General features: G+C 43.1%; 3 protein-coding genes across 4 annotated transcripts; all 3 read left to right on the top strand.

Annotated features, from left to right (window-relative positions):
- The first annotated feature begins 21,584 nt into the window (after positions 1-21,584).
- LOC132835831 (adhesion G protein-coupled receptor E2-like) lies at positions 21,585-70,678 on the top strand. 2 transcript variants are annotated; one of them, XM_060854925.1, is made up of 19 exons: positions 21,585-21,981; positions 22,443-22,529; positions 27,485-27,541; positions 31,018-31,161; positions 32,199-32,348; positions 33,903-34,025; positions 36,816-36,904; positions 40,858-40,968; positions 42,794-42,971; positions 46,317-46,439; positions 47,167-47,348; positions 50,393-50,551; positions 52,761-52,967; positions 55,952-56,187; positions 58,204-58,270; positions 59,749-59,840; positions 63,234-63,402; positions 64,979-65,080; positions 69,011-70,678. In XM_060854925.1, the coding sequence occupies exons 2-19, from the start codon at positions 22,463-22,465 to the stop codon at positions 69,032-69,034; spliced, it is 2,280 nt and encodes a 759-aa protein (XP_060710908.1). In that variant the 5' UTR covers positions 21,585-21,981; positions 22,443-22,462; the 3' UTR covers positions 69,035-70,678. The 2 variants fall into 2 exon arrangements, with proteins under 2 accessions (XP_060710908.1, XP_060710909.1); XM_060854926.1 differs by lacking the exon at positions 50,393-50,551.
- Positions 70,679-70,808: 130 nt separating this feature from the next.
- Positions 70,809-147,424, top strand: LOC132835830 (adhesion G protein-coupled receptor E3-like). The gene is made up of 18 exons (XM_060854924.1): positions 70,809-70,935; positions 83,611-83,703; positions 85,336-85,491; positions 86,775-86,942; positions 91,197-91,352; positions 100,695-100,798; positions 101,441-101,539; positions 103,340-103,517; positions 105,058-105,171; positions 110,193-110,386; positions 112,510-112,677; positions 117,388-117,594; positions 126,110-126,342; positions 128,801-128,867; positions 130,317-130,408; positions 131,913-132,081; positions 133,319-133,417; positions 146,788-147,424. Exons 1-18 carry the CDS (start codon positions 70,905-70,907, stop codon positions 146,797-146,799), a joined length of 2,340 nt encoding a protein of 779 aa, XP_060710907.1. The 5' UTR covers positions 70,809-70,904; the 3' UTR covers positions 146,800-147,424.
- A 20,072-nt stretch (positions 147,425-167,496) lies between these two features.
- On the top strand, positions 167,497-213,579 carry LOC132835878 (adhesion G protein-coupled receptor E1-like). The gene is made up of 12 exons (XM_060854975.1): positions 167,497-167,665; positions 170,127-170,285; positions 175,132-175,278; positions 188,111-188,307; positions 191,496-191,666; positions 198,365-198,562; positions 202,255-202,487; positions 205,552-205,618; positions 206,981-207,072; positions 207,739-207,907; positions 209,156-209,251; positions 213,519-213,579. The coding sequence occupies exons 1-12, from the start codon at positions 167,497-167,499 to the stop codon at positions 213,531-213,533; spliced, it is 1,713 nt and encodes a 570-aa protein (XP_060710958.1). The 3' UTR covers positions 213,534-213,579.
- The last annotated feature ends 22,211 nt before the right edge of the window (positions 213,580-235,790 follow it).

Genomic DNA, 235,790 nt, shown 5'->3' with positions numbered 1-235,790 from the left:
GATCAGTTGGAGAGGCAGTTAGAGGCAATGAGCAATTTACAAGAGCAAGGTAGTGTGATGGATGGCAGTTATAAGAAGGGAGAAAAGCTGCAGATACAGTCACATAGATGGGTTAACTCCAGGAAAGGTAAGAGAGGTAGGCAGGTAGTGCACGAGTTTTCTGTGGCTCTCCCACTTTCAAACAAGTATGCTGTTTTGAAAAATGTAGGGGTGATGGATTCTCGGGAACATAGCATTAACAGCCGAGTTTCTGGTATTGAAACTGGCTCTAAAGTAATGAGAAGTATGTTGGGTTCCAAGTAATCGATTGTCTTAAGGGACTCTCTAGTCCGAGGTACAGACAGTTGTGTCTGTGGCCAGCAGCACAAACTCAGAATGGTGTGTTGCTTCCCTGGTGCCAGGATCAAGGATGTCTCAGAGAGGGTGCAGAATGTTCTCAAGGGGGAGAGCGGCCAGCAGGAGATCATTGTACACATTGGAACTTTTGACAAAGGAAGGGAAAAGGTTGAGAATCTGAAAGGAGATTACAGAAAGTTAGGCAGGAATTTTAAAAGGAGGTCCTTGAGAGTAGCAATATCTGGATTACTCCCAGTGCTACAAGTTAGTGAGGGCAGGAATAGGAGGATAGAGCAAATGAATGCATGGTTGAGGAGCTGGTGTATGCGAGAAGGATTCACATTTTTGGATAATTGGAAGCTGTTTTGGGGTAGAAGTGACCTGCACAAGAAGGACAGATTGCACCTAAATTGGAAGGGGACTAATATACTGGCAGGGAGATTTGCTAGAGCTGCTTGGGAGGATTTCAACTAGTATATTCCTGTTAGGGTGAAAGGAAAGGTTGATAGGTATTGGGAATGCTGGATGACTAAAGAAATTGAGGTTTTGGTTAAGAAAAAGAAGGAAGCATATGTCAGGTATAGACAGGATAGATCGTGTGAATCGTTAGTAGAGTATAAAGACTGGAGGAGTATACTTAAGAGTGAAGTCAGGAGGGAAAAGCGGGGACATGAGACAGTGTTGAAAAATAGAGTTTAGGAGAATCCAAATAGTTTTTACAAATACATTAAGGACAAAAGGGTAATTAGGGAGAGAACAGGACCCCTCAAAGATCAGCAAGGCAGCCTTTTTGTGGAACCACAGGAGATGGGGGGAGATACTAAACGAGTATTTTGCATCAGTATTTACTGTGGAAAATGACATGGAAGATATAGAATGTAGGAAAATAGAGGGTGACATCTTGAAAAATGTCTATATTACAGAGGATGGAGTTCTGGATGTCTTGAAACGCATAAAATGGATAAATCGTCAGGACCTGATCAGGTGTACCCTAGAACTCTGTGGGAAGCTAGGGAAGTGATTGCTGGGCCTCTTACTGAGGTATTTGTATCATCGATAGTCACAGGTGAGGTTCCTTTAGACTGGAGGTTGGCTAACATGGTGCTATTGTTGAAGAAAGATCGTAAGGAAATTATGGACCAGTGAGTCTGATGTCGGTTGTTGGAGGGAATCCTGAGGGAAAGGATGTTCACATATTTGGAAGGGCATGGACTGATTCTGGATAGTCAACATGGATTTGTGAGTAGTAAATCATATCTCACAATCTTGATTGAGTTTTTTGAAGAAGTGGCAAAGAGGATTGATGAGGGCAGAACAGTAGACGTGATCTATATGGACTTCAGTGAGGCATTCGACAAGGTTCCCCATGGGAGACTGATTAGCACGGTTAGATCTCATGGAATACAGGGAGAAATAGCCCTTTGAATACAGCACTGGCTCAAAGGTAGAAGAGACGTTGGTGGAGGGTTGTTTTTCAGACTGAAGGCCTGTGACCAGTGGAGTACCACTAGGATCGTTTTCGGATCCACTACTTTTCATCATTTATATAAATGATTTGGATGTGAGCATAAGACGTATGGTTAGTAATTTTGCAGATGCCACCAAAATTGACGACTTAGTGAACAGAAAAGAAGGTTATCTCAGATTACAAAAGGATCTTGATCAGATGGACCAGTGGACTGAGAAGTGGCAGATGGAGTTTAATTTAGATAAATGTGAGGTGTTGCATTTTGGGAAAGCAAATCTTAGCAGGACTTATGCACTTAATGGTAAGGTCCTCAGGAGTGTTGCTGAACACAGAGACCTTTGAGTGCAGGTTCCTAACTCCTCGGAAGTGGAGTCGCAGGTAGATAGGATAGTGAAGAAGGCATTTGGTACGCTTTCCTTCATTGGTCGGAGTATTGAGTACAAGCGTTGGGAGGTCATGTTGCGGCTGCACAGGGCATTGATTAGACCACTGTTGGAATATTGTGTGCAGTTCTAGTCTCTTTCCTATCAGAAGGATGTTGTGAAACTTGAAAGGGTTCAGAAAAAATTTACAAGTATGTTGCAAAGGTTGGAGGATTTGATCTATAGAGAGAGAGATTGATCAGGGTGGGATTGTTTTCCCTGGAGTGTCGGAGGTTGAGTGGTGACCTTATAGAGGTTTACAAAATCATGAGAGGCATGGATAGGATAAATAGACAAAGTCTTTTCCCTGGAATGGGGGAGTCCAGAACTAGAGGGCATAGGTTTAGGGTGAGAGCGGAAAGATATAAAAGAGACCCAAGGGACAATTGTTTTCACGCCAAGGGTGGTACATGTATGAAATGAGCTGCCAGATGAAGTGTGGAGGCTAGTACAATTTCAACCTTTAAGAATAGGTATATGAATAGGAAAGGCTTGGAGGGACATGGGCCAGGTGCTGGCAGATGGGACTAGATTTGTTTGGGACATCTGGTCAGCGTAGATGAGTTGGACTGAAGGGCCTGTTTCCGTGCTGTGCATCTCTATGATTCTATGACAATCTATAACCTCATGGCCCAACATATCCCCCACTCAACCATTGCCATCAAGCCAGGGGATCAATCCTGGTTCAATGCAGAGTGCAGGAGGGCATGCTAAGAGCAGCATCAGGCATACTTGAAGATGAAGTGCACACCAAACAGCATAAGTAGTAAGTGATGGATCTAAACGATTCCACAACCATCCAGTCAGAGCTAAGCTCTGCAATCCTGCCACATCCAGTCGAGAATGGTGGTGACAGTTTTCCTCCTCACTGGAGGAAAAGGCTCCACAAATAACCCCATCCTAAATGATAGAAGAACCCAGCCCATCAATGCAAAAGATAAGGCTGAAGCATTTTCAGGAATCTTCAGCCAGAAATGCTGAGTGGATGATCCAACACAGCCTCCTGCAGTAATCCCCAGCATTACAGATACCAGTCTTCAACCAATTTGATTCACTCCATATGATACCAAGAAACGATTGGGGGCACTGGATACTGCAAATGATTGCACAATGTTCAACACCAATCGCACCTCCTCAGACTGAGGCGGTCCGTGTTCAAATGCAACAAACTCCAAACCTTGATCAGCTGGGGAAGTGGGTGAAGTAAATGGCAAATGGGGTTTAATAAAGAAAAGTCTTGCATTTTGGAAAGTCAAATCAAGGTAGGAGTTTCCTGTTGAATGGTAGGCCTGAAGGAGCGTAATGGAATAGAAGGACTTTGGAGTTCAGGTGCACAGTCTCTGAAAGTGGAGTCGCAGATAGGCAGGACAGTAAAGAAGGTTTTTGGCACACTGGCCTTCAGTCAGGGCATTGAGTACAGAAGGTGGGAAGTTAAGTTGCAGGTGTATAGTTAATTGGTGAGGTTGCATTTGGACTATTGTGTTCAGTTTTGGTCACCTTGCTATAGGAAGGATGTTATTAAGCTGGAAAGAGTGCAGAAGAAATTTACAAGGATGTTGCCAGGACTCAATGGATTTTTTTCTCCTTAGAGCATAGGAGATTGAGGGGGGATCTTATAGAAGTTTATAAGGTCATGAGAAGCATGGATAGGGTGAATGCACTCATTCTTTTCCCTATGGTTGAGGAATCAAGGACTAGAGGGCGTCGGTTTAAGATTAGAGGGGAAAGAGTAAAAGGGAACCTGAGGAGCAACATTTTTACACATTGGGTGATACACATATTGAATGAGCTGCCAGTGGAAGTGGTTAAGGCAGGGACATTAGCATTCAGGAGAAAGTGAGGACTGTAGATGCTGGAGATTAGAGCTGAAAATGTGTTGCTGGAAAAGCGCAGCAGGTCAGGCAGCATTCAAGGACCAGGAGAATCGACGTTTCGGGCATGAGCCCTTTTTCAGGAAGCATTCAGACAAATGCATTCAGACCAATACATGGATAGGAAAGGTTTAGAAGGATATTGGCCAAGTGCAGGGAAATGGCTTACTGGTGATAGACATTTTGGTCAGTGTGCACCAGTTTGGGCCAAAGGGCCTTTCTCCACGCTGGAGGACTCTATCACTCTACGACTCTATTCTCAGTAACCAGGCTTGTACTGACAAGTAGCAAGTAACATGCATGCCATACAAACACCAAGCTATGATCATCACCAGTAAGAAACGATCTAACCACCAACCCTTGACATTCAATGGTGTTACCGTTACTGAATTCCCCACTATCAACATCCTGGGGTAATCATTGACCAGAAACTCAAGTGAACGCACCACATAAACAGTGGCTACAAAAGCAAATCAGAGGCTAGGAACACTGTGGCAAGTAACTCACCTCCTGACTTCTCAAAGCCTGTCCACCATCTACAAGGCACAAGTTAGGAGTGTGATGGAATACTTCCCACTTGCCTAGATGGGTGCAACTCCAATGACAAGAAGCTCAACACCATCCAGGACAAAGCAACCCACTTGTTTGGCACCACATCCACAAACATCCACTCCCTCCACCACCAGTGCTTAGGAGAAGGAGTGCATACCATCTCCAAGATATGGCACAATGACTCAGTGGTTGGCACTGCTGCCTCACAGTGCCAAGGACCAGGGTTCGATTCCACCCTTAGGCAACTGTCCGTGTGGAGTTCGCAATTTGTCCCTGTGTATGCCTGGGTTTTTTTCTGGATGCTCCAGTATCCTCCTACAGTCCAAAGGTTAAGTGAGTTGTTCATAATAAATTGCCCTGTAAGTGGGTTAGCCATGGAAAGTGTAGGATTATAGGATGGGTCTGGGTGGGATGCTGTTCAGAGGGTCACTATGAACCTGATGGGCCAAATGGCTTGTTTCCGTACTGTAGGGATTCTGTGATTCAAGGAAGATGCACTGCTGAATTCACTAAAGATTCTCAGTTGGCTTCTTCCAAATCCATGACCACTTGCATCTTGAAAGACAAGTGCAGCAGATACATGAGAACACCACCTCCTGCAAGTTCCTCTCTCAGCCACTCACCATCCTGACTTGAAAATATATCGCCGTTCCTTCACTGTCACTGGAATTCCCTCCCTAATGGCATTATGGATTAACCTACAGCAGAAGGACTGTAGTGGTTCAAGAAGGCAGCTCACTCCCACCTTCTCAAGGGGAACCAGGGACATGCAATAAATACTGGCCAACCAGCAACAGCCACATCCCACAAAAATTCATTAAAGAAAACCTCTATATTCATTACTCCAGGGAATTCAAGCCTACCTTATGTAATCTCTACTACAATTTATCTATTGGAATATTAGCAGCATTCAAGTGAAACGTTTTCTCTCCTTCTAAGGTTGATGTATCCTTTTCTAAGGTAGAATGCACATTAGTGTCCAGAAGTTCTCAAATTAGACCTTGGAATAGCAGGAGATACATTAGTGTCACAACCCAGTGAGAGCCTGGTAACTTTAAAATAAAGAACTTTGATCTTCTACTTGATAGCTGAAAGGATAGCACAACAACATGTCTTGATTTAAGAATTTTACTGTAATAAATAACTTCAAAGCACTCTTGACCAAACGCTATTTGTGTAGCCAACTTGTCCCTTAAAATTCAGAAGAGAACATTTTACTCCTAATTTTTAACACAATGAAAATTGAACCCATGGTTTATTTTAAACTGTCCCTTAAGTAGATTTTACTGGACCCAGTGCAAATGATACACAGCTCTCTAGTGTTCACATTTTTTCCTTTTCAGCTGTAAAACTTTTAACCACAGAATTATCCCCAACAGTGTGGGGTTTTCCACAGCTCTCCTCTTTCTGGTGTGAACTAAGCAAATCTTTCAGCCTTGTTTCACAGCCTCTCATGAGTCAGAGTATGAGCTCCCAACTGTATTCCCACACTCTGAAGCATAGAGATGTTAAATCTGTCCCGAATCTTTGTGAACTGTCTTGGCTGTAAGTTTGTGGTTTCAGGGATATCTTAGAAGCCCCTCTCCTTTCAATGTCCAACACAATGGCAATGTAAAGCTGCTGGGTTGACCCAGCTGTATTTTTAAGAAATTAAACAGACCATTGAAACGTTATTGTTTGTAATCTGCCATTCTGAACATTTTCCTGAAACATTGGAGATGAGCAGTCAAACCACTGTGAACACAGATACTGCTGCCATTTCTGGAGGTGTTACATCATCTTTCCAGTGAACCAGTCAGGGCTTTCTTTTAATGTTTAACAGCCTGACATCCCAGCCTGTAACCAGGCAAACTTCAGCAAAGGTCACCTGATCCTCTTCAATTTACTTAAAATTAAAGGTACGGTCCCAAAGCCTAACAGTTTTATAAACCTCATAACTGTAATATTTGTTTCCATTGTATTGTAGCCCTCTAGATATTGTTAGAACGCTTGTTGATTTTTCATGATTTTAATTTTATTCTTTCAATAAATTGTGAAGTATGAGCTGGAAATGACTTATGGACTTTCGGTTTAAAAAAAGAACTAACCAAGCCGATTTGATGGTGGGGCTCTGTCTGGAGGCTGATTGCAAACTGAGCCTCGATTAAAATGTTGTAACAGAAACAGTGACTTGCAGGAAGAGTGTTTTATTTAACCAGATAACAGAAGTTGGCTATTTCTAAGGGCACCTGCCTGGGAATTGGTTCTGGCAAGTCTGAAAGAGACCCTATGTTCAAGCAGATGGCAACTATGGAATGAGGGGAGAGTTGATCATTCTATCAGGATAGAACCATAATTGAAATGTTATTTGAGCTATGTTTTCTGACACGGTAACCCTGATCAATATTTCAAGGAAAACAGCTAAGGAGTCAATATTTATGCCTGTGAACAACACATTGTGAAGGACAGAAAAGTTAGCTGGCTAGACTTCTATTTCTTTGGATTTATCCTTTATCTTCGTTGATCTGAATTTTTTTAGGATGTGACTGTAAACAAATGTTCTGAATTTAAAGTGCAGACATTATTCAGCTTACAGTGTTATTTAATTTTCTCTCTGTTAATGTCAGTTTACATTTAATATTAGATTACTTACAGTGTGGAAACAGGCCCTTCGGCCCAACAAGTCCACACCGACCCGCAACCCACCCAGACCCCTGCATTTACCCCTTACCTAACACTATGGGCAATTTAGCATGGCCAATTCACCTGACCCGCACATCTTTGGACTGTGGGAGGAAACCGGAGCACCTGGAGGAAACCCACGCAGACACAGGGAGAACGTGCAAACTCCACACAGTCAGTCGCCTGAGTCAGGAATTGAACCCGGGTCTCTGGCACTGTGAGGCACAGTGCTAACCACTGTGCCACCGTGCCGCCCACAGTTAAGTCTTTTATTTAAGATACATACCTGGTGTCTACGAATTAATTATTAGCAAAGTTTGGAATTGTTTTTTCAAAATTCTGGTAAGGAATCATTGAAGTGACTATTTGAGGGTCTTTGGTTCAATTTTATACAAAGGTAGAAAGCTGCTTTGGTTCAACTGTCTGTCTCTGTGTCATAACAACATGTGCTAATATATAGTTAGCCCTTCTGATTACTTCTGTACCTATTATATTTTAGTAATCCGAGTGAGTTCACAGATGAAATACGTTGCCAGTTACAACTAGCATTGTTTTTTTCAGTTCCTGTGTGGGCATCTATTTCCACAAGACTGCAGGCAGGAAGTGTGTACTTATACATTTCAAATCCTACAGACAGAAGCACAATTCTAGAACAAGAGAAGGCCATTCAGCCTCTTGAACCTTCACTGCCACTCAATAACATTGTGCCTGATCTGAATGTAACCTCACATCCACCCACCCATGATAACCTTTCAAATCCTTGCTTAACATGAACCCATTTCCTCAGTAATATTCCTACTTGCACCGCTTTTGCAGGAAGAGAGTTCCAAAGGGTCAAGATCTTCTGAGTGAGAAGAATTCGCTGAATTTTAAATAGGTTTGGCTTTGATTTATTATTGTCAGATGTGCCTAAGTACAGTGACAAATTTTGTTTTGTATGCAGTACTGGCAAATCATGCCATACACGCTGAAAATGTGTTGCTGGTTAAAGCGCAGCAGGTCAGGCAGCATCCAAGGAACAGGAAATTCGACGTTTCGGGCATAAGCCCTTCATACAAAATGGATTAGGATTATAGAACAGAGCAAGGAATATGGTGTTACAGCTGCAGAGAAAGTGCACAAATTTAAAATTTGAGAGATCTAATTCAAAAAAAGATGTTCTTGTATCTATTCTTATGTATATACGAACTTTTGTATCTCCTGCCTCATGGAAGACAGTGCAAGAGAGTATAACCGGGGTGGGAGGGGTCTTTGATTATGTTGACTGCTTTCCCAAAGCAGCGGGAAATATAGATGGAGTCAATGAATAGAAGGCTGGTTAGTCTAATGGACTGGGCTGTGTTCACAAGTCTCTTAGTTTCTTGCACTCTTGGAAACAGCAGTTACGATACAATGCTGTGAAGCACCAGATCAAATGCTTTCTTGTGGACATGCCAATTTTTCTTAGCCTCCTGAGGAAGTAGAGATGTTGTTCTGCTGTCTTGACCATAAATGGGTGACACCATGGTATTTAAGGCGAGACCCTAATATGAGATTCTCTCACAAGAAGAAATATTCTTTCCACATCTACCGTGTTATAGATCTCAGGATTTTATATGTTTCAATCAAGTCACCTCGTACTCTTGTAAACTCCAACAGATATGTGCCAAGGCTATCCAAGCTTTCCCTGCGAGGCAACTCACCCATTCGAGGTAAAAGTTTGCTAACTCTTCTCGGGACTGCTTCTAAAATATTTACGTCCTTCCTGAGCAAGAAGACAAACACTGTACCCAATACTCCAAATGTGGTCTCACCAGTGCCCTGGTATAACTGAAACATAACCTCCATACATTTGCATTCAGTTCTCCTTGTTATTAATGCTAAGGTTCTATTAGCTTTCCTGATTACTCACTGTTCCTGTGCACTAATCTTCTGTGATTCATGCACAAGGCTACCCAGCTACCTCTGCATCCCAGAGTTCTGCAGCGTCTCATCATGTAGGTGCTACACTCCTTTGTCTTCTTCCTGTCAAAATGAACAAGTTCACACTTTCCCACTTTATATTCCATTTGTCTAATCTATATTTTCTTGTGACCTTCTTGCGCCCTCGTCAAGTGTCTTAAGTAACATGTCTGGAGTGTCATAACTGCTGAACATCAGAACTAGTTATGAACTTCACATCCCCAATTTATCATCACAAAACAATTAGTCATTCTTGCTGGGCCCACCGCAACTTCCCCTTTTGTGGCATGCCACATCTTTGTAAGGGGATAGCCATGGTTTGACTTTGTCCTGTCACCACATGCCGTGGAGGCAAAGCCCCTGAGAGAAGCTTTACTTTGAGAGATAAATTAAGCAAATTCAGGAACTTGCTTCGAAACAGCTTCTTTCATGACCTCAAGACACCCCTTATACTTGACACGCAATGCAGTATGGTCACTGTTGGGTCCACAGCCAATTGATACACACAACAAGATCCCACAAAGCTGATGGTCTATTTGAGATGTAGTGAAGATGATGTTTGGTACGCTTGCCTTTATTGGTCATTGCATTGAGTATAGGAGTTGGTAGTGCTAAGCACTACAGGACATTGGTTAGGCCACTTTTGGAATGCTACATTCAGTTCTGGTCTCCCTGCTTCAAAAGGGTTAAGAGAAAAATTAGAAGTATGTTGCCAGGGCTGAAGGGTTCCAGCTATATGCTGGACAGGTTGGGGCTATTTTCCCTGGACCATCATAGACTGAGGGCTGACATTATAGAGGTTTATAAAATCATGAGGGACATGGATAGAGTAAATAACCAAGGTATTTTTCCCTAGGATAGTGGAGTACAAAACTAGAGGGCACAGGTTTAAAGTGAGAGGGGAAATATTTGAAAGGGACCTAAGGGGCAACTTGTTTCATGCAGAGGGCAGTGTGTGTATGGAATGAGCTGCCAGAGGAATTGGTGGTACAATTACAAGATTTAAAAGGCATCTGGGTGGGTATGTAAATAGGAAGAGTTTAGACCAAATGCTGACAAATGGGACTAGATTAATTTAGTCAGCATAAACAAGTTAAACCAAAGGGTCTGTTTCCATGCTGTACATCTCTATGCAGGTTGCTCAGGATGAACATACCCGGGCTTCAGTTTGAGAGACACCACCTCCAACATTGCAGCCTCTACCCACCACCTCCAACATTGTAGTAGTGTGTTAGCTGAGATTTAATGCTCAAAATCTCTGGAGACTGCAGGACTTGACCCCACAACCTTCAGTCTCACAGGCAGAGAGTGCTGTTCACTGAATCACTGCTGATCCATGCCATGGACACTCTTGTAAGTGTAAGGGGTGGAGCGACTGCATTTTTACCAGAATCATGAAAGCAAGGCAGAATGTATCTTCACAGTAGAACAACCATTGGATAGCTCCTTGGGTGAGGCAACACAATCCAAAGACAATTCCCTGGATCATTTATCAAGCAGCTTTAGGGGATGTCTTAAAGCAACGTCTCAAGGGAGAGAGGGGGCAGGAAGGGATAAGGAGAGCTGGGCAGTTGAACTGACATGACCATCCTCAATGGAGTGATTGAAACAAGGGAAACTCGATGATGCCTGAAATGGGAAAGCTCAATGATCTCTCAGATTTCCAGAAAGAGGCAAGAGCACCAGAATACAATGTATACTTTGCAGCCTAATCTTTGCTGTTGGTCATTTTGTTCAGTGCTGCCCAAGGCTTCCAGGAACTAGAAACCTTCTTTATGGTAAGGTGTAAGGTGTGATTTAAATATTGCCATGGTAACCGCTCGGCAGAGTCAATCTGTGCGGTCTAAGAACTAAGATTACTGTTAACTGTTTCTCCTGCAGTCAATCACAGCCTAACTGACTAGTATCCTCTTCTCAGTCGATATCAACTGATGTCCCTTTATTCAAGCCTGATGTTTTACCCTGACGAAACTCAGAAGAAAAATTGTCCCAATTGAACTTTATTCCACCGAGGCAAGGATCATGGACAGAAATCATGTGCCCCAGAGCCAGTCCTGGACCAGGACTCCATTCCCAGCCTGCCCACTCCTCCCACCAGTGCCCAATCCCAGTTATTGAGCACTGAAACGGCCCCCTGACAATGCTTGCCATTTCTTAGGTGACTTAATAGGGTAGATGTCAAGAGGTCTTTCAGGGAAAGGTCATCTCAGAGTAAGGAGTTGCCCATTTAAGACAGATGCGGCATGGTGGCACAGTGGTTAGCACTGTGCCTCACAGCGCCTGAGACCCGGGTTCAATTCCCGACTCAGGCGACTGACTGTGTGGAGTTTGCACATTCTCCCCGTGTCTGCGTGGGTTTCCTCCGGGTGCTCCGGTTTCCTCCCACAGTCCAAAGATGTGCGGGTCAGGTGAATTGGCCTTGCTAAATTGCCAGTAGTGTTAGGTAAGGGGTAAATGTAGGGGTCTGGGTGGGTTGCGCTTCGGCGGGTCGGTGTGGACTTGTTGGGCCGAAGGGCCTGTTTCCACACTGTAAGTAATCTAATCTAAAAAAGATGCGAAAGAATTTGTTCTCTTGGAGGGTAGTGCATCAATGGAATTCTTTCCCACAGGGGGCCATCAAAGCTGGTTTTAAGTATATTCAGATTTTTGATCAGCAAGTGAATCGGGGGGAAAGTGAAGTTGAGGGATGGCATGGTGGTTCAGTGGTTAGCACTGTTGCCTCACAGCGCCAGGGACCCGGGTTCGATTCCAGCCTCAGGCGTCTATCTGAATGGAGTTTGCACTTTATCCCCATATCTGTGTGGATTTCCTCTGGGTGCTCCAGTTTCCTCCCAGTCCAAAGGTGTTCAGTTTCGGTGAATTGGCCATGCTAAATTGCCTGCAGTGTTCAGAATGTGTGGGTTAGTTGCATTAGTCAGGGGTAACCGTGGAGTAATCGGGTAGGGGAATGGGTTTGGGTGGGTTACTCTTCGGAGCGTCTGTGTGGACTTGTTGGGCCAAATGGCCTGTTTCCACACGAGGGATTCTAGGATTATCAGATCACACATGATCTCATTATTGGATGAAATGAATTTGATGGGATGAATGGCCTACCTCTCCTGGTATGTCTTGTGGTCTTACAGTCTTGTGTTAATCTTTGCTTCTCCATTTCTTTTAAAGATTTCAGTTTTGGGATGTGGGAATTGCTGGCTGGGACAGCATTTATTGTTCATCCTTAGCTACCCTTGATGAAGTGGTGGTGAATCATCTTCTTGAACCCCTGTAGAGCTATCAAGGAAGAAGTTCCACACTTATGAGCCGGTGACAGTGAAAGTCAAGGAATGTAGAAGACTAAACAGAGCTTAACTTGAGGGGAATTTTGGAGGTGATGGTCTTCGTGTTACCTGTGATTTTTAAGCTCCTTCAGCATGGTCATGGTCATTCAGTTAGGACTATCTGAGACACTCCAGGTTGATTTACTATCACCAAGCCTTCTTATTGGTCATAGCCTAGGTTACCTAGCAAGGAGGGAAGAAACTCAGATGGAGTCTTTGACAGAAGTCTTGTTAAACAGGTTTATTATGCAGTAATTTAAATAAAAAATATTCATTCACAGGACAAGGGCATCACTGGCTAAACCAACATTCATTGTCCCATCCCAGAGTGCCCAGTTAAGAGTCAGCCATGTTGCTGGGTCTGGAGCCACTTGCAGGCCAGACTGGGGAAGGATGACAGTTTCCTTCTCTAAAGGACATTAGTGAACCAGATGGGCTTTTCCGACAATCAACAATGGATTCATGGTCCTCATTAAGTTCTTAATTCCAGATTTGAAGTCAAATTCCACCATCGGCCATGACGGGATTCAAACTCTGCTCCCGCGAACATTGCTAGGGTGTCTGGAGTAACAGTCCAGAACTAATACCACTAAGTCGTTGCATCCCTTCTGTAATGCATGGTACTGCATTGTAATAGGTAGTGGCTTGTTGCGTTAAGTCTATGTGAGAGTCTATGTTAAGACTTCAGGCTATATTTAAGAATAAATAGACATAACTGCTCGCTTTCAAATAGAACACAGCAGAACAATTCATTATCTCCTTCCAGCAGCAGTTCCTCATGTCCTGATGGACAAAGCTTATCGTGTGACGTCAGTTAACCCTTTCAGGTACTGACTGCAACAGAATTGAAGGAGCTCCAGTGCATTGCTGCAGTGCACCCTGTAGAGAGTGCATGCTACAGTCAGAGGGATAGAAGGAGCAGTTATTTCAGGTGGGGGGTGGGTGCCCAAAGCTACCTCTACAATCCAGAATTTTCAATTTTTCCACAGTAAAAGACCAATCACATTACAAAAAGTTAGAATGAGACATATACAAGGTCTTAGAGCTTGTAGAAACCCCTGAATCAAGTAAAGTTTTACTGCGGACCAAACTTTGTATCAGGATTTCAGAACAAAAGTGTAACAATGCAAACAATACTTTATTTAATTACTTTTTGTGTTTCTGCATTAATGTTTCTGACAATACTCCAAAATAAGGTAAAATAAGTTGGAGAAAATGAGCAACTATTACTAGTTTACAACAGCCACCGTGAAAATTGACCCCATAGCTCAAAATGGTAATGCTCTGTAATAACCTTTAGAACTTATGAAATACCCACAGAAAATGTGAAAATGATCAGAAATGTTTGAACTTGCTAAAGCTCCTTCAGCAGCACCTTCCAAACCTACAGCCTCTGCCACTTAATAGGGCAAAGTCAGAAGTCAGATGACACCAGGATATAGTCCAACGAGTTTATTTGAAATCACAAGATTTCAGAGCACTGCCCCTTCGTCAGGTGAAGTATCTGCAACTCAAAAGGACAAGGACACAAGATACATCAGAATCCCATCCTCTGCACATTCCCCCGTAACCGCTCAACATCCTGACTTGGAAATATATCACCATTCCTTCACTGTTGCTCGGTCAAATCCTAGATCACCCTCCCTAAGGGCATTGTGGGACATGGACTGATGCAATTCAAGAAGGCAGTTCATCATCACCTTCTCAAGGGGCAACAAGGGATGAGCAATAAATCATGGCCCAGCCAGAAATGCCTACATTCCCATGAAAAATTAAAGAAAGCACAAAAATCTGCTCTGGTGGTTCTCGTTGTCTGACAGTTCCATAAACACACATTTTAGGAGCAGGAGTAGGCCCCACAGTTCCTTCAGTCTGCTCGTCCATTTAATAAAATCATGGCTGATCTGACTGTCACCTCAAATTCACATTCCTGCTCAACCTTAATAACCTTTCAGTTCCTTGCTAAGCACCAATCCTTTTCAGACTTAAAAATAATCAGACTCTGCTTCCATCACCTTTTCAGGAAGAGAGTGCCATACAGTCATCAACATCTGGAACACAGAAAAGAGCCTTTCGGCCTATAAAGTCAAAAACAACCCCCTAACTATTCTAACACCATTGTCCAGCACTTGGCCCATAGCCTTGTATGCTTTGTCATCCTAAAGTGCACATCTAAATACTTCTTCAATGTGCTGAGGATTTCCACCTTTTCCACTCTTACAGGCAGCAGGTTCCAGATTCCTACCACCCTCCAGGTAAAATTCATTTTTCTTCATGTCACTTCAAAACCTACTGCCCCTTTACCTTAAATCCGCGCCCCTGGTCATTGATCCCTCCATCAAAGGGGACAGTTCCTTCTGTTTACCCAGCCCATTCCCTTCATCATGTTATACATCTCAATCTCATCCCCTCTCAATTTCTTCTGCTCCAAGGAAAATAACTCTAGTCTGTACAATCTCTTTTCATGACTGAAACACTCCAGTGCAACCTGGTAAACTGCCAAAGATCCCTAAGAGAAAAGGTAGGTGTTTCATGGTAGGGCCTTAAGGAGTGTAGTGGAACCAGAGGAACAAGAACAAAGAAAATTACAGCACTGGAACAGGTCCCTTGGCCCTCCAAGCTTGTGCCAATCCTGATCCTCTATGTAAACCTGTCACTTACTTTCTAATGGATCCTCTGCTCCATTCCCATTCATGTATCTGTCCAGATATATCTTAAATGATGCTTTCGTGCCCGCCTCTACCATCTATCTCTGCTGGCAATGCATTCCAGGCACCCACCACCCTCTGCCTAAAGAACTTTCCACTCATCTCTCTTAAACTTTCCCCCTCTCACTTTGAACTCGTGACCCCTAGTAATTGAGTCCCGCACTTAGGGAAAAAAGCTTCTTGCTATCCACCCGTCAATACCTCTCATGATTTTGTAGACCTCAATCAGGTCACCCCTCAACCTCTGTCTTTCTAATTAAATTAATCCTAATCTACTCAACCTCTCTTCATATCTATCGTCCTTCATACCAGGCAACATTCTGGTGAACTGCCTCTGCATCCTCTCCACAGCATTCACATCCTTTTGGTAATGTGGCAACCAGAACTATACCCAGTATTCCAAATGTGGCCGAACCAAAGACCTATACAACTATAACATGACCTGCCAACTCTTGTATTCACTACCCCAGCTGATGAAGGAAAGCATGCCGTATGCCTTCTTGATCACTATATTGATCTGTGTTGCCACCTTCAGGCTACAATGGATCTGAACACCCAGATCTCCCTCTGTATCAGGGCACACTGACCTTCATCAGTCAGGACATTGAGTATGGAAGTTGGGAAGTTATGTTGGAATTGTACAAGACATTGGTGAGGCTGCACTTGCAGTATTGTGTTAGTTTTGTCCACCTTTCTATAGGAAGGATGTCATTAAACCAGAAAGAGTACAGAAGAAATTTACAAGGTTATTGCCAGAACTCAACGGTCTCTAGGGAGAGGTTGGACAAAGAACCAAGAAAATTTACAGCCCAGGAAGCCCTCCAAGCCTGAGCTGATCCAAATTCACTGTCTAAACCTATCGCCCAAGTCCTAAGCATCTGTATCCCTCTGCTTCCCATCTACTCATGCATCTGTCCAGATGCACCTTAAATGAATCTACAGTGCCTACCTCTGCTGGTAATGCGTTCCAGGCTCTATCACCCTCTGTGTAAAGTACATTTCATGTGTATTCCCCTTAAACATTTCACCTCTCACCTTGAATGTGTGACCTATTTTATTGAATCTCACTCTGGGAAAAAGCTTACCTCTATCTACCAGTCTACACCCTTTGTGATTTTGTAGACCTCAATCTCCTTTTTTTCTAATGAAAACAATACTAACCTACTCAACCTCTGTTCCGAGCTACCACCTTCCATACAATCCTCATAAACCTTCTCTGCGCCCTCTCTAAAGCATCCACATCCTTTTGGTCATGTGGCGACCAGAACTGTACACAGTATTCTAAATATAGCTAAACCAATGTCTTGTACAATTTTAACATGACCTGCCAGCTCCTATACCCAATACCCTGTCTGATGAAGGCAAGCATACCATATGCCTTCTTGACCATTCTATCCACCTGTACGACCACCTTCAGGGATAATGGACCTGAATGCCCAGATCTCTGTGCTCATCAACCTTTCTCAAGGCTTTTCCATTTACAGTATAGTTGGTTCTAGAATTAGACTTCACAAAATGCATCACCTCACATTTGCCTAGATTGAATTCCATCTACCACTTCTCCGTCCAACTTAACAGTCTATCTATATTCTCCTGTATTCTTTGATAGTCCCCTATGCTTTCTTCGACTCCACTAATCTTCGTGTCACCTGCAAACTTACTGATCAGAACAACAGTGCTCTCTTCCAGATCATTTATGTATATTATAAACAACAGTGGCCCCAGCACTGGTCCCTGTGGAATACCACTGGTCACCTTTCTCCATTTCAAGGAAACTACCTTCAACTACTACTCTCTGTCCCCTGTTCTCAACCAGTTCTTTATCGCCCCAGCTAGAACACCCTGCACACCATGTGACTTCACTTTCTCCGTTAGTTCACAATGGGGAAACTCATCAAATGTCTTACTAAAGTCTATGTATATGACATCAACAGCCCTTCCTTCATCTATCCACGTGGTCACTTCCTAAAAGAACTCTATTAAGTTGGTAAGGCACGATCTACCCTGCACAAAACCGTGTTGCCTATCACTGATAAGCCCATTCTTTTCCAAATATAAATAGATTTTATCCCGCAGTACCTTCTCCACCAACTTTTCCACCACCCACATCAGGCTCACTGGTCTGTGGTTACCTGGAGTATCCCACTACCCTTCTTGAACAGGAGGACAACATTAGCAACTCTCCAGTTCTCTGTCACATCACCTGTGCTTAAGGATACTACAAAACTATCTGTCAGGGCCCCAACTATTTCCTTTTTCACATCCCTCAGCAACTTGGGATAGATCCCATATGGTCCTGGGGATTTGTCCACCTTAATATCTTTTAGCCTACCCAACACATCTTCCCTCCTTATGTCAACATGATCTGGAAGTCTGGAAATGGGAGTCTAATGATGAGTCGATTAAGTGTGGTGCTGGAAAAAGCAAAACACATCAGGCCAACATCTGAGGATCAAGACAGTCGACATTTAAGGCATAAGCTGAGAGTCTAATGATGACCAACAATCAATTGTCAGAAAAACGTATCTCGTTCACTCATGTCTTTTAGGGAAGGGAACTGCCATCCTCACCTGGTCTGGCCTATATGTGACTAACTCCTCTGGCAAATTTAGGATGGGCAATAAATACTGGCCTAGCCAGCAACTTTTCCACCACTGACATCAGGCTCACTGGTCTGTAGTTACCTGGAGTATTCCACTACCCTTCTTGAACAGGAGGACAACATTAGCAACTCTCCAGTCCTCTGTCACGTCACCTGTGCTGATCCTATGAGTGAATTAAAAATTTCCCCTTTTTAAATGGGCGACTCCTGATTTTTAAGCAGTGAACTCTAAATTGTCCCTTAAGAGTAAGTATCTGCTTCCCGGTGTTCCCTGACAGGACCCTTCAAGAATTTTTTCATGTCAATCAAACGAACTGGTCTTCAGAGCAGACATTGTTAGAAAGGGACTGCTCTGAAGCAGAACAAGAATTTACTCAGGAGGCCAGGCAAGTGGCTGGACTGGAACACCAGCCAGGGCTCTATGCTCAAGTCTCTGGAGTGGAACTTGAACTTGTCTCCCAGTGATTCAAACAGCAGAAGAACTCCACACACTGGTGCTTCTGCATCGATTTTCTGCTGTCGTTTTCTTTCGATTGGCTCGTCACATCGATAGGTTTTTGTGGGATAGCTCTCGAGGCCTCGAGAGGAAATGGATTGACAGCTTCAGGCTGTTCGAGGTATTGGGGTTAAGTCTAACTCAAACCACCTGCAGGAAACCCAAATCGAGGGCACTTTAAGAGGAGGACTGTAATTTTCTGTTCAGATCCTATTTCCATTTCTAACCGTTGGGTTTTGTGGAGGAGCAAACTCCCAGGGTCAGGCAGGACAGAACTCTCATAAAGGGATTACAAATCATTATGTCAATTGGACTCCAGTGTAGGAAGACATTCTTCCCCCATCTCTCATCCCTTTAAAATCACATGATCACAAGAAATAGGAGCAGATTCAGCCCATCGAATCTCCTCTGCCATTCATTGAAATCGTGGCTGATCTTACTGTAGCTTTAAATTCACTTTCTTGCCCCTCCCAACAACCCTAGACTCTCTTGTCTATCAAAAACCTGTTGAACTTGGATAAGTACATGAATAGGAAAGGTCTGTAGGGATATGGACCAGGAGCAGGCAGGTGGGACAAGTTTAGTTTGGGATTATGGTCGGCATGGACTGGTTGGACCAAAGGGTCTGTTTCCATGCTGTATAGCATTAGTTAGGCCACTTTTGGAGTATTGTGTGCAGTTCTGGTCTCCCTCCTATTGGAAGGATGTTGTGAAACTTGAAAGGGTTCCAAAAAGATTAACAAGGATGTTACCAAGGTTGGAGAATTTGAGCTATAGGGAGAGGTTGAATAGGCTGGAGCTGTTTTCCCTGGAGCATAAGAAGCTGAGAGGTGACCTTATAGAGGTTGTAAACTCATGAGGGGCATGGATACAGTAAATAGACAAGGTCTTTCCCCTGGGTAAGGGAGCCCAGAACTAGATGGCATAGGTTTAGGTTGAGAGGGGTAAAATTTAAAAGGGGCCTAAGGGGCAACTTTTTTATGCAGAGGGTGTTGAGTACATGGTATGAACTACCAGAGGAAGTGATGGAGGCTGTTACAATTACAACATTTAAAAGGCATCTGGATGGGTACATGAATGGGAAGGGTTTAGAGGGATATCGGCCAAGTGCTCGCAAATGGAACTAGATTAGGTTAGGATATCTGGTCAGTATGGACAATTTGGACTGAAGGATTTGTTTCCATGCTGTACATCTCTATGACTCTATGGCACTATAACTCAACCTTGAATATATTCCCACTGTGGAAAAAAAACCCCAAAGACCTATGACACTGAGAGAGAAATTTCTCCTTGTAATCTTATAATGGGGACCCCTTACCTGTACCACTCCTCCCAGCCCACCGTTCCATATACCCAATCTCAGCAGCTACTCTATCAAGGCCAATTATAATCTTACATGTTTTAATAAGATCATTCTTCCAAACTCGAAAGGGTATAAGCCAAATCTTTCCTCTACAACCCAGTAATTAGCCAAGTGAACTTTCTTTGAGACATTTCCACTTACAGATAGGTCCTTCCTTGCAAAAGACCAAAGCTATAGTCAGTACTCCCGGTTCACTCTCACTAATAGCCTGTACAGTTGTGGCGAGACCTCAATAAATGTCTTCTTCACCGACACCTCACCACCCTCAGCAATCCAGGCCAACATTTCCTCCTCCATACCACAGGTCTCAGTGTTGGCAGTCTGCCACCTGATTATTGTTTGCAGGCAACTTCATACTTATTGTGAGACGGAATTGGAAAGGTATAATTTAATTGAAACTCAAAGGTTACCTTACACACACATCTTAGAACATACCAACAAACGCTTTGGAGTCTTCGATAAAATTCAACCCTACCACTTCACAATTAAAAGTCCTGAACATTCCCAGGTAACAAGTACAGAATCATAGACTATGGTGTTTCTTTGACGACATCCTCCTGATGAGCAGGAATATGGTGAGGGGAATTTAGTCAGACCTTCGAGCCTACTCCACCATTCAATTAAATATTGTTTCACCCAGGTCCCTAGGGTTTGGGAGAAAGGGGAGCTGTATCAGACTGGGGCCCACACCCCTGGAGGGTTTGCTACGCTCAAGGTAGGGGTTGGGGTAGAGGATGGGGTGGGGACATCATTGTGTTCAAAATAGGACCATGTAGCCAGGTCAAAGGGCAGGACCACAGTTGGGGGGTCAGGGCAGAGCTGCAGTAACTGGGATTGAGAAGTTGTGGGGGAGGGTGGAGGTCAAATCCAGGAGCAGCGCTGAAATCCTCAACCTGAGTGCATTGGAAAGATCTGCTTCCATTAGGGAGGGAGGACCTCCCAACTCCTGCTCTTCCCAAGCCTGGATTAGGGCATGTTGCATTACAATGGTGAAGGAATTGGGGAGCCAACAATGTCAGCCAATTTTACTCTTGAGGATCAACAAATATTTGCTGGTCCATTGTGTAAAAGAGATTTGATTATCAGCCAATTGGATTTGAATCAGTAAACTTACAACCTTACTCTGTGCGGAAGACCAAAAAGAGGAAGGAAAAAGTGTGCAATCCAGAGATGAAATGAATTCCTTCCTGTGTGTCAGGCAGTATTGGTGCTGTTAGTCAAACTGCACGAGCAGATGTGAGACCACCATCAACAGTTTGTGTTTATCGCGTGCCTTGCCAAGAGTGAAACATCCGAAGGAATTCCACAGAAAACAGCATCAAATGCAGCTGAATGTCGAACCACATACTGAGCTAATGAGGAAGATGACCATAATCTTGGTCAGATAGGGCCATTGTGAACAAGGGTGGCAGATACAGTGGGAACACCACCCCCTGCAAGATCTCTTCCAAACCACTTGCCATCCTGACTTGGAAATATATCGCCGTTCCTTCACTGTCGCTGGATCAAAATCCTGGAATTCCCTCCCTAAGGGCATTGTGGGTGTACGTACACCAACATTTCAAGAAGGCAGCTCAACACCACCTTCTCAAGGGGCAACTAGGGACAGACAATAAATGCTGGGGAAGCCAGCGACAAATGAATTTTGAAATTCTTTTGCTGGGAGCAAAGGAACTGGAATCCCCGGAGTCACTAGTTGTGTCCACTGCTCTGTGATCCCAAAAGGGTGTGCGTTGAACATGGAAGTTGTGTCACACTTCAACTTGTGACCAGCGAAATCAATTCTTGGCACCTCAGGCAAAGCGGTATCTCCTTCAAGAGCCTTTTCAGCACTGTTGTCAGGCAGTGAATTGTGATGCACTATCCATAACGTCACTGACTAGTTCCCTTATGGAAGAGGCTCACTTCAAGCCCCTACTAACTTGGGTGTGTCTGAATGTAATGCTGGTGCCTCAAATTGTCTGTTTGACTAGACAGGCAGCTTGAGAGATGAATGGGTGAGGTTAAACAACTTACCACAAAGAAGATAACAACAGGACGTTCGCAACACCTATTTATGCTGTCACATCTCACATTGAAGCTACTCGTTGGATTTCGGGGGAGACGCAGTCAGGGCCTACTCCATTGTTTTTGCAGAAGTGGAACAACAGTGGGATATATTCCCAACATCTGCTGGTCTGGTTATAATTGTTTGCAGGTTTCATCTTAGAACCAACGGTTACACATTAACCACAGGAGCCTGCAGAGGTAAGTACTGTAACCTTAATAGAAGCTGTGTTTATGCAGTTGGAGAATTGCTTATGTAAAGTGATATGTTTGCACTGAGACTGCTTGCCAAATGTTAGAATCCTCTTGGAGTTGCTGAAGAACTGTTTGAAATGACTTAATGATCATTTATGCTTGATGGGGAGGTGAAAGTGTTAGACTGGGGTGGACAAAGTCAGAAGTCACACAACACCAGGTTAGCATGTGACTTCTGAGTTTATCCTTTAACAGGTAATTTTGAAAAGTCATAACATATTCTGGATGATTTTTGTGTTCCATAAAATGATTTACATTTTCTTTTGCTCCTTTTGCAAAGGAATAATTAGGTGGGTAATGAAAGGCCCCTTGATATAGAAAGGTTAGACTGGGAATGGTTTACTTTCGACGTAACTCAGTACTTGCAACTGTGTTGTAAGAAAACTAATGCAATTCTTTACTAATAGCTACACGTCTCAGTTACCCAATGAACTTCCCTGGCGAAGGAAAGGGAAACAGAAAGATGAAAACCTGTCGGTGTTTGACATTGCTCAGTAAGTTAACAACCAAGGTTTTACAGTTAGAACGTTTTCTGGATTTGATAAGCATGCTGTTTCTCTTTGAGTACCTTGACCTCCCTGACCGGGGACGTCTGGTTTGACTAAGACAGAAATTCTTCATGCTTTCTCTGTTTTACAATGAGTTCAAATTATGTTATTTTCTGAGTGATAAATTTAAGTGAGGAACCGAAGCTGATGACACTCTCTTTTACCATCGCTTCATCAATGGCTCACACACAACACAGATTCAAGAGTGCAGGATTAACTACACCAAAGTGTTCAGTCCCAAAGGTGCTGAAGCAAATTAGGAAGTGCTGAATAGATGGCATTCTATTACATTTTCTTGTCCCATACCCCTCATAATTTGAAAAGATGTACAGGCGGTACAGTGGCTCAGTGGTTAGCATTGCTGCCTCACAAGGTCAGAGACCCAGGTTCGATTCAGACTCAGCCGACTGACTGCCTGTGTCTGTGTGGGTATCCTCTGGGTGCTCCGGTTTCTTCTCACAGTCCAAAGATGTGCAGGTTACAGTGGATTGGCCAGTAGTTTCGAGGGATGTGCAGGTTACCTGGGTAGAATGCTCTTCAGAGGGTCGATGCAGACTCAAATGGTCTCTATCTATACTGTTGCTACTCAGTGATAAACTGAGACGTTAAAAGATTGCCAAAGATGGGGATGCTCACTGCTTAAAAGACTGGGAAACAGTAAGTTGTAGTTGGTGATGATTTAATAAGTGTGGATGCAAGGACAGAGACTTTATACTTTCAACTTAGGAGTAACAACCTACAGAGTTCAGACTCAGTAGGTGAATTATAGAGACGCTGACTCCAGGGACAAAAAAAAGTGGGTTAAGATTTGGGTGTGTTCACAGGAAATAAACATTTAGAAAGTAAAGCACTGATTGTAGCTTGGTGTAATCTCTTCAAGGTTTTGCATTAAGTGAAGCAGTGCCAACGTTGTCCTCATGGTATCCCATTGGACATAGACACGTAATATCTCACTCACCTAGTCGGAGCTGGCATCTGTTTGTTTTCACATTCGAAGACTGTCCCTAAGTCAGTCATGGGCAAACTTAAGCATATAGCATTACTCTCTTAATGATACATCTTACATCTTAATTATCTATTGTGGGGGTGGGGGGTGTGGGGAAGATGGTGATGTAGTGGGAATATAACTTGAGTGGTAATCCTGAGGTAAAACAGAAACTTGGCAGGCCTGGGAGCATCTGTGGTGAGAGAAACAGAGTTGATGTTCCGAGTCCAAAGACCCTTCTTCGGATCTCAAGGTGCTAACTCTGTTTCTCTCTCTCTGCAGATGCTGCCAGATCTGCTGGGTTTCTCCAGCATTCTTTGTGTTTGAGTCAGTATCAGCAGTATTTTGCTGTTATTGTAGTAAACTGGAGGCCCCAGGTTAACATTCTGGAAACCTGGGTTCAAAGCCTGCTGTGGCTGTTCAATTCAGTTTACAAATCTGAAATTAAAAGTTAGTATCTTTGTAAAAAGACCCATCTGGTTCACTAATGCCCTTTAGGGAAGGAAATCTGCTGTCCTTACCTGGTCTGGCCTACATGTGACTCCAGACTCACAGCAATGTGGCTGACACTTGACTAACCTCTAAAATGGTAGAGCACATCCCTAAGTTCAAGAACAGGCAACAAATACTGGCCTTGCCAGTGAAGCCTGCATCCCATAATGGAAAATTAATGACACAACCCCCTGCAGATGTTCCCTTGGGATTTTGTGCTTGGTGTCTCTGTGTGAAGGGTTACCTTGCCAGTGTAGCTGGAGGTGAGTTGGGAAGTCTGGGGGTTGTGGTCTTAATAGTGGGGTCTTGTTATGGTCAATCTTTCCACTGGGCAGTGGGTGGGCGAGCGGGGGAGTTAAATGGTAGGAGGTTGCATCCATTAAAACAGTTCCCAATGAGGAATGCTGGGGGTGATCAATGGATAGGAAGCTCAATGTTTTACATGAAAAAAACATTTTGGTGATGCTCTGCTTGCACATGATTGATAACAATGTGCATTAACCTTTTAAACTCATAAGATATCCCAAGGCACCTCAAGGCCTCAAGATATATGAAGAGATCTTTGGATAAATAACTAAGCTGTTGGCCAAAGGGGTATGGAAAGAAAGTGAGATGGAAGAGTGGAGAGGAGAGAGTTTAGGGCCCAGTCTGCTGTATATGGGGTGTTGGAAAAGCGCAGCAGGTTAGTCAGCATTGAAGGAGCAGGAGAATTGACCTTTCGGGCATAAGCCCTGGGATTCCAGTATAATGGGGATGAATAAATGTCTGGAAGTAGATGGGTGCAAAGGCTAGGGAACAGAGTGAGAAAGCTCAAATCAGCTTCCCACTGATAAACTCGAGTTAATATCAGGGTCTGCTGTGTGGGTGTGAGATGTTGCTGTGTGTGCAGGCATCTATTTCTGTTTCTGTATAGATCTTCATTTGTGCATTTGTGTAGGTGCCTGTCTGAATGTGTGTTTGACTGAGTGAATGTTTAGATGTGTGTTGGAGTAGCATTGTGGCTGTGTAGTTGTCTGTTTGTGTGTGGGTGTCTGTTTAGGTGAATGTTTGTGGTGCCACATGCCTGTGTGGGTGTATTTCTCTGTGTCTATAGGGTGAGGGGAGTAGCCTGTGTGGATTTGCGACTGAATTCATGTATCTGTTTGTATGTGTGCATCTGTATGGGTGTGTGTGTGTGTGTGTGTGTGTGTGTGTAAACCCAACATAATTCTGCCGACTGTTCCTCAGGTCATAGGGTCATAGCATCAATAAGAAGTCACGAGGTTTGCAGATAAAATGCAGTTGTTCTCAATTTCCTTTATAAACATCCGCAAGTTCACATTTTAATTCTTTTGGGGATTTCTGCAATGCCTGAAGCCAGTCTGTGGCCTGCACATCCCAGAGACCAGTGACGAGCATGTGTTGATTGGGGTGGGATGTGGGAGGAAACATGTGAAGTAAAGAAAGACTCCTGCATTTATATAGCACTTTTCACAACCGCTTCACAACCAACGAAATGTGTTTTTTGAAGTGACGTCAATGTAGGAAGCGCAGCAGCCAAATGGTGCACAATAAATCCCAGAAACCAATCACTGTAATGACCTGATGATCTGCTGCGTTTTTGTGATATTGATTGAGGGATCAGCATTGACCAGTGCTCTGTGGAGAACTTCCCCACCCATCTCTCCTTCCCCTCCCCGCCCCCCCCCCCCCACCCCCCCCCCCCCCCCGCACCCCACACGATCCCACCCACTCTTCTTTGATGGAGGTGACATGGGATTGAGGTAGGAGATAGGTTCTCACCGTTAATGGTTCATTCAAAAGACAGCACTGCGAATGCTGCATACACACCAGCATGGAATTGTCAGGCTGAATGGCCTTATTTTGTGTTGTAAGTATTTCCTAATACCTTCTGCCATGACTGCTGATCCATAGACTGGAGTGATTAGTTCCACAAACTGAATCCCTAATATAGTTTGTAGGGACATGTACTGTCTTGTATGGTGCTTTGCCTACAGAGGCTGAATATGCCAGTCTCAGAGGCCCTGCTCTGCGTAAGCTGCAACAATTACTCTTGGAAACACACCCTATCTCTGTCCCTTCTGAATCCCACTGACTGCCAGAGCCACTGGAATGTGGTATGGATACTGGGGCAACAAAGAGTCTGGGCTGAACAGGTAGTCTTATTCAAACGATAGCGACTCTTACAGCGAGGCACTCTCTCAATAGCTCACTGAGAATCAGCCTAGTATTTAAGTCTCTGGAATGGGATTCAAACCCGTAGACCTCTAACTCAGAGGCTATCCACAGGTGCTGACTGAGCCACACCCCAACAATGCGTTTGCATTTATCAGGCAAGAGGCTAGAAGAGAGAGTTTTAGTCAAGGGAGATGGTGTTCTCTGCTTGGATCATAGAACCATAGAGGCCCACAGCACAGAAAAAGGCCCTTCGGCCCATTGAGCCTGCACCAACTATTCTAATTCCATTTGCCAGCACTTGGCCCATGGCTTGGCATCTCAAGGGCGCAGTCATAGAGTCATAGCATCATATAGCATGGAAACAGACCCTTGGGTCCAACCATTCCATGCCGACTATGTTCTCACGCTAAGCACGTTCCACCTTCCTGCTCCTGATCCATATCTCTCCAAACCTTTCCCATCTAAATGCTGCTCAAATGTTCTGAGGATTTCTGCCTCTACCACCCTTACATGTAGTGAGTTTCAGATTCCCACCACACTCTGGATCAAAAATATTTCTTCACACCTCCTTTGAACTTTCTTCCCTGACCTTAAATCCCTTTGGTCACTGATTCTTCCCACCAAAGGGAACAGATCCTTCCAGTCTACCCTATCTATGTCCCTTATAATGTTATACATCTCAATCATGTCTCCTCTCAATCTCCTCTGCTCTTAGGTAAGCAACCCCGTTCTGTCCAATCTCTCTTCATAACTGAAAATCTCCAGTCCAGGCAACATTCTGGTAAATCTCCTCTACACCTTCTCCAGTATCCCTCCTGTAAAGTGGATTCCAGAATTGCAGCAATACTCTGGCTGTGGCCTAACCAGAGTTTATATAGTTCCAGTATAAACTCTATGCCTTGGCCAATAAAGGCAAGTATTCCATATACTTCTTTAACCAATTTATCCACCTGTTGCAATACCGTAAAGGACCAGTGGTCATGCTCACTAAGATCCCTCTGATTCTCGGTGCTTTCCAGGGTCCTAACATTCATTATGTATTCCCTTGCCTTGTTTGTCCTGCCCAAGTGCATCATTTCACATAGATTCAAAAATCCTGCAAATGTGTTGTTTGTCAAGGGGGGGGAGGGGGAGGGGGGGGGGGGGCGAATGGTGCGGGGTGCTGATATACCATACTTGTTCTCACAAACATCTTAATAAAGTAACATTTCATGAGACTGTATTCTCCCACTCTCCCTACCCCCAGTGATTTTTCTCTGCAGAGTCAGCAGTGAGAAATGTTCCACTGGTACAACATGCGCTGGTAAGTTTAAATAATTCTTAATTTTAAAACAACCTGTTCAGATTGTACTCTTACTTGGTTAAAACTTATATTTTTTTGTTAGATTTTAAAGGCATCAATAACTCTGGGGAGAAATTGGGAAAATGACACTGAGAGAATCATGAATATGCAGCAGTACAGAGTATGCTTAAAGGGCTGAATAGCCTATTTCCGCAGCTCATTTCTAAACTTTGACCTTAAAAGAGAAAAAGCCACCATAACACATACAGAAGTTACAAAAAAAACTTTTGAAAAAGACAAGCAAGAGTTTTGAACTTCTGAACACCTTCACAAAGTCATGTCAAGATGGTGGTTTAGTGGTTAGCGCTGTTGCTTTATAGTACCAGATACCCAGGTTCAATTCCACCCTCAGCTGACTGGTTCTGTAGAGTTTTCACATTCTCCCTGCCTATTCTTAAATGTTGACATGTTCCCTGTTTCAATCACTCAGGAACTTTGATCACCTCTGCCGATTTTTGTTTTGTGGTCTGAGGGGAGTTTAATGACAAATAGTTAGCATGTAAAACAGGTGTTTACCATTTCGGAGCATCCCCTTTGCCCATTTAGTGGGGGGAGGGGCACCTCTGCAAGGCACTTTGTCCCTCCTCTCCCACCTCCTCCACCCTCCCAACTTCTCGAACCGCCCTGCTCCTTCCCTTCCGAAACCCACAGACTGACCTCAAATCTTCCATCTGCCTTCACTCCTTCCTTTGTGACCACTTGTCAGCCACTAATCCCTTTTGGCACTGCTGGGATTGACAATCAGCTAGACCAGATGCATCTCCAGGGTGAAGCTTCCTGTCCTGAGGAGCAGAATGTCCACACTGATCCAAATCAGGTATAATGTGTTATCGTGGCAATGGCCAGAGTGTGTGGTTTCTTGTGGTGTGGTGGTAGTGTCCCTGCCTCTGATGCAGGAGGCCCAGGTTGACAGCCCACTTCCTCCTTCTAAATTATACAATCATAGAATCCTTACAGTGTGGAAACAAGCCATTTGGCCTAACAAGTCCACACTAACCTTTTGAAGAGTAATCCACCCAGATCCAGTCTCCTACCCTATTACTTTACATTTTACCCCTAACTAACACATCCCTAAACACTATGGGCAATTTAGCATGGACAGTTCACCTAACGTGCTCATCTATCCCTGCAGATCTGTAAGATTTCACATTGATAAGACACTGAGCCATTTTTAACCACGGCTGGGGATACAATTTGTCCCCTCTGTTAAAATACGGAGAGGTGGCATTGAGAGTGCGTTAGAGGTTTGAATTAGGAATTGGCTGGCTGGAAGAAGACAGAGGGTAGTAGTTGATGGTAAAGGTTCATCTTGGAGTGCAGTTACTAGCGGTGTTCCGCAAGGATCTGTTTTGGGACCATTGCTGTTTGTCATTTTTATAAATGACTTGGAGGAGAGGCTAGAAAGTTGGGTGAGCAAGTTTGCGAATGATACGAAAGTCGGTGGAGTTGTAGACAGTGAGGAAGGATGTGGCAGGTTACAGCGGGATATAGATAAGCTGCAGAGCTGGGCAGAAAGGTGGCAAATGGAGTTCAATGTAGATAAGTGTGAAGTGATTCACTGTGGTAAGAGTAACAAGAAGATGGCGTACTGGGCTAATGGTCCACTTGGTAGTGTGGATGAGCAGGGGGATCTTGGTGTCCATGTACACAGATCTCTGAAAGTTGCCACCCATGTAAATAGTGCTGTGAAGAAGGCATATGGCGTACTGGCTTTTATTGGTAGAGGAATTGAGTTCCGGAGTCCTGAGATCATGTTGCAGTTGTATAAGACTCTGGTGCGGCCGCATCTGGAGTATTGTGTGCAGTTTTGGTCGCCATACTATAGAAAGGATGTGGAGGCACTGGAACGGGTGCAGAGGAGGTTTACCAGGATGTTGCCTGGTATGGAAGGAAGATTGTATGAGGAAAGGCTGAGGCACTTGGGGCTGTTTTCATTGGAGAAAAGAAGGGATGACTTGATAGAGGTGTACAAGATGATTAGGGGTTTAGATAGGGTTGACCATGAGAACCTTTTTCCACGTATGGAGTCAGCTATTACGAGGGGGCATAGCTTTAAATTAAGGGGTGGTAGGTATAGGACAGATGTTAGGGGTAGATTCTTTACTCAACGAGTCATGAGTTCATGGAATGCCCTGCCAGTAGCAGTGGTGGACTCTCCCTCTTTATGGGCATTTAAACGGGCATTGGATAGGCATATGGAGAATAGTGGGCTAGTGTAGGTTGGGTGGGCTTGGATCGGCGCAGCATCGAGGGCCAAAGGACTTGTACTGTGCTGTATTTTTCAATGTTCTATGTTCTATGTTCTAAAATCCACACCATTGACTCTGATAGTGCAGTCCACAACATCACACGCTTCATGTACAAGAGAAAAAGTGCTTCTAAATTTTGCCCAGAATTTAATGTCAACTCATTCTATATGAATCAATCAAATGGAACCATCTGTTTTGGTTTATTCTATCACACCCCTTCCTCCACCCTCCAAAACAGCTGAAAGACAGGGTTAGAACCTGTCACTTTCTCAGCCTTTTTAATCATCCACCTCAGTGCTGACTGTCCCTAGTGGCTCTTTGGAAAGACCCTATTCTTGAATGTTTGCAGTCCATGTGGTGTCAGCGCTGCCCACACTAGCTGGAAGAAAATGAGCTGCCGGCATTCTACCTCAAGCTGCACTTTCTCAGCTACTTTCTAAATCTTCCTGACAGCCCCAACGTACAAAAACAGTCTATCAATCCCAGCCTTGGCTATATTCAAATGGGACATTTCCACTAGTTGGGAAGTGTAGGACCAGCGGACTTGGTTTTAAATGTTCCTTATTTTAAGATAAGGAGGAATTCTTTCACCCAGAATCTTTGGAATTCTCTACCCAAGAAGGTCATGGAAGATCAATCAGGGTTCAAGAAAGAATTTGACTGATCAGCTGAAGACTTAATGCCATTAAAAGATTGGTGCTTTTGTTGTTGGGTGGCATTTAGGTAGAAGAAAAGCCACAACCTAGTAGAGTAGCAGAGTTGGCTCGATGGGCTGAATGGCCTACTCCTATTCCTATGTCTCTATGATCCTACATTCAACAACTGAGCACTCATGGCTTTCTGGGGTAGAGATTTCCAAATTTTCACCACCACCTGAAATAACTAGCTTCTCCACTTCTCTGTCTGAAAGGATGGGACCTTTATCCTGAGATACCGGTAGGATATAATCATGTCGAGATGGCCTGCGACTTGGAGAGGAGTTCTGACCTGGCAGTATTCCTCTGCATGTGCCCTTCCAGATGGTGGAGGATGGGGGTAGTAGGTTGCTGGAGAAGCTTTATACTGTAGATAAGACACATTGTGTATCTTTGAGCCTACCCAGATTGATGCATTTGCCCCCACTGCATAGGGAATGCTCAACTATCGAAAGAGATGGCACATGGTGAAGTATGTTCCTGTCTGTTGCAGATATGGATAAGTGTCAGACAAATCCATGCGGCTCCAATGCAATCTGTCACAGCACTTCTGGCAGCTTCTACTGTACCTGTGAGAAAGGATATTACTCAACAGGAGATAAACACTTTGTGAGTGCAGCAGTGGCGTCTTGCATAGGTAAATTCATGATCACACTTTGAGTAACTCCAGTTGTTCTATTGTTCTCCCCTGCCTTATCCATGTCCTTCACCATTGTCGTTGTCAGAGAACTGTCTAGTCATTTGGTCATACAATATATAGAAACAGACCCTTTGATCCAACCATAACACCAAACCAGATTAGTCCCACCTGTCTGCGTTTGGCCCATATCCCTTCAACATTTCTATATCATATACTTATCCAAATCTTTTTTTGACATTGCAACTGTACCCACATTCACCACTTCCTCTGGAAGTTTATTCTACACATGAACCACTCTCTGTGTAAAGCAAAATTGTCCCTTGTGTCTTTTTGTTACTCTTTCTCTTCTCACCCTAGTCTTGAAATCCTCCACTCTAAGGAAAAGACATTGGCTATTCAGCTTATCCATTCCTCTCTTGATTTTATAAACCACTATAAGGTCACTCCTGAACCTCTTATGCTCCGGTGATAATAGTCCCAGCCTATCTAGCCTCTCCTTATAATTCAACCCTTCCATTCCTGGCAATAGCCTGGTAAATCTCTTCTGAGCCCTCTCCAGCTGAGTAATATCCTTCCTGTAACTGGGCAACCAGAACTGGACACAGTACTCCAGAAGAGGCCTGCCCAATGTCCTGTACAACCTGAACATGATGTCTTAACTCCACTACTCATAGGTCTAAGCAATGAAAGCGAGTGTTCTAAACACTTCCTTAACCACCCTGTCTACATATGATGCTAACTTCAAAGACCTATCTACTCGAGACCCCTTTGTTTGTTTTTACCGATCCAAATTAAACTCTATCTGACGCTCATTGTCCCAGTAGTCCATTGTGTTGGGCACACAGCACCCTTACAATATCCAATGGCTTCCTAAAGCACATGACAATGTAAAACCCTGGTTGATTTGCTCTCACTTACCTCACGATGCATACCCCACTGGTCAGTATGACTGGCTAACTCAGCAGCATTAATCTTTGGGCAAGGGACATATTATGAAGGATATTATCCCAATGTGTGCCAATATTCTGTTACAGATTATGATGAGTGTCGCAGCATTCAAGCATTATGTGGTCGCAATGCAACATGCTACAACACAGCAGGTGGATTCTATTGTCTGTGCAACAAAGGATTCGCCCGGGTTTCCGGCCAGACCAACTTTACCGGTTACGGAGCTGGATGTAAAGGTCAGTCAGATCCCAGTTCAGATTCCTTCAGGTCCCAGGGGCTGTGGAGTGGGGGGAGCAGGGGGAGCTAAGAAAGTTTCAGCTGCCCTCCCTCAACTTTTAAGTTTCACTGAGTCACTGAAGTGCCTTCAGGAACTTCAGGTTGACCCAGATGCCAACTGTAATCAAACATGGAGGTGAATCAGCCCAGCAGCAAAAGATGGCACCTGAGGATAGGCTAGTTGGGTTTGGTGAGGTGAACATGTTTCTGAGCTGTACATAAATTAACCTCTCTTTAACTCATACCTTTCTAAATTTTCTCTGAGTCTTAAACTATCAAAATGGCGCTCTATTGTGATGACGAATAAAAGCCTTTCACTGTATTTTATTGTATTTCTCACTATAAAATGCATGTGACAATAAAAGTCTTCCATTCGTAAAATAAAATCATTCATTCTCAATATGCTTGCCTTGTAAAGATGACCAATCAGAAATGTACCATTAAGACCGCCCTGTGCTCCACTTTAACACTCTTTGGGGAGGCTGGGGCAGTCCCAAGCTGCCCTTGAAGAAATGTTTCCTCATCTCACCCCTGAGCAGGTGGTTCGGAGGCTAAACTTCTATAATTTGTGTCACTTCAATTAGCATATCAGCTTATCTTCTATATCAAGTTAATACAAGTCGCATCTTTACAGTATATCTTTATATTTCACAGGGTGGCATGGTGGCTCAGTGGTTAGCACTGCTGCCTCACAGCACCAGGGGTTCAATTCCATCCTCAGGTGACTGTGTGAAGGTTGCATATTTTCCCTGCGTCTGCGTGGATTTCCTCCCACAGTCCAAAGATGTGTGGGTTAGGTGGACTAGCCATGGGACATGTAAGGTTACAAGGATAGATTTGGGGAGGGGGGTAGGTGTGGATGGGATGCCCTTCGGAGGGCCAGTGTGAGCTCAATGGGCTGAATGGCGAGCTCCCATGCTCTGGGGAGTTTATTAATTTGATAATTTCAGTCCAGATATTATTCTCGTGGTGGAGATCTTGTGACACTGTGCCCTGCCTCTGATCCAAAGGCTCTCAGTTCAAGTCCCCTTCCAGAACTTGATTGCCAAGGAACATGCACTCAGAACACAGCCAAACAGGTTAATTGCAATCTGCAAAGCTTACCAATACATATTGGGCACATAAGGTAAAAGTGGGAGAGTGTCCTTGGCAATGCACAGTGACGGGCCAAATGGCCTTTTCTGTGCTGCTGGTTCTATGTCCATGAAGGGACTATCGAACGGGATGAGTGCAGGATAAATAAGTCAATATTATCTGCTCTATGTCATTGACGACTATTCAAATGATCCTCAGACCGGGTTGAAGCCATATAATCTTTCTGTGCATTAATGCTGAATTCAAGCTCAGTAAGGATCTTGTTCGGGTTGTGTTTGTGGTGTAAAAGCCCAATCAATTCCATGAAACAAGTAAACTCAACACCAATGGTGTAGTCTGACTACCTCTGCCTCCTCTGTGCCTACAGATGTGACAGGCCGCAGCTAAGAGTAATGAATAATCTCTTTTCTCCATCACAGACATCGATGAGTGTCTCCAAGATCCCTGCTATGCTGACGCTGTCTGCCAGAACATAAAAGGAAGCTACATTTGTATTCCTCAGTCAGGATTTGACTCATCTTATGTTAACAAAGTCCCTCAGAGTAAGAAAATCCAATATTAGTTGACGGAAAATGAAATTGTGAATATTATTAACATGCATGTGGTGAGAATGGAGGAACTTTTGTGAGTGGTCACCCATTTGAATAGATCAGTTGGCTTCTCAATCTGCCCACAACTCCTTCACATTCCAAACAAAAATCTCGTTGAATATCTCCTCTTCCGCTTCATCCTCTTCAATACCACATCCCCAATCGTTAATATTGCAACACCCGAAGGTAAAACCAAATTCTGTTTTCAGCTCTTAGCAGGGAGGTTCATCTGAGCAACGATAATTTCTCAGGTGTCAGGGTCATGTCCTGGGAACACCAGTTCAAATCCCATCCACGGCAGATGGTGAAATTCGAATTCAATAAAAAAAATCTGGAATAAAAGGGTCCACCATGTCAATTGTCATAAAGATTCATCTTTTGTTTTCATTCACTTATGGGATCATGGCATCATTGCCCAAGCCAACACTTATTGTCCATCTCTAATTGCCCAGACGTTAGATAACAGTCAACCACATTTCTGTGGGCTTGGAGACACATGTAGGCCAGACCAGGTAAGGATGGCAGTTTCCATCCCTAAAGGACCAGATGGATTTTTTTCAACAATTGACAATGAATTTATGGTCATCATTAGACTCTTAATTTCATATTTTTAAAAATTTAATTCAAATTCCACCTTCTGCTGTGGTGGAGATTCGAATCCTGGTCCCTCGAATGTTATCTGGATCTCTGGATTAACAGTCTGACGATAATAGCACTCACCTCCCCTGGTTCGCTAATGTCCCTTTGGGAAGGAAATCTTTACCAAGTCTAGCCTGCACGGGGTTCCTGAACCATAGTAATTGACTGAGTCTCAACTGCCCTCTGGGCAATTCGGGATGGGCAATAAGTGCTGGCCTAGCCAATGATGCCCACATCCTGTAAACAAATGGGAAAAAATGCCCCACTGAAAGCCCTCAATATGCTAGACAGAGAAATGTTGCTCATTTTAAGCCATACATGTGTTACCAGTCATATTGATGAGGTCAGAGACAGGGCTTTGGGTCCTTTGCGTCCATAAATAAGAATTTGATTGCTGGTTTTGAGACCCCCAGCGAGAAACCCTGGCCGACATCAGGCCTAACAGGCCTCCCTTAAAGAATTTCTGCACGTTGGAGCCAACACAGGCTGGAAAGAGTAAACAGGGAGATGCTAAAAGAGAAATAGAATGAGAGGACATGGATTTAAAATGATGCAAAGACTCAGCTAGAGGGATGTGAGAAAAGAAACATTTTCACTCAGTGGGAAGTTCTGGAATGTACTGCCTGGAAATGTGGTAGTGGCAAGTTTGTGGTGTAAAAGTTCAACTGAGGCATTCAAGAAGGCATTGGATGATTATTTGGATAGAAATGGTGTACAGAGATATGGGGAAAAGGCAGGAGATTAGCACTAGGTAATGGAAAACTGCAGGGACAATGGGATGAATGCCCTCATTATGTGCTGTGACAATTAGGGTGGCACAGTGACTCAGTGGTCAGCACTGCTGTCTCACAGCACCACGTACCTGGATTTGATTCCAGCTTCAGGTGACTGTCTGTGCGAAGTTTGCACGTTCTACATGGTTTCCTCCCACAGTCCACAGATGTGCAGGTTAGGTGGATTAGTCATGTTGAAATTGTCCGTAATGTGCAGTTTAGGTGGGTTAGTCGCTCTCCAGAGGATTGGTGTGGACTCAATTGACTGAATAGTCATTCTCCCCATGTTTGTGTAGGTTTCCTCCAGGTGCTTCAGTTTCCTCTCAGTCCGAAGATGGGCAGGTTACGTGAATTGCCCATAGTACTCAGGGATGTGTGGGTTAGGTGCATTATATTAGATTAGATTTCCTACACTGTGGAAACAGGCCCTTCAGCACAACCAGTCCACACTGACCCTCCAGGGGAGTAACCCACCCAGACCCATTCCCCTACGTTTACCCCTTCACCTAACACTACGGGCAATTCACCTAACCTGCACATCTTTGGACTGTGGGAGGAAACCGGAGCACCCGGAAGAAACCCACACAGACACGGGGAGAATGTGCAAACTCCACACAGACAGTCACCCCGAGGCTGGAATTGAACCTGGGACCCTGGTGCTGTGAGGCAGCAGTGCTAACAACTGAGCCACTGTGCCGCCCAATTAATCAGGGGAAAATAAAGAAGGGAGAATGGGTCTGGGTGGAATACCTTTTGGAGGATCGGTGTGGACTTGTTGGGCTAAATGGCCTGTTTCCACATTGTAGGGATTCTATGATTCTATGAATGGCCTCCTTCTGCACTTCAGAGATTCTGTAAAGACAACAAATCTACTTGCCTGCATTGGGAGCCAGCAGTCAGGCATCTCATCCTGACACAACAGCAGTCATAGCACACAGAGCTCTTTCATTTACTCTTCCCACTGATGATGGATACACGCACACACACACAAAAAAATATGTTGGCTCTTAATCCTCAGTTTTAGCTTCTCGTGTGATGTAGCTGTGCCACTGTCATTTAAGAAAGATGCACTGAAGCTGAGAGGAAGCAAGGATCCCCAATAGTCACAGTTAGTTTACTCAGAGACAAAAAGGGACCAGGAAACTCCCAAATCTCAGGTGGGGTGGAAGGGACGGGCCTGCACTGAGATCAAGAAATGTCAAGTCATAAATTTTTAACATCTGTAAGACCAAATTGATCTACCATTACAGAATCTGCAAGTGTTCTAAATACTGAGAAGACCCGGGTTGTGAGACACAAACTTGTTAATTCATGATTGTCCTCCTCACAGGTCCGTTTTTGCGATGTCTAGCTGTCCTCCTGAAGGACCAGTCCATTATCGATAAATGTTACTCTCAACGTCAAGCAGGATCGCTGCAGGTACTGTCACCTCCTTTCATGCACATTTGTCACAGGCTTTGAATTCACTCCCAAGACGAAGGCAGCACAAAATCAGTTGACAGAAAATGCAACTGTGAATATTATTAACATTCATGTGGTTAGGGTGAAGGAATTTTCAAGTGACAATGACTGAGCGTCCATTTTTATCGATTAGTCCATTTTCCCAAACAAAAGTAAAATACTTCAGATGCTGTAAATTTGAAATAATAACGCAAAGTGCAGGAGAAATGTAACAGCTCCATCAGCATCTGAGGATACAGAAACCGAGTTAATGTTTTGTGTCTGATATGAAGAAGTGTCAAGTGGAGTCATAGTCATAGAGTCATACAAATTTTTTGATGCAAATCATCCACACCGACCTGATATCCCAATCTGACCTAGTCCCATTTGCCAGCATTTGACCCATAGCCCTCTAAACTCTTCCTATTCATATACCCAGCCAGATGCCTTTTAAATGCTGTAATTTTACCAGCCTCCACCACTTCCTCTGGCAGCTCATTCCATACACGCACCACCATCTGCGTGAAAAGGTTAGCCCCTCAGTTCCTTCTTAAATCTTTTATTGTCACTTTATACCTATGCCCTCTAGTTTGGATTCCCCCTCCATGGAAAAGATCTTGTCTATTTATCCTATCCATGTCCCTCCAACAGTCTAGGGAAAAAAGACCCAGACTATTCAGCCTCTCCCTATAGCTCAAGCCCTCTTGTCCTGACAATATCCTTGCAAATCTTTTCTATACCCTCTCAAGTTTCACAACATCCTTCCTATAGAGGGGCAATCAGAATTGTATGTAGATTTCCAAAAGTGGCCTCACCAATGTCTTGTACAGCTGCAACGTAATATCCCAATTCATATATTCAATTTTATAAATGATGAAGGTAAGTATGTCAAAAGTCTTCTTCACCACCCTGTCTACCTGTGATTCACTTTCAAGGAATTATGCACCTGCACCCCTAGGTCTCTTTGTTCTGCAATACTCCCTAAACTGCAACACCTCACATTTATCTAAATTAAATTCTGTCTGCTATTCCTCGACCCATTGGCCCATCTGATCAATGTCTCATTGTGCTCTGAGGTAATCCTCTTTGCCATGTACTACACCTCCAATTTTAGTGTCATCTGCAAACTTACTAACTCTACCTCCTAAATTCACATCCAAATCATTTATATAAATGATGAAGAGCAACAGAGCCAGCACCGATCCTTGTGGCACACCGCAGGTCACAGGCCTCCAGTCCGAAAGTCAACCCTCTACCACTTCCCTCTTTCCTATCTTCAAGCCAATTTTGTATCCAATTGGCTAGCTCCCTTTGGATCCCATGTGATCTAACCTTGCTAACCAATCTACCATGCAGAACCTAGGATGAACGCTGTACTGTCTACTGTCTGCCTTCATCAATCTTCTCTGTCTTGAAAAACTCAAATTTGAGTGAAACGCTATCCCCCAGACAAAGCCATCCTGGCTATCTCTAATTAGTTCTTGGCTTTCCAATTGCTTGTAAATCCTATCCCTCAGAATCACCTCTAACAATGTACCCACCACTGACATAAGCCTCACCAGTCTATAGTTCCCTCACTTTTCTTTACAGCCTTTCTGAAGTAATGAAACCAAGTTAGCCAACATCCAGTCCTTCAGCACCTCACCTGTGACTATTAATGAGACAGGTATCTCAGCAAGAGGCCCAGCAGTCGCTTCAGTATCTTCCCACAAAGTTCTGGGAAACACCTGAGATCAGATTCTGGGGATTTATTTACCCTTATGTGTTTTAAGACCTGCAGCACCAAATCTTCTGTAATATGAATGCTTTTTAAAATATCACTATTTATTTCCCCAAGTCCCCTGACTTCCATGTCCTTCGCTGCAGTAAATCCTGACGCGAAATATTTGTTTAGTATGTCACTCATCTCCTGTGGTTCTGCATATAGACAGCCTCATTGATATTTAAGAGACCTTATTCTCTCCCTAGTTACTTCTTTTCCCTTAATGTACTCAATGGAGTCTCTTTGGATTCTCCTTAAATCTATTTGCCAAAGCTTTCTGATGTCCCTTTTTGCCCTCCTGATTTTTCGTTCAAGTAACTCTGCTTCTGTTCAGGTTTTGGACTGTTTTGGTACATCTTCTTACTTTGCCTTGAATTCCCTAACTCTCCAAAACGAATCTAGGTGTTTTTTGAATAGTGATCTACATCCATTTCAATCCTTGGCAAAACCACAGGTAGTAATGGCAGAGTAAGGACTTAAACATTAAAGACACAGGGGAGAAAGAATTTCTTCTTTCAGAGGGGAGGCAATCTGTGGAATACTTTACCAGAGAGGGCTTTCGCTGTTGAGTTATTAAGTATATTTGAGGCTGCAATCGATTTTAAATTGTGAAGCAATCAAGGGGCATAGGGAAAGGTGGAGTTGAAGATGATCAGATCAGTGATGAGGAATCAGGAATTGAAGGTAAAATGAGAAAATGTACCAAAACCGTTTTAGACCTAAACAGAAGCAGAGTTACTTAAGCGGGAAATCAGGAGGGCAAAAAGACCAGCACCCCATCACCAAGTCACCCTTTATTTGTACGTGCCTAGTACATGACACTGACCCAGCTAGCTAGAGTGAACAGAACCCCTGACACTCCTGTTTATCTCTGTCAGCCAGGGCTCCTTGATTGAACCAGATTCACAATCCCAATCAGGGAACTCATATTCTATGAGATACACATGGAGGACATTGTTACAATCACTACAGTCTCATTGAATGTCTGAGCAGACTCAATGGGCTGAATGACCTGCTCCTGCACCAATGTATTTTGGTTTTGATCAGGAAGGACAATGGAAACAAGTTCAAAAGTAATTTTCACCAGGAAAAAGAGCAGGAAGAAATGGAACTAACTGGAAGATCTTTCAACGTGTTGACACAGGCACTATGGACTGAATGTCCCTTTCTCTGATGGATGATTCTATAATTTATTATTTATAGAATATGCAATGAGCAACACAGACTTTACAGTGAGTAGCATTTCAATTTCAATACCCTTCTCCCTACTTCCAATGCTCACCATGACCTTACCTCTCTCGAACTCTTTAAAGGCCCCCAGACCCCACATCCACTCGCACTCCTTTCAGACTCAAAAGGTTAACACTGTTTCTCTCTCCATAGATGCAACCCAGCCTGCTGAGTTTCTCCAGAATTTTCTGTGTTTGTTTGGGACAGACCTTATCCCACTGATCTGGCTGATTGGCACTGTACATGGAAGATGGAGATCTACCCTGATAAAGAGAAAGTGTCTTTTTAGCAAACTTCTTCTGCTGGTATTAAGTATGATGGCCTTCTGGATTAAATGTATTCTTTCGGGAATAAGCAATAATTGATTTCCAGACAGGAGGAGGAGTTGACAGAGCTTGTACCTCAAGGCAGAAAGTCCTGGTCTGAGTCCCACACTGGGGTTCCCTTGCCATGGAAGGAGATCCCATAATGTGGCCAGTGAAGTATATTGTCAGCTTGGAAATCCATCTAATCTGCTTGACAGCAGATATGAAGAGCAGGGGGTGTCTCACAGTCAGCCAGCCAGCAGAGGCAATGGCAAACCGCTTTGTCCATAAGCATGGTAGCAATCTAATGGATGTCCATAGTCCAACCCTTGGAAACAAAAACAGGAGACAAGATAGGCAGTTTCCTTAAAGAGCTAGGCGATGAAAGATGGCCTGATCATTTGTTTTTCAGGATTTCTGTTAGGAAATTGGGGATTAGGTATAGGCTGGGACCCTTGCTGTTCCTCGAATAGGATCAGCACTATGGGCAGAAATTTCTAGAGTGAGATTTGAACCCCTCCATCTGACTGTAAGGATGCTTCCCACTGTCTGCCAAAGGTGCTCCATTTGCTGTGATCAGAACCAAACCCAATGATACCTTTACTGAGATTCCTTTCTTTTACTATGTCATGAAGCCTACGACCGATCAACTTTGCTCTCTCATCAAGCCAACCCTCACATTTGCGGAAGGCATGTGTCAAGTTAAGGAGATTGCCAGATCAGCACACAGCCATGTCACATTAAAAGTAAGTTTATAAAGCATCGTAATCTTAACGCTGATCAAGATCAGGCCAACTGAGCATCTTGTCTTGCATTTGGTGAATGTCAAATGAAATATCAGATATTTCTTAAATGGTGAGAGGTTGGGAAATGTTGAATTTCTGATTGGTTGTCCTTCTTCATAAGTCACTAAAGTCAACATTCAAGTTCAATAAGCATTTAAGAAAGTGACTGGTGAGTTAGTCTTTATTAAGAGATGATTTGAATATGGGAGTAAATATGTCTATTGGGGCTTTGTTAAGTCCACATCTGGATTGTACATAGCTTAGGTCTCCTTTCTGAAGGACAGGTATAATTGCCAAAGATACAATGCAGGTTCACCAAAACAATTTCTGGAAAAGAGCAATTGCCCCACGATGAAAGATGCAATAAATCTGGTTTATATCATCTGGAGTTCAGAAGAGTGGTTAGGGCACTTTTGGAATACTGGTCCGATTCTGGTCTCCCTGCTGTGGCCAAGATGTCATTAAATTTGAGAGGGTGCAGAAAAGATTTACAAGGATGTTGCCAGGGCTGGAGGGTTTGAGCTATAGGGAGGGGCTGAAAAGGTTGGGGCTATTTTCCCTGGAGCATCGGAGGCTGAGAGATGGCATTACAGGGGTTTATAAAATCATGAGGGGCATGGATAGGATGGTATTCCTGATGAAGGGCTTTTGCCCAAAACACCGATTTTACTGCGCCTCGGATGCTGCCTGAACTGCTGTGCTCTTCCAGCACCACTAATCCAGAGCATGGATAGGATGGAACAGTCAAGGTCTTCTCCCTGGGGTGGGGGAGTCTAAAACTAGGTTTAAAGTAAGAGGGGCAAGATTTAAAAGGGACCTAAGGGCAACTTTTCCACGCAGGGGGTGGTGCACGAATAGACTGAGTTGCCAGAGGAAGTGGGGATGCTTATATAATTTCAATATTTAGAAGGCATCTGTATGGATAAATGAATAAGGATTGAGAGGGATATGGGCCAAATTCTGGCAAATGGAACTAGATTAATTTAGGGTATCTGGTCAGCATGGACAAGTTGGACCGAAGGGTCTGTTGCTATACTGTACAACTCTATGACTCTATGAGTCAGGCAACAGATTCCAGGTCACCACCCCCTGCCTGAAAACAATTCCCATCGAATCTCCCTTAAACCTTTTACGTCTTGCCTCCTAATTCCTTCTAATAATGTACCCCAAAGCAAGCGGAGCAGGCTTTATCCAGACCAAATTATAAGTTTATAAGCTATAGTTAGGTCCTCCCTTCAGCCCTTTCTTGTAAAAGCAGTAACCATAGCCCTTCGGAAGAAGGTTTGATCATTTAGTTGTAGTTCAGGGTCCTCTCCAAAGTAACCATTGGATATATCTCAGTTCTTCCAAGTATTGTCCCATTGGTCATTAAAACTGAGGGGGCATCACTGAAGAGGCAATGGCCCAAAATGGCTTCCTCAACTTGTTAAGTTGGCCTAGATAGCCAAATTGGTGCTGATTCCCCAGAGTCTGCCAGTGTGCAGGCCAAGAATCAACATTACATTGTGAGTGGGTGTTGATTAACTGAAGAAGGTGTATAAAGAACTTACGAAAGCTAGGAGGCTATGTGCGGGACATGAAGGGCTAAATAGCCTCCTTCTGTCCCACATCGTAACAGAGAAAAGTATAATAGTCCTCACCAAGAACAAACACAAATGGAATGGATCTCAGGAGAAACTTGAACTACTTACCTAGCAGGGCATTGTATGCTTACACTGAGGTTTTCATAAAAGGCGCACAGAGAGAAAATTGGTGTTATAAAATGATAATTACATCTCATTCACAGAATGTCATGAGCTTTGGAAACAAATTCTTCAATGATAGTTCCAAGCTGGAGAAAGTGGATGATGAAAATCAACTACAGTCAACCTCATTGTTCTTGAATGCCATGGAAAGTTTCACCCTAGGTGCTGCTTTGGCCTCACCTGGCCAAAAAACCAAGAACGTAACAACATCACATTTAGGTACAGGTTGTTCTGTTATAACGCGCGTTTCAGCATTGCAAATTGGCTATAATGTGATTGACAAATTGGGGACACTATTTCTATGGCATAAACTTTGAAAACGTGTATTGATTGCATCACGGTTTCATCACCAGTACTTTAAGTGCTGTTTCTAAAGAGTGATTTTCTGTAATGCAGGGTTGCATAAGAATGCAACCCTTGCGTTATAGAAGTACTGACTGTACAATTGAAACATTGCAATATCTGCACGGCTATGTTTTAGTGTAATAAAGGTGGTTCTGGTCATAACTCACTGTACAAGACCCAGGATCACAAAACCACAGATAAGGAGAGTGGCTGGGAAAGTGGAATTGAAGCAGTAGACTAGCTGTGGTTGTGTTGAATGGTGGAGAAGGCTCGATGGACCGAGTGGTCTATTCCTGCTTCTATTTCTTATCTCTTATTGAGGCAGGCAGAGCTTATAAAAGAACACAGGAGATATCAGCTTGAATCTTCGAGCCTGTTCCATCATTCAACAGGAGCATGGCTCTTGTTCCACCTTAGTGCCATCTTCCCTCACTGTACCCACATTCCTTGATTCCCTCAGTACCTAATGTCATCTGTCTTGAACATGCTCAATGACTGAGCACCCAAGATCTTCTATGGTAGAGAACTGTGAAGATCCAAGTTTCCCAAACTAAACTAGTCCCACTTGCCTGTCTTTGGCTCATATCCATCCAAACCTTTCCTGTCCATATACCTATCCAAAGGTCTTTTAAATATTGTAACTGTACCTGCATCTATCACTTCCTCTGGCAGTTCATCCCACATATGAACCACCATCTGTGAGAAAAAGTTACCCCTCAGGTCCCTTTTAAATCTTTCTCCTCTTGCCTTACAAATATGCCCCCTATTATTAAACACTCCCTCCCAAGGGAAAAGACCTTTGCTATCCACTTCATATATGTCCCTCATGATTTTATAAACCTCTGTAAGGTCACCCCTCAACCTCCTAGACTTCAGTGAAAAAGGTCCCAGCCTATTCAGCCTATCCGTACAACTCTCCAATCTGGGAAACTTGGTCAGCATAGATGAGTTGGACCAAAGGGTCTGCTTCAATGCTATGTGACTCTTTGACTCTGTGGCTATAGTTTGTTTGAAAAGGTTTGACCTCATCTTCATCGCAAATTGACAACACCTTACTTTGAGACTACATCCCTGTGTTCTAGCTTGGTCAGTCAGTAGAAACAACCTGTCAGTGTCTACCCTGTCAAACTCCGAACCATAAGATGAAGGAACAGAATTAGGCCATTCAGCCCATCAAGTCTGCTCCACAATTCAATCATGCCTGATATGTTTCTCAACCTCATTCTCCTGTGTTCTCCCTGTGACCCTTGATCCCCTTACTAATCAAGAGCCTATCTATCTCTCTCTGTCTTAATTACACTCAATGATTTGGCCTCCACAACCTTCTGCAGTAGTGAGTTCCAGAGATTCGCCACCCTCTGGCTGAAGAAATTCCTCCTTATCTCACTTTTAAAGGATCATCCCTTCACTGAGGCTGTGCCCTTGGGTCCTAGTCTCTCCTACTATTGGGAACATCTTCATCACATCCACTGTATCTAGGCCTCTCAGCATTCTGTAAGTTTCAATCAGATCCCACTCACTCTTCTAACTCCATTGAATTAAGATCGAGAGTCACCAGTCACACCTCATGTGAACAAGCCCATCATCCCTGTGATCATTCTTATGAATCTCATCTGGGCCCTCCCCAATGCCGCTACATCCTTCCTTAGATATGGGGTACAAAGCTGCTTACAATATTCCATATGCGGTCTGACCAGAGCCTTATACACCCATAGCTGTACATCTCCGCTGTTGTTTTCCAGCCCTCTTGAAATGCAAGCTAACATTGCATTTGCCTTCCTAATCACCAACTGAACCTGCATGTCAACCAGAAGAGAATCCTGAACTAGAACTCCCAAGTCCCTTTGCACTTCAGATTTCCAAAGCCTTTTTCCATTTAGAAAATAGTTTATGCCTCTATTCTTCCTGTCAAAATGTATAATTTCAGATCTTCTTACATTAAATTCCATCTCCCACTTCATGCCCATTTGACTAACCTGTATAAGGCCTTCTACACCTCCTTGCTTTCATAACATTACCTGTCCCTCCACCTAAAGAATGGTATATTTGTCAATATAGTCACTTCTCACTCTTCTAACCTCAAACAAATGCAGGTTCAACCAAATCAATCTTTTCCCACATACAAGCCCTTGAAACAAGTCCAATGAATGTATGTCTCCTTCACCAATATCTCTAAAACAATAACCAAAACAAAAGTGAAAGAACTGCAGATGCTGGAAGTCCAAAACAAAAACAGAAGTTGCTGGAAAAGGTCAGCCTCTCTGGCAGAATCTGTGCAGATAAAGCAGAATTAATGTTTCAGGTCCAATGATCCTTCTTTAGAACTGCCTGTAACTGGGAAATGGTCAGAATGATCCAATAATGGGCTGGGACGGTAAGGGACAGTAAGTAAACAATTGGTGAAAATGGAGCCCAGAGAGAGAGAGAAAAACAGACAAAGTTCTGGGTAAAGGTCAGCCTGGGAGAATGAATAGTTGCTAATGGGGACGATCAATGGCCGACAATGGATAGTGTGTGGTAGCAGTCCATGTTATGAAAAGGCGAAAGTGAGGATTGCAGATGTTGGAGATTAGCGTCGAGAGTGTGGTGCTGGAAAAGCACAGCAGGTCAGGCAACATCCGAAGAGCAGGAGAATCAACATTTCGGCAAAAGCCTTTTATCAGGAATTCCTGCTCCTCAGAAGCTGCCTGACCTGCTGTGCTTTTCCAGCACGACCCTCTTGACGTGTTATGACAAGGCCTGGTGTATGTGGAGGTTTGGATAAGAACATGGGAGAAGGTGCTCAAATCCTAAAATTGTTGACCAACACCTTATTTTCTGCTTGGGAACACTCCAACCTTCCAGACTCAACACTGAGTTCAACAATTTTACTCCCATGTCCTTCCCTCAAACCCCACACAACGGCTTGGCCAAACCACCCTAACCTGCACAGCAGAAAATGTGCAAACTCCACACAGACAGTCACCCGAGGCTAGTGTCAAACCCAGGTCCCTGGCGCTGTGAGGCAACCGTGCTAACCACCGTGCTGTTGTGAATTAATTACCCTGGTTGTAAAAGCTAGGCCAGCAGGAGTACACAACATGGCCTCTCTTCTTATAAATCTGTCAGAGCAGCCAGGAGATGACCCATTTGTGAAACACATCACCCACAGACACAAAACAGAGCAGTTTATCACATTTATTACTGACCAGATCAATGTGCTTTGTGTTTAACTTATAGGTTTTGATGTTCGCATCATCCAAGTGCAGGAGCATTCAAAAATACCTGACAAAATAACTCTTCACGCGAAGGGAAACACAATGGATGCTTATTCACGGACGGTCACAGAGGGAGAAACAAGTGGTGAGGTTTCATTTATTCGGGCAATGTTTTCTATTTGCCTGTTTTGATAGACCTGGAGCTGGTGGAGCTATCAGTCCTTGCCACTATTTCAATGAGAATGATGTTAGCCCTTTGCATTGAAGGTTAAAAATCTTGCATTGATTTAGCACCGTTTGTGACCTGACAATGTCACAGACTTCATAATGCAGTCATGGGATATTGTAATGTAGGAAACACGACAGTCAGACTCTATGCGACTAACAGGAATCAGACAGCAACCAGATAGTCTACTTTAGCGATACTGAGTGATAAACATTGGTCAAGATGCCAGGGGAAACAGACTGCCCTTCTGTTCTTCAAATCTGTGCTGTGGGATCTTACATCTCCAAAGGACCGAAGATCCAGTTAGCATCTTTTTGCACATCTGACAGTGCAGCAACTCCTCAGTGGGTCTTACACTCAAGTCTCTGGAGTAGGACTTGAAATCACTGCCTTCTAATGTAACAGAATTCAAAGCACAAGTAGATCATTCAGCCCATCGGCCCTATCAAGGCTAACTTTCCCCCTCAATGCCATTTTCATGTACTATCCGCATATCCCTTGATACCTTTAATATCCTCAACAGGCACAAATACTACCCACTGGAGTGTAAATCATATTCTGTAGTCAGTAGGTGGTTGCTCGTTATTCTTGCAGGAATTCGAGATGAGCTAATTTGCACTGTATTTTCTGATAACTACCTGGACAGGGTCCATTGCCATTGCTTTCATCTCGTATGACCGACTGAATTTCCTCCAGAGTGGGCATTTCATTGAGAATGAAAGGACAAGGCCTTACCAGCTGATCTCGGGAGTGGTGTCGGCCACAATTGGGAACCACAGGCGTCACAAGCTCCGTGAAAGAGTCAACATCACGCTGAAACATAAAAAGGTCTGAGGCATTGCAACTACTCATTTGGCCCAGAGTGCAGAATAAATCATGCCCCATGTCAAAGGGATTAAAGATAACTAGTGACGTAATGGTTTACTGGTGCGATGGGAACTCATTCACACTTCTGCTGCCGATATCCTAACTCACTCCGTGTGCTCACTGTACCCCTACCAATCCAGCAACACCTCCATTTTAAAATTCTCAACCTTGTTTTCCAATCTGTCTACATCTTTGTCCTTCCTCTATGTCTGTAATCCGCCAAAATCTGTGCTTTCATTCAAATGTTTCTTTATCATTTGTTCACGGGATATAGCATGTCACTGACCGAACCCTCAAGTTCACAGAAGGCAGACAACCATTTGGCTGTAGGTTTAGAGACAGATGTAGGCCAGACCCGGTTAAGCATGGAAGATTTCCTTCCCTAACAGGCATTAGTGAACCAGACGGATTCCAACAACAAGTGACAGTGATTGCATATTTTCCATCAAGCTGATTTTAATTCTAAATTCATTTTTTATTTAATTCAAATTTCAGTACTGCCATGCAGGACCCCAGGTCCCCAGGCCAATCAGTTATTCCAATAACATTACCAGCTGTCTCCTCCAAATCTAAAAATCTCATGACACCAGCATATAATCCAACAGGTTTATATGGAAGTATAAGCTTTCAGAGCATTGCTCCTTCATCAGGTAGTTAGTGGAGTAGGATCATAAGATGCAGAATTTACAGCAAAAGGTCACAGTGTCATACACTGATGCAATATGTTGAACAAACCTAAATTGCTGTTTTGTCTTTCATCTTTTAGAATGGGTTGCAGGTTTCAATTCATTAATATGTAAATCCCAGAACTTCTTTCAAGTCACATTCCCAATGTAACTTAAGGTTTATTATAAAAAAGTGACATCTCAGCTCAAACAATGCATTAAAGGTGTGAGATTACTGTCTGTATGTATTCCAATCTTGACTGAGACTGGTCCTACTTCCAAAGTAGGAATTTATAGAATGTCACATGGATTTAAAAAAAGTAACTGCCTACAGATTGTGTGCTTTTTGAACAAAATAGAATGCACCTGCAAATACAATTCTGCAAATACAAAGTTCCAATCCTGACTCCTGAAGTAATTTCCCCTCCCTCAATCCATTTTCTACGTGCCACCACTTACATGTCATAAGATCATACAGTGATCCAGTCAAGATTGGAATACATATAGCACAGAAAAGGCCCTTAGGCCGATCACGTCTGCACCGATACTGACACTAATCCCATTTCCCACACTAGGCCTTGAATGCTATGACTCTTCAAGTGCTCACCCATTACTTTTAAAAGGTTGTGAGGTTTTATAGAGTCATAGAGATGCACAGCAAGGAAACAGACCCTTCGGTCCAACCTGTCCATGCCGACCAGATATCCCAACCCAATCTAGTCCCACCTGCCAGCACCCAGCCGATATCCCTCCAAACCCTTCCTATTCATATACCCAAACAGATGCCTCTTAAATGTTGCAATTGTACCAGCCTCCACCACTTCCTCTGGCAGCTCATTCCATACATGTACCACTCTCTGTGTGAAAATGTTGCCCCATAGGTCTCTTTTATATCTTTCCCCTCTCACCCCAAACCTATGCTCTCTAATTCTGAACTCCCCCATCCCAGGGAAAAGACTTTGCCTATTTACCCTATCCATGCCCCTCATAATTTTGTCAACCTCTATAAGGTCACCTCTCAGCCTCCGATGCTGCAGGGAAAACAGCCCCAGCCTGTTCAGCCTCTCCCTATAGTTCAAATCCTCCAACCCTGGCAACATCCTTGTAAATCTTTTCTGAACCCTTTCAAGTTTCATAACATCTTTCCGATAGGAAGGAGACCAGAATTGCACGCAATATTCCAACAGTGGTCTAACCAATGTCCTGTACAGCCGCAACATGACCTCCCAACTCCTGTACTCAATACTGTGACCAATAAAGGAAAGCATACCAAACGCCTTCTTCACTACCCTATCTACCTGCAACTCCACTTTCAAGGAGCTATGAACCTACTCTCCAAAGTCTCTTTGTTCAGCAACACTCCCGAGGTCCTCACCATTAAGTGTATAAGTCCTGCTAAGATTTGCTTTCCCAAAATGCAGCACCTCGCATTTATCTGAATTAAACTCCATCTGCTACTTCTCAGCCCATTGGACATCTGGTCAAGATCCTGTTGTAATCTGAAGTAACCCTCTTCGCTGTCCACTACACCTCCAATTTTGGTGTCATCTGCAAACTTACTAACTATACCTCTTATGCTCGTGTCCAAATCATTTATGTTAATGACAAAAGGTAGACTACCCAGCACCGATCCTTGTGGCACTCCATTGGTCATTGGCCTCCTGTCTGAAAAACAACCCTCCACCACCACCCTCTATCTTCTCCCTTTGAGCCAGTTCTGTATCCAAATGGCTAGTTCTCCCTGTATTTCGTGAGATCTAACCTTGCTAATCAGTCTCCCATGGGGACATCCAGTACTTCCTCCTCTGTAATATGGACATTTTGCAAGGTGTCACCATCTATTCCCTACAGTCTATATCTTCCATATCCTTTTCCACAACAAATACTGATGCAAAATGCTCATTTAGTCTCTCTCCCATTTTCTGTGGCTCCACACAAAGGCCACCATGCTGATCTTTGAGGGGCTCTATTCTCTACCCTTTTGTCCTTTATGTATTTCTGAAAACTCTTTGGATTCTCCTTAATTCTATTTGCCAAAGCTATCAGAAGTGCATTCCAAACCTCCACCACCCTCTGTGTAAAGCTAATTTTACCACAAAATTCCTCTTCATGTCCTGCCATTCTGTCTAGACTTTAAGCTCCAAGATACCCTTTCTCAACCTCTCCACCCCTCCAGAGCATTCTCCTTTATAAAATTGCTTTAGCCAGGTTTTCCCAATCTCTCACTATATGGCTCAGAGTTAGATCTTGATCGATGGTATTCTTGGGAGGTGTTTGACTACACTAAAGGCGCCATTCAAATTCATGCAAGTTCCTGTTGTGAACTCCTATCTCACACAGAGAACTGATGGGTGCCTGGTATGCGTTTACTGGAACCACACGGAGGACAGAAGTCACTGGTCGCCTGAGGGATGTGTCATGATTGCTTCAAACAAAACTCACACAGTGTGTGGCTGCCACCATCTGTCCAGCTTCGCCGTTCTCATGACAGCTGTGGAGGTACAAAGTGACTGAAGGTCAAGCTCTCGAGAAATGACATTATTCGGGTCACCTTTGGAAGACTATGTTCAGTTCTGGTCTCCCTGCTGTCGGAGAAATGTTGTTAAACTCAAAAGAGTTCTGAAAAGATTTGCAAGAGTGTTGCCAGGGTTGGAGGGTTTGAGCTACAGGGAGAGGCTGAATAGGCTGGCGCTATTTTCCCTGGAGCATCGGAAGCTGAGGGATGACCGTATAGAGGTATATAAAAGCATAAGGGCATGGTTTGGATGAATAGTCAAGGTTTTTCCCTGGGTAGAGGAATCCAAAACTAGAGAGCATAGGTTTAAGGTGAGGGAGAAAGATTTGGAAGGGACCTAAGGCGCAACTTTATCATGAAGGAGATGGTACATGTATGGGATGAGCTGCCAGAGGAAGTGGTGGATGCTGGTGCAATCACAACTTTTAGAAGGCATCTGGATGGACATATGAATAGGAAGAGGGATATGGGACAAATGCTAACAAATGGGATTAGATTAATTTATGATATCTGGTTGGCATGGAGTTAGACTGAAGAGGAGAAAGTGGGGACTGCAGATGCTATCAGAGCTGAAAAATGTGTTGCTGGAAAAGCGCAGCAGGTTAGGCAGCATCAAAGGAGCAGGAGAATCGACGTTTCGGGCATAAGCCTTCCTGAAGAAGGGCTTATGCTCGAAACATCGATTCTCCTGCTCCTTTGATGCTGCCTGACCTGCTGCGCTTTTCCAGCAACACATTTTTCAGTTAGACTGAAGAGTCTGTTTCTGTGTTTTACAACTCTAGAAATCTATGACAAAGTGTTGGAGGGGAGTGTTACCTTTATGTCTAGTCCAAGGACACTGAGATTATTTTGAACTGCCTACCTCCAGTATTGGTTAAAGCTAGGTCTCTCAACATGAATCTGGAATTAGATCTAGCTCTTCCCTGGTCAGGAAGTGGTGGATGCTGGTGCAATCACAACTTTTAGAAGGCATCTGGATGGACATATGAATAGGAAGAGGGATATGGGACAAATGCTAACAAATGGGATTAGATTAATTTATGATATCTGGTTGGCATGGAGTTAGACTGAAGAGGAGAAAGTGGGGACTGCAGATGCTATCAGAGCTGAAAAATGTGTTGCTGGAAAAGCGCAGCAGGTTAGGCAGCATCAAAGGAGCAGGAGAATCGACGTTTCGGGCATAAGCCTTCCTGAAGAAGGGCTTATGCTCGAAACATCGATTCTCCTGCTCCTTTGATGCTGCCTGACCTGCTGCGCTTTTCCAGCAACACATTTTTCAGTTAGACTGAAGAGTCTGTTTCTGTGTTTTACAACTCTAGAAATCTATGACAAAGTGTTGGAGGGGAGTGTTACCTTTATGTCTAGTCCAAGGACACTGAGATTATTTTGAACTGCCTACCTCCAGTATTGGTTAAAGCTAGGTCTCTCAACATGAATCTGGAATTAGATCTAGCTCTTCCCTGGTCAGTCTCTGAGCTACAAATCAAGCTATAAGTGCAGGGTTCTTGGATCCAATTATACGACCCAATCCCTACATTACAATTCACAGACCTTAGACTTGTTCCATAGCTTCACCATGTCCCACCTCTTCATTCCCAATTTTACCTCTTCCCAAAGCAAGAGATGTTTTACCTATTGCACTCGATGGTAGATGAAGACAAAGCTCACATGGAACATAGACACCAACTCTTCACAAATCTCTAAGGCCATGGGAACATCATCATGTCCAAGTTCCCTACTAGCACACATATTGGCTATTCCTTCACAAATGTGCAACTCCCTCCCTGACAGCACTCTGGGGGTACCTGGACTGTAAGGACTGCAGTGGTTCAAGAACAGGACCACCTTCTCAAGGGCAAGTAAGGATAGTCCATAATTAGTGGCCTGACCCACTGGAGCAAGACCCACGCCTCAGTAAAGATTTTCATTGGGAAGTCGATATCCTTCAATGCTGTCAATTCGATTTCTCAGTGACCTGGAAGGTGAGGGTCTGAGGATAGAGTTGAAACTGACAGCAAGGGAAAATGCCATTATCACATGTCCTGTTAATCACATAGCCATTAAAAGAAGGTACGAAATGTGCCTGTATTGCAACAGGGAAGAAGTGCTATCAGCAGAGGAGGGAAGAGAGCACAGTCTTAGTATCAGTTGTATTTCTGGAAGGTGGTTACGATTTGTGTTCTACTCATTTAGGAGGATGGTCACTTGGATTGGAACCTCAGTATCATAACACTGGTTGGGATCAGCTTGTCACTGATATGCCTGGGCTTCGCTATCATCACGTTTCGGTTCTGCACCCAAGTTACCAGCCACAACCACATCATCCACATCAACCTGTGCATCACCCTGTTTCTGGCTGAGTTACTTTTCCTGGTGGGCATTCACAAAACCAGCAACAAGGTGAGCAAATTTCAAGGTTCACAACCACACCCTTCTACCCCCACATCAACAACCACCACCCTCCCAAACCATTCTAAAAATTTCCAGTTCATTCAGTGCTGACTGGATGGAGGATGGTAGCCTTCCTTTACAAAGACATCTGGAAGGGGATTGAGCCAAGATCAGTGGGGATGCCCTCTATTGGAACTGAGGCACCTTAAGTGAAAAGGAAGTGGTGAGCAAACACTGGTAGCAAGGGTTCAAATACCACAATGGCAGCTGATGTAACTCGAATTCAAATTAATAAACCTCTGGAATTTAAAGAAAAAAATAATTTCAGTAATGACCATCGTGAAGCACTCAGCAATAGTCATAAAACCCCACCTGGTTCACTGAAGTCCTCTCAGGTAGGAAATCTGTAGTCCTTACCTGGACTGGCCTACTTGCAACTCCAGGCCAACAGTCCTGTGGTTGACTGTGAACCATCATCTGAGGTAGTATAGCAAGCCACTCAATGCTGGTGCAATTCAGGATGGACAACCAATTCTGACCTTGCCATTGATGGCCACGTTCCATAAAGGAGAAAGGAATTCAGCATAGTTCTACCTTTACAAGTTTACTTCCAATTTATTCTACATAAACTGTGAATGCATTCTTGTTAGGTTCAGTCAGTAGTGGTCTTGTCTTTGATTGAGAGATTTCTTCACACCAGAACTTGAGTACGTGAGCTAGGCTGGCTCATATTACTGAAGGATTGCAGCCCAGTTGCAGAGCCCTCATTTACATCTGCTATTCCCTAGTGATTGACATATCTCCTAACTTCACAAAGACTGTCTTGCACCTCCATTCAGATGGATGCACTTCCAACAACACTCAAGAAGCTTGGCATCACCAGGACAACATAATCTATTCAGTTGGTATCCTATACCCCATGTCAAATATACACTGGCTGCACTGTATACCATCTATGTAATGCCTTACAGCAACTTTGTAACAGCATCTGCCAAACTTACCACCTGAAAGGAGAATGGCAGTGAGCATGGGAACACTGCTCACACACTCCATAGGTTTGGCCCCAAGTCACATGACGTATATAATGTTTCACCTCACCGAGGTGACATGCCGGAAATCAAGCCCTGTTATTCCCTGAGTTGTGATAAAGATTTTAAATAGGATACAGAATTCCCTAATTACCCTCTCCGTTAGACACAGCTTGATAGAAAGCACAGAATAAATTTATGATCTGTACTTACAAATAGAACATAGAACATTACAGCGCAGTACAGGCCCTTCGGCCCTCGATGTTGCACCGATCTGTGGAACCAATCTGAAGCCCATCTAGCCTACACTATTACATTTCCATCCGTATGTTTATCCAATGACCATTTAAATGTCCTTAAAGTTGGCGAGTCTACTACTGTTGCAGGTAGTGCATTCCATGTCCCTACTACTCTCTGAGTAAAGAACCTACCTCTGACATCTATCACCCCTCAATTTAAAGCTGTGACCCCTCATGCTAGCCATCACTATCCGAGAAAAAAGGCTCTCACTGTCCACCCTATCTAACCCTCTGATTATCTTATATGTCTCAATTAAGTCACCCCTCAACCTTCTTCTCTCTAACAAAAAAACAGACTCAACACCCTCAGCCTTTTCTCATCAGACCTTCCGTCCATGCCAGTCAACATTCTAGTAAATCTCTACAGGTAACAGCTACAAACCATCAGCATAATAAGAAAAGAGTGTAACTCTTCTAGTTACACATCACACACACAGATGATTTAAGAAACAGTGTTAAGTGTAAACTAGGAAAGTAGTTCAGTGGTCCCTGTTCACAGGATTTGCTGAGAGGTCTCTTGTGCTGATTAGAACATAACTTCTCAGTCTTCCTTCCCCCGATGCTTCCACTGGTTTGCAAGAGGCACAGGATGGCTCTGACTTACTAATTCAAAGATCACAATTTATAGCAACTGCTGGAGGAAAATAACCAATTATTTTCAGGCTTAAAGTGGCTTTTACTGCAGAGAATTGAGAGCTCCTGAGCTGGTGGAGGTCTGAGGCCTTCTCTGTATCTTATTGACAGCTCCAAGTAGTTCAGCTACTTGAGAACCAATTACACCGTGTTGGCAGGTAGAAGTTGTTCATAATCGATAGCTGGCCAGTAGTCCATAAACCTGCTTGTGGCTAACCAAATCTCCATTTGGACACAACGCTTTGGCTCCAGTTCATCTGCAAATGGGACTTCAACGGGTGGCATGGTGGCTCAGTGGTTAGCACTGCTGCTTCACAGCACCAGGGACCTGAGTTCAATCCCAGCCTCGGGCAACAGTGTGGAGTTTGCACATTCTCCCCGTGTCTGCGTGGGTTTCCTCTGGATGCTCTGGTTTCCTCCCATTGTCCAAAGATGTGTAGGTTAGGGTGAATGCTGTGCTAACTTGCCCAGTGTTCAGGGATGTATAGATTAGGTGCATTAGTCAGGGGTTAAATGTAGGGTAGGGAGAATGAGTCTGGTTGGGTTACACTTTGGAGAGTCAGTGTGGACTTGTTGGGCCAAAGGGCCTGTTTTCACACTGTACGGATTCTATACACTACTGCTGGAGCCAATAGCTGTGTAAACAGTGCTTGCAATGAGTGTCAGGTCACCTGCTTTCAAAGCATGCAGTAATGCTTGGGTTTTTAAAACAGTTCTTTGCCCAGTTCAGTCCTTAATTAAGAATACAGAAAAGACACAGAAAAATGTTTTTTTTTTACAATTAGCCCATTCTGTCATTCTCAAAATTTCGGACCCTCTATCTAAGATCACCGTGGGTTTACTTTTACTGTACATGCTGCAGATGTTGAAGGTGGCAGCTCACCTTCTGAAGGGCAACCAGGGATGGGCAATACATGTCAATGCTGCCCACGTCCTCAGGATTGTTTTACAAGCAGAAAAGACAAACATATCGAGGCAGGTTAAGGATAGATGTCATGTGAGGCTGAGACTCAACCCATGTCGTTTGTTCCAGGTTGCATGTGCAGTCATCACGGGATGTTTGCACTACCTTTTCCTGGCAGCCTTCGCTTGGATGTGTGTGGAAGGAATTCACCTTCACCTCATGGTCAGGAACCTCCAGAAAATCAACAACTCTTGCGCCCGTAAAGGGCTGTCATGGTTTATGTATCCCTTTGGATATGGAGTGCCAGCTGTAATCGTCACTGTTTCTGCAGCAATGTATCCAACTGGTTACGGGACACAACGCTAGTAAGTAATGTCTGAATGTGCAGAACAGGCGGACTGGAAAAGAGCAGCAGATCCTTGCTATTCCCAGAATGTTACAGGCAAACAAGACTTCCCCTATTTAGGGAGGAGAAAGTGAGGTCTGCAGATGCTGGAGATCAGAGCTGAAAATGTGTTACTGGAAAAGCGCAGCTGGTCAGGCAGCATCCAAGGAACAGGAAATTCGACGTTTCGGGCATAAGCCTGGGCTTATTCCTGAAGAAGGGCTTATGCCCGAAACGTCCAATTTCCTGTTCCTTAGATGCTGCCTGACCTGCTGCACTTTTCCAGCAACACTTCCCCTATTTACCCAAGTTCCAACCCAGGTTGACAGGGAGCACTGTACTTAACACAAATTACTTTTTATTACAAATAGATAGACTCAAGCTACAGGAATAGATTATTATCTGACAATGATAGATTGGGAAAGGGGGCAATGCAGTGAGAGCTGTGTGTCCTTGTACACCAGTCACTGAAAGGGAGCATTGCAGGGGCAGCAGGAGGTGGAGAAGGGAAATGGGATATTGGTCTTCACAGTGAGAGGATTCAGGTACAGGGACAGGGATGTCTTGCTACAATTGTACAGGGTCTTGGTGGTACCTGGAATATTGTGTGCAGTTTTCGACTCCTTATCTGAGGAATGATGTTCTGGCTACGAAAGGAGGGCAGTGAAGACTTACTAGGCTGATTCTTGTAATGGCAAGACAAAAGAAGAGAGTCTGGATCAGTTGGGATGAAATTTAGAGGGGGGAGTTTCCCTCTAAACCTACAACATTTTAATGGGAAGAGACAGGGTAAACACAGGTAGGGTGTTCCTGATGATTGGAGAGACCAGAACTAGGGATCAGAGTCTAAGAGTATCGAGTTGCCCATTTAGGATTGAGACCAGGAAAAATGTCTTCGCCCAGAGAGTGATGAACCTCTGGAATTCTTTGCCACAGAAAGTGATTGAGGCCAAAATATTGAATGGTTTCAAGAAGAAGTTTGGTATAAAGAGTAGAGGGATCAAAGGGCATGAGGAGAAAACAGGAACAAGGGACTGAGTTGGATGATCAACCATGATTGTACTGAATGGTCGGAGGACCAAATGGCCTACTCTTGTTCCTATGTTCTATGTTTCTATGTTACAGTTTATAGTTATGAACCCATGGCATAAAGCTTTACTGTATAAAGTGGCCAGGCACTTTAGTGTTCAGCACTGCTGCCTCACAGTGCCAGGGACCCAAATTCGATTCTACTCTTGGTCGACTGTCTGTGTGGAGTTTACACATTCTCCCCGTGTCTCAATGAGTTTCCTCTGGGTGCTCCGGTTTCCTCCCACAGTCCAAAGATGTGCAAGTTAGGTGAATTGGCCATGATAAATTGCCCCATAGTGCTCAGGGATGTGAGGGTTAGGTGCATTAGTTGGGGGTAAATGTAAAGTAATAGAAATAGGGGAATAGGTCTGGGTGAGTTACTTTCAGACGGTCGGTGTGGACTTGTTGGGCCGAATAGCCTGTTTCCACCCTGTAGGGATTCTACAATAAAGCTGTATGTCCCTTATCAGCTTTCCCTCAGATACATAAACATACAAAGGCAGATAAAAACGATGGATACTGTGGACAGGGCATCATCATTAAACCACCTTTTCTGTGCAATTCTAGATGGACTATCCTTGCTCAGATCTGATGAACAAATATAAAAGTGCTGGTCACTTTGCTTGGGAACTTATCACAGACATTCACAGTGCACCTCTGTATGGTCACTTAGGAATACAGTAGACATCCATTTTATAGGTGGTATTCATAACATAATAGAAAGTTTAGATAATTGAGTTTTATTTCTGGGGCTTTTTTTACATAGCCCTAAGCAGCAATGCATCATAGCACAGAAAGACTTTATAAGATATTTAAAGAATAAAGCTTATGGGAGACCATATGAGGAAGGAGTGAGGTAGGAAGATGAAAAGGGTCCCAGTGATGTCCCTAACTATTTCATTTCTCTCTCTCTCTTACATTCCAGTTGCTGGCTGACGACTGAGAATGGATTAATCTGGAGTTTCATTGGCCCAGTCTGCTTGATAATTCTGGTAACTATGTTATTATCTCAATATTGAAGAATATTTGAGTGCTCCCCCTCTCTCGAATGCCTATTTCATATTCAGTGGGTAATGTCCCTGCCTTTGACCCTGCTCTCAGTTTGGGTCCCGCTCAGAATTTGCGGCCCAAGGAAGGTATGTATATTCAATTGCCAAACAAGTTGGCAGATCCTTCCAACACTTGCAAATGACAAGTGGTAGGAGATTCCCAGTGGATCTGAGGGTGTAAATAGCCTGCCTCTCTCCTTGTGTTCCCAAGTTAAGGAAGAGCCATAGGGAATATGAGCAAATCAGCCATTGTCTCATTGAGTAGCAAAGCAGACGGCATGGAGTTAATTGCCTACTTCTGTTCTACATCTTCCATTCTTATGCACCTTTAAGGAAAGGAAGCATAGCTTTATCAACAAAGCCATCATTCAAAACTGCACTCCTATCTTAGAGTGAAGGGAGGGAGAAGATTAGTGTGGTAACATTTCTCAGCATTTTTACTGGCGCACTGTTTGACTGAAGCCAAGGGTGTTCTAGAGTTAGGGTTGGAGGTGGCATTTACAAGTGAAACAGTGGCACAGGCCTCCAAATTGTCCACTTGGCCGTGCCTCAGGGTACAGCATCACATTCTACTGAAGTTTAACCTTATTCTTTCACACAACTTGCACCATCCACACTGGAAGGCATCCTAAAATACTCGATATAATGGGCTGTACAGTGGCTCAGTGGTGCCTCACAGCACCAAGGGTCTGAGTTTGATTCCACTCTCAGGTGACTATGTGAAGTTTGCACAAACTCCCTGTGTCCATGTGGGTTTCCTGTGGGTGCTCCGGTTTCCTCCCACAGTCCAAAGATGCACAGATTAGGCAAATTGGCCATGCTAAATTGTCGAGAGTGTTCAGGGATTAACCATGAGAAAAATGTGCGGGTACAGGTATAGAGTGGGGGAACTAGGTCTACATGGGATGCTCTTTGGAGGGTTGGCACAGATCCAATGGACAAATAGCCTCTTTTTGCACTTTAGGGATTCTAATTTCAGGAATGCCGTGTCCCATTTTGATGACACCTTTCTAACCGCTACCCAACACCCCCGACCAGGTCTCTATGGCTCTCAGCAGAGCTGATCTGCTTTCTACTATTCACATCTATTTTGCATCTCCATCATTTCTTTCATCAGCACTCCCGAGGTCTTTTGCTCTGGGCACAGGAGGACAATCTGGACTTGATATATGCAGGCCATAGAGTTTAAGATAAGCTCAATTAATTTATGGGGAAGGTGAGAACAGTCACATTTGGAATAGCAAATTAGAAAGGTAGGAGTTATAAATGAGGGTAAGAATGTGCAACTCAGACACGAGGAATATCTAAAACTGAATACAGGGGAATTCTACCACAATGCATCCTGAGCACTGCTGCTGGCGTAAAGGCTTAAGAAGTTTCATTGCTGCAAATGATTTTGATCAGCTCTGTTTACCCTGCAGTTTAATATGACGCTGTTTGCTGTGACACTCTGGATACTGAAGGTACAACTCACCCGCCTCAACGCAGAAGTCACAAAAATTAAGGACATGAGGCAAGTGAAAATCCCAGATTCCAAACTCAAGCATTACTTTGGACTGACATGAAATAATGCTCTTTTCAATGTACAGCATCCAGAATTTGCTTTCATGTCTTCTCTTCTCCAGCACAGACATCCCTAAGTGGGCAGTAACAAGCTATTGGACTGTCACGGGCATCATCCCCAAACCTGTCTTCATGTTGAACCAAGATTCAGATAAACAAATTTCCCAGAGTCATCAAATTGGTACGTCACAGAAGGAAGCCCCAATCCTGCCTGAAAAGGCTCTTCAAATGAGCATCGTTACTGAGTGCCAATCTCTCAATGAGTGCCAATGAGCCCTCACATCCCATTTTTATCCAAATAACCATCCAATGCTCCTCTTGAATACTTCCATTGAACCAGCCTCCACCACATTTCCAGGCAGTGCATTCCACACCCTAACTATTCGCTGAGTGAAAAATGTTTCTCTGAAATGAACCTTGCTTCTTTTGCACATCTCTATGCTCCTCTCATTCTTGCTCCTTTAACAATTAGGAACAGCTTTCCTGATCTATTCTGTGCAACCCCTGCTCCTGATTTTGAAAACTTTTCTCAGATCTCCTCTCAGCCCTTTTCTCTCCAATGAGAACAGTCCCAACTTCCTCAATCCATCCTCTTCACTGAAGTTCCCCAGGCCTAGACCCATTCTTTGAACTCATTTCTGCAGTCTCCCCAGTGCATTCACATCTTTCCTCTAATGTGCTGCCCACAACTATACCTAAGACTCCAGCTGAGGTTGAAGTTGCTGCAAGTTATGCTCCAGTCATTCAGAACCTTGGTTAGGCTCCCTCTAGCATGCCATTTTCATTGCTGTGGAACGCAGTCAGGAAGACCAGATTAACCTTCAAGGAGATGCAGATTCACAAGGATGACAGTAGAACTGATAAAGATTAAGTCATAAGGGTTGAATGTCTCAGCTTTTTGTTCAATGCAGTGCACAACACATCGAGGCTCCTTAAACAGTGCCTTCCAAATCCACATCCCCTATCATCTAGAAGGACAAAGGTAGTAGATAGATGCGAATGTCACACCTGCACATTTGCCTCCAAGCCACTCACCATCCAGGCATGAATGTATATCACTATAACTTCAGTGTTGCTGGGTCAACATCCTGAAACTCCATCCCTGTCAGTATTTTGGATCTATCTGCAGCAAATGGACTGCAGTGGTTGAAGAAGGCAGTGCACCACTGTAGTGATTATAAAGAGGTCAGTCAGGTGGACGTCATAAAATATGAGTTCTCTGACTATGGCTGTTAACCTGGTCCAATCAGGGAGCCGTGGCTGACGTCTATAAACAGGACTTTCAGAGATTCTGTTCACTCTGAGAGCTGGCTCTGAGGGAGCTGGATCAGTGTCAAGGACTCTTCATGTGTAAATGAAGGGTGACTGGGGCTGGCTTTGTGGAGTTATTTCAGCCACCACCTTCTCAAGGGCAACTAGGGAAGGGCAATAAATGGCCCAGTCAGTGACAGCTATGTCTGATGAATGAATAAATAAGATGTTCTGCACTTACATATGTCAGTCTTCTGACGTGCTTGTTTGGTTAATGGGTAAGGACTCAGAGACAAGTAAAGCCAGGTCATAGATCCTGAACTGGAAAGATAGGCCAGATGGGCGGAATGGTGTACTCCTATGATGTATAGAAACTTTAAAGTATTGTTTAAAACCTTGCGCACTTAAAAGCACACCACTACATTGCCTGAATGAAAATCCAAATATATTAAGTACACACAGTTCTGCAGATCAGAAAGTGATCAGATCAAGGAGTTTGAAATGTTAAATGTTAAAACTCCAGGATTTTGACCCAGCAACACTGAGAGGACAGTGGTATATTTCCACGTCAGAGCATTGAGTGGCTTGGAGGGGATCTTGCAGCTGTCTTTTCCATGTGTCTGCTGTTCTTATCCTACTCGATGGTAGTAGCCATGAGTTTGGAAGATGCTGTCTCAGGAGCCTTGATGAGTTTTTTTTTATTCACTCATGGGGTGTGGGCATCTCTGTGGGTAAGCATTTATTGCCCGTCCCTCATTGCCCATTTAGTTAGGAGTCACATTGCTTTGTGACTGGAGTCACGTGTAGGCCAGACCAGGAAAGGATGACAGATTTCCTTCCATGAAGGACATAAGTGAACCAGATGGGTTTTTCCAACAATTGGCAATGATTTCATGGTCATCATTAGATTCTCAATTCCAGATTCTTTATTGAATTCAAGATCTACCATCCACTGTGGCGGGATTTGAACCGATGTCCCCAGAACATTACCTAGGGCTCTGGATGCAAGTCCTGGGCCTCCTCCACCGCCAAACCCTCACCACTTGACATCTGGAGGAAGAACTCCTCATCTTCCACCTTGGGACCCTCCAACCATGTGGGTTCTATTTGGGTTTCACCAGTTTCCTCATTTCCCCTCCCCCCACCTTATCCCAGATCCAACCCTCCAACTCAGCATCACCCTCCTGACATGTCCATCCTCCTTCCCACCTATCTGCTCCACCCTCCTCCTATCACCATTACACCCACCTTCATCTACCTACCGCATTCTCAGCTACCTTCCCCCCAGACCCAACCCCCTCCCATTTATCTTTAAGCCTCCTTGCGCCACGGACCTCATTCCTAATGAAGGGCTTATGCCCAAAATGTCGATTTTCCTGCTGCTCGGATGCTGTCTTTCGGATGCTGTCTTTGGATTAATAGTACAATAATAATACCACTAGGCCATCGCCTCTCCAGTTTTTGGAGTGCATTTTCGAGCTGGTATGGCTGGTTGACTTTTAACTGCTTTTTGAAATGCTCAAGTATTGCAAGCAAGCTATTGAGTTCCAGGGCAATTAGGGATAGGCAGTAAATGTTAGCCTAGTCAGCATGTTCCAGGAACAAATCGAAGTAACTACTCCACAGCCACAGCTGAAACCTCATGACCTACTCTGAACTGGTCATGTTAAGAGGCCTGGATGATGTTAAAAATGGCCAGCATCATCCCGCTTTTCCTTGCAATGTCAGAGTGTTAGTCATAGGAGAGATTAAAGTTGAGAGACATATCACAAGGATAACAGCCAGGCTAAAATAGTTAAAGCATGAGACTACATTATGTAGATGAGGCTTTTAGGTTCTCGAGTTCAGTGCAGTATTCAATTGGTCTGTGTTTACCTCCTTGAGTCTGGTCAGTGATCTACTCTCATTGCTTGTTTGCTTAAACCTGGGTATGGATTCTGAGAAAACATGAAGAAAAGCCAAACTGGGATGTAGACAATTGAAAGCATATTTAGAAATCTATAAATAAATTTCTATCGTTGCAATGAACAATATTAAGATAATCAGTTAAAGCAGTGTGTTCTGAGTTCTTTGCACCTTCTGCTCTTTCCAGGACTCTAATATTTAAAGCCACTGCACAAGTGTTTGTCTTGGGTTGCACCTGGCTTCTTGGCCTGTTTCACTTTCAGGCTTCCAAGTTGGTGACAGCCTACTTATTCACCATTGTCAACAGTCTACAAGGAGTTTTTATCTTCATCATCCTCTGTTTATTAAACCGACAGGTAAGGGACATGCTCCAAAAGAAGATCATGGGGGACATTGGGGAGGGCAATGAATTGTAAATAAGGACCCACTGAAAAGCCATGGGGTGGGGGGAATTCATCATGATTGACAGGATAGGAAACCAATGGCAAGTGTTGGCAGGTGGGGGAGGAACAGCTGGAGGTAGGATGTCATGTGGTGATGTCTCCCGGAATATGAAACAAAACCAGAAAGTGCTGGAGAAACTTAGCAGGTCTAGCAGCATCTGCGGAGAGAAGCAGAGTTAACATTTCAAGCCCATCATTTGCCTGTTAACTGGAGAACCTTAGTGAAAAACTGTGAAGGTTTACCCAGCCAAAGTAGGGCATTTGGTTGTCTTATCGCTTGCCCAACAATGAGGGCCTTGATTGGTTGAGCCTGGAGTGATGAGCTTGCTGTGCTTTTCCAGTGCCACACTTTCTGACTCTGATCTTGAGCACCTGCAGTCCTCACTTTCTCCTGGTGTAATTTCTCCTTTAAAACTCAAGTAACTGTCAAAGTTGCTATAAGCTGCTGCATGGCATTTGTGACAACGGAGGTTTTTGTAAACTAACAACCTGGAGTGTATTACCACTGCAACACTTTCAATGTAAAATACAAAACAAATTGGTAAAAGCATTAGTCATACCCCATTCAATTTTAACCTGCATTAAAACCAGTATATGGGCTGAATTTCTAAACCTTCCTCCATCTTCCACACCTCCCTCTCTTCTCACCTCTTCCTTCTCTCCCCTCGTCCTAGCTGCCATCCTCTGCTTCAATCTCTCCCCTCTTCTCCTACCCCCTCCCATTTCCTTTCTCGTGCTCCTCCTCTCCACCTCATCTCCTACACTCTCATCTTCAGTCCCTCTTTCTCCACTCCTCTCTCCTTCTCCTGTCACTTGTTGTCCTTTCTTCTTTCCACTTCTCAACTGTCCTCTCTTACTCCTCCTAGCCTTCACCAAGCTCTACTCCACACTTATCACCTCACTTTCGCTCTCTTCCCATCCCCCTTCCTTTCCTTTCTTGTCCTTCTCCAAGTAATCCTTCCCTCCTCACTCCCCTCTCTTACATCTCCACCTCTCCTCTCCCCTCCTCTTCTCTCATTTCTTCCCACTCCTTTCTTCCATCTTTTCCCATGTATTCCTTTCCTTCCCTCTACAGTGTCCATTTACCTCACTACAGCAACATTCTGTACCCTCACTCAATGGTCAACCCGCCTTGTTCATTTTCTTGAAGTGCTACAAATTTCAGTTAAAGATATTTTATTTAAAGTAAGAGATGGTGTCGCAAGCTTGCTGGATGAAAACTGGATGGGCTGCTAAAACTCTCCTACTGCTGTGGAGGCAAACAAGGAAAAGGAATAATGAATCCCAAACCCATCAACATACCATTGGGCAGGACAGGCTCTGAGTGAAGAGGCAGGAAGCAGTGAGTGTGCCAAAGGTCACAAAACGGAAAGTCTGACGTGGATTATTAAAGAGACAGGGGTATGGCTTCTCTCAAACAAGTTCTTTGAACATAAAACAAATTCACCTTAACTGAAGCACATCTTTTGTCTGTGACTTGTGGCTAAAGGTGAGAGATGGATACTGGGCTTGGTTCAACAAGCTGTGCATGATCAGGAAGAAACCTGGCTTCACGGATTCTGGATCTAACAGTGTGCCATTGACCACCTTGGTAAGTAGGCCATTGGTCAAGTGTCTTTGATCATGTGGTTTGATGCCTAACTATAAGTTTAGGTTTGAAATAGTTTGGTTCAGGGGAATGCAAAATTAAAAATGCTTAGTGCTGTGGAGCCTCCTGGGAAGCACTGCTGTACTGTCCTGGTTGGAATTAATTTAGTTTTGTTCCCTCTGCTTCTGATTGCAGGTTCCGGTTGTTCATTGTAGTGGCTGGTATATTAGGTCTAGCTCTATGTGTTTGTTGATGGAGTCCGTGGATGAGTGCCATGCTTCTAGAAATTGTCTGGCTGTCCTGTGTTTGGCTTGTCCTATTATTGTGTATTGTCTCAGTTAAATTTGTGGTCCTTATGTGTATAGATACTAGGGACAGCTGCTCATGGTATTTAATGGCTAGTTGATGTTCATGAATGTGGATCACTAGTTGTCTGTTAGTTTTTCCTAGAAAGTGTTTTTGTGCAGTCCCTGCATGGATTCTTGTACACCATGTTAGTCCTGCACATGATGGGTATTGGGTCTTTTGTTCTAGTGAGTTGTTGTCTGATTGTGGCTGTCATGAATCTGAGTGGTCAGAGAAGTCTGGCTGTCAATCCCTGTGCTCTCAAGACTCTCTCATTCTGGAGCATTCTAAGTCGCAAGGTTGTTGCAGTGTCCTAGCACTCTTACACAACAGAGTGTAAGCCATGTCTTGTGTTACCAGGCTTGCTCAGCCATCCGGCTCATTCCAGAGGCAATAGCCTTTGACCTTGAATTTAACGCTCAGCAATAGACACTGGTTGGGTATTTACCCAGTAAGAAAAGGGAGGAGCTTTTCATCCATCAGTCAGACAATGGCTTGCCACCTTCGATGTAAAACATGTGACTTGTATGGAGGTTTTACTGAGGTATGGAGTGGAGCCCCAATACCTCAGTCGGTAGAGCATCTGACTTTCAAAGTGGGCAGCATGGTAGCACAGTGATTAGCACTGTTGCCTCATAGAGCTAGAGACCCGGGTTCAATTCCCGCCTCAGGAGACTGACCGTGTGGAGTTTGCACATCCTCTCTGTGCCTGCGTGGGTTTCCTCCGGGCACTCCGGTTTTCTCTCACAGTCCAAAAATGTGCCGGTGAGGTGAATTGGCCATGCTAAATTGCCTGTAGTGTTAGGTGAAGGGGTAAAATGTAGGGGAATGCATCTGGGTGGGTTGCCCGTCAGTGTGGACTTGTTGGGCTGAAGGGCCTGTTTCCGCATTGTAAGTAATCTAAATTTACATAATATTGTCATCCATCCTTTGCCTTTAATACATTTTTGAGGATGAGGCAACAATGAAATTGTTGAGCGATCATATTCTGAGAGTACGTCATTGAAATGCACAGAGGAAGCAATGGCATCATAGTAAAGATACCATCATGGTTCACTATTGCCCTTTTGGAAAGAAAATCAGTCTTCCTCAGCTGGCCTGGCTTACAAGTGACTCCAGACCCACTGCAACGTGGGTGACCTTCTGAGATTAGATTAGATTAGACTTACGGTGTGGAAACAGGCCCTTCGGCCCAACAAGTCCACACCGACCCGCCGAAGCGCAACCCACCCATACCCCTACATATTACCCCTTACCTAACACTACGGGCAATTTAGCTTGGCCAATTCACCTGACCCACACATCTTTGGACTGTGGGAGGAAACCGGAGCACCCAGAGGAAACCCACGCAGACACGGGGAGAACGTGCAAACTCCACACAGTCAGTCGCCTGAGTCGGGAATTGAACCCGGGTCTACAGGCGCTGTGAGGCAGCAGTGCTAACCACTGTGCCACCAAGTCTCTTAATGCAGGGACAATTCGGAATGAATAAATGCAGGCCTAGCCAGTGACACCACACATGCCCGTGAGTGAACTCTTGCTTACTCCTTCCTCTAGGATCAACCTAAGAATGGTCTCTTCACTCCTGAGCTTACTCTGCCAGGAGTATCACCCAGATTTCCGAAGTGCAAACTGTCCAGTTTTTGTGTGGCTAGAGTTTGGATAATGCAACTGCAACAAGACACAATCCATTCTAAGAAAATGCTATTGAGGCATGTGTCCAAGTGTACAGTCATGTATCAGAAATGCCTCAGTAAGTCACAGCCATGACATCATTGCTGCTTACATTGGCTTCAGCGAAGGTCCTCAAAATGTGCCAGTTCCTGTTCCATGACTAAATATATATGTCACTACACCAGTGTGTATTAACTCTTCAATGACATTTGTTTACTGCAATGAGAAAGTGTGGATGTCAGTTTTGGCCTTTCTGGAAGTCAAAGGGGAAGGAAAGGCCATTCAGCCCATCGAGACAGCTCCACCATTCAACAAAATCGTGGCTGATCTGATAATCCTTGACTCCCATTTTCCTGCCTTTTCCCCATAATCCTTCATTCCCTTGCTGACTAAAAATCTGTCCATTAATATACTTATTGACGTGGCCTCAACAGTCATCTGTGGGAAAGAACTCCCTAGATTCACAAACTTCTGAGAGAAGAAATTCCCCTCACCCCTGTCTTGATGACCCATTATTCTGAGATGGTGCCCTCTGGTCCTTGATTCTGCCACAAGGGGAAACCACCTCTCAGTATCTACCCTGTCAAGACCTCTAAAATGTTTCAACGAGACATCATCTCATTCGTTTAAATTCCAATCAATACAGACCCAATCTCAGCTGCAAATGTGTTGCTGGTCAAAGCACAGCAGGTTAGGCAGCATCTCAGGAATAGAGAATTCTCAACCTATCCTCATAAGAAAATCCTTCTTTACCTGGGATCAATGTAGTGAACTTCCTCTGGACTGTCTCCAATGCCACTCTCCCTTCTACTTACACAAAATAATCCTATTCTTCAAAGATTGCAGACCCCTAACTGATTTATTACATCTTGCCATTACTTCTCAGGACATGGGTTCTGGCGGGCCTGACTTGCAAAAATGTTACTGGATGAGGTTTCTTTAAATTCTTTTTAAAGGATGTGGGTGTCACTGGCAAAGCCCTGCGTTTATTGCCCATCCTCTTAATTGCCCTTGAATTAAGTGGCTTCCTGGGGCCATTTCAAAAGACAATTAAGAGTCAACACATTGCTGAAGTCGCATGTAGGCCAGACAAGGTACAGCCGGGAGATTCCCTTCCCTAACGGATATTAGTGAACCAGATGTTTCTTTTTAATATAAAGTTGCTAAATGTTGTCATTATTGAGGCTAGCTTTAATTCCAGATGTTGTCATTAAGTTTAAATTGCAGCTAATGTGGCAGACTTTGATCCCACATGGCAGTAGGGTGAATTTGGGTTTCTTGATTCTAATAACATTGTCACCATACCATGGCCTCCTATATCAGTAGACATAAATATCAAAAGAAGTTGCTGGAGAAACTCTGCATGTCTGACAGTATCTGTGGAGAGAAGATGAGAGTTAATGTTTCGAGTCCGGTGAACCTTCCTCTGAAACAAGAGCAGTACAGAGGCTCAATGCTTAGAATCACTGCCTCATAGCACCAGGGACCCAAGTTCGATTCCAGCCTTGGGTGACTGTCTGTGTGGAATTTGCACCTTCTCCCCATGTCTGCGTGGGTTTCCTATGGGTCCTCCCGTTTCCTCCCACCGTCCAAGGGTGTGCAGGTCAGGTGAACTGGCTGTGCTAAATTGCCCATAGTGTTCAGGGATGTTTGGCTAGTTGCATTAGTCAGGGGTAAATCTATACCAATAGGAAAGGGGGAATGGGTCTGAGTGGGTTATTCTTCGGAGGGTCAGTGTGGACTTGTTGGACCAAATGGTCTATTTCCACACTGTAGAGATTCTATGATGAACATTGGATTTTCAGCATCCACAATACTTTGTTTTAGCTTTATCTTATTCAAAAGTAGAAATGTGGCTATATTTTAAAACTCACCCTTTTTGGTATTTTTATTTCATACATCACTGTTTTTCAGTTATCTCAACAAGAGAGGATTTAAGGCATCTGGTGTCAGAATACATGCCTCAGAGTGGCATTATCACAGCTGCAAAGTGGATGAAGAAAGAAAAGCATTTGTATAGCCACCACGGATAGATGACGATGAAGCACTAAACAGGCGGGCTTGAAATGGTCCTTGCCATTTCACCAGCAGTCCTGGAAGATAAGAGGCTGATATCTGGCTTCATTGTTTGTACAGTAGACACCTCTAGGGAAAAAAAAGTCTTGCCTTGCACCCACTGACACAGAGAATCATTGAAGACCAGGGCACTGCCACCTGGCTGACCACGTTTCAGATTGCCTTGGCTGGCACTAAGTCGATGCCTTCTTTTAGGACCTGTCTTCCTTGTATATCAACCTGTAGAAAAGCCGATGGTGGAGCCAGCTCTTGACAACAACTCATCTATCTCCATTCCTTCACCCTCTGCAAATATTTTCAGTTCAAACAATGGTCCAGTTTAGTTTCCTCTGAAGCAACCTCCATCCCCCGGAGCCCCCCTCCTCCCCACCTCCACCCCACCCCCCCCCTTCCCCCCCCCCCCCCCCCCCCCCCCCCCACCACCACCACCACCACCACCACCACCCCATTTAGCTTGCCTCCACCACAATCTCAGGCGATGCACTCTAGACCTAATCCTCATCCTCCGGTTCTCAAACCTCCAGAAAGCAGAAATGTTTTCTCCCCTACAGGCGAGACTGAGGCCTCATAGGGCCCTTTCCCATGGATGTGGAAGATTCCCTGCTCATATTTTGCAAAGAATCGTGGAGTTCTCCTCTGGGCCAATATTTCTTTCCTACCCAGTTAGTAAAAAGAAAGTGGTTGATTTGGATATTAGCTCATTGCTGTTTGTGGGAGCTTGCTGCTTTACAACACTGAATTAACTGCTGAGGTGGTTCATTGGCTGTAAAGCAGTTGCGTGATCACAACAGGTGCTATGTAAGTGCAAGGTCTTAAAGTCTTTCTTCCATCTTGATCGATAAAGGTTAGCAAGCCCATCCCCAATTCAGATTAAAGAAGATGCTTCCCTGTTTTAGAATCATGGAATCACACAGCATGGAAACAGACCCTTCAGTCCAACCAGTCCACTCCAACCATGTTCCCATAATAAGCTAGCCAGCATTTGGTCCATATCTCTCCAAACCTTTCCTATTTGTGCACTTATCCAAATGTATTTTGAATGTTGTAACTGTACCTGCATCCGCCACTTGCTCTGGCAGTCATTCCACACATGAACCACTCTCTGGATAAAAACATTGCCCCTCATGTGCTTTTTAAATCTTTCTTCTCTCATCTTAAAAATATTCCCCTGGTTTTGAACTCCCCCACCCAAAGGAAAAGACTCTTGTCATTCACCTTATCTATACCCCTCATGATTTTATACACCTCAACCTCCTTTGCTCCAGTGAAAATAGTCCCAGCCTTTCCAGTCCATTTCTATACCTAAAACTTTCCATTCCCTTCCATTGTTATTTTAAATAAAAGACCTTACCATAAGATAGTCATTCAAGACTAATCTGTAGCGCTCTGTATGTCTTATTTGCTTAGAGTATAAAGCAAGCTCCAAGTTTAACCTTTTGACCAAAATTTTGCACATTATAGTCACCAGGTTTATCTTTTCTGCAAGCCGTTGTTTTGAACTGTGCATAAAGGCTGTAAATATAAAAACGTAACAGTTCCTGAAAAGTCTGGTCTCTATTAATGTTGCGCAGTTTTAAGAATTGTCCCACCCTGATTATTATTCATGCTTCCTGATATAGGGCCAAGCTGTCTATAAATGAAGAGATTGTTAGCAGACGCTGGTTTTAAATCAGCGCTATACTGTATTAAGTAATTGGATCGATTCTGCAAGAGCCTTAAACTTGAGAAAAGTATGGAGCGGGGATGGTACAGTCAGGGATTGAGTAAGTATTCCTTTTTTGAGCCAAAATGTGATTATTAAAAAAATGTGATAAAGAGAAAGCTGCTTTCTGCAGCTAATACCATCTCCTCACTCTCCTCTATTCTAATAAGTTTTCTATCTGTTAATTAACCATAACAATAATATTCCAGTGTGCTTTGTGCAAATTGGCTGCTGTATTTCTTGCACTACAGTAATGAATACAAGGTTACAAACTCTGGGAAGTCCTGAGGTTGCAAAAAGCACTCTGTAAATGAGAAACTTCATTTATCTATTATTGAACTATTTGTTACATGTGACCATCTCTCTGTCTGTTGTGTCAGCTGTGGCTAAGTTGATAGCATTTCTGCCAGTAAATCAAAAAGTTTGGGGTTTGAGTTTCACTGCAGGGGTCTGAGCGCACAAGTCTGAGCTGTCACTCCAAGGGCAGTACTGTGGGAGTGCAGCACTATTGCAGAGCCAAGTTTCATCTGCCTGGTAAATGTCAGAGGACCCCATGGTACTCTTTTGAAGAAGAGCAGAGAAGACATTCCATGCACTCTGTCCCATTTTAGCCTCAGCATCATTAAAACAGATTTCCTGGTTATTAACTAATTGCTGGTGTAAGGGCAGGCTGCGGGGAAATTTGTTGCCACATTTCCCAAATTACAATCAGTGACTTTGCTTCACTGGATGTCAGAACATAAGAACTAAGAGTTGGCAATTCGGTCATTTGAACCTGCTCTACTATTCAATGAGATCATAGTGGTCTTCTCCTTTCCCATACTATCTGCACACGCCTTATGGACTGAAGAAAATTGAGCGATCTTAATAAATCATTAACTAACCATTCACATCTTCCTGGGTAGAGAATTCCAAATTCTGAGGTGGCCTGATGTTGTCAAAGGTGCTATATAAATGCAAATCATTGTTTATCTGTCAGCTTAACAGGAGTCATGGACTCTTCTCAAAGTCACTCATTCCTTTGGCAATCTATTGTCATGTTTAAAATACAGGTTGGAGACACCTCCTCTGCTGTCAGTGCATTTGCAATTCTTCGCTGTTGCACCTAAACAAACATCACTTTTAATGTGGTGTAGATGTTTTAATCAACTTCTTCATACCGGTTATGACATACCTCAGACTAGAACCTGAACCTTCTGATCCAGGGGGTGGAACATTACCACAACACCGTGAGACCTTTCCGTATAAAGAAGTGGACGAATTCAAATATCACCACACATTTTGTGCAGGGAAGATTGTGACTCACAAACTTGACTAAGTGTTTTGAGGAAGTACATGTTCTTGATAAGGATTTTAGCAAGGCCTTTTGTAAGGTCTCTAATGACAGACCAATACAAAAGCTGTAGTCAAGTGGGATTGGCGGTGAGCTGGTAAGATGGCTTAGTCATAGAAGACAGAGAGTAACAGTGGAAGGGAGTTTTTCAGATTGGAGATCTGTACCTAATAGAATTCCACAGGGATCGATGCTGGCTTTGCTGTTGCTTGTAATATATATAAATGATTTGGAGAGGAATGTAGGTGACCTGATTAGTAAGTTTATGAACAACACAAAGATCAGGGGAGCTACAGAGAGTGAGGAGGATTTCCAGAGGATACAGCAGGATATAGATAGGCTGGAGAATTGGGTGGAGAAATAGCAGATGGAATTTAATCCATACATCTATGAGGTGGTGCATTTTCAGAGACCTAATGCAGGAGGGAAGTAAACAGCAGATTCCTTAGTAGCATCAACATACAGAGGGATCTCATCTACAGGTCCACAGTTCCCTGAAAGTGACAACACAAGTGGATAAGGTAGTCACAAAGGTATTGAATAACCTGCTGATGGTGATGCCACCTGATGGTCAGTGGGCAAAACTATCTCATGGTGTGTTGTCAGTCATCATGATTTAGACCTATTCAAGCATAAAGAGAACTTCCTGTCTTAATCTATTTACCTGTCTTGGGTCCATTTCACTTAATAAATGCCTAACAAAAATCATTCAGTTGGCTTTCTCTTTTGGGGAAGAGAATTCTGGATATCCATTACTTGAGTCATCTCAGAAGAGAAAATATTTTAAGTGCTACTCACTTGTTCTAGATTGTTCTCATGAGAGGAAATACACGCTTAACCCCTTGTGTCAGATCTCCTCAATAGATCACCCCTTAATCAGTTTTATTTATTTGTTTGCAGGATCTAGATTTTGCTGGTTAGATCAGCATTTATTTCCAGTCCCTAGTTGCCCTTGAGAAGGTGGTGGTGAGCTGCTATCTTGAACTGCTGCAGTCCGCATGCTGTAGGGATACCCACAGTGCTGTTTGGCAGTGGGTTCCAGGATTTTAACCTAGCAACACTGAAGGAACAATAACATTTCCGAACCAGGTGGTTTGTGACTTGGAGATGAACTTGCATCTGTTGCCCCTTGCCTTTCTAAATGGTAATGGTTGTGGAAGGTACTTGATAAGCAGTCTTGGTGAATTTCTGTAGTGCATGCCGTAGATGGCACACACCGCCTAAGCATTGGTAGTGGAAGAAATGAGGGAATAAGTGGATGTAGTGCCTATCAGGTAGACTGTTTTGTTTTGGATGGTGTCAAGCTTCTTAAATGTTGTTAAAGCTACACTGATCTAGACAAGTGGGGAGTATTCTATCGTACTTCTGACTTGTGCCTTGTAGATGTTGGGCAGGCTTTGGGTATCAGGAGGTGAGTTAGATGACATTTAACACCTAGCCTCTGATCTGCTCTTGATTTCTTTGTACACTTTGGAGTATACAACCCCAGACTTTGGATCCCAGCTTCAAAATGTAACATTTATAGCTCTGATCACTTCATATGCCACTGCCCCTCTGCCTTGCCCCCACTCCCCGTCTGCCCTGCACGGACCTCTTTGAGATGCAGAATTCTGAATTGAACCCAGTACTTTCATACTTGCATATGCACTAGCAGTGTGTGAAAGGTTGCTGAGCAGTGACCAGGAAGGAAAGCATGACTGATATTCCCCTTCCTCAGAAAATTGAAGAACTACTCTGTTTAACAAATACACAAGGGTCACTAAGATGCCTTTGCATTCCCTGGCTATCTCATGTGGAAATGTCCATCCCACATAAAGAAGTCCTTAGCTGTTTTTACTTTGCCAAATCTTTAACCTTCATTCTTTTTCCACTTGGAATCGAACCGCCCAATGTATTTTTCTCTCAGGCAAGCTCCTTAATAGTATTTCAATACGTGGAGGCAAATCTATTTTTAAACTGCGTTGAGTAACACAGGAGCATTTGACTGTAGAGAAACAACAAGGAACATTCTCCCACGTAATCGTCAGCTGTAATGGTTTGGGAGTGGCAGGTATTTCTTTATGCAGGTTCAGAGTTTGTTTAGTAAAACATATTTCAAACAACAATGAACGGAAACAGGAACTTCCCACCTTCTCCGTAAATTTCTGGAATGGTTTGTTTATGGTCTGCTTATAGTTCGACAGTGAAACCTACACATAGACCAAATACCTAGCTAGCCAGCTCTGAGAAATTGCACTTGCTCCCAACACTTAAAGACAAACAACTTCAAGAATAGAGCAAAAAAAAGGAGCATTAGGACAGTTCCTCCCTTGAGCTTACTACATCATTCAATAAGATCATGACTGAGTTCCATACCTCAACTACTTCCTTCCACACTGTCCATTCCTGTTCAAATATTGATCCATCGCAGCCTTGAATTTACTAATTGATATGACCATCCGCAGCTCTCTAAGGTAGAGAATTCCAACAATCTGACAAAGCTTTGAATGAAAGGATTTCTCCTCAGATCCTGAACCAGGAATATTTTGTGATGCAGTACAAACCTTCCCTACCTCCAGGCCAGGTTCAAGTCCCACCCCAGGGCTTGATGAGCATGGAAATTATGCCATTACATGACCAAACAGGGTTGATTATCTGTCTGTGAATTGCTTCGATAAGGCAGGCAGAAGAGTTTTCTGGTCAGCCTGAATTCTGAGGTTGCTGCAGTGGTGCAGCCTTTCCATGTTAAAAGATTTCAAGTGCAGGCCTTATCCCTGAGCAACCTCTTATCTCATTACAAGGGACAACCAGAAAGAGAGACACAGAGAGAGCAAATTCACCAACCCTTTATTCTGAGAGTGTGTCTTACTGCACCTCAGAGCTACCCCAGGAGTGGATCCAATCATCAGTCTGTGGGTTGGATTCCCAGTTGATGCTGAGTTTGTTGATCTCAACCAAGAGAGACTGGGCCCGAGAAAGGATGGTGAGGGTTAACAGCATTACTACCATTGAGAAGAAAGTCAGCAGGGGTCCTTCTCCTGATTGCAATCATTTAACTTTGTGCTGGATGAGGAGAGGCTAGGATTGGGTTTGCAATTGCCACATAATTTGTGGACCCCCATCAGCACCTACTGGCTCAGCTCAGCCCATTAGGGACATCTCCTTCTGCAAGATGATGGAAGGGCATTAGAGAAGAATATTCCTCATGAGGCTCAATGCCATTGTGAGTTGATAGGTTTTCCTGACCTCTGTACTGTCTGACACAAAGAGTCAGAATCTGTTCTTGGATCAGAATTAGTTCTCTATTTGGTCAGAGACATTTAACATGAGATATTAAGTCCAATAAACATGGATTCTTTATCATTCCTTACCTTTTCTTATTATTCAGACTCCCTCTGCTGGTATATTTGTATATAGCAGAGTCAAGTGAAAAAAATGCAGCCTGCAATTTTCAATATACTGCCGAACATCGTCCGTCCTTTAACAACTCAATTGGAAACCAAGCCTTGATAGATATAGATTGCAATAATCCACTCTCTCCTGCAGCCATGTGAAAAGTTAATCTGGCTGGAAGAACAGGCTTCTGATCCAGTGTCCCGGCTGCAGAGTTATAGAGTTTCCTCAGCTGGGTCAGTAAAGTGGTGTTAAGGGGTTTGGGCTCTGTCTCTAAAAGAGACAACTAAGAACATACATATATGTAACAAAAGAGTGGGAGCAAGGGCCATCAACCCAATTCATTGGACCTCTCCTTCTCATTCGCCAATGACATAATTTGAACCTTCAAAAATCATAGAAACATACTATTTAGAGGAGGCCATTTGGCCCTCAGAATCTGTGCAAGTTCTTGAAAATGCTATCCAATCTTTCTCCATTTATCCCATGATGTGGTCTTTGCTAGGGTTGGCATTTATTGCTTTTCCATAATTGTCCTGGAGAAGGTGATGGGGAGTCACTTTCATCATCTGCTACAGTATACAGGGTGCAGATGGATCCACAGTACTAGGATTTCGATCCAGCAACAGTGAAGGAACAGTAATATATTTCCAAGTTGGGATGGTGAGTGGTTTGGAGGGGTACTTACAGCTGCTGGTGTTCTCATGTATCTGCTGCCCGTATCCTTGTAGATGGTAGAAATTCCGGGTTTGGAAGGTGCTGTCAGAAGAGGCTTAGTGAGTTGCTCCCATTTACTTGCTCTTTCTCGCATGTCGAGAAAGTTTTTACCTTTCAATTGCTTGTCTAATTTGAAAGTTACCCCATCCTTGTTTCTTTTACCTAGACCCAGACCTACTGCTGCACAAAGAAATCGTTTTCCTCATCTCTCCAATCTGAATTCTGTTTTTAATATCTCTACTTTCCATAAGGTTGTTCCTTACTCCGTTTCATTGTGTTGAATAGGTAATTTTAAGACACTGAATTTCTGCTTCATTAAAGTACGAATAAGTTTCTAATCTATGATTTCTGTGCAAAGAGTCTACCTCACATATTGGGCATTCTACTCTATGTTTCTCAGAGGGGAAAGCTAACAAAAAAAACACTAATATTTGGGAATGAACATATGGGTCATACTAAAGTGACGTTTTGAAGCACACGTTTTGTTTCATCCTAGTTTGGCTGCAGGGGTGCAGCCTATTCATTTTCTTGTGGGTTGTTTATAAATTGGGCTCAATTTTAAGTGATGCTCCCCCCCCACCCCCCCATTTTGGCCCATGGGAGGAAATGGAGTTAAAATTAGACTGGGGTTGCTTCATTCTAGCCTAGGTCACTCAGTTTACCTTTTCTGAATCTCAAGTAGGCCCAGCTCTCCCCCCCGCACAGTGCAGGCAAGTGAGGGAGGTTGAGGCCAATTCTGAATGAAAACGCCTTGTGGCCTGGTAGCATTCACCTACAAAATGACTCCTGCCTGAGGCTGAGATCTCTGTGGGTGAACTCTCTTCTCAGTTGTCCACACATTCCTGACCCAAATCCAGGCCCAAAAGCCTACATTTTAAAACTGAATTGTACTTTTTCCTCCAATGATTGACAGTAACATTGATCTTCCAACAAGGCAGAGCTATGAAAACGCAAGCCAATGATCTTTGGTTTGGTTTGCGTGGAATTAACTGAGAGCAATCCTGCTCCACTTTTTCACTGAGGTCACTCCTACATCTCGGGTGCTCTTCTGGAATGCAGCCCATTCTAACCATCCCAGAGATGGAATGAACTACTGCTCTCCATTCAATAATTTCATGACCAACACAAATTACTTTACAAGAAAGTGTTTTCTGAAATGCAGTCACTGTTGCAATGTTGGAAACATGGCAGCTGATTGCAGACTGCAAGCTCCCATGAACAGATAGGCTGTTTTCATGATGTGAATTGAGAAATAAAAACTGACCAGGATGTCGGGTGTTGAAACTCCTTTGCTCTTGCTTGAAATAATGCTATGGGATTGTTTACATCCATGTATATAGGACAGGTGGGTCCTCAGTGACTGAGGCACAGCACCTCCTTAGTACTGCACTGACGTGTTCAGGCCTTGGGATAGGTCTTCATTCCACATGACTCAGAAGTGAGAGTGCCATCGACTGACTCAGATGACAATTGGAAATCAGATTTTGATCAGTCATGAGCTGCTTAAAAGACTGAAGTTGCTGTACATGCTTCTTCCTGTTCCTTTATTCCTGGAACAACATGAAATTCCATGTGGGTCAGTTTACAAATGGAAACAATGGAATGTCAACACTGCATAATCATTTCTGTCTTTGAAGGGTAAGTGAACTGCGAGACCTTTCAGGGAGCAATAACAAACAGCTAAAGACATGATGCTATAAGTGAACTTTACACGCTGTGGGAACACCAAATCCTGGCCCCAAACACTCTTGGCCATTCAAGCTGTGATGCATAATTAATGCATTCCATACTGGAAAGAATCACCCTTAGTGCCAAAGTAACCATCACATTCTGAAGCCTCATAGCCCTGTGGGCAGAACCTGCTCATTTCATATCTTGCATGATGAAGCATCGATGTACTAGGCGTGGCTTGGCTCTGTAACCTCGGTATTGTAGTTCTGGGTAGGCATTCACATATTTACAGATGTGAAGACACATTTACAACAAGTTTGTCCTGTGCAAACTATATGCCCTCCAAAGGACTTCTTCCTTTCCCATCCACCTTTCCTCTCATAGATCACTGCATGAAACATTGATAGAAAATTTCTTTTCAGCACAATATCGACAACGGCAACTTGAAGATATATTTGTCCCCCAGATGTGATTGTGAGCAATGAGTTAAAACTGGGCTTTTCTCCATACAGCAATGATTAAGGGGATATTTACTATAGTGTTCAAAACGGTGACACAGCCTGAGGTAGTGTCCCCACCTCTGGGCCTGACGTTCTACGTTTGAGCCTTACTTCAAAACTTGGTGGCCATGAAGCATATGTTGTACTGCAGCCAATCGATTGTTCATTGGTGCATTATGGTCAAAGAGGCCTGAACCTTTAAGAATGTTTCACAACATGTGACGTTCTAGTCTAAATGTACTTGCCTCACCATCATCACTATGTACTTCAGTGTAGTGTCTTCAGTTTGGTATGTAATTGGTTGGGGAACCTGATTGAGGTGTATACGATTGTGATGGGATGGAGAGGATGGATCAGAGGCAGCTTAATTGAGGTGTCAATAGCAAGGGGACATAAACTTCAGAGTCAAGAGTGTGATGCTGGAAAAGCACAGCATCTGAGGAGCAGGAGAATCAACATTTTGGGCATAAACCTTTCACTAGGAATGAGTCACTTTCTCCGAGGACATAAACTTCAGAAGGGTAGGAAGTTTACTGTGCATTATGTAAAATGTATTTCCTCCAGATGATGGTGGGAGTGAGAAATGCCCTGTCTGGGAGGATAGTTGAGGCTGGAAACCTCATAACCTTTAAAAAGTACTTGTATGAGCAGTTGAAATGTCAGAACATTCAAGGCTATGAGTCAAGTGCTGGAAAGTGAGATTAGTGTCAATAGGTCAGTGCAGACCCAACGGGTCAAAGGCCCTCTATGGGTTTATAACTCCCTCCTGACCAGCACTGTGGTTGTTGCTATGCCACACAGCCTGCAGCGATTCAAGAAAGCAGCTCACCACCATCTTTCATGGGCAACTGGGCTTTGGAAATAAATACTAGCCCAGCCAGCGATTCCCTCATCCCCTGAGGTGAGTAAAAGGTAATCCATGGCAGGCAGTAAGAATGCAAGAGATTCCTGGTCAGCAGAAACTGGGTGGGTGTTGAAGCACAGCAGACACCGAAAATAAGTGACTCCGTCAAAGGTTTCTGCCATGAGCTAGTGCCGCCCTCATTCAGAGTGACTGCCAACTATACCAAGGCAGGAGCTTTGGAAAACCGAAGACACACACAGATTTAAGAATGTGCAAAGAACCCGAGAAAGTTGTTAGGATATGGAAATCGCTGCCTGAAAGGCTGGTGGCAACAGTGACTTTCTAAAAACGTCAGATAAAAAGTAGTAAAAGTGGAAAATAAAATTGCAAGGTTATGGAGAAACAGAGTGGGGCCTAGTTGGGTCATTCTTGCAATGGGCCAGAACTAGCATGATGGGATGAGTGGCCTCCTTCCATGTTGTGTGATTCCACGGTGGTGAAAGGAAACTGATTTCAAACAACAAAATACCCAGCCCTGGCACCACAAGCTTGCGGAGATGCTGGCTTAATGGTAAGGTTACTGGAGTAGTACTCCAGGGGCACAGGCTTAACTTTGGAGACGTGGATTCAAATCTGACAACAGAAGCTGGTAGAATTTGGATTTAAAATCAATCATTCCAGCGTTGTAAAGCTTGTCTTAGTCAAGATGACCATAAAACTACCATCAATTGTTGCAAAAGTCTTGTTCACAGATGTCCTTTTGGGAAGGAACTGAGCTGACTTGTACCAGGCCCATATGTGACTCCAGACCCGCAGCACTGTGGTTGTCTCTTAAGTGCCCACTGAAATGACCCCAACAAGTCACTCAGTTTTAGGGTAATTAGGGGTAGGTTATAAATGGCATCCTTGCCAGTGATGCCCACACCTTATGAAAATATTGCTTAAAAATGGATTTTTACACATTTGTCAACGAACGCCTGATATTGAATCGAGCAGTTATTGTTCAAATGTATCCGGTACAATCTGGTTACACAGGAAGTTGGTTACTTCCATTGTTAAATGAGATTAGAGGGAAGCAGTGCATTTAGAGGTAAATTTTAAGGAGATTAGCTATGTTTTCTTAGGAAGTTTGGTATCCATGATGTGATCTAACTGGAGTTTCCAAGAATCTAAAGGAAATTAAATCAAAAAAAATTCTTGGCAGAAAAAAGGATGTCAATAGGAAGAAGGGAAGACACGGAATGTTCAGTTTGAGTTACTCAAAATCGTACACAGAAAGGTCATTAACATATTCCTGTTACTTTCTTTGGTCTTTTCACCTGTCATGAAAGTGATTTTATGTTAAAAGTTATTAATGTCACAAAAAGATTTTAATTTTATTACTGTGAAACTATCCTGTCTTTGATCATGTTGCTTGCTATTGTAGCTGCGATATTGACCTTTATCCTGATGATCATGTTCTGCCTGCAATTTCAGCAAAGCTATGTGGTCCTATCCTCCATAGAAATTTGACTTTAACCTTCAACATAAGGGCAGAAGTCAGGATGTTTGCTGGAAACTGAAGCTCTCCATGCCTACACTCAGCAAGATCTGAGCAACGTTCAGGCTTCTACAAGGTACAAGTCAGGAGTGTGATTGGAATACATCCCACTTGCTTGGATGAGTGCAGCTCCAACAACACTCAAAAAATTTAATGATATCCAGGAAAAAGTAGCCCGTCTATTTCCCCACATACCATCTTCAACAGTTATTCCTTCACCGATTCACAGTAGTAGCAGTCTGCATTGCGACAACTCATCCCAAATTTCCAACAGATAGAACCACAGGGGCAACAGATGTATGAGAGCATCACCAGCTGCATGCTGCAATATAAGCCACACCCCACTCTGACCTGGAACGTTAATTTATTTCTTGTAAGTGCAATGTGAGGCATTTTGCATCTAATAATAAGGGAAGAACATAGACAATGAATGGTAGATCCCCAGGGAGTACTCAGGAACAAAGGGATCTTGGTGTACAAGTGCACAGATCCCTAAAAGTGTCAGCACAGGTAGACAGGGCAGGGAAGAGGCATAGGGGAATACTTACTTTCATTAGCCAGGCGATAGAATTTTTCTTAAATTTCAAAATTATACTTTATTCATAAAAATATTTTTGTATATACCTAGTCACAAAGTTCAGTTCTGTACAGTGGCACATCAAGGAAACAAACACTGGAGTTTGACTCTATCCAACAAACAAACCAGAAGCATCTCTTACTTAAATAAGACTATAATTCCTTGCCTTTGAGGCATGGGAAGGGTCCAGTAACTGAATGGACCTTCATTTACCTTCAGCAGGAAGACCTCAGATGGCGGTCTCTCCCCACTGTGCCTTGGCAGCAGCTGCCCCAAGCTTTAGTCCATCCCACAGCATGCAGTCCTGGACCTTGGAATGTGCCAGTCTGCAACACTCATTTGAGTCAACTCCTTGTTTTGGAAGAGTAACAAGTTTCATGCGGACCAAAGGACACCTCTCACCGATTTGATGCGTTCTCAGGCGCAGTCAACGTTTGTCTTGGTGTCCTGCATCACTGAGCTGCTTGGGATGAACTTCGACAAAAGCTACTGCATCTTCCTCCAGACTTAGAGTGAGGCGATCTTATTACAAATTCATAAAATATTGGTTAGGCCACAGATGGCATATTGTGTGCAGTTCTCGTTGCCATGCTTTTGGAAGGATGGAATTGCACTGGTGGGAACGCAGAGATGTTCACTAGGATATTGCCTGCGATGGAAAATCTCAGTTATGAGGAGAGACTGGATAGACTGGGTTTTTGTTTCAGCCTGGTTTGGGGGGTGGAGGGGTGTGGGAGGTACAGTATGAGCTATATAAACATTATGAGAGGTATAGAGAGAATATATCATAACAATCTCTTCCCCATGGCAGAGTTGTCTTAGACCAGGTGGCATAAATTTACATTAGATTAGATTAGATTCCCTGCAGTATGAAAACAGGCCTTTTGGCCCAACAAGTCCACACTGACCCTCTGAAGAGCAACTCACCTAGACCCATTCTCCTACCGTATATTTACCCCTGACTAATGCACCTAAGACTATGGGCAATTTAGCATGCCAAGTCACCTGACCTGCACATCTTTGGACTGTGGGAGGAAGCCAGAGCATCCAGTGGAACCCCACACAGACATGGGGAGAACGTGTAAACTCCACACAGACAGTCACCCGAGGCAGGATGTAGACCCAGGTCCCTGGGGTTGTGAGGCAGTAGTGGTAACCACTGAACCACTGTGCCGCCTCATGGTGAGGAGCAAGTAATGAAGAGGGTTCTGAGAAAGATTTTTTCACCCAGAAGGTGGTAGAAGTATGGAACGTGTTGCCTGAGAGGATGGTGGAAACACTACTTCTGCAAGGTTTAAGAAGCATCTAGATGACCACTTAAAATGCCAGGACATCATAGGCTATGGATCAAATGCAGGTAAACAGGATTCAGGTCATTTGGTGTTTGTTAGCGGGCACAGATAGGTGGGCTGAAGGGCCTGTTTCTATACTCCACCCTGTTGATCCCCAAACATTTTCTCATGTGAATCCTTACAATTGCTTTGATAGATAATGTTCAGCCTACTCGATGAATGATTCTACCAGCCCTATTGAATCCTTTACTTCCGATCATATAGACTTAATCCAGTAATAAAAGGGGAACTTCACTGGATTAGTAATGCAGAACCCTAGGCTAACATTTTGGTTCAGATTCCACAATTACGATGGTGACATTGGAATTCAACAGAAAATCTGGAATTTTTTTTAAAAGAAGTTTGCCTCATGACACCCATTGTCACAATACAACCATGAATGCTTATTATGGAAGAAGTCGGGGTAAACATGATTTCAGTCTTGCAGCAATATAATTGATTTTTGAGTGTTGTTGGAAGTGATATCTTACAGGAAAGTGGGGAGAATCCTGGCACACCCCTGACTTAAACGCTGTAAATTAGTGTCTCGTATATCAGGAAGTGAGTTACTCACTGCAGCATTCCTAGCCACTGATCTGCTCTTCTAACCACAGAATTTATATGGTATATCCAATTCAATTTCTGGCCAATGATAACCTGTAGTTTGTTCAAAGTAGGTGATTCAATGATGGTAATACAACTGAAGGCAAGTCCAAGTTGGAATTCAGAAGTATAGGCGAGAACTTTGAAATTTTGGCATTAACTGAACAACAACACATGTCCTCAACCACAAGTCAAAGAATAAAATTTTTCTTCAAAATCTTCAATCAATCATTTTCTGTTTTTGACAGCACTTTATCTTGGTTTCCTTGCCATCTTGTCGCTAGTTACAACTCAACCTTGTCCACAGGAAGACAACTTAAATAGGAACCCAGATTGCGTTGGTGAGTTCCACTCCAGAACGTCCTTTTCTTACTAAGTTTGTTTCATATTTTACTAACCAACCTGTTCAGAGATGTTATTACACGCCTCGGGAGCAAGTGGAATATGAACAAGGCCTCCAGGCCTAGACGTAGGGACACCACTACTGTGCCTCAAGAGCCCATTACTGAGTTTTGCTCTCTGTTTTTATTATTATTTAACCTATTTTTCTAACCGACTTGTTCAGAGGGAACTTCTGGACCAGGTGAGACTTGAACCTGGGCATCTTGATCTAGGAGTAGGAATACTACACCTGCACCCTGGTGCTGGAAAAGCAGCAGGTCAGGCAGCATCCAAGAAGCAGGAAAATCAACGTTTCAGGCAAAAGCCCTTCATCAGGGTGCCTGCAGAGTGGAGAGATAATTGAGAGGGGGGTGGGGAGAAAGTAGCATAGAGTACAATAGGAGAATAGGGGTGGGGATAGAGGTGATAGGTCAGAGAGGAGAGTGGAGTGGATAGATGGAAAGGAAGATAGACAGGTAGGACAGGTCATGAGGGTGGTGCACCCTACCAGCACCATAAGAGGGCTATTTAGCAATAAGTGTTATTTTTCTAATCAACCTGTTACACATCTCTGAAATAGTTGGGACTTGCACCCAGCGTTTCTGGTCCAAAGGTAAGGACATTATCACTGTTCCATAAGAACCCATTGCAGTAGACTCCCCCATACCCATGGTGGATACATTCTAAGACGTACCACGGAAGCCCTAAAGCCAAGGTTGGAGCAAACCCATTCATTTAAATGGGAAATTTACTTTCCTGTTAGCCCCCTGGTCTCTGGTTCTGGGCTGTTCCTGTAATATGTTTGGGCTGCAGTAAACCACAGGTAACTGAAACCATGGTAACAGGACCCTCGGATACTGGAGTCGCCCTGTACTAAATTTGTTCATTACCAAGGGAAATTGCAATTAGCAACCTCTTATTAACACTTAACACCTTCAGAGTTGTCTGGGGACAATGTTTGCATACATTGAACAAATCCACACTTGCTTAGGCGTAGGTACAGATGCAGTACAATTGCATTCACTGTCTGTGTATGTTCTTGCCTTGCGCTTAGAAAATAGCTCCCACTTTTGAATAAATAAAATCCTGGATGAAGGGTCAAAAAGTGACACAGTTAAATTACAAGGACATGTTGCTTGGATGAGCCTATCATTCTGTTGAGTGTAGCTGAATGATTTACTTGAGGCTATTGAGTAGTTTATGTGTTTCAGTACAATCTAGAGTGTGATTTAGTTTCTTAATGGACAACAATTTCTCAATTTGCAAGTATTTTAAAATATCTCTGCAATCATTAAATGCTTTCACTCATGCCTATTCCAACTCGAGCTTCTGTGGTGTCTGTTTACTTTGCTCTGAACCCACACCCAAGCTTAATCAATTGAGCACAGTCAGCATAGATTGGTTAGCAGACTTCAATGCTCACACAACAATTGAACACATCGAGGTATCTAACATCCAGAAATTGGCTGTAGTTATATAACAAGGGACATGGAAGGCTTTGCACCCACCCTTATTGTGACATGCCAACTGATGGCGCTCAGAGTGTGTCTACAATGGGTTGACGAGAAAGGGAACATTCTATTTTTTTACAGACGGTGATTGCAATGCAGATGTGTCGCCCCTTTACAGAGATTGCGGTGAGAACACGGAGTGTTACATTGCGCAGTTCATGCTATTTGTCAGAAATCACTGCATATGTGAAGATGGATTTGAATTCACCCCCTCTGATCAGAAGACAGACTGTTTTGGTAAGAATCATATCATTCTTGAATGATTGTAAACTCAGTGGCTTGATCTAGTTTTCTAGAGCTGGAAATTTTCAAATTGGTGCCTTGCCATGGGACCAGGCACTCCCAATTCTGGTGTGACACTGACAGAAATAAAGTACAGTCCCATCAATACCTGCATCAGTGCTCAAACCAATAAAGGTAGCTTCAACTATTGACACTTGAATACATCCTGTTATATTTGGGAGTGAGATGACCAGGTTACTGCCAAATTAGGAAAAAGCCCTAAATCCAAAAGGTACTTGCAGTCTTGATCTGACTGACGTTCAAAGCTAACACAGGGTTGGTTTGGAACATTAAACAGAAAGTCCTTTCAGCCACTATACAGAGATTTCTGTCCCATCATGGATAAAATCTATGAGTGGTCCACGAGTTAGCACTCATGTATTTTGTGTCATGGGCTCAAATCCTAGTCCAGGAACTTGAGTTTGTAATCCAGACTGACATTCCAGTGCAGTACCAAGGAAGTGCTGAACTGTCAGAGGTGCTGGCATTTGGATGGGATCCTAAACAGAGACTCAGTCTGCCTTCCTGGTGAACATAAAAGATTACACAGCACATTTGGAAAGAGAGAAAAGGAAATTATCCAATGTTTTGCATCAACCCACATCACTAAACAGAAGATGATCTGTTTATATACAGGAATAATTCTGCAGCAAATTACAGAAAGAAAGCAACGTTATAGAGTGGTTATAATTGGGGTCTTTAACTGCAGTCTGATCTGTTATAATGTGATAGTTACATTCCCATGCAATCCTGTGTTATAAGAAAAATGCATAGTAGCAGCACCGTTTAAACCAATGGGACTAAAATCAAATTATAGCCTTTACAAGTAAGGAAAGTTTGTGTTCCACAAATAACAGTCTAAATTCTTCAATCGCTTTAGAGCCAATTTGCACTGAAGAAACACATGTTATAGCAGAACAGACTGTACCTAAATATAGATTGCGTTAGTGTAGAATTAAAGGTGGAGAGGGGCGAGCAATCTGAGATTATGTTTTAGAAAAATGTCCAGCTGAAAAGAATGCACTGCTGGACATGGGGTTCTTGGAAATGAGGCAAATTGTAAAGTCTCTGACTATTTGGTTAAAAGCAACAGCTTACAGAAACTGACTATGGAGATAGCGAGGGACATGGAAGGCTCTGTGCTGAGCCTGTTGTGACATGCCAGCCGATGGCATTCAGAGCGTGTTTACAATGGATTGATGAGAAAAGGGCCACTTTGTTGATATGTTTTGTTGCAGATGGTGATTGCCAAATGGATGAGTCGTCCTTTTATGGAGATTGTGGTGAGGACGTACAGTGTCACATTGCACAGTTCAAGCTATTTTCCAGAAATCACTGTATGTGTAAAACAGGATTTATGCCCACTGCCGATGAAACAACCTCTGATCAGAAGACAGACTGTTTCGGTAAGAATCACTTAATTTGAATGATTTATCTCACGCATAAACTCACCAGATTGATAAAGTGTTCTAGAGCTGGAAATTTTCATGTCCCAATTCTGATGTGACATTGTCAGAAGTAAAGTACAATCCCATCAATACCTGCATTAGTTCTCAAACCCATAAAGGTAGCTTCTAATATTCACACTTGGATTTAATTCATCAATACATCCGGCCATATTTGGGAGTGAGATGACCAGGTTACTGCCAAATTAGGGAAAAGCCCAAAAGGCACATATAGCCAGAGAACAGGAGTCAGGTAGAAAATACAATTAAGAACCAAGAGGAATATAAAGGATTCAGAGGGGAAGTGATAGCATATATTAGATGGGCAAAGAGGAATCATGAAAAAAGATTAGTAGTCAACTTAAAGGAGCATTCCAAAGTCTGCTGCAGGAACATCTTCAGTGAAAAGGTGGTGAAAAGAGGAGTAGGATGAATTAGGGACCAAAAGAGTGATTCATGCTTAAAGACAAGAGGAATGTCTAAAGTATTAAATTAATACTGCACAGTTGTCTTCACCAAGAAGACAAATGCTACCCAAGCCATGATGATACCGGAGGAGGTTTCATCACTAGAAGGGTCCAAGTTTGATGAGGTGGAAGAGTTGGACAGACTATCGATACTTAAAAGTTGACAAGGTACAAAGACCAGATGAGATGCATCTAAGGATAATGAAGGAAGCGAGATTAGAAATTGTAGGTTGTACTGGCCATACTTTTCAGTACCAGAGGTTCAGGTACCAGAGCACCAGAGACTTGGAGACATTGCACCTTTATTCTAAAGGACTGCAGAATAAGCCTAAACCGGTTGGTTTAATTTCAGAAGCTATGAAACTTCTAGAAACAATTATTCCTAATAGAATTGTTAGTCACTTGGAAACAGGTGGGTTGTTTAGGAAGAGTCAGCATGGATTTCTAAAGGGGAATCATATTTCACAAACTCTCAAAGAGGTAACAAAAGTTTTGGTGAGGTTAATGCTGCTGATGCTCTGTACAATGACTTTCAAAAGACACTCATTACAGTACCACACAACAAACAGCTAAGCTTTAGGTCCTGGAATAAAAGGAACAAATAACAATGTGGAGACAAAATTAATTGACCCAAGGGTGCAGGTACATAGTTCATAGTGAAGGGTAGTGAAGAAGGTATTTGGCATGCTTGTCTTCATTCATCAGAGCATTGAGTACAGGAGTCAGACTGTACAAACATTAATGAGGCCACATTTGGAGTACTGTGTAGACTTTTGGTTGCCCTGCTATAGGAAAGATGTTACTAAACTGGAAGGGGTGCAAGAGAGATTTATAAGGATGTCACCAAGACTGCAGGGTTTGAGTTATAAAGAGAGGCTGGATAAGCTGAGATTTTTTTCCCTGGAGCAGAGGAGACTGTGGGGCGACCATATGGAGGTTTATAAAATCATGAGGGGCATAAATAAGGTAAATACTCAAGGTCTTTTCCCCAGGGAAGAGAAGTCCAAAACTAGAGGTATAGGTTTAAGGTGAGAGGGGAAAGTTTTATAAGGGTCCAGACAGACAACTTCATCACACAGAGAGTGGGGTGTGTGTGTGGAACAAGCTGCTAAAAAAAAGTGGTATAGGTGAATACAATTACAACATTTGAAAGGCATGTGGACAGTTTTCATGGATAGGAAAGGTTTAGTGGGATATGGGCCAAGTGCAGGCAAGTGGAACTAGGTCAGCTAGGGATACCGGGTTGACATGGACAAGTTGTGCTGAAGGGTCTGTTTCTGTGCTATATGACTCTATAGGTAGACAGTAGTGGTCAATCAATATATTTCAAGTTGCAGGAACTCTTGTAATGAAGTTTCTCTAGGGCCCAGTAAAGGGACCCTTGATTTTCCTGATTTAGATTAAATTTCAGGTGGTGTGCAGAGGGCAGTTTCAACTTAGAAGGAACTTAAATGAATTTTAAACTGAAAAGGAGAGTGTAAAACTCCAAAAGGACATATAAAAGTTGGTGGAATGAGCAGATAGATGGGAGATGAAGATGAATGGTGATACATTTTGGTAGGAAAGATGTGGATAGACAATAGAAAGCAGGGCCTGCAATACATTAATGAAGTGCCGAGTAAAGGGACCTAGCTGTCTGTGTCCACAGATGTTTGAAGGTTGCAGAAGAGTGGAGAGAGCAGTCAGTGAATCATACATAATCCTGAGCTTTACTAGTGGGGTCATAAAGAGCAATGAGGTTATGTTGAACTTATACAAGACACTTGTTAGACCTTAGTTTCAGTATTGTGACCAGTTCTGGGCACAAACATTACAGAAAGGTTGAGAATACGTTGGAGAAAGAGCACGGGAGGTTTACAGAAGTGATTCTAGAGATAAGAAATTTCATTATGAGGATGAATTGGAGGGATTAAGACTGTTCTCCTTGGACAGTAGAAGGGTCAGGGAATATCTGATGGTAGTTTCCAAAATCATGGGAGGTCCGTTTGGAGTAGACAGGGGAAAAGGCATAAAAGGATGAAGAATGAAATGGCACAGATCTAAAGTGATTTGCAAACATAACAAATATGGTGTGAGAAAAAAAAAGAACTTTTCTTACCCAGCAAGTAGTTAGGGTCTGGAACACACTGCCTGGAAATGTGGTGGTGGCAGTTCAATTGAGGCATTCAAGAAAGAATGCTGATTGTTTGGATAGACACAATGAACGGAGGTACAGGGAAAAGACAGAAGAATTCGATTAATTCATAAGGCTCATTCAAGAACAATTCTGTGATAGTCTATTCACTTGCTAAGTGCCTCATGAATATTGCAGCATGAACTGCAGTGGTTTAAGAAAATGTCACTACCCCCTTCTCAAGAGGCACCAGAGATGGACAATTGTCTCAACAATCCCAGGACACTCACATTCTGAGAATGAATTATTTAATTCAATTCAATCTTCATTTTCTGACTTTAAGGTGAGGCACTACTATTTTGCCTGGAGAGGGGTACACCTTGGTAATAAATAATGTTGTTTCTGTCTCTCTACAAGTGCATAAGGGGTTGGTACTACCACTGAGCTCCGTTGGCAGTGGATTTGGCCTGAACTTGTTTAACAAGCTCTTTCAATATGTTTGATGCCTGTTGTTCATTAGGTGGTGGTAGAGGGTGCATATCACAAGGCACTTGCTGCTGACTTAAAGTATTCCCAAATCCTTAATCCCAAGAATCTTGCTCAGAAAGGTGGCTCTACGTTGGATGACACAGTGACTCAGTGGTTAGCACTGCTGCCTCACAGCGCCAGGGACCTGGGTTCAATTTCAGCCTCGGGCGACTGTCTATGTGGAGTTTGCATATTCTCCCTGGGTCTGTGTGGGTTCCCTCCAATGCTTCAGTTCCCTCCTACAATCCAAAGATGTGCAGGTTAGGTGGATTGGCCATGCCAAATTGCCCCATAATGTTCAGGGATGTGTAAGTTAGATGCATTTGTCAGGGGAAAAGTAGAGTAATAGAGTAGGGGAATAGGTCTGGAAGGGTTACTTTTCAGAGGTTTGGTGAGGACTTGTTAGGCCAAATGGCTTGTTTCCACATTGTAGGGATTCTATGATACCATGAAATGGGATGTCAAGGTAGCGAGGATGGGCAATGGGTGGATTGATATTGTAAAAAAGCTTGTGAAATTATTATCCATATTATAAAAAGTGGATATCAACATTGAAAAATGAGCAAAGGAATCTTAGTATTCTGAAAGCAAAACTGAGAGGTTGGACCCAACAAGACAGATGGAACAGACTTGGGTTCTTTTTCACTGGAAAAATGAAGACTGTAACCTGACAGAAGGTTTTAAGATTATGAAAGGGTTGGATAGGGTAGATATAGAGGGGATGCCTCTCTTTGTGGGAGAGGCCACACTAAGAGGCATAAGCATGTGATAAATAATATAAACATGCAATTCCTTTCTCCAGACATGGCAGCCTCATTAAATGATCTGTTTGGACGTATCAGCCCCAATAAATCCAATTGGCAATTCAGGATGCCACCCAGATCGTGGCCAGAATGTGGAATGCACTCCCATAGGTAAAGCAACGAATGTAGAAACACTTAAGGGGAAGCCAGATAGGTATATGAGGGAGAAAGAGATGTTTATGTGGTTAAAATTTCATTGGGTTAGACTAAATTAGGGTTTTGGGTCAAATCACCTGTTTCTGCACTGTAAGTATTTTGTATTTTGTAACAGCAAACTTCTATTTTAATTTCTCATTTATTTCAGACATTAATGACCATGTTGACAAGAATAGTGATGAATTAAGTGGACCGAATGGAACTTGTCTTAACACAGCAGGAAGTTACAACTGCTCCAGGAACCAAGCATTCGAAACTGCAGGAGTGACTGATTCCTTTAATTTAACTAAAGATCAGCATCAAGGTGAGTCTCGCGATTCTACACATTTTTCTTGCTCATCGCATCCCCTTGAGCTCATTGAATTGTCTCACACTAACTTTCTTGCCTCATGATCTCCTACATCATGGAACCCTTCAATCATCTCGATCTTATGGGGGGTGAGAGACTTCAATTAGAGCGACAGAGAGAGATACAAGAGAAACTGATGTTTAAAAATAAAATACTGCAGATGCTGGAAATCTGAAATAAAATTGGAAATATAAACAGTAAATGCTGGAGAAACTCAGCAGGTTTGGCAGCATCTATAGAGAGAGAGAAACAGAGTTAACATTTTGGGCCCAATACGACTCTTTTTCAGCATAAATGCTGACCCTAACCCTTTCTTAATTCTGAAGAGGAGTCATACCAGATGAGAAACATGAACTGTTTTTCTCTTCAGGGAGGAGCTACATTATTCCGTTTTGAGCAGGAATCAGGTTGTTGGATTGAGGGAGACTTAATAGTGGTACTCGAAATACTGAAGGGGTTTGATGGCGTGGTTAGAGACAACTGTTCCAAGTGGCAGGAGGATATAAGGTCACAGGTCATTGATGACTGAACCAAAGAAGAGGAGCAACATTTTAACACTGTGAGATATTATACCTGGAAGGTTAAAGAGAATGAAAAAGCCCATCCAATAAGAACTTCCAAAAAAATGGAATTAAGAATCTAATGATGACCACGAATCCATTGTTGATTATTGGAAATACGCATCTGGTTCACTAATGTCCTTTAGGGAGGGAAATTACCATCCTTACCTGATCTGGTCTGTGACTCCAGATCCACAGCAATGTGATTGACTCTTAACTGTCCTCTGGGCAATTGGTGATGGGTAATAAATGACCTAGTCAGCGAAGCCTTCAGGCTGTGCTTGAATGAATAAAAAGAGCACTGGATAAGTATTTGAAAAAGAAATTGTACCTTTAGATCTTCAGCTAATTTTTTCTACTGCTCCAATGATTATTATTTACAGAATGTTTACAGCACAAAGGAAAGCCTTTCAGTCCATCATATCGCTGGCACTGCAGAGGAACGAATTAGCTTGTGCATTCTTCCCTTACTCTCCATGTTCTACCATTTTCACATAAGAAGTTAATTCCCTCTTCAATGCCTCCACCACTCTCAGGTCATGAATTCCGGATCCCAACCACTCGCTGGATGAGAACATTCTCCTTCATGTCACAATGGCTTCTTTTCCCAATTACCTTAAATGTGTTGCCCTCTGGTTTCTAATCCCTCAACCAGTCAGTACAGTTTCTACCCATTTTCTCTGTCTAGGCCTCTCATGAATTGGAAAACCCTCAATCAATTTCCTCTCAACTTATCTTCTTCAAGAACAGTCCAAACCTCATTGTGGGTTGACATGGTGGCTCAGTGGTTAGCACTGTTGCCTCACAGCACCAGGGACTCAAGCTCAATTCCAGCCTCAGGCAACTGCCTGTGTGGAGTTTGCACATTTTCCGTGTCTGTGTGGGTTTCTTCCTGTTGCGCTGGTTTCCTCCACAGTCTAAAGATGTGCAGGTTAGGTGATTTGGCCATGCCAAATTGCCCATAGTGTTAGGTGCATTAGTCAGGAGTAAATATAGGGTGGGGGAATGGGTCTGAGTGAGTTACTCTTCAGAGGGTCAGTGTAGACTTGTTGGGCCTAATGGCCTGTTTCCACATGGTAGGGAATCTAATCTCTCAAACCTACCAATGTAGCTGAAGTTCCTTATGGTTTATGGTGTAGGTTTGCTCGCTGAGCTGTAGGTTTGATATCCAGACATTTCGTTACCTGGCTAGGTAACATCATCAGTGGCGACCTCCAAGTGAAGTGAAGCTGTTGTCTCCTGCTTTCTATTTATATGTTTGTCCTGGATGGGGCTCCTGGGGTTTGTGGTGATGTAATTTCCTGTTCGAACCACAAACCCCAGGAACCCCATCCAGGACAAACATATAAATAGAAAGCAGGAGACAACAGCTTCACTTCACTTGGAGGTCACCACTGATGATGTTACCTAGCCAGGTAATGAAACGTCTGGATATCAAACCTACAGCTCAGAGAGCAAGCCTACACCCTTAACCTCAACCTGAGCTACAAACCTTCACAAACCTTGCATGAAGTTCCTTATTTCTAAGCCATTCTAATGACCATTTTCTGCACTCACTGCAAAAGCTTCAGATGTTTGCTAACAGTGTGGTCCCACAACTGGATGCAATACACCAGTTTAGAAAGCAACAGAGTTCTTCATACAAGTTTAGTATTATTTCCATACTCTTCGACTTTATGCCCCTGTTAATAAAGTCTCGGATGTTCTATGTAAATTGTATTACGGTATTTGGCAGAGGTTGGATCAATTTTGACCAATACTTCATGTAAATATCAATTGGATGCTTCATCTATTTATGACCTTTTAACTGGTCTCAAGGGCGTAACCTTTTTTAAAGCATCACACTTTCCGATAAGACTGAGTTAACCATGATGATAAAACTGGGTGTGTAAATCCTGAACTTGGATTTCGCTTTTCATTTTCAAATTCCACAGAACTCTCACTTGGTGAACATTCAAGTCTCAGACAGCGGGAGGTGCGTCATAGTGGCATCATACCAATGCCTGATAATGGAAATAGATCAGCACCTGTTCAAGGAATTATATCTTCTCTTGTTAATAGAGCCACTCCTAAACCTGTTCATAGAAGGATACCTGCTTCTGTTAATGGAATCACACCTGCCTCTGGGAATGGAAGGATGCCTACTCCTGTTAATGGAATGATGTCAGCTCCTGCTAATGGAATCACACCTGCTCCTGTTCATAAAGATACACCCAGCTCTGGTAATAAAATGACATTTGTTCCTGTTAATAGAATGACATCTGCTCCGATTCATGGAATCATAGCTCCTCCTGTTAATAGAATCACTCCTGCTTCTGTTAATGGAATGACGTCGACTCCTGTTGATGGAGACATGCCTGCCTCTGATAACGGAATCATACCCGCTCCTGTTCATGGAATCACACCCGCTCCTATTTATGGAATCACGCCTGCTCCTGTTCATGGGGTCACGCCTGCTCCTGTTCATGGAATCATGCCTGCTCCTGTTCATGGAATCACGCCTGCTTCAGTTCATGGGGTCACGCCTGCTCCTGTTCATGGGGTCACGCCTGCTCCTGTTCATGGAATCACACCTGCTCCTGTTCATGGAATCACGCCTGCTCCTGTTCATGGAATTGTGTCCGCTCCTGTTCATGGAATCACGCCTGCTCCTGTTCATGGAATCACACCCGCTCCTGTTCATGAGATCACGCCTGCTCCTGTTCATGAGATCACGCCTGCTCCTGTTCATGGAATGACACCCACTCCACTTCATGGAATCACACCTGCTCCTGTTCATGGAATCACACCTGCTCCTGTTCATGAGATCACGCCTGCTCCTGTTCATGGAATCACGCCTGCTCCTGTTCATGGAATCACACCCGCTCCTGTTCATGGAATCACACCCGCTCCTGTTCATGGAATCACACCCGCTCCTGTTCATGGAATCACGCCTGCTCCTGTTCATGGAATCACACCCGCTCCTGTTCATGGAATCACACCTGCTCCTGTTCATGAGATCACGCCTGCTCCTGTTCATGAGATCACGCCTGCTCCTGTTCATGGAATCACACCTGCTCCTGTTCATGAGATCACGCCTGCTCCTGTTCATGGAATCACGCCTGCTCCTGTTCATGGAATCACACCCACTCCCGTTCATGAGATCCCACCTGCTCCTGTTCATGGAATCACACCCGCTCCTGTTCATGGAATCACACCCGCTCCTGTTCATGGAATTACATCTGCTCCTGTTCATGGAATCACACCCGCTCCTGTTCATGGAATCACACCCGCTCCTGTTCATGGAATTACATCTGCTCCTGTTCATGGAATCGTACCTGCTCCTGTTAGTGGTGATATATCGCTTTCTATTAATGGAGACGAAGCTGATCCTGGCATCAGAGACACTCTTGCCCATGTCCATGGTAATAGGAACATACTGAACTGTTTAGAGGTTACCACATCAGTTACCACAGTCAATCTATTCAGTTTAACTGGGGTTTAATTAATGTACAGTAAAGAGAAATAGAAAATCTTTATTTATATACCTGTCATCAAGTCTGAAGATTGTTTCTGATCTGAGGCTTTAGCTTTGCATAATACCAAAATCAGAATTGACTTAGATGAGGAAAAACCAGCATCCCTCCCTTCTCATAGCCCAATCCTTAGAAAAAACAGACCTTCTGTCAGAGGTAAGAGGCTCTGCACAGTCACCACCAGTGCAGCTAGCTTTAGATCCTTGTAATCAACCTGTTCAGAGATGTTATGATACACCACGTGAACAAGTGAGATTTGAATCCAGACTTCCTGGCCCCAAGGTAGAGGCACAAACACTACACCACAGAAGCCCTCAGATGCTTGTTTTACTTGTGAGAGTCATTAGCTGAATTTAGATTTCACCAGGAATCATAGCAACAAATTCCAACAAGACCTTAGTTCAGGCCTCTTGAGTTACTAATCCAGTGACATAACTCTATACCAGTGTGTCTCTGGATATCAGCAAAAATCTGCTCTGGCCTATCTCTACGCTGTAATTTCTACATATTTAAAAAGAACATTAGCTGATCTCCACATACCAATGTTTAAGGTTCTCAGCTGAGTGTGGAATATGTAGTTCAGATTGTCCTCAGGCTGTTCAGTTCCTGAAGGATCTGCTATGTACGTCTGGTGTTCTGATTTCTATTTCAGATTTAGAGCATTCACAGTTTGATTTCCCTTTACTTCTTCTCTCTTGTGTCAGATTCCCTCTTTTTGCCCAGGGAAAGACTGCCTCACTGTGATAAGTTAAAACTTTGACTCATAGCTCAACTAGACACTGCTTGTGGTTTGCATCTTTCCTTGCAACTGGTGGATTTTTGATTTTAGATTTTACTTGGAAATGGTTTTGTTTATTTGTTAATTATTGAGGTAAACTCCAACTGCTAAAAAATATTCTTTTCAATTTAAGGTCAAAGTACTATTGCGTCCCCTATGATTTAGAGTCAAAGAGTTGTACAGCATGGGAACAGATCCTTCGATCCAACTCGTCCATGCTGACCAGATATCCTGAATTAATCCAGTCCCATTTGCCAGAATTTGGGTTATATCGCTCTAAATTCTTCCTATTCATATAACCATCCAGATGTCTTTTAAATGTTATAATTGTATCTGCCTCCACCACTTCCTCGAGCAGCTCATTCCATACAAGCATCACCCTCTGTGTGAAACAGTTGCCTCATGGATCCCGTTTAAATCTTTCCTTTCTCATCATAAACCTATGCCCTCTAGTTTTGGACTCCCCTACCCTCAGAAAAAGATTTTGGCTATTCACCCTATCCGTGTCCCTCAAGATTGTACAAAACCTCTATAAGGTCATCCCTCAGCTCTGACCCTCCAGGGAAAATAGCCTCAGCCTATTTAGCCTCTCCCTATAGCTCAAACCCTCCAAACCCAGCAACATCCTTGTAAATATTTTCAGCACCCTTTCAAATTTAACAATATCTTTCCTATAGCAGGGAGACCAGAATTGAATGCAGTATTCCAAAACCGACTTGGTTTTAAAACAACAGTTATAATCTTTGCTGTTTAACTTAATGTTGGGGAATTTGATAATGGCTTTTACATTGCTAGTACCTTAGATTGACCTCAAGCCCAAAGATGAGTTTTGAAAGTTCATGCTGATGGTTTAAGAGTTAACGTTTTGATCTAAGTTTGGCCAATTGTCACCTCAACCTTTGTGTTGGTTAAGAGATGCCTACTGTTGGCGAGAGAATCACTTTGGGTAGATGTGCTGTCATCTCTTCATCTTGCCGATATTTTCAATCAACCTGTTCATGCATGTTAGGATGGACGTCTGGAGCAGGTGGGACTCGAACCCTTCAGAGGTCAGGACACTGCCACTGCACCAAAAGAGGCCAAGTCTACCCTTTGTGTAATACTCGTCAAAGAGGCTTACTTGTGTTAAGTGGTGAAAAATTAACTATTGGTGAGGTTTCAGCAGAAAAGACATAAACTTAAGTAACAAAATGATTTTTCACAAATTAGTAATTAATTGGTTAACTATCATACTTGGTAGACAAAATTGGCAACTCTTAAGAAATAGAAACTAGGTCTCGACATTTTCTAACCTACCTGTTCAGGAATGTTATTACACATCTCTGGAGCAGATAGGACTTTAACATGGATCTCCTGGCTCAGCAGTAGGGACATTACCAAAAGTACCTCAAGAGCCCACTGGTAACTAGGTCTACGCCGTATGACTGGAGACTGACTACTGACTAACTACAGAGCAACCAGTGACAAACAGAAAATGCATTGTCCAGCTCTTCTGTGCAAAGGTGCCATGGTGGTATAGTGTGTTGCACTGCTGCCTCACAGGGACAGGGGCCTAGGTTCAATTCCAGCCTCAGGTGACAGTCTGTGTAGAGTTGGTACATTCTCCCCTGTTTGTGTGGGTTTCCTCTGGGTTCTCTAATTTGAGCTCACAGTTCAAAGATATGCAGCCATGTGGATGTGGATTGGCTGTGCTATGTTGCCCATAGTATTGAGGGATGTGCAGGTAAGGTGCATTAGCCATGGGAAATGAAGGATTACAGGAAGGGAGTTGGGTCGAGGTGAGATCCTATTTGGGGAGTCAGTGTGGACTGTTTTGGGCTGAATGGCCTGTTTCCACACTGAAGGGATTCTATTACTCTAAATGTCATTTATATCTCAGTGTGTGGAAACATATAAATGTTCTTTCAATTAACCCTAACAGGTCAATTTCGAAGTGCAGCATGGCCCTCAGTGAGTGTGTCTGCAGAAGGTATTAGGCTGTTTGCCTCCCTGAGAAATCCCACAGCATTTTCAGCAGCCCTTCGACTGCCATCACCTCCATGGCCTTGAAGGACAAGGCCAGCAGACACATAGGGCATGTGACCCCTCCAGGCCTCACACCATCCTGACTTGGAGTTAGAATGCTCTTTCCTTCCCTATGCTACAGAAGCTTGACCAGAACAGTATCATGGGGACACCACACAGACTGTTAATGATTCAAGAAGGTGTGTGTCAAGTGGAACTTGGGAAGGAGGGCACAACCAGATGCAGTTCTGCTCTTCACAACTGCATCCTGAGAAAAAGAAGATGCTTGAGCAGGCTTCGGACACACAAGAGAAGGGAGTGGCTGAGGCACTTTGCCCACAGAATGAAGACAGTTTACCTTTACTCTATCTGGCAGCGTTACTGTGAGGCCAACTAACGTTCCTAATTTACACAAATCATTCCATTTCTTACAAACACCCCCTCCCCCATTTTAACAGCCACTTAGTTCCCAATTGTTGGTGGACATCTTTCCAAATCAGCCTGTTTTGAGATGATGTGGAGGTGCCAGTGTTGCACTGGGGTGGACAATATCAATAGTCACACGACACCAGATTATAGAACAACAGGTTTATTTACAATCACAAGCTTTCTGAGCACTACCCCTTTGTCAGATGAATTGGAGAGGGGCGCACAGGCACAGAATGGGGCGCACAGGCACAGAATATGTCGGCAGAGAGACAATGGCAAGATCATTCCAGGTAATTAAGACTGTCAACAGATAAGCATAAAACTGTGAGTAGAGTATCAACAGGCTGAATAACAAGTCTTTGCAGGGGATCAGGAGCATCAAACGGTGTGAGTAAAGTGTCAAAACAGAATGACAAGTCAAGGTATGATTTACGATCTGTTTAATGAAGGCAGAGAGATAGTTATAAATATTCAAAAGTGAGATAGTGCTAGAGACAAACCAAATGGCTGGAATTACATGAGGAGACACTAGAGTCACGTGAGAGGGTGTAACCAAAGTAGTCTACTTTGATATCTACTCATGTAATTCTAGCCATTTGATTTGTCTCTAGCACCATCTTCCTTTTGATTACTTGTAATTATCTCACTGCCTTAATTAATCAGATCATAAGTCATCCCTTCACTTGCTATTCAGCTGTTGACACTTTAGTCACACCATTTGACACTCCTGATCCCCTTGTTATTCATCCTGTCAACACTCTTACTCAGGGAGAAAGTGAGGACTGCAGATGCTGGAGATCAGAGCTGAAAATGTGTTGCTGGAAAAGCTGGAAAAGAAGAAGGGCTTATGCCCGTAACGTCGATTCTCCTGTTCCTTGGATGCTGCCTGACCTGCTGCGCTTTCCAGCAACACATTTTCAACACTCTTACTCACACTGTTTGTACTTATCTATTGTCATTCTTAATTACCTGAAATGATCTTGCCATTGTCTCTCCGCCTATATATTCTGGGCCTTTGCGGCCTGCTTCACTTCACCTGACAAAGAGGCAGTGCTCTGGAAGCTAGTGATTGTAAGCTAACCTGTTGAACTTTAAACTCATGTTATGTAACTTCTGACTTTGTTTTGACACAACTTGGGGACAGGTGGGATCTGAACCCAGGCCTCTCGCCTCAGAAGCAAGAACACTACCACTGTGTCATGAGGATCCTCAATCACTTCCTGGTTTATGTTGTGGTCAAATGCGCCGGTTACCATCTGAGAGAGTTTAGATAGATTCATACTCCCAATTCTTCTTACTGGCACTAGTCACTATTGCTGATACCAAGTGGGGAAGGATGCCCACATGAAGTCTTTGGAAGAAGAGAGGCTCAAACTTGTTGGATCAACTATATTTATTAGATAGTAACTTAAGAACTAGTTGCACTACACCTGAGAGTCTGGATGTAAGTTTGCTCACTGAGTTGGAAGGTTAGTTTTCAGATGTTTCATCACCATGCTAGGTAACATCATCAGTGAGCCTCCGGTGATGCACTGGTGTTAGTGACCCGCTTTCTATTTATGTGTTTAGATTTCCTTGGGTTCCTTGGTAAACACATAAATAGAGAACGGGTCACTGACACCAATGCTTCACCAGAGGCTTACTGATGATATTACCTAGTATGCTGATGAAACAGTTGATAATGAACCTTCCAGCTCAGTGAGCAAACTTACATCCAGAACCTCAACCTGAGCTACAAATCTTCTCAAAACTCGCTATTCGAGAGTTTCTTGTGAGAAATCCGGCTTGACTTTAGACTCAGTACACATTCCTGCCTAGGTGCATGGGATTAGCACTTGCAACTTGGACTCACAGGACAGCTTTAGAACTGTCCTTTCTATCCTAATAGGGAAAGCTTACTGGTGATAGAACCTTTTCACGTACTATTGACTTATACAAGTTACAAGAAAGGCCAGCACCATAAGATTATGATAAGTTACTCAACTGTATTTCAAATGTGTTGTTGTTTCAGCTCCTGTAGCGTCTCCTAAGCTTCCCACTGACCCTAATGGCTACAATGTCTCTGCTGTTGGAGCCACTGGAATTGACCCCAGCTTGTCAACAGCATCAGAGCAGGTGAGATATCATTTACCTGCAGGATCTCAGAAACGGTATGTCCTTCTAAAAACTCTGGGGCAGCCTCCCAAACCCACCCTTCTCCTCAAGAGATTAATTCTCAACCATGATCTTAGGCAGTGAGGGCCAGAGCTGACAATGTAGATAAGGGGGTAATTGGAGCATCCTATCTTCATCCGTCCATGAGAATGTTTGTCAGCTGGGGACAATGGTCAGTGATCAGGAATTTCGGCTGACTGTTTTAACCTCATTTTTTGGGGTGGGGTGGGGCTGCCTTTGGTCACCATCATGGGTGGGACCAGAGATCAACGACCATCAGTTCTCTTCAATTCACTCCCCTCACTGGTTACTAACTTAATTCTACTCGCCCAGTTGCAAATCAGAATTTGCTGGGATTATGAAAGTGTTGCTTATTTATCCACCAATGCTTCAAGTATCTCAGATATCATGTCTTTAGCTAACCTGAGCAGGAAATGCTCTTGCAATAATGATAGACATTAGCTGCACAGAGGATGAACACCAGAGTAACTGAACATCTTTTACAATTTACAGCTGATGACTGACCACAGAGTGGATAGTGAGAAGCAATAATTCAAGCTTGGCATGATTAAACTAAGACTTTTCTTTCTACTCTTTCCATAGCCATTCTCGCCTGTGGAATTATTTTGTTCTCGGATGACTAACACCAGCAGGTTGTTTGGTGAATTGTGCCAGAACCCTGCCAATGGATCATTAATTGAGGTGAGGAGAAACATAATGCTCTGTAACTCTGTGTGTAAAATTCAGAACCACATGATTGTGCCTGTGACTTCTCTTGAGAAGCTGGTGATCATGAATTGACAGGACAATACAACAGGAGACCATTTGGCCCATTGTGCTTGTGGTGGCCCTTTGACAGAGCTATCCAATTAGACATTCCATCCTCTGCCGTGTCCTTTCTCTTTTGCTGCACAATGTTTTTCTCCTTTATGTACTTGTCCCGCTGAAAGTTATGATTGAACCTACACTTGACATCCTTTTAGGTGACTTCACCTGATGAAGGGACAGTGCTCTGGCAGCTTGTGATTTCAAATAAACCTGTTGGACTATAACCTGGTGTTGCATGATTTCTGACGGCATCCTTTCAGGCAGTGCTTTCCAGATCACAGCTCATTTTGTGGAAAAATGGTCTCCCCATTGCCACCTCTTTTCACACTCACCTTCAATGTGTGTCGTCTGGTTACCAAACTGTTCTTCTAATGGAGACAGTACCTTCTTAATGTTTCTGTCAAACCTTTCATGATTTTGGATGCCTCAGTTAAATCTCTCCTCTGCTCAAGGAAGACTCACTATCCAGTCTGTCCACACATAACCGATGTTCCTTATTTCTAGTACTGTGTTAATAAGTTTCCTCTCATCACTGAGGCCGTGAGATTTTCCCAAAGTGATTCAGGAAACTTATCTCAAGTTTGTCCTTCTGATCTTCCGCTACCTGGGTATACTCTAACCTTTCTTGGTGAGATATCGTTTACAGCCTTCAATGTATTTTGGCTCCTTTCCCAATAGGAAAATACATGTGTCTGAACCACGGTAGCGAAGTTCAAAAGAATATTCCAGAAGGTTAGGTGGCTATGGTCAAACCTGATTCCAGTGTCTGCAGATGGGTCTCCCTTTCTATCCTAGAGCTGAGTAGAACTGGGAGCCCTACCATCTGCAAGTTTCCCTTGGAGCTATATACATCCTCACTTGGAACTATAATCACCATTCCTTCACTGTCACGAGGTCAAAATCCTGGAACTTCCTCCCTGACAACATTGTGGGTGTCCCAATACCAAGTGGACTGGAGCAATTCTGTAGAAGGCAGCTCACCAACAGCTGATGAAGAGTCATCTAGAATCAAAATCTTAATTTGGTCTCTCCCCACAGATACTGCCTGACCCATCGTAATCTCTAGCATTTTTGTTTTCAGATCAGATTTCAACATCTGCAGTAATTTGCTCTTTCACCCTCACCTTCTCCAGGGCAAGGAGGAATTGGCAACAACTAGCAGTTTTGCTAATGTTTCCCATACTCTGAGGTTGAAGATGTATTAATTGTAGGTTGCAGACCTTCAGGATTACAAAAGACCATATTAGAATAATTGACTAAAAAGGTTTGACTGTTTCCAGTTGTAGCTGTGCAGTAACAAGGTGCCATAAAATTAACATAATCACCCAGAAGTTGATTTATATCCCATTATCTAAAGGATGTCTTTATTTTGTTTTTATCAAGAAATATTTGAATTTTATAGCGACTTTCCCATCCTCAGGGTCTTTGCAGTCAATGAATTACTTTTGAAGTGCATTCATTTTTGCAATGCAGGAATACAGCATCCAATTTGCACACAGTCCTGACCAGATAATCTGAGTGATAGTTAGACGAGGAATAAATGCTCACCAAGGAATACAGGAGAGATCCATTTCTCTTCTTTGATCTAAAGTCACCGAATCTTAAATGTCCAGCTGAAAAGGCTGAAGGTTCACTGTTTTGCCTGAAATAGTAACGTGAGTTTTTCTCACACAGGATATCACTTCTCTCACAACAATGCTGTTTGCAGAGGATTCCCTATTGAAGGCTAAAGCACAGGAGGAGCGGCTAAACTCAGCATCTCAGGTTCTGCAGGACGTGGAGAGAGCTGCTATCATACTCGCCCTGAACTCAAAGGGTCAAGAACTGAAAGACATCACTAACAAGGCAATGGGTAAACATGCAGCAGCCTGACAATGCGTAAGAGACGGTACAGAACTAATTGAATCATAGAATCTGAGCATTGTTATTATGCAAAAGGAGGCCTTTCGGCCCATTGTGTCTCCACTGGTTCTATTACCTAATTGGCATTCAGTTTTATTAAGTTATCTTAATAGACTGTCTGAAAGAAAAACAGAAACAAATTCATGGTAATTTTTATATGTGAATTGGATTTGTAGCTAGATAGTCATACAATAGTGAATATTGCTTAAGAGGAGATTCTCAATCTTTGGCTCCAAAATCCTTTACTTTTCAGATAGGCTGTACTAACTTTGGGTGTGGGATTAGTGCAACAGTTCTTTTTCCAAATTGTTCGAATGAAGATATAACCAGTACATGCAGTAAATGTACCCAACATCCAACAGCACATAGAGGAGAGAAACTATCAAACACAGAGCAAATAGGCTGATACCTGTTGCACGTGACTGATATTTACTGTTCTTACTGTCATGAGAAGGCAAATGTTAGCGATATGTTGATGTATGAGATTATATAACTCTGACATCAGTAGTCACATGCTCTCATGATTCTGAGAGAAATGGAGGGAGCAGCTACACACAGCTCAGTACTCTGTTCATTGACACATAACTGAAACAAGGTAATTTGAACACCTGGTTATCAGATGGTAGTCACTCAGAGGGAGAAAGTGAGGATTGCAGATGCTGGAGATCAGAGTCAAGAGTGTGGTGCTAGAAAAACATAGCCGGTCAGGCGGCATCTGAGAAGCAGGAGAACTGAGGTTTCAGGCTAAAGTCCATCCATTCCTGATGAAGGGCTTTAGACTGAAACGCCAATTCTCCTGCTTCTCAGATGCTGCCTGACCAGCTGCGCTTTTCCAACACCACACTCTCGACAGTAGTCACTCATAGATAAGGCAGAGGTGAAGATGCAGCAGACTCAGAATTACTTTCAAATATATAAACAAAAACTAGGCCACTTGGTCCTTCCATTTTGTTCACCTTTGATAATCAGATAAATAACATTCTCTTCATCTTTTTGAATGACACTTCCTTCAACTGATCATTATACTGTATGTGATGTAGAATTGGCAAACTGAATATTCTGATTGACACACATGTGAGTGCACAAATTAGGTGCAGAAGAGGCATTTAGTCCTTCAATTCTGCTCTGCCATTCAATAAGATCATGGCTGACCTGTTTTTAACCTCGACTCTACATCCTCCCCGTTAATCTTTCATCAATAATCAATGTATCTCTGCCTTCAAAATATTTAAATATTCTGTATCCAGTTGAGACAGTCTTGTCTCAGAGAGCAGCTGCTACAGTGCAAGCCAGAACCGAGGTCTCATGGTAACAGAATCCACAAGGGCTCAATTACATAGAGCTATATGTACAGTGTTAGTGTGAACCTTGAAGGCAGCTGAGTGGACTCATAGGAAAGTAGAAAAGGCTGATGCTCATTATAGGTGGGAGCAGCAGAACCAAAGGACCATCATTTCATCCACATCCATTTTGTGCTCTTCTGCTTTCAGACCTTCAGCTGCGAGTTATTGACATGAGCAGCATGGATAATAAAATGAGCCTGGAAGCCAAAGGCAATATGATAGACATCTCCTGGAAACCAGCCACCAGCTCCGAAATTACTGGTACACTCAGCTATACACCTTGGTATTCTGTCCTACCAGGTTTGGGTTGGGCTGCATGGGGGCCAGCAGTCACCATCGGACCAGGTTACAAGTAGCCCCTTTGCCTTTGTGAGCCTGGGTCATGAATGTCACTGTGCTCTTCGACTGGGGGTGGCTTTACCACGCTGTCACCATGTTTTCACTAAAGCACGTGCCCTTACCACAGCAGGGGGTCACTAGATAAGTCAAGAATGGCCCTTTTGGTTATCTCCTCCTTGTCCCAGACACATTCATGTTGGGATCCTGAATGACACCAATTTTATTCATTTTGTTCACCTTTGATAACCAGATAAATACCACCTTCTTCACCTTTTCGAATGACACTTCCTTCAACTGATCATTATATACAATGAAGAACTGGCAAACTGAATATTCTGATTGACGTGCATGTGAGTGGACAAATTAGGTGCAGAATAGGCCATTCAGTCCTTCAATTCTGCTCTGCCATTCAATAAGATCATGGCTGATCTGTTTGTGTTCCAAATTCCACATTCCCATCCATTTTGATAATCTTTCATTCCCCTACTTAACAAGAATGTGTCAACCATGAAATAAAAGGGTAAAAAATGAGGTCTGCAGATGCTGGAGATCACAGTTGAAAATGTTGCTGGTTAAAGCACAGCAGGTCAGGCAGCATCCAAGGAATAGGAAATTCAACATTTCCGGCATAAGCCCTTCATCAGGAATGAGGAGAGGGTGCCAGGCAGGCTAAGATAAAAGGTAGGGAGGAGGGACTTGGGGGAGGGGCGATGGAGATGTGATTGATGGAAGGAGGTCAAGGTGAGGGTGATAGGCCGGAGTGGGGTGGGGGCGGAGAGGTTAGGAAGAAGATTGCAGGTTAGGAGGGCGGTGCTGAGTTGAGGGAACCGACTGAGACAAGGTGGGGGGAGGGGAAATGAGGAAACTGGAGAAATCTGAGTTCATCCCTTGTGGTTGGAGGGTTCCCAGGCGGAAGATGAGGCGTTCTTCCTCCAACCGTCGTGTTGTTATGTTTTGCCGGTGGAGGAGTCCAAGGACCTGCATGTCCTCGGTGGAGTGGGAGGGAGAGTTAAAGTGTTGAGCCACGGGGTGGTTGGGTTGGTTGGTCCGGGCGTCCCTGAGGTGTTCTCTGAAGCGTTCCGCAAGTAAGCGGCCCGTCTCCCCAATGTAGAGGAGGCCACATCACGCTTGACCCCGCCCCCACACCGAGCAACGTCACCACGTCTAACTCCGCCCCTACATCGATCTCTGTCCCCGCCCCTAACCCCGCCCCCACTCCCAGCTCCAGTCCCACACCAGATCCTAGCTCCCAGCCCTGCCATGTTTTCACCATCCCTCCAGACCTCCCCCTCTCTGAGGATGAAAGATCAGTCCTCAGCAGAGGCCTCACCTTCATTCCCCTACGCACTCGAATCAATGAGTTCAACACGCGGCGAGATATTGAACAATTCTTCCGCCGCCTTTGCCTCCGTGCCTACTTTCACAACCAAGACTCCCGCCCACCCTCTGACGACCCCTTCTCCCGCCTCCAACGCACCCCATCCACCTGGACACCTCGTGCTGGCCTCTTACCCGCCCTCGATCTATTTATAGCCAACTGCCACCGCGACATTAACCGACTCAACCTGTCCACCCCTCTTACCCACTCCAACCTCTCACCCTCAGAACGTGCAGCCCTCCACTCCATCCGCTCCAATCCCAACCTCACCATCAAACCGGCAGACAAGGGAGCTGCGAAAGTAGTTTGGCTCACCAACCTTTATACCGCTGAGGCCAAACGCCAACTCGCGGATACCTCCTCTTATCGCCCCCTCGACCACGACCCCACCTCCCACCACCAAACCATCATCTCCCAGACCATCCATAACCTCATCACCTCAGGGGATCTCCCATCCACCGCCTCCAACCTCATAGTCCCACAACCCCGCAACGCCCATTTCTACCTCCTGCCCAAAATCCACAAACCTGAATGCCCCGGCCGACCCATTGTCTCAGCCTGCTCCTGCCCCACCGAACTCATCTCCGCATACCTTGACACGGTTCTGTCCCCTTTAGTCCAAGAACTCCCCACCTACGTTCGGGACACCACCCACGCCCTCCACCTCCTCCAGGATTTTCGCTTCCCCGGTCCCCAACGCCTTATTTTCACGATGGACATCCAGTCCCTGTATACCTCCATCCCCCATGACGAAGGACACAAAGCCCTCCGCTTCTTCCTTTCCCGCCGCACCAACCAGTACCCTTCCACTGACACCCTCCTTCGACTGACTGAACTGATCCTCACCCTGAATAACTTCTCGTTTCAATCCTCCCACTTCCTCCAAACTAAAGGAGTTGCCATGGGCACCCGCATGGGCCCCAGCTATGCCTGTCTCTTCGTAGGATATGTGGAACAGTCCATCTTCCGCAACTACACTGGCACCACCCCCTACCTTTTCCTCCGCTACATCGACTGTATCAGCGCTGCCTCGTGCTCCCACGAGGAGGTTGAACAGTTCATCAACTTTACTAACACCTTCCATCCCGACCTCAAATTCACCTGGACTGTCTCAGACTCCTCCCTCCCCTTCCTAGACCTTTCCATTTCTATCTCAGGCGACCGACTCAACACAGACATCTACTATAAACCGACTGACTCCCACAGCTATCTGGACTACACCTCCTCCCACCCTGCCCCCTGTAAAAACTCCATCCCATATTCCCAATTCCTTCGTCTCCGCCGCATCTGCTCCCAGGAGGACCAGTTCCAACACCGCACAGCCCAGATGGCCTCCTTCTTCAAGGACCGCAGATTCCCCCGAAACGTGATCGACGATGCCCTCCACCGCATCTCCTCCACTTCCCGCTCTTCCGCCCTTGAGCCCACCCCTCCAACCGCCACCAGGACAGAACCCCACTGGTTCTCACCTACCACCCCACCAACCTCCGTATACAGCGTATCATCTGCCGTCATTTCCACCACCTCCAAACGGACCCCACCACCAGGGATATATTTCCCTCCCCTCCCCTATTAGCGTTCCGCAAAGACCACTCCCTTCGTGACTCCCTCGTCAGGTCTACACCCCCCACAAACCCAACCTCCACTCTCGGCACCTTCCCCTGCAACCGCAGGAAATGTAAAACTTGCGCCCACACCTCCTCCCTCACTTCCCTCCAAGGCCCCAAGGGATCCTTCCATATCCGCCACAAGTTCACCTGCACCTCCACACACATCATCTATTGCATCCGCTGCACCCGATGTGGCCTCCTCTATATTGGGGAGACGGGCCGCTTACTTGCGGAACGCTTCAGAGAACACCTCAGGGATGCCCAGACCAACCAACCCAACCACCCCGTAGCTCACCACTTTAACTCTCCCTCCCACTCCACCGAGGACATGCAGGTCCTTGGACTCCTCCACCGGCAAAACATAACAACACGACGGTTGGAGGAAGAACGCCTCATCTTCCGCCTGGGAACCCTCCAACCACAAGGGATGAACTCAGATTTCTCCAGTTTCCTCATTTCCCCTCCCCCCACCTTGTCTCAGTCGGTTCCCTCAACTCAGCACCGCCCTCCTAACCTGCAATCTTCTTCCTAACCTCTCCGCCCCCACCCCACTCCGGCCTATCACCCTCACCTTGACCTCCTTCCATCAATCACATCTCCATCGCCCCTCCCCCAAGTCCCTCCTCCCTACCTTTTATCTTAGCCTGCCTGGCACCCTCTCCTCATTCCTGATGAAGGGCTTATGCCCGAAACGTCGAATTTCCTGTTCCTTGGATGCTGCCTGACCTGCTGTGCTTTAACCAGCAACACATTTTCAACCATGAAATAAAAATAAGCTAGCCTCCATCACCTCCTGAGGCGGAGAGTTCCAAAGCCACACAACTCCCTGAAAGAGAAATAAAATTCTCCTCATCTCTGTCCTAAAAGGATAACACCTCATCTTTAAACAGTGCCCCCTTAGCTCTGGACTCATTTGCAACAGAAAACATCCTTTCCACCTCCAAATTACCAAGACTATTCAGGGTCTTATACACTTCAATCAAGTCACCCCTCAGTCTTCTAACCTCCAGTGGAAACAAGTTCAATCTGTCCAATCTGTCCTCAATACATAACGAGGTCATTCCAGGGGTCAATCTTGAACACCTCCTCTGAACTGTCTCCAATGTATATGCACCTTTCCTTAAATAAGGAAACTAAAACTGCGCACAGCATTCAAGATGTGGTCTTCCAATATCCTGTATAATTGAGGCATATCCTCCTTAGGTTTATGTTCAATTCGTCTCATAATAAAGAATATAATTCCATTAACCTTGTTAATCACTGCTAATTTTATTTGGGACTAGTACATCACACATCAGGATTCTGCAGTCATTCTCCATTTAAATCACATGTTGCTGTATTTTCTTCCAGCCAACTTAATTCTTAAATCTGCTAGATTTTTGCCCTTTATTTGATCTCCCATTCCAGGGAATGATTCTGACTTGACCCACTTCTAAATGTAACCCAATCAATGTGAAACCTGGAGGTTACAGCATAAAAGAGTGCCATTGTGACTATGCTGACACTTTTCAAGAGCAATATGAAACTAATCCCATCGTCTTACTCTCTCTCAATTGTTTTTATACATTCACCAGTTATGGGTATCACTGGCAAGGCTGCCATTAATTGTGTCTCGTTGCCATTGGAAAGGTGATGGCAGATCTACTTCTTGAACCACTGGTGTCCCGAGGGTGTAGGTGCATTCAGAATATTGCTAGATGAAGAAATCCAGAACTTTGAACCAGTGTCAATTAAGCAATAGTGATGTAAGTCCAAGTCAGGTTGGCACGCTGCTTGGAGGGGAATGTATCTGCGGCGGTATTCCCATTCCTCAGCTTCAAGGTAATGAAAGGCATGGTTTTGGGAGGTGCTACTATGGAGCCATGGCAAGTTACTGCAATGGATAGTACCCATCTATCCTTGTACTCCATTTGTAGGTTTAATGTTGCTAACCCATGTGACTCCTTTGATGCCAGGCTCTGTTGCGGTTGCTTTCATCGTGTATCACAACATGGGTTCCATCCTTCGCGGAGCATCTTACAAAAACAAGGAAACCAGCCAGAAATATGAAGATGTCCAGCTACAGTCCAGAGTCATTTCAGCAGCTGTGGGATCCTCAGGCAACTACAAACTATCTGTCGCTGTCAGCTTCAGTCTAAAACATGAAGAGGTTTGTGGAGTTAAAGTGACCAGTTCAAGATTGCAGGAACAAGGTCATACCTTGGGCATAATTAGCTATGCCAAGGCACTTTCTAGGAGTGTTATTGTTTGGAGAAATGCATTCGTAAGAGCATTTGCAGCTTGATACAGTTTCAAAGAATCCCTACCTTGTCAAATCAGGCCATTTGGCCCATCAAGTCCTTGCCAACCCTCCAAAGAGCATCCCACCCAGACACACCCCTACCCCTGTATTCCCCATGGTTAACCCACTTAACCCACTTACCCTATGTGCAATTTAGCATGGCCAATCAACCTAACATGCACATCTTTGGACTGGAGGAAGAAACTGGAGCACAGAGGAAACCCACACAGACACAGGGAGAATGTGCAGCGTCCATACAGACAGTTACCCGAGGCTGGAATCGAACTCAGGTCCCTGGTGCTGTGAGGCAGCAGTGGCTAACTGCTGAGCCATCATGCTGCCCTAGTTATGTGCCCTTTACTGTAAGACTTTGTTTCAGAGAGAGAAAGCCCCACAGGAAACAGTTATCACATACAACGTGCACCAAGCCATGTAAAAGATTAGTCGCAGTGTTGCCCAAAGTTCCTGGTCAGGAGTTGGTTTGAACTGAGATACAGGAATTTTGGAAGTTTACTGGGGGGGCTTCAGGATATGAGGCTACTCAGTACTGTACTAGGATAATTACACCTAGAGTAATAAAAGTACGGATGAGGATTTCAGTACCAGACAAACTGAGGCAGGAGTTTCTTACAAGAGGATTGAGGTGAAGAGAGAGATAGAAATAGGAAGGATATTCAAGAGTTTAGGGCCCATGGTAGATACTTGAAAGCATGGTCATCAATGCTGGGATTACACAAAGCAGGAATATGTTAAAGATTACGGTCAAATGATTCTTTCCTAAAATATTTATCTGCCTTTGTCCTATTTGATAGCAGTCTTGCTTAAAAGTCAGATATTGTGAATAAAAATGCATTCCATGAATTAAATGCCACAATCCTATTCTAGCAGGGTATCCAAATGTGAAACTGTATATTGTAGGGAGATACCTTCATTTCGATAAAATCAAGGACAAGGGAGACCCTGCCTTTTTCTTACACTTTTCTCACTGGAGTGAAGAAGGATGAGAGGTGACTTAATAGAAGTGTACAAGATGATGAGAGACATAGATAGAGTGAATAGCCAGAGAATTTTTTCCTATCACAAGGAGTCATAATTTTAAGGTGAGTGGAGGAAGGTTTAGGGGAGATATCAGAGGTAGGTTTCTTTATACATAGAGTGGTGGATGTGTGGAATGCACTGCTAGCTGTGGTAGTAAACTAGAGACATTTAAGCAACTCTTGGATAGGTGAATGATAGTAAAATGTAGGGTATGTAGGTTAGTTTGATCTGAGAGTAAGACAAAAGGTCCGGACAACGTTGTGGGCCGAAGGACCTGTACTGTGCTGTTCTGTTCTATGTTCTATGTCTAGGTTTGTACACTGGGTCAAGGGAATATTCCAGGCCTTGTGACATTGAGCACCACGTTGAAGGTAGACATGTCAGTGCAGTTCCGAGTGAGTGCAACAGTATTGCAAATGTCGTCTTCAGATCAGACATTAAACTGAGGCTCCTTCTAGCCTCAGACATACCCTAAAAGATCGAAGGCATAATTTTGATATAGTCCTTACTGTCCAAAAACTAATTATTATCCCTCAGTCAGCACAATACACACTTTCTAATTATTCATCTCATTGCTGCTGGTAGGAGCTTATTACATTTCTTACATGCTAACAGTAATTAGAGTATTGACATTCAATGTTTAATGGAGAAAGGGGGAACCTCTGACAGTTCAGCACTGCCAGCATGTGTTCCTCAGCTTAATTTAAAGCTCGTGTGGAGCTTAGAATCAAACTCCTTGCTCAGAAGTGAAGCACACCAACCTTATTGTTTGTCCTCTTTTTGTTATCTGTAATGAAGCCCAGTGGTATAAACGGTCTTGTGAGTTTGAATGACCAGGAACTGTTGAGGTGATCCTCAACCCAGCTATTTGCTGTAGCAAAGCATTGTTCCAGTGAAAAAGTCCCACTCAAAACTATACAGTCAAATAATGGGTTGGTTTTCATCTTCCACAGGATACCTCAGTTGGTCGGAGGAGGCTATGTGCTTACTGGATGCACACTACAAATGGAGGCCATTGGTCCCCAAGTGGCTGTGAATTGGTGGGCTCCAATGACACACATACCACATGTCAATGTGATCACTTGTCCAGTTTTGCCATTTTGATGGCCTTTAGTGAGGAGGTAAGCAATCTTTGTCCACTTTCTCTGCTCTCTGTCCTGTTGTTGTGGTTCTGTTCACCGAGCTGGGAATTTGTGTTGCAGACGTTTCGTCCCCTGTCTAGGTGACATCCTCAGTGCTTGGGAGTCTCCTGTAAAGCGCTTCTGTGATGTTTCCTCCGGCATTTATAGTGATATCACTATAAATGCCGGAGGAAACATCACAGAAGCGCTTCACAGGAGGCTCCCAAGCAGAGGATGTCACCTAGACAGAGGACGAAACATCTGCAACACAATTCCCAGCTCAGCGAACAGAACCACAACAACAAGCACCCAAACTACAAATCTTCTCCCAAACTTTGAGCTCTCTATCCCCTGATTGTCTAGTTGAGAAATAACCAAGGACAGATAAAGGAAGCAGGGAAACACGCAAGCACACAAATAAAATAATAGCTGCTATCTGAGATTTAGCTTACGTACAATTGTTAATGGGATCTCTACATTCAGCAGATAATGTCCAAGATTTCTGAGGAGGAACTTCTGATAGTGCAACAAAAATACATCAGAGTTCTAGCTTTCCACTTATTTATCCAGTCCTGGAGTATGCAAGTTGGAAGGGATCCTTACACAGCAAGAGAAATAAAGAATTTAGAAGCAACACAAAGACATACTGAATGACTGTTCACAAACGAATCCGAGCGATACGCCAGTGTGCACATCTTTGTTCCAAGGTTTGGAATGGGAATCAGTACAGCAAAGAAGGGAGAAAGAAATGCCCTGACAGGGTTCTATCCAAATTGGAATAGACGGAAACAAGTCCCTGGTGCCCTCCTCTAATTACAAAACACAACTCAACTATCCACACAGACCACAAATACCAATATATGAAGAAAATGTTTCAACTCAACAAAATAGGTGACAAGCATTTGATGATTCATTCATCCAAGGCATTTCCCACCAATCAAAGTCAACCTGCCTTTGTAGAATTTAAACAAACTGGCTGTTAACTGCGAATCATCATTAGTTGTTGGTTTATCCTTGGCAATGCCTCTACTAATCTGAATTGTATGCCAACCAATCAGTACTTTTGTAGTATATACGTTGATTTTTCCCCTTGAACTGGTATTCTTGTGAATGGTCCTGATGAGTACAAGATGAAAACCTTAAATAAAGTGTATCTTTTTTCAACAATATTCAAACACTATTTGTTTCCTAGACAGTATTATCAACAACTTTCCTTCCCAACGAAGGCCCCTCAGTTGAACAAGTTGTCAAAGGAAATGAACATAGCCCCATCCCTCAAAATCTTCATGACCCATTTTTGGATTCTTTCCATTTAAGGACTTTCATTATCAGATTGGCCAGTCAGGGAGTCATGCCTCATTTCACTAGTGCAGTCCATAAAAATGACACCACCTATCAATGGTGGTGGCACAACTAGAGCAGAGACAGAACACGCAGGAGCTCCCAGTGGACAAACACATTGACAGAGTCCAGGAGCCACAGCTGGAATAGAGTTGCTTAGACCCTTGGACAAGTGATCAAAGAATGTCAACAGAAATTTGCAAAAGGTAGGCCATATGTGACTAATTTAGCTGCTGGAATGTCTCTGCCCCTTTCAGGAGTAAATGTTTGATTTCTGATGTAAGGAAAACCACAGGGAGAGCAAGAGGGGCTGAAACATGACAATACAGGTCATTTCGCTGCACTTTGGATGCTACCTGAACTGCTGTGCTCTTCCAGCACCACTAATCCAGAATACAGGTCATTGCCTCCTTATCCTCTGGGTTGACTGCATACACTGAGCCTATGTGGTCTCAATCATTGATGTCAGCATTGTTGAGGAAACATAGAACCATAGAAAATAGGAGTACAAGGAGACCATTCAACTATTTGATCCTATCCCATTATTCTACATGATCATGGTTATTCATCAACTCAGTACCTGTTCCTGCTTTCTCTCCATTCCCTTTGATCCCTTTAGCGCTAAGAACTATATCTAACTCCTTCTTGAAAGCATTCAGAGTTTTGGCCTCAACCACTTTATGAGACAAAGAAGTCCATAGGCTTGCCACTCCCTCAGTGAAGAAATTTCTCTTCATCTCAGTCCTCAATGATGCACCCGTATCCTTAGACTCCCCTGGTTCTAGACTCCCAGCTCATTGGGAACATCCTTCCTGCATTTACCATGTCTAGTCCTGCTGGAAATTTACAGGTTTCTGTGAGATCTCCTTTCATTCTTCGAATCTCATGAGAATATAGTCCTGTCCAATCTAGTCTGTCTTCATAAGTCATTAAATGAGACAAGCAGAAACTTCTTGGATCCATGGAAGTAGCTCAGTCCTCAGCAGTACCAACATAAAGCAGGCCTATTGACCAATGGTGTTGATGGCGTTTGAGCAGGGAAGATGCACAGCAAGGATGTTGGTGGGCCTGTAGATTTTCACTCTGTTTAGGAGACAGTGAAAGAGGTCATCTAAGATTATAATGGGATCTTGATCAATTAGGCTAATGGACTGAAATGTGGCAGATGGAATTTAATTGAGATAAATGCTTAGTTGCATTTTGGTAAGATGAACAAGGGCAGGACAGTTAATGATAGTTCAAAGTTTGTGCAAAGATTTGTAGCTCGGGTGCTTGTTGTAGTGGTTCTGTTCGCCGAGCTGGAAGTTTTTGTTGCAAACGTTTCGTCCCCTGGCTAGGAGACATCATCAGTGCTCTGGAGCCTCCTGCGAAGCGCTTCTTTGATGTTTCTTCCGGCATTTATAGTGGTCTGTCCTTGCCTCTTCCGGGTGTCAGTTTCAGCTGTCCGCTGTAGTGATTGGTATATTGGGTCCAGGTCAATGTGTCTGTTGATGGAGTTTGTGGATGAATGCCATGCCTCTAGGAATTCCCTGGCTGTTCTCTGTCTGGCTTGCCCTATGATAGTAGTGTTTTCCCAGTTGAATTCATGTTGCTTGTTGTCTGAGTGTGTGGCTACTAGGGATAGCTGGTCGTGTCGTTTCGTGGCTAGTTGGTGTTCATGTATGCGGATTGTTAGCTGTCTTCCTGTTTGTCCTATATAGTGTTTTGTGCAGTCCTTGCATGGTATTTTATAAACTACATTAGTTTTGCTCATGTTGGGTATTGGCTCCTTTGTTCTAGTTGTCTGAGCATGGCTGTTGGTTTGTGTGCCGTTATGAGTCCTAGGGGTCGCAGTAGTCTGGCTGTCAGTTCTGAAACGCTCCTGATGTATGGTAGTGTGGCTAGTCCTTTTGGTTGTGGCATATCCTCGTTCCGTGCGACCCCTAGGACTCATAACGGCACACAAACCAACAGCCACGCTCAGACAACAACATACTAGAACAAAGGAGCCAATACCCAACATGAGCAAAACTAATGTAGTTTATAAAATACCATGCAAGGACTGCACAAAACACTATGTAGGACAAACAGGAAGACAGCTAACAATCCGCATACATGAACACCAACTAGCCACGAAACGACACGACCAGCTATCCCTAGTAGCCACACACTCAGACAACAAGCAACATGAATTCAACTGGGAAAACACTACTATCATAGGGCAAGCCAGACAGAGAACAGCCAGGGAATTCCTAGAGGCATGGCATTCATCCACAAACTCCATCAACAGACACATCGACCTGGACCCAATATACCAATCACTACAGCGGACAGCTGAAACTGACACCCGGAAGTGGCAAGGACAGACCACTATAAATGCCGGAAGAAACATCAAAGAAGCGCTTCGCAGTAGGCTCCAGAGCACTGATGATGTCTCCTAGCCAGGGGACGAAACGTTTGCAACAAAAACTTCCAGCTCGGCGAACAGAACCACTACAGTTAATGATAGTGCCCTGGGGAATGTTGATGAACAGAGAGGCATGGTGGTTCAGGTCCAAAGTTCCTAGGAAGTTGAATCATTGGTAGACAGGATGGTGAAGAAGGTGTTTGGCATGCTTGCCTTTATTGTTTAGACCACTGAGTGAAGGAGTTGGGATGTTATGTTGAGGTTGTACAGAATGTTGGTGAGGCCACTTTTAGAATGCTGTGTGCAGTTCTGGGCCCCCTGCTATAGATGTTATTAAATGAGAGAAGGAGCAGAAGAGATTTGCAAAGGTGTTACCAAGGCCAGAGGGTTTGAGTTATGAAGAGAGGGTGGATATGCTGGGACTTTTTTCCATGAAGCATAGAAAGTTGAAAGGTGACATTATAGAGATTTATAAAATCATTGGGATGTAGATACGGTGAAGGGCAAAGGTCTTTTCCCCAGGATAGGGGAGTTCAAGACTAAAGGACATAATTTTAGAGTGGGAGGTGAAAGATTTAGAAGAGTTCTGAGGGGCAACTTTTTCTCACAGAGAGTGGTTCATGGTGGAATGAGCTGTCAGAAGAAGTTGTAGATGCAGGTACCTTTACAACATTTAAAAGACATTTGGACAGGAACATTGAGGGATATTGGCTAAACCCAGGCAAATGGTGCCAGTTTAGAACACAGAACATAGAACAGTACAGGCCATTTGGCTTGTGATGTTGTGCTGGCCTTTTATTCTACTCTAAGAGCAGGCTAACCTACATACCCTTCATTGTACTACCTTCCATGTGCCATGGTTTGTTTGGGGAAACTGGATCAGCATGGATGGCTTGGACCAAAGGGTCTGTTTCACTGTTGTATGACTGTATGACATCTCCCCATTGAGCCGTTCTGGCACTGAATGCTTCTTATCCATTCAGTTACAGGAATACTCTATTAAGCCACTGACTGTAATCACGTTCATTGGAATCCTGATATCTCTGGCGTGCCTTGCACTGGCTATTGGCACCTTTGTCTTCTGCTCGCAGGCTCAGAATGCTGTAACGGCCACTCACACACAACTCTGCATAAGTCTCTTCCTGGCAGAGCTGCTCTTCATAATGGGCATTGACAAAACCGGAAACCAGGTAAGAGACCCAGCCACCGGGCGAGATGCGGGTCGATTAATTTGGAAACTCTCCAGCAGTAGCTGGCCTTATAGAGTTGTGTCTAGATTAGAGTGGTGCTGGAAAAGCACAGCAGGTCAGGCAGCATCGAAGGAGCAGGAAAATTGATGAAGTGCTTTTGCCCGAAATGTCGATTTTTCTGCTCCTCGGATGCTGCCTGACCTGCTGTGCTTTTCCAGCACCACTCTAATCACGACTCTGACTTACAGCACCTGCAGTCCTCACCTTTACCTTTTAGATTTGTGTGTCTAATGAGTAAACACTTCAATGTGATTGCTCTGATTGTGCAGACAGAGTGGAGTTGTTTTCCTTTAGGCAGAGAGACTGGGGGGGTGAGACTAACTAAAGTGAGATATAAAAAATTATGAGGGGCATAGACAGGCTAGAAAGAAGGATCTTTTCCCTGTGGTGGAGGCATCAATGACCAGGGGACACAGATTAAGGTAAGGGGCAGAAAGTTTAGAGGAGATGTGAGGAACTATTATCACCCAGAGGTTGGTAGCAATCTGGAACTCACTGCCCATAATAAGTCATGATGTGGAGATGCCGGAGTTGGACAGGGGTGTACAATGTTAAAAATCACACAACACCAGGTTATAGTCCAATAGGTTTATTTGGAAACATTAGCTTTCGGAGCGCTGCTCCAACCACTTGATGAAGGAGCAGCACTCCAAAAGCTAGTGCTTCCAAATAAACCTGTTGGACTATAATCTGGTGTTGTGTGATTTTTTTTAAACTTTGTACTGCTCATAAGGGTGTTAGAGGTAGAAACCTTCAGAACATTTAAGAAGTATTTAGCTATGCACTTGTAGTGCCAAGGCATACCAGGTTATGGTCAAAATGCTGGAAAGCAGGAGTGGAATTGCTTGTTTTTTGACTGGTGCATACTTGATGTGCTGAAGGATCTTTTTATCTATTCTGTATTCCTCTATGAATGTATGATTCACCAGAGTACAGTTATTCAAACACATCGCCAAGTCATGAAGGATTGGATCAAGAAAAGAACAGAAAAGAAATATGATGGATCTGACAACCTTTACAGTGATGTGACTGCATAAAGACATAGTTTGGGATCTGAATATTGAAGTGCACCTTACTCTTAGGGAGGACAGAGGACGTGATCTATTTGGATTTCCAAAGGCCTTTGACAAGGTGCTGCACAGGAGGCTGCTAAATAAGATAGGAGCCCGTGGTATTTGGGCAAGGTCTTGGCATGGATAGAGGACTAGCTAACTGGCAAATGGTAGAGAGTGGGGATAAATGGCAGACATTGACTAATAGAGTTCTGCAGGGGATAGTGTTGGCACGACAATATTATATATTAATAGGCTAGTCAAAGGAAGTGAGGGCAGTATTGCTAAGTTTGCAAATGACACAAAGATGGATGGAGAGCCAGGTAGTGTTGAAAAAGGAGGTAGGCGGCAAAAGGACTTGGACAAACTGGAGAGTGGGCAAATAAGTGGCAATTGGAATACAATGTGGGAAAGTGTAAGATACACATTTCGTAGGCAGAAGAGAGGCACAGAATTTTTACTAAACGGGGAAAGGCTTCAGAAATCTAAAGTATAAAGGGACATGGGAATCCTAGTTCAGGATTTTCTTCAGGTCAGCATGAAGGTTCAAATGGCAACTAGAAAGCCAAATGCAAATTAGCATTCAGAGGGCTAGAACTATAGAGCAGAGATTTACTGCTGAGGCTGTATAAGACTCTGGTCAAACTGCATTTGGAACACTGTGAGCAAGTTTGGGCCCTCTACCTAAGGAAGAATGGGCTGGCATTGTAGACATCCAAAGGAGGTTTTCAAGAATGATCCTGGGGATAAAGGGGTTGTCACATGAGAAGTGGTTCAGGACTCTGGATCTGTACTTGACAGAGTTTAGAGGGATGAGGGGAATCTCTGAAACTTATAAAATATTGAGAGGCTTTAATGGAGTGGATTGGAGAAGATGATTCCACTACTAGGAGAGACTAAGACCTGAGGCACAGTCTGAGGGTGAAGGTCTTCAGAACTGAGATAAGGGGGAACTACTGTATACAGTAAATGAAAAGCCCTGGGGAAAGTTGACGTACAGAGAGATCTGGGTGTTCAAGTCCATTGTAGCTGGAAGCTGGCAGATCAACAAAATGATCAAGAAGGCATACGCATGGTTTCCTTCATCAGATGGGGTATTGAATACAAGAGTTGGCAGGCCATGTTACAGTTGTATAGGACTTTAGTTTGGCCATATTTGGAATATTGGGTACAGTTCTGGTTGCCACATTACCAAAAGAATGTGAGTGCTTTGGCAAGGGTGCAGAGGAGGTTCACCAGGATGTTGCCTGGCATGGAGGGCACTAGCTATGAAGAGAGGTTGAGGAGGTTAGGATTATTTTCATTAGAAAAACAGAGGTTATGGGGGGACCTTTCTGAGGTCTACAAAATCATGAGACGTATAGACAGGGTGGGTAGCAAGAAGCTTTTTCCCAGAGTGCGGAGCTCACTTACTAGGGTCAAGGGGTCAAAACGTCGATTTTCCTGCTCCTCGGATGCTGCCTGACCTGCTATGCTTTTCCAGTACCACTCTAATCTTGTCAAGAGTATAAGGTGAGAGGGAAAAGCTTCAGGGAGATATGCGTGGGACATTCTTTACGTAGAGGGTGGTGGGTGCCTGGAATGCATTGCCAGCAGGGGTAGTAGAGGCGGGCACGATAACATCATTTAAGATGTATCTAGACAGATACATGAATGGGCAGGGAGTAGAGGGATAGTAGAGTAGAAAATAGACGATAACAGGTTTAGATACAGGATCTGGAAGGCCAAAGGGCCTGGGCCTGTGCTGTAACTTTCTTTGTTCTTTGTTCTTTGAATCTCTCCAGCCAGAGGAACTCGTTGTCATAGAAGGCTGTGGATGCCAAGTCATTGAGTGTATTTAAGAGAGAGATTGATAAGATTTTGATTAGTAAGGGATCAGGGATAATGGGGAGAATACAGGAGAATGAGGTTGAAAAACACATATGCCATGATTGAATGGTGGAATTCCACTGCTACATCTTATGGTCTTATAGACAGGAAACTCAGAAAAATTGAAAAGCTGGCTCTTAATTAATGATTACGTTGACACAAGAGAGGAACAACCTAAGAAAACTGGACTCCAGAAGTGGTTTTGAGATGAGTTAAGTTGAAATACATTAAAGGTAAGAAGTTACTTGTGGAAGTGATGTCCAGACCCCTTAATTTGAACCACACAGGAGAGCGAACCATTTTGAAATAAACACTGGGAGCTTGACAGAACTACAAGGCAACAATTATGGACTGGAAATGTCTGCTGGACAACGATAACATAGATGAGGTGCTCATCAAATGATTTTAGGATAATTTCTGAGAACGACAGTGGATACAAACGAACAGCAGGCTGATATCATATAATGAAATGGGATTAATGAATAATCTCAGTGAAGGCAGTCCCAGGTAGCAGCAATCATATTATGATAGAATTTTACTATTTTAGGAATAGAAGTTTGGGAACAGGAAACTTAAGGAAGGGCATCAAAGCATGAACAGGCGAATTGGAATGGTCACTACAAATGCAGTGGCAGAGTCAGACATGTAAGGGAACACTTCAGAGTAAACAGCATGGATATATTCCAATGTGAAGGAAAATTCCAAGAAAAGGACTAACCTGACATGGAGAAAGTGAGGACTGCAGATGCTGGAGATCAGAGCTGAAAATGTGTTGCTGGAAAGGCGCAGCAGGTCAGGCAGCATCCAAGGAGCAGGAGAATCGACGTTTCGGGCATGAGCCCTTCTTCAGGAATGGCTTATTCCTGAAGAAGGGCTCATGCCCGAAACGTCGATTCTCCTGCTCCTTGGATGCTGCCTAATCTGACATGGGTACTTAAAAGCATCAATAATACTCTAAAACTTAAAGCAAATGTATATAGTTGTGCAGAGCTGGGCAACAGTTCAGTCAATATAAGAACAACAAAGAATCACTAAAATATTGATAAACAGGAAAAATGACAGTACTAGAGAAAAACATATGGAAATATGAGATAACTCAGAAAGTGTCGGTCCTTTGGAAGATGAGTCTGGAATGGTAACAGAGATTAAGGAGTCAGCAGATGAATTGGTTTGTATTCACTATAGAAGATACAAGTATCATCCCAGAAACAGATGTAGATCAGGGAAAAGAAGAGAAGGAGGGACTCAGGAAAAATAGAATCACCACAGAAACAGAACTGAAGAGATTGTTGAAACTTGGGCTGACAAGTTCACAGTTCCTGATGGGCTTCTTGCTCAGTCTTAAACAAAGCGCTTTGTGAGATTTTGATGCATGGTTATAATTTTCCAAATTTCCCTAGATTAGAACATTACATTAGATTTGAAAATAGCAAATGTAACTCCTTTGTTCAAAAAGGGATGAAGACAATTAGCAGGCAACTACAGGGGATTTGGATGAAGGTACAATTGCTAAATTTGCTGGTGACATTAAGATAGACAGCAAAGTAAGTTATGAAGAGCATGGATGTGTAATGTAGGAAAATGTGAAATAGTCCATTCTGGCAGTAGGATTAAATGGAGCAAGATTTTAGATCTTTCAAATGCGGAAAGATCATTGTGTCTAATAATTTAATCACAAAGTTTAATATGCAGGGACAGGAAGTAATTGGGAATGTTAATGGTTTGTTATTATGACAGGAATTGATTATGGAGGTAGGGAAGTTATGGTTCAGTTACGCTGACCACTGGTGACAGCAAATTTGGAGGTTTGTACACAAAACGGTCTTATAATGTAAGGAAGGCTATAATTTCATTGAAAACAGTTTGGGGGAAGTTTATTAGACTAATACCTCAGGTGGACGGGTTGTCCTATGAAGCAAGGTTGGACCCGTCAGGCTTTTATTTACTGGGGTCTGGAAAACAAAAAGATGACTGGATTGTACAATGTAAGATCCTGAGGTGACTTAACATGGTGGACATGGAGAAGATATTTCCTCTGATAGAAGAACCTAGAACTATTTAAAAACTAAGTATTTAAAAATAAAGTGTTGCCCTTTTAAGACTGAGATAGAGCAAAAGATTTCCTGTGATGCTCATAAGTCTTTGGAATCAACTTCTTGTCTAGCAAAAGCTGCTGCTTGTTGGGCTTAGGTTGAGATTTATTGAAAATGTATCAGAGGTCAAGGATACAAATGCCAGAGTGGAAATGAAACAGAGAATTAAACTGATAGGAAAACAGCAGATATGATTCATATTTCTGGTCTGAATGGAGGGTGTTCCACAAAAGCAGTTACTGACTGTATATTTGACTCTCCAAGATATACAGGAAACAATGTAATGTGCATTTGTAAAAATACATTTAAAGAAGTATGAGTAAACACTGTTTCACTGGAAGATTACAAACACCAGGTTATAATCCAACAGGTTTATGTGGAAGCACTAGCTTTCAGAGTACTGCTCCTTCATCAGGTGGTTGTGGAGTATAAGATCGTAAGACACAGAATTTATAGCAAAAGCTTACAGTGTGATGTAACTGAAATTATATATTGAAAAAGACCTGAACTGTTTGTTAAAGTCTCTCATCTTTTAGAATGACCATTTTGGTTTCAGTTCTTTCATATGTAAATGCAAGAATTTTTTTTTAAGTTCCATTCCTAAGTGAACTTTAACATTAGGTGCCGTGCCGGCCCCATTAATGCGTTGAAAGAGTGAGGTGCCCTGTGTGAGGCTGTCTGTGCCTCAACACTCAGACTGATTCTAATCTAAAAAAGGGATTTACAGAATCTTACGTGGATTCATACAGCTTTTGAGCAAAATCAAATGTAATTCTGCAAATAAAAATTCACTCCACAAATTTGTGTGTGTGTATGTATCTGTGCGTGTGTGTGTGTGTCTGTGTGTATGTGTGCGCAGAGAGGGTATGAGTGTCTGTGAGAGAGTGTGTGTACATGTGTGAGTGTGAGCATAAAGGGGTATAAGATTGTAAGAGGGTGCATGTGTGTGTGTGAGGGTGGAAGTGTATATGTGAGTGTGTGAAAGAGAGCTTGTGTATGAGAGTCTGTGTGAGTGTATGGGTTTGTAGGAGTGTGTGTGTATCTGTAGGAACTTCTTCCCAATCAGAGAACGCTTCAGCAGTCCGGAACATGGGCGGCACGGTGGCACAGTGGTTAGCACTGCTGCCTCACAGCGCCTGTAGACCTGGGTTCAATTCCCGACTCAGGCGACTGACTGTGTGGAGTTTGCACGTTCTCCCCGTGTCTGCGTGGGTTTCCTCCGGGTGCTCCGGTTTCCTCCCACAGTCCAAAGATGTGCGGGTCAGGTGAATTGGCCATGCTAAATTGTCCGTAGTGTTAGGTAAGGGGTAAATGTAGGGGTATGGGTGGGTTGCGCTTCGGCGGGTCGGTGTGGACTTGTTGGGCCGAAGGGCCTGTTTCCACACTGTAAGTCTAATCTAATCTAAAAAAAAAAATTCGACCTCGAACCTTCAGGTGACCATCCTCCAAGGTGGACTTCAGGACAGGCAGCAGAGGCTGATAGCCAAGTTTGGTATCCATGGGGATGGCCTTAATGGGGACCTTGGGTTCAGGTCACACTACAGGTGACCCCACTGCACTACACACACACACACGCATGCAGACACAGACAGAGACACACACAGACATTCCTAAACACACACACACACAAACACACACACACACACACACACATCCTCTCACAATCTTGTAACCCTTTGCACTCACACACATACATTGTCTCACAGGCACTCATAGCTCCCTCGCACACACACACCCACATGGACTACACACATATAAGTTTGTGGGATGAATTTGTACTTGCAGAATTATAATTTATTTTGCTGAAAAACAGCATGAATCCATGTAAGATTATTTGAATCACTTTTTTAGATTAGAATCCGTCTGAATATTGGGACATAGACAGCCTCACACAGGGCACCTCACACCTTCAATGCATTATTTGGGCTGACAGGGCACCTATTATCAAAGTTCACTTGAAAATGTAACTTTAAAAATGTTCTAGGATTTACATAAGAAAGAACTAAAAACAACATAGTCATTCCAATAGATGAGAGATTTACTTCACAGCTACCTGATGAAGGAACAGCACTCCAAAAGCTAGTGCTTCCACATAAACCTGTTGGACTATAACTCAGCCTATCCCAGCATATCTTTATAACAGAAAGCCTCTACTCCCAACAGCACTGTTATTAAATTATGCTGGATAGGCTGATATTTCTTTCACTGGAGTGCAGGAAATTAAGGGGTGACCTTATCTAGTTTTATAAAATCATGAGGGACATAGCTAAGGTGAATAGCAAGGTTATTTTGAACTCCCTGTGAGGAAGTTCAAATCTAGGGAGCATATTTTTAAGGTGAGAGGAGAAAGTTTTGAAGAAGACTTGATGGGTAAGATTGTTTATACAGATAGTGGTAAATATTTCGAGTCAGTGACACAAGTAGTGTCTACAATCCCTTGTAGATAGTGGACAAAATTTGAGGAATCAGGAGGTGAGCTGCTTACCTCAGAATACTTTAGTTTTGGCCGGGTCTTGCAGCCACAGTAACTATATAGCAGGTCCAGTTCAGTTTCTGGTAAACCCCTGACTACTGATACTAAGGAATCAAGCGATGATGATGCCACTTAATTCAAAGGAGAGATAGATTCTTGTTGGTGGATTGATCTGAATAGGTAAGGCTATTACTGCCTTGAGCAAAGTAAACTCAGGTGTGAGAGTGATCAAAGACTGATACTGGAGATCAGAATCAAAACGTGTGGTGCTGGTAAAGCACAGCTGGTCAGGCCGCATCCAAGGAGCAGGATATTCCTGATAAAGAGCTTATGCTTGAAACCTCGACTCTCTTGCTCCTCGGATGCTTTTCCAGCACCATACTTGTTGACTCTAGACTCAGGAGTGATCTGGTCAATGTTTGAGGAAGCTTAGAAATACATGGATTTTCTTGCAGGTAGCCATTCAGCCACTATGTCCATGCAGGCTGAAAGAGAACAATCCAGTGTAATCCCACCTTCCAGCTCTTGGCTTGTAGCCTTCTGGGTTTTGCCACCTCAAAAGCATTTCCAACCATTTTTCTTTTAATCAAAACACAGAAAGATTGCTGAAAGAGGTGTTTAAATATTCAATGAAGTAGATATGGTCCTCCAGTAGGGGACAGAATCATGAGATTAGAGTCAGGATGTTTACAAGGAAAATCAGGAAGAAGTTTATGTCATGAATGCTCAGAGCATTCAGGAATTCTCTCCCTAAAATGTAAGTGGATGTTGGTGGACAAGTGGCACTTTCAGGTCTGAAGCCAACAGTTCTACTGTGGGTAACAAGGAATATGGGACAAAGGTAGGTAGTTGGCATTGAAATACAACAGTCACGGTCAATCTATTTGACTGGCATGGCAGGTTTGTTTGGTTGAATAGCTTCTGTGTGTTCCTGCTTTGAAGTTTTACCTATTGGCTTTTGTTTCCAGAAGCTGTGTGGTATCGTAGCGGGATGTCTGCATTATTTGTTCCTTACAGCATTTGCTTGGATGAGCTTGGAGACATTGCAGCTTCACCTCATGGTCAGGAACTTGAAGAACATGAGGGTATTCCATTCCAGTAACATTGGGAGGTATATCTACCCATTGGGGTATGGGCCTCCTGCACTGATCGTGGCAATTTCTGCAGCCACCTGCCCCAATGGATACGGTTCACACAGAAAGTAAGCTGCTTCTGATTTCTCCTCTGTCCTGCTGTGATGATTTAGCCAATTATTTTTAGATTCCACAGTTACTGTTTTGCCAGAAGATCCTGCAAACAGTGACACAGATAACCTCAGTACATGACTGCCTCACTCAGATAAAGTGATAGATGTACCGACCCCAGCTTTAACAGGCTACACACCAGTGTGGTACTTTCTGTCTCCCGAAGGAGCGATCCTAACTGCGCCAAAGGGTGAAGGGGGCAGCTGTGTTGTGATCTCAACTCATGTCTACATGACAATCATTGAGGACTCGACCAGTTGCCTTTCAGCAGGCAACGTAGGATCATAAGTCATAGGAACTGAAATTAGGCCATTCAGCCATCGGGTCTGCTCCTCCATTCAATCATGGTTGATAAGTTTCTCAACCCCATTCTCCTGCTTTCTCCCTGTAACCCTTGATCCCCTTTACAATCAAGAATCTATTCATCTCCATCTTAAATATGCTCAATGACCTGGCCTCCACAGCCTTCTCTGGCAGTGAATTTCATAGATTCACCACTCTCTGGCTAAAGAAGTTTCCCCTTATATCTGTTCTAAAAGGTCTTCCCTTTAATCTAAAGCTGTGTCCTCAGTTCCTAGTCTCTCCTACCAATGGAAGCATCTTCCCAATATCCAGTCTATCCAGGTCATTCAGTACTGTGTAATTTTCAATTAGATCCCCCTTCATCCTTCTAAACACAATCGAGTATAGATCCAGAGTCCTCAAATATTCCTCATATGTCAAGCTGTTCATCCTGGGACCATTGTCATGAACATCCTCTGAACATGCTCCAGGGCCAATACATTCTTCCTGAGACATGGGGCCCAAAATTGTACATAATACTCCGAATGTGGTATGACCAGAACCTTATAGAGCCTCAGAGTTATATCCCTGCTTTTATATTCAAGTCCTTTCAAAATAACTACCATCATAGAGTTTGCCTTCCTAACTACTGACTCAACCTGCAAGGTTATTTTGAGAGAATCCTGGGATAGAACTCCCAAGTCTCTTTGCACTTCAGACTTCCGAAATAGTCCATGTCTCTATTCTTCCCACCAAAGTGCATGACCTCACACTTTCCCACATTGTACTCCATCTACCACTTCTTTGTCCACTCTCCTAACCTGTCCAAATCCTCCTGCAGCCTCGCTGCCTCCTCAATGCTACCTGTCCCTCTGTCTGTCTTTGTATAAACTGCAAACTTAGCCAGAATGCCCTCAGTTCCTTCCTCTAGATTGTTAATGTAGAAAGTGAAAAGTTGTGGTTCCATCACTGAGCCTTGCGGAACACCACTTGTCACCGGCTGCCATCCTGAGAAGGACTCTTTTATCCGCACTCTCTGCTTTCTGCCAGACAGTCACGCTTCAATCCATGCCAATCCCTTGCCTCTAGCTCCATGGCTCTTATCTTACTTAGTCGCCTCCTGTGCAGCACTTGTCCAGGTAGTTAACATGCATTGTCTCTCCTTGGTCTAACCTGCTTGTTACTTCCTCAAAGAATTCTAGCTGATTTGACAGGCATGTCCTCCCCTTGATGAAACCACGCATACTCTGCCCTTTCTTACCATACAGTTCTAAATATTCAAAAATCTCATCCTTCACAATGGATTCCAGGAACTTACCCATGACCACAGTTAAGCTAATTGGTCTATAATTTTCCGTCTTTTGCCGTACTCGCTTTATAAACAGGGGTGTCACATTAGCAATTTTCCAGTCCTCTCGGACCTTCTCTGATTTGAGTGATTCCTGAAAGATTACCACTAACACCTCCATTATCTCTTTATCTATTTCCCTTAGAGCTCTGGGTGTAGAGCACCTGATTTATCCACCTTCAGGCCATTCAGTTTTTCTAGACCTTCTCCTTGGTGATGACCACCATACTCGACTCTGCCCCCTAACTCTCTTGGATTTTTGGGAAATTACTTGTGTCTTCCACTGTGAAGAATGACACAAAGTAATTATTCAGTTCCTCAGTCATTTCCTTGATTCCCACTACTCTCTTTTGCCCTGTATATGTCTAAAGAAACTCTTACAGTCTTCCTTTATATTACTGGCTAACTTATCCTCATATTTAATCTCTTCCTTCCTTATTTCTTTTTTTGTTGCTGTCTATGGTCTTTGCAAGTTTCCCAATCGTCTGGGTTCCCACCGTTCTTTGTTACTTCATATGCTTTTGCTTTTGCTTTCATACTATCCCTGACTTCCTTACTCAGCCATGATTGCCTCATCCTCTATCTACCATGTTTCTTATTCCTCGGGATGAATCTCTGCTGTGTCTCCTGAATTATTCCTAGAATTCTGTTCTGAGGTGAATCAAAATATAAGTCCAAGAGGTCAATGATGCATCAGCCCGGAAACCTCATCCTCACAGCTTTAATGAGTATCAATCTTTGAATTCAAACCAACTTACCTCAGCATGTTTCCTTCTGATTTCCAGCTGCTGGTTATTGGTGGAGAATGGGTTTATCTGGAGCTTCTTGGGACCAGTCTATTTGATCATTTTGGTAATTCTATTTTAATATAATCTATCCTGCGTATAAGGCATTGTTTACCGCTAAACCTGATGACACTTTACTCTACACTTTTGTGGGCGGCATGGTGGCACAGTGGTTAGCACTGCTGCCTCACAGCGCCAGAGATATGGGTTTAATTCCCACCTCAGGCGACTCTCTGTGTGGAGTTTGTACATTCTCCATGTGTCTGCGTGGATTTCCTCCTGGTGCTCCAGTTTCCTCCCACAATCCAAAAATGTGCACATTAGGTGAATTGGCCATGCTAAAATTGCCCATAGTGTTAGGTGAAGGGGTAAATGCCAGAGTATGGGTCCGCGTGGTATACGCTTCGGCGGGTCAGTGTGGACTTATTGAGCCAAAGGGCCTGTTTCCATACTGTAAGTAATCTAATGAAGTTCACAAATCTCAGACTCTGGCCTTATTGATGCAAGCTTATCATTCCAGCTGTTTTTTGTAATTGATCTATAGAGGTGTGGTGTCTTGTGTTTAAGTCTGAAGGTGTAAGTTCAATTCTCGACATGAACGCAAAATCTAAGTTTACACTCTCGTGCAGTACTGAGGAAGAGACGTACTGACAGTGCAACTTGGTGTCATTAAAACTGTGCCAATCAAAGCTTTCCAAATCTGACCAGAGTGTGGGTTTGATTGAGTGGTGGACTCAAGCACTTTGTGTTTCTGCCTCATTTAGATGCTGCCACGGAATCCACTGTATTATATCCAAACTGCATTTAATTTGAATCATGAATGCTGATTTTGAGGCGGGATTTATATTCTGCTCTTAATTCAAATCTGCTTCAATAACAAGTACAAAAACCTGCATCTATCTGGCATTTTTAATTAGATTAGATTACTTACAGTGTGGAAACAGGCCCTTCGGCCCAACAAGTCCACACCGACCCGCCGAAGCGCAACCCACCCATACATTTACCCCCTACCTAACGGGCAATTTAGCATGGCCAATTCACCTGACCCGCACATCTTTGGACTGTGGGAGGAAACCGGAGCACCCGGAGGAAACCCACGCAGACACGGGGAGAACGTGCAAACTCCACACAGTCAGTCGCCTGAGGCAGGAATTGAACCCAGGTCTCTGGCGCTGTGAGGCAGCAGTGCTAACCACTGTGCCATCGTGCCGCCCCGAATATACTCCAATTCTTGAATAATTCAAGTTTATTATTTTTGCTCGGAAAGAACTAGTGGGCTTATCAGAAACAGAGTCGATTATTGAAATAGTGCCTTCTCATTGCTACAGTGTTTTGCCAAACTTCCAAGTTTTCAAAACCAGTAAGTAAGAAATAAACATGCACAGAATAGAGTTGGCTCAGTAACATCAAATAAGTTAGGTGAGATGGAAGACTGCAGTTCAGATTCCTCAGAGATGCCTACACTATGTTACTGTATTCTGGATCAACTAGTCTAACATCTCAAATTATCCAACAGATGAATACGTTCCTGTTCACCATAACTATCTGCATATTGAATGAAGAACTTTCGAATCGTGATGTGAATGTCTCAAAAATTAAGGACACCAGGTGAGGTTGCAAGGGAAGATGTCCAGAACAAGGGGGAATAACCTTCAAATTAGAGTTGGGCACCTCAGGGCTGTATCAGGCAGCACTGCTTCACACAAAGAGTAGTGGAGATCTGAAACTCTCTCCACACCCCCAAAAACGTTTCTGAGTCATGATGAGGATCAACAAAATTATCATCGATGAGATTAGTATTTTTTCTTTATGTAAGGGATGTAGAAGTAAGGTGGTTGGATGTAGTCCTGATCTAAGCGACTGGGAGATCATCAATATGGAGTTGGATGGGCAGTTCCTGTTACCCAGTTCCCTCATTCCATTGTTTACAGGCTGGGAATTCTGTTCCTTCCCTGCCTCCCAAAACCATCTACAAGGCACAAGTCAGTAGTGTGATGGAATACTGTCCACTTGCCTGAATAGGTGTAGTTCTGAAAATACTCAAGAAGCTGGACACCATCGAGGTCCAAGCAGCTCACTTGTTTGGCACCACATACACTATCTTCAACATACATTCCCATCATCAATATACTGTGGCAGCAGTGTATACCGTCTACAAGATACACTGCAGCAACTTCAGAAGATTCCTTCAATAGCACCTTTCAAATCCATGATCTCTACCATAGAGTAGCAGTTACATAAGGATACTACCTTTTGCAAGTTTGCCCCCAAGCCACACGCTATTCTGACCTGCAAGTATATCGCCATTCCTTCAATATCACTGGGTCAAAATCTTGGAACCCCCTTCCTAACAACACTGTAACTGTATCTACACTGCATGGCCTACAGCAGGTCAAGAAAGCAACTAACCAGTATTTTCTCAAGGGCAATAAGGGATGATAATGCTAGCCTAGTTAGCATTGTCCACATCTCACAAAAGAATAATTAAGTACCTGAACTGAAGTTTAGAGACACATATATTAAACTCAAGTAAAAAGATTGTACACTCACATCCTTGCAGGTGCCTTGTTCTGAAGATATGAAATTATGATTTCATTGCAATCAATAATGGCTTTCTGGAGGAGGGTTAGTGGTGTCTGTGTGGTGCCAGGTTAATTAATGAATGCTCAAATAGAATGAAGGACTGGGGCAGTATGAAAGAAAGGAACAGTAGAACATATTATGATTATCAAAAGAGCACACAAAGCTGTTCTGGCTGTATTCAGCCAGTAATGATTGGGGTTAATCATCTTTATAGGACCTCAAAAAGCAAACCCCGTTGAGTGCTTCATTCACAGGTGTACAGTGTCTTATTGCAGGACCTGGCATTGGGAAAATGTGTCTCAAACTCCCTCCCTTGCTGACAGCAAGCCTCCATATCTCCCCCTACATCATTTGGCTGTGGCCCGCGAGCATGGGTGGGTGCGTTACCACCTTTTACCCAGTTGCGCTGCTGAGCAAGATAGGTATATTGTTTAGATATATTTAAAAACTAATAGTTCATCTCAGAGTCTGATAGAGCTCATAAGTGTTTCTGTCACTCCCATGTCTAATAGTTTGCCCCTCATTGCAGGATGCTGACATTTAAAGCCATTGGACAGATTTTTATCCTGGGCTGTACTTGGATTCTCGGCTTGTTTCATTTTCAGGAGGAAACAATCGTGATGGCCTATTTATTTACAATTGTCAACAGTTTTCAAGGCACCTTCATCTTCATCATCCTTTGTGTGTTAAATCCCAAGGTATGTGGTATTGTATTTGAGGGTTGCATTGGAATGGAATAAGTCACAACATAGAAACTGGAATCAGACATTCAGTCTTCAGAAATGTTCCACCATTTAGTTAGCTCATCTACCCACATTGACCCTCACGACCTCTCGCAGAACAAAAAAAAATCAATTTTATTCTTGACATTTTCAATTGACCTTTGACCTCAACTGCCCTGTTTTTGGGAGACATAGTTCCCATTTAACCTCAGCAAAATGCTGAAAGCTGGGAACCAAGGAAGTAAATTACCCGTGGATGCTGGTCTCTCAGTTCTGGCTCCGTGCATCTGATGGGGTTAGGTTTGAATCCCATTGCAGGCATGTTGGGCATATAGTCCAGGCTAATACTTCAGCATGGTACTGACAGAGGGTAGCACCAGCAGAGGTGGCTGCTTTTTGTTTTAGGCATTAAACGAAAGGTCTGTTTCCTCTTTCATACAAATGTTGTCAGTAAATCTTTGAGCATGTTCAAGGCAGAAATAGTCTCATAGATGCTAATGACATCAAGAGATATGGATAAAACATGGGGAAATTGAGGTACATGATCTATTTGAATGATGGAGCAGACTTGATGGGCTGAATGGCGTCCTCCTATTGTTCAGTAAAAGATGCAATAACATTATTTCAAACCACAGCATAAGTTTCCTGGTATCCCTGCCAATAGGCATCCCTCGTCTACATCTATCACAGATTTTTTGTTCATGATCTCAGTGCCATTTGTGGGATGTGCCTGTGTAAAAATTGGCCATTATATTTCACTTTATTGTGCCAAAAATATCTACTTTGGGTCATGCGGAGGTTGGAGCATAAGTAGGAATTCTCATTTTCCCTTTCCTTCATGTACGCCTGCATTATAGGCTGAGTATGATTTCACCACAAACCTGAGGTTGCATCAGCTCCAAATCAAACCATCTTGATACTGAACTACAAAGTATCTGTGGCCCAGGTATAGGAGAATAGACTAATTCATAATGATTTTCTCTAAGGTAGAGCTGGGTGTACTGTAAGCTGAACTTTAGTTTATGCTCTGTGTTTTACCTGTGAATACTGGGAGTAATATTGGCCACCAAAGAATGTAAACTGTGAAACCAATCAATTATTCTAAACTGTGCATCATGCTTTTCTGTAAAAAAAATAGATTAGAAGATTATGTGCAGAATCTTAATTTATCAGCTGCAAAATTTAATAAATTCCTTTGCTTCAACCTCTTAAGATAAGGGCTGAATACAGCAAGTGGATTACCTGCATCTGCAAGACCAGAAAGAGCTTATTTGAATCGGAATCTGTGAAAGTGCCATTGTCAGCTACATCGGTAAGTGCACCTGTATATACTGCAGCATCTGACGACCTAGCACTGAGACAGAGAAAAGGTAGCAGCATGGGAAAACCATCTCACCCATGTTCCCTTTATTCACCATTCCAACTTTGATATTTATAAAATACCATCTTGGTTGCTGGGTCACTCTCTCTCTCATGGTCAATTGCAAATGGCCAGTAAATACCAACTTTGTCAGTGATGCTATCGCTAGATAAATTTTAAAAATAAAAGGACCTGGTTAATAGTCACTTGAAAGAATGGAACTTGAGCATTGCTGATAGAAGATTGAATTGTTGAAGCTTGTGTCTTGCAATGATCAGGATAGAATTGCAAAGGTCTCAAATCTCAATGGGAACAACAATTTATTCAACTTAAGAAGAGGATATTGATTAGTTTATGAGTGGGTTTTGATTAGTCTCCATGGTAACAACTCTACTAACCAACATTTGACAATAAGTTAGCATCCTTTTCTCATGTGATATAAATTGTTGTTCCCTTTGAGATGTTATATTCTCATAATTCTGTTCTGATCAGTGCAAGGTAAAAGGCTTCAGCGGCAATTCTTTCTTTTGAGGAACACTCAGAATCCAAGATAAATGTTTCCTTTACGTCACACATCTCAGATTGGGATCAATTGTCAAATTGATACACCGGTTTCTACATAGCTGCAGTTTGTCAGTAACAAACTGAAAGTAAAATACATTTATTTGGAGGGTTAAACAGAACACTCTTATAGTACATCTTCAAATTTATCCCAATTGCTGTATGACTGTACCTACCTTCAACCTTGGGCCACCTACAAAACTAATACACAATTTAATGACCCAAAGTAATGAATGGGATGGCAAACTGCAATTCCTTTGAAAGTTTCCCTCATGGTGATATGCATTGATAAACTTGTACAGCTCTGAATATATATTTAGTAAAGAAACAGGAGGAGTTCATTTTATAACTAGGACCTGTTCTAGCATTCAGTGTAACCACGGTAAGTCTGTGACCTAACGTAATTGTTTCCTGCGGGAGAGAGTTCCAAACTAGTACCACCCTCTGTTTTCAGAACTGTTTCCTGGAAGGTCTGATTCTAAATTTTAGACTGTGTCCCTTTGCCCTAGATACCCCAGCAGGCAGAAGTGGTTTCTCTGTAACTACCGAGTAAAAAATGAGGTCTGCAGATGCTGGAGATCACAGCTGCAAATGTGTTGCTGGTCAAAGCACAGCAGGCCAGGCAGCATCTCTGAGATGCTGCCTGGCCTGCTGTGCTTTGACCAGCAACACATTTGCAGCAGTCTCTGTAACTACCCTTAACTTTGCACTGATTGCAACCCTACTTGTTCAAATCTTTCATCGTAATTTAATCATTGGAGTTCAGTTATCTTTATAGTACATGCTGCTTTCCCTCCAAAACCAATATTTATCAATCTTTAGATGTTACTTAAAACTGCTACAGATTCTTTAATGTGTGTCTGACTAGAGCTTTGTATAGTTGAAGCATAATTTCAGCTCCCTTTTATTCTCACATTCCATTTGCCTTTGTGATTATTTCCTGCACCTGCTTTAGTGATCCATGTAGCTGGACACGACACCCAAGCATACATCACAGAGCTCGTGCAGCCAGGCAATAGGAATAGAACTCAGAATTAGAAAAGATGAAATCACAGTCCTGGGAGTATACTACAGGCCTCCCAAAAATCAGTGGGAGATAGAGGAGAGAATATGTAACAGCAGAGTTGTTGTGCTAGGTGATTTTAACTTCCCCTATATCAACAGGGATTCACTTTATGCTAGTGGCTTGGATGGGGCATAATTTGTAAGGACCGTTCAGGAGGGTTTCTTGACACAGTTTGTAAACAATCCAACCAGGGAAGTGGTTATACTGGGTCAAGAGTGTGGTGCTGGAAAAGCACAGCAGGTCAGGCAACATCCGAGGAGCAGGAGAATTGACATTTCTGGCATAAGCCCTTCATCAGGCCCGAAACATCGTTTCCCCTGCTCCTCAGATGTTGCCTGACGTGTTGTGCTTTTCCAGCACCACACTCTTGACTCTGATCTCCAGCATCTGCAGTCCTCACTTTCTCCAAGCATTATACTGGACCTGATTTTGAGAAATAAGCCTGGCCAGGTGAGCGATGTTTTGGGGGGAATCATTTTGGACTGAGTGAACATAATACTGTGAGTTTTAACTTATTCATGGATAGGGATAACAGCAGTCCTCAGGTGAAGGTACTAAATTGGGGGAAGACGAACTATGACATTATTAGGCAGGAACTGGAGAATTTTGATTAGAAGTGGCTGTTTGAGGGTAAATGCAAGTTGGACATGTATGAGTATTTCAAACTGCAGTTGATAAGAGTTTAGGAGCAGCACATTCTTGTGAGAATGAAGGATAGATATGGCAAGTTACATGAACCTTGGATGATCAGAAAGGTTATGACTTTTGTCAAAAAGAAAAAGCACACATACATAAAGTCTAGGAGGATAGGAACTGATGAGACCCTAGGCGTATATAAGGAAAGAAGGGCTACATTTCAGAGACTTGTGAATCAAGACACAGCTGAAGTAGTCTATTTTATGCGATGGTGCAAACAGTGCAATCATATATAGTAACGCATGGAAAAAGCACGTGAGCAGGAGCTGTTACTAGTCAAAGACCTGTTTATAGTTGGCTGGCTTAGTAATAAATTTAGCCAAAAGTGAATTCACAAAAGCAAGAGTAAGTCACCATAGTCGGCACGGTGGCACAGCGCTTAGCACTGCTGCCTCACAGCACCAGAGACTCAGGTTCAATTCCCGCCTCAGGCAACTGTCTGTGTGGAGTTTGCACATTCTCCCTGTGTCTGCATGGGTTTCCTCCAGGTGCTCTGGTTTCCTCCCACAATCCAGAAATGTGCAGATTAGGTGAATTGGTCATGCTAAATTGCCCGTGGTGTTAGGTGAAGGGGGGAATGGGTCTGGGTGGGTTGCTCTTCGGAGGGTCGGTGTGGACTTGCTGTTTCCACACTGTAAGTAATCTAATCAGACATACCATAAGACAAAGACAAGTGTTGCCAAGGACAGTAAAAGTAGTTTCCAACCGAATTCCCTGTTCCTAAAGGAAATCATGGGATTTTCAGGATTTCATAAATTTTAATGGAAATTTGTGCATAATTTCAGCACAATATTTATATCTGAAAAGGTTTTGTTCAGGAGGGGGAGTGGAGTTTTCGATAAGGGACAGCATTACAGCTATACCGAGGGAGGATAGTCCTGGAAATACATCCAGGGAAGTTATTTGGGTGGAGCTGAGAAATAAGAAAGCGATGATCACCTTATTGGGATTGGATTATACACCCCCTAAAAGTCAGCTGGAAATTGAGAAACAAATTTGTAAGGAAATCTCAATCCTCTGTAAGAATAATACGGTGATTATGGTAGAGATTTTAACTATCCAAAAATAAACTGGACTATGAATAGTGTTCAGGATTTAGATGTAGAGGATTTTTTTAAGTGTGTATATGAAAATTTTCTGATTCAGTATGTGGATGTACCTACTAGAGAAGATGCAAAACTTAATCTGTTCTTGGGAAATAAGGCAGGGCAGGTGACTGAGGTGTCAGTGGGGTCGGGGGAGGGTGGTGTGGGGTATTGGTGGGCACTTTTGGGCCAGCGACCATAATTCTATTAGTTTTAAAATAGTGATGGAAAGGGATAGATCAGATCTAACAATTGAACTTCTAAATTGGAGGAAGGCTAATTTTGATGGTATTAGGCAAGAAATTTCAAAAGCTGATTGGGGGCTGACGTTCGCAGGTAAAGGGACGGCTAGAAAATGGAAAGCCTTCAGAAATGAGATAATGAGAGACCAGAAGCAGTGTATTCCCATTAGAGTGAAAGGAAAGGCTGGTATGTGCAGGGAATCCTGGATGACAAGAGAAATTGAAGGTTTGGTTAGGAAAAAGAAGGAAGCATATGTCAGGTATAAACAGGATAGTTCAAGCGAGAAGAGTATAAAGGCAATAGGAGTTTACTTAAGAGGGAAATCAGGAGGGCAAAAAGGGGACATGAGATAGCTTTGGCAAATACAGTTAAGGAGAATCCAGAGGGGTTTTACAGATTCATTAAGGATAAAAGGGAGAGAATAGGGCCCCTCAGAGATTGGTAAGGCAGCCTTTGTGTGGAGCCGCAGGAGATGGGGGAGATACTAAACATAGAACATACGTAGAACATAGCTGAAAATGTATTGCTGGAAAAGCGCAGCAGGTCAGGCAGCATCCAAGGAGCAGGAGAATCGACGTTTTGGGCACACTTTCCTCATTCCTGAAGAGGGGCTCATGCCTGAAACGTTGATTCTGCTGCTCCTTGGATGCTGCCTGACCTGCTGCGTTTTTCTAGCAACACATTTTCAGCTCTGATCTCCAGCATCTGCAGTCCTCACTTTCTCCATACATAGAACATAGAAAAGTACAGCATAGAACAGGCCCTTAGGTCCACGATGTTGTGCCGAGGTTAAATCTTAATTGAAAATACTATAACTTAACCTATGCACCCCTCAATTCACTGCTCTCCATGTGCATGTCCAGCAGTCACTTAAATGTCCCCAATGACTCTGCTTCCACCACCACCGCTGGTAACGCTTTCCATGCATTCACAACTCTCTGTGTAAAGAACCTACCTCTGATGTCTCCTCTATACCTTTCCCCTAATCTCTTAAAACTATGACTCCTTATACCCGTCAAACCTGCCCTGGGGAAACATCTCTGGCTATTGACTAGGGCAGCATGGTGGCACAGTGGTTAGCATTGCTGCCTCACAGCGCCTGTAGACCCGGGTTCAATTCCCGACTCAGGCGACTGACTGTGTGGAGTTTGCACGTTCTCCCCGTGTCTGCGTGGGTTTCCTCCGGGTGCTCCGGTTTCCTCCCACAGTCCAAAGATGTGCGGGTCAGGTGAATTGGCCAAGCTAAAATTGCCCGTAGTGTTAGGTAAGGGGTATGGGTGGGTTGCGCTTCGGCGGGTTGGTGTGGACTTGTTGGGCCGAAGGGCCTGTTTCCACACTGTAAGTCTAATCTAATCTAATTCCTCTCATTATCTTGTATACCTCAATCAGATCTCCTCTCTTCACCCTTTTCTCCAGAGAGAAAAGTCAGAGCTTTTTTAATCTTTCTTCATAAGGCAAGCCCTCTAGTCCAGTAAATCTTCTTAGCACCTTCTCCAAAGCCTCTGTATCTTTCCTATAGTAGGGCAACCAGACTGGACACAATATTCCAAGTGTCGTCTCACCAGGGACTTGTAGAGCTGCGGTAAACTTCGTGGCTCTTAAACTCGATCCCCCTGTTAATGAAAGCCAAAACACCATATGCTTTCTTAACAACCCTATCCACTTGGGTGGCAACTTTGAGGGATCTATGTACTTTCACACCCAGATCCTTCTGTTCCTCCACACTACCAAGAATCCTGTCTTTAATCCTATATTCAGCATTCGAGTTCAACCTTCCAAAATGGATCACTTCACATTTATCCAGGTTGAACTCCATCTGCCATTTCTCAGCCCAACTCTGCAAACTGTCTATGTCGTGGTGCAACCTTCAATAGCCCTCGATACTATCAATGACACCTCCAAACTTTGTGTCATCTGCCAATTTACTAACCCCCCCCCAACCCCCTCATCTCAGTCATTTGTAAAAACTATGAAGAGCAGAGGCCCAAGAACAGAGCCCTGCAGGACCTCACTCAACACTGACTTCCAGGCAGACTAATTTCCATCTACAACCACTCTCTGCCTTCTGTCAGCCAAACAGTTCTGAATCCAGATAACCAAATCTCCTTGTATCCCATACTTTCTGACTTTATGAATGAGCCTACCATGGGGACCATTATCAAATGCCTTGCTGAAGTACATATACACCACATCCACTGCTCGACCTTCGGTGACCTGTCTTGTCACCTCCTTGAAAAACTCAATAAGATTTGTGAGGCATGACCTGCCCCTCACAAAGCCATGCTGACTGCCTTTAATCACACTACGCTTTGCCAAATAGCCATAGATCCTATCCCTCAGAATTCTTTCCAAAACTTTGCTGACCACAGACTTAAGACTGACAGGTCTGTAATTGCCAGGGATGTCCCTATTACCCTTCTTGAAAAGAGGAACAACATTCACCTCCTTCCAATCATCCGCTACAACTCTCGTGGAGAGTAATGAGGCAAAGATCTTTGCCAACCGCTGAGCAGCCTCCTTTCTCGCTCCCCAGAGCAGCCTAGGATAAATCTGGTCTGGCCCTGGGGACTTATCAATCTTAATGTTTTCCAAAATTTCCAGCCCATCAACTTCATCAATCTTGATCTGGTCAAGCCTGTATCCCAGCTCCTCAAAGTTCTCATTCACAATAAGGTTCCTTTCTTGGAGAAAACTGAAGCAAAATACTCATTTAAGGCTTCCCCATCTGCTCATACTCTACGCACAAGTTCCCTCTGCTATCCCTGATTGGCCCTACCTTCTCCCTCATCCTTCTCTTATTCCTCACATATGAGTAAAATGCCGTTGGGTTCTCCCTAATCCTATTTGCCAAGCCTTTTTTGTGCCCCCTACCGGCTCTCCTCAGTCCCTCTCTGAGCTCCTTTCTCTAATCCTCTAAAAATGTGCTAGATCCTTGCTTCCTCCACCTTACGTATGCTGCCTTCTTCCTTTTGACGAGAAGCTCCTCTGTTCTCATCATCCAAGGCTCCTTAATCTTACCCCTTCTTACCTGTCTCAGAGGAATAAATGTGTGCATCACTCGCAACAACTGCTCCTTAAGCAGTCTCGACATGTCTGCTGTGCCCTTCTGTGGAACAATCGCTCCCAATCTGTACTTCCCAAATCCTGTTTGATAGCGTCATAATTTCCTTTTCCCCAATTAAATATCTTCCCTCTCTAAGGCTATGTTAAATGTTAGGCAGTTGTGATCACTGTGACCAAAGTGTTCTCCCATCATGAGATTTGATACCAGTCCTTGCTCATTGCAAAGCACCAAATCCAAAATGGCCTCTCCCCTCGTCGGCCTGTCTACATACTGAGTAAGGACACCCTTCTGAACACACCTGACAAAAACGGCTCCATCCAAACCATCTGCACTTAGGAGGTTCCAGTCGACATTGGGAAAGTTGAAATCACCCATAACTACAACCCTGCTACCTCTGCATTTTTCCAGAATCTGCCTGCCTATGCATTCTTCAATCTCTCTACTGCTATTAGGTGGTCTGTAGAAAACCCCTAATGAGGTGGCTGCTCCCTTGCTGTTCCTGACTTCCACCCATACTGACTCAACAGACAGACCTTCCTCAACAACCTTCATTTCTGCAGCTGTGATGCACTCTCTGATTAGCAATGCTTACACTCCCTCCTCGTTTTCCACACTCCTGGTTCTTTTTAAATGTTTTAAACCCTGGGACATCAAGCAACCATTCCTGCCCTTGTGAAACCCATGTCTTCGTTATGGCCACAACATCGTTTCCCCAGGTACTGATCCATACTCTAAGTTCTTCACTCTTATTTCTGACACTCCTTGCATTGTAGCAGACACACTTTAACCAATCCCTTTGTTTCACTACATCCTGTCACTGCCCAATGTGCAATTGTCCCATTCTCAGATATGTGGCTCTGATTCCCACCCCCCTGCCAATCTAGTTTAAACTCTCCCAAATCAGACGAGCATATCTCCCAACCAGGACATTTGTGCCCCTCCAGTTCAGGTGCACCCATCCTTCATGTACAGATCCCACCTTCCCCAGAAGGTATTCCAATGGTCTAGGTATCTGAAACCCTCCCTCCTGCATCAGCCTCACAGCCACATGTTAAACAAGTATTTTGCATCCGTGTTTACCGTGGAGAAAGATATGGAAGATATAGAATGTAGGGAAATAGATGGTGACATTTTCAAAAATGTTTATATTACATAGAAAGAGGTGCTGGATGTCTTGAAACGCATAAAAGTGAATAAATCCCCAGGACCTGATCAGGTGTGCCCTAGAACTCTGTGGGACGCTAGGGAAGTGATTGCTGGGCCTCTTGCTGAGATATTTGTATCATCAATAGTCAACGGTGAGGTGCTGGAAGAGGGGAAGTTGGCTAATGTGGTGCCACTAGTTAAGAAGGGTGGTAAGGACAAGCCAGGGAACTATAGACCAGTGAATGTGACGTCATAGATGGACAAGTTGTTGGAGGGAATCCTGAGGAAGAGGATTTACATGTATTTGGAAAGGCAAGGACTGATTAGGGATAGTCAACATGGCTTTGAGCTTGGGAAATCATGTTTCACAAACTTGATTGAGTTTGAGGAGGGCAGAGAGGTAGAGTGCTCTATACTTCAGTAAGGCGTTCGACAAGGTTCCCCATGGGAGACTGGATAGCAAGGTCAGATCTCATGGAATACAGGGAGAACTAGCCATTTGGATACAGAACTAGCTCAAAGGCAGAAGAAAGAGGGTGGTGGTGGAGTTGGAGCGAGTTGGAGACTGGAGGCCTGTGACCAGTGGAGTGCCACAAAGATCGGTGCTGCGTCCTCTACTTTTCATCATTTATATAAATGATTTGGGATGTCAGCATAAGAGGTACAGTTAGTAAGTTTTCAGATGACACCAAAATTGGAGATGTCGTGAACAGTGAAGAGGGTTATCTCAGATTACAACAGGATCTGGACCAGATGGGCCAATGGCTGAGGAGTAGCAGATGGAGTTTAATTTAGATAAATGTGAGGTGCTGCATTTTAGGAAAGCACATCTTCACAGGACTTGTACACTTAATGGTAAGGTCCTAGGGAGTGTTGCTGAACAAAGAGACGTTGGAGTGCAGATTCATAGCTCCTTGAAAGTGGAGTTGCATATAGATAAGATAATGAAGAAATTAGTCAGGATATTGAGTACAGCAGTTGGCAGGTCATGTTGCAGCTGTATAGGACGTTGGTTAGGCCACTTTTGGAATATTGCGTGAAATTCTGGTCTCCTTCCTATTGGAAAGACGTGGTGAAATTTGAAAGGTTCAGAAAAGATTTATAAGGATGTTACCAGGGTTGGAGGATTTGAGATATAGGGCGAGTTGAATAGGCTGGGGCTGTTTTTCCTGGAGCGCTGGAGGCTGTAGGGTGACCTTATAGAGATTGATAAAATCATGAGGGACATAGATAGGAAAAATAGACAAAGTATTTTCCCTGGGCTGAGAGAGTCCAGAACTAGAAGGCATAGGTTTAGGGTGAGAGGGGAAAGATATAAAAGAGATCTCAGGGGCAACATTTTCACACAAAGGGTGGTACATGTATGGAAGGGTTTAAAGGGATATGGGCCAGATGCTGGCAAATGGGACTAGATTGAGTTGGGATATCATGTTGGCATGGACGAGTTGGACCGAAGGGTCTGTTTCTATGCTGTACATCTCTATGACTCAATGACAAATTTAAATAAGGAATTAGAAGGGCTAAAAGAGGTAATGAAAAGTTGTTAGCAAACATGTGTCGAGCCAGAAGAGGTAGCAGAGGCCTAAATGAATACTTCGTGTCAGTATTCAACAAAGAGAAGGAATTGGTAGAGGATGATCTCTGAGAAGGGAGTGTCAAGTTTCTAAGCCAAGTTGCCATTAAAAAGGAAGAGGAGCTTGTATTTTCTAAAGTATTAAAGTAGATATGTTCCTAGGTCCAGATGGGAATGATCCAAGAATATTGAAGGAGGCAAGAGAACAAATTGCTGAAGCACTGACAAACATCTTTGTGTCCTCTTTGGCTGCAGGTGTGGTCCCAGCAGACGGGAGAATAGCCAGTGTTGTCCCATTGTTTAAGAAGGGTAGCGGGGATAATCCAGGAAATTACAGGCCTATTAGCCTCACATCGATGGGAGGGAAATTATCAGGAAAGTTTCTCAGGGACAAGATCCATATACATGTAGAAACATATGGACTAACTAGCGATAAACAGTATGATTTTCTGCGGTGGAGATTGTGCTTCAGTAAAACCTTTGACCAAGTCCCTCATGGCAGACTGGTACAAAAGGTGAAGTTATTTGGTATCAGGGTGAGTTTACAAGATGGATACAGGACTGGATTAGTCACAGGAGACTGAGGGTAGCAATGGAATGATACTTTTTGGAATGGAGGATTGTGACGAGCAGTGTACCACAAGGATCAGTGCTGGGATCTCTGCTGTTTGTGGTTGACATAATGATTTGGAGAAAAACATGGCTGGTCTAATTAGTAAATTTACAGACGATACAAAGATTGGTGGAGCTGCTGATAGTGAGGAGGATTGTCAAAGGATACAGCAGGATATAGATCAGTTGGAGGCATGGGCAGGAAAATGACAAATGGAGTTTAATCCAGACAAATGTGAGGTATACATTTTGGATGAGAAAGTGAGGTCTGCAGATGCTGGAGATCAGCGCTGAAAATGTGTTGCTGAAAAAGCGCAGCAGGTCAGGCAGCATCCAGGGAACAGGAGATTCGATGTTTCGGGCATAAGCCCTTCTTCAGGAATGAAGAACAGGATTCCTGAAGAGGGGCTTATGCCCGAAATGTCTAATCTCCTGTTCCCATACATTTTGGATGGCCAAGTATAGGTGGAAATTATACAGTGAACAGCAGAATCCTTAGGAGTTTTGGTATGCAGAGAGATCCGGATATGCAGGTCCACAGGTCACTGAAGGTGGCAGCGCAGGGAGATAAGGTAGTAAAATCGGCCAATAACATGTCTCCCTTCATTGGAACAGAACTTGAGTATTAAGGTAGGCAAGTTATGCTGCAGCTTTATAGGACTTTAGTTAGGCCACATTTGGGCAGAGGTAGTGGTGGAAGCAGACACAACAGCAGCATTCAAGATGCACCTGGATGAATACATGAAAAGGAAGGGAATAGAAGGACACAGATCCTGTAAGTGAAGACAGTTTTAGTCTGGAAGGGCAGAATGTGGGCAATTCTGGTCACCACACCAGCAGAAGAATGGGGATGCTCTGGAGAAGGTGCAGAAAAGGATTATCAGGATGTTGCCTGATACTGGGGGTTTTAGCAATGCAAAAAGGTTAGATAGGCTGGGTTTGTTTTCACTGGAATGCAGGGGATTGAGGGGTGACCTGATCAAAGTTTGTAAGATTGTGAATGGATGGATAAAGTGGATAGTGTGAGGCTTTTTTGCAGGGCAGAGAGGTCAATTACCAGGGGACACCAGTTCAAGGTTCAGGGGTATGGGGAGAAGTTTAAAAGAGATGTGTGAGGCAGGTTTATCACACAAAGGATAGTGAGTGCCTGGAATGCGCTGCCAGAGGTAGTGGTGGAAGCAGACACAACAGCAGCATTCAAGATGCACCTGGATGAATACATGAAAAGGAAGGGACTAGAGGGACACAGATCCTGTAAGTGAAGACAGTTTTAGTCTGGAAGGACAGAATGTGTCAGCACAGGCACAGAGAACCAGAGGGCTGTTCCTGTACTGTATTGTTCTTTCTTTGTTTGTTTCTATCTATTCCTTCATTGTTCCACCACATAGATTATGTGATTATGGCAGCTATATTTAAGTCAGGTAGAGAGCTTTGAGAGTTTGAATATGGACAACATGGCATTTTTCTTTCAATGTGATTTTGATGTGATCTATAATGAACTCAGCATGTCTTCACACACGGGCATTCAGATTGAGCAATGGCTATCAGCTTAATGCTATAGGCATACAGGCTGTGGAAAAATAACATCATGTCAAAGCCAAGTTAGCTAGTTAAAGGTGATGACAGCCGAAGAATGTTGTGTCATTGCCACTGTCTGAGGAAGATAAACAATCAGGCTGAATTCCAATCTCTGATCTACTGACTGATCCACAAAAGTGTACACAGTACGTTCGCATTGTATTAGAACCAGAATGGACTTGACTGAGATGGAATGGATTGCCAGCGAGAGTGACCAGTAAGGATGTAGTTGGAAATTAATATACTGGAGCTCCATTTTGACGAGTTGGACCGGTATGTGTCATTCACAGGACTTACCGGCTTTTCCTTCTGGATTGCCAACACTCACTTCTGTACAAGGCAGGAGGGATCTCTTTAATAATCTTGGAGTCCAGGCAACTTTCTCATGAACCCACACCTCCAAGTCAGGATATCCCTCCTCGGCAGTAGTATCCAGAAATACGCACCTTGCTTTTAGAATGGTCTATCCAGGGCTTTGATGGCTGAAACAGAATCGCCACACCATTGTTTTCCAGTCCTCAGGATACAAAGGCTCCATTAACCTTTCTAATTAGATTCCTTCAAATTCATCAGGTTATAGTAAGCCAATTACCTATATAGAATGGAAAAGTGTGGCACTGGAAAAGTACAGCAGATCAAGCAGCATCTGAGGGTTAAGAGAGTCGATGTTTCGGACATCAGGCCTTCATCAGGAAGGGTTACCTATATACCTATGTCTGGGTGCTTGTCCATGACAGCTGAATTGTTACAGCGCAAAAGGAGGCCATTCAGCCCATTGTGCCTGCAACGCTAGCTCTTCAATGGGTATCATTATCTTGTGCCAAACTTCTGCTTTTTCTCCATTTCCATACATGCAATTTTTATTCAAATAACCAACCAACGCTCTCTTGAATGTCTCACCTGAACTGTCTCCACCATATTTCCAGGCAGTGCATTCTCTAACTACTTGCTATGTGAGAAAGGTTATTTCCTCACACCACCCTTGCTTCTTTAACATATCACTTTAAATCAAGACACTTTTGATTTTGTTCCTTTTATGGGTGGGAAGAGTTTCTCACTACCTACTCTATCGAGCTCACTCAATGTTTTGAAGAACTTTCTCTCAGCCTTCTTGTCTCCAAGGAGAACTGTCCCAACTTCTTTAATCTATTCTCATCACTCAAGTTCCTCTTTTCTGGAACGATTCTTGTAACTCGCTTCTGCACTTTCTCCAATGTATTTACATCGTTCCTATAATGTGGTGACCACAGCTATACACAACATGCCAGCTGCAGCCTAACAAGTGTCTTATGAATATACCAGGACTCATCAAAGCAAGTAGGCAAACAGGTCGACCTCAGTGTTGAGAGTGTGGTGCTGGAAAAGCACAGCAGGTCAGGCAATATCCAAAGAGCAGGAGCATCAATATTTCGGGCATTAGCCCTTCATTCCTGATGCTGCCTGACCTGCTGTGCTTTTCCAACATCACACTCTCAACTCTAATTTCCAGGACCCGCAGTCCTCACTTTCTTCTAGATCTACCTCAGTCACAGCCTTGGAAAGTGTACCTTAGGCAGAGCTCATGGTACGATACTTCAGGTAGAGGCTACGAAAGTGTAACTTATTCAGATTCAACAACTTCCGAGGTGGAGTGTTTGGAAGGGAAACTGAAATAAGATTCATCATTTAAAACTGAGGCGTATATGCTTTTCTCCACAGGAAATAGTGTGACCGGATGTGTTTGTGAACTTTGCAAAGAGCGAACAGACTCTTTCTGGACAAATATCTGATCTGGACTGGATGTTAAATGAAGAATGTGTGGACATGTTACGTTCGAAAAATGCCATTATATCTCCGATATTCAATCAATTGGAATGGCAACCATGGATTAAGCATTGCCCTACTACAAACAGCTGGTTCTGGGAGATGTGACATGTCTTATATAGTAAAGTAAAATACTAATAATAACATTACGATTTGGTTGTGTAAGCAACCCACTGTTGAAAGTTTATTTGATGGTTAGTTAATTGTATTAGTTCTGCTCATTAAAGAATAAAGAGGTCATGTGTAAAATGGAATGACACTGTGGCAACCCACTGCAATCCAAGTGCCTTGTTTAAGAAAAGGAATTGAAGTATTTTGTGGTTACCAACATCATTTGTCATCCACCAGACTGTTGCTGTTAGCCCCTTTTATGCTTTGCTCTGTGTTTAAAATTCCTTGGCCAGTTATAATCTATTGTTCTATTCATTAGAGAGTGTGGACATCCACCATTCTCTGATGTCTGAGCCCATGAGTGCACATTTAGATGTGAGAGTTTAACTGTTTGAAATGGTTTCTTAAATACAAATTTAAACCTATTTCAAGTTAATAAAGACACAATACAATTCAAAGCCAAGGGCTACTCTTTCTCTCGAACCTACCTTTAAATGTCTTCCAGTCAACTTGTAACAAACCTCACTCCTTAAGTACAAAATCTTGGCTGACACTTCAATACAAGAATGAATGAGTGCAGCACTGGCAGAGGTGCCACCCTTCAGATGAGAGCTTAAACAAATATCCCCCATGGGAGATTCTAAACATGAGATCCATGTATTACACTGACTGAGAGGTGGATTTTTCCATGTAGAGTAGATGAGAAGTATTTCCATTCAGTGAGTTCAAAGCTCTCGGTTATAAATATGTAAAAGTAATTAATATATGCAAAAAAAAAGAAATTCAGACAAATCCTTTTTTACTTAGAGAGTGTTGAGAATGTGGAACTCCCGACCACAGGATTAGTTAAGACAAGTCGCATAGACACATTCATAAGGAAGTTCAGTGAACACTCAAGACAGAAAGGAACAGAAAGATGTGTTGAATGGATGAGATGAAATAGGGTGGAAGGAGACTCATGACGAGCATAAACACCAGCGTGAACAGCTGAGTGAAATGGCCTGTTTCTGATTCATAAAATTCTATGGAACCCCATGCAAATATTGTTAAAGAACAAAAAAAATGAGAAAATTATTTTTGGGAAATGAGTGATTCGCAAGAGGCAGCAGATGTTCTTCAGAAACAGAACAGATTTTTTTTCAGAAAAGGAGCAACAGAGGAACAAAACTTGTACATGGTAGTTCAAAAAAATCTTAACTTGAAAAGCTAAACAAAGTTTCAACTTGCGAACCTTATACTGTCCTTGAACAGATACTCAATTCTTGAGAAATTTCATTCCTATCTCAACATTTTAAGGAACAAAAACAGAAATTGCTAGAAAAGCTCTGCAGGTCTGGCAGCATCCGGTAGAGAGATATCTGAGTTAATATTTCAGGTCCCTTCCCTTTTCAGATGTATATTCTCCTCCATTCTCTTGTCAGCCTCCCGCAGGGACCGTTCCTTCCAGGACACCCTGATTCACTCCTCCTTCATTCCTAACGTCCCCCACAGCCCCATGTCACCTTCCCCTCCCACTGCAGAAGATGTAACAGTTGTCTGCATACTTCCTCTGGCCTCAGTATCCACAGACTCAAACACATCTCCCAAATGAAGCAGCGCTTTACCTGTACTTCACGCAATCTAGTCTACTGCATTCACTGCTCACAATGTGGTCTCTTCTACACTGGAGAAATGAAACATTGACTGGGTGATCACTTCACAGAACATGGACATTCTATCTGTAAAAAAGACCCTAAACTTTCAGTTGCCTGCACTTGACCTGCTGTGCTTTTCCAGCACCAATCTAATCTTGCCACTTCAACACGCCACTGTGTTCCCTGGCCAATATCTCAGTTTCAAGTTTGCTGCAGTGCTCCAGTGGTGCTCAGTAGAAGCTGGAAGAACAACACCTCACCTTCCACTTGGAAACTCTACAGCCTTCTCCAGTTAAAATCAATTTTAGCAACTTTAGGCTTGAACTTCTTCTATGTCCTTACCCCAACCCACACACACCAGGCTTTGTTATCACATGGTCTGCTATTGCACACAAACCAATGTTAGTCACTAATAGTCCCCATTAATACTAATCACCCTCCTAGCCAGATCATTATCAAGTCCTTTGTCTAACTGTTCTCTCTCCATCTATCATTTGCTCCTACTCCAGCCCCCGGCAATGCTTTCTTCTGCATAAAAACCAACATTTACCCATCAGGAAGGGTCACTGGACCTGATAAATTAACTCTGATTTCTCTCCAGAGTTGTTGCCAGACCTGCTGAGCTTGTCTAGCAATTTATGCTTTTGTTTCTGATTCCCAGCATTTGCAGTTCTTTCAGCGGGAAAATCTCAGCAGGTCTGGCAGCTTTGACAAAGGAGAAAGTGAAGTCTGCAGATGCTGGAGATCAGAGCTGAAAATGTGTTGCTGGAAAATATGTTTTAGTCATTCCTGATGAAGGGCTTATGCCCAAAACGTCAAATTTCCTGTTCCTTGGATGCTGCCTGACCTGCTGTGCTTTTCCAGCAACACATTTTCAGCTTTGACAAAGGGTCAGTCAGACTCGAAATGACAGCTCTTTTCTCTCCTTATAGATGCTGCCAGACTGCTGAGATTTTCCAGCATTTTCTCTTTTGGTTTCAGATTCCAGCATCCACAGTAATTTGCTTTTTTGCAGTTCTTTCAGTTTTTATTCAACTTATTAAGATTTTACTTAATTGACTCTTCCCACTTTCTTTAACACGGATTGCAAAATAGTTCATGATTCTTTTCAGGCTCCATTGACATGAATAATTCTGATGGCTTGATCTCTCAGTACTAACAACTTGAAGAGTTCTGTCTAAAGTCTCCTGGCTTGAAAGTTCCACAAACTAACATTTTGAATTGAATTGAATTGAATTTATTTTCATGTGCACCGAGGCACAGTGAAAAGTTTTGTTTTGCGAGCAATACAGGCAGATCACAGAGTTAAATAGCATAGTAAATAATAGGTAAATAGCAGGAAAAACAAAAACACAGGTACAGGCGAATGTTAAGAGTTTGTGAGTTCATTCAGTATTCTAACAACATTAGGGTAGAAACTATTGCAAAACCAGCTGGTGTGTGTTCAGGCTACTGTACCTTCTCCCCAATGGTAGAGTTTATAGAAACACATTGCCAGGGTGGGATGGATCTTTGAGAATATTGGTGGCCTTTCCTTGACAGCGGGCCTGGTACATAGATTCTATAGATAGGAGGTTGGCCTTTGTGATTGTATGGGCTGAGTTCACCACTCTCTGCAACCATCTCCGTTCTTGAATGGTACAGTTGCCAGGTAGTGATACATCCAGATAGAATGCTCTCGATGATGCACCTATACAAGTTGGCAAGGGTATTCACCGTCATGTCAAATTTCCTCAGCTGCCTGAGGAAGAAGAGACATTGTTGGGCCTTTGTAACCGGTGTGTCCACATGAAGAGTCCAAGAAAGCTTGATGTGAATGACCACTCCCAGGAGCTTGATATTCCCCACTCATTTCACCTCTGTGCTGTTAATGTGTAGGGGGGCATGAGTAATATCCTGCCAGAAATCAATAATGAGTTCCTTGGTTTTGCTGGCATTGAGAGTTAGGTTGTTCTCAGTGCACCATTTTTCCAGGTCTTCCATCTCCCTTAGGTAGTCTGTTTCATCGCCATCTGAGATTTAACTGACTATGGTGGTGTCATCAGCGAACTTGTAAATGGCATTGGTCTGGTATTTGCCGATCCAGTCATGGGTATTCAGTGAGTACAGTAGGAGGTGAGTACGCAACCCTGGGGGGCTCCAGTGTCAAGTGTTAGTGATGATGAAATATTGTCTGGTTAATTTTTGTCTCGTTCCCCTAAATTATTGAATTGAATTGAATTGAATTCATTGTTGCGTGCACCAAGGCACAGTGGAAAGCTTTGTCCTGCGAGCAATGCGGGCAGATCGCAGAGTTAAACAGCATAGATAAATAAATAATAGGTCAACAGCAGCAATATCAAAAACTTGATCATCTATTCAGCCATTCACAGCCAGTTATTCAGTTAAAATCAGACAAGAGGAAACTGTGAGTGATGTTGTCTCAAAAGGCCAGCTTAAAGTGTTCTTTGAATCGCAAATAGAAAATCTTTCAGTATTACCTCTGAAATCCATTTCTAAATATGCAGCTTGTTGACAGGCAGAGGAAGTGGTGTAAGTGGTGATATCACTGGACTAGGGCTTATGCCCAAAACATTGACTCTCCTGCTCCTCAGATGCTGCCTGACCAGCTGTGCTTTTCCAGCAAACAAAAAAAGCTTGATTCTCCCGCAAAGAGGAACTGTTTCTCCATCAGAACCAAACACCTGATCTGAGACCTTGAATCTTATGTTATGGTCAAACTGAACGAGTGGCTCTCTGGTCTACTGTAAACTCAGCATGATAAACATGCCATCCATCCACACTGCAGGGGTCCAGGTAGACTATGAGAAGAAAGTGAGGACTGCAGATGCTGGAGATCAGAGCTGAAAATGTGTTGCTGGAAAAGCGCAGCGGGTCAGGCAGCATCCAAGGAGCAGGAGATTCGACATTTTGGGCATAAGCCCTTCTTCAGGAATTTCTGATTCATAAGCCATTCCTGAAGAAGGGCTTATGCCCGAAATGTTGAATCTTCTGTTCCTTGGATGCTGCAACTTTTCCAGCAACAAATTTTCAGCTCCAGGTAGACTATGGACTGCCTTCACATGCTTTCTTGAAATCGATGCACTTAACTCACTTGTCCAAATAATTTTCTGACCTGTTCAGGCAAAATTACCTTCAAGCAGCCTCATTTCAAAATCTGGATCCCAAAATATAATAGATGTTTGGTACAGCTTTCATCACAATAATCTAAAAGACTGGAATAGTAATCCAGAGAGTGAGATTAAATTCCACCCTGGAGCTGAGAGTTCAGTTTTTAAATCTGAAAGTTAAAAGTTGGTCTTATTAAAGGTGAACATTAAGTTGGGGGATTGTCATTAAAATCCACCAGACTCCCGTCTTAAATCAATATACTTGACTCTGGAATGCCCTCTGACTAAGGTTTCAAGCTGCTTTTATTTTAATGATTTGTGTTTCCTCTATTACCCGCCGTTTGCAGTGATCCCCTATTCCTTTTAGACAACTTTCTTTCCAATGATTATGAGGCCTCCTGTCATGATTAGGGTTGGGCCATTGAGGATGTCTTTCTGTCTCTCTCAAGTAAATAAAAGAGTTTGTTGGAAATTTTTGTGAGTTGGTCAATCATCAGACATAGGTAAAACAGAGACCATATACAGTAAGACTGGATACAATACAGTCTAAGGGAATGGTCTTTCAGCAGTCCAGGACAAAATCGAATGTCAAGGCTTCATGACTATGTAACCCATGACAACTGAGCAACCAAAGGTCAAATCAGTAGTGGCAAATCAAACCAGAATGCAACAAAAGGCAGGAGACTTTTTTTAACATTTATTCACAGGATGTGGACATTGCTGACTAGACCAGCTTTCAATCCTTTATTGACTTTGAGAAGATGGTGATGAGCTGCCCTTGAATTGTTGCAGTCCAGGAGGTGTGGGTACATCTATAGCTCTATTAAAAGGGAGTTCCAGGATTTTGAACCAGCGACACCCAAGGAGCGGAAATATATTTCCAAGTCAGGAAGTGAGTGACTTGGAGAGGAACCTGCTGGTGGTGGTATTCCCCTGGATCTGCTGCTGTTATCCTTCTGTAAGGTAGAGAGCATGGACATGGAACATGCTATCAGAGGAATCTTCATGAACAGAGTTTACAGAGGAAAGAATTAAGAGTGAGAAGGTGATACTGCAAAGTAAATACTGTTAGTCTCTTGCACTTAAAGATACAGCTGCCATGGATGATTCAAACTTCCTCTTTCAAACATTAGTCTGTGTGTCTCATTGACCACTGGGTATGCTTCAGCTTGTTATTATCGGCAAATAAACTTTTTTGGGTTGAATTTAAACATATTTTAGCAAAATGATCCGTGCGATAAGTTTCACATAAAGCTTTCTTCAGCAAGGCTTAGAGGATTTTCTCAGCTATCAACCTGATTTACCTCATTACCTACCTGTCACACCCTTATATCCCCTCTCAGCTGACACTAGCAGGATTATCCTACTCACAGTCGCTGGAAATGCCCCCAGGATGTCCTGGAATAGTCAGAAGCCTGATGCACACCTGGTCAAGCACGGTCAGTCTGCGGCTGCCCTTCCAAGTTCATGACATTTGTCCCGGGTGTGGCAGATAAGGGGTAACTGACTCCATCCTTTGCAAATAGGGACTGGAGATCCTTGTAGATGGCTAGAACAGAGGAGGGGCTTTGTTCTCATACAGAATCACCATAGGAAGCCATCACACCAGTCTCTGCCAGATTGGCCCAAGGTTGCCACCCAGAGCATTGCAGCCTGATCATCTGGAGGAATGCCCAGGATGACAGGAAGAAGCTCAGTGACCTTCTCCATTCTACCAGGGTGGGTGGCATCATCTTCTGTCTGATACCTCCCATTCACTCTATCTCTGCTACTGCACCCACCACCCAAGAAGGCTCATGCTCTACTGTCACTGTTGCCTGTCTTCCCTCACACCCAATTGTCCCACACCACTAGCCCTACAGGGCCTCTGCAATGCTTACTCATTTGTGCTGCGACTCATTAACTCATGGGTGTCTCCTTAAACTTCATTGAGGACTACTCACCTTAGACATTGAGTGAGAGCTGTTTGCTTGGATGACCTGCAGGGTATTTTCTGCAGAAGCTGCTAGCACACGGTCCAACTGTCATACAGCAACAAGTCCATCCCCTTGATTGAGGTCTGCTGATAAGCTTCACAAGCTGCTTGGATCTATGTCTGTGCTAACCAGCAAGGCAAGGCAGGAGGATATTGAGCCTGTGAGTTCTGGCTGAGGTGTCAAAACACAAAAAGGCAAGAGGCTCGGCAAACATTGCTGTGAACATCCAAGTAGGCACATTGTCAGTACTCACTAAGAGCAAGTGAGCAGCCCTGAGATGCAGCCCAGTCCAACCCATGACCTGTGTATAATGTAGAGTATATTAACTCATGTGCTCCAAAGTGCATCGTTAAAGTGCAGAGTGTACTGTAAGGGCACAGGAAGTGCACTGGACATCTGCCATGATGATGATGTAAAGAAGCTAGAACATGTTGAATGTTAAGATCTGAGAGTGTGGGGTATTTCTGGTCGCTGCCTGAGATGCCGTGGTGTATGCCTGAGATGTTGATGCCAGGAGTCCAAGATGGAGCTGCAGAGGAGCTGGAGTTGCCAGGGACATGCGTAGTAGAAAAGCAACCTGCTAATTAATGAGAAAAGATTAAATAATAATGAGGGTGATAATGAACAATATTCCCAGTTAATTGACATCTCACTGGAAGAATCTCATCTCAAGGTCTGGAACTACATTGGAAAGTACAACTTATTACTCCTGACATCAAGACAGGGCTCAATCGACTTATCACATAAATCTTCCAGATTTGTCACCATAGACCAAGTCATTCAGGGCCTGAGAAGATTCTGTCCTTTCTGTTGGAAAATGACAGGTATAGTTACTGTCCTTCATAAACAGGTGCAAGTTATTGTTCACATATAAATTGTAAAGTACTGTTGATATCCATATGCAATATCATCATAGAATCCCAACAGTATGGAAGCAGGCCATTCGGCATATCAAGCCTGCACTAACTCTCTGAAGAGTTAAAAGATCTTAAAGTAAGGGAACCCTTAGGAAGTAGCGATCATAATATGGTAGAGTTCAGTCTGGAGTTTGAAAGAGAGAAGGCAAAATCGGATGTAATGGTGTTACAGTTAAATAAAGGTAATTATGAGGGCATGAGAGAGGAACTGACTAAAATAGACTGGAAGCAGAAGCTAACTGGGAAGACTGTAGAGCAAAAATGGCAGAAGTTTGTGGGTATAATTGAGGACACTGTACAGAGGTTCATCCCCAAGAAAAGAAAGATTATCTGGGGACGGATTAGACAACCATGGCTGACAAAGGAAGTCAGGAAATGTATTAAAGAAAAAGAGAGATCCTATAAAGTGGCTAAGAACAGTGGGAAGGCAGAAGATTGGGAAGGATACAAAAACAAACAGAGGATAACAAAGAGTGTAATAAGAAATGAGAGGATCAAATATGAAGGTAGGCTAGCCAGTAATATTAGAAATGATAGTAAAAGTTTTTTTCAGTACATAAGAAACAAATGACAGACAAAAGTAGACATTGGGCCACTTCAAACTGATGCAGGAAGCCTAGTGATGGGAGATAAGGAAATAGCAGGAGAACCTAACAAGTACTTTGCGTCAGTTTTCACAGTAGAAGACATGAGTAATATCCCAAAAATTAAAGGGAGTCACGGGGCTGAGTTGAGTATGGTTGCCGTTATGAAAGAGAAAGTGCGAGAAAAGTTAAAAAGTCTTAAAATTGATAAATCTCCTGGCCCCGATGGGATACACCCTAGAGTTCTGAGAGATGTGGCTGAGAAAATAGCAGAGGCATTGGTTGAGATCTTTCAAGAGTCACTGGAGTCAGGAAAGGTCCCGGATGATTGGAAGATGGCTGTTGTAACCCCCTTGTTCAAGAAAGGATCAAGACAAAAGATGGAAAATTATAGGCCAATCAGCTTTTCCGTGGTTGTTGGTAAAATTCTAGAATCCATCATTAAGGATGAGGTTTCTAAATTCTTGGAAGAGCAGAGTCTGATTAGAACAAGTCAACATGGATTTAGTAAGGGGAGGTTATGCCTGACAAACCTGTTGGAAATCTTTGAAGAGGTGACAAGTAGGTTAGACCAGGGAAACCCAGTGGATGTGGTCTATCTAGACTTTCAAAAGGCCTTTGATAAGGTGCCACACGGGAGGTTGCTGAGCAAGGTGAGGGCCCATGGTGTTCGAGGTGAGCTACTGGGATGGATTGAGGATTGGCTGTCTAACAGAAGGCAGAGAGTTGGGATAAAAGGTTGTTTTTCAGAATGGCAGCCGGTGACGAGCGGTGTCCCGCAGGGTTCAGTGTTGGGGCCACAGCTATTCGCTTTATATATTAATGATTTGGATGAGGGCACTGGGGGCATTCTAGCGAAGTTTGCCAATGATACGAAGTTAGGTGGACAGGCAGGTAGTACTGAGGAAGTGGGGAGGCTGCAGAAGGATCTAGACAGGTTGGGAGAGTGGTCCAGGAAATGGCTGATGGAATTTAACGTGAGCAAGTGCAAGGTCTTGCACTTTGGCAAAAAGAATAAAAGCATAGACTACTTTCTAAACGGTGATAAAATTAGTAAAGCCAAAGTACAAAGGGATCTGGGAGTGCTAGTCGAGGATTCTCTAAAGGTAAACATGCAGGTTGAGTCCGTGATTAAGAAAGCGAATGCAATGTTGTCTCTTATCTCAAAAGGGTTGGAATATAAAAGCACCGTTGTGCTACTGAGACTTTATAAAGCTCTGGTTAGGCCCCATTTGGAGTACTGTGTCCAGTTTTGGTCCCCACACCTCAGGAAGGACATACTGGCACTGGAACGTGTCCAGCGGAGATTCACACGAATGATCCTTGGAATGGCAGGTCTAACATATGAGGAATGGCTGAGGATCCTGGGATTGTATTCATTGGAGTTTAGAAGATTAAGGGGAGACTTAATAGAGACGTACAAGATAATACATGGCTTGGAAAGGGTGGACGCTAGGAAATTGTTTCCGTTAGGCGAGGAGACTAGGACCCGTGGACACAGCCTTAGAATTAGAGGGGGTCAATTCAGAACAGAAATGCGGAGACATTTCTTCATCCAGAGGGTGGTGGGCCTGTGGAATTCATTGCCACGGAGTGCAGTGGAGGCCGGGACGCTAAATGTCTTCAAGGCCAGATTGATAGATTCTTGTTGTCTTGAGGAATTAAGAGCTACGGGGAGAATGCTGGTAAGTGGAGTTGAAATGCCCATCAGCCATGTTTGAATGGCGGAGTGGACTCGATGGGCCGAATGGCCTTACTTCCACTCCTATGTCTTATGGTCTTTGAGCATCCCACCAGGACCCACTCCCTATCCTGTTTCTGCAACCCTGCATTTCCCATGCTTAACCCACTTCGCCTGCATATCCCTGAACACTATGAACAACTTAGCATGACCAATCACCCAACCAGCATACCTTTGCATTGCGGAAGGAACCAGTGCACTCAGAGGAAACCCACGCTGACACGGGAAGAATGTGTAAACTCCATACATACAATTGCCCTAGCCTGGAATTGAACCCAGATCTGTGGTGCTGTGAGACAGTAGTGCTAACCAGGAGAAAGTGAGGACTGTAGATGTTGGAGATCAGAGTTGAGAGTGTGGTGCTGGAAAAGCACAGCCGGTCAGACAGCAGCTGAGGAGCAGGAGAATCAATGTTTCTGACATAAACCTGATAAAGGGCTTATGGCTGAAACATTGACGTTCCTGCTCCTCGGATGCTGTCTGACTGGTTGTGCTTTTCTAGCACCACACTCTTTTGAGCAGAGCTAACCACTCAGCACTTGCCATCCAGCTTTACTAACACACTGGTGTATCTGATAAATTAACTATGACTGTCAATGTGAGAGATAATGTTTTATTTCATGACAAAGTTCCTTTTGCAGTGTATGATGGAAAATCCCTCAGTGCAGCAGCTGCTCATGTAGATGCAAAAATATTGAGGTTGTGCTCAGCCTCACTCAGTGCATGAGAGAGCTCTGCTGAAGCATTTCCTCTGGTGATACTGCGGGCAGAAAGTCATGAGAGTAGGAACATCGTATCTAATCCTGGGTGAGTACAAGGGATCAGATGGGGCTAGCTGTCTAGCTATTTTTATGCTAATTTATACTATAACAGAAACTGTACTGAATGCAAAACTTAAAGGAATGGATGTCCAGCCAGGAATGCTATTGTGTGTTTCAGTTCAGTTCTCTTCATTCCTGGGATAAAATTTGCATTTAGTGTTAGAAGTACAACAGTGTAAGAAGTTTGGAGGTGATGAATTTACAAAGAACAAAGAGAACAAAGAACAGTACAGCACAGGATCTGGTCATTCAGCCCACCAAGACTGCGCCAACACATTATGCCTTTTTAAACTAAAAACCTTTCGCCCCATGTAGTCTGTGTCCCTCTATTCCCTGTCTATTCGCATATTTGCCAAGATGCATCTTAAACATTACTAACTATCTGCTTCCACCATCTCTTCTGGCAGCACATTCCAGGCACTTACCAGCCTTTAAAAAAACTTACCTCCCACATCACCGTTAAACTTTCCCCTTCTTACCTTAACCGATATCCCTTTGTAATTGACAGTTCTATCCTAGCACAAAGACTCTATCAAATCAATCCATGCTTCTCATAATTTTATTAACTTCTATCGGATCATTCCTCATGCGTCAACATTCAAGTAACAACTAGCCAAGTTTGTCCAATCTCTCCTCAAATCTAATAACTTCGGAATCAGGCAACATCTTGATTAACCTTTTCTGTGCCTTTGCCAAAGCCTTCACATCCTTCTGGTGTGGTGACCAGAACTGTACACCATTTTCCAATTTGGAGCATAAATGCCAGTCTTGATGAATGACTTATTTCTATGCTATGGATTCTGACTTAATTCAGTGAAGCTTAAGCAAAATCTGCCCAGTGCAATACTGATGGGACAGCAAAGATTACAACCAGCAGCAGTTAAATACACACATGACAACCACTAACAGTAATGTGAGCAGGGAAAGTCACTCAAATCATTATAACCATTGCTGGAGAAATAAATATTAGAAGAGCACTGAAACACTTGTAAGCTTTGTGGAATTCATATCAATCTCATGAATCATTTTCATCTCCGTCTAATCCAGAGAACTGGGGAGGGGGGAGGCACTTGACACTGTTCCATTTCCTCAGACAGCAGGGTGCAAAGTCAGTCCACATGTACTGTCCTTTGTGCTCTAGCTTCTGTGTGTGAAATGAATTTCGATAGGTTCAATCTAAATCTCACTGTATGTCTGAAATACACTACTAGCTACTACAAAAATAGAGATTGCTGGAAAAACTCAGCTAGTCTGTTAGCATTTATGGAGAGAAATCAGAGTTAATGTTTCTGATGGAGTGACCCTTCCTCAGAATGGATGCTGAACCTTGCTATTTTTGAGGATGTAGGGCTGTTCATTGTCTGGAAGAGAAATGGCTTTGAGATATCGCTTTGACTATATAACCCCCCCAGACGAAGTTTCTACATTTCAGTCAGCCAGAGAGATATGCTGGGTCATTGATTTCCTCATATAGATCCCAGTGTGTGGGAGGGTGTTCTTCTCACATGAAACATATGGCTATGGGGATAGCCATGGATGGAGGAGTGATTAAGGGTCAGCAGCAAGGCAATAAATTATCTTCTCCTGGTGGTCCAGAGATCTCAAGGATAGGGCTGGCTTGTTGAACCAGTTGAGTTTTTGCACTGAGCAAGAGTCACTGGATCCGAAACACCACAGGAATTGCAAAACCGGTGCCCACACCTCTCCCGTCACCTCCGTCCAAGGCCCCAAAGGAGCCTTCCACATCCATCAAAGTTTCATCTGCACTTCCACACATGTCATTTACTGTATCCGTTGCTCCCAATGTGGTCTCCTCTACACTGGGGAGAGAGAACACCTGTTCACAGAGTGCTTCAGAGAACATCTCCAGGACACCAGTACCAATCAACCCCACTGCCCCATGGCCAAACATTTTAACTCCCCCTCCCACTCTGCCTAGGACATGCAAGTCCTGGGCCTCCTCCATTGCCACTCCTTACCACCCAACGCTTAGAGGAAGAACGCCTCATCTTCCGTTTCTGGACCTTCCAACCCCATGACATCAATGTGGATTTCACCAGTTTCCTCATTTCCCCTCCCACCCCAGCTTATCCCAGTTCCAACCTTCCAGCTCAGCACCGTCCTCATGACCCATCCCATCTGTCCTCTTCCTTCCCACCTATCCACTCCACCCTCCCCTCCGCCCTATTACCTTTACCACCACCTCTATCTGCTCAATCACCTTCTCTTAGCCCTACCCCCCCCCCCCCCCCCCCCCTCCTATTTATCTCTCCACCTCCAAGGCTCCGAGCCTCACTCCTGATGAAGGGTTTTTGCCCGAAACATCGATTTTCCTGCTCCTCGATGCTGCCTGACCGGCTGTACTTTTCCAGCATCACAATCTTGGTTCTAATCTCTAACATCTGCAGTGCTCACTTTCTCCAAAATATTAACCGATTTCTCTTCACTGATGCTGCCAGACCTGCTGAGCTTTTCCAGCAAATTTCAACTTTTAATTCTGATTTACAGCATCCATAGTTCTTTTGACTTTTTCCACTGCCCATTATCATCCTTTGTTTAAATTCCACCACTCTTTCCCCTCCCCCTTACCTTAATGGCTTTGCAAGTAAATTCTTCAACTGGAAACTTGGGTGATTTACTGGTGGCAGTTAACATGTGAAAAAAAACAAGGAGAATTTTATGAAGAGGAAAATAGCATTCAGTTGTGTGTCAGAGCAGTTCTGGTCAAGAAAAAATTCACCACCATCAATTGTGAATTTGTGCTAAAATAACTTGAGATTCCTTATCAATTTAAGCACAACAGTTCGTGCATCATTTCAAACCCCCATTCACGCTTTAGAATAATTAGATAACAAGATAACAAGAGAGACTTGTAGTTGACGTGTTGTCTCCCAGGTGCTAGGGCCCATGATGTCTCAGATCCAGCTTTTGGGATCCTTAAGTGAAAGGGGGAACAGCCCCAAGTCATGGTCCACATAGGCATCAACAATATTGCTAGGAAGAGAGATAGGGATGGAAGGCAGAAATCCAAGGAGCTAGTGTGGAAGCTGAGAACTAGAACAAGCAGAATTGTTGTCTCTGGTTTGTTACCCGAGCCATGTGCTAGCGAGGCGAGGAATATGGAGAGAGAGAAAGCAGTTGAACACACGGTTACAGGGATGGCGCAGGGGTGTTGGATTCAGATACCTGGATAGTTGGGGCTCATTCTGGGATAGGTGGGACCTGTACAAATGGTATGGTCTGCACCTGAACCAGAGGGGCACCAATATCCTAGGGGGGATGTTTGCCAGTGCTCTTTGGGAGGGTTCAAACTAATTCAGCAGACGGGGTGGGTACCTGAATTGTAGCTGAAGTGCACAGGCGATTGAGAGTAGTGAGGTCATGAATAAGATTTCAAAGTCACAGAAGTGTACCGGCTGGGAGGAAGGAGAGTTTAAGCGTGTCTACTTCAATGGCAGGAGCATCTGGAATAAGGTGGGTGAACTTGCAGCATGATTTGGTACCTGGGATTTCAATATTGTGACCATTTCAAAGACATGGATAGAGCAGGGACAGGAATGATTGCTGTAGGTTCCAGGGTTTAGATGTTTCAGTAAGATCAGGGAAGGTGATAAAAGATGGGAGGTGTGGCATTGTTAGTCAAGGAAATATTACGGTGGCAGAAAGGATGTGGAGGACTCATCTACTGAGGTAGTACGGGCTGCGGTTAGAAACGAAAGGAGAGGTCACCTTCTTAGGGGTTTTCTGTAGGCCTCTGAAAAGTTCCAGCGATGTAGAGGAAAGGATTGGAAAGATTATTCTGGATAGGAGGAAAAGTAACAGAATAGGTGTTATGGGGGCTTTAATTTTCTAAATGTTGACTGGAAAAGCTATAGTTCAAGTCTTTGAGATGGGTCAGTTTTTGTCCAATATGTGCAGAAGGGTTTCCTGATACAGTACGTAGATAGACCAACAAGAAGCAGGACCACATTGGATTTGGTACTGGGTAATGAACCAGGCCAGGTGTTAGATTTGGAGGCAGGTGAACACATGCTGATAGTGACCAAATTCAGTTATGTTTACATTAGCAATGGAAAGGGATAGGTATAGTTGGGGGAAAGACAGTCATGATGCGATTAGGTGAGATTTAGGTTGCATTGGATTGGGAAAGAAACTGCAGGGGATGGGCACAATTGAAATGTGGAGCACTTTTCAAGGAACAGCTACTGCACATCCTTGAGAAGTATGTATCTGTCAGGCAGGGAGGAAGTGGTCACGGAGGGAACAGTGGTTTACTAAAGAACTTGGATCTCTTGTCAAGCAGAAGAAGGGGAGACCTGAAGACTCGAGTTACAAGTTAGCCAGGAAAGACCTAAAGAGAGGGCTAGGAAGTGTCAGGAGGGGTCATGAAAAGTCATTGGCAGGTAGGATGAAAGAAAACCCTAAAGCTTTCTATAGGTATCTCAGGAATAAAAGAATGGGTAAAATTAGGGCCAGTCAAGGACAGTAGTGGTAAGTTGTACATGGATTAGATTACTTACAGTGTGGAAACAGGCCCTTCGGCCCAACAAGTCCACACCAACCCACCGAAGCGCAACCCACCCATACCCCTACATATACTACAGGAATAGTGCCAGAAGACTGGAGGATAGCAAATGTTGTCCTCTTGTTCAAAAAAAGGGAGTTAAGACAACATTGGTAATTATAAACCAGTGAGCCTTACTTCAGTTGTGGGTAAAGTATTGGAAAGAATTATAAGAGATAGGATTTACTATAACCGAGAAAGGAATAATTTGATTAGGGATCGTCAACATGATTTTATGAAGGGTAGGTTGTGCCTTACAAACTTTATTGAGTTCTAGCCAAACTAGTGGATGAGGGTAAAGCAGTTGATGTGGTGTCGTCAGACGCTGAGGGGTGACTTTATAGAGGTCTATAAAATTATGAAGGGTATGGATAGGGTAAATAGGCAAAGTCTTTTCCCTGGGGTCAGGGAGTCCAGAACTAGAGGGCATAGGTTTGGAGTGAGAGGGGAAAGATATAAAAGAGACCTAAGGGGCAATGTTTTCACGCAGAGGGTGGTGCGTGTATGGAGTGAGCTGCCAGAGGATGTGGTGGAGGCTGGTACAATTGCAACATTTAAGAGGCATTTGGATGGGTATATGAATAGGAAGGGTTTGGAGGGATATGGGCCGGGTGCTGGCAGGTGGGACTAGATTGCGTTGGGATATCTGGTCGGCATGGATGTGTTGGACCGAAGGGTCTGTTTCCATGCTATACATCTCTATGACTCTTTGACTCTATGACATAGATTTCAGTAAAATGTTTGATAGGGTGCTCCTCGGTAGTCTGTTGCAGAAAATACATGGGATTGAGGGTGATTTAGCAGTTTGGATCAGAAACTGACTAGCTGTAAGAAGACAGAGGGTGGGAAATGTTCATCGTGGAGTTCAGTTACTAGTAGTGTACTGCAAGGATCAGTTTTGAGGCCACTGCTGTTTGTTACTTTTATTAATGACCTGGATGTGGGAGTAGAAGATGAATGAGTAAATTCGCGGATGACACTAAAGTCGGTGGAGTTGCAGACAGTGCAGAAGGATGTTGCAAGTTACAAAGGGACATTAATAAGCTGCAGAGCTGGCTGAGAGGTGGAAAATGGAGTTTAATGTGGAGAAGTGTGAGGTGTAACAGGAATATAGAGTACTGGAATAATGGTAAGATTCTTGGTCGTGTGAATGACCAAAGAGATCTCAGTGTCCATGTGCATTGATCCCTGAAATTTGCCACCCAGGTTGGTAGGGTTGCTAAGAAGGTACAAGATGTGTTAGCTTTTAATAACAGAGGGATTGAGTTTAGGAGCCATGAGGACTTATTGCAGCTATACAGAACTCTGGTGCTGCTGCACTTGGAGTATTGCATACGTTTTGGTTGCCACATTATAGGAAGGATGTGGAAGTGTTGAAGCCTTATATTGGTTTCCTAGGTCGGTGCAACATCAAGCGCCGAAGGGCCTGTACTATGGTGTTCTATGTTCTAAGATCAAAATCATCCCCCATTGGTCTTTGTTTTGACATTACAGCACAACTGCTTGCATTGTAAGTGACGACCTGAAACTCAAAGAACAATTTGTCTTTGGAAGATGGTCGGTGGTTCTTTGTTGCTAGCTTATCTTGGGCTCTGCATCTGGTCTGTCTTCCAGAACTTACTAAGAGGCTCTTTTCATGTTCGGTTTGCTAATGTGTGAAACAGATGTTACAAGATATGGCCTGGTGGTTGTCTTTAGCTCTTCTCCTCATCTAGAAATATAGTAACTAGGAGGAGTAGACAATTAAGCCCCTTAAGCCTGATTTGCTATTTAATTACAATCATAGTTGTTCTCATCTCGGCCTCACTCCACTTTCCTGCTCACTCCCCATAAACCTTCAACCCATTACTAATTGAAAATCTATTGTCTCCTTAAATTTATTCAGTGTCCTGCTATCCACCACACTCTGGGGTAATACATCCCACAGAGTCACGATCCCTGAGAGAAGGAATTCCTCCTGAACTCTATTTTAAATCTGCCACTCTTTTGTCTAAAACCACAGGCTCTCAGACTAGATTGGCCCACAAGGAGCATATCCATTCTATCCCCTTGAACATCTCATTCCCCTAAATTCTCATGTGTATAGACCTGATCTCCTCCATATGTCCTAATAAGACAAGGCTTTCATCTCTTGGATTAATCTGGTGAACGTTCTGCGAACTGCCTCCAATGCAATGACATCTGTCTCTGGGAGTGTTCATCAAATGTGATTAGCACTGCTGCCTTACGACTGTACATCGAAAGATGTACAGGTGTACATCGAAAGATGTACAGGTCGCGTGAGTTGGCCATGCTAAATTGCCCACAGTGATAGGTGCATTAGTCAGGGACAAATATAGGGGAGGAGAATGGGTCAGGGTGGATTACTCTTCAGAGGGTCGGTGCGGACTTGTTGGGCTGAAGAGCCTGTTTCCATACTGTGGGGAATCTAATCACAAAAAGAATGTATCAGCCTTCACCTGTCTGAAGCAACGATAATATCCATAAATTCTCTCTGAATTGGTCAAGCTTCTCATCCTGCTTGGCTTCAGTTAAGTCAACAGTTTAGTCTTCGTGAACAATTCATTGAGTTTTCCTTAAAATTTGACAGAGAAGGTTCATCAGGTCCCAAATTCTTCAGCCACTGTGAGAAACGGACTGTAACACCAGAGTGTTGGAGTATATTTTCTACAACTGGGTTTGCGGCACTTTGGGAGGGCCAGTGGACAGCAAACCCACACAACTTGTGATAAGACACTTAGTTTGGGAATATTTTGTTCAGGTATGGATTGCATTGCCATGAAGTGTAGTGGAGACAGGTTCAATTGAGGGCATTAGATGAATAGTTGAATAGAAATAGGTGCAAGGATGTTGGGAAAAAACAGGAGAGATTAACACCAGGGAGTAATGCTCATTTTGAAAAGCCAGTGAAGGCATGATGGGCCAAATGGTCTCTATTTCTTATCACAGAAACACAAAAATTTTGGGATCCTGTGATGAGAATGTCTGATGCTGACAAGTTGGAAAAAAGTCTGAAACTTCAGCATTTATTATTTTAAGATTTTCTGTGTCCAAATCAAAGGACCTGATCAATGAGTAGTTCAAACCCATGTACAACACCATCTTGTGTATATATATCGCACCCTTGACAGAATGAGATGTCCCAAGATACTTCACAGGTAACCTGTCTTGCCATAATGCTTGTGGCTTTGGTTCCTAATCTGCAGATTGAACCAATGGCTATCCTCAATCCTTCTGGTACTCTGTGGCCTTACCTCTGAGTGGCTACTGTCTGATCTAATAAATTCTTCAAATCTCTTACTCATTCTATTGTACCTCACACTGTTCTCTGTAACATCACTAACTAGTACGGACTGTTTCATCCTTTCTTCACAGCCACTTAATTGTGATGTAGATGTTTCTGTTACATCACTATATACATCTCAATACTATATCAATTTTCATTACGCGACAACAGAAGAGCAATCAAAGTAAAACTGACACTGAGACCCAAAATGAACACAAGAATAAGTGGCTAAATGTTTGACCACAGGAGTAGTTTTTAAGCGGTCTGTTAAAGCAGGAGAGATAGATTTAGGGAGGGAATTGCAGAGCTAAGTGTTTAGACTCCCCTAAGTACAGTCACTGAGGGAACAGTGTAAGAATGTGGAGATGTTCAATTATTACATGTTGGGGGATTGCAGATTGCAAGTGTTTACAGGGTTGAAAGAGATTCAGAGAACCCTAGAATGAGTCAATAGAGACTAACAAGCAAAAAGGTGGTATGTATATTGAATTTGATGTGAATATTTTTTCAAGTAAGTGACGTTTTGTTTTCTTCCCAGTGATCTGCTTTTGCAATGGTTGGAACTCATGGAGAACCAAAGCCAGATACTGTAGCAGAGGATTCTATCTTGGAAAAAATATGACATGCATTGGTGAGTCACATGCATGAAGAATAGTTTCTGTTCCTTTCTGCCTCTGATATATATCCAATAATGGCCACTAGACAGCAGGAAGACTTTTAAACTCAATTTGAGAAATGCTTAAGGTGGAATTATGACATAAAAACTTCTACCTGGTCACAAATTGGAGGTGTACAGTACATAATGTGGACCACTTATTCAATGTTCCATTCTATAAACAAACTTTCAGAGTGACATTTGGTGAAGTGGAAGGTGGGTCATTTTGCTGAGTGGAATAAAGATGTTCCTGATCCCTTGTCAGGGAACTCCCTGTGGTGCAGGGGTAGTGCCCCCATCACTGAGCAAGTAGATCTGGGTTAGAAGCCTCCAAGCAGAGGAACCAATGAAAACGGCAGCACCAATGATGGGATTTGTGCCATTGATTCTAAAAGGAATCCCCTCTTTCATGTTTTAAACATAAACCTCTCTAGCCAATCGAGAAAAGTTTATTGTTTGCAAGCAGTGATACTGTTTTAAAATGTGGGAGTTCTTTCTCCAGTGGCTTCTTTCCAATGCCAGGAAATAGGCAGACCATTCTGCTCCTCAAGCTCATTCCTTCAATGAATGAGATTTGATCTTTTAGCTCAACCCCAGTTTCCCAAGGAGTTGCACACTGCAAGTACTAAGACATGGGTACAGTGTTGGGGCAGCATGAGGAGAGAGTTTTTTTTTATATTCATTCACAGGCTGAGGGTATTGCTGGCAGGGTCAGCATTTATTACCCATATCTCTACTTGGAGAGCATGGCAGTAAGAAGCCTTCATGAACTATTGCAGTGCACATGATGCACAGGATCTTGACCCAGCAACACTGAAGGAACAGAGATGTATTTCCTAGTCAGGATGCTGAGGGCCTTATAGCGTGCGGCTGGATGGGCCGCTCAAAATGATGAATTTATGACTGATTTATGAAACACGGAAAATAAATGAGGCATGCTGGGAAATTGAGACAATCCTTGACCAAAGTGACTATGGTAATAAACATGCTGGAGAATCCAGAGAGACTGCAGCTACAGACAGACGGTATGTAATTGACCGAACAGCTGCAGACAATACAATATTTACTCAAATCTTTAAATTAGAATCAACCTGAATGTCATTCCCAGGACAATCGTAACCTTGAGTTGTTTATCAGACACAGGAGCACTTTGCAGCCTTATTTGAAGAGGGCTACCTGACCTGATGCACTTAACATCTCCAGAAATGAATGCACAAGGACCACCTTACCATCAACATGTCAATACCTGGTTGGGTCCAATCAATCAGGATGATCAAGCCCTGATCGATCTATTGGAGGACATTGAAGACCCTTCCAAAATGACTGGAACAACTGCTAAGTATAAGAATCGCCAAAACACCACCCTCAGGAGCAGTAAGTTGAGACCAACCACTGTGAAGGGAAGATACCCCTGGGACCACCGGGAGAAGAAGACGAGATAATCATTGCCATGTGGATCAAGGCCAAGATGTAGTGTAATGGTAGATGTAGTGTAATGGTAGATGTAGTGTAATGGTATATGATCATCCAGAGTTAAGTTAAATTACAAGGTAGGTGATTAGGTTTATAGGGTAAATTGTCACTTTATCGTGTATTTTGTTGTTATAGTACTAACTGTGTTAAATAAATAAATAGCATCATTTATTATCATTAAGAATCAATTCACAGTGTCTTTGCTAGATATAAGAGTTAAACACACTGTGTGGCAGCTGCAACAAGGGCAACTTAAAGGTGATGCTGTTCTCATTTGTCTGCTGCCTTTGTCCTTCTAGATGGAAGTGGTTGTGGGTTTGAAGGGTACTATCTAAGGAGGCTGAGTGCGTTGCTGCAGTGCTTTTTCTGGCACAATGCAACTGTGGCGAATAGAGTGAAAGTTGAAGGAGGTAGACCAGTTATCAATCAGGTGGTATTGAACTACTTGAACTGCACTGATCTAGGCAAGTGGAGGGTATTCCACTAAATCCCTTACTTGTGTCTGATGGTGGACAGGTTTTGGAGACACAGGAGGTGAGTTACTTATCACAGAATTCCCAGCTTGTGACCTCCGCTTGTATCCATGGTATTTTTGTGGTTAATCCAGTTCTGTTTATGGTTAATGGTAACTCCCAAGATGCTGATGGTAGCGTGCAGCGATTATGATGATGCCATTGAATGTCAAGGGAAGCGGGTTAGATTCTGTCTTGTTGGAGATGGTCATTTCCTGGCATTTGTGTGATGCGAAGGTTAATTACCACTTAAGAGCCCATGCCTCATGAGCAGCTTCAACACCTGAGGAGTCAAGAATGATGGTGAACGTTGTGCAATCATCAGCAAACCTCAGCATGAGCTTATGATGGAGGGAAGGCCATTGATGAAGCAGCTGAGGGTGGCTGGCTTGGAGGAACATCTACTGAGATGTCCTGGAGCTGAGTGACTAACTTCCAACAACCACAACCATTTTCCTATGTGCCAGCAGAGAGTTTAGGAGAAAATGAGGACTACAGATGCTGGAGATCACTGCCGAAAGTGTAGTACTGGAAAAACACAGCAGGTCAGGCAGCATCTGGAGAGCAGAAAAATGAAGGGCTTATGCCTGAAACGTCGATTCCCCTGCTTCTCTGATGCTGCCAGACCTTTGTGCTTTTCCAGCAGAGAGTATATCCCAATTGATAGGGCCGTGATTGGATTGGTTGTGGTTTTCCTGCTTTTTGTAGACAAGATATATCTGACAACTTTCACAATGTCAGGTAGATACCAGTGTTATACCTGTGCTGAAACAGCTTGGCTAGGCGCACATTATGATTTGGAACACATGTCTTTGTTACTGTTGGCTGAATGTTGTCAGGGCCCATAGTATTTCAAGTACACACTGTCTTCAACATTTTGATATTATGTGAATCGAATGGGCTAAAGATTAAAGTGATGCTGAGGATGTCCAGAGAAAGGTGAGATGGATCTTCCAGGTGAAGATTGTTGCAAATGATACACTGAGGTACCTCACCCAGAGAGCATTCTGTGCCTTTGTCACCCTCAGTGCTTCCTCCAAGTGGTGTTTAAGACTGAGGTTTACTGATTCAATAGACAGAGGTGGGGGGAGGGGAGGTGGGACTGAGCAGGAAGCTCCCTTGTTTATTTGATCTTCATCTGGTGCCTTCATCTGGTCTGGAGTCAATGTTGAGGGCTCCCAGGACAATGCCATCCTGACTGTGTACTACTGTGCTGCCAACACTGCTGGGCCTTTCCTGCCAATGGGACAGGACATACCCAGAGATGGTGATGGTGGTGCTCTTTGGGGCATGGTCTGAAAGCTACAATTCCTTAAGTACGACTTCAACTCTGCAGTGGCTGAGTAGCTTCATAAGTGGCTTCAGAGGACAGTTAGGAGTCAATTACTATGGAGTCACATGTAGGCCATACGAAGTAAGCACCAAATTTCCTTCCCTGAAGTACAGGGCTTCCCAAACTGAGTCAAACCTCTGGGTCTGTACCATCACTGTCATCATTAGACTGAAATGGTTTAAAACAAAGACTCAGCACCACTTCCTTGAGAGCATTCTGCACTGGCCAATGAATGTCAGCAATGGTTGTACCACAAGATGAATGTTAAAGGTCTGCAATATTCAGAACGTACAACATCAATTCAACATGTTCCCCGGTCCCTGTAGCATTCCCAGCTGAGATACAGAGGGAGGACTTAAAATGATCTAATTATATCCATACCTTACAGCAATATCAGTTCAGAAATGCTAATTCCCTCTTGAACACCAACAGAGAGAAAAATGCATTGATTTTCATGAGACCATTCAATTCCCAAAAGGTAAAATCAATCTATTAACCTTGTTCATCATATTTCCAGATGACAATGAGTGTGGTGAAACCGAAGTTGAATCATCGGCCCTGTGTGGTACCAACACAATGTGTCACAATACCCTCGGGAGTTTCTACTGTACCTGTAAGAAAGGATACGCCACCGATTCAGGAGAAACTAACTTTACCACCATGATACACTGCCGAGGTAAAGAAGCTAGTTACACTGCAGACCTGTTTTGATAAAAGTTGAAAGTGTGTATGGGCTGTAACTGTATTTCCAGCACTTTTATTACTCTATTAGACTTGGATGTAAATGTTGACAATCCTCCTCCACGACTCTATTTATACAAATAAACAAACACACGGATCGGGAGCAGATGTAGACCATTCAGACCCTCAAGCCTGCTCTGCCTTTCAATAAGATCATGGCTGATCTGTTTCTGTTCCTAGTTTCTCATTCCCGCCTACCCCAATAAGCTTTGACCCCTCGGCCTAACAAGAATCTCTCCACCTCCACCTTAAAAATATTCAATAACCCTGCCCCCACCGCCGTCTGAGGCAGAGAGTTCTGAACTTACACGATCCTCTGAGAGAAAACATATCTCCTCATCTCTGTCCTCAAAAGGGGAATCTTGAGTTTTAAAACACTTGGTTCTGGATTCACACACAAGAGGAAACATACTTTCCACATTTACCTGGTTAAGACGATGCAAGATCTTCGACACTTTCATCAAGTCACCCCTCGTTCTTCTAAATTCCAGCAGAAACAAGCTCAGTCTGTCCAAACGATCGTCATAAGATAATACATTCATTCCAGGTATCAGTCTGGTAAACCTCCTCTGAACCACCTCCAGTACATTTATATCCTTCCTTAAATAAAGTGAACAAAACTGCCCACAGTATCAAGATGTGGTCTCAGCAATGCCCTGTACAAGGGATACATAACATCCTGACTTTCATTTTCAATTCCTCTCAGATTGAAGGATAACATTCCATGAGCTTTCTTAATGAAATGCTACAACTATCCCTTCCTAATGTTTTGTGACTCATGTCCTGGAATACCTAAATCCCTCTGCAACTTAGAATTTCACAGTCATTCTCCATTTAAGTATCATCTACTTTTCATTCTTTCTTCCAAAGTGAAGAACTCCCACATTGTACACCATCTGAGAGATTATTCTCCACTCACTCACCCTATCTATATCCATCTGCAACCTCTCTCTCTGTCTCCTTTACAACATACCTTGCTACCCATCTTGGTGTCATCTGCCAGTTTAGCTCAAACATTTGTTGATCGTTGCAACTCATTGCTGCACTTCATTTCACAATTTATTTAATGCAATTGTGGTTTGCCATGTTGGGATGTCAACTCATACCTCCAGACCATTCACTCAGAACACGGGATTATGAGCTCAATGACATAACCATTGTATCACACTACCCTCACTATTCACTTTCACTGGGAATGCTGGCTAGTTAACTTTCCTGTTTTGACTGACCAGCCTTTATGTCAATACTCCGTCATACCTTGGATCACTTGAAGGTCACCAGAGTTAACTGGGTAACATTATTTCTGGGTAAATCTACAGCAGAACAGTAGAGTCATTCCAAATCGAATTGGTGAGAGTACAGGCCCAACATGCTCCCTTTCGGCTGAAATGTAGGTTGGGCAGAATCCCAAGATATTCTCAGTATATCAAGAGGAAGAGAATAGACAGGGCAAGGTTACGGCCCATTAGGGACCAAGGGGGTGACCTGTGTGAGGAACCAGAGGACATTGGTCAGGTGTGATCAGGTGTGCACATGAGGTTAGTGCAGTTGATGCATATGGATCTAGCAAGGCTCTTGACAAACTCTTACACAGGAGAGTGATAAGGAAAGCAAACATACACAGGCTCTAGGGTAACTTGGTATGTTGCATGCGATCATTGACTTTTGTGGTAAGAGCCAGAGGTTGGTGGTAGAAGACTGTTTGTGTGACTGGAGGCTGGAGGCTTGAGGCCAGTGTCCAGAGTCATACCACATGGATTGATGCTGGGTCCATTATTGTATGCGGCATAAATGATATACAAGTCAACGTAGGGGGTAAGTAAGTTTGCAGATGAAATGTTGGCTGGGTGAGGAAGAGGGTATTAAGTAACAGGAGGATTCATCAGATTGATCAGATGGGCAGATCAATCACAGATGTAACTTAACCCTGATCAGTGTGCACTTTATGGGGACATGGGGAGAGTGGGGAGAAAGCAGATATTCCCTTTAGTTGAAGGATTGATAACAAGGGGATATAATTTAAAAGCAAAATGCATGAGTTTTAGAGTTTATCTGGGGATATACTTTTTTCACCCAATGTGTGGTGAGAATGTCATTTGCATTCCCTGTGAGGGTGGTTCAGGCAGGAAATCTCACAACCTTTAAAAAAATACCTGGCAGAGCACTTGAAATGTCATAACATTCAAGGCTACGTGTCAAGTACTAGAAACTGGGACTAGTATAAATATGAAGTTATTTGCAATAGTGCAGACTCTGTGGGCCAAAGGACTGTATAATTCTGTAACACTCGAATGAAATAGTTTGCTGTGCTACAAGACTGTAGCTTAACGTTTTCTGAGGAAGACTGAACCACGAATGAAGAATTTCCTTTTTGATGGAAACCACAACAGCGATGGCACAGGGGGACAGAGGTCAAACGATGGTTTAGACAGAAGCTTCCAGCAGATTATCAGTAAATGAAGGTGGTCAGGGTGGTTCTATTTGCCAGGTAATTTCTATTGCACCTGTAATGAAGGATTTGTCTCGATCACTGGAAAGTGCACCTCTACTGATAAACTATTCATGCAGTGCTGAAATTGTGTTGCTGGAAAAGCGCAACAGGTCAGGCAGCATCCAAGGAGCAGGAGAATTGACATTTCGGGCATGAAGCTTCTTCCGATGCTGATCTCCAGCAGTCCTCACTTTCTCCTATTCATGCAGTGTCAAGGTAAAGACTATTCTGTTGCAAAGCAACATTTAAAATATTCACTAGGCTTTCACTCTTTAATACTGATAAAGCTGTTCCTTGAACGTCTGGATTAGAGTAGTGCTGGAAAAGCACAGCAGTTCAGCAGCATCCAAGGTGCAGGAAAATCGACGTTTCGAGCAAAAGCTCTTCCTCAGGAGTAGAGGCAGAGTGCCTGAAGGGTGGAGAGATAAATGAGAGGAGGGTGGGGGTAGGGAGAAAGTAGCAAAGGGTACAATGGGTTGACGGGGGTGGGGATGTAGGTGATAGGTCAGAGAGGAGGGTGGAGTGGATAGGTGGGAAGAAAGGTAGGACAAGTCATGGGGACAGTGCTGAGCTGGAAGTTTGAAACTGGGGTGAGGTGGGGGGAGGGGAAATGAGGAAACTGTTGAAGTCCACATTGATGCCCTGGGGTTGAAGTGTTCCAAGGTGGAAGATGAGGCATTCTTCCTCCCAGGCGTCGGGTGGTGAGGGAGCGGCTGTGAAGGAGGCACAGGACCTCCATGTCCTCGGCTGAGTGGGAGCAGGAGTTGAAATGTAGGGTCAAAGTGCGGTGTGGTTGATTGGAGCAGGTGTCCCAGAGATGTCACCAAAAGCGCTCTGCTGGGAGGCCACTAGTGTCCCCAATGTAGAGGAGACCATATCGGGAGCAACGGACACAATAAATGATATTGGTGGATATGCAGGTAAAACTTTGATGGATGTGGAAGGCTCCTTTAGGGCCTTGGATGGATGTGAGGGAGGAGGTGTGGGCGCAGGTTTTGCAATTCCTGCGGTGGCAGGGAAAGGTGCCAGGATGGGAGAGTGGGTTATTGGGGGACATGGACCTGACCCGGTAGTCATGGGGGGAATGATTCCAACCCTTTCCGCCTTCTGCAAAGAACATTCCCTCCGTGACTACCTGGACAGGTCCATGCCCCCAACAACCCACCCTCCAATCCTGGCACCATTGTCCTACCTGCCTGTCTTCCTTTCCACCTATCCACTCCACCCTCCCCTCTGACCTATCACCTTCATCCCCACCCCCACTCACCTATTGTACTCTATGCTACTTTCTCCCCACACCCATCCTCCTCTCATTTCTCTCTCCACCCTTCAAGCACTCTGCCTCTATTCCTGATGAAGGGCTTTTGTTCGAAACATCGATTTTCCTGCTCCTTGGATGCTGTCTGAACTGCTGTGCTTTTCCAGCACCACTCTAATCCAGAATCTGGTTTCTGGCATCTGCAGGCATTGTTTTTACCTGTTCCTTGCAACAACATTGGAATGAATCCCAGAATAATTGAGCTGTGGTTCTGTATTCTTTGTTTTGTATTCACACTTCCTGATTTTCTTCACCTTCTATAAGATTCTCATCTGTGAGACTACCTTGTCTATATCAAAACATGTGTCAAACTCATACCTTCAGAGCATTAATTCAACACTCTGAATTATTAACTTGGTAAAATAAAACATGGTATGAAAGTAATATTGAAAAATAATTATTTAAACCAGTGTACTCTCCCTCTTTATGGGCATTTAAACGGGCATTGGATAGGCATATGGAGGATAGTGGGCTAGCGTAGGTTAGGTGGGCTTAGATCAGCGCAACATCGAGGGCCAAAGGGCCTGTACTGCATTGTATTGTTCTATGTTCTATGTTCTAATTTGACATTTCACAGATAGTTAGCACACTATTTTCATCTGATTAATCCTTAACTTGATATTGGATGTGTTCATTGAACTGTTATAATGTGACAGAATCATTGGTTTGGCGCATTAGTATCTCATCCCAACAAAACACTACACAGGGCAGTGTGCAATGTTTGCACATAATAGTTAGTTGTAACAAATGTTAGTTGCATTCTTCAAACCCACAACATCCACAGCAAGTCATTTTTTTCTGCTCTGGGAGATAACAAGATTTCTGCATCAGATAAAACAATCTCTTGAGAGAAAATTACACCGTCCATGACACAGGGAGACAGAGATCAAACAAGGGTTTAGACAGAAGCTTATAGCAGATGATCAGCACATGAAGATGGCCAGGGAGATTCATGCTTATTTTCTATTCCAGATATTGACGAGTGTGAGACAGACCCATGTGGTCCAAATGCAACATGCACCAACAAATTTGGCCATTTTGCGTGCACCTGTAATGACGGATTTGTCTCAACTACTGGAGAACATACGTTTACTGATAAAACTGTCACACAGTGCCAAGGTAAAGACTATTCTGCTTGTGAAGCAACATCTGAAACATGCGCCAGACTTTCACTCTGTAATACTGATAGATCTGTTCTTTACAACAGATGGATCTCACACTGTAATGAGTGGGCTGTGGCTCCTTCTCCTTTGTTTTGTAACTATACTTCCTGACTTGCTACAACTCCTGTAAGATTCTCATTTATGGGACTCCCTTTTCTATTTAGCAACATGAAGGAAACTCATATCTTCAGAGCATTAATTCAAGACTCTGATAATAAACTTGGTAACATCACCATTGTGACATGGTATCTCCAGTCAGTGAATGGTCATGACAGGAAGTCAAATGGACATAATACTCAAAAATAATGACTTCATCCAGCATTAATTTGACACCTCATGGGTAGTTAGCATACTATTTTGATCTGATTAATCCTTGGCTTGACATTGGATGAATTCATTGAGCTGCTATGATGTTACAGAGTCACTGGTTTGGAGTTTTAGTATCTCAACCCAGCACAACACATGCTGCTCATGGTGTAGACCGGTATTCAACTTCTGAGTTTTCATTCTCTCAAAATTGAGCTACTGCTGTGATGTGTTTTACCAGTTAGGAAAACTTTCAGAGAAATGCATATGATATCATCACTGCATTACAGCATTTTATCTGATGGTATAAAGATCTCAAGCACCTCTTACCATAGGTCATTTGATGTATGACACTCTATTAGAACCATTCTTCCTTGCAATAAGGAAGCAGCATAATTTTGGCTCAGACACTTCTGTGACTGAGGAATGTAATGTTTCCACACAACAGTTAGTTGTAATAAATGTCTGATGGATTCTTCGACACTACAGCATCTATGCCAATTTTACTTTTGGTATGGGAGATAACAAGATTTCTGCATCAGGTAAATTTGAATACAGAACTGGTTCATAGGTGGAAGCCACAAGGATCAGTGCTGGGTCCACTTCTTTTTGTCATTTAAATAAATGATTTGGATGTGAGCATAAGAGGTATAATTAGTAAGTTTGCAGATGACACCAAAATTGGAGGTGTAGTGGACAGCGAAATAGGTTACCTCAGATTACAGTTGGATCTTGATCAGATGACCCAATGGGCTAAGAAGTGGCAGGTGGAGTTTAATTCAGATAAATGCAAGGTGCTGTATTTTCGGAAAGCGAATCTTAGCAGGACTTATATACACTTAATCGTAAAGTTCCTGGGAAGTGTTGCTGAACAAAGAAACCTTGGAGTGCAGGTTCATAGCTCCTTGAAAGTGGAGTCGAGGTAGAGAGGATAGTGAAGAAGGTGTTTGGTATGCTTTCCTTTATTGGTCAGAGTATTGAGTACAGGAGTTGGTAGGTCATATTGTGGCTGTACAGGATGTTGGTGAGGCCACTGTTGAAATATTGCGTACAATTCTGGTCTCCTTCCTATCAGAAAGATGTTGAGAAATGTGAAAAGGTTCAGAAAAGATTTACAAGAATGTTGCCAGAGTGGAAGATTTAAGCTATAGGGAGAGGCTGAACAGGCTGGGATTGTTTTCCGTCAAGCATCGGAGGCGGAGGGGTGACTTTATAGAGGTTTATAAAGTCATGAGGGGTATGGATAGGGTAAATAGACAAAGTCTTTTCCCTGGCGTCAGGAAGTCCAGAACTAGAGGGCATGGGTTTAGGGTGAGAGGGGGAAGATATAAAAGAGACCTAAGGGGCAACTTTTTCATGCAGAGGGTGGTATGTGTATGGAATCAGGTGGAGGGTTGTGCAATTGCAACATTTAAAAGACATTTGGATGTGAATATTAATAGAAGGGTTTTGAAGGGAATATGAGCCAGCTACTGGCAGGTGGGACTAGTTTGGATTGGGATATCTGGTCAGCATGGACAGGTTGGACCGAAGAGTCTCTTTCCATGCTGTACATCTCCATGACTCTGTGACTCTATGAGGTAAAACGATCTCTTGGATGGAAAGTCACACTATCCATGAAACAGGGAGACAGAGATCAAACAAAAATTTAGACGGAAGCTTCCAGCAGATGATCAGTACATGAAGGTGGCCATGGAGATTCATAGTTATTTTATATTCCAGATATTGACGAGTGAAGGTCCGTGTGGTTCAAATGTAGTATCCACCAATATGATTGGAGATTTTGAATGCACCGGTAATGAAAGATTTGTCTCAACCACTGGAGAACATACCTTTACTGATGAAATAGGCATGCAGTGCCAAAATGAAGATTATTCTGCCAACAAAGTAACATCTAAAACATTCACCAGGCTTTCACTCTTTAATACTGATACATCTGTTGTTTACAATAATCTGTCTCTCACACACTAATGAATCCCTGAAAAATTCAGCAGTGCCTCTTTCCTCTTTGTTTTGTATCTGTACTTCCTGCTTGTCTTCACTTTCTGTAAGGTTCTATTTATGAGACTCCCTTTTCTGTGTCGTAAGATGTGGGAAACTCTTCAAAGCAGTAATTCAAGACTCTAGATTATAAACTTGATCACACAACTACTGTGACATCATATCTCCAGTGAGTGAATGGTCATGAAGAGGAATGAAAGAAGGTTGTGCTGAAAATAGTTACTTTATCCAGCATTAAACTGACATTTCACAAAAAGCTGGAATTCTACTCTGATTTGATTAAACCTTGGCTTGACATGGGATGAGTTCATTGAAATGCTATAATGGTGCCAATCACTAGTATAGGACTTTAGTTTCTCAGCCCAGCACAACACTTGTTACACATGGTGCAGACTGGTGTTCAACTTCTAGGTATGGTGCTTGGGGTAGGATGCCTTTTCGATGAGATGTTGGGGGTACTGGGGTGGGGTGTCAGGTGGGTGAGCTGGTAGGGTAACAGAGGCAAGTAAAACAGAGAGTGAGGTCAGTAGCACAATATACACTGGGGCTCCAGGCTGCCAGAAAACTGTGAATAAAATGCTTATTGTAGTTTGGATTGAAATGGGTATTAAATCTGATGGTGGGGAATGGTCAGAGTGGGCCGGGGAGGGGGCAGTGTCAGGTCTGGCAGGTGGGAGGAGGCTGTTGGGTCCGGGGAGGGGGATGTTTTGTGCCCCGATGGGACACGTCAGTCATAAGCAAGGTCACATTCCTGATTTGGAGAGGGCCTTAACATTTCTTCTAAAAGATGACACTTTCAACTTTGCTGCATGACCTCAGTATTGTAGGGGAGTATCAGCCTAGGTTTTGTGTTCGTTCCAATGCAGCCATAACCTTCTGTTTCAGGTTCTGCTCTCATTGGGTGGTGCTCACACTGAGCTCTGTGGTGGTGTCACACTTAGTCATTCAGGCTGAGGAAGGTTCAATGTTAAATTATTACAGCATTCACACTCATTTCTCCTGTCAGTGAGCGACATTTTAAATGTCTTCATTATTTTACAGAACTAAACAGGATCAACACAGAACAATGCAGCCTGAACAATTTTACAAAGGTCGGAAAGGTATTTATAATGATTGGACACTGCGGTTATAGGGAGAAGTTTAGGATACCAAGTCTACGTGTGTGCAGGGAAAGAGGAGATTGTGAAGAGTTTTGACATGGTTGATGAGATGCTGGTTGCTGTAATGATGGTGAAACAATCACAGTTCATTGTCTACACTGGATAAAACTGACAGCAACATTTTGTGCCCACGCACATGTGCAGTTAAAAGTGAAAATGTGGATTTTGCCATCAATGATGACCTGCACCTCCACAGAGCAGAATGGGTGACTTGACATCAAATTCAACTTCTTACGTTTTAATTGAAAAATCACAGAAAGGAAGAGGAGAGAAGTTAAAAGATAAATGTATTCTCACAAGTGACAACTGGAGCATGAGATGTTTGGAGGCAGGGTACTGTGAAAAGTAGTCTTCACAAGGAAAGAGCAAATACATCTGTGAGATAGATAAAGGTATAGGCTTGTGGAGCAAGAGTAGGATAGGGAACAAGTTTAACATTGTTAAACAATAACAGAAATCACTACAAAAAGTCAGCAGGTCTGGCAGTGTCAGTGGAGAGAAAGCAGAGTTAACGTTTTGGATCCAGGGACACCTCTTCAGAACTGATTATAGTTCAGAAAAAGCTGTAACATATGCTGGAGGTACAGTGTGGGGAGGGGAAGAATAAACTATAAGTGGAGATGGAGCCCAGAGAAATAGAAAAACAGTTGGTCAGAGACAGCACTGAGGAAAGGTTAGCCTGGCAGGATGAATAGCTGCTAATTAGGGTCATTAATTTTTTGACAAATGGGTTGTTTGTGGTAGCACTGCATGTGATGACAAGATCTGGTGTAGGACTTGGGGTGAGGACAGAGGAGAAGGTGCTCAGGCCCTAAAATTGTCAAACTCGTCACCAATTTAAGAGGTTGCAGGGTTTTCAAATAGAAATCAAGTTCTTCCAGCTTGCGCTAAGCTTCACTGGAGCAATGCAGCAAGAATAAGACAGAGATGTTGACAGAATGGTTGTCCAGTCTGCACTTCATCTTCCCAGTGTGGAAGAGACTACATTGTGAGGCCTGAATACAGTAGACTAGATTGAGTGAGGTACAGGTAAATCACTGCTTCACCTGGAAGGTGGGACTGGGGCATTGGATAGTGAGGATTGAGGAAGTAAGTGAGCCAAAAGTAAAGTGCCACAGGTTTGTGTAAATGTGCTGGATATGGAGGACTGAGTCAGGGTGTCACAGAGGGAACAGTACCTGCAGAATGCTGCAGAAAATGTAGCATCTTTCTGGATGTGGCAGTAATAGCAGCTATTAATCCTTTCAGTGTGGATGGTGGTGGGATGGAAAGTGAGGATGAGGAGAACCTTCACTGTTGTGGAAGGGAATGGAGAGGGTGAGTGGCAAAGTCTGGGAAATGGGTCAAACATGGCTGAGGGCCATGTCAACAATGCATCTGGTGCAATGATGCCAACTTTGAGAAGGGGACTGTGAAATGTCCACCTTTTTTCTCAAATGAGGATTCCTCACCATTGTGATTGACAGCGTTCCACAGAGACTGATCCCTCCAGGACACCTTGGTCCACTCCTCCTCCATTCCTAATACACACTACAGCCCCACAGCACTTCCCTTGCAATCACAGAAGGAAACACACCCGGCCGCTTATGTCCTCCCTCCTCACTATCCAAGGACCCAGACCCACCTTCCGGGTGAAACGGCGACTTAATTAATCCACTGCCTTTGGGACTCACAATGTGGTCTCCTCTACATTGGGAAGACAAAGCGCAGACTGGAAAACTGCTGTGCAGAATACTGACTACACTCTGTCCACAAAGATAACCCTGACATTCCTGTTGCCTGCCATTTCAAAGCACCACTGTCTACCCTGGCCAACATCTGTGTCTCAGGCTTGCTGCAGTGCTCCAGCAAAGTTCAGTGAAAGCTGGAAGAAGAGCACCTCATTTTCCACTTGGGAAACTTGCAACCTTCTGGACTCAATGTTGAGTTGAATAACTTTTCTCCTGTGTCCTTACCACAACCCCCACATCACATGGGCCGCCATCACAAACAACCCATTGTCAGCCATTAATGATCCCCATTAGTAGCTATTCATTCTCCCAGGTTGGCTGCCAAACTGTTTTTCACTTTCCCCCTGCTGTCCATCTCCCATATTACTTACTCCTCCCCCCTTCCCACCTTCAGCATATATACCAACCGTTGCGAGCTACAGTCAGTTATGGAGGAGGTCACTGGACGTGAAACATTTATTCTGTTTTCTCCAAAGATGCTGCTAGACCTGCTGAGTTTTGCCAGCAATTTCTGTTTTTGTTTCTGATTTCCAGCATCTGCAATTCTCTGCTATTTTTATTTTTGTTCATTACAGCATATACACGGTGGGACCAGCGACCTCCTTCTGTGCTGGTGATTATGTTGGTCTATAACTCTGTGCCCAATTATATATTCCAGATAAAATAACTCCCCAAATAACCACCAGTGACATTTGTTTCCTCGATCCAATTTGTGGGTTTTGTTTTAATGATGCCAACTGGAACATTTACCAGTTCAGGCTGTCAGTGTCAGCACTAAACACTCCCAGGACAAGTTTAGCTCGGATAGAGAAGAAAACACTCTCCATACTACTTCAACAATTCCCCTTAGCATCACCTTCAGCATAACATTTGCAACAATAATGTGACATCGACCCATCTTCCATTCCAGGTTTCCTGAAGTTTCTTGAAGGCAAACTGCCAATGAGGTGATTCATACTGAAATTCCATATCTTCTCAGACTGAGACCCATTTTGTACAGGATTTGAAGGACCAACAGATAGAGGATCAACATACAGAGTAACCCTAATCCATCTTGTCCGTGCAGGATCAAACCCGCACCCCAGAAGAGATAGGGGACTGATTCCTCGCTCACCCAGAATCTCGTTGAAATTTTCACAGAGCCACTGAAATTGGGATTATTTCTTTTCTGTCATTAAAATAGTGATTAAATGATTAAATATTAGATGATGAGAAATATGACTTTTTCTGCTTTCCTATTATAAAAAAAATAGTTGCTAACTCAGTCAGTGGAGAAGATACTTAGCAAAAGCACATACAGCTCATTCACGACAACACCATGTGCAGGCACAATAGGGTTCATGCAAAGGTGTGTGTGTGTGTGTGTGTGTGTGTGTGTGTGTGTGTGTGTGTGTGTGTGTGTGTGTGTGTGTGTGTGTGTGTGTGTGTGTTGATGACATGCAAAATCTGTTTATCTGTTTGACTGAATCAGAACCCCACACTCAACTTTCCCATCAGCAAGACAATCTCTGGAACAGTGCCCATCTCCAGCAATTATGTCCCACCTAATGCTATTCAAACTTGACCTATTACCTCTCTACTTGTTGATCTACACTGGCACACACTCCAGGAATATTTTGATTTTAACTTGGTCACTCTCACATTCAAATCCCTCCATGGTCTCAGCCTTCTAATTATCTGTAACTTCCTCTAACCTCACAACCCTCAAGCGCTCTACACACCTCCCATCCTGATCCTTTCCACATCCCTAGTTTCATTTGCTCAACTACATTCCATCAGCCCAGAAATTCTCTCCTTTTTCTTGCCTCTCCATATCTATTTGTTATTTTAAATCACTCCTTAAAACTTCTATTCCTTTTTGTACCCGGTGTTTGTAACTCATTAGGTGATGTGGTGTTGTATTTTACCTGAAATATCTCAAAACATTTTGACATGTTCTGAGTATTACGTGAATGCTACTTATTATACTTGTGCCTGTGTATCTTTATGCAAGACATGATTGTGTATGATCAGCATATGTTTTATGTATGTAGGATCTATATAACAGTGTACATGTCTGTGACCTACGCCATTTGTGTATAGACATGATCTCAGTCTGTGAAATGGATAAGTGAATTTATTGAACTGAATTTACTCTCTTGCTTGAAAGATTTTGATGTCTCTTTCCTCTTCTTCACACAGATCTCCCTGACTAGTTACCATATATTTTGTTCATGGATTAACTCCACCATTAATCAGATTACTCATCAGAATGTACAGGTCAGTCATGACATACTCATTATTGCATCATGGGTAGCATATAGGAGCTGGTGACACCATTCTGTAAGACCTTAAGACCAGTCCTTGTTTATTCCCCATAACCCTTGACACACTTTATTTTTTTAATTCACCAAAGAATTTAACTCAGTAAATCACAGAGCTCTCTGGATTTGAGTGCTTAGAAACGCAATCACAATCCTACAATTACTTCACAATGACTGATAGGAAATGTCAGTCATCGAGGGAGAAGCAATGATTAGGTAAAAGTGAAGAACTTTGAGACCTCATTGAGAGATTGCACCATTTCTTCCTGTGATAACCCCTTTAAGGCCGATGAGGAATCACTAATTAATTTCCTCACGAAGCTTGTGAGTATAAGTTCCCTTAGAAAAAGGCAATGGCCTGTTTAGCTAGAAGTCATCACCTAAATCCTTCATCAAGCAGACCTTTGCACTGGGGAGTATGGGAACCTGTATATATTGGTTGCAGGTGATTCCACATTCTTTTTAGTTACTTGAAGAATCTGTTATTGTGCTTTTGGTTGCACTTTCATGCTCCTGACCTTTTGGGCATCTGTTGCGGAGGAGTTCGGGCAGATTGGAGGACCTATTCATGGTTTTGCTCCTGGACCTGGCCAGGTTGGCTATATATAGAACCATGCAGCTGGATGCAGAGAGGGGTCATCTCAGCCAACATCTGCCCCCTTCACCAATTTCCTCCAACCCCCCACCTCTGATGTTTGAATTACCATTCATACTGCTAATGGATGCTGGTTCAATTGATGACAAAAAAAACCTTCCAAAGATCTTTCATTCTGATTTTGATGAAACTGACAGAAGCTCCTTTCCCCTCACTACCACAAAATGATACAGTGCAAAAGGAGACTATTCTGTCCATTGTGTCTGCAGCCTATCAATCCCTTCTCTGATGAACATCTCACTCAGTGTCATTCCACATTCTCCACTTTGACCTACATATTATTTGTTTACAAACAACTATCCAATTCCCTTTTAAATGCCTGGATGGAGGTGAGGGGGACTGTGTGCTGGCAGGTTTTGCATCTTTTCTGGCTGCAGGGAAAGGTACCTGGTGGTTCAGGGGGTTGGCCCCACTACTGCACTCCCAGACCGTACTTTCCAGACCCGAGCCATTCATTGTGTGAAAACCCTATTCCTCAAGTCAGTTTTGCTTCTTTTACCAATTACCCATAATCTTGCAGCAACTGGAAATCCCAAGTTTGTATCTAAAGAAGATTTCTTGCATGGTGCCCAGTAATTCACTCCAGAGCCCCTATGAACAGTGCCTATTAGTGAAGACAATGGAATTGCCATTGTCATGTAGAGGTTGGGTGCCTTTTATTTCAATGATGCCCTTACAGGAGTACAGCATGGATGGGTACTCAAGGAATTATAACTGTCCTTGTGGCATGAGGTAAACATTCTACAACCTTAGGGAATAACAAATTCAATAAATGGAAATCATCTACCATTATTGACCCATTCATAGGATAGATGACCACTCAATCAATTGTTAAAAGCTCTGGGAGTGCCAGTCTAGAGTTTGTGCTCAAGGTTACTGGAGTGAGACATGAAGCAATAACCTCCTGACCCAGAGCCAAGAGCAATACCCACAGCTAGTTACCATTAGGTCAGTAAACAGAGTCATTTAGAAAGAGAATGAGAACCTTTGAAATGGCTGTTGAAAAATTATTTGTGTTCACGAGGATGGAAATTAAAGGGTTTTTTTCTCCACAGGAAATCATTTCAAACTCGAGTGAACTTTTGAGGAATTATTCCCTGTGGGAAAACATGGAAAAGGATGAACAATTCTCTTTATGCTCCATATTCTTGCAAACTATGGAAAATGTTGCCATTGTTGCCAGTCTGAATTTAACACATCAGGAAAACAGAACTATATCAACTGAAAATATCAGTAAGTTCAACAAAAGGTAGTTTGTGGAATATACATTTTGAGTCAGCAATAAGCATCACATAAGGAATAATCATATGGCTGGCTGTTTACATAACACCCAGTGTCTAGTATTGAGATATTTAAGAAGTTCAGAATCCTTGGGCTATCATCAGATAAGTTTGCCAAGATGCAGATCCTTGGGATCCAGAATTTAAAACATTTTAAGTCCCTTTGGGATTATTTAATAAAAGTTCATGGCTCCCAGTGATTAACCAGTGAGGATCTGAGCATTAAAGACCAGGGTTCTCATTTGGTCTGTTCTGTGGTTCTTTAGAGGCCTCAACACATGCACTCCAATCTGTCTTCATCACTAAAGATCCTCATCTCTGGAGACATTCTCGTCAATCCTTTCCACATTCTCTTCATTGCTTTCACATCCTTCCAGAAACGCAGTACCCAGAACTGGTGCAATACCCAAGGATCTGTTCTGTCGACACATGTAAACTGGGGATGATGTTGTTTAAATTTAGCTTAGATACCACTAGTCAAGAGAGAGAGAGAGAAAACTTGCATTCTCTTGTTAGGGCCAGGATTCCAAGCCATATTTCAGAAATCAGAGACCAATGTCTGACCCAATGAACCACTGTTTGTTGTCATTCATTTAATTATATTATAAAGGAAGGCCATTTGGCCCATTGTTCCATTTCTTTAAAAGGGTAGCTAATTTGACATAATGCCCTGCTTGTTTTCTATATACCTGCAAAGTTTTTGTTTTCAAGTGTATGCCTTTTCAAAGATCTACGAATCTGCTTCCAACTACACTTCAGGCAGTGCCTTTCACATCATGTCTTGAAGTGTCAGTTGTTTTTTCACAAGGTCTTGGATACGTAAGATCTTCACTCAAATTGTCCAGCTCTGTTTTCATTGGGATGGCGACTTTGAGTGGCAGGATATGATTCCATGATTCCATCATTGGGGAAACTCAAACCTTCCAGGGCAGTTTGAAGTCAGTATTGAGTTCTGATAGATCACAGTTTTTGATAGAAAGAGGTACATTTCCCAAAGTGTGTGAATTACATTTTTTAAGAATTGATGTAAATGTGTATAAAAGATGGAGAAGGTCAATGGAATGGTCAAGTTACTTAAATCCGCTGATCTTCAAATTTTAGGAAAGATCAGTTTTTGCAATTTCAGTAGCTATTTATTGATGTAAGCTTGAGGGTTATCATTACAGTATAATTACTGCATTGGACTCCTATGTGTTCACAGTATGATTAACCCTTCCAAGATGTCATTAAAGGATTAGTTGTTCTGAATGAAGAGCAATGAGCACAAAGGTTGTTATAAGAGATTAAGTATGAAGAGATTTAAATGTATTGAATAAGGTTTGATCAATGAGAATGGTTTTTGTTCATAGAGTGAAGACTGCAGTAGATTCTGAGATTATATTTTATTTAATCTCAACATGACTTTCGAGTTTTGGCCATTGGTGAAGTCCCAGACCAGTGAGCAAGCTTTTTAACCAGCACACCACAGGATTCAACAATCTCCATGGCTCCCTCCAAACTGTTGAGGAACTGGACCTATACCTACCCCACATTATACCCTGCCACCTCTCCCAAAATGAAACCCTGGGAATTCAGGTCTGTTTCTCCCATGGTGCACACAGTAGGAATGTTCCTAGCCTGATTTAGCCACCTCAGGCGCAAAATCTAGTCCAAATACTTGTAGCCCAGTGCTGGGTCCATCTATTAGACTGACAATTGAGCCTAAACACTATAATGAGACTGTGAATATATTACACTCTGATATGACTTCAGGATTTGACATTTTTTTTTACACATTTAGATATGGAAGTAAGGGCTTTTCGGGGAGGAAACAGGTCAGCCCAGGACAGAATCCGTTTACAAGTGAAGGACACTGTGATGGATATCAACCGACAGACACACAGCAGTGGAAATACAACTGGTAACTTTACTGGTTATGTCTACTTCCATTTCAGTTCTCTGTCATAATGGCGTATGGTTATGTTCTCCAGATCCATCTGAGATACCTTCACCAATCGTTGTTATACGGTTTAGATTTAATGAAACCAAAAGGGAAAGGATGTCAATGCAAAGTCTTTGCAGAAGAAAGGCTTAAACTTGAAAAATTGTGTTATATAGTTAATTATATTGTTTCTCCAATTCATTATTTTTTATTAATTCACAGGATGTGGGCATCACCAGTTAGGCCAGCATTTATTGCACATCCCAAATTGCCCAGAGGCAATTAAGTGTCAAATTGTGAGACCAGACCAGGTAAGGATGGCAGTTTCCATCCTTAATGGAGAATAGTGAACGAGATGGGTTTTTCCCCAGCCATTGGCAATGGATTTATCATCATTAGACTTCTAATTCCAGGTTTTTATTCAATTCAACTTCCAATCTATGTTGTGGCTGGACTCAAACTCAGCTCCCCAGAACATTTACCTGGGTCTCTGGATTAGCAGTCTAGAGATGATACCACTATATCACTGTAACCCTGTTTGGGCTCCAGTGAGATTTTCTGCCTCAACTTCCACGTAATGACACATTGGTATTTACCACATGATCTTACCGCGAGAACAACTGGGACTGGAACACTAGGCTTAAAAATTCTTCACTTCTCCCAGGATCTGTCCTTTCCATTCTGATGAGGGACGTTGACCTTGTGATGTCAATTAACCCTTGCAAGCACTAACTGCATTGTACACCATTCTCGTTTTATTCTCTTTGAAGTGAAGTGAGACACGATAAAGGGGATACGCTGAGGTCAGTTTGAAAGGTGTTTTGGTCAGTCAGAGACTTCGGCAGCAGAAGGTTTGACCATCATTCCAAGAGACAAGTCATGGCATTGTGAAACTGAGGGAAGGAACGTGGATGAGGAACAAATTCCTTGGTCAGAGGGACTAGCGGACAGAGTTGATTTCTGGACAGTGTAGTGGAGGGAGAAACCCATTAAAGATACAGCCTTGGAAAGGAAGATGGAAATAAATTTAGGTCTTTTGTGTGAGTGGATAGCTGAAATAGATGGGCTCTGGATTAGTGGTGCTGGAAGAGCACAGCAGTTCAGGTGATTTCGCTGCTCCTTGGATGCTGCCTGAACTGCTGTGCTCTTCCAGCACCACTAATCCAGAATCTGGTTTCCAGCATCTGCAGTCATTGTTTTTACCTCGAAATAGATGGGCTCCCTATCCTGGGATCTTGCTGTCCCTTACTGTATTTATTGCAAAGCAACAATCAACTGCTCTCCAATCCTGATTGTATGTGGAATGAATATCTAGATATCCAACTGGACTTGATAATTACCATTTCTCAGATACTGATTATGACTGTTCTGTTTCTGCAGCTGAGTTACATTTATTTTATTGCCAATATCTAATCTAAAAATCCCCTTCCAGGGTCAGATTTAACAGTGGTGGCTTTGATCACCTACAAGGACATGGATTCCATTCTGAATAGAAGTGAGTTCCACAGCACCACTGGTGGGAAACAGAAGCTGTTTCAATTAATCTCAGATGTCGTCTCAGCCGTGATAACGAACAGGGACAACAATGGACTTGACCCAATTGTGAACTTCACCTTCAAGCACACTCAGGTTAGTACAGAGTGTTACGAGTGGGTGAGGTTTTCCAGTTCATTACAGAGCGAGACGGGGAACTGCAAAATGCCAAGTCCTTGCTGAGGACCAATGAGAAGGGCTGCCATTGTGTATTCATCTGCCCTCTCATGACAAGGTTAGATTCTAAACGATCCCTTCCCTTGTAGATTCCTTTCACTCCAGGCAAATTTAATTGATGTTTTAAAAGGAGCCAATTTAACCAGGCTCCCTCGATTTAGTGAAAGACTGAGTTTATTACAGAATCACAGAGATAAGCTTTAGCTCAAACTGGTCCATGCTGACCAAAATGGCTATCGATGCTAACTCCATTTCCCTGCACTTAGTCCATATCCTTGTAAAACTTTCCTATCCATGTATTTATCTAAATGCCTTTTAAATGTTGTTAATGTATCTGCCTCAACCCCTTCTGCTGGCAGCTCATTCCATAAGGAGAAAGTGAGGACTGTAAATACTCGAGATCAGATTCGAAGAGTATGGTGCTGGAAAAGACAGGCAGCATCTGAAGAGCAGGAGAATCAAAGGAGTCGACTCTTCTGCTCCTCCAATGCCGACTGACTGGCTGTGCTTTTCCAGCAACACACTCTTCGAAGCTCATATCACATGCATACCACCCTCTGTGTAAAAACGTTGCCCCTCAGATTCCCTTTTATTATTTTCTCCTTAAACCTTAAACTGATACCCTCTTGTCCTCAGTTCCCCAACTCTGGGAAAAAGACTGAGAGCATTCACACTATCCATACTTCACATGATCTTATACACTTCTACAAGACTCCCCGCTCCCCTTAGTCTCCCACGCTCTAAAGAAAAATGAAAAGGTTCTAGCTTGTCTAACCTCTCCTTATAATTCAGATCGTTGAGTTCAGGCAACATTCTTATAAATTTCTTCTGCACTCTTTCCAGTTTAGCAACATCTTTCTTATAGCAAGTTGACCAAAACTGAACACAATACTCCAAAAGCAGCCTCACCAATGTCCTGTGCAACTGCAATATAACTTCCCAATGTCTATACTCAATGCCCTGACTGACGAAGGCCAGTGCCAAAAACCTCCTTCACTGCCCTGTCTACCTGTGGCTCTACTTTCAGGGAACCATGCACCTGAACTCCAAGGTCCCTCTGTTCCATTACACTCCTCAAGGCCCTACCATTCACCATGAAGCTCCTAATTTGATTTGACTTTCCAAAATGCAAGACCTCACACTTATCTATATTAAACTCCATGTGCCATTTCTCAGCCCACTTCCCCAGCTGATCAAGGTCCTGCTGCAATAACCTTCCTCTGTCCACAATACTACATATTTTAGTGTCATCAGCAAACCTACTAATCCTGCCTTGTACATTCTCATCCAATTCATTGATATAGATAACAAACAGTAGTGGGCTCAGCACTGACCCCTGAGACATCCATCTACTATTACTCTCTGCTTCCTACTGTCAAGCCAATTATGTATCCAATTTGCCAGCTCCCCCTGAATTTCATGCGATTTAACCTTCCAGAGCAGCCTCCCATGTAGAACCTTATCAAAGGCCTTGCTGAAATCTATAGGGCAATATCCACTGTCAGCCCTCGTCAACCTTCCTGGTCACTTCATCAAAGAAATCTAACAAATTTGTGAGGCATGATCACCCCTGCACAAAGCCGTGCTGACAATTCATAACCAAATCTTGTCTTTCCCAATGCATGTATATCTTATCTCTCAAAATCTTCTCGAGTAACTTATCTACCACAGATGTTAGGCTTAGTGTTCTATAATTCCAAGTTTTTTCATTGCAGCCCTTCTTGAATAAGGGCACAAGGTTTGCTACACTCCAGTTTTCTGGGACCACACTGTGGCTAATAATGATGCAAAAATATCAGTCAGAGTCCTCGCAATTTCTTCTCCAGCCTCTTGTAGTGTTCTTGGACTTATCTAGTTAGGACCAAGAGATTTATTTACCTTCATACATTTGAAGACATCCATCACATTATTAATTGGTAAATGCAAGAAGAAATAACGATGGAACACACTTATACACAGATCAGTTATGTCCAAAAAAAATCTAAGAAAGATATACTCGTCAGTCCGTGAGTTCCATGAAGAGTAGAAAATGGGACTTTGCATCACTTATATTGGGTGATAACTGATAGGAAGGATGTCAGTAGAAAAGTAGTTGATTTTGAGATTAATGCCATTGCAAATCACTTGAAAGGCCTTTGACCTGCTTCCATTTGACACAGTTTCATTTGCTTCCAGCAGAGAGAGAGATTTTCTTTCTTCTATGTGACATAATATTATTTTACATGTGAACCACCGAAAGTCAGCTCTGAGACCTGTCACAATTTAACTGGAACATGTGTGCCAATAATCGAACCCCACTGCTCTATGTGTGTTCGCAAAATATAATAAATCTCTCTGAGACCACCAAAATGGTCAATTTGCCTGACTGACTGATATTCAGGACAAAAGCATTTCACAGCAGCTTTCCTTCATAACGGAAGAATAACCATACAGACTACATTTACTGCCTGCCCTCGTCAACCTTCCTGGTCACTTCATCAAAGAACTCTTAAAAAAATTGTGAGGCATGATTACCCATTGACAAAGCTATGTTGTCTATTCCTAATCAAACCCTTTCTCTTCAAATGCATGTATGTTTTATCTCTCAGAATCTTCTCAAGTAACTTATTCACCACAGATGTTAGGCTTACTGTCTATAATTCCCAGGATTTTCTTTGCAGCCCTTCTTGAATAAAGTCACAACGGTCACTACCCTCCAGTCTTCCAGGATCTCACCCATGGCTAACGATGATGCAAAAATGTAAGCCAGGGCCCTCGCAATTTCTTCTCTAGCCTCTTGCAGTGTTCTTGGATATACCGGGTTAGGACCAGGAGATTTATCCACCTTCATACATTCTAATACATCCATCACATTATTAATTGCTAATTGCAAGAAGAAATAATAATGGAACACACATATATGCAGATCAGATATGTAAAACAAATCTTAAAAAGATCAGTCCATGAGTTCCATGAAGAGTAGAAAATGGAACATTGCACTCCTTACATTGGGTGATTATCTGGCTGGTATCTTTGCATCAACACTAGCCACGGGTGAGGTCCTGAATAACATCCTTAAATTTATGTTGAATCCCTTTCATATTGAATATAAACCTTGCTCTCCACAGCAAGCTAACAGTGGGTGGACAACCCATTGTGTCCACTGGGATTACGCAGCTGGGAAAAGCTACTGGTCTCCTCGTGGCTGCAGTGTGGGAGATTCCAGTGGAACACACACCCAGTGTCGATGCAACCGTCTCTCCACCTTGGCATTGCTGATGTCTCCTGTTGGATGGCAGGTAAAACTGTTTCTCCATCTGTGTTCTCCACAGTTAGTTCAGAATTCATGTATTGGACACAGGCCCTGAGTGTTGCAGTGATTGTGAAAGAGATTATGTTACAATGCAAGGCCCTAATTTGTAGGATTTAGATCTGGGGAGTGGACCAACACTCTTGTGCTGAACAGTATCAAATAATGGTGACATTGCAGAGCCAATCAAGAAGTATTGTTGAAGAGACTCAATGGATTGGAAATTTGGCTTCTTAGAACCTGGACGTTTGGTACCTCAGGTACCAGTTAACGTCCAAAATGGCAGCAAGATCACAATGTTGGTGTTGGTCATAGAGTCATAGAGTCCTACAGCATGGAGACTGGCCCTTTGGCCCAAGCTTGTCCATGCCGACCAAAGGATTTCCCTATGCTAACCCCAGTTCCTTGCACTTGGCCCATATCCTTCTAATCCTTTCTATCCATGTATTTGTCCAAATGTTTTGTAAATGCTATTAATGTAACCGCCTCAACCACTTCGACTTGGGCAGCTCATTCCATAAGCATACCACTCTCTATGTAAAAAAAAACTGTCCCTCAGGATCCCTTTTATTCTTTCCCCTCTCACCTTAAACTTAGTGTCATCAGCAAACTTGCTAATCATGCTTTGTACTTTCTCATCCAAATCATTGATAAAGATAACAAACAACAATGGGCCCAATACCAACCCCTGAGGCACTCCACTAGTCACAGGCTTGGTCTGATAAGCATCCTTCCACTATTACCCCCTGACCAATTTTGGCGATGTCCATGCAAGACCTTTGTCCACAATTGAATCCAGAAAGTAAGAAGGTATGGTTGGTAGAGTGGTAAAGTGACAGAGCTTTAGTCTCCAGTACAGAGACTTGGGTACACACACTAATTTGATATAAAAATAATAGTTAAGATGCAGGAAAACTATGAAAAAAAAACAAAAAGTCTTGGTGAAATTCTGAAGATCTGGCAGCATCTGTGGAGAACCAAACTGAGTTCATGTATTGAGTCCAATGACTCTTTTATCAGAATTAAGTGGGCTTGAAAATGTTGGATTGAGTGCTGTTGAGAAAGGGCGATGAAGGGCGAGTGGAACACATAGAGTTAGTGCCCAGATTAAAAGGCAAAGGGAGTGTTAATGGTAAAAAATGAGAGATGTGAATGACAAAGAGGTGTTAATTTATGACATTAATAGCAGAAAATGTATCAGATGACTAAGACATTTGGAGAGGGTGGGACCAATGTTGTTATCAAAATTGAGGACAGTGTTCATGGAGTGAAGGCTGACATTCCATTGCAGTCACCAGAGAGTGCAGCTGTGTTGGGCGTGCTATCTTTTGAATGAGACATTAAAGTGAGTCTTTAAAAGTAGACATAAAAGATCCCAACTGCTGGTTTCTCCTTTAGAAAAAGGCCAGGAAACCAACAGTTCCTCTGCATCTAACTCTGCATCTAATTAACAGGTTTGGGAATGTATGGCATTGTGATATAGTAGACAGATATTTATTGGTGAGAGGTAATACAATGAATACTGAATTCACGCAGCGTGTCTATTTACGTACAGGTATGACAGACAACACCAAGGCAAAGTTAAAAATCTCACAGCACCAGGTTACAGTCCAACAAGTTTATTTGGAAGTTCAAACTTTCAGCGCTGCTGCTTCAACAGGTAGCAAGAGGTCGAAGGAGCTGCGCCCCAAAAGCTTATATGTCCAGATAAACCTGTTGGACTATTAACCTGGTGTTGTGTGATTTTTAACTTTGATGCAACCTGAGCTCCTGCTACATCTAATAAAAGAATGTTTGAAAGAAATCCCTTATCTCCAGACATCTATCACAAGATTCTTGTCATCTGTCCCTTCAGCCCTGAGTCTCAATAGCTCATCACTATTAAAAGTGGAGTAACAAAAGCTATCGTGACCAAACCTTTAACCCACACCAATTATAAAAACACAAATAAAAACAGAAAGTGCATGAGAAAATCAGCATGTCTAGCAGTATCTACTGGGACAGAAACAGAAAGTCCTCTTTGACTCTTCTTCAGAACTGAATGGAATTGGAAAATTGTGCTTTTATGTGTTAACCGGGGGCGAAGGTGCAAGTGGAAGAAATTGTGAGAGTACTCTGAAAATAAAGTCATCTGATCATTATCACATTGCTGAATTAATGAGACAAAAATTGAGAAAAGTCCCAATAGTGATTGGTGCAAGCCGTGTTTCCTGCATTGACAGTGAGATACAGTGATCGGATCTAATGCTGTGAAATAAATTTGTTGGATATAGTCCCATCTGGGTGATGGGCAAGGCATATCATGAAGGATAGTATCAAACAGTTGGGAAAAGATGGGTTATTGATGAGGAGACAATAAAACTGGATATTGAAAACCCCACAAGACAGAAGGAGGTAATGAGATCCATGGTCTGTAGTTCTTGGAAATAAGATCTAAACAGACTGGACTTCTTTCCAGGAAAAGGAAGGCTGAGGGTCTACCTAACAGTGATCCTTAACATTCTGAAGGCTCTCCACCAGGTAAATTTAGAGATGTTTCCACTTCTGGTGCAGTCTAAAAAGTCAACAACACAAGACATAAACAATCAAGGAGTACAGGCATAGAGCATCTGGGCAGTACGGTGGAACAGTGGTTAGCACTACTGCCTAACAGTGCCAGAGACCAGGGTTCAATTCCTGCCTCAGGCAAATGTCTGTGTGGAGTTTGCACATTCTCCCCGTGTCTGCGTGGGTTTCCTCCGGGTGCTCCGGTTTCCTCCCACAATCCAAAGATGTGCAGTTTAGGTGAATTGGCCATGCTAAATTGCCTATAGTATTAGGTGAAGGGGTAAATGTAGGGGAATGGGTCCGGGTGGATTGCTCTTCAGAGGGTCGGTGTAGACCAAAGGGCCTGTTTCCACACTGTAAGTAATCTAAGCATAAATAAGGATTTGAAGAAAAATTTCTGCATTGGAAGTGAGGTAATCAAAGTGGACAGAATAAATGCATTTGTGGGGAAGCTTGACTGAAAACAAAACTTGTGGGAGAGGAAATCAAGGGTTATGCAGAAAAGGGTACATGAAGCGATGTGGGTGGAGAATAAACACTGGCAGAGAGAAGTTAGGCTGCATGGGCTGGCTCCGTATTGTGCATGTAACACAATGATACGGGAACAGAATTCAAAGCTTCAGTGGGTTTGGGACTTATCGTTAATTAAAGAGAAACTGATTAGCTAGAATGTGGTGCAGAGTGGGAGGAAATAATATCTGAAATTACAGCATTATTTCCTGGGACCATGTTTTGTCCCATAGTGATATCAAAACAATGATGATGCCACAGAGAAAGACAGTGAGAGAAAGACACACACAGAATTATTTAAAGGGGGAACGTTGAGCATGAAAAGCATAATCAAGATTCTTCGAAATGTTGGACATTATGTGGACCTTGCAATTAGGCCAACAGATAAGCCAACAAGAGGTGAGGCCACATTGGTACTGGGTAATGAACCAGGCCAGCTATTAGATTTGGAGGTAGGTGAGCACTTTGGTGATAATGACCACAAATTGATTATGTTTACTTCAGCGATGGAAAGGGACAGGTATATACCGCAGGGTAAGAGTTATAGCTGAGGAAAAGGCAATTATGATGTGATTAGGCAAGATTTAGGATGCATAGGATAGGGAAGGAAACTGCAGGGGATGGGCACAATTGAAATGTGCAGCTTATTCAAGGAACAGCTACTGCGTGTCCTTGATAAGTACATACCTGTCAGGCAGGGAGGAAGTGGTTAGCGAGGGAACCATGGTTTACTGAAGAAGTTTAGTCTCTTGTCAAGAGGCAGGAGACTTCAGTGAAAATGAGATGTGAAGGTTCACTTAGGGTGTTGAGTGCTATAAGTTAGCCAGGTAGGACCTAAAGAGAGAGCTAAGAAGAGCCAGGGGGTGACATGAGAAGTCTTTGGTAAATAGAATCAAGGAAAACTCTAAAGCTTTCTACAGACATATCAGGAATAAAAGAGTGATGAGAGTGAGATTAGGGCCAGTCAAAGATAGTAGTGGGAAGTTGTGCGTGGAGTCCAAAGAGATAGGAGAGATGCTAAATGAATATTTTTTGTCAGTATTCACATAGGAAAAAAGACAATGTTGTCAAGGAGAATACTGAGATACAGGCTGTGAGACTAGACGGGATTGAAGTTCATAAGGAGGAGGTGTTAGCAATTCTGGAAACTGTGGGAAATAGATAAGTCCCTTGGGCCAGATGGGATTTATCCTAGGATTCTCTGGGAAGCTAGCAAGGAGATTGCAGAGCTTTTGGCTTTGATCTTTATGTCATCATTGTCTACAGGAATAGTGGCAGAAGACTGGAGGATAGCAAATGAAGGGGAGTAGAGACAACACTGGTAATTATAGACCAGTGAGCCTTACTTTGGTTGTGGGTAAAGTATATAATCATCTAGAAAGGAATAATTTGATTAGGTATAGTCAACACGGTTTTATGAGGGGTAGGTCGAGGGACATAGATAAGTTTACAGAGCTGGGTTCAGAGGTGGCAAATGGAGTTTAATGCAGAAAATTGTGAAGTGATTCACTTTGGAAGGAGTAACAGGAATACAGAGTACTTGGCTAATGGTAAGATTCTTGGTAGTGTGGGTGAGCAGAGAGACCTCGGTGCCCATGTTATATTGATCTGAAAGTTACTACCCAGGTTAATAGGGTTGTTAAGAAGGCATACGGTGTATTAGCTTTTATTAGTAGAGAGATTGAGTTGTGGAGCCATGAAGTCATGTTGCAGCTGTACAAAACTCTGGTGTGGCCGCACTTGGAGTATTGCGCATAATTCTGGTTGCCGCATTATAGGGAGGACATAGAAGCACTGGAAAGAGTGTAAAGGAGATTTACCAGGATGTTGCCTGGTATGGAGGGAAAGTCTTATAAGGAAAAGGCTAAGGGACTTGAGGCTGTGTTTGTTAGAGAGAAGAAGGTTAAGAAGTGACTTAATAGAGAAACACAAGGTGGTCAGAGGATTAGATAGAGTAGACAGTGAGAACCTTTTTCCTTGGATGGTGATGGCTAGCATGAGGGGATATAGCTTTAAATTGAGGGGTGATACATAGAGGACAGATATCAGAAGTAGGTTCTTTACTCAGATAGTAGTAAGGATGCACATAGCTTTAAATAGAGGGTGATACATAGAGGACAGATTTCAGAAGTAGGTTCTTTACTCAGGCAGTAGTAAGGATGTGGAATGCTCTGACAGCATCAGTAGTAGACTCGGCAACTTTAAAGGCATATAAATGGTCATTGGATAAATATATGGATGATAATGGAATAGTGTAGGTGAGATGTGTGTCAGGTTGGTCTCACGGGTCAGTGCAACATCAAGGACCGAGGAGCCCGTACTGCGTTGTAATTTACTACATTAAGGGTTAGAAAACTCTAACCTCCATCTAAACTCCCTGACATATATTTACAGACACAAAAAAAGCTGTGTCTTGCGTGGCCCCGACCTTCAGGATTTGCTCAGATGCTCCTGTTGTTGCTCCTCAATCTTCCTTCTACAGGTACTTACACTTGTTTGCAGGAGGTACAAGGTAGTTGATTCATACTTATAATATCTCTGATTTATTGGTTGAAAATCACAGTTCGCAGGAACCAATAAGGAGATTTTTATCAGCTTTCTTAGGGCTACAGGAAGAGGCTGAACAGGCTGGGGCTGTTTTCCCTGGAGCATCGGAGGCTGAGGGGTGACTTTATAGAGGTTTACAAAATTATGAGGGGCATGGATAGGATAAATAGGCAAAGTCTTTTCCCTGGGGTCGGGGAGTCCAGAACTGGAGGTCATAGGTTTAGAGCGAGAGGGCAAAGATATCAAAGAGACCTAAGGGGCATCTTTTTCACGCAGAGGGTGGTACGTGTATGGAATGAGCTGCCAGAGGATGTGGTGGAGGCTGGTACAATTGTAACATTTAAGAGGCATTTGGATGGGTATATGAATATGAAGGTTTTGGAGGGATATGGGCCGGGTGCTGGCAGGTGGGACTAGATTGGGTTGGGATATCTAGTTGGCATGGACGGGTTAGACCGAAGAGTCTGTTTCCATGCTGTATGACTCTATGACTCTATGACTTTAGATGTATTTTGCTGCAGAGAGAAGGATAGCACCTTCCTTTCCTGAAGTCTGTTGGGTTTGAACCAAATAGTCACATTCACAAACTTTTCAACTATTTGACGATCAGCCACATAAATGTTGATAGGCAGAGGGCCGTTGTTACCAATAATTGGTCACCAATCCCATATGAAGCAGCTACTTGTTGCTGGCCAAATCTCCCTTTGTATACAACCCCTGGCTCCAGCCCATTTATCGTAACCTGCTTGCACTGCTTAAACAACAGCTGTGTAAACAACACTTACAATGAGTGTTGGTAACCTGACTTTTAAAAGGGGCAGAAAACCCTTCCACAACCTTTGGTTTTTTTAAACAGTCTTTTTCCCATTTCAGTCCACAGTCAAATACACAGAATAATCAAACAATACAGTTTTGACAGATCTCATTTTAAGGTGATGCACCTCCCAACTAACTCGCCCCCCCACCTCCCCCCCCCCCCCCCCCAACTCGGCCCCAGCCTTGGTTTGACCCAGTCAGATTACCAGAGGTATTTTGCCATGTTCAGAAAGACAAAAACTTAATGCAAATATATTTCTTTCCAAGGACTATCCCTTTGTTTTGACGACAATTACATTGATTGGGATCCCAATTTCTCTGGTGTGTCTGGGAATCACCATTGTGACCTTTGCTTTCTGCACCAATGTAAGAAATGCTCTCCATATCACCCACATGCAGCTGTGTGTGAGTCTCTTCCTGGCAGAGCTGCTTTTCCTTCTCGGGATCAACAGAACCACAAACCGGGTAAGAGAATCCACCACAGCCAGCAATACAACAGGTTGTGTGGGAGAGAGAGTGAGAGTGTCTGAGTCTGTGTGTGTGAGTGTGTGTGTATGTGTGTGTCAGAGAGTGTCTGTGTCAGAGAGAGAGTGTGCGTGTGTGAAAGAGTGTCTGTGTCACACAGAGAGAGATTGTGTGCGTGTCAGAGTGTGTCACAGAGAGAGAGAGTGTGTGTGTGTCAGAGAGTGTCTGTGTCACAGAGAGAGCATGTGTATGTGTGTGTGTGTGTCAGAGAGTGTCTGTGTCACAGAGAGAGAGAGTGTGTGTGGGTCAGAGAGTGTCACAGAGAGTGTGTGTGTGTGTCAGAGAGTGTCACAGAGAGAGTGTGTGTCAGAGAGTGTCTGTGTCACAGAGAGAGAGAGTGTGTGTGTCAGAGAGTGTGTCACAGAGAGAGCATGTGTGCGTGTGAGAGAGTGTCTGTGTCACAGAGAGTGTGTGTGTGTGTGTCAGAGAGTGTGTCACAGAGAGAGTGTGTGTGTCAGAGAGTGTCTGTGTCACAAAGAGAGAGTATGTGTCAGAGAGTGTGTCACAGAGAGAGCGTGTGTGTGTCAGAGAGTGTCTGTGTCACAAAGAGAGAGTATGTGTCAGAGAGTGTGTCACAGAGAGCGTGTGTGTGTGTCAGAGAGTATGTCACAGAGAGAAAGAGTGTGTGTGTGTGTGTGTGTCAGAGAGTGTCTGTGTCACAGAGAGTGTGTGTGTGTCAGAGTATGTCACAGAGAGAGTGTGTGTGTGTCAGAGTGCGTCTGTGTCACAGAGAGCGCGTGTGTGTGTCAGTGTCTGTGTCACAGAGAGAGTGTGTGTCAGAGTTTCTCACAGAGAGAGCGTGTGTCTGTGAATGAGAGAGAGAGAGAGAGTATGTGTGTGAGAGTGTGTGTGTCACAGAGAGAGTGTGTATGTGTCAGAGAGTGTCTGTGTCACAGAGAGAGCATGTGTGTGTGTGTCAGTGTCTGTGTCACAGAGAAAGCATGTGTGTGTGAGTGAGAGAGAGAGTGTGTGTGTGTGTGTGTGAGAGAGAGTGTCTGTGTCACAGAGAGAGCGTGTGTCAGAGTTTCTCACAGAGAGCGCATGTGTCTGTGAATGAGAGAGAGAGAGAGTATGTGTGTGAGAGTGTGTGTGTCACAGACAGAGTGTGTATGTGTCAGAGAGTGTGTCACAGAGAGAGCGTGTGTGTGTGTGTCAGTGTGTGTGTCAGTGTCTGTGTCACAGAGAGAGCATGTGTTTGTGTGTGTGTGTGTGTGCGTGTGTCAGAGAGTGTTTGTGTGTTTGTGTGTGTGTGAGAGAGAGAGAGATTTACTAAGTTTTCATTAAGAATGTATCACTGAGCCGCTCTCTTGAATAATTGCACTCCATGTTATGCAGATTCCCCAAGTATTGTTAAGGATGGATTTCTGGGATTTTGGCCCATTGACAAGGAAGTATCCATGATATATGTCCAATTTAGGATGTGTAACTCAGGGACAAATGTAGAAATGGTTGATGATTCCATGCTCCTGCTACCATTGTTCTTCCAGGTGTAGAGGTTGGGGGTTTGCAAGTCTAAGTGCTGTCTGAGGAGCATTGGCAAGTTGCTGCAGTTCATTTTATAGATTCTATATGCTGCTGCAAATGTGCATTGGTAACAGAGGTAGTGAATATTTCAAGTAATGGGTACACCACTAATCAAGCAAATAGTTTCTTCTTGTTTGGACTTGTATAAAATGACTCAACATCTTTGTTGAGAGTCAGTACTTTTTCCTCTTGTGTTAATATGGTTTGGCTGGTCCACGATTCCTCAATGTACTCATCGTCCTACCCACAGTCAGCCCGAAGGTGAGCAGACAAGTTCCCTTGACTGATTGTTGTCCAGGGTGTTCTACTCCAGGATACCCCAGATATCCTCTTATTTCAAGGACTGCAATTTCCCCTCCCCCGTGATCAACAATGCCTCCATCACATCTCCTCCACTTTCCCTCACCTCTGCCCTTGATGCCCACCCCTCCAACTGCAAAAAGGATAGAACTCTGCTGGTTCTCATCTTCCACCCCACTAATCTCTAGATGCAGCACATTATCCTCTGCCATTTCTGCCACCTACAATCAGACCCCACCACCAAAACTATATTTCCCTCCCCTGTCCCTAACTGCATTCCGTAGAGCCTATTCCCTCCGCGACTCCCTTGTTAAGTCCACGCTCCCCCACCACCCACCCTCTACACTTGGCAGCTTCCCTTGCTGCCGCACAAAGTGTAAAACCCCCCCTCACTTCTGTCGAAAATCCTAAAGGATCATTTCAAATCCAGCAGAAAATTTCCTGCACATTCACCCACCTCATCTACTGCATCCATTGCTCTCGATGTGGCCTCCTCTATATTGTGGAGACAGGAAGCCAACCCACAGGGAACATCTCTGGTCCACACACACCAAACAACGCCACCATCCTGTAGCCAACCACTTCAAATCCCTCTCATACTCCCCCAAGGATTTGTATTTCCTGAGTTTCCTCCACTGCCAAATCAAAGTCACTCGCTAACTGGAGAAAGAGCACCTCATCTTCTACCTTGAGACCCTACAGCATACAGCATCAACATCGACTTCACTGATTTCCAAATCTCTCCTCCCCGACCTCATCCCAGATCCAACCCTCCAACCCAGAACCACCCTTTTGACATGTCCTATCTGTCCATCTTCCTTCCCACTTACCTGCTCCATCCTCCCCACTGATCTATCACAGTTACCTCCCACCTGCATCCACTTATCACATCCCACCTACCTTCCCCCCAGCTCCACTCCGGTCCTCCGATATGTCCCTCAGCTCCCTTCGCCCCTTCACATTTCTGATGAAGGGCTTACTCCTGAAATATCAACTGTCCTACGTTTTGGATGCTGCCGGACTTGCTGTGATTTTTTTGACACTGATTCTCCAGCATCTGCAGTCCTCACTTTCTCCAAGGTCACAGATGCGATCCAGTTGTTAATACTCAGAGTTTACAGCTTATATTACCTGTTTTTCCAGTTACTCCCAATACTGGCCCTTCAGTTTTCATTCAAAAGCTGAAACATTGGAAGTTAAAACACAAAGATCTGAAATTGCCTTGTTAACTCTGCCAGATTTCTACCATAACTACAGAGAAAATCTACTGGATCCCACTGGGAAAAGACAAGGCTACAATTAGGTTGGGCTCCTCACCACCACTTACCCCATTCTCTGAAGTGTATTAAGCAATACCACCACAAAATTCTTCCAGTGCAGTCCATGGGAGCAGAGACAGGCTGGAAAGATTCTACAGGTGGAGTCCCACCTTAGTTACCTCTGAAGGAATCAACCAGAGGATAGGGGGCCAGCAAATCATGTGGGTCAGGTTACTTGAATTTTAGATGAACAGAAATAGACCTCAAGGGAGATGCTAATGCTGAAACTAAAGGCTCATGTAGCTTTCAATTGGAAATGATTCCTCATGAGCAGAACACAAGGGGTGAAGTGTATAGATGGCAGGTAGGGATGCTTCTGTAATGGTACTGATGCCCACTGGCTCATTCAAACTGGGGCACCCTTCTGCTGATGAGCATAAACCACCAGCTGGGACACGGTTTTGGTGTTAGCTCCAAGAGTGTGTCAGGTGGAACTGTGAGGAATCACTGCTTCAAGAAAAGCTCTCATGCTGTTTCTCATTATTACAGGTGATGTGTGGGATTATAGCAGGATTTCTACACTACCTGTTCCTGGCTGCGTTTGTTTGGATGTTCCTGGAGGGAGTCCAGCTCTTTCTCATGGTCAGGAACATCAGGAATTTGAGGGTTCCTCATTCAGAAAAAGTTGAGAAATTCATGTACCGTCTTGGCTACGGGGTTCCTGCAGCAATTGTGGTCATTTCCGCTGCAGTGTATCATGATGGCTATGGATCACCCAGGCAGTAAGTAATGGCTCCTCTTCTTCAAATCTTACAGCTAGAATTATCACCTTCCAGTTCAAGTTATCTTCAGAATTTAAACTTCTTTCGCTTTGTTGCACACATGTTGTCAATGAAATTAGCTTTAACTTCAAGCATTCAAGCCCCACTCCAGGCTTTGAGCACAAAAATCCGACATTTCAACACAGTGCTGAGGGATCGCTGCTCTGCAGAGATGCCATTCTTCAGACGAGACATTAAACCAAAGCCCCATTTACCTGCTCAGGTCGATATACAAACTCCCATAGGAAAAAACAGCAGCATATATGTATTTATCCCTCAATCAACATCACAAAAAAAAGAATTATCCCAATCATTATTACATTGTTGTTTGTGGCTGTTTGCAAATTGTCAGACACATTTCCAGTTTACAATTGTGGCTAAGTAAGTATTTCATTAACTATAATGTGCTTTGAGGCATGAAATGTGCTGTACGTACTAGTTAATCGTTATATTATTAAGCTTGGGGGTGATCTGTGACTGAATAATATGTGAATATTGGACCAAAGGGTCTGTTTCCGTGCTGTATATCTCTATGTATCACTGACGCACTGTGGTCATGTGCTGAGTAACAAAGTATCAATCTGTCAGTCCACCGGCCAAAAGGAACTCTGTAAGAAATACACTCAATGAACCTCCAGCGTTTTGATTTGAAAGTGTGACTATTTCTACGATATGGGAGCCAGAGCCTCATTATGTTTTTCCTCTTATTTTCAGCTTTCCGCCTTTTACCTATCCCCCTGGGCTCTTCCTTCCTCTCATCTTTATTCATGCTCTGTCTATCCTCTCATCCATTTTGTTCTTTACCCATTCCCGCACTTTCCTCTCCCTCTCCCTCTCTGTTTCCTGGTCAGCAATATCAGGAATAGGCTCCTGACTCATGTATCCCAACCCCACTCCAGTGATTACACTTCCTCCCTCTGACACCAACACTTGCCAGCAGTGGATTCTGTTACCATGGTCCACACCAGAAATTCTAATTTCCAATGTCACCATTCTACTTTCTGCACAGGAAGGAAAGGATGCATTTTATAAAATGGAACTGAAGGGGACCATTCATCCCATCTTTTAATTATTTCTATCCCTCGATGCCAAAACCCTGTAAATTTTCTTTCCTTTTCAAGTATGTACATTGATTTCCTTTTCAAACTCACCATTCAATCTGCTCCTGCCAACCTTTCAGAAAGAGCACTTCAAATCAACAGTTGTTTGCAGTCGTATAATTCATTTCTTTGTCAAAAAGATTTATGACACTCGTTTACCACAGTAACGGTTGAGGGATGGAAAGGTCTTGGGTCTACAAAAAGAGAATGGAAGACCAGAGAGGTGGCGGCAGATGCTGGGCAAGTGAAAAAGGGACAAAGTGCATGTCCCTGTGACAGGGCAAAGGCCAAACAGGCAGCTGTACAATGCTGTGAAGAGACGTACCCAGTTTTGTACAGAACGTGACTCTCCCCAAAGGGTGGCTGGCCAGTCGGCATTAAATCAACTCAAGACCACGTACCATGGAAATGCACAGAAAAGGAGACAGCACATTGAAAAAGACCTGCTAAGGGAACAGCAGCCAACAGGCATCACAGCTCAAATGTGGCCCTAAGTCTGAGTGTAGCATTGTTTTGGTTCAACATTATCAAGGAATGGAAGCCTGCAAGGTGGGGCTTATGTTGTATGAAATGGTTGGGGCTATATCCATTGGGGTTTGGAAGGATGGCAGATGATCTAAATGTGACATATAAGATCCTGAAGAGACTTGAGAGAATGGATGATGATAAGATGTTTCCCCTTTGGGATACCAAAGCTGGGGCCTCTCCAATTTAAGACAGCAACACCGAGAAACCTTTTCTCTCAGAGTATTGTGAGTATTTTGATCTCTCTTCTCCAGACAGTGGTGAAGGCAGGGTCATTGAATATCTTTTAATGCAAAGATTGATAGATTCTTGATAAATAAGGCAGTCAAAGATTATTGGAGGGGTTAGGTGTGAATGTGGAATCAGATCAGCCATGATCTTGTTGATTAAGAGAGCATGTGTTGCTGGAAAAGCACAGCAGGTCAGGCAGCATCTAAAGAGCAGGAGAATCGACATTTCAGGCATGAGCCCTTCTTCAGGATGCTGCCCGAAATGTCGAATTTCCTGTTCCTTGGATGCTGCCTGACCTGCTGCACTTTTCCAGCAACACATTTTCAAATTTGATAATAAACCAATAACGGTGTTTATAAAGAAACCTGCTTGAAAGACTTTGTTGTTTAAAACCGATATGGAGAAGATAATGAACTGGCTATTTTAATTTAATATTGAAGCAATACTTAATATCAGAACAAATCTTCTCAAAACCACAAATACTGGGGCAGTCAGGTTAGAATGACCGTAGCTGAAAATGTGTTGCTGGTTAAAGCACAGCAGGTTAGGCAGCATCCAAGGAACAGGAAATTCGACGTTTCGGGCATAAGCCCTTCATCAGGAGGGCTTTACCCTTAGAATGACCGTACACTCCTCCAGCCTTGATTTTAGAGCAGAGAAAAAAGACAGTCCTATCTGATTTACAGAAGCCTTATTGGGAAGGAAACTACCATCCTTACCTGGTCTTGCCAGCGAAGCCCACATCTTGTGAATTAATATTTTTGTTTTGAATGAGGAACACTGGAGAAAATGTTTGTGCTCTTTGTCCAAACAGAGCATCGGGATCTTTTGCAGGAGGATAAACGGAGACGAGAGTCAATTTCTCCTCTGAAAAACAGATATATTTTGAATTGTTCAAAAGCCTTCATACAGCCCAGCACAGGCAGTTATGAAGAGTCAGGGGCAGTGTGTTTAAAACATACTCCAGTCCCAAGTAGAATTCAGGACCCATCACCACATTTCTTGAGGAATGAATATCTTCTGAATTATTATTACCTACAATCACAACCAATCAGTGAGCTGTTTATAAAAAATATTTTTGCACTATAAATACCTCACACGTCCTGGGTCTTATTCTCTTGTTGATACTCATTCTTGCAAATGATTTATTTTCTTCCCTTAACTTCCAGCTGCTGGATCTCCACAAACAGAGGATTCATCTGGAGTTTCCTGGGACCTGTGTGTCTGATTATTGTGGTAATTTTCTAACTACTCATATCAAGTCTCTTGTGTTTTATTTCTATTTGATTGCATCAACTGATTCTGTTTAAAATGTGCAGTAAAACCCTTTTTTATTTACCTACCCTCAGTAACAGATTCAAGAACAGCTTCTTCCATGCTGTGATCAGACTGATGAACAGACCCCTCATATATTACAGTTGATCTTTCTCTGAGTCTTCTCTGCAGCTATAATACTATATTTTGTATTCTGATAAATTATCCTGATGTACTTACATAAAATATGATTTGTCTGGACAGCTCGCATAACAATACCTACTACTGTATCTTGGTACATGTAACAATAATAAATCAAATCAGATAAAACCACCATGAGCAGTAATTATCAATTTGCCGCTCATTTATATCCCATAGCTTTCCATAACGTACTGTTTTTGTGCATTATTTCTTGCTAATACTCTCTCTCTCTCCCTGAAATTACTCCAAAAGGCTGGTATCTCATCACCAAAGTACCCTTTATTTACATGTGCACAGTATATTGCACTGACCAAGCTAGCACAGATCTAGCCCTAGAGTGAGCAGAACCCTCGATATTCATGCTTATATATTTTTAAATCTCCTGGTTATATGCTGTTTTTTTTCAGCAGGAACACACTGACTGTGGCCCAGCCAGCACAGCGTCAGTCCCGTAAACTGAGAAGATTGTAAATCTTATTCATGTTTATATCTGTCAGCCAGGACACACTGATTGGACCAGGTTAACAGCCCCAATCAAGGAACTCATATTCTATGAGAGCTACCTGGTTGACATTCTTCCAATCACTGCACTCCCCACTTCCCTTTAACATTTCAGGGACAGAAACTGTTCCACATTCAGCCAAAAACATATTGAATTAGAACAGCATAAGCTGTTAAAGATGGAGCCTTTATTTTACCTCTTCCTAGCAGACTCTTTCTGATGCTACGTGTCTGGATGGTTGCCTCAGGTAGCCAAATGCACAACATTATTTTCAGTATACAGCACTCTCTCCACAGTCTCATTTGCACAGCTTTGCTTTTATGTCCTCACTTCTCCAAATCCTCTCTTCTCCATACCATCTCTGCCCAATATCACTCCATCCATAGCCACGGTCTCCCACATTTCTTCCCCTCTCCATTGCCATTGTCTGTATCCTCAGAGTTAGGTATTTCAGAGCAGGCAGGGGAAAAATTTACAATAAGTATGGTGCCAAGACGAACAGTGTGAAATTTCATCATTTCTAGTGGTGAACATCACTTGGCAAATCACACGAATTTAAGAATTTAAAAGACCTAGTTCCACATATGTTCCAACAAAAACTTGTTGACGATCATTCAACATCTTCTGAAATCTTCCAACAGATCAACATGGCTCTGTACTTTACAATACTCTTGATACTGAAAAGAGAAATTTCCAAACAGAACACTCAAGTGTCTAAACTTCGGAATACAAGGTAAGATTAGTATGACAAAAATATTATTGAATTTTACCAGACCATGTAAAGCACTTCAAGCCTCCTCCATTACTGAACAATTAAAATTCTGTCCGTCTCATCCTTAAATGTATTCGGTATCTCAGCATCCACTAAACTTTGATGTAGTGCAGTATTATGGGGAAAGATAAGAGACATGGGACTAAGTGGGTTGGCGTTTCAAAGAACCAATACAGGTTGAAATATCCAAATGGCCTCCTTCTGGGTCATATGGTTCTTTAAGGGTTTATTTGGGTGCATTCGTAAAAGTCAGAATAACTTCAAGGATTTGTTTGCTGACACCAACACACTGTATATAGAATATTAAATTGATTATTGAACATTAAAATGCATGTCTTACTTTGTTTCACATTTTTACATGTGACTCTAGAGTAAAATCACATTATCACAACATACAATATCTCATTACATATTTTCTGTCACTAAAACACTGCCGATTATTGCCGAATCAACATGCAATGGAGAAGGGATGCTCATGGAGCTTCCTTCTCCCATTATTTGCTTCCACTCCACATGCATTCAGAACAGCATGTTACAGAGCTGCAGAGCTTTGATCTGATCTATTGGTGCCCTCCTTGTTTCCGGGCTCCTTGTATTCTCACTGATCTCCTTCTGTCTCTGTTGCAGGATGCTGACAGTCAAAGCCATTGCTCAGGTGTTTATCCTGGGCTGCACTTGGATTTTTGGTTTGTTTCAGTTTCAGGAACAGCCCGGTGTAATGACCTATTTATTCACCATCATCAACAGTTTCCAAGGCACTTTCATCTTTATCCTGCTCTGCATGTTAAATCCCAAGGTAAGCAGTGGTGTGGTCACACAGTGACTGTCTTAAGCTAATCAGGTAAACTCTTATGAAATTTTTGATCTTACCCTCTTTTGCGATGAGGTGTTAAACAGAGATTCCCTTGGTCTTCTAAGGTGACCTTAAAAGGTGACCTGTGTTTATCAATCAAAGAAGAGCTGGTGTTCTTGCTAATCTTTATCTCCAAACCAACATTATATAAACAGATCCCCGGTCCAAACCCATATCGCTGCTTGTGAAAGTTTGCTGTATGCACACTGGCTGCCATATTTCTAGGGTTACAACAATGACTAGACATCAAAATTACACTCTAACCCAAGCACATTGGGTGGTTCTGAAGTCATGGAAGTCAAATTCAATCAGTTACCACAATGGGATTTGAACCAATGCCCCACAGTGTTAAGAGAGGGTCTCAGAATTATAAAAGCTATTATTGTCCCCTCGTGGGTTGTTTATTCCTTTTGGGCTCAGGATTCTTACACTGCGTTCAAATATGGTTCTTGAATCCATGCCCTGTTAGGAATAAACATCAGACACAATTTTTTGTAAGATTGGCCAGTTAATTAATGGAAGGCTTGCTCACCATCCAATTAGTTGGATCCACCATCCATCCAGTTGGATTAGCCATGCTAAAAGTAAAAGTGTGGGATTGCAAAGATGCGTGGGTAACGCTTTGGAGGGTTGGTGCAGACTCAATGGGCCAAATGGTCTCTTCTGCACCATAGGAATTCTTGTATTGTGTTGTTATGGTCTTGACTAACCACAGGGACTGCTCTCTCAGCATGATGATTTAACCTGAGGGGCATCAGATGTCAGCCAAGGGAAGAGGTTAAGAAGGAGAGTCCTACATGGTAACCTCAAACTGGTGATGGAAATTGAACCTATGCTGTTGGTACCAGACTGTTTTATAAACCAACAATCCAACCAGCTGAGCTAAACCAATTGTCATAGGGATGCTATGATTCTATGATTCAATGAATTGAGGACAGGCAGCCATTTCCCAATGCTGCAAGGCCAATGGAAAGCCTTCCAACACTGAGAGAGCTGCAGTCTGCCAACACAGGCAAGAGACAGACAGGGAGGGTACCGCAAGATGGATGAGCTTCTTGATACTTTTAAGGCAGTTGAAACTCTGATCTGTATTAGTAATATGTCAGCATCACAGATTCAGTGAATTTCAAAGTAATTCCATTTAATTAGATACGATCAGATCACTGACTACCTGCTACATTGTGTCTTCAGGTGAGGGAAGCGTATTCTAACTCCTTCGCCAGCAAGTGTATGGCAATGGACACAGAGCTCTCAGAGGACAAAGCCAACCCAATGACAGTCTTCTCAGTAAGTAGGCCTTGACTGCCATCAATCAGCCTATGAAATGTAACCATTGACCTTTGATTGTTCTGAAAATGTGTTGCTGGTTAAAGCACAGCAGGCCAGGCAGCATCTCAGGAATAAGGAATTTGATGTTTCGAGCATAAGCCCTTCATCAATGAAAATTGGGAGACATAATCAAGCAGGAATTTTCAAATGGTGGGACTCCCCGACAATAGGCCAGAAACTAGATGATTCAATCTGATTGGCTGGCAGTTCAGCATTGGACAAGATTGGAACGACAAAAAGCCCCAAGATCCTAGGCCCCAAGTCAGGGCCAGGTAAGTATAAGTGGTACCACGCAAATGAAGGAAAGTGAGGCCGGGGAGGGGGAGGAGGTTTGGACGTGGGAGTGGGGACAGGGGATCTTGAAGAAGAAATGGGGAAGGAGGGAGAAGACCTATCCACAGGAGACAAGCCTTGTTGGGGGATGGAGGAGGTGGGAGGTGCTTACCAAGCTCAAGATGAGGGTTTCCTGTTCTCATGATCTCTTCCAACCAGCCTGAACATTGAGACAAGAGGGAAAGCAGCCTGTAAGAAGTAATTAATTGGCCACTTAAGGATCTCAACTGACCAAAAGGCAGCCTGGCCTGGGTCTCACCCAAACCACTGTAAAACTGCAGACAGGTCAGGATGGAAGAGAGAGTGGGGCGTGGCCAGCCATGGCATTTTCACAACCTGCGTATAAACATGCTGGTGGGAGAGTATAAATTTCAGTCCATTGAGACACCAGTCAAAGCTCAACTTAGGCAATCAAATATCATCAAAATATCACAGATGCAGGAGATCTGAAATGATAACAAAGTGCTGGAGAAGCTCAACAGGTCTGGTAGCATCAGTGAGGACAGAAATAAAGTTAATACTGAATCCCATGTCTCTTTTAGATATCTGCTCAAATTAGGCACCATTGTCTTTACTAGTTTTGAAAAATACGATATACCCATTAACAAGGCACCCATCGTTCATAAATTTGTTACACAAAATTATCAATAAGCTTTCAATCTGCTAATGACTGCTTCGTTTGTTTCCCAGGTTACCTGAGTTAAACATTGAACAACTTTCAGCAACAACTTTTATAGCTTTCTTTTCAAAATGGGCCAAATGTTTCATCAACACGATCAAAATTCACTTTAAACTACGATTGTTCAATGCAGTGTATAATTCTTCATTTAAACAATGAGATGAGAGACTCCCTTGATAACATCTATCTGTTAAAACTTCCTGTATTCTTCATGAATGTTACAGATGTCTTTGAGGATCTTTATTACGAAATATAATATCAGCTTTCCTTCCGGGTTGCACAAACATTTCATAATTCTTTGGAGCTTGTGCGACATGTAGACAGGGTGGTTAAAAAGGCATTTAGTACACTTGCCTTCATTGCTCAGTCATTGAGTACAGGAGTTGGGAAGTCATGTTGTACAGAACATTAGTGAGGCCTCTTCTGGAATGATGTGTCCAGTTCTGGTTGCCCTGTTACAGGAAGGATATTATTAAGCTGGTGAGCGTTCAGGAGAGGTTTACCAGGATGTTGCCGAGCATGGAAGGTTGAAATTATAAAGAAAGGTTGGATAGATTGGGACTTTTTTCACTGGAGCACAGAAGGTTGAGAGGCAACCTTATAGAACTTTATGAAATAATGAGGTTATAGATAGAGTTAATGTTAGTTGCCTTTTCCCTAGGTTGGGGGATTTCAAAACTCAGGGGCATATTTTTAAAGCGAGAGGAGAAAGATTTAAAAAAGATACGAGGGACAAATTTTCCACATGGAGAGTCATTCATGTATGAAATGAACTTCCTGAGGAAGTGCTGAATTTGAATACAATTATAGTGTTAACATACAATTGGATAAGTACATGAATAGGAAGAGTTTGGAGGAGTATGGGTCAGGAGCAGGCAGGTAGGAATAATTTAGTTTTGAAACGCAGTAGGCATGGGCTGGTTGGGCCGGAGATTCTTTTTGTGCTGTGTGAGTCTGACTCTATGACTCTGTAAGCTTAACTTACTGCCATCTTTCAAATTGTTTGGAGAATCAAAGAAAGAATTTATGTAATGGACCCTGTCAAAATACTCTGTTTCTTTGCACATCAAGGAAAGGAAATTCTGATGTCATGCATCCACATCATTCACTTGCACATTTCATGCTACCTTTTGGCCCAGCTGAACTGAAACATGTTCAGTCATTGGAGCTTAAAAATGTGTTGCTGGAAAAGCGCAGCAGGTCAGACAGTATCAAAGGAACAGGAGAATCGACACATAAGCCCTTCTTATGCCCGAAATGTCGGTTCTCCTGTTCCTTTGATGCTGCCTGACCTGCTGCGCTTTTCCAGCAACACATTTTTAAGCTCTGATCTCCAGCATCTGCAGTCCTCACTTTCTCCATGTTCAGACATTAACAAGCCCCTTCCTTCATGTTGGCAGACAATACGGCCGAGTATCTTTTTGATAGATAAATCTTGTTCGAAGTTATAACTGGGCATCAAAGTAAAACAGAGCTTCAAAATAGCTGTTTATTAGTTTCCAACCAATTTCATGAGTTCTGCCTTGTTTGTTAAACATTCTATAATCTCAAAGTGTTACAGACTGTATCTGTAAATATAAAATGAACCTACTGTGAGTAGGAGGTTTATTTTCATTTGAAAAGCTTTCGCAAATATAGTCAAGTCAGATTTGGCCAGTTTTCCTGAACATCTGAACACAAAACTTACAATACATCTTTGCACCTGTTGATGCTTGTGGGTTGGATAGCTTTGCATGTCTCAACCACAAATTTTAATTCAAAGCCTGATTAAAGTTATTTCAGAGGATGGAAATTCTGCAGCTAGTATAGCACCTCCTATCTACCCAAAGCTGAGCCCATATGTACAAGGTGCAAGTCAGGAATTTGATGGAACTCTCTGCTTCTCTGACTGTGTACCACACCCACAATCCAAAGCAAAGCAGCCCACATAATCTGTATCCCATCTATGATCTTAAACACTCATTCCCTCCCCAAAACATGCACAGTGGTCACAATGTGTCCCATTTATAAGATGCACTGTGGAAATCCACCATTGTTCCTTTGAAAGCAACTTCCTAATCTGTGACCTGCACACTTAGCCACTTCAACCCCCAACCCCACCCAACATTCCTGATGAAGGGTTTATACCTAAAACGTTGATTCTGCTGCTCCTCGAATGCTGCCTAACGGGCTGTGCTTTTCCAGCACCACGCTTTCCGACTCTGATCTCCAGCATCTGCAGTTCTCATTTTCTCCTCGTGCTCTCTTCTGACCAATTCCTGTCCACCTATGTTGCTTCATGGATCAGGGCTAACTCACTGAACAGAACCATAAGAATCTAATTTTTTAATTTTGTTGCTACTGGTAGTGAGGAGTCTTCGAATACCTAATTGTTATGGGAATGCACTGTCTAAATGTTTAGTCATGAGACTATTTGAATGAGATGAAGTCAAACGAATTTATTACGTTTTCAGGACACAGCAAGCATTAACCTCACACAGTAATTTAGAGTATAACACAAGCTATAAACATCCTGTGTTATATCAGAACAGTGAGTATATGATACCTTCTTCACTTGCAGATTTTGGTTTTTGGATTCTTCTTCTCTGATTCTCTCTCGTTTGTTCTCATTCTGTGTTCAAGATTTCTCACCCATGGGAATCTTATCAGAAGGCCTTTTTTTATTGTTGCTTTAATCCAATTAACTCCTTCATGTCAAGGTTATGATAACCTTAAGCTGATCAGGCTTTTCTTGATCAACCAGGAATTGTTTATGTCACTGTGATTAACTTGAAATATTTACGTAATGCCCGATGAATTTGCCACTGTATTTCAAGACTTTTACACCCCATGGTTTATTACCACATGTGGAGGGGGAGAGAGAGTGAGGGAAGTAGGGAAGAGACAGAGACACACACATGCGCGCACACACACACACACATATCTTGATTCCATTCTTATGCACAGACAAGCTTAAGATCTCAGCAGTAACAATACAATTTGACAAAAGTTCCCATCTTCTTACCATAGCACTATTCAATACTGCATCCACATTCATTAGTTTTCATTTCCTCCACACATGCCATTCTACAAAAATAAAATTTAAAAATACATTTTTATGTGTAATAATTAGATACTAAAACTAATATATATATATATATATGTATTTATAATAACAGCCATCATTTTAACAATCAATATTCTGGCAAATAACCTAATAATCTTAATTTGCAGGTCTCAAAGGACTGATGAAATTTCTTTTCCTTCACTGGCTGTGTGACAGATGAAAACGTGGAGACAATCATCATGTCTGTCACAGTAATCCTGGAATCATCCAACAGTGAAATATCTAACAGTTACTAGGGAAATTCAGCCCAAAACATTTGTGTCAGCGTTTACCCTCCATGACAGCAAATTGTTCAAATCCCATTTATCCATTTTTACTGATGTCCTTTCAACCCCATTCCCTTCAGCCACTTATCAAACTGAATCTTGAATACTGTTGCAGTATCCACCTCATGCACACATCTTGTTAATGAATCCCAGTCTCCCAAACTGAAGGGGTTTTTCCTGCACATTTACTTAAATAGGAAAGGATAGTGATGCTGTACTCAACAAATAATCCAGAGGCCCAGGCTGATATTCTGGGGACTTTCTGTGAGAAATAGCAGAATAGTAATGATTTGGAGATGCCGGTGTTGGACTGGGGTGTACAAAGTTAAAAATCACACAACACCAGGTTATACTCCAACAGGTTTAATTGGAAGCACTAGTTTTTGGAGTGACGCTCCTTCATCAGGTGGTTGTTCTTCGTCGGGTGGTGACAACCACCTGATGAAGGAGCTTCGCTCAGAAAGCTAGTGCTTCCAATTAAACCTGTTGGACTATGACCTGGTGTTGTGTGATTTTTAACAGAATAATAATGTTTTGTTTCAGAAAAGCTTCCTCATTTCTCTCCTGACTGAAGGAGCTCAAATCTACAACTCAAGACATTTGACACCATCTGAAAAAAAGCAACTCATTTGATTGGCACCCCAACCACCACATTCAACATTAATTCCCACACAATGCAAAGCAATAAATACCATCTCCAAGATGATCTGTGTGTAGTTCACCAAGGCTGCTCCAATAACCCCTTCTGAACACCCTCTTGATCAAGGGCAGCAGTAAGGGAAGACCACCATCTGAAAATTTCCTTCCAAGCTACTCATCGCCCTGACTAGGACACATATTCATGTTCCTTCATTATCACTGAGTCAAATCCCTGGAACTGCGTCCCTAACAGTACTGTGGGTGTACCAACATGAGACGGACTGCAGCAGTTGAAGAACGCAGCTCACTGCCAGGTTCTCAGGGGTCATGAGGAAGGAATGGCACATTCTCACTCAACATGAAATGCTGACATCAAAGGACGAATTAAAAGAAATCTCCAAGAATGATACACAGCCAATAAAATGTCACTTTTGTAAAACAGGAAAGCAAGGCAGACAGTTTAAGCATAGCAAGATCCCACAAACAACAAAGTGGAATTGATCAGACAATCTATTTTCTGTTCACTGTACTGGTTGAGTGAGAAGTCTTCTCCAGAACATTACAGAGAATTCCATGGTTGTTATTTAAATTAGTTCTGTGGAATTGTTCATGCACATCTTAGAGAACAGATGGTTCCTCAGTTTAATACTGTTTCTGGTACTGCAGTGAGTGTCCATTCACAATTTTGAGCTTAGAGTGTGAGAAACCTTTCAAACACGGAGATAGGAGTGGTAACCACTTAACCATGTCCAAGAACATGAGCCCTGGCTACTTCTTTATAAAATCTTCACAAGTGTGAAGTTTGCTGGCTACACCAGTTTTTATTTTCCATCTCTGCATGTTTTGAGGACGTGGAGGTCAGCTGCTTTGAATCACTGCAGTTTTCAGTGTAATGACATCCACAACACAGTTAAGGAAGGAGTTCTTAGATTTTGACCAGGCCTCACAGAATAAGTGGTGATATCATAGAGAGTCATGCGGCATAGAAATAGGGCCTTTGGCCAACCATGTCATACCAACAAACACCAAGCCGCCTATCCTTGTTTACCTGCACTTGGTCAATAGCCTATGATGTCCTGGCATTTTAAGTGGTCATCCAGATGCTTCTTAAACATTTCAAGACTATTGCCTCCACTATCCTCTCAGGCATCACATTTCAGACTTCTTTCACTCTCTGGGTGAAAAAATTCTGTATGAAATCTCCTCCAATTATGCATTCTTCACCTTAAACCTATGCCCTTTCATCTTTGACACATCTGCAATGTAAAAGAGATTTATAAAAAATATTCGATCTATGTCTCTCATAATTTTGCATAACTCAATCAGATCCTCCACAGCCTCCTCTGCACCAAGAAAACCAAACTCAGCCTATGCAGTCTCTCATCATAACTGAGACTTTACATCCCAGGCAACATCCTGGTCAATCTCTACTGCACCTTCTTCAATACCTTCACAATCTTCCAAAAGTGAGACGATCAAAACTACAGAGAATGTTGCCTGACCTGCTGTGCTTTTCCAGCACCACTCTAATCTCCAGCATCTGCAGTACTCACTTTCAACTACAGAGAGTGTGTCATCTATGGCCTTGCTCAAATATTCTATATCCCACCTAATGAAGGTAAGCTTACTGAATGCCTTCTTCACCAGCCTGTCTAGCTGTACCTTCACTTTCAGGGATCAATGCACTTGTACACCAAGCTTCCTTTGCTCCTGCCACTCTCTGAGGATCTACCATTCATTGTCTATGTCCTTCCCTTATTAGACCTCCCAAAATACATCGTCTCACATTTATTCGGATTAAATTCCTATCATTCCAACTCAGGGTAGGGCATGGCTTATATTTGAGCATGCTGTTGGTGATGTCCTTATGTATCTGCTCCCCCTCTTGTTCTAGACAGTAGAGTTAACAGACTGGGAAGGTGCTGTTTGAGGAGCATTGGATGAGTTGCCACAGTCACATTGCAGATGGGACAGACTGCTGCCACTTAACATCGATGGGAAAAGAAATGTCAGTTGAAGGTGGTAAATGCGGAAACACATGGGCTACTTTTTCCTGGATAGTATTGAGTTTTTTGAGCGTGGTTGGAGCTGCCCTCATCCAAGCAAGTGGGGTATACTCCATTCACATTCCTGACTTGTGCCTTGTAGAAATCCAAATGTTGCTCAGATCTTGCTGAATGCAGGCATGGACAGCTTCAGTATCCAGCAAACATTCTGACTTCTGCCTGTACGATGAGAGTTCAAGTCAAATTTCTATCAAGTATATGGCACATAGCTTTGCAGAAATTGAAGACAGATCACCAGGACGTAGGTCAATAGCATAGTTACAAAAGCAAGAAAAATGATTGAAGTCAGGATAATTTCACAGTATTAAAATCAGAATATTTTTGTGGCATTAATAACATAAAACCTCTGTTTCACGACAGGAAAAAAATGACTGAAGAACAAAACTGGAAGTTGAAGGGATCATAGCATGTACTCTCATAGGGGATGACAGGAGATGTGCCAGTATTTTATTATTATGCATTCTTGGGATGTGTGTGTCACTGGCTAGATGAGCATTTAATACCCATTTCAAATTGCCCTGCAGAAGGTTGGGGTGAAGTACCTTTGTGAATTGCTGCAGCCTGTGAATTGGATATATTTCAGATTTTTGACCCAGCAACACTGAATGAATGACAATATTGTCCCAAGTCAATATTGTAATTTAGTTTTGCACAGGCAGTGAAAGGAACACAAATTATAAACATAAGCAGGTAATTCATGATATAACTGTAATCTATGATGTAATCTTACAAGCAATGTCACAAGAAATTGCAAAAATGTAGTTGAGATCCTTTGAATTGTTGAATGCTTCTCAGAGTGATCCGAGAGTTTCTCCCTCATTGACATACCTGTATTGATGGGAATATATAGTTCTATTGTGGACTATGTGAAAAAACCAGGAGATGGAGCACCATTGAGAGGAGACTCTAGCAGTTGGTGATTACCCAGCAAACCTTGCTGCATTGGGTTTCTGCGTGGAACATCAGGGGAAGGGCAGAGAGAGACTAACAACACAGCGGGCACTTGGTAAAGGAATAGCAGCTATATGCAAATCAAAAAGCTCTCTCACTCCTTCTCTCCTGCACAAATTTAGGAATCTTTTTTCATCAAGTTCCATTTTTCAATATGTTGGCTACTTTTGCCAAACCTAAAAAAAAGATAAACTGTCATCTTTATTCAAAGACCTATCTCAAACTGGATTTCCATCCAAATCAAAGCCTGGTACAAAGAATTCACCATCGGTTTGCTGTTTTCGCAGAATTTGTTCCATCCAAAAAAATTATCGTTTCTGAGGAAGTTCATCAAACTTTCTCCTTTGTATCAGTGACCATTGATCAACAAGACTGCTCTTTCAGTTGTTGTGTCTTTGTCAATATCATCACTGCAGAGTTTGTAGTTACTTTGAGTCACGTGAATATGTTTGTCAGGGATGAGTCGGGAAAGTTCTAATGACAATTTATAATGTAGATGCTAACTAGTTTTACAATGCTTTAGTATTAAATTTTGTTTGTGATAAATGGGTTCTTTTTGAGTTCATTTAAGAAGGGTGGTGAAGGTACCTTCTAATTTAACTAGTCTGAAAATTTATAACCCCTCAGATGGGCCTCTTGGTTGGCGATCGGTCAAAAGAATCAACAAATACGGTCTGTTCAAAAAGCAAGGGTAATTAGTTTATTGAATTAAGATACCTTTGCGCAATTCTAACCAGCAACACAGAGGTTAAAGCTTCTGTGTTCCGTGGTGAAGTTGCACAATTACATTTGAAAATTGCACATTATTTATGTTTTTTTTAAAGGGATAGTACAGCCTTAATTACAAGAAAGACCAATCACATATAATAAGGTGACATGATTTACAGCAAGTTAACCCAATGATATTTCCTGGGAAAGGGTTCTTAATTACAAGAAAAGTCCAATCAACTGTAATATGATTGAAAACAGGCTAATCCAATGGTATTCCTTGGAAAAGAAATCTTATTTTTACGTAAATTGTCATGCCGTGTATCAGTTCAAGGTTAGTTCAAATCATCAATTAATGTGTCAGTATTCATTTTATGAAAACTCTATTGTCCTCTTATGTTTGAATTTCAGCTTAATTCTGAAAATCAGCAGTACAGGTTCACAGGGTTCAATCACTATTCTCAGCCATTTTATAGTATTCTTTTAAATTGAGAAACCATTTTGTGGTTAATAAAAATCTGCATATACTTGTTGCCTAAATTCAAATTTACATCCTTATTCCCCACTTTGGTCATTCTATGACCACACGATAAAGGCATAGATCAAATTATTCCAATTTGATGGCAGCAAAAGACTGCCATGTTTCCTTTTCTTCTAAAGGGGAGTCAAGGGCAGGCAATGCTGCTTCCTCATCATGAGTTAGGTGAAGAAGCATTTTCTGGGTGGAACCAATATTGTCAATACAAGTTAATATTTTAGCAATAATACACTTAACTATAGCAATACCAAAAAGACCAATTAAAACAATAGCACCATGCATCGCCATATTAATTAGCCAGTTGTACCATATGCCAAAACCCCAATCTCCCCATCCCGTACCTCCCTTTATTTGGTTGACAAAAGTGCAAAGATTATCAATATGTCTAGTAATGTTTTCAATAAGATCAGTGACCCCAATAACTATAGCGTAAAATCCACCTTCCTTTACAAGTATGTAATCGGTTTTGTTGGGCAAATAGGCGCAATTTTGAAAGCATGCCCCTAACTTCTATTGAGGCAGCAGTTGTCTCATTTCACAAAATCGTGAGTCCACAAATGAGATAATTATGGTTTTGATGACTAATAATTCCTGAAGATCCTCCTAATGAGAGAATGCTAAGAGCTGCATAAGACAATAAGTGTGTTTTACTTCTTGATATGGCGTTTGGATTCTTCCATTCTGCACAGAAGTAAGGAGAAACCTCATGTTTAAAAAGGGAATTATGATCTCATTGCCAGGTAATTGGACAGGGAACAGGAGTTGGAAAGAGTGTACCTACAGCTACGGCACGAGGAATACTTGCTCTATTCAGGACAAGGTAGTTAAATGCTTTCTTATAACTGAAAAAAAATCCAGGTAAATGGAGAGACCTCCCAAATCAGAAGCAGGTCTATCTTTGTGACTTCCTGGAATACCTGGCTAATCCTTGATTACAAAGTTTGGTCCCAAACGTAAAGGCTGAAAATCATTTAGTCTCTTGAGGTGGGTCTCTTGATAAGGAACGTGGTCAACATCCCAGAGTGGTTCTACCCATCCAATAATTGGAAAAATATTAGTGCTATTAGAGGTCTCATAATGAAGGTTGTTACCCACCCAGCAAAGGGTTTGAATATCAGTGGTAATAGACACATTCCTCCATAAGGCATACACCTGAGGTGCGAGGTCCTTCAGGGAAGCAGTGATGACTGATACATTTTATCAAAGCACAGGGGATAACTTTAGGCACTTTTACATAAGTGCACCGCCATTCCTTACCATTGTAGCAATTGGAAAAGATATCATGGATTTATTGGAGGAAGTCCATAAAGAAGTAGCAGGTGCGGATACGTAATAACCAAAAGAGTCATGTAAATACTTTAGTACTATTCCATATCCCTATGTTAGGATTTGGAAGGATAAAAGGAGTCAGGGAGTCTCTTACTGAAGTAAGGGCATAACAAAACTACTTCATCCTCTGCAAATATTTTATTATGGGTTTCTGGAAACAAATTGTTAGTGAAGGATAACATCCCCCCTTTGTTTCTTTGACTACATGATCTATCTGAAATGGGACAAGGCTTACCAAGGATGCCCATAGTACAAATGTAATCAAACTGGCACACAACACCTTTACAGGGTAGAGCCCATTTAGACTTGTTCTGTAAACGAACTGTTAATCTTTCTGATGCAGTTGACCACTGCAATAGTCATTCTTGGCAACGTTCAATCTTCTTGGCATAGTTGGTACACAGTCTCTGTTTGCTCAGGATCGCACAGGTAAACTGTCCCTCCTTGTGCATCAATGCTGGCAATGGCAAGTCCACACAGCAGGTCAAGTTCGATCTTTATCATCTCCCTCCTTGCAACGTTGGAGGCTGTGGAGAGTCCATTGTAATAAAGTATAAACCATTTCCTCCTTGTGTATAAGTAAATACAATATACACATAAACAATCAAAATAGGCAGTAGCAAAGAAGGAACACAAACTAATCTAGTAAGGGTCACCCATATTCTGGTTTGAGCATCAAGGGAGTACCCTCTTTGAGGTTATAATTTGAGCTCTTCAGCAGACTAGAAGCCCGAAGAGCAATTTTGAAATAAATAATTCTGAAATTAATCAAATTCAAATAGCCCACTTGAGTAAATATATTGCCCACACTGGCAAAAGGCTCGTTCATTTTCAACCCTTCACTCAAGATTCCCTTCCTACCCATTATTTTCTTATTTTATTTGGAAAAGCCCAGGCGAATTAAGCAAACCTATTTGTATAAATCAGCTTTAGTAGGATGTAATACTCTTCGAAGTTTTGCTACTAAAAACATCAATATTATCTAAAATTTAGATTAGTTCTGCAATATATTATATTTTTTAAAAAAACATACATTAACCTTGTGCCCCAATTAAATGGCCTGATGTACAGCTGTAGTTACAGTATTTAGAATTAAGTGTAGAAACCAGATGGTGATTATGAGCAGAAAAGTTGATCATGAATATTGGCGGGAGGGCAATGCTGTCCCCAAATTATGGTAACATGACACAAAGCTTTCATGCTACACTATAATGTTTCTAATATTAAGCTAACCCTAGAATTAAGATATGGGTACGGTCTTAAAATTATAAGCCATTACTGTTCAGTATTAAATATCTAATTTAAGATAATAGCTCAGCCAGACACTCCTTCTTAGATCTAACAGCCCAATCCAAAAATAAATCAAATTAACCAGTGTGTATTCTTATAAGCTCCATACGCAAAGCAAAGATATTTAGGCTTAGCGTCCATGTCTGAAATCAAATCACTTGATAATTCAGTCAGTAGTATATTGTAATATAAAGTGCCTGTAATTATTTCAAAAATTGAAATTTGCAAATGACTTCCAAATTTCAAAACAATATTGAAAACAAACCAAATACTAAACCTGTATGATTACAGTCAGTAAGCAATAGAGAAATCAACCTCTACATTGTGAATTGGCTCTGAACAGACAGTCTCATTCCCCTGTGATTTCTGCACCTTCCCCAGGTCTGGCATACCCATCCTTTTACTGTGTCTAAGTGGGATTTGCTGGGGTCCCAATGGGATCAGAGTTTGAGGTGTAAGGCTGCCTGCTTGGCAGCTGCATATACTTGCCCACTACTTCAGAAACAGTTTCAGTTTCATCAGCATGAGCCAAGCATTTTGATAATTGTCAGATTGATTGAACAAAATAGCATTACTAGAATGCTGTCCCCTTGGGGGTTAAAAATCTTCAATGTTCCCACAAGGCTCCAAAATCATGGATCATATTAAAAGCACATTGAAGAGTTAGTATATATCAGTAGGTTTTCCTTTTGATAGGATGAAAGCATGTCAATTTCCAATTGTCAGCTCCGAGGTAACATTAAAGACACATTACTCCCCATTTGCCACATTTCAACAGTTAAAGCGAGGGCCTGGCATTTGCCCTTGGGGTTTTTGATGTTTTGTTGCCAGTCTCAAAGGTGAAATGCTGGGGCTTGCCTCTCCCCATTTTCAGGAACCCCTCGGGGAAAGTTTGTACAGCAGTGGTCATCGGGTAGGTACATGAGGTAGGTTCCGCCCCCAGTGGGTATCCTGGTTCCAATCAATCCTATCAGGGCTGGATACGGCATTTGTGATCACGAGGGCAGTGGATATAATTTGTTTTCCCTGTAAATTGCATCAGTCTGGTTTTGGCCAGCCCAATAGAAAATCACCGCTCACTTCATTAGCGACTGGAAATTCCTGGAATGGTTCGTACTGTTGGTCTGGATGCTGACAGTGACTCCAGTCATAAAACACTGCAAAAATAGAGTTAAATAAAGGTAATTGAGCTTCTTGATTATTGTTCAATTGTTTGTCACTTCCATCAGACAGACAGGCGCATCTTTCAGTCTTGGAGAAAGGGAAGACTGCAGATGCTGGAGATTAGAGCTGAAAAATGTGCTGCTGGAAAAGCGCAGCAGGTCAGGCAGCATCCAAGGAGCAGGAAAATCGACGTTTCGGGCATAATCCTGAAGAAGGGCTTATGCCCGAAACGTCGATTCTCCTGCACCTTGGATGCTGTCTGACCTGCTGCGCTTTTCCAGCAACACATTTTTCAGCATCTTTCAGTCTTGTAACACAAGCCATTCATATTCAGGCTACTCCCAGAATTTTACTGCATTCACATTCATATCATGCTTGGACATATTTAGCAAATTTGGCTGATTTGGTCTTGCAAGTTAGAGACATGCTTCATTGACATTACTCTAGTTCCTCAGATGGGACTCAGTTTAGGATGGTGCATATCGGCTATGAAAACTGGATGCTTCATTTTCAAAAGAAGGAAAAATTTGCAACAAGTGAATGGTTTAAACTAAGGATAGGACAATCAGGAGATTATTAGATTCCCTACAATGTGGAAACAGGCCCTTTAGCCCAAGCCAATCCTTTGGAGAGTAACCCACCCAGACCCATTTCCCTCTGACTAATGCATCTGACACTATGGGCAATTTAACATAGCCAATTCACCTGACATGCACATCTTTGGACTGTGGGAAGAAACCAGAGCATACCCACACAGAAGTGAGGAGAATGTGCAAACTCTACACACAGTCGCCTAAGGTCAGCATTGAACCCAGGACCCTTGTGCTGTGAGGCAGCAGTGCTAACCACTGAGCCATCAGGTTTACAGGCATAAAATCCCAATCCTCAAAAAAGGTCGGTATGCCAGACATAGATATATGATCAGATTCCCTATAGTGTGGAAACAGGCCCTTCGAAGACCAACCCACCCAGACCCATTTCCCTCTGACTAATGCACCGAGCACTATGGACAATTTAACATGGCCAATTCACCTGACCTGCACATCTTTGGACTGGGGAGGAAACCAGAGCAAACCCACGCAGACATGAGGAGAATGAGTAAACTCCACACAGTCACCTCAGGCTGGAACCGAACCTGGGAGCCTGGTGCTGTGAGGCAGCAGTGCTAACCACTGAGCCACCATGCCGCCCCCCTATTTTCAAATGGTAAAAATAGATGGGTGGACAAGTGATGAGGATAACCAAACAGCTACAGAGGGAGGTAAAGGTTAAGATAGTAGGAAAAAAACTTTGTAAATGGAATGTGGGCAATATGTGAAGTTATGCAGTTTGATAGGTAGAAAAAAGAACTGATAAAGGATAAGCTTGAAAGAGAGAGCTTGTAGAAAGCTACAAAGAGGAACTTCAGGGTCCAGCTGCATGGATTGGGAAGGTAAGTAGACAATTAGCTTTTATTTCAAAAGGGAATTGCACACTGTTAAAGATTGCAGTAAGTCTTGCTAAAACTATCCAAGGCACTAGTCAGACCATAACTAGGATACTGAACACTTTATTTTCCCTAATCCAAAGGTATGATAGAAGAGTGTTGGAGGCAGTCCAGAGAAGGTTCAATAGTTAGATCCTGGGTACGAAGAGCGATTTAATAGATTGGGCTTTTACATATTGGAGTTTAGAATGAAACACAACCTTATGGAATGTACAACATTCTTAGAGATCTGACATGGCAGACTGTTCCCTCTTCCTGAAGAAGGGCTTATGACTGAAATGTCGATTCACCTGCTCCTCGGATACTGCCTGGACTGCTGCGCTTTTCCAGCACCACACTTTTCAACTCTGATCTCCAGCATTTGCAGTCCTCATTTTCTCCTGTTTCCTCTTCTAGGAGAATCTAGGAGCAGACAGCAGTCTCGGGCGAGAGGTCATCAATTTAACACAGATCAGACAGAGCTTCTTTTCAGAGGTCAGAGAATCTATGGAATTCTTTACTGCAGATTGCTGTCAAGAATGAGTCATTAAGAATTATCAAGATTAAGACAAAAAATTGTTAATTATAAGGGAATCAAGGGTTATGGGGAAAAGGCAGGAAACGGGTTGAGGATTATCAAATCAGTTGTGATCTCACTGAATGGCCGAACTGTCACAATGGACTGATTGATCTACTTATTGAATGAATATAATACATATTTGGAATTAAGAGTCTAATGATGAGCATGAATCCATTGGTGATTGCCAGGAAAAACCCATCTAGTTCACTAATGTCCTTTAGGGTAGGAGATCTGCCCGAGTTGATCTGGCCTACATGTAACCCCAGATCGACAGCGATGTAGTTGACTCTTAACTGCCCTCTGGGCAATTTGGGAGGGCAATAAATGCTGGTCCAGACAGAAACACCCACATCCCCCAAATGATGAATAAAAAATAACTAAACATTTCAGTCACAAGTTCAGAAATTTGGAAGACTTGGAGCAGCAGCAGCTAAAATGAAGGAAGAAAAACAAGGAAATTAACTGCATGTCAGCAAATAAATAAAAGCACCAAAATAACCTTGGAGATATAAAGTACCCTAATATAATGCTGTTTCAAATTAGAAAATCGCATGTTTTAGTCTGTGATGCAAGCGTTTCCAGAGAATGTGATCAGTCTTAGCTCTTGGGTAAGGAAAGGAAATAGAAAAACAAGCTTCTATTTGCCATTGAGGGCATCTTGCTGTGAAGTTTTGGCTTCAAGCACGTGAAGAATAATCAAGGAGCCATCACTTGTTTCACAACTTTTTGATTGTCTGGCTTCCTCTCCCCACACAAAGAAGTAGTGAGGGAGGCAGAGAGAGAAAGGGCCACCAGCAGCAAATGTATGAACAAACTCACTTTTTTGGGAGCAACAGGAGTTTTGGGTTTTTGTTGTTTCTGTTTGTCTTTGTCCTGAGGAGAAGGCTGTGTACCATGTTCTGGAGGTGGAATCACTGGCCCAGCAACTTCCATTTGTTTCATCTCTGGTCCTGCAGAAAATAGTGCAGAGATTGTTCAAATATTTTGTGTACCTCCATAGCAGCTACCAACATTTGACCGTATGAGCACTCCCAGCCAGCACTACTGGCTTTGGGAAGCGAGTGAAGCAGAATATATCTAAGCACTGCACTAGAATCCTAACTCAATTTGGTGGCAGAACAGTGGTTTATGTTGGAGGAATCCAAACAGTACCAAATACAAAACGGCACTAAATCCAATTTGGGGGATTAAAAAACAGCTTAAACCTGTTAAGTCAAATAGTTACACCATCTAGAAAGCTTAAAAATGAATACAAAGGTTAGCTGTGCAATGTTGGGATTTTAAACAAAGACTGAATCATTGCTCTGCAATGTACAGGCTGACCCCATACCACCACAATTAGCTTCCTATTTATCCTCTTCTTCTGAGATGTTTATCCCCATGACAGCAGGTCAAATGGACATCTCAGAATTTACTGATGTGATAATCTGGAACCCATTAACCCACTTTCAAAAATAACCCAATGTAGGAGTCATTTTGTAAAGCTGGTGTGAATATGGCAAACCTAGACTCTATTTAGGGATAAGATAAAAGCCACATCAAAGAGCTCAACTGGAACTGTGTCTAGTTCTGGGCACCAAACTTTCAAGAAAAAGTATTAGAGGAAGTTCAGAAACAATATACAATGGCTCCAAGGCTGAGGAACTTCAGTTATGCAGATAAACTGGAGAAGTTGGGACTGCTTTCCTTGGGGAAGATTGCTTTCCTCAGGTAGCAGAGTGGTTAACTTTTCAGTGATTCCAGCCTCGGATGACTGTCTGTGTGGAGTTTGCACTTTTTCCCCCATGTCTGCATTGTCAAAAGATCTGCAGATTAGTTGCGACTGGCCATGCTAAATTGCCCCATAGCACGCAGGCATGTGCAGGCTAAGTGGGTTAACTATAATAAATGAGGGTCTATGGAGATAGGGTGGGATGCTCTACAGAGGGTCAGTGCAGAATCGATGGCCAAATGGCCTCCATCTGCACTGCAGTGATTCTATGATTCTAAAAAATAATTAAGACAAGATTGTCTTGACAGACTAGGTGGAGAAACAGGTTCCCACTGATATGAACATCAAGAACAAGACAACATGGATTTATAGCTGAAAATATGTTGCTGGAAAAGCGCAGCAAGTCAGGCAGCATCCAAGGAACAGGAGAATCGATGTTTTGGGCATAAGCCCTTCTTCAGGATTGAGGAAAGTGTGTCCAGCATGCTAAGATAAAAGGTAGGGAGGAGAGACTTGGGGGAGGGGCGTTGGAGATGCGATAGGTGGAAGGAGGTCAAGGTGAGGGTGATAGGCCAGAGTGGGGTGGGGGCGGAGAGGTCAGGAAGAAGATTGCAAGTTAGGAAGGCGGTGCTGAGTTCGAGGGATTTGACTGAGACAAGGTGGGGGGAGGGGAAATGAGGAAACTGGAGAAATCTGAGTTCATCCCTTGTGGTTGGAGGGTTCCTAGGCGGAAGATGAGGCGCTCTTCCTCCAACCGTCGTGTTGTTATGGTCTGGCGATGGAGGAGTCCAAGGACCTGCATGTCCTTGGTGGAGTGGGAGGGGGAGTTGAGGTGTTGAGCCACAGGGTGGTTAGGTTGGTTGGTCCGGGTGTCCCAGAGGTGTTCTCTGAAACGTTCTGCAAGTAAGCGGCCTGTCTCCCCAATATAGAGGAGGCCACATCGGGTGCAGTGGATGCAATAGATGATGTGTGTGGAGGTGCAGGTGAATTTGTGGCGGATATGGAAGGATCCCTTGGGGCCTTGGAGAGAAGTAAGGGAGGAGGTGTGGGCGCAAGTTTTGCATTTCTCGCGGTTGCAGGGGAAGGTGCCGGGAGTGGAGGTTGGGTTGGTGGGGGGTGTGGACCTGACGAGGGAGTCACGGAGGGAGTGGTCTTTTCGGAACGCTGATAGGGGAGGGGAGGGAAATATATCCCTGGTGGGGTCCGTTTGGAGGTGGCGGAAATGATGGCGGATGATACACTGTATATGGAGGTTGGTGGGGTGGTAGGTGAGAACCAGTGGGGTTCTGTCCTGGTAGCGGTTGGAGGGGCATGGCTCAAGGGCGGAGGAGCGGGAAGTGGAGGAGATGCAGTGGAGGGCATCATCGATCACGTCTGGGGGGAAATTGCGGTTTTTGAAAAAGGAGGCCATCTGGGTTGTACTGTATTGGAACTGGTCTTCCTGGGAACAGATGCGGCGGAGACGAAGGAATTGGGAATATGGGATGGCATTTTTACAGGGGGCAGGGTGGGAGGAGGTGTCGTCTAGGTAGCTGTGGGAGTCAGTCGGTTTATAGTAAATGTCCGTGTTGATTCGGTCGCCCGAGATAGAAATGGAAAGGTCTAGGAAGGGGAGGGAGGAGTCTGAGACGATCCAGGTGAATTTGAGGTCGGGGTGGAAGGTGTTGGTAAAGTGGATGAACTGTTCAACCTCCTTGTGGGAGCACGAGGCAGTGCCGATACAGTCATTGATGTAGCGGAGGAAAAGATGGGGGGGTGGTACCAGTGTAGTTGCAGAAGATGGACTGTTCCACATATCCTACGAAGAGGCAGGCATAGCGGAGGCCCATGCGGGTGCCCATGGCTACTCCTTTGGTTTGGAGGAAGTGGGAGGATTGGAAAGAGAAGTTGTTCAGAGTGAGGCCCAGTTCAGTTAGTCGAAGGACGGTGTCAGTGGAAGGGTGCTGGTTGGTATGGTGGGAAAGGAAGAAGCGGAGGGTTTTTGAGTCCTTCGTGATGAGGGATGGAGGTGTACAGGGACTGGAAGTCCATGGTGAAGATAAGGCGTTGGGGACCGGGGAAGCGAAAATCATGGAGGAGGTGGAGGGCGTGGGTGATGTCCTGAACGTAAGTGGGGAGTTCTTGGACTAAGGGGGACAGGACCGTATCGAGGTATGCAGAGATGAGTTCGGTGGGGCAGGAGCAGGCTGAGACAATGGGTCGGCTGGGGCAGTCAGGTTTGTGGATTTTGGGCAGGAGGTAGAAACGGGCAGTGCAGGGTTGTGGGACTATGAGGTTGGAGGCGGTGGATGGGAGATCCCCTGAGATGATGAGGTTATGGATGGTCTGGTAGATGATGGTTTGGTGGTGGGAGGTGGGGTCAAGGTCAAGGGGGCAGTAGGAGGAGGTGTCCACAAGCTGGCGTTTAGCCTCAGCGGTGTAAAGGTCGGTGCGCCAAACTACTACCGCTCCTCCCTTGTCTGCCGGTTTGATGGTGAGGTTGGGATTGGAGCGGAGGGTGCACGTTCCGAGGGTGAGAGGTTGGCATGGGTGAGAGGGGTGGAGAGGTTGAGGCGGTTAATGTCGCGGCGGCAGTTGGCTATGAGGAGATCGAGGGCGAGTAAGAGGCCAGCACGGGGCGTCCAGGTGGATGGGCTGTGTTGGAGGCGGGAGAAGGGGTCATCAGAGGGTGGGCGAGAATTTATCGTAAATGGATTTGTAGTAAAGGCAAACACAGCAAGTGAGACATGAATAGAAATCTCTTCACAGAGCAAATGGTTAAGACCTGAAATAAACTGCCTAGAAGTGGGGACAGCAGAGTCAATCAAGGCACTGTAGAAGGAATTTAATTTTGTGCAAAGGAGAAATATGCAGGATGGTGGGAATAAAGTGGAGGAAAGTCACATGATTTATTACTCAGGGAACTGGTGCAGACAGAGAAAGCCAAATAGACTCTTTTTATGCTATAATCATTCCATAATTGTGATTGTGAATATATGAACATACCCAAATTTCAGTGCACTTAAACTATTACCATGATCATGGGGTGGGCGGGCAACTGGAGGAAAATATGACATTGACTACAATTAAAACTTGAGTGAAATTTAATTTTTTTCACTAACTTTCAGTGCAAATCTCACAAAAACTGTTTTCTTTGGTATTAGAAAGAGATTTACAACACTAACACCTTTCATGACCTCAATATCCCAAAATGACTTTATAATCAATCAAAAAGAGAAATTGCTTGAAAAACCCATCAAGTTTGGTAGCATCTATGGGGAGAAAACAGTAACCGTTTCGTGCTCAATGACTCGTTAGAACACATCGTCCAGTTCCGATGGAGAGTCACCAGACTTGAAATGTTAACTGTTTTCTCCCCAACTGATGCCATTAGACCTGCTGAATTTCTCCAACTAGTTGTGCTTGTTTCAGATCTCAAGCAGCTGTTTTATTACTGTCATCCAAGTAGTCGTCACCAACGCAGTGCAGCAACCAATCTGTTCACAGAAAGCATCCATAAACTTCAAATTAGATTATCTGAATAAATATCTATCATCGAGGACCAGGGAGAACTTCAGGAGCAACCCTGTATTTACCTAGTGCCACAGCACAACCAAGCCTTTTAATATTATTAATTGTTTGGAAGTAGAGGTGCTTAGTTGGCAAACAAATTCATCATGTCTGCTGTAATGCTCCAGCAAAGCCCAGCACAAGCTGGACAAAAAGCACCTTATTTTCCACTTAAACAATTCACAGTCTTCAGGATTCAACTTCAGAGTACAAACACTATCCATTTTCATCATGGTTCCCAATACCCCACCATTTGTTTGCTTCCATTCATTAGCTCTCAACAAAGGTGACCTATTCTCTATTATTCACATCTACTTTATGTCTATTATCCTCTATTACCATTAGGATTCTGTTTTGCTCTATGCACCCTCACCATCTGTCTACATGCTCCTCCTCATCTTTTGGCAACAGTGCAAAAACCATTTTCCAAGCATACTCCGTTCCGACGAGTAAGTGTTTTCGAAACATTACCTCTGTTTCTCTCCATAGATGCCACCAGACATACTTAGCTTCTTCAGCATTTTCCACTTTTATCTCAGGTTTCCGGCATCCACACTACTTCACGTTTATTTCACAAAGCAATGTTCCATAAACATCAAAACAAATGACCAAGCAGTGACATTTGAGGGGTAAACATGAGTTGGTGTGTGTGTGTGTGTGTGTGTGTGTGTGGTCTTGTTTTAAATTAACCATAAATCAATATGACAGGTCACTGACAATGTATGAAGGAATTCTGCCAATTAATTTTGATTCAGGCTAATACAATTGATTTACTATAAATATTAATAATATAAATAATAACAAATATAATTAATATAAATGAATATTTATAATAATAAATAAAATCATTATATGTAATTCAGGGTGGAAACCCAACAAGTGACTAAAACATTTTAAAAACTGTACTCGGCTGCTTTATCCTTCTTATCACATCATTCTCTTCCCTTCTGTAGTTGATCTCCTAGCCTCTATTTTTATTTTAACCTTATTTAACCAAATATCAATTTAAGTTTGTCTAACTTTAAAGCCTGTTCCTAACTATACATTTTGGAATCTTGACTGTCATAATCTGAAAGCTAGTTTTAGGATTTGAATTTTCAGCTAACTCCATGGCAATGGGGCAGTGATGCTACAAAAGAAATAGTAATTGACATACTACCCTATTTCTTGATAGGTTTGGCTGTCCCTATTGTCCAAAGGGTGCAATGCTGGGTGACAGCAGTGCCTGCTTAAGTCAAGCAGTAGTCCTTTTTCATTTGTTGGGGACTCCTAATGATATGGATAGAATTCAGTTTGGAGTTTGGAGACATCACTGAGTGGAGTGGTACCAAACATACTTTACGCCTTACTGAGTGGGGATCCAGCTGAAGATGATTATGGAAAGTAAGTTTTCATTTATTTTTGTGGACATTGAAGAATCAACAGAGCTTAGTTCTCTTTGTCTTGTTTTGAGAGCAGATCTCCTCTGTGGTAATATATCAATGGTCATTATTTTTACAATATATCTATGAGTAACTTGCAACATTTTATTTTCTTACAGTTATCAATATAAATTGGAAATTCATTTATTCAGTAATGTAAAGTGTAAAATGCATACAGTTCCCAACTTTATAATTACCCAGTTTTAGTCCATTAATTTAAAGCCAAGATTAAGTTTCTTCATGAGTACTGACCAGCCATTGCTTAATTACAATGCTATAGGTCATGAAATAACTGGAGCTGCCTTAAAAAGGTTTTGTCTACTCAAATGAAGAAAAACTTCTAATGCACGAATAATAGCCGAATCCAAAGACACAGATATTAATAATAGGATATTAATTTTTTAGATGACTTATCAAAACCTAATGTTGAACTGAAACTTCAATTGTCATTGAGGGACTCCCTCAATAAGACTGCAACTGTCCTTACCAATGATCACCAATAAAACACAGCAGTCTTAAAATTAAGTGGAAACAAATGAGTCTGAAACAAAAAAAGGTTATAATGTTGTCTTCCTCCGTATTAAACTGATTTGAAATCGAATAAGGTTGGCTTTCATGTAAGGATAAAAGAGATTAGTTAGAAGCTGACAGTGGGGCAGCCATGACTTGTAAAAAGAACAGAAGTTATTATTTTCATAATCACTGAAAGATCCTTAAACTTAAAAGAAATCATGTTAACTTTCCAAAATGCAAATCGGATTCAAAACAGTCCTGGATCTTGAGCTACAAGGAACAAAAGACAAACATTCAATCACCAAAAAAAAGTGCATTTTAACCGAATCATGAAGGGTTAAATTTTCTCCGAGCTATTGGACTTTCTCTCACATACACACACACCTCAGTCTTGAGTACAGTAGGGCAGTCATGAACTAGAACAGTCAAAACAGTCTCGGATCTTGAGCTTTTTCACATAATTTCACTAATCGCTGAGGATGGATCATCTGTTCTGTCGATGTAATTACCCATTTTAAAATTACTTCCGTTTTATAACAATGAATTTTTAAAAAAAATATTATTCACTAATCAGACGTCCATAAAGCCTAATTAATTTGACAAACCTTTATTTTAAAATAAATTTTATTATAAAATATCACAATATTTTCTTTTAAAAATCAAGTATTGATTTTTATTATTAATTTATTATGATTTATTAACTTATTATTAAGTTCCAGGCCTCATTTCTTTTTCTTATAAGCAGATAAATCTTAACCAATATTTTTAAATTACCATCAACCACCTATATTAAATATCGGGGGGGCCGCCTGCCTCCCTAAAACTTCAAATATTGAATATTATTAACTTCTTGCATTAAAACTGTTGAGGGCAACAGCCTCTGAAAATGCAAGCATCCGATTTTTTGGATCCTAGAAATTTACAAAGTTCAAACGATCAAAGTGTTTTTTTTTAAAAAGAACCGAAAATTAACAAAGTTGAAGCAATTGAAGTTTTTTTTAAACCGGAAAGAAACGCAGCTTAGGCAATCGAGAGTTCAACACTCCCCTCAGACCACAGTCCCTAGTACCAAAGCACCCTCAATCTCAATTAATCTCTCACCCCTTTTTAATACATTCAAGAAGGTCCCTCAGACTTGCACAGACTGAGCCTTTTGGGCTGGACTGTAAAATAGACAGCGAGGGGTCACGTCAGACACCCCTTGAATGTGAGGAAAACCAAATACTCACGTCTGGCCGGCCAAATTCCCCAACACTCAATAGTGAAGGACATTTAACTCTTACACCGCTGTTCACAATTTGTCCGAGCCGAAAACGAGTCACGGCACCAAAATGAAAACTTACGACTCCTCAGAGGGATCTCTTGGCTGGAGATTGGTCAAAAGAATCAACGAATACGGTCTGTTCAAAAAGCAAGGGTCATTCGATTATTGAGTAAAAAATGAGGTCTGCAGATGCTGGAGATCACAGCTGCAAATGTGTTGCTGGTCAAAGCACAGCAGGCCAGGCAGCATCTCAGGAATAGAGAATTCGACGTTTCGAGCATATTCGATTATTGAATTAAGGTACCTTGTCGCAATTCTATCCAGCAACACAGAGATTGAAGCTTCTGTGTCCGTGGTGAAGTTGCACAATTACATTTGAAAATGAAACATTTTTATGTGTAACTTAAGAGATAGTACAGCCTTAATTACAAGAAAGACCAATCACATATAATAAGGTGACATGATTTACAGCAAGTTAATCCAATGATATTTCCTGGGAAAGGGTTCTTAATTACAAGAAAAGTCCAATCAACTGTAATATGATTGAAAACAGGCTAATCCAATGGTATTCCTTGGAAAAGAAATCTTATTTTTACGTAAATTGTCTTGCCGTGTATCAGTTCAAGGTTAGTTCAAATCATCAATTAATGTGTCAGTATTCATTTTATGAAAACTCTATTGTTCTCTTATCTTTGAATTTCAGCTTAATTCTGCAAATCAGCAGTACAGGTTCACAGAGTTCAATCACTATTCTCAGCCATTTTATAGTATTCTTTTAAATTGAGAAACCATTTTGTGTTTAATAAAAATCTACATGTCCTTGTTGCCTGATTAGATTAGATTACTTACAGTGTGGAAACAGGCCCTTCGGCCCAACAAGTCCACATCGATCCGCCGAAGCACAACCCACCCATACCCCTACATTTACCCCTTACCTAACACCACGGGCAATTTAGCATGGCCAATTCACCTGACCCGCACATCTTTGGACTGTGGGAGGAAACCGGAGCACCCGGAGGAAACCCACGCAGACACGGGGAGAACGTGCAAACTCCACACAGTCAGTCGCCTGAGTCGGGAATTGAACCCGGGTCTCAGGCGCTGTGAGACAGCAGTAACCACTGTGCCACTGTGCCGCCCTTAAATCAAATATAGATGCTCAAGTCGAATACAAGGGAATCGATTGGCCAGATAGGTGATTGTATTAACACACTTAGAAAACTGGTATCTAAGTTAGGCGGTAGTGTGGGGGTTAATAAAAAGAAAAAAAACAGGAGTGCTTTGCTGTGAAGGGCACTACTTGTCACTGGACCACTCGGGTGTTTTCCTGTCTGAGAGATGGATCAGTGTGAGTGTGTGCACGTGTGCAAGGACTCTCCTCCTTGAAGGTGTCAGAGGGAAAAAAAAGAAAACTGGTATGAATGATGGAATAGTGGGTCTTGATTATCAGTACATTCCTCACATCATGGTCGTAAATTGTCACATGACTCACTTCACGGCTGACTGACAGGGGGTGTTTTAACATATTCCACAACAGAATCGGATTCTTGTGGTGCAGTGGTAGTGTCTCCCAGGTCTTAGTATACAGAACCTCATCACCTCAGGTGATCTCCCACCCACAGCTTCTAACCTCGTAGTCCGGGAACCCCGCACTGCTCGATTCTACCTCCTTCCCAAGATCCACAAGCCTGACCACCCCGGCTGACCCGTTGTCTCAGCATGCTCCTGCCCCCACCCCCCCGAATTCATCTCAATCTATACTGTCCTATCCCTTCTAGTCCAGGAACTCCCCACATACGTTCGAGACACCACCTACGCCCTCCACTTCCTCCAAGGCTTCTATTTCCCCGTCCCCCAATGTCTCATCTTCACCATGGACATCCAATCCCTCAACACCTCCATCCGCCATGACCAGTGCCTCCGAGCCCTGCGTTTCTTCCTCTCCCGATGTCCCAAACAGTACCCTTCCACTGACACTCTTATTCATTTGGCTGAACTGGTCCTCACCGTTAACAATTTTTCCTTCGAATCCTCCCAATTCCTCCAGACCAGAGTGGTGGCTATGGGCACCCGCATGGACCACAGCTGTGCCTGTCTCTTCGTCGGCTACATAGAATAGTCCATCTTCTGTAGTTACACCAGCACCTCTTCCTCCGCTATGTTGATGACTGCATCAGCGCCACCACATGCTCCCACAAGGAGGTTGAGCGGTTCATCAACTTCACCAACACATTCCACTCCGACCTTAAATTCACCTGGACCATCTCAGACACTTCCCTCCCCTTCTTGGACCTCTCCATCTCCATTAGTGATGACCCACTTAACACTGACATTTTTTACAAACCCACCGACTCCCACAACTACCTGGATTACACCTCTTCCCATCCTACGTCCTGCAAAAATGCCATCCCGTATTCCCAATTCCTTTGTCTCTGCCGTATCCGATCCCAGGAGGACCAGTTCCACTACAGAACACACCAGATGGCTTCCTTCTTTAGAGACCACAATTTCCCTTCCCACGTGGTTGAAGATGCCCTCCAACACATCTCATCCACATCCTGCACCTCTGCCCTCAAAGCTCACCCCTCCAACTGCAACAAGGACAGAACCCCCCGGTCCTCACCTTCCACCCTACCAACCTTTGCATAAACCATATCATCCGCAGACATTTCCACCATCTCCAAACGGACCCCACCACAAGAGATATATTTCCCTCCCCAACGCTTTCCGCTTTTCGCAAAGACAGTTCCCTCTGTGACTACCTGGTCAGGTCCACACACCCCAACAACCCACCCTCCTGTCCTGGCACCACCCCCTGCCACTGCAGAATTACAAAACCTGCGCCCATACCTCCTCCATCACCTCCATCCAAGGCCCCAAAGGAGCTTTTCACATCCATCAAAGTTTCACCTGCACATCCACCAA

This window comes from Hemiscyllium ocellatum, chromosome 45 (genome assembly GCF_020745735.1).
Source record: "Hemiscyllium ocellatum isolate sHemOce1 chromosome 45, sHemOce1.pat.X.cur, whole genome shotgun sequence".
NCBI classification, from domain to species: Eukaryota; Metazoa; Chordata; class Chondrichthyes; order Orectolobiformes; family Hemiscylliidae; genus Hemiscyllium; species Hemiscyllium ocellatum.
This window is presented reverse-complemented; position numbering and strand designations above follow the sequence as displayed.

What these genes read in the sequence shown, in the direction of transcription:
- LOC132835878 (XM_060854975.1), top strand. Translation starts at nt 167,497, where the DNA reads ATGAATGCACAAGGACCACCTTACCATCAACATGTCAATACCTGGTTG. An exon ending in CTGTGTGTCTGATTATTGTG is followed by an intron (nt 205,619 to 206,980) that starts GTAATTTTCTAA and finishes ATCTTCCAACAG; the next exon opens with ATCAACATGGCTCTGTACTT. An exon ending in TCTGCATGTTAAATCCCAAG is followed by an intron (nt 207,908 to 209,155) that starts GTAAGCAGTGGT and finishes TTGTGTCTTCAG; the next exon opens with GTGAGGGAAGCGTATTCTAA.
- LOC132835831 (XM_060854925.1), top strand. Translation starts at nt 22,463, where the DNA reads ATGAACTTCCCTGGCGAAGGAAAGGGAAACAGAAAGATGAAAACCTGT. An exon ending in ACAGCCATGTCACATTAAAA is followed by an intron (nt 40,969 to 42,793) that starts GTAAGTTTATAA and finishes TCTCATTCACAG; the next exon opens with AATGTCATGAGCTTTGGAAA. An exon ending in TCTGTTTATTAAACCGACAG is followed by an intron (nt 63,403 to 64,978) that starts GTAAGGGACATG and finishes TTGTGGCTAAAG; the next exon opens with GTGAGAGATGGATACTGGGC.
- LOC132835830 (XM_060854924.1), top strand. Translation starts at nt 70,905, where the DNA reads ATGGAGCGGGGATGGTACAGTCAGGGATTGA. An exon ending in CCAATGGATCATTAATTGAG is followed by an intron (nt 101,540 to 103,339) that starts GTGAGGAGAAAC and finishes TTTCTCACACAG; the next exon opens with GATATCACTTCTCTCACAAC. An exon ending in TTTGTGTGTTAAATCCCAAG is followed by an intron (nt 132,082 to 133,318) that starts GTATGTGGTATT and finishes CAACCTCTTAAG; the next exon opens with ATAAGGGCTGAATACAGCAA.